This window comes from Heterodontus francisci, chromosome 20 (genome assembly GCF_036365525.1).
Source record: "Heterodontus francisci isolate sHetFra1 chromosome 20, sHetFra1.hap1, whole genome shotgun sequence".
Taxonomy (NCBI): Eukaryota; Metazoa; Chordata; class Chondrichthyes; order Heterodontiformes; family Heterodontidae; genus Heterodontus; species Heterodontus francisci.
The window spans coordinates 32,657,200-32,868,780 of NC_090390.1; the positions used below are offsets into that span (position 1 = coordinate 32,657,200).

General features: G+C 44.4%; 3 protein-coding genes across 15 annotated transcripts in view; 2 read left to right on the forward strand and 1 right to left on the reverse strand.

Annotated features, from left to right (window-relative positions):
- Positions 1-10,937: 10,937 nt before the first annotated feature.
- stambpl1 (STAM binding protein-like 1) lies at positions 10,938-103,862 on the forward strand. Of its 9 annotated transcripts, none has more exons than XM_068052534.1 (13): positions 10,938-11,240; positions 32,086-32,339; positions 44,124-44,164; positions 44,675-44,767; positions 54,499-54,716; positions 54,923-54,998; positions 56,407-56,502; positions 67,497-67,854; positions 77,544-77,668; positions 87,822-87,959; positions 96,202-96,314; positions 97,413-97,512; positions 101,452-103,862. In XM_068052534.1, the coding sequence occupies exons 4-13, from the start codon at positions 44,687-44,689 to the stop codon at positions 101,506-101,508; spliced, it is 1,362 nt and encodes a 453-aa protein (XP_067908635.1). In that variant the 5' UTR covers positions 10,938-11,240; positions 32,086-32,339; positions 44,124-44,164; positions 44,675-44,686; the 3' UTR covers positions 101,509-103,862. The 9 variants fall into 9 exon arrangements, with proteins under 9 accessions (XP_067908635.1, XP_067908633.1, XP_067908638.1 ...); XM_068052532.1 differs by having other exon boundaries at positions 44,127-44,164; XM_068052536.1 differs by lacking the exon at positions 10,938-11,240 and adding an exon at positions 11,980-12,086 and having other exon boundaries at positions 44,127-44,164.
- Positions 103,863-103,920: 58 nt separating this feature from the next.
- Positions 103,921-152,981, reverse strand: acta2 (actin alpha 2, smooth muscle). 5 transcript variants are annotated; one of them, XM_068052543.1, is made up of 10 exons: positions 118,272-118,476; positions 117,459-117,565; positions 116,625-116,770; positions 115,772-115,900; positions 115,498-115,608; positions 115,137-115,221; positions 114,886-115,047; positions 110,327-110,518; positions 109,463-109,644; positions 103,921-104,356 (listed from the first exon to the last, which is right to left on the reverse strand). In XM_068052543.1, exons 3-10 carry the CDS (start codon positions 116,751-116,753, stop codon positions 104,213-104,215), a joined length of 1,134 nt encoding a protein of 377 aa, XP_067908644.1. In that variant the 5' UTR covers positions 116,754-116,770; positions 117,459-117,565; positions 118,272-118,476; the 3' UTR covers positions 103,921-104,212. The 5 variants fall into 5 exon arrangements, with proteins under 5 accessions (XP_067908644.1, XP_067908646.1, XP_067908645.1 ...); XM_068052545.1 differs by having other exon boundaries at positions 117,453-117,565; XM_068052544.1 differs by having other exon boundaries at positions 117,459-117,527; positions 118,272-118,290.
- Positions 152,982-202,331: 49,350 nt separating this feature from the next.
- Positions 202,332-211,581, forward strand: part of LOC137380855 (uncharacterized) — a 42,697-nt gene continuing 33,447 nt past the window's right edge. Inside the window, exons 1-3 of the mRNA XM_068053266.1 lie at positions 202,332-202,657; positions 207,254-207,443; positions 208,829-208,960. Of these exons, the coding sequence (XP_067909367.1) occupies positions 202,616-202,657; positions 207,254-207,443; positions 208,829-208,960 (364 nt within the window). The 5' untranslated portion in view covers positions 202,332-202,615. The remainder of the gene's footprint in view (positions 202,658-207,253; positions 207,444-208,828; positions 208,961-211,581) is intronic.

The following is a 211,581-nucleotide window of genomic DNA, read 5'->3' on the forward strand; positions in this document are numbered from 1 at the left end:
TTCCCATTAGCCCAGTACTCTGCATTCCTGTTACTCCTTCCAAAGTGAATCACCTCACACTTTTCCGCATTAAACTCCATTTGCCATCTCTCAGCCCAGCTCTGCAGCCTATCTATGTCCCTCTGTACCCTACAACATCCTTCGGCACTATCCACAACTCCACCGACCTTAGTGTCATCCGCAAATTTACTAACCCACCCTTCTACACCCTCTTCCAGGTCATTTATAAAAATGACAAACAGCAGTGGCCCCAAAACAGATCCTTGCGGTACACCACTAGTAACTAAACTCCAGGATGAACATTTGCCATCAACCACCACCCTCTGTCTTCTTTCAGCTAGCCAATTTCTGATCCAAAGCTCTAAATCACCTTCAACCCCATACTTCCGTATTTTCTGCAATAGCCTACCATGGGGAACCTTATCAAACGCCTTACTGAAATCCATATACACCACATCCACTGCTTTACCCTCATCCACCTGTTTGGTCACCTTCTCGAAAAACTCAATAAGGTTTGTGAGGCACGACCTACCCGTCACAAAACCGTGCTGACTATCGCTAATGAACTTATTCTTTTCAAGATGATTATAAATCCTGTCTCTTATAACCTTTTCCAACATTTTACCCACAACCGAAGTAAGGCTCAAAGGTCTATAATTACCAGGGCTGTCTCTACTCCCCTTCTTGAACAAGGGGACAACATTTGCTATCCTCCAGTCTTCCGGTACTATTCCTGTCGACAATGACGACATAAAGATCAAGGACAAAGACTTTGCAATCTCCTCCCTGGCTTCCCAGAGAATCCTAGGATAAATCCCATCTGGCCCAGGGGACTTATCTATTTTCACACTTTCCAAAATTGATAACACCTCCTCCTTGTGAACCTCAATCCCATCTAGCCTAGTAGCCTGAATCTCAGTATTCTCCTCGACAACATTTTATTTCTCTACTGTAAATACTGACGCAAAATATTCATTTAACGCTTCCCCTATCTCCTCTGATTCCACACACAACTTCCCACTACTATCCTTGATTGGCCCTAATCTAACTCTAGTCATTCTTTTATTCCTGATATACCTATAGAAAGCCTTAGGGTTTTCCCTGATCCTATCCGCCAATGACTTCTCGTGTCCTCTCCTTGCTCTTCTTAGCTCTCCCTTTAGATCCTTCCTGGCTAGCTTGTAGCTCTCAAGTGCCCTAACTGAGCCTTCACGTCTCATCCTAACATAAGCCTTCTTCTTCCTCTTGACAAGCGCTTCAACTTCTTTAGTAAACCACGGCTCCCTCTCTCGACAACTTCCTCCCTGCCTCACAGGTACATACTTATCAAGGACACGCAGTAGCTGCTCCTTGAATAAGCTCCACATTTCGATTGTTCCCATCCCCTGCAGTTTCCTTCCCCATCCTACGCATCCTAAATCTTGCCTAATCGCATCATAATTTCCTTTCCCCCAGCTATAATTTTTGCCCTGCGGTATATACCTGTCCCTGCCCATCGCTAAGGTTCCTGCGGTATGTTGTGTCTCCGACTTGCACATTGTAACTTTACGGACACACCACATTTGTGCATATTCCAGCACTCCAAGTACTCTGGCTAGGGAGTTTCTTTAGCCCTGTATCACCAGGTTGTATTGCTTGAAGTGATTTAGCATTCCTGTTGTAGTAATGCTGCTGACATTAATGTTTCTTGCTGACAAGTGCATGGATGTCTTCCTCAATCGAATATTGAGGCTGCAGGACTGTTCCAGCTATTGCACCTGTGGTCTAAATGTCTCTGTGCAGGGCCTGTACCTACACTTTCACTCGGTTACACCAATATAATAGAGCTAGAAACTCTGATTGACTGGATTCTTTGCATTTCGTGAAGAGTCACTTGACGGTCTTGATGTATTTTGGGCTTTACCATTGGACTGCAGGTCGTGTTGCGTTTACCTCTCCATGTTACTGCGAATTTTGTGGTTGCAACTTGTGGACCGATAACTGTTACCAGGATATCAGGTATCCCAAATCTCACTAACATTTCTTGGTCTTTTCTCATAACACTACGTGTAGTACCAGAAGTGAGGCTGGCTACTTCGATAAAGTGACTAATATTCACACACAGTCAGTAGGGTATGGTTATGTACCTCATAAAGGTCAGCCCAAACCATTGACCAAGGCCTAGACGTAACCTTGTGCTGTAAGAAGTAGTTCCTTACTTGGAGAACTGTGATGAGCCAAACAGATGTCACACTCCACAATGTTTAAGCACTGTTGACATCTTGGGCCAATAGAGGATATTGTGGTCTCGATGGATACTACCTTCTATGCTGATGTGTTAAATGAGCTACTGACATCAATTTTTTACGCAATACAGCTGGTACTCTGGGTTGCTGTCCCTCGAATATCAATCCCTTTTGGACAGTTAGTTCATCTCGAAAGTCATAGGGGTGGAGGCATTCAGGTACCTCTGACTTGATCCCAGATCAGCCTTGTTGAATGATAAAACACAATTTGCTTCTGAACTGGGTCATCTGCTGCAGCATAATTATGTTGCTGCCAGTGTGGCTCTCTAACTGGAAGTGATTCGTGATGATCGATTTCTTCCAGCTCTCATGTAAAGTTACATGTTAACATCTGGCAGGTATGCTGTGCTCAGTGTATCTGCTGGGACCATCTTCTCCCCTTTCAGTATGAAACTCTCAAACTGTAATTCTGGAATCGTAACAGCACTTTTTCAACTTTCTTATGTGCGTTGTTAAGTGGCTAGAGAAATATTGATTCCAATGGAACCATTTCAGTATTCAGCATGGTGAGGTGAGATAACTGCCCTTGACATCAAGACAGCATTTGACTGAATATGGCATCAAGGAGCCCTAGTCAATGGGAATCGGGGGGAAACTCTCCGCTGGGTTGGAGTCATACCTAGCACAAAAGAACATAGTTGTGGTTGTTGGAGGTCAATCGTCTCAGCTCCAGGACATCACTGCAGGAGTTCCTCAGGGTAGTGTCCTAGGCCCAACTATCTTCAGCTGCTTAATCAATGACCTTCCCTCCATCATAAGGTCAGACATGGGGATGTTCGCCGATGATTGCACAATGTTCAGCACCATTCGCAACTCCTCAAATACTGAAGCTGCCCATGTCCAGATACAGCAAGACCTGGACAACATGCAGGTTTGGGCTGATAAGTGGCAAGTAACATTCGCACCACACAAGTGCTAGGCAATGACCATCTCCAGCAAAAGAGAATCTAACCATCTCCTCTTGACATTCAATGATATTACCATCGCTGAATCCCCCACTATCAACATCCTGACATCCTGGGGAAGGGGGGGTGGTGGGTGTTACCAGTGAGCAGAAACTTAATTAGACCAGCCGCATAAATGCTGTGGCTACAATAGCAGGTCAGAGGCTGGGAATTCTGTGGCGAGTAACTCACTTCCTGACTCCCCAAAGCCTGTCCACCATCTACAAGGCACAAGTCAGGGATGTGATGGAATACTCTCCACTTGCCTGGATGGGTGCAGCTCCAACAACACTGAAGAAGCTTGACACCATCCAGGACAAAGCAGCCCACTTGATTGGCACCCCATCCACCACTTTCAACAATCACTCCCTTCATCACCAATGCACCATGATAGCAGTGTGTACCATCCACAAGATGCACTGCAGCAACTCGCCACACCTTCTTCGACAGCATCTTCCAAACCTGTGACCACTAACACCTAGAAGGAGAAGGGCAGCAGATGCATGGGAACACCACCACCTGCAAGTTCCCCTCCAAGTCACACATATTCTGACTTGGAACTATATCGCCGTTCCTTCACTGTCGCTAGGTCAAAATCCTGGATCTCCCTTCCTAACAGCACTGTGGGTATACCTACATCCCAAAGACTGCAGCGATTCAAGAAGGCAGCTCACCACCACCTTCTCAAGGGCAATTAGAGATGGGCAATAAATGCTGGCCTGGCCAGTGATGCCCACATCTCACAAAATAATAAAAAAAAGTTCCAGCCGTAGATGTAGGCTTCAAATTTATCACAGGTGAATGTAGTCACAAGAATTTCTTTCTCGATCAGTGTGTATGGACTCTGCCGATGTTAATGCTTTTGATTCACAGGCGACTGGTTGCTGCTCCAAGTCCAGATTGAGATACATCACATTGAAGAGTGAATTCTTCCTTGTGATTATAATACTTGAGGACTGGTGTGCTGGTGACTGGTACTTTGAGTTGGTACAGCGCCAATTCTTCTGATCCTCCCCATTCTGTATTAATTCTCCGAGCGGTTTTGTTACATTTGACAGATGTGGCAGGAACATACCCAGATATTGAGCAAGTCCAAGCAGTTGATGGATCCCTGCTACATCAGTCAGTGACGGCATCTCCAAAATTGCTTTAACTTTGGCTAGATCAACATGAAATCCACTTCCTGTATCAATGTGTCCAATAAAAGGCAGGTCTTGCCTACAAAGTTTCATTTTAACTATATTTAACAGTACTCCACAATGGTTGCATCGATTTAAGAAGGCTTCTAGGTGTTTATCATGTGTTTGTATTGCTACTTCAAGTGTTTCTCCAAAACCAACCATTACAAAATCATCTATTCCGTATCCCTCTGGAGGTCTATCCCTTGCAGTCCTTCCATCAGCTCATTAGAAAACTTCTGATGCTGAGCTATTCCCAAATGTCATAGGCTTCCAGCAGTATCAACAACAACAACTTAGATTTATATAGTGCCTTTATTGTAATAAAACATCCCAAGGCACTTTACTGGAGCATTATAAAACAAAGTATGACACCGAGCCACAAAAGGAGATATTAGGTCAGATGACGAAAACCTGGTCAAAGAAGTAGGTTTTAAGGAGTGCCTTAAAGGAGGAAAGTGAGATGGAGAGGTGGAGAGGGTATTCCAAATCTTGGAGCCTGGGCAATTGAAGGCGCAGGCACCATTGGTACAGCAATTAAAATCAGGAATGCACAAGAGGCCAGAATTAGAGGAGCGCAGATATCTCAGAGGGTTGTGGGGCTGTAGGAGATTACAGAGATAGGGAGATGCGTGGCCATGGATGGATTTGAAAACAAGGATGAGAATTTTAAAATCAAGACATTGCTTGACCGGGAGCCAATATAGGTCAGCGAGCACAGGGCTGATAGGGGAACGGGACTTGGTGCAAATTAAGACACAGGCAGCAGAATTTTGGATGATCTCAAGTTTACGGAGGGTGAATGTGGGAGATCAGCCAGGAGTGCATTGGAATAGTCATGTCTAGAGTTAACAAAGGCATGCACGAGGGTTTCAGCAGCAGATGAACTGCGACAGGGGAGGAGTAGGGCAATGTTATTGAGGTGGAAATAGGCAGCCTTAGTGATTGTGCAAATATGAGGTTGGAAGCTCATCTCAGGATCAAATGTGACACCAAGATTGTGAACAGACTGGCTTAATCTCAGACTGTTACCAGGGAAAGGAATGGAGTCAGCAGCCAGGGAATGGAGTTTGGAGTGGGGTCCAAAAACAAGGCTTCAGTCTTCCCAATATTTAATTGGTGTCATCCAAAAGGTTGGTGGAATGTGGTTAGCGATGATGACTGTTCATCGAGACTCACATCCCACCACTCATTACAGGCATTGAGAATCATGAAGACTTTAGCATCATGTAGGTGTGTAGCTACGTTTTCATTTGTTGGATAATACACTTGCTTGATAGCCTTGTTTAAGCCTTTAGGATCTAAGCAGATGCACAGTGTTCTGTCCTTCTTATGTATGACTACCATCGAGTTGATCCATGAGATTGGCATTCTTACAGGAGTGATGAAGTCCTGTCTGGCCAGGCCATCCAAGGTTTCCTTTAGCTTGTCCCTCAAAGCCATTGGTACTTGACGGGGAACATGTTGGATTGGATCTACTGCCTTGTTCAGCCTAATTCAATACTGTCCCTCAACTTGTCCTAGCCAACACTGAATACCCAAGGATACTACAATATTAAACATTGCTCGATTTGTGGCTTGTATACTGTTACACCAGTAGAAGGTGTTCTTTAACTTCATCATTGAACCTAATGATGCCCATGCCCAGGCAGGCCTTTCTACCCAGTAGGCACCATATAGTCATGCTATCAATAAGCTTACATTCCAACCTGCACGTAAAGTCACCACATTGGGCCAGGATTTGTACCTGTTCTCTAATGGGAAGACTTGAACCACTATAAGCTACAAACTTGGTTTTAAGTGGTTCAAACTTTGCTAGCTTAAAATCACTTGTTGCTTTTGATATAGGTGAAGTAGAAGCACATTACATTATGCACCCATGTCTATTTAAAATATCAGGTAATTTCTTGACTTCAGCTTAATTGTAACATCCTCCAAGTCATCCAAACCAATTGACCTCATTGATGACAAAGGCATCTTTTGTCCTTGCTTCTTCATCTATTAATCTAGCTCTATGAATGGGTGAAAGTGGTTCTTTTCCACGGCATTTCACTGTGAAATGGTTGCTTTACCCACATTTGTTGCAAATCTTCCCAAAGGCAGGGCACTGCTCTCTCAGGGAACTTGTGTTTCTTCCCGCAGTTCCAGTATTTTGCACAAAAAGAAACGTGATGCGATGCCTTAAAAAAGTCACTAACGAGATCAGAAACGAGGAATAACTTTGATTGAGCAACAGCCTGATCTGACCATATCACCGTCCTGCTCCTGCACAAAGTGAATCAAACCGCCAACTCCCGGGGTTTGCACTGCATGCGCGCCAGCCCAACTGTCCATCACAGCTTTGCAGCTGGCTTCGGAGGTGTGTGTTATTTGGTTTTAAGGGTGTGTGCTAATTGGTTTAGAGGGTGTGTGCTAATTGGTTTAGGGGGTTGTGCGATTTGGTTTAGGGGGTTGTGCGATTTGGTTTAGGGGGTGTGTGTTATTTGATTTAGAGGGTGTGTTATTTAGCTTAGGGGATGTGTGCTATTTGGTTTTGGGAGTGTGTATTTGGGTTTTCGGGGTATGTATTATTTGGTTTTGGAGGTTGTGTTATTTGGTGTAGGGTTGTGTGTTATTTGGCTTTGTGGGAGGGGGGGGGGTGTTATTTGATTTGGGGGTGTGTGTTAATTGGTATATGGGGGACTATGTTATTTGTTTTAAAGGGTATATGTTATTTGGTTTTGCGAGTGTGTGTTATTTAGGTTTTCAAGGTATGTATTATTTGTTTTTGGGGGAGTGTGTAGTTTGGGTTTGGGGGTATGTATTATTTTGTTTAGGGTGTGTGCTATTTGGTTTATGGCGTGTGTGTTCATTAGTTCAGGGGGTGTGTGCTATTTTTTTACGGTATGTGTGTTATTTGGGTTTGGGGTGTCAAGAAAACCCCATATGCCAAATGAGAAATATTAATTAATTAGTGGGAAATTTACATTCGACTTTCAATGGAAAAAAATCCGACAGTAACTTAAAAAGAAACTGGTAGCCAAGATGGTCACTGCAATTTGCATACGTAGCACTTTTACACATTCAAAGGTCCAACTGCAGACAGAAGTCTGAGGAGCCCTGGACCCAGAACAATGTCTTGCCTGAAGTTATTGAATTACCCAGGATTGCTTCATTAGCACAACAGTCAACACCATGCTGACACATTGACTTTGAAAGAGCAAATCCCTCTGAGTGTAAATATTGGCGTCCTGGAACCTGTGGAGCCAATTCTGAATGTTGTATCTCACGTGCTAGTGAGTATGGGAATAGAAGGATAGAACAGATGAATACTGAAGAGATGGTGCAGGAGGGAGGGCTTTAGTTTCCTGGATCACTGGGTCTGTTTCTGGCGAAGATGGGACCTGTACAAGTTGGACGGGTTGCACCTGAACCGGAACGGGACCAACATCCTTGCTGGGAGGTTTGCTAGTGCTGTTGGTGGGGGAGGTGGAGGGGGGTTGGTGGGGGAGGGGGGGTGATTTAAACGAATTTGGCAGGAGGATAGGATACAGAGTAGAGGTACAGTAGGGGGTGATGCACAGCCAAATATAGAAGAGAAACTGTCAGTCTGGAAGGCAGAGCAAATATAGACCTGTTAAGGCACAAGCGAATAATGCAATTCTGGATTGCATCTATTTTAATGCAAGGAGTCTTACTAGTAAGGCAGATGAATTGAGGGTGTTGATTAACACATGGGAATATGATATTATTGCTATCACAGAGACATGGTTGAGGGAAAGGCAGGACTGTCAACTCAATATTCCAGGGTATAGAATCTTCAGGTATGACAGGGGAAGGTGTAAAAGAGGATGTAGCATTGCACTGTTGATCAAGGAGTCAATTACTGCAGTAAGGAGGGATGATATCTTAGAATGAGGCCATATGGGTAGAACTTAAAAACAAAAAAGGGGCTATCACTTTGCTGCGAGTGTACTACAGGCCTCCAAACAGTCAGGGAGAGATATAGGAGCAGATATGTAGGCAAATCTCAGAGAGGTGTAAAAATAATAGGGTAATAATAGTAGGGGATTTCAACTTCCACAATATCAACTGGGATAGTCTTAGTGCAAAAGGCTTAAAGGGGGTGGAATTCTTCAAGTGCATTCAGGAGAGCTTTTTGAGCCAGCACGTTGAAAGTTCTACCAGAGAACTGGACCTAATCCTGGGGAATGAAGCCGGACAAGTGGTAGAAGTGTTAGTGGGGGAGTATTTCGGGGATAGTGACCATAACTCTGCAAGATTTAAGGTAGTTATGGAAAAGGACAAAGATGGACGGGAAATAAAGGTACTGAATTGGGGGAAGGCCAATTTCAATATGATAAAACAGGATGTGGCCAAAGTGGACTGGGAGCAGCTACTTGTAGGAAAGTTTACATCAGAACAGTGGGAGTCATTCAAAAAGGAAAAAGTGGGAGTTCAGGGCCAACATGTTCCCCTAAAGGTGAAGGATAGGACCAACAAGTCCAGGGAACCCAGGATGTCAAGGGATATAGAGGACTGGTTAAGGAAAAAAAGGGTGGCTTATGGCAGATTCAGAGGGCTGAAAACAGCCCAGGCCCTAGAGGAGTATAGCAAGTGTAGGGGGGTACTTAAAAAAGTAATTAGGAGAGCGAAGAGGGGACATGAAAAAACACTGGCAGGCAAGATAAAGGAAAATCCCAAGTCGTTTTATAAATATATGAAGGATAACCAGGGAAAGAGTAGGACCCATTAGGGACCAAAGTGGTAATCTGTGTGTGGAGCTGGAGGACATAGGTGAGATTTTAAATGATTATTTTTTTATCTGTGTTCACTCTGGAGCAGAGAAGGCTGAGGGGGAGCTGATTGAGATATACAAAATTATGAGGGGCATTGATAGGATAGATAAGAAGAAACTTTTTCCCTTAGCGGAGGTGTCAATAACCTGGATAGATTTAAGGTAAGGGGCAGGAGGTTTAGAGGGGATTTGAAGAAAAATCTTTTCACCCAGAGGGTGGTTGGAATCTGGAACACACTGCCTGAAGGGGTGGTAGAGGCAGGAACCCTCACAACATTGAAGAAGTATTTAGATGAGCACTTGAAATGCCATAGCATACAAGGCTACGGGCCAAGTGCTGGAAAATGGGATTAGAATAAGTAGGTGCTTGATGGCTGGCACAAACACGATGGACTGAAGGTCCTGTTTCTGTGTTAAATAACTCTATGACTCGAAAACCAAAGGGGATTGAGAGAACCATGTGACCATTTGCTCATCTCTGAAAAAACAGAAGCTTTGTTACACTCACAGAAGAAAAGGAGTAACAGACTGGAGCAGCAGAGAAAGCTTCATGCTTCCCTTTCTCTCTCTTTCTGTCTGCCCAGAAAACATCAGGTTTGAAAACTGTCTGCAACTGTGGGCCCTCCAGGCCTACGAACTACTGCAGCCAGCAACCAGGGGAAGAGAGCCAGCTACAATTCTGTGTTCAAGAAAACCCTGAGTAAAGCTGGCCAACCACAAAGTGCACTTTGACCACCAAGGACTTCAAGCATACAGCTTCAGTTGAGGACTACCCGATCATCCACTTCACAGACTGTGCATTTAAGTTCCATTTATTCTGGATTTTAATTCACCACCAAATCTATTTTTCCCTCTGTAATCTATTTGTGTATGTGTGTGATTCTCATGTGAATGTGCGTGAATGTGTAGAGTCTTTTTTAGTATTTTAAATCCGTGTTAGAGTGTTAAGTATAATAAACTTACCTCTTGTTTAAACTCAAGAAAACCTATCCAATTGGTTCTTTTACAATCACAGTAAAGGTAAATAGGTAAATAGGTAAAACACTCACAGAGGTGGTGAGCAGAACTACTGTTTAAAAGGAATAAACCCTGTTGCAGTCAAATAAGAGGAAGGGCAAGAGGGGACCTGAGACCCCCTCCTCACCTGGCCATCACAGCGGATATGTGTTATTTGGTTTTGAGGTTGTGTGTTACTTGGTTTTGAGGTTGTGTGTTATTTTGGTTTGGGGGTGGGTGTTTGGTTTAGGGGATACATTATTTGGTTTTGGGTTGTGTGTTATTTGGGTTTTGGGGGTGTGTTATTTGGTTTTGGGATTGTATTATTCAGGTTGTGGGGTGGGGGGGGGTGTTATTTTGTTTAGGGGTGTGTGCTATTTAGCTTACAGTGTGTGTAATTTGGGTTTGGGCGTGTGTTATTTGGGTTTAATGGGGTGTGCGTTATTTGGTTTAGGGGGTGTATGGTTTTGCGGGTGTGTGTTATTTGGGTTTAGGTATGTGTGTGTTACTGCAGTTTCGGGGATGTGTCTTATTTGCCTTATGATATGTGTTTTATTTGGGTTGGGGGTTTGTTTTTGGTTTAGGGGGTGATTATGACTTTAGGGCATGTGTGTTATTTGAGTTTTGGGTTGTGTGTTATTTGGGTTTTGAGGGTGTGCGTTATTCGGTTCAGGGAGTGTGTTATTTGTTTTTGGGGGTGCCTGTTATTTGGGTTTAGTAGGGTGTGTGTTATTTGGGTTTTGGGGTGTGTCTGTTGTTCTGGGGAGGAAAGGGGAGAAAGCGGCTTGCAGTTTGTAGCGGGGCCGCCGGTCACATCTCCCTTGAGATGCTGTCTAGTTTGGCTTTGAATCCCTTGCTTGGTGTAGCCTGCAGTTGAAGGGGAGGCGCTGCGAATGCGGGACCGGGACTGAGCTCCATCCGCAGCCGAGCTCATTGTGGAGCGGATACAATGTAGCTGCTGATGCGGCAGCGACTTCCAGCAGCTCCGGAATGATCTGATGCGGGGAAGCGCTGAATAGCCCCCGGTTCGGCCCAGCGGATACACCTGCTGCCCGGCTGGGTAAGGGACATCTATTCTTCCCATTCATGTGTCTATCGATATTTCGTCTGAAGTGTATGAGCGATGGCAGGTAGTGGGGGAGAGCGGCAGATCTTGGGTTGGACGTTCATCTGATGTCTAATATACTCGCTAGATTTTTTTTTAAATGAAAGTATAAACATTTAGCACAACTGATCTTGTAATATTGAGGGATATGATAGGTCTGGTTCAAAGATATTAGGGTTGTTGATCAAGTCAAACACATGACAATGTGTGTCAGGTTCAAAAAGAAAACATTTTAAATTCTGCTATCATTATAAGTGAACAGAGCGATTCGCCAGAGCTGGATTAAAGGTCAACTTTCATCTTCTTTCCATGAAGTGGGAAGAGAAAGCCACCCCAAGCAACCCATCTTTTATTTTCTGGTGGCTGCAGCATTGAGAGGTTTACTAATAAACGGCAACGCGATTCAAAGATTGTGTGAGTGCATTCACAGAAGTGTGAGCACATTTTCAATATGTGTGTGTGTGTGTGAAAAGTCCATCTATTTTAAAGGGATTTTACTAAAGAATGTAATTATCCCATTAAGCTGTTGAGAGTTGTCTTCTGCTCAAGCAGCAGCTGTAACATTGGGATAAATAGTCTGGATGTTCGTTTTATACTTTTTACTCATTGGGCAGGTTAAACCAAACCAAAAACAGAAATTTAAGTAGGGTGTCACGTGATGTTGCACAGGAACTGTTGTGAAATTTGCGATCTGAAATGTACTCGGTCTCTGTGCACATTCCTGAAAACCCTTTTTTTTTGTCCCTCTGCTGAGATCATGCTGGATTACAATATGGAGAGTTCAGTCTGGATCTGTAAAGAGTAAGTTGTAAAAATAAGCGTGAAGTGTGAGATGACCTTTTGTCTCCGAATAGCTGCCCGAGAGGAGTGGCAAACTTGCGTCATCCTGGCTTTGCTTCTGTCTTGTTTGTAGATGAAATCTATTGTGTTTAACTGATTGTTGAAGGTTGATTACCTCGTGTGCAAGGCAGTGTTTTTCACCACTGTACCGTAAGTAAATCACTGAGAGGCAACAGCATTTCATACTCAATGTGTTAGTTATTTGTGCAATATAAATGGACAATATTTAATTCAATTTAATGGAGGTGTGTATTAAATGGAGGTGTTTCAGGTTGATCCCTGCAAGTAACACTGCAGGTGCGTTGTAGTTGAGGCAGATCATTGCATGTTTTAAGGAAAAAGCAGAGGACAATAAGGCCAATGAAGAGAGTGTGGCAGTAGGGTTAGTTTTAAATTGCTCTAGCAAAGAAACAGCACATACATAATGGGCCGAATGGCCTCTTGCACTGTAAACATGGTTCTGTGAAAAAATGGCCCAAGGATTGAGTTAATTAAATAGATTCAGAATTAATTAGCATTACCAGTATTAAGTGAACATTACATAAAGAATATTCCTTATTAGAGAGTGGAATATTTGTTGTGCGTAAGGGAACAAGACAATGGAAACATATTCAGTGCGAATAAGTACGTTGATTCAAACCCATGTCAGATAAATTCTGAATGGCAAAGCTAAGTAGTGATTTATGCCACAAACGCACTTTATAATGATTTAAAAAATATGAATAGATCGAATGGGAATTATTCTAAGCGTAAAAGGTACTTTAAAATTCAATTGTTTCATGTGAAGAGGCTTTCAGTTCTTGTTGGAGGGCTTTATACACAATCCAGTGGGAATTAGGATTTGGACCTTTTATTGCAAATGCAGACTCCCAGCATATAATTTGCTTGTTTTTCTAGCTAGCTTGAAAAAATATAGTGTCCACTACTATAATGCATTTATATTTGTGTTAGTACTTGTGAGTGATAACAGTTGAAATATTGTTACAATCTGATATAAGGCTATTACAAAAATTGAGAGCTGCTAGATGTAAGCATGAGAACTTGAGTATATTTAATTTTCAAACTACCATGGAGCATGTAAGTTGATAGTATGCCAAAAGACCATACATTGACTCTATATGGATAATTGTTTAAACTTACTAACGTATCACTAAAGACCGCTTCAAGTGCAGCTTGTTATTATTTAATGTGAGATGTTTTCGAAAATAGTGAAGGGACCAGAATTTTTGAAGTACTTTTAAGGTCCAGTTTGCAATCGATATCTTCCCCACCCCCACCTCCTAGAAAGCTAATACTGTTCTTAGGCTTGAGTAAAGAATGGGCAAGCAGAAATCTAAGGATACACATGAAGTACTTAAGAATAGGAAGCTGGATGGGACCAGGTTAGTACCCTGCCTGTTCATGTCGACACTCTTCTGGGGCCTACGTGAAGCGTGTTTGGGTAATCGTAATCTAGTTCCTAATGGTCATGAATCAGGGATGTTATAAAAGTTGTTCGTGCTAGGTGAGTTTTTCTATCTCCCCATTTCTCCTGAAGATGCTGGCTGTGCAGGAGTACAGTGTTGGCAGAAGTAGACAAGTATTCTGAAGTATTTGACAAAGATGATGACCAACTTTTTGTTCTAATATTAACTGAATTTATAGTCTCCAGAAATTTCAGAAGCTAAATCTTTTTTAGTGGAACTTATGTAGGTTTTGCTGTAAATAGTTTTAATTTTCAAATATGCAAGGCTGTGAAAATTGAGATTGTTCAGTATGCATATCCCTTTACAACTCAGGCATTTATACAGATCATAGGAAATCTAAATGGCCCTAGGGTATTCTACTCAATGTAGGCTTTCCAGGAAACAATGTCAGTATATTGAATTATATCTCTTATCCTTGTTTGTGGAGGTATGGTTACACTGATACTGTTCTGTCTTATTTAATTCTGCAAGTGCACTTATAGGTAGGTTTGACAATTGATGATGTGTTTGAAGATATCTAACCCCAGCTGTGACGGAATACATACCTGCCAAAATGAGACATATTAATTTCGTCATATGGAACATTATTATTTGAACGTTTACTGGACATTGAAATAACTTGTTTAAAAAGACCACAGAACAGTGGCTGAAAACATGGCTGCACATTTGAATTCTAAAAGACAGTGACATGGAGAGACAATGGGAGTACTCCCTGATCCAGTTAGCAAGATGAGTTTTGTCAATAGTGATGATCAAGAGACATTAAGAGTCATTGAATGTGTAAGAGTCAGCATTCCACCCCTGCCCCCTCCCACTGAGAGTGCCTGGTAAGCTTGGAGGAATCCACAAACCTTGCCAGTGAGGCCGTCCCAAACAAGGAGCAAGTCACATAACTAACCTGCTGGCCAACCTGGAGTTAATTGAATTATGCTCACAGAACAGTTTGGGAAGAGAGTGCAATTGAACTTCAAGAAGAGAGCACTCCCTCTCTCTGTCTCTCTCTCACGCAAAGTTCCAGGGACCCACGGAAGTAACTCAAGCCTGAAGACAGAAGACTCCTTCAGCCTTCTGGTACCAGTTAAACAAGTTTGAAAGTGTGCACTGGGCCCCAATGAGAACTGCAAGACTTAACTCCAATCAAAGTCTTTACATCCAACCCAGAACCAGTAACTGAATTCCATCGATTACTTAAAACCTTTCCCCTTTAATTCTTTCTCTTCCTCTGTCTCTATTTGTGTGTGTGTTTATCGCGTGGTCGTGTGCCGTATTCTTAGTAGTTTTAATTGAGTTAGAGTTTTAAGGTTAATAAACTTACACCTTTCTTGTTTAAATCTGAGAAAACCTGTCTGGATAATATCTTTGCAATTACAATTAGGGAGCAGTGAACAAGGACTCACTGAGGGGAAGCTAAAAATGCAGTGTTTTAAAAATTAAACCCTGTTATGGCCAAACCAGGAAAAGGCTGAGAGGGGAACTGTAGACCCCTGCCTCACCTGGTCATAACACCAGCCTTTTCAGAATACATCTTGCTTAATTCTTAAGCATTGATTACCAGTGTCAATTTGGTAGCACCTTTGCCTGAGCTAGACGGTCGTAGGACTGAAGCCCTACTCTCAGACTTGAGTACATAACATAGGCCGACACTTCAGTCCAGTACTGGGGAATGCTTCATTGTCAAAGGTGCCCTCTTTCAGATGAAATACTTAAGCAAGCTCCCTCCTGCCTATTCAGGTGAATGTGTTGGATCTTGTGGTGCTATTTGAAAAGCAGGAGGGTTCTCTCTGTATCCTGATTAACACTCATACGAACATATGAATTAGGAGCAGAGTAGGCCATTTGGCCCCTTGAGCCTGCTCCGCCATTTGATAAGATCGTGGCTGATCTGATTGTGGCCTCAACTCTACTTTCCTGTCTACCTGACTCCCTTGTCAATCAAGAATCTATCTAACTCGGCCTTAAAAATGTTCAATGACTCTGCCTCCGCTGCTGTCTAGGTAAGAGAATTGCACAGACTAATGATCCTTTGAGAGAAAAAAATTCTCTTCATCTCTGTCTTAAATGGGAGACCGCTAATTTTTAAACTGTGTCCCTTAGTCCTAGTTTCTTGCATAAGGGGAAACATCCTCTCAGCATCCACCTTGTTAAATCCCATCAGGATCTTATATGTTTCAATAAGATCACTTCTCATTCTTCTAAACTCCAATGGATATAGGCCCAACCTGCTCAACCTTTCCTCATAAGATAACCCCTTCATCCCAGAATCAGTCGAGTGAACCTTCTCTGAACTGCTTCAATTATATCCTTTCTTACATAAGAGACCAAAACTGTACGCAGTACTCCCAGATGTGGTCTCACCCTGTATGACTGTAGCAAAACTTCCCTACTTTTATATTCCATTGCCCTTGCAATAAATGACAACATTCCATTTGCCTTCCTAATCACTTGCTGTACCTGCATACTAACTTTTTGTCAGTCATGTACTAGGACACCCAGATCCCTCTGTACTGCAGAGTTCTGCAATCTCTTTCCATTTAAATCACAGAAACACAGAATTGTTACAGCTCAGAAGGAGGCCATTCAGCCCATTGTGTCTGCACTGGCTCTCTGAATGAGCAATTCACTTAGTGCCATTCCTCCGCCTTCTCCCCGTAACCCTGCACATTCTTCCTTTTCATATAGCAGTCTAAGTCCCTTTTGAATGTTTCAATTGAACCTGTCTCCACCACACTCTCAGGCTGTGCATTCTAGACCTTAACCACTAGCTGCCTGAAAATGTTTTCCCTCCTGTCACTTTTGCTTCTTTTACCAAATACTTTAAATCTGTGCCCTCTCGCTCTCGATCCTTTCATGAGTAGGAACAGTTTCTCCCTATCCACTCTATTCAGACCCCTCATGATTTTGAATACTCCTGTCAAATCACCTCTCAGCCTCTTTTCTCCAAGGAAAACAGTCCCAACTTCTCTAATCTATCTTCATAACTGAAGTTCCTCATCCCCGGAACCATGCTCGTGAATCTTTTCTGCACTCCCTCCAGTGCCTTCACGTCTTTCCTAAAGTACGGCACCCAGAACTAGACGCAATACTCCAACTGAAGCTGAACTAGTGTCTTATATAAGTTTAACATAACTTCCTTGTTCTTGTACTCTATGCCCCTATTAATAAAGCCCAGGATACTGTATGCTTTATTAACCGCTCCCTCAACCTGTTCTGCCACATTCAGTGACTAATGCACATATATGCCCAGGTCCCTCTGCTCCTGCACCCTGTTTAGAATTCTACCCTTTATTTTAAATTGTCTCTCCATGTTCTTCCTACCAAAATGAATCGCTTCATTTCCCCTCATTGAACGTCATCTGCCACCTGTCCACCCATTCTGCCAACTTGTCAATGTCCTTTTGAGTTCTACACTATTCCCTTCACAGTTCACAATGCTTCCAAGTTTTGTATCATCCGCAAACTTTGAAATTGTGCCCTGTACATCAAGGCCTAGGTCATTAATATATCAGGAAATGCAAGGATCCCAACACTGACCTCTGGGAAACTCCACTACAAACTTTGCTCCAGCCCGTAAAAAAAAAATTAAGTACTACTCTTTGTTCCCTGTCACTCAGCCAATTTCATATCCATGTTGCTACTGTCCCATTTATTCCATGAGCTATACTTTTGCTCACAAGTCTGTTGTGCAACACTGTATCAAATGCCTTTTTGGAAGTCCATGTACACCACATCAACAGTATTGCCCTCATCAACCCTCGCTGTTAGCACTTCAAAAAACTTCAGCAAGTTAGATAAACATGATTTTCCCTTAAGAAATCCATGCTGGTTTTCTTTAATTAACCTGCATTTGTCCATGTGACTATTAATTTTGTCCTGAATTATTCCTTTTAGAAGTTTTCCCACCACCAAAGTTAAACTGACTGGCCTGTAGTTGCTGGGCTTATCTTTACACCCTTTTTTGAACAAGGGTGTAACGATTGCAATTTTCCTGCCCTCTGGCACCATCCCGAGTCTTAGGAAGATTGAAAAATTTTGGCCAATGCCTCCGCAATTTCTACTCTCACTTCCCTCAGTATCCTTGGATGCATTTCATCCGGTTCTGGCGCCATATCCACTTTAAATATAGACAGCCTATCTAATATGTTCTCCTTATCAATTTTAATCCTTCTCATGTCTGAATTACCTGCTCTTTCACCATTGCCTGGGATGCAACATTTTTCTTGGTAAAGACAGATGCAAAGTGTTCATTTAATACCTCAACTATATCCTCTGCGTCCATGCGCAAATCCCCTTTTTGGTCCCTAATCAGCCACCCTTTTACTATTTATATGTCAATAGAAAACTTTGGGATTGCCTTTTATGTTAGGTGACAGTCTCTTTCCATACTCCCTCTTGGCTTTTCTTATTAGCTTTTTCACTTCCCCTCTGAACCTTCTATATTTAGCCTGGTTCTCAATAGTATTTTCTGTCTAGCTTCTGTTGTAAGCATGGTGTTCCCACGTATCTGCTGCCCTTGTCCGTCTAGGTGGTAGAAGTCGCGAGTTTGGAAGGTGCTGTTGAAGGAGCCTTGGCGAGTTGCTGCCACATTTTGTATATGGTACACACTGCTGCCACTGTGCACTGGTGGTGGAGGGAGTGACTGTTTGAGTTAGTAGATGGGCTGTCAAGCGGGCTGCTTTGTCCTGGATGGTGTCGAGTTTCTTGAGTGTTGTTGGAGCTGCACCCATCCAGGCAAGTGGAGAGTATTCCATCACACTCAGACTTGGGACTTGTTGATGATGGACAGGATTTGGGGAATCAGGAGCTGAGTTACTTGCTGCAGAATTCCCAGCCTTTGACCTGCTCTTGTAGCCACAGTATTTATGTGGCTGGTCCAGTTAAGTTTCTGGTGAATGGTAACTCTCAGGATGTTGATGGTGGTGGAATCAGCAATGGTAATGCTGTTGAACATCAAGAGGAGATGGTTAGATTCTCTTTTGTTGGAGATAGCCATTGCCTGGCACTTGTGTGGCGCGAATGTTACTTGCCACTTATCAGCCCAACCTGAATGTTGTCCAGGTCTTGCTGCATATGGACACGGACTGCTTCAGTATCTGAGGAGTTGCAAATGGTACTAAACATTGCAATCATCAGTGAACATCCCCACTTCTGACCTTATGATGGAGGTTTTTACCATTTACATAAAGGATTTGGGCTCTGGAAATGGAAGTACAATTTCAAAATCTGTGGATGATACCAAATTGGGAGGTACTGTTAATGCAGAGGAAGACTGTGACAAAATACAAAATAATAAACTTGCAGGATGGGCACAAAATAAACAAATGAACTTCAATATAGATAAGAGTGAGGTGGTGCATTTTGATTGGAAGAATAAAGAAGCCACATACTCCTTAGAAGAGAAGCATCTAAGGGGGTACAGGAGCAGAGGGATATGGGGTACAGATACACAGATCACTTAAACCAGCATTTCAGGTTAATAAGGGCTTAAAAAAGTAAACAAAGCACAGGAGTTCATTTCTCGAAGGAAAGAACTGAAAAGTAGGGAAGTTATGTTAACCTTGTATAGAGCATTGTTTAGACCACATTTAAAGTACTGCGACCAATTCTCGTCTCCAAATTATAAAAAGGAAATCGAGTTACTGGAGAAGGTATAAAAAGTGTTTCCTAGAATGATAGTGGAACTGAGAGGTTATGACTATCAGGAATGATTGAACAGGTTGGGGCTTTTTTCTTTAGAAAGGTCGTGACCTACAGGAGTGACTTGATTGAGATATATTATGAAAGGGCTTGATAGTGTAGACATAGAGATGTTTCCACTTGGAGGCGAGACCAGAACTACTGGCCATAAATATAAGATAGTCATTAATAAATCCAATAGGAAATTCAGATGAAACTTCTTTGCTCGGAGAGTAAGATCATAAGAAATGGCAGCAGGAGTAGGCCATTCAGCCACTCGAGCCTGCTCCGCCATTCATTAAGATCATGGCTGTTCTGATTGTAACCTTAACTCCACTTTCCTGCCTGCCCCCCATAACCCTTTACTCCCTTGTAGATCAAAAACCTGTCTAACTCAGCCTCAATGATCCAGCCTCCACTGCTATCTGTGCAAGAGAATTCCAAAGATAAGAGTGATAAGAATGGAGCTATTACAAATAGTTGAGGCGACTAGCATAGATGCATGTAAGGGGAAGCTAGATAAACAGATGAAGGAAAATGGAATAGAAGGTTATGGTGATGGGGTTAGATGAAGAAGGGTGGGAGGAGGCTCATGTCGAGCATAAACATGGATATGGACCTGCTGGGCTGAATGGCCTGTTTTTGTGCTGTAAATGCAATGTAATACTTTGATCCATGCATTAATCTACGTGAAGAAGCTTGTTTAGTTCTCCTAAAGGTGTGTTAATAAATGCTTGGAAATAGTTTCACAGGCACTAGATACCCTCTGGTAAACCAAGTGGCCACTGTGTGTGAGCTGAGGCAGTGAGTGCTAACAGGCTATTCAACTGTAGGAGCATCTTGGCCAAGCACAGCTTGTCTAATTTCTGAACACAAGCTCTTTTCAGAAGAGTGTCACTGAATAGTGGTCAAGAGCTGGCAAATGCCCCCTTTAGCCCAGTGATATCCACTGTAGTGAACTTACTATTACCATGGCTGAGATCAGCTAACTGAGCATTAACTGGGATCAAATATGGGTTATTCAGGTTTCTTGGGTTGGCTACTCACCACCTTTAACCAAGTGAGCTATTGGGAGAGTAGTACTTTTTTATTTGCCTTTCCTTTCAGTATATCAACATTTCTCATGGAAAGCAAAGAGAGTGTACACCAGACGTCAAAATATTTGAACGCCTGGTCTTCCTCGGTTTTCTATGCACAAAGCTACTCCCTTTGTTTTCTGATATGCCAAATGGAAAAACTAGAATGTGTTGCACATAATAGCTGAAATATATTCGTTTCTTTTAATAAAATAGCATTTACATTCTGTGGAAAATTATTTCAACCCCATTTTCATAGGACTGGTTTATCTACTACTTAGTTTTGCTCTGCAATAAAAATAACACTGTCTTTTCCATAAAATATATACAGAATAATGTACAGTTCAGAGCAGTTACAATGCTGTCAGAACACTGAGGCAAGGATCAACATTTTTGAGCACATGCTCTTTGGACAGGTACACCACTAATATTATTTCTCTTGACTACCTACCTTGCTTGGCTGGAATTTTTTAAAAGTGAATTATCATAAAAAAAGACTGAATTGCATTTATATAGCAGCTTTCATGGCCTCTGGAGTCCCAAAATGCTTTAGAACCAATTAGTAATCCAGGGAACATGGCAGCCAGTTTGCACACAGCAAGGTCCCACAAACAGCAATGTGATAATGAGCAGATAATCTGTTTTATTGATGTTGGCTGAGGGAAAAATATTGGCCAGGGCATTTCACCAGATGTAGTGATTTGTTCAGTGACTGAAGCTGACCTTGTTACTGACAAACTGATGGATGAACTATTCAAGTCAGTTCATTCAGCAGGATTAAGAGTGTGTCCAGCACCTTTTTAATACAGCTTACATGTTTTTATTTTTAAGTCAAATATAAACTTGGTCTTAAACTTTATATTTTATCTTCTTGTGGGCATTTGGTGAGGAGACTATTTAGGTCCTGAATGGTCCTGTTACAAGCATGTTCTCAGAATGACTGCACATCATACCTGTAGCTTACGACTAGTCATCAAGGTAGTGGTTGTAGGGCCCCAGACAGAACATGGGACGAAGTGGTTTGGAGGGAAAGTTGTAAAACATGGTACACAAATCCATGGTGACAGCTGTCCCTTGATACCTCGCCTAACATTTTATGTGATGCTATGTGTAGTATAAGGTTGTAAAGGATTACTGCCGAAGCTAGTGAGAGAGACTCTTCCCACTGTACGAGTGATGATGTAACAGTCACGTAAGATAGTCTTGAGGAGAAGAAGGTATAGCAGCATGATTGATGCTAGCTTAGGTGGCTTTTGGAGAGTGTATATAGTAACTGTAAATAATAAAGAATTGTTAGTTAACCTGTACCAGAGTCTAAGACTTTCTCTAGAATGCCCTACAGCGCTACTAATGTAAATACAACTAAACCCAATATGGTGGCAGCGGTCAAAGCGACCAGGAGAATTTGAAGATCTCCTCACCTTTGGAAGAAACACCAGGTGAACAACAGAGAAATTTAAAGATAAATACTGGCCCAGTACAGAAAGAAAGCTACTTACCCGCAGAAGAGGCTGTGAAGAGCTTTGCAGCTGTGGTGGTTCGGAGCACAGAAATACATGCTGCATGACAGAACGGAAGCTTGGTGTCCTGCAAGTAGAATCCAATGATCGGGTGAGTTATGATACTGACAGTCGGAATCACTATAAAAGTCTTTGAAAAGCTTGCACTAATTTTCTTAAGGCGTCATGCTTGAGGAAAAAAAAATGGGGTAAAACCCAGTCCTTCACTAGGGCTGAACATGAGGACGAGGACTGGGAATCCCCTGAAAAGCATGGGAACTCCTGAAAAGCTCGGGAAACCCCTGAAAATAGTTGGGACACGTCCATTAAGGAAAGCAAGCCTGAAAAAAAAACCAAATTGAATTCCTTAAAGAAAAGGGAACATCCCAAAATATTTATTAAGAAAGCAATATGGATCCAAAATTGGGAATGCCTGAGAATTTCCAGAATCAAGAGGGACCCAATCAGATTCAAAATTGGCTATCGGAGAAAAAGGTTCCGAAGGTTTAGAATGCTTCACAACTCCATACAAAATCTGAAGTGGAACAAGTGAACACCCTTTTATATTCAGTAGGGTGATTGCAGACGAAGTAATTGTCCGACAAGGGATCAGTGAGGCTACCGATAAATTCGAAGAGGTACTCCAAGCCTTTGATAAATATTTTAATCTCCATACCAATAATATCCTGGAAAGAGCCAAATTTAATAAGTGGGCGCAGATGATTGGTGAATATGTCGACTCCTATATTAATGATCTGTATAGATTGGCAGAAGGTTGTGAATATGACAAATTAAAGGCGGAACTAATCAGAGACAGGATAGTCGTCAGCATAGCAGCTGAATCCTTGTCAGACCTGTTGCAATCCAAGGAAGCCCTTACACTGGAAAACGCCATTCAGATTGTAAGACAGGCTGAAGTTCACAAACAAATTAGGGATATCCTACGAGCTGAAGACAAGCCGTGGATGAGAAGGAGTCCAACGTCCATACACTTCATTACGCCAAAGCCAGGGAAACACTTTGAAATACAGAAAAAACATACAGGTGAGAAGGTGCATGATGTAGCAAAACCTTGCCAATGTTGGGGAGCCAAGAAGACCCACAGACGAGAGCAGGGCCCAGCAAGTAAAGCTGACTGTTTTAATTGTTGAAAAGCTGGACACTATGGGAAGATGTGCCACAGAAAAATTTCTTCGCTTGAAGGTACAAAGACCTTCACGCAAACAGCAGTGAATCAAGTACAGCAATACCCACAAGAGAAGGAACCAGGAGAGTTCTTGGGAGAAATCAATAATCCAGACCAAGATTTCTAGCCAGCAGACATCTACGTGAATAGACACCTCACGAATTTTAAGCTTGACACAGGGGCTAGACTCATGGTATTGTCTGACCAAGAGCCTTGGGTGAAGAGACATTACCTGCAACCGACAGACATAGTTGTGTCCAGGCAGGACACAACTGCGAATAAAAGGCAAACTCCAAGCAACTCTTCAGCATAAAGGAAGCCAACTGGTAGAGACCTTATATGTCTTACACAATCAAGAATTTTCTTTACTGAGCAGGAATTCATGCTTGGAACTGCAGTTGATTAAAAAGGTAGCCAAAGTCAAGCAAACAAATGTAAACAATTCCTTTCAAATAGAATTCCTGAAGTTGTTCACAGGGCTCAGAAAACTAAAGATGGAGACATACGTGATGCAGAGGCCAGAACAGCATAAACCGCTGTTGACTATTCAATTTCCAACTAGACCTTGGCGAAGGCTAGGCATGGATTTATTCATGTTTGATGGGAAGTCATATGTCATCAATAACAACTCCTTTACCAGGTGGATAGAAGTCCATCGATTACATTCTATGACCATCGAGGTAGTTATCAGAATCCTTATGGACATTTCCGCAACACATGGAATTCTGGATGAAATATTATTGGACAATGGACCACAGTTCATGAACGAACATTTTGCCCAATTTACCGTAATGATGGGCTTTCAGCACCTTACGAGCGCACTGAGGTATCCACAGTCTACTGGCGAGGCAGAATGTGGTCTGAGAACCATAAAATCTTTACTCAAGAAAAATTAAGGTCTTCCTATCTCACTCCTAGTTTATCGTGCAATGCCACGGCTGTGCGGATTGTCACCAGCAGAATTACTAATGTGAAGGAAGTTAAGAGCACAGCTTCCAGTATTGTCTCAAAAATTAATATCTGAATTAAGACTACTAGAAAGTTTGAGAAAGAGAAAACTCCTACAGAAGGAAATAAACCCAGAATTACAATAGGAGATTTTGAGCAAGAAGCTTACGCAAATTAAGCTATGGTCAAAAAGTTTTGATATGTGACCTGGAACGAGAAGGTACAGTATCCGATCACATGAGGACTTTCAACGATCGTATGCTATACGAATGAATGAAGGTAACATACGAAAGAATCAGAGGAATATCATTCCTATTCCACAAAAGCAACAGCCAATAACCCATCTAAAAGATCCAGATGAAGAGGAACAAACCCAGACCAAACAGAATACTACAACTGGTAGAAATGGAAAACCAAGTCAGCAACCTAGACTTGTGAAGAAGATTACTGATCGTCCCAGGCAGATTACAACCAGATCAGGGAGAGTTGTCAAACCTCCAATGAGACTGAATCTGTAAAGTCAGAGACTTGGGGGGAGAGAGAGTAGTGGAGGTATCATAAATGTGTATATGTTTGGAAAAATGTTGGATAAAGACTTGGGAGGAGATGCAGTATAAGGTTGCAAAGGGTTAATACCAAAGACAGTGAGAGAGACCCCTCCTAATGTATGAGTGATGATATAACAGTCATGTGAGATAGGCTTGAGGAGAAGAAGGTAGAGCAGCACAAAGGATGCAAGTTTAGGCGGCTTTTGGAGAGTGTATATAGTAACTGTAAATAATAAAGAATTGTTATTAAATAGTAAATAATAAAGAATTCAGGGTAGGCAGTGGCGTAATGGTATTATCACTGGACTAGTAACCCAGAGACCCAGGGTATTTCTCTGGGGATATGGGTTCGAATTCCACCACAGCAGAAGGTGGATTTTGAAGTTAGTTAATAAATCTGGAATTAAAAGCTAGTCTGATGATGGCCATGAAACCATTGTCGATTGTTGTAAAAACCCATCTAGTTCACTCATGTCCTTTAGGGAAGGAAATCTGCTGTCCTTACCTGGTCTGGCCTACATGCGACTCCAGACCCACAGCAATGTGGTTAACTCTTACATGCCCTCTGAAATGGCCGAGCAAGCCACTCAATTGTACCTAACCGCTATGAAGTCAATAAACAGGAATGAAACCGGACGGAACACCCGGCATCGACCTAGGCACCGGAAACGACAACGGCAAACCCAGCGCTGTCGACTCTGCAAGGTCCTCCTTACTAACATCTGGGGGCTTGTGTCAAAGTTGGGAGAGCTGTCCCACAGACTAGTCAAGCAACAGCCTGACATAGTCATACTCACGGAATCATACTTTACAGACAATGTCCCAGACACAGACATCACCATCCCCGGGTATGTCCTGTCCCACCGGCAGGACAGACCCACCAGAGGTGGTGGCACAGTGGTATACAGTAGGGAGGGAGTTGCCCTGGGAATCCTCAACATTGACTCTGGACCCCATGAAGTCTCATGGCATCAGGTCAAACATGGGCAAGGTAACCTCCTACTGATTACCACATACCGCCCTCCCTCAGCTGATGACTCAGTACTCCTCCATGTTAAACACCACTTAGAGAAAGCACTGAGGGTGGCAAGGGCACAAAATGTACTCTGGGTGGGGGGCTTCAATGTCCATCACCAAGAGTGGCTTGGTAGTACCACTACTGACCGAGCTGGCCGAGTCCTAAAGGACATAGCTGCTAGACTAGGTCTGCGACAGGTGGTGAGGGAACCAACACGAGGGAAAAACATACTTGACCTCGTCCTCATCAATCTGCCTGCCGCAGATGCTTCTGTCCATGACTGTATTGGTAGGAGTGATCACCGCACAGTCCTTGTGGAGACGAAGTCTCGCCTTCACATTGAGGATACCCTCCATCGTGTTGTGTGGCACTACCACCGTGCACAATGGGATAAATTTTGAACAGATCTAGCAATGCAAAACTGGGCATCCATGAGGCGCTGTGGGCCATCAGCAGCAGCAGAATTGTACTCAACCACAATCTGTAACCTCATGGCCCAGCATATCCCCCATTCTACCATTATCATCAAGCCAGGAGACCAACCCTGGTTCAATGAAGAGTGCAGGAGGGCATGCTAGGAGCAGCACCAGGCATACCTCAAAATGAGGTGTCAACCTGGTGAAGCTACAACACAGGACTATCTGTGTGCCAAACTGCGTAAGCAGCATGCGATAGACAGAGCTAAGCGATCCCATAACCAACGGATCAGATCTAAGCTCTGCAGTCCTGCCACATCCAGCCGTGAATGTGGTGGACAATTAAACAACTAACTGGAGGAGGTGGCTCCACAAATATCCCCATCCTCAATGATGGGGAGCCCAGCACATCAGTGCGAAAGATAAGGCTGAATGAAGCATTTGCAACAGTCTTCAGCCAGAAGTGCCGAGTTGATGATCCATCTCGGCCTCCTCCTGAAGTCCCCAGCATCACAGATGCCAGACTGCAGCCAATTCGATTCACTCCACGTGATATCAAGAAACGACTGAAGGCACTGGATACTGCAAAAGCTATGGGCCCTGACAATATTCCAGTAATAGTACTGAAGACCTGTGCTCCAGAACTTGCCGCGCCCCTAGCCAAGCTGTTCCAGTACAGCTACAACACTGGCATTTACCCTGCAATGTGGAAAATTGTCCAGGTATGTCCTGTACACAAAAAGCAGGACAAGTCCAACCTGGCCAATTACCACCCCATCAGCCTACTCTCAATCCAGTAAAGTGATGCAAGGTGTCATCAACAGTGCCGTCAAGCGACACTTGCTTAGCAATAACCTGCTCAGTGAAGCTCAGTTTCGGTTCTGCCAGGGCCACTCAGCTCCTGACCTCATTACAGCCTTGGTTCAAACATGGGCAAAAGAGCTGAACTCAAGAGGTGAGGTGAGAGTGGCTGCCCTTGACATCAAGGCAGCATTTGACCGAGTATGGCATCAAGGAGCCCTAGCAAAACTGAGGTCAATTGGAATCAGGGAGAAAACCCTCCACTGGCTGGAGTCATACCTGGCGCAAAGGAAGATTGTTGTGGTTGTTGGAGGTCAATCATCTGAGCTCCAGGGCATCACTGCAGGAGTTCCTCAGGGTAGTGTCCGAGGTCCAACCATCTTCAGCTGCTTCATCAATGACCTACCTTCAGTCATAAGGTCAGAAGTGGGGATGTTCGCTGATGATTGCACAATGTTCAGCACCATTCGTGACTCCTCAGATACTGAAGCAGTACGTGTAGAAATGCAGCAAGACTTGGACAATATCCAGGCTTGGGCTGATAATTGGCAAGTAACATTCGCGCCACACAAGTGCCAGGCAATGACCATCTCCAACAAAAGAGAATCTAACCATCTCCCCTTGACATTCAACGGCATTACCATCACTGAATCCCCCACTATCAACATTCTAGGGGCTACCATTGACCAGAAACTGAACTGGAGTAGCCATATAAATACCGTGGCTACAAGAGCAGGTCAGGGGCTAGAATCCTGAGGCGAGTAACTCACCTCCTGACTCCCCAAAGACTGTCCACCATCTACAAGGCACAAGTCAGGAGTGTGATGGAATACTCTCCACTGCCTGGATGGGTGCAGCTCCAACAACACTCAAGAAGCTCAACACCATCCAGGACAAAGCAGCCTGCTTGATTGGCATCCCATCTACAAACATTCACTCCCTCCACCACCGACGCACAGTGGCAGAAGTGTGTACCATCTACAAGATGCACTGCAGCAATGCACCAAGGCTCCTTAGACAGCATCTTCCAAACCCGTGACCTCTACCAACTAGAAGGACAAGGGCAGCAAATGCATGGGAACACCACCACCTGCAAGTTCCCCTCCAAGTCACACACCATCCTGACTTGGAACTATATCGCTGTTCCTTCACTGTCGCTGGGTCAAAATCCTGGAACTCCCTTCCTAACAGCACTGTGGGTCTACCTACCCCAAATGGACTGCAGCGGTTCAAGAAGGCAGCTCACTACCACCTTCTCAAGGGCAATTAGGGATGGGCAATAAATGCTGGCCTAGCCAGCGATGCCCACATCCCTGAATGAATAAAAAAAAATAAAGTCTTGTTAGTTGACCTTTACCGGAGTCTAAGACTTTCCCTAGAATGCCCTACAAAGGTACTAATACAAATACAACTAAATCCAACACTAGGCAGTGGGCAGATGGGTGGCAGCACAACACGATCCAATCCTTCCCTCATCTCACATCCACACAGACAGGCTTTTTGTCAGTGCTTCCTACATAGCTATCAGAAGTAGGAAATGTGATAGACTTTCTCTTTCTGTAGCTCAGGCTACCTGGCGCCAACCTGTCTGTAATGGGGAGGGCATGTGCCCCAAGTTCTCAGACGTAGCCCGCAACCAGTGGCGCAAAAAGAAAAAAAAAGTGGAGGGTCTTGGTGGCTTTACCCCGAGCGTGTTCACGACTTTGTTGCGACCTGAAGGTGCTGTCGTCTCCATGTTTTCCTTTGCAGCATTTTATATGTTGGCACATGTAATAAACGGACCAAATAAAAGCAACACACTGAAATAGTGCAGGGTCAGGTGGCACCCAGAAACAAAGTCCTGAAGGGTGAGGCAGCACCCAGAAACATGTACATGAAATGACTGTTGCTACACAGAGCGCTTTAGGGAAAGCCAAGAAAGCAACAAAAAGGTGAATGGGACACCTTTATAAAAATGTCAAAAAAGACTTTGTACAAAAGTGAAAAAGACTTTAACAATAAAATAAAGAGTTTTGGCAATAAAAAATAAAAGACTTTGACAATAAAATGAAAGACTTGTCTGAAGGTGTGTGTGTGTGCGTGTGTGCGTGCGTGCTTGAACCAGAAGGACAGTCGCTTGGTTGGTTGGTTTTCATTGTGCCCGGCAAGGTGGGCTGTTTGTATTGTCTCTTTTTGTCCAGTGCAGATGATGCAGAAAAATGTCAACAATGTGGGTTCAATCCCTGTACTGGCTGTGGTAGTGCATGGAGGCCTGCCTCCTCGCCCTTGCCTCTTGCTTGAGGAGTGGTAATCCTCAAGCCCAACTGGGGATGAGCGACGATAATATGATAGAATTCTTCATCAGGATGGAGAGTGACGTAGTTGATTCTGAGACGAGCGTCCTGAATCTTAATAAAAGAAACCAAGAAGGTTTGAGGCGCGAGTTGGCTGTGACGGATTGGGAAATGTTACTTAAAGGGATGACATTGGATAGGCAATGGCAAACATTCAAACAGCACATGGATGAACTGCAACAATTAGTTATTCCTGTCTGGCGCAAAAGTAAACCCTGAAAGGTAGCCAAACCATGGCTTACAAGGGAAATTAGAGATGGCATTAGATCCAAGGAAGAGGCATACAAATTCGCCAGAAAAAACAACAGACCTGAGGATTGGGAGCAGTTTAGAATTCAGCAAAGGAGCATTGATTAAGAAGGGGAAAATAGAGTACGAGAGTAAGCTTGCAGGGAACATTAAAACTGACTGTAAAAGTTTCAATAGGTATGTGAAGAAAAAAGATTGCTGAAGACAAATGTAGGTCCCTTACAGTCAGAAACAGTGGTATTTAGTATGGGGAACGAAGAAATGGCTGACCAACTAAATGAATACTTCGGTTCTTTCTTCGCAAAGGAGGACACAAATATCATACCAGAAATGTTGGGGAACACAGACAGGGCTTAGTGAGAGAGAGGAACTGAAGGAAATCAGTATTAGTAGAGAAATGGTGCTGGGGAAATTGATGGGATTGAAGGCCGATAAATCCCCAGGGACTGATAATCTACATCCCAGAGCACTTAAGGAAGTGGCCCTAGAAATAGTGGATGCATTGGTGGTCATCTTCCAAGATTCTAAAGACTCTGGAACAGTTCCTCCAGATTGGAGGGTTGCTAATGTAACCCCACTATTTAAAAAGGGAGGTCGAGAGAAAACAGGGAATTATAGACCAGTCAGGCTGACGTCGGTTGTGGGAAAATTCTAGAGTCCATTATCAAAGATTTTATAGCAGAGCACTTGGAGAACAGTGGTAGAATCGGGCAGAGTCAGCATGGATTTATGAAAGGGAAATCATGCTTGACAAATCTACTAGAATTCTTGGAGGATGTAACTAGTAGAGTTGATGAGGGGGAGTCAGTGGATGTGGTTTATTTGGACTTTCAGAAGGCTTTCGACAAAGTCCCACATACGAGATTAGCATGTAAAATTAAAGCACATGTGATTGGGGGTAGTGTATTGCGATGGATAGAATATTGGTTGGTAGACAGTAAAGAAAGAGTAGGAATAAACAGGTCTTTTCTGAATGGCAGGCAGTGACTAGTGGGGTACCACAGGGGTCGGTGCTAGGACCCCAGCTATTCACAATATATATTAATGACTTAGATGAGGAAACTAAATGTAATATCTCCAAATTTGCAGATGAGACAAAGCTGGGTGGGAGGGTGAGTAGTGAGGTGATGCAGAGAGGCTTCAGGGTGATTTGGACAAGTTGAGTGAGTGGGCTAATGCATGGCAGATGCAGTATAATGAGGATAAATGTGAGGTTATCCACTTTGGTAGCAAAAACAGGAAGGCAGATTATCATCTGAATGGCTATAAACTGAGAGAGGGGAATATGCAGCGAGACCTGGGTGTTCTCGTACGCCAGTCGCTGAAGGTAAGCATGCAGGTCCAACAGGCGGTAAAAAAGGAAAATGGCATGTTGGCTTTCATAGCGAGAGGATTCGAGTACAGGAGTAGGGGATGTCTTGCTGCAATTATACAGGGCCTTGGTGAGGCCACACCTGGAATATTGTGTGCAGTTTTGGTCTCCTTATCTGAGGAAGGATGTTCTTGCTATAGAGGGAGTGCAGCGAAGGTTTACCAGACTGATTCCTGTGATGGCGGGACTGACATATGAGGAGAAATTGAGTCGGTTAGGATTATATTCGCTGGAGTTCAGAAGAGTGAGGGGGGATCTCATAGAAACCTATAAATTTCTAACAGGACTTGACAGGGTAGATGCAGGAAGGATGTTCCCGATGATGGGGGAGTCCAGAACCAGAGGTCGTAGTCTAAGGATATGGGGTAAACCTTTCAGGACTGAGATGAGGAGAAATTTCTTCACCCAGCGAGTGGTGAGCCTGTGGAATTCGCTACCACAGAAAGCAGTTGAGGCCAAAACATTGTATATTTTCAAGAAGGAGTTAGATATAGCTCTTGGGGCGAAAGGGATCAAAGGATATGGGGGGAAAGCGGGAATAGGTTACTGAGTTGGATGATCAGCCATGATCATAATGAATGGCGGAGCAGACTCGAAGGGCCGAATAGCCTACTCCTGCTCCTATTTTCTATGTTTCTATGTTTCTAATGGGGAGAGTTTCCTTTGGGGCTATGGCTACAACAAGCTCAGGATTCATGAGACAAATTCTAGTATCTCCTTCAGTGTATCCACTCATACCAGCTAACTAATTACAGACCAGAGATTGAACCTGGAATATTCTTGGTTTATACAAGATGGGGCTGTTTTCATGATTAGTCTTTATTTATCTACTGGATCCCTGAAGGAGCCAGGCAATGGTTTTGTTGATTTTATTTTAAATACCAGAGGTTAGTTTTTTTTTCATTATCTCTGCCTTATCACTGGTTTATGATTTTGTTCCACTTCAATCTTACTAGAGTGGCTTTGAGTGGAAAATGTTATTCTTATTCTGCATAGTAATCCTTTCATGGTGTGTCACATGGGAATTTATTGCACAACCTTTTGTTATTGTGACTTTCAGGGTGCTCATGGGGAATGTGGCAGAGGGCAACTATTATGTTACTGATGTTTCAAGCATAAAACAGTTCTGGGTACAATAATCTCTGACATACATGTGCAAAGATTCTCTGTTCTTCATTTGTTATGGGGTTAAGTTGACATCAGTGCACTTTGTGATGCCCTGTGGTCATTTACATGCTAAGTGATTTAAAATGTTCGATAAAATGTACTTAAATCTGAGCTCGGCATGAAATGTACCTTTAGAACAGTTTTATTTGGGCTGTAGAGTTTAGATGCTAATTTTCCAGTGTGTTAATCAAACACTCTTTTTCTGAAGAGGGAGTGGAAAAAAGGCTATTGAACGATTTCAGGAAGTATTACAACTGGGCGAATGTCACAAGTGGGCTGATTGCCAGCAAGTATTGATGTTACCTTGATAAGTAGATGGGCATTCTGAAGGACCTACATCATTTTGCAAGCTTGAGTGGAAGTGAAAAGTTCGAGCAATTTGGACCCATCATTTGATGAGACTCTGGCCTTGAAGTCACTCTCTTCTACTTCTTAATATGCATTGGAGATTTTTATATGTCTGTAAGTATGTTTTACTATTTTTCAGAAATGGAAATATTTTCTTCCACTTGGCACATGTTAGGTCAGGGTGAGCATCAAGTTGACTTTGTCATGTTATACTCACTTGGACTATCATTGGTATTGCCTAGTCCATTTTGGAACCTGTTTATTGTAAAGTTTTCAAGATTTATTGTTGTCCTGTCATATGAATTGAAAAGACTCCTGGCTTTTGGTACTCATATTTTAAAAAAAGGTTGGCAGAAGCTTATTTTCACGATATAATAGGTGATATATTTTATGATGCCTTTTTTAAAGTCTGTTGTGTTTGTGTATGTTGTAAAATGACACCAGAGAGTAATACAGTGTGATATCCATAGAAGGCTGTTGAAAGTAGTGTGATCTTGTTATTGCAGGATTACATGCAACATACATTATTGGTAGAGGGAGCTTTCAGGCAAATAAGTCACTGAGTAATGTTGGCCCAATTGTTCTTGTGAGCACAAGTAAGCAATCAGCCTAATTCACAAAGTTCTCAGTTTGTTCCAGATTGTATTTGTTTCACTTACTTTTGTCAATAGGTTAATTCAAAAGAAGGGAAGATGCAAAAATGTGCTTCCATGAGGAAGTTCTCTGGTGAGCATGTTGTGGGAGGGTGCAAAGTCAGTACAGTACACTGAAAGCGGGATGGGTGTGGGGTGGAGAGAAGTCGAAAGAGATATAGAGAATCAGGGTATAGTGAAAAATGGGGGAGGGAGATTGAAGAAAGAGAGAGTCCATGAAGTTATGCAGGGAAACAGGTATGTGAAGAACATGGCTGCTGCAGCAAATGACCAGAAGCTTTGCCATCATTTTCTCCTGAATTATGAACTACTGAGGAGTTTGAAGTTATTTAAAACTGTGACAGTTCTTTATGGTGCAGGTATCTTCAAGGCTAGTACTTGCAAGAAGATAAACCACTTCAGCTGAACAACATGTGCAATAAAGAAAACTCACTGTTAATTAGAACAGTAGTGGTTGATATATGTAATATATTAATAATATATAGATAATATATAGAGTAACTGCCTGAATGTCAACACACAAGGTAGTAATTGAATCAGGGGCCTTCAGGTGACATCAGGAACTGACATGCAGATTGCTTGTCAGTTGAAGCCAGTGTTAAAATTATTGGTTGTAATATGACAGACATGTAATATTGTCTAGACCACACTTTGTTTTAATATTGATGCAGGCTACTACTTTTTATATTGTACGATTGTTTGAGCTCCCAATCGTTACTTTTTGTCGTGAAATGCCTTGTAATATCACATGTCCCATGTTGTCTTATTGGCACTGTTTTCATACAGATAACTTAGTAAAATCTCATTAGATTCTTATTTAGAGATAGTTTTTTCCCCCCAAAAATATGTTATTTTAAATACAGGGTATTAACCATTCTAATCAAGAAAATATGTCTTTTAATACTCATAATTTTCCACATTTGTTATTTAGGACTTCCAAAGCTATGTAACCATTAATTTTTTATTCCTCCCATCCTACTATCTTTTTATATTGTACCTTGATTTTTAATTCTCCTGGTAGTTATTATCATATTGAGCATTTTACTGTTAATAGGATGCCAACTGTATTAATGTAATCATTTATTCATGATACCGACATATTTAATGTTTGATGGGGCAATGTTTTAACTGCTATTTTACCATTAGTAGCAGATGGTTCTGCAGCTGTGGTGTGACCTTTTGAAATCCTAACTGACAGATGAGTGAAAAGGAGTTTTATCTTCTACTGATAACTGATTTCCTCTCGTCTTTCCAATGATTGTATCATCTGTCTGATTATATACACCTTGCTGCATAGTAATAGTAATGACACATTTATAGAGCTTCATGTAGCATACAACTATTATTCCCTTTATATTTCAAAGCGCCATACTAACCCTTTGTGCTTGAACCATTAACACCAGTTGTAATAATTTTAGGAGCCAATCTCCCAATTTTATCAACTTCAATTTAACTTAATTACAGTATTGTTGAGATCCACTTTTTTCCCTTTAGGATTAAAAGGTTAACACTGCTGAATGCTATTTTGTTGTTTTCAGTTTCGCTTCCCTTTTCTTTTTTGGTTTCCATTTTCTTTGTATGTTTTTGTTTCCATCTCTTTTTGTGAGCACACTCCATTATGCATGTGTTCTGTGTGTTCTCTCACACTTTCTCTCTGTCTCACACACACCTGAATTAAAGGGGAAATTGTCATTCCTTCAGTCTGTGTGGTTTCTAATCTAGACCCCAACATGAAAAGAGAGTGCACCATCTCAAAGAACACTCAGAGATGGATTTTGTGGTGGAGGCACCCCGTGCTGTTAGTAAGATCCTAGCGATGGCAGGAAGAGGCCCTTAATTGGCCGTTAATAGGCCACTTAAGGGCCTCAATTGGCCTCTGGGTGGGAACACTGTCGTCTGCCTATCTCGCACCCAGGAAAATCACTTGGCAATGGACCCTACACCCCCCAGACTCCCCCGCCACCTGTCGCGATTCTGTGTGCCTCCTGCCTCAGGGAGGTGCATAAAATCCAGCCCTCGGACCTTACTTCATGTTATGACTTTTAAAATGTGTAGTTGGAGGGACATTTTATTTGAAAGTAACTTGTAAAATCCATGTTTGGTTGTGTTTGCAACTATTTTAGAAAAAGGTTCAATTAAATGCACTTAACAATGCAATTGGATTTGTTTTTCTATTTTTTGATTGCTGAAGTGGGATGCAGTAGACCTACATTACATTCTGATTTTGGGATTTGACCCAATTAACTACTTTCTGAAGGCTGAATGGTGAAAATTTGGGTTAAACCCAAATGTGGAATCTGTATGGGTAGAGCTGAGAAACACTAAGGGGCAAAAAACGTTAGTGGGTGTTGTATATAGATCCCCAAACTGAAGTGGTGTTGTTGGGAATGGCATTAAACAGGAAATTAGAGATGCATGCGATAAAGGAACATCTGTAATTATGGGTGAATTTCATCTGCATATAGATTGGGCAAATCAAATTAGTCATAATACCATAGAGGAGGAATTCTTGGAGTGTATACGGGATGGTTTTCTGGACCAATCTAGAGAACAGGCCATCCTAGGCTGGGTATTATGTAATGGGAGAGGAATAATTGACAATATAGTGGTGCGAGACCCCTTGGGGACGAGCGACCATAATATGATAGAATTCTTCATCAAGATGGAGAGTGACGTAGTTGATTCTGAGACAAACGTCCTGAATCTTAATAAAGGAAACTACGAAGGTATGAGGCGCGTGTTGGCCATGACGGATTGGGAAACATTACTTAAAGGGATGACGGTGGATGGCAAACATTTAAAGAGCGCATGGATGAACTGCAACAATTGTTTATCCCTGCCTGGCACAAAATTACAATGGGAAAGGTAGCCAAACCATGGCTTACAAGGGAAATTAGAGATCGGATTGGATCCAAGGAAGAGGCATATAAATTTGCCAGGAAAAACACCAGACCTGAGGATTGGGAGCAGTTTAGAATTCAGCAAAGACGGACCAAGAGATTGATTAAGAAGGGGAAAATAGAGTACGAGAGCAAGCTTGCGGGGAACATAAAAACTGACTGTAAAAATTTCTACATGTATGTGAAGAGAAAAAGATTGGTGAAGACAAATGTAGGTCCCTTACAGACAGAAACAGGGGAATTTATTATGGGGAAAAAGAAATGGCTGACCAACTAAATGCATACCTTGGTTCTGTCTTCACAAAGGAGGACACAAATATCATACCAGAAATGTTGGGGAACACAGGGCTTAGTGAAAGAGAGGAACTGAATCAGTATTAGTAGAGAAATGGTGTTGGGGAAATTGATGGGATTGAAGGCCGTTAGATCCCCAGGGCCTGATGGTATGCATCCCAGAGTACTTAAGGAAGTGGCCCTAGAAATAGTGGATGCATCTTCCAAGATTCTATAGACTCTGGAACAGTTCCTACAGATTGGAGGGTAGCTAATGTAACCCCACTATTTAAAAAGGGAGATAGAGAGAAAGCAGGGAATTCTAGACCAGTCAGCCTGACATAGGTTGTGGGGAAAATTCTAGAGTCCATTATCAAAGATTTTATAGCAGAGCACTTGGAGAACAGTGGTAGAATTGGGTAGAGTCAGCATGGATTTACAAAAGGGAAATCATGCTTGACAAATCTACTAGAATTCTTCGAGGATGTAACTAGTAGAGTTGCTGAGGGGGAACCAGTGGATGCAGTTTATTTGGACTTTCAGAAGGCTTTCGACAAAGTCCCACATAAGAGATTAGCATGTAAAATTAAAGCGCATGGGATTGGGGGTAGTGTATTGTGATTGATGGAAAATTGGCAGACAGGGCGGCACAGTGGCGCAGTGGTTAGCACCGCAGCGACCCGGGTTCAGTTCTGGGGACTGCCTGTGCAGAGTTTGCATGTTCTCCCTGTGACTGCGTGTGTTTCTGCCAGGTGCTCTGGTTTCCTCCCACAGCCAAAGACTTGCAGGTTGTTAGGTAAATTGGCTATTGTAAATTGCCCCTAGTGTAGGTAGGTGGTAGGAGAATGGTGGGGATGTGGTAGGGAATATGGGATTAATGTAGGATTAGTTTAAGTGGGTGGTTGTTGGTCGGCACTGACTTTTTGGGCCGAAGGGCCTGTTTCAGTGCTGTATCTCTAAATAAAAGAGTAGGGATAAATGGGTCTTTTTCCGAATGGCAGGCAGTGACTAGTGGGGTACCGCAGGGATCGGTGCTAGGACCCCAGCTATTCACAATATGCATTAATGATTTAGATGAGGGAACTAAATGTAATATCTCCAAATTTGCAGATGACACAAAACTGGGTGGGAGGGTGAGTTGTGAGGAGGATGCATAAAGGCTTCAGGGTGATTTGGACAAGTTGAGTGAGTGGGCTAATGCATGGCAGATGCAGTATAATGTGGATAAATGTGAGGTTATCCACTTTGGTAGCAAAAACAGGAAGGCAGATTATTATCTGAATGGCTATAAACTGAGAGAGGAGAATATGCAGCGAGACCTGGGTGTTCTCGTACACCAGTCACTGAAGGTAAGCATGCAGGCCCAACAAGCGGTAAAAAAGGCAAATGCTATGTTGATCTTCATAGCGAGAGGATTCGAGTACAGGAGCAGGGGATGTCTTGCTGCGATTATACAGGGCCTTGGTGAGGCCACACCTGGAATATTGTGTGCAGTTTTGGTCTCCTTATCTGAGGAAGGTTGTTCTTGCTATAGAGGGAGTGCAGCGAAGGTTTACCAGACTGATTCCTGGGATGGTGGGACTGAGGTATGAGGAGAGATTGAGTGGGTTAGGATTATATTCACTGGAGTTCAGAAGAGTGAGGGGGGATCTCATAGAAAGCTATAAAATTCTAACAGGACTTGACAGGGTAGATGCAGGAAGGATGTTCCCGATGATGGGGGAGTCCAGAACCAGGGGTGATAGTCTAAGGATACGGGGTAAACCTTTCAGGACTGAGATGAGGAGAAATTTCTTCAGCCAGAGAGTGGTGAGCCTGTGGAATTCACTACCACAGAAAGCAGTTGAGGCCAAAACATTGTATGTTTTCAAGAAGGAGTTAGATATAGCTCTTGGGGCGAAAGGGATCAAAGGATATGGGGGGAAAGCGGGAACAGGTTACTGAGTTGGATGATCAGCCATGATCATAATGAATGGCAGAGCAGCCTTGAAGGGCCGAATGGCCTACTCCTGCTCCTATTTTCTATGTTTCTATGTTACAAAACCCTGAGATACAATTGCACTTTGCTTTTTGGATAAAATAGTACAGGAGAATGACGTCACTCCCTGCACTTCAGAAATGAATAGAATGATTTTTTACATGTAATGTGCTGCTCCCATTTGCATAAAAAACCTACTCTGCTTCAGTGCATCCTCTGATGTGGCCTGGATTGCACTGTGTTTTTGACTTCTTGTGGTTTTCCAACTAATCCTAAAGTTTTCTAATTAAAAGAAAATGTGTTGTAGCAACGTATATCACAAATGTCTCAAGTTTTCACATGCAGCGTATTACTTTTAAAGTAGCTGTGATTGTTATGCAGAGAAATGTAGTCACCAGTTCATGCACATCAAAATTCCACGTACAGTAATGAGGTGAATAAGCAGTTAACCTCTTTTTGTGATGTTGCTTCAGTGCAAAATGTTGATTCGGATACCAGGAGAGTTCTTGGTACCATGAGACTTTTTAACATCCATCTGAATAACTGAAATGGGCCTGTAGGTTCTTGGTTTACCATCACAACCAAAGCCCAGTGCCTCCAACAGTGCAAGACTCTCTTCAGTACTACACTGGATGTCAAATCAGATTATGAGCTCAAATTCCTTCTAAAAACCTCTAGGCCAGAGGGGAGAATGCCACCAATTAAGCCAAGCTGACATCTTCACAAGTTTTGCATTTCATTTTTGACCGGAAAAGACACGGATTTCCTTTCATTTTTAATTTTTGACAACTTCTTTTTAAATTTTGTGTCCCAAATTCAGGATTTTCCTTTCAGACCCTGGAAATTGAAAAGCCTGATTAGTGAGGTGTCAGGTGTAATTACTTTACTATTACTTTTTATTAGTGGTACGTTAAGGATCAAAGACAGCTGAAGGAAGGCAGCTGGGCCTGAAAGTGACCGAGGGGGCGCCGCTAATAGCATGAGGTGTCTGGATAATAGTGGGAACAAGTGGCCGAGGCAGCAGCAGACATGCTGAGCCCATGATCTTTCCTAAGCTTTTAATTTTGTTTTCAATTATGTTGTCACAGTGCAATGCAGGTTATTTACACAATACAGCACTTTGTTTATACATAGTACATAATTTGACAAAGGCTGCTAGGTTGTGCATGGACTTTAGATGATTCAGGTAGTTCACATTCACGTTCATTATGTTTACCCGGGGTGAGGGGGGTGGCGTGGAGACAAAGGTGTTTCAGGTGCATTACTGTAATGGTTGCGTAGCTTTTCCCTCTCCCGCCACCTGCTCCAAGCCATCACAACTTTCTTTCGGCTGTGAGCTAATACCTACAACATGTATAAACCATCGTGCATTTTATATGATTCAGAACATCTGTACCACTAAATCCAGTGTTGACAGATAAATGAATGAAATCCTGTGGTAAACCTGTCTTAGTAGGTTAATTATACATAGGCTTTAGTGAAGCGTTTGACACTCTACCACATAAGAGATTACAAGGGTGAAAGGCACAGAATAGGAGGGAAGTTGTTGAAGTAGATAAGTAACTAGTTGAGTCAGAGGAAGAAAAGGTTGAAAGAGCAGCTCTGTGGAAAGAGCTGACTTGTGTGCATTGGACTGTTCTGCAGCTGTTGTATGATATATCTCTGATAACAATCTTATGTCTGACACACTTCCTATAAACTCTTGCCATTTTAAGTTTCTATGTCACATTTACAAAGAAACTGCCAGTGTAAAGCTGATCATGGTATAAATATATCCTCTGCCCTATTGGAGGTTTAGCAGTGCCGCCCAGTGGCTGGAGGTTATAGTTACAGTATGTAAGGTTTACAGGGGTAATTTCCATTATAAATGTGGTTATTAGGATGTGTGTACATAATGATTTGGAGCAAATGGTGGCAACAAAGCTTTTCAATTTTACCAATAAAGCTAAATGAGGAGGGACATCAATAGTGGAGAACAAGTGGATCTGTTGCAGAAGGATCAAGTAATGAAAGCTCTGGAAGGGAAAACAACAATGGGAGTATAGAATAAGTGGGAATAGTCTTTAAGATATGACAAGGAAGAGGAATCTGTGAATATTAGCAGCACTCTTAACCAATCAGCACAGTACACAGAAGTAACTTGAGGGTTCACCCCTCCCCCCCATAGCCATCAGAGTGCAGAGTTCACCCTTCCCCCACCATACCCATCAGAGTGCAGAGTTCACCCCTCCCCCCCATAACCATCAGAGTGCAGAGTTCATCCTTCCCCCATCATACCCATCACAGTGCAGAGTTCACCCTTCCCGCACCATACCCATCAGAGTGCAGAGTTCACCCTTCCCCATCATACCCATCACAGTGCAAAGTTCACCCTTCCCTCACCATACCCATCAGAGTGCAGAATTCACCCCTCCCCCAGCACCCATCAGAGTGCAGAGTTGACCCCTCCCCCACCATACCCATCAGAGTGCAGAATTCACCCTTCTGCCCCACCATACCCATCAGAGTGCAGAGTTCACCCTCCGCCACCATACCGACCAGAGTCCAGAGTTGACCCCTCCCCCACCATACCCATCAGAGTGCAGAGTTCACCCCTCCCCCACCATACCGATCAGAATGCAGAGTTCACCCCTCCCCCACCATAACCATCAGAGTGCAGAGTTGGCCCCTCCCCCACCATACCCACCAGAGTCCAGAGTTGACCCCTCCCCCACCATACCGATCGGAGCGCAGAGTTCACCCCTCCCCCCATACCCATCAGAGTGCAGAATTCACCCCTCCCCCCCATACCCATCAGTGCAGAGTTCACCCTTCCCCCACCATACCCATCAGAGTGCAGAGTTCACCCCTCCTCCACCATACCCATCAGAGAGCAGAGTTCACCCTTCCCCCACCATACCCATCAGAGTGCAGAGTTCACCCCTCCCCCACCATACCCATCAGAGTGCAGAGTTCACCCCTCCCCCACCATACCCATCAGAGTGCAGAGTTCACCCCTCCCCCACCATACCCATCAGAGTGCAGAGTTCACCCCTCCCCCACCATACCCATCAGAGTGCAGAATTCACCCCTCCCCCACCATACCCATCAGAGTGCAGAGTTCACCCCTCCCCCACCATACCCATCAGAGTGCAGAGTTCACCCCTCCCCCACCATACCCATCAGAGTGCAGAGTTCACCCCTCCCCCACCATGCCCATCAGAGTGCAGAATTCACCCCTCCCCCACCATACCCATCAGAGTGCAGAATTCACTCCTCCCCCCCATACCCATCAGAGTGCAGAGTTCACCCCTCCCCCACCATACCCATCAGAGTGCAGAATTCACCCCTCCCCCCCATACCCACCAGAGTGCAGAATTCACCCCTCCCCCCCATACCCATCAGAGTGCAGAGTTCACCCCTCCCCTACCATACCCATCAGAGTGCAGAATTCACCCCTCCCCCATCATACCCATCAGAGTGCAGAGTTCACCCCACCCCCACCATACCCATCAGAATGCAGAGTTCAACCCCCCCACCACCAAACTCATCAGAGTGCAGAGTACGCCCCTCCCCCCCATACCTATCAGAGTGCAGAGTTCACCCCTCCTCCACCGTACCCATCAGAGTGCAGAGTTCACCCCTCCTCCACCATACCCATCAGAGAGCAGAGTTCACCCTTCCCCCACCATACCCATCAGAGTGCAGAGTTCACCCCTCCCCCACCATACCCATCAGAGTGCAGAGTTCACCCCTCCCCCACCATAACCATCAGAGTGCAGAGTTCACCCCTCCCCCACCATACCCATCAGAGTGCAGAGTTCACCCCTCCCCCACCATACCCATCAGAGTGCAGAATTCACCCCTCCCCCACCATACCCATCAGAGTGCAGAGTTCACCCCTCCCCCACCATACCCATCAGAGTGCAGAGTTCACCCCGCCCCCACCATACCCATCAGAGTGCAGAATTCACCCCCCCCATACCCATCAGAGTGCAGAGTTCACCCCTCCCCCACCATACCCATCAGAGTGCAGAGTTCACCCCTCCCCCACCATACCCATCAGAGTGCAGAGTTCACCCCTCCCCCACCATACCCATCAGAGTGCAGAATTCACCCCTCCCCCACCATACCCATCAGAGTGCAGAGTTCACCCCTCCCCCACCATACCCATCAGTGCAGAGTTCACCCCTCCCCCACCATACCCATCAGAGTGCAGAATTCACCCCCCCCCCATACCCATCAGAGTGCAGAGTTCACCCCTCCCCCACCATGCCCATCAGAGTGCAGAATTCACCCCTCCCCCACCATACCCATCAGAGTGCAGAATTCACCCCTCCCCCCCATACCCATCAGAGTGCAGAGTTCACCCCTCCCCCACCATACCCATCAGAGTGCAGAATTCACCCCTCCCCCCCATACCCACCAGAGTGCAGAATTCACCCCTCCCCCCCATACCCATCAGAGTGCAGAGTTCACCCCTCCCCTACCATACCCATCAGAGTGCAGAATTCACCCCTCCCCCCCCATACCCATCAGAGTGCAGAGTTCACCCCACCCCCACCATACCCATCAGAATGCAGAGTTCAACCCCCCCACCACCAAACTCATCAGAGTGCAGAGTACGCCCCTCCCCCCCATACCTATCAGAGTGCAGAGTTCACCCCTCCTCCACCGTACCCATCAGAGTGCAGAGTTCACCCTTCCCCCACCATACCCATCAGAGTGCAGAGTTCACCCCTCCTCCACCATACCCATCAGAGAGCAGAGTTCACCCTTCCCCCACCATACCCATCAGAGTGCAGAGTTCACCCCTCCCCCACCATACCCATCAGAGTGCAGAGTTCACCCCTCCCCCACCATAACCATCAGAGTGCAGAGTTCACCCCTCCCCCACCATACCCATCAGAGTGCAGAGTTCACCCCTCCCCCACCATACCCATCAGAGTGCAGAATTCACCCCTCCCCCACCATACCCATCAGAGTGCAGAGTTCACCCCTCCCCCACCATACCCATCAGAGTGCAGAGTTCACCCCGCCCCCACCATACCCATCAGAGTGCAGAATTCACCCCCCCCATACCCATCAGAGTGCAGAGTTCACCCCTCCCCCACCATGCCCATCAGAGTGCAGAATTCACCCCTCCCCCACCATACCCATCAGAGTGCAGAATTCACCCCTCCCCCCCATACCCATCAGAGTGCAGAGTTCACCCCTCCCCCACCATACCCATCAGAGTGCAGAATTCACCCCTCCCCCCCATACCCACCAGAGTGCAGAATTCACCCCTCCCCCCCATACCCATCAGAGTGCAGAGTTCACCCCTCCCCTACCATACCCATCAGAGTGCAGAATTCACCCCTCCCCCCCCATACCCATCAGAGTGCAGAGTTCACCCCACCCCCACCATACCCATCAGAATGCAGAGTTCAACCCCCCCACCACCAAACTCATCAGAGTGCAGAGTACGCCCCTCCCCCCCATACCTATCAGAGTGCAGAGTTCACCCCTCCTCCACCGTACCCATCAGAGTGCAGAGTTCACCCTTCCCCCACGAAACCCATCAGAGTGCAGGGTTCACCCCTTCCCCACCTCGGTGGCACCAGCTCACCCTGGACGGAAAAGTGAAGGCGCATGAGTGCCAGACGACGTGCTGAAGATCGGGAACTAAAGATAAGATCACTGTGGTTTCGATTTTAATTCATGCAAATATGTAATTTAAATATGCTTACACGAATCCCATCACAGCGCAGCGGAGGGACCACCATGGAGCTTTCCCACTGCTGGGAAGATTGGGCCTGGCAATCCTGGTGTTGGGTTCCATGATGGCTGCTGCCGCTCCGATTTACCGCCCCCCTTCCCCCCTCCCCCCCACCTCGGAACCTGGCGTCGGGCTGGTAACAAATTCCAGCCCTTAGTTTCTAAGGTCATTTGAGGCATATTGGAAGGGGTGGGGTTATAGATTGGTTAAATACATCTAGTCATGCATCATGGGTTAACACAGTGCCCGCAGCTTGATTGATTGTGTTGTGGAATCAGAGAGGAATTTCCCAGTGATTTTCTGAAATTGGCATTGTGACTTTCTCTTCTGTTTTTTTTTGTGCCTTTTCCCCAGTAGAAAGCATCCCTAGCAGGGAGGGTGCACTATTATTTAAGGTGAGTATGAATAAGCCTGATGGTCCTTTCTTATCTTTTTGTATGCTTGTATCTTGCATATGACTGGCTCAAAAGGATACTTTTTGACTGTTGTCCTGAGGATGATGTGAAAGGAATGAACAAATGGGGATTTATGAATTTAATTGTAGTTTCTTGTCATTTGACTCTGGTTAGGTTTCAGCATGAATGCATTTAGTGGAAATTGATTTCTAATATATCATCTCTAATTATTTGAATGAGAATATGTCTAAACTTCTGATGATGCTGAGGGTTGTCAGACCTTCATTTCTTCTGCATGGAGCATATGTTTCCTTTATTGCTTGTACGTATTCACTTGTGCTGTATAATTAGATGAATTGAATTAGCTAAAGATGGGTAAACAGTTTATGTACCTTGTTAATTGGCATCATTATGTTTCTGAACAATTACATGATTCTGATTGTGCAGCATTTACACCAGGATTATTGTTTGAAGAAGAGAATCTAGTAACATGTACTTTTTTCCTCCTAGGTGAGGTGAGGAATGGATACCTTAGGTGGAAGCTCCAAAGCCAATTCCTGGGCAAATATGCAGTTTGACCAGCCATTTACATTCACCTCTCTGGTATTACCTTATTATTAATGATACAGTGATCAAAACTTGTTATAGTTAGTCATTGTAACAACCTTTCAAAAGCCGAACAACCTCACGTAAACAACAGTTATAGGAATTGATATGGATGTTTGCTTTCTAATCTAATGCGTACACATAGGTTTATTAGCACGAATGATTGCTGTGCAACATTTTAAACTCTCAGTCGTAATAGAACACAATCAGGTTGCTGTGGAATGTCTGGTTTCCAATTGAACTGGACTGAAATGGTATACTCATTAGTGGGTCAAGGGACAGGATGCAATTATTGTGATCACTAAGTTCCATGAATATTAAATACTAGACTCATATTGTTTAAAGGCTGAGGAAAAATTAAGAAAATGTTTGTGTAAACCCAGTTTAAATAAAATAAACATTTTCCTGGTCAGAACAAATATACTTGCACTGTTCCAAAATTAATTATTGTTTTATTGTATAAAGGATAATCTTTATCTTTAAAAGTAATCAAATATCGCTGCTAATTAGGACAATTCCGTTTCTCCAATTTTAGCAGATTGGATCCTTCAGAGGACTTGTAATGAGGAAACTTTCTTTGCTGGTTAATGAAGAACTTTTTGTGCTCTCTGATACTTCATATATAGCTTTGGTATGGTCAACGTATTGCGTCCAGGTCGTTGTGTAGGTAGAAACAGACAGGGAGCCGACCAAAGGAAGATGGACACCATTACCCATTGAGCTTTCCCAATAACCATAAAAGAGTGATGGGTATTCCTTCACAAGATAATTATAGAAGAGGTCATTCAGCCCATTTTCTTTTCGACATGCAGAGAGACACTATATTTTCCCCCATTGCAGTATCTATTTGTTAAATCATTCTGGGGTTTTTGCATTTATTACACTGTCTGTTCTTCCTGTTATCAGTCTTAAATTGACCTTTTACTAGTTTGAACCCCTGTCATTATGTCCTACGCTGGCACTTTATTTGAAACTAATATTTACTTTTTCTATACCATTAGCTACCTTGTATACCTTGACAAGATCACTTCTCAGCCACCTTCACTCCAGGCTGGAAAGCTCAATGTTCTCCAGTGTTTCCTCCTAACACTTTGACACTAGGAATCAACCTGTGGCTCTTCTCTGCACCGATTCCAAAACTTCAATGTTTCCCTTGTTTCTTGTTCACTGGAGATGGCCATGGTACTTCAGTTGAGGACTGACCAGAACATAATACAGTTTAATCACAACCTCTTTTTACTGGTACCCACTGTGTTAGCCATGTGGTTCGACATTCTATTGGGATTGTCAATTGCTGCTTTTCATTGGTGGATATGTTGAGTGTCGAGTCTACTAAGACTCCTAGCTCATCTTCAACTTCATCCTTAGTTATTTCAACACCATTCATTTGGTCCATGGATTGTCCACTTTTCCTTGCTATATGCAGTATTTTACATTAAAATTTTACATTTTGCATTAAAAGTTATCTGTTCTTTTTGTGCCAAAATGCATAGTTTGTCCAACTCATTCTACAGTTTCTGAGCTCCCTCCTTCAATTCCACTATCCCAACACCTAGTTTGCTATTGTCATGAAGACCCCCACCTGCCAAGAATGAGGCATATTAATTTTGTCACATGGACATTAATTTTAAACTGTTGCTGGAGTGAAGAGATGACTTGTTTAAAGAGATCAACTGTAGCTAGACAGCATTTGCATACGAAGAGACAGTCGCCTAGGAAAAGCCAATGGGCAATGGTGACTCACATCTTGTTGGTGTAAGAGACAGCACTACACCGCACCCCCCCCCAACCGAGAACTTTGAAATCCACGAACTGCAAGAGCGGTTGTTCCCAAAGATGGGATTAGTCACATGACTAACCTCCTGGCCAACTTCGAGTTTTGAATTATGGTCACAGGACAATTTAAAGACAGACTGCAGATTATAACTGAACCTGGAACAAGAGAGCCTCTCTCCTGGCTGTCTCTCTCTCGCTTTCTCACAAACCTCCGGACCCACTGAAGTCGCTTAAACCTCAAGAGAGAAAAGATTCCTACACTGAAACAAGTTAAAGCGTGCACTGGGCCCCAATAAGCAGTAAGGATTTCTGGCAACCAAAGACTCCACACTGAACTCAAAGGACTGTAAATAGACCCAGTTATTGCCTCAAACTTTTCCCCTTTATTCTTTCTACTTTTTCTGTCTCTATCTGCGTGTGTGATTATTGCGTATGCATGCTAGCGTGTTCATGTCGCGTAATCGTAGTCGTTAACCATATTAGAGTTTAAGGTTAATAGACTTCCACCTTTCTTGTTTAAATCTAAGAAAACCTTTCTGATTGATTTCTTTGCCTTACAATTGGAAAGCAGTGAACAAGGATTCACTGAGGGGGAGCTAAAACACTTTATTTTTAAAAATTAAATCCTGTTACAGTTAAACCAGGCAAAAGCTGGGAGGGAACCCCTAGATCCCTTTCTCACCTGGTCGTAACAGAAATTTGGGGGCTAGCGTTCTAGATTTGACCCACAGCAATTGAGGAAATTGGAAGGGGGAAGCCAAATTGCTCCCAATCAAAAGAGAAAAGATTTCAATACAGGTTTTCTTGTGGTTGTGTGTACTAGAATACTAACATGTCTGTGACTGAAGCCAGAAGCTCCCCAAGCCAGGGTGAAATCACTTGGGATAAGTTAAAAGCATTCTCTATCGAGGAGTTGAGAAAAATGGCTGAGCAGAGTGGGATCACTGTCCGTGCCAAGGCTGGAAAGTCTGAACTCCTGAGACTAGTGGCCAACTATTTTGCCCTTGAATCTGAAGAAGCCGAAACAGGGTTAGAAATAGACTCTGACAGGCGATTGCGGGCAAAGATACAATTGGAACAGAGGAATCTTGAATCTGAGGAAAGAGAGAGAGAGAGAGAGAGAGAGACAGAAAGAGCCTTCCAGAAGGAATGCGAGGAGAGAGAGCTGAGGCGGCTTGAGTTAACTCGGGGGCAACAGAGTAACCCCAGTGAAAGCATGGCCAATATGGAGGAGCTTAATTCAGGGCTGGGTAAAGAATTGTTAAAACTTTCCCATTTGATCCCAAAATTCAATGAGGGAGATGTGGAAGCGTTTTTTGTATCTTTTGAAAAACTAGCAAGGCAGTTAAAGTGGCCAGCTGAGGCTTGGACTCTCCTGCTACAAAGCAAGCTAACCAGAAAAACCCATGAGGTTGATTCCCTGTTGCCAGATGAGAGCTCACCAAATTATGAACTGACAAAAAATGCTATCCTCGGGGCTTATGAGCTAGTACCAGAAGCCTATCTCCAAAAGTTTAGAACCCTCAAGAAGCAAGCTGATCAAACTTACCTGGAGTTTGAGAGAAATAAGCAGCTGGCTTTTGACCAGTGGCTGAGGGCTCTTAAAGTACAGCCCAGCTATGAAAATCTCAGAGAGGTAATTTTGCTCGAGGAATTTAAAAAATCTCTCCCACTCTCCATATAGACACATGTAGAGGAACAGAAGGTTCATAGAGCTCGGCTCGCCACAGTGTTGGCTGATGAGTTTGCTCTCATTTATAAGTCAGTTTCCCAGGGGAAAGCCTTTCCTAATCACCCCCACAAATCCGAAAAGGGCAAAGGGTGGGAACATGATAGAAGCCCAAGCAGTCTTGGGAGGGAAGGAAAAGCAGGAAACACAGGGGGTCCTCCTCCAGCCAAAAAGGAAGGTGCTGTAAGTAGGAGTGAGACCCAGAGACCTGTGTGCTTCCATTGTAATAAAACAGGGCATCTAAGAGCTGACTGCTGGAAACTAAAGGGAAAACCTGTAGGGTTAAATCAGGGCACACCTGCTCAGTGAAGGAGAAGGGACCCTGATGGAAAGCACAGCAGAACAAGCTGTGGCTTTAACTGCAGTAAGACTGAGATCCAGGAAGCTTACGGCTGCAAGTGCAGGAAAATTTAGTAGGATTCCTGAAGATTATCAGGGTTTTGAGTCTGAAGGGAGGGTAACCCCATACCCCTTGGTGGGGCAAGCAAGCCCAAAGTAATCCTCAGGGGCACAGGGGCCATGAAATCCTTTTTACTGGGAAAAGGCCTGACCTTTCCCCCAGAGAGTGCAGTAAACACCAGAATGATGGTGAATGGTATTGGAGGGCAGTGTCTGCCTGGACCTTTACAGTGGGTACACCTGGAGTGCGACCTGGTTTCGGGACCGGTGACTGTAGGGATTGCCCTAGTTTGCCTGTGGATGGAGTTGACTTGCTCCTAGGTAATGATCTGGCGGGGACGAAGGTGGTAGCTTCCCCAGTAGTGAAAGAGAGACTGCAGGAGGTCAGAGAGACAGGGCAGTGGCAGGAGACGGTCCCCTGCAGTTTCCCTGAATGTGTAGTGAATCAGGCCATGATCAAACCAGCTCTCCCAGAGGAGACTGAATTGGCACTGCAGGCAAATGACCATGAGGTCTATCTGTCTGAGACTTACTTTGGAAAATTAGAAGACCCAGGGAATGAATTAAATGAAGCTTCCCTATCTGTGGCTCAGCGAGCCGACCCAGTATTGCGAGATTTAGCACAGGCTGCCCAGTTTGAAAGTGAAGCAGAGGGAGTCCCTGACTGCTACTATTTAAAGAATGAGGTACTGATGAGGAAATGGAGTTCACCTCACAGACCTGAGAGCAAGGAGTGGACAGTGGTTCACCAGTTAGTGGTGCCACAGAGATACCGGAGAGAAATATTAAGAATGGCCCACGAGACTACAGTGGCTGCACATGTCGGTATACAAAAAACCTAAGTCCACATAAAAGAGCAGTTTGACTGGCCAAAACTCCACAAAGATGTGGTGGAGTACTGCAGGAGTTGCCACAGGTGCCAGGTTGAGGGGAAACCCCAACCTGCAGTGAAATCTGCATCCCTAAGTCCTGTATCGGTGTGTTTGGAGGTAAAGGCCTCCTACCCGATCCGAACCCGACGGGACTCACCGACATGTGTCGGGTTCGGGTCGGGTCAGGTCGCTCCTCCGGGTTCGGCTTTCAGGCTTGGGTCGGGTCGGGCCGGGTCCGGGTCCGGGTCAGGTCGGGTCGGGTTTGGGTTGAAAACACGCAGGAAGTCTTGCATTTTGCTCTGCTGGAGTGGAGAGTGTAAAAGTTGAAAAACTTACCTGAGCTGGAGTCCTGGACGTCAAGGAAGGAAACTCTGAGTCTGCGCAGTGAGCGAGTGAGCGTCTCAATGACGTCATCATGCTCACGTTGCAGCTTCCTTAATCCAAAAGTGGTACAGTGAGTGAGTGCACTATGAAATCAAATATTTGAAGGACCCTCCAGCACAGGGCTGGTGAACTGTAAGGGACACCTGCTGAGAACAAAAGGGGACAGGCAGGCAGAAGGCTGGCAAAAGGTTAGAAATGAATGAGGAAAAAGGGACCATGACGACAGGATAAAGGAAGTCCAGGAAGAATCCCAAATGGAAATCCGTACTGTCCAGTCAGCTAACCTTGAAATATTTGAAAAGTTAGTCCCCACATCCTCCTATATATATGCAGATACCCCACCAGAGTTACTAACAGCATTTACAGGAAACTGCAGAGACAAAGAAAGTCCTCAAGAGGGCAGAGAAATTGTGAGGGTGATGCCTCACCTAGTCGAAGTGCCGCAGGGGTGTGCAGTAGAATCTGGACAAATGCCTGAAAGCAGGAGTGTCCTCTGAGACAAAGGGAAGATTAGCAAGGAATTCACCCCCACAGTCAGGAGAAAAGAGAACGAACCATCCCCTAAGGTGAAAAGCCATTGTATGATTCACCAAAGCACTGAAAGAGAGTTCAGAGTAGAACCACTCACTGCCTCTGCCCATGAGCAGTACTCCACTTTAGGGCTAATTAAATCTAACCCTCCCCCTGCAGACCTCAACAAGAACAAAGGCAGCCTAGGCAGTCATGGAAATGTGCAAACTGAAAAAGTTCCCCAGAAACCACACATTTACCGGGATGCCAAAAAGGGCAGTTTAAAGCAGCACTGCTACCAGGAAAAAAAACAGGTTGTACCAATTTGCAGGATTCCTGAATGAATGAGAGAGATGCACGTGTGTTTTCCTTTACATATGTTCTCTCTAGTCCCTAGTAATGAAATGCTCTTTTAAAAAATCGCATTTCATTCTACCAGGTGTGGAGGTGTTATGAAGACCCCCACTTGCCAAGAATAAGGCATATTGATTTTGTCACATGAACATTAGTTTTAAACTGTTGCTGGAGTGAAAAGATGACTTGTTTAAAGAGATCAGCAGTGGTTGGAAAGCATTTTGCATACAACCAGACAGTTGCCTAGGAAAAGCCAATGGGAATGCTCACTCAATTAACAGAGATTGGTCTGGGCAGTGGTGATCTACATCTTGTCGGTGTAAGAGACAGCACTATATCCCCCCACCGAGAACTTTGAAATCCACAAACCGCAGACGCAGTCGTTCCCTAAGAAGGGGTTGGTCACATGACTAAACTCCTGGCCAACTTGGAGTTTTGATTTATGCTGACAGGACAATTCAAAGACAGACTGCAGATTGCAACTGAACCTGGAACAAGAGAGCCTCTCTCCTGGGTGGCTCTCTCTTGCTTTCTCACAAACCTCCGGACCCACTGAAGTCGCTTAAACCTCAAGAGAGAAAAGACTCCTACATTGAAACAAGTTAAAGCGTGCACTGGGCCTGAACAAACAGCAAGACTTTCCGGCAACCAAAGACTCAACATTGAACCCAAAGGACTGTAAATACACCCAGCTATTGTCTCAAACTTTTCCCCTTTATTCTTTCTATTTTTTCTGTCTCTATCTGCGTGTGTGTTTATCGCATATGCAGGCCAGCGTGGTTGCATCACCTATTCGTAGTCGTTAACCGGATTAGAGTTTAAGATTAATAAACTTCCATCTTTCTTGCTTAAATCTAAGAAAACCTGTTTGATTGATTTCTTTGCCTTACAATTGGAAAGCAGTGAACAAGGATTCACTGAGGGGGAGCTAAAAACACTGTGTTTTAAAAAATTAAAACCTGTTACAGTTAAACCAGGCAAAGGCTGAGAGGGAACCCCTAGACCCCTTTCTCACCTGGATATAACACTATCAGAAAATTTGACTAATTTGCATTGCGTTTCTGAATCAAAATCATTGATGTAAATTAGCAATGGTAGTGGTCCCATCACTGAACTCTGGGGAACCCATGGAGTACACTTCTATCCCCAGCTGACATAAGCTCCTCTTTGGCCGCTTGCCTTGTATTGCAGGTTAACTATAGTAATATACAATTATCGGATTTCACTTGAAAGGAGAAGCTGAACCAAATGGTTTGGGCCTTTTCGATTTAGAAAATGCATTATTAAATTGGAAAGAAGCACAGTGGTGCAGTGGTTAGCACCGCAGCCTCACAGCTCCAGCGACCCGGGTTCAATTCTGGGTACTGCCTGTGTGGAGTTTGCAAGTTCTCCCTGTGTCTGCGTGGGTTTTCTCCGGGTGCTCCGGTTTCCTCTCACAGCCAAAAGACTTGCAGGTTGGTAGGTAAATCGGCCATTATAAATTGCCCCTAGTATAGGTAGGTGGTAGGGAAATTTAGGGGCAGGTGGGGATGTGGTAGAAATATGGGATTAGTGTAGGATTAGTATAAAGGGGTGGTTAATGGTCGGCACAGACTCGGTGGGCTGAAGGGCCTGTTTCAGTGCTGTATCTCTAAAACTAAAAATTATAAATGCAAGGCATTATTGTTGCTGCTGTTATGTGCAAGGCTTGTGTTTGTCAGTCCCGATTGTACCTACGAATTTAGTGTCCGCAGAAGCGCTGGTTGCATTACTATTCAGCCTTGCTGAAGACAGAGGTCAATAGACTTCTAGGTATTAAAGCTATCAACGGATATGGGGATAGTGCGGGAAAATGGTGTTGAGGTAGAAGATCAGCCATGAATGGCGAAGCAGGCTCGAGGGGACAAATGGCCTACTCTTGCTCCTATTTCCTATGTTCCTATATTTTCCTCCTTCTTGTCACCTAAGCCTATGATCTAAAACATTATGTGTTTAGTATATGGGAAATGGAGTTACAGATGGCAAACAGTCCTCCCCTTCTGTAAACTATTTGTTAATAAATAATACCTGTAATTTCACTAATCACTTGTCAGTTCAGAGGTTGGGTCTTATCAGCCTAAAGTATTAAATAGGTCTACTCATGAATAGAGTTGTTTACAGAAGGAAGAGTTTGTTAACTTTTTCCAGGCTTTTCACCCCAAATGCCTAGTTGAATAAACGAGGCAGATTGGACCATTTAAACTGTTCTTGCAGAATCTGAGCTAAAATGCTGCTCAGAGAGAAACATACAAACTTGTTGCTCAGGGAGAGCAAAATGATATTTCTCGTAAATCTGTAAATATATAGAAATTCATTAATTGCCTTCACTACTGAATTCAGGAAATGGAATTCCAGTATTGCTGGCAGTTGCGCAACATTTATGTTCAGGAATCAACTCTTAGACCATTCTCACCAGTTTGTCGTGTGTTAACTGGAAATGTTCTGTTGGTTTGTCAATGCTCAACCACTTTGTGGTTAAAATATTAGCATATTAAAATACCCTAGGTCCGATGGTGATCTGTGGGGTTCTAATTGCAGGGGGAGGGTCCCATGGTGATCAAGGGGGTATCCCGATCATGGAGGCAATGTCCAATGCTGGTCAGGGGGGATGCAATGGTTTTCAGGAGTGGGGAGCAAACACATCGTGGGTGGGGTTGGGGGTTTACTAGGTAGCTTGCTGAGCTTTGAGGAAGTACTCCTCCTCTTGGCCCACCAGCAGTGATGTAAAAGAACCAACTTCATGGAATCAGACCCTCTCACCTTCTTTAAGCTGTTGAGTTTCCTGAAGCCTGGGAAACATGGCCGCCTGTGTTTGAAAATAGAATGACAGCTAAAGTGAAGGCAGGTAGCCTCAATACAATATTTAAATGACCAATCTGCTTCCCCTGAATAGGTTGGTCACCCACCCTCGTCCTGCCTCCATTAAAGCTGAAAGTGGGCCCAATGTCTGCTGATGTCCATCTTCTCTTGGTTGGGTATTTATTTGCCCCTACTCACATGGTGATCCTGGACAGCCTGGCCAAAACTGCACTTTTCATCTGTAACAGTTAATCTGAGTTTGTACTTCAGTGACATGGGCAAGTGCTTTTTCTGACTAAATGTATCTACACAAACAAGGGGTGGGTGTATTGCCCAACGCTCCATTCAACCAGCCGCTGGAATGTAGCGGGTAGATTTTTCATCCTGAATGGCACGACTGTGGGTGAGGATGGAATTAGCAAGGCTGTAATCATGCTCCCTGCTAAATTACCAGCTGACACTCAGTCGAGGCTCAAATTTGAATAATGACCTGGAGCTCCAAGACAGCAGCCATTGGCGATGGACTGAACCCAACAAGAAGTCAGTGGAGGGAAGGAATAATGGGTGCTCAGAATTAATGAGAAATACCCTTCTAACAGTTTAAATTCTTTTGTATGATGATTCATTAAAATGCAGTTTTTGATTAAAATATCTATAAACGGTCAAAAATGATACTGAGCCTGGCATTTCCAAAAGAATACGTTCTTTATGATTCCTTCTCTGACAGGCTAAAAACACCCACAAAAATAAAAGGGCTCTTATTTTATTTTGATGGATTTGAAAGGCAAATTGAAAGGAGTGACTATCCTTTGTTTCCTATCATTTACGGCCTGTTGAGGCAATTTCTGGTTTTATTTTGTAACAAAGAAAACTTAATTGTCTCGCAGAAAAAGCTGGCTTTGGCACCCAGTCACACGGATGTTACCTTGTCCCCACAAGAACGAGTGAGGGTCCTCACCAAAATGGGTTGCAATATAGAAATCAGTGAGGATATTACTCCCCGCCGCTACTTCAGATCTGGAGTGGAGATGGTCCAAATGGCATCTGTTTACCTGGAAGAAGGAAATCTTGAAAATGCTTTCGTCCTTTATAACAAGTTTATAACGTAAGCAATATTTTACTAATGCACCTGGTTTTAATTTTCAAGCAAACTATAAACTATCTGATTCTGCAAATGTTGAGAAGAAAAAGGAAATAACAAAGTAGGTCAGAGGAAATTTATGTATGACTAGGTTTTAATGCACTGTAAAAGCAAACACCATCTTAAATTGATGGTTACAATACTGTACTAACTTATTTTTAATCTTGCAGTTTGTTTGTAGAGAAATTGCCAAAGCATCGGGATTACCAAACATGTGCAATACCAGAAAAGCAAGATATTCTGAAAGTACGTATGCCTTTTTATTCACAATGAAGTCAATACATCTGCAGTAATGTTAATGTATTTATAAATTGCACCTACAGTAGCATATCTTATACTAATTGTTGTAGGAAGGAGATGACTGCTATAATGTTAAATGTCACAAAAACCTGTGGTGGTTTATTTTTTATTAAAACACCTCCTTTAACCTCAGTGTTGTGTTAGGCAGAGTTGAACTACAGAAGCTACACTTTGCATCAAAACTTTTTCTGTTCTGTTCACTTTATGCTAATTCACTGCTTTCCCATCATCATCATTCCTACCAGCACACTGTCCCTTTCCAGCTAGGGATCTGGTGATCAAGACGCAATGGTTAATTCACATAGTGCTATAAATACCAGTATGGTAGACCCAGCAGAATGTGTTCGCATGACAGCTAAAGTGAGGATTCAAACCTAGAGGTTCCAAATGGGAGGAATTTAGTACTGTAATACTGGAATTATTGGATCACAGTTTCCAGTGCTGGATCTTCACTGGGCTTGAGCACTCTCGCCTCAAGTGCCACTCAAGGGACTTGAGCACAAAATCTAACTTGAGACTCCATTGCAGTAGTGAGGAAGTGCTGCTCTGTTGAAGATACTGTCTTTCAGATGAACCATGAAACCAAGGCCTCACCTGCCCCCTGTGGTGGATGTAAAAGATCCCATGGGCCTATTCGAAAAAGCAGGGGAGTTAGCTCTGGTGTCCTGGCCCAATATTCTTTCCTCAGCTAACATCTAAAGCAGATTATCTGGTCATGATTTCATTGCTGTTTGTGGGGCCTTGCTGAACACAAAATGGCAGCTGTACTTCATTGACTATGAAGCATATTGGTACATTCTGAGGTTGTGAAAGATGCTGTAGAAATGTAAGTCTTTCTTTATAAGAGAGTCACTTGTTGATGGACAGTTTGTGTGTCTTTCCTTCTCCCTTGATGAAATGATTCAATTCCATCTGTCTGGGCTTGTGAGCTTCCTTTATTTGTGTACCATAGATTCAAGTAGCTTGTGTGTTTGGTTTTCAAAGCAACTCTGTTACTTGGCTATTATGTTATGATTGTTATATATTCAGCCCGATGGCTGAATCCTAACATCAGTGCTTACTTCATCAAGAAGGGTCAAATTGCAAGACTTCTTGACAGCCCCCTCTCAGTATTACACATTCATTTGTCTGTCAAGCAGTGCAGGACCTGGCTGGTTTTGTCTCCTGCAAAGTGAGCCATGATTGGCTGAAAACTGAGGGAACTTGTACTTACTGGATAAGCAGGTTCACATGCCTGTCAAGATGACCCTGGTTATGTTTGTGGCTGTATATCTATTGTGAGGGTGTGCATCAATTTTGGCAGTTTTATTAGGCAAATGATAATATTACCATTTAATTTCTGTTTTAATCCAAGAAACTAAAAGAAGTTGCATTTCCAAGAGCAGATGAATTGAAGACACAGCTTATTGCTAAATATGGTGCTGAACACAAAGAATATATGACTGCCCAGGTAAAATTAATGATTTTTATTTTCTTTGTTCTAGATGTGTTATTTTCTCATTAGTAGTCTTTCCTTTTCTCATACTCCAGCTGACACTTGATCCTATATATTCAAGTGACTACCACTGATCGGGAGGATTGGACTATCTGCTGCATCTTTGCTGGTGTTTTCGATGTCTTTGCTGGTAGCAGGTGATTCTGTGGAAATTTGGATAGTTTGCTTTTTTCTTTTCAGCAGTGCTCCACATGCACTTATCTACACATTTGAAATCCATCTTTTCAGATCCCTCCATGGCCTTGTCACAGCCGAAATCTTCCCCCTCCCACCATCAGAGTTTAGTTCAGTTCCTGTGGCTGCAGCTTCTTTTGTATCCCCCCTCTCCACTTTTGGGGACAAAGACTTCAGCCACCTGCCTCCTACTTGTTCAAATTATCTCCCTAATCCCTTCATGTCTCTGTCTGGCTTTAAACCCCTGGGTGGAATTTTATGCTGTCCCCCATGGTGGGTTTGAAGGCAGGGCGAACATAAAATCGGGTGGGATGGTGGCCAGGGGGCGGGGGGACCCGCCTCCGCTGAAATTTAGTCCAGGCAGGAAGGCCTGTGAATGGCCTTCCCACCCTGCTGCCAATTGAGGCCCTTAACTGGGTAATTAATCCTCAATTAAGGGCCTCTTCTCGCTGCAGCCGCATTACCCATGCAGCGGACGGCCCTATTGCTGCACGGGAAGCACAGTATGAGAAACCGTGCGGGCTGCTTCCTGGCTCCGGCTGTGGGGGGCGGGGGTGGGAGCGGTCCCTCATTCAAAGGCATTTAGTGCCTGTACAAGGGACCTGGCAGCAGGAAGGGCGGGGGTTGTTGGAGGGGGGGATGCTCACTGAGGGCCACCCCCCTGCCCTTGCTGCTGCCCCCCCTCCCTCTCCCCCGTGACCCCCACCTGTGAGACCCCTCCCACCCTGACCTACCTTAAGCCTGGTTTCAACACTGCTCCTTGGTGTCTGGTCATTGCACCACCTCCGTGGTGGCGCTGCAGCTGCCGGCCTCTCATTGGATGGCAACTCTGCAAGGCTGGGACTTACGGCGACCGAGTCCTAAATCCTATGGAAGGCCTGCTGCTGTCCAGTTAAGTGCCTGATTGGCACTAAATTCGGAGAGCCTTCCGGAAAAGAGGCGACGCAGGGATCTAGGCGCCCGTTTCCCCTGACGTCAAGACCTCTGCCGCCAGCATGAAATTCCACCCCCATCTCTGAACAAGTCACTATAGAAATGTATGTTGTTGTACAGCACCTGATGACCTCAGGCTCAGCTTGCCTGCTGGCCATCTGGGGAAAGTTTGGTATGGGGTGACCAGCATAGGCTTGGATTCAGTTGCCTTATTCAGAGGATTAGTCTATTAACTGACCCACTGTACCACTGTGTTGTCCATTGTAGAGAGCATTTTAATTGTTCAATTTCTTTTTTTTACCTTTGCTTCAGATGTTTATAAATGTGCTAAAGTTCTAAGTTAAGTACCAGAAAATTTGAGTTGCTGCAAACTGGGTGCGTGTTTTTCTGCACCTGATTCTCCAGTCTATGGGCTGGATTTTACCAACCCAGTGGATGACCCGATGGTTCCAGGCTGGTGGTCCACATGGGCGGGTGCGAGGAGAAACCAATTAAGAGCCAACAGGCGGGGGAGCTGGCCAATTAAGGGTGGCAGGCAGGTCCTAGTGCTGGCAACTCACTGCAAGGCACAAGCAGGTTGCTGATAAAGGATATTAAGGAACAGGTGGGCAATAAGGAATGGCTTCATTGAGAATTAGGGTTGTTCCAAGATTCAGTGACGCCTCCCTGAAGGTGCTGCTGCTGGCAGCGAGGGAACGGAGAGGGGTGCTCTTTTCAGCAGGTGGAAGGAGAAGGCCAGCAAGCCTGTGGAAGAAGGCATGGCTGGAGGTGGCCGAGGAAGTCAGCTGTTGCAAGAATGTGGGTCCATGCCAGAAGAGATTTAATGACCTGGTATGGTTTGGAAAGGTGAGTGGCCTTTAGAGTAGCAAAGTGCAAGGACGACATGAATTAAAAAGCACCCTTGCAATGTGAGGCATAAGAACATAAGAAATAGAAGCAGGAATAGGCCATTCGGCTCCTCGAGCCTGCTTTGCCATTTGATAAGATCATGGCTGATGTGATTGTGGCCTTAACTCCACTTTTCTGCCTACCTCCCATAACGCTTGACTCATTTGTGGATCAAATATCTGTCTAATTCATCCTTGAATATATTCAATGACCCAGCCTTCACTGCTCTCTGGGGAAGAGAATTCCAAAGATTAACAACCCTCTGAGAGAAGAAATTCCTCCTCATTTCCATCTTAAATGGGAGACCCCTTATTCTGATATTGTGCCTCCTAGTTCTAGATTCCCCCATGAGGGGAAACATCCTCTCAACGCCGACCCTGCCAAGCCCCCTCAGATTCTTATCTGTTTCAGTAAGATCACTTCTCATTCTTCTAAACTCCAATTAGTATAAGCCCAACCTGCTCAACCTTTCCTCATAAGATAACCCCTTCATCCCAGGAATCAGCCTAGTGAACCTTCTCTGAACTGCCTCCAAAGCAAGTATATCCCACCTTAAATAAGGAGATCAAAAGTGCAAGCACTACTAAGGTCTCACCAACACCCTGTACAGTTGCACAAGATTTCCCTACTTTTATAATCCGTTCCCTTGCAATAAAGGCCACCATTCTACCTGTCTTCCTAATTACTTGCTGTACCTGCCTGCTAACCTTTTGTGATTCATGTACAAGGACATCCTTCTTGAAGTGTGTTTTTTTCCTCAATGGAACATATCTTTGTTGAGAATTATGAAATATCTCCTTAAATGTCTGCCACTGCTTCTCTACCATCTCACCTTTTAACCTATTTCCCAGTCCACTTTAGCTAACTCTGTCTTCATACTGTTGTAATTGCCTTTGTTTAAGTTTAAGACACAAGTTTTAGACCCAAGTTCCGCACCTTCAAACTGAATGTGAAATTCTATCGTGTTATGATTGCTCCTCCCAAGAGGATCCTTATTACGACATCATTAATTAATCCTGTATCATTACACAGTACTAAGTCTAAAATATCCTGTTCCCTGGTTGGTTCCACATCTATTGTTCTAAGAAATTGACCCGGATACACTCTATGAACTCGTCCTCAAAGCTACCTTTACCAATTTGATTTGATCACTCGATATGAAGATTAAAATCGTCCATGATTTTTGCAGCACCTTTCTTACACACCACTGCTCCACACACCACTGACCACCTCCAGGCGCTTACCCATTGTCTCTCGAGATAAGGAGGCCAAAGATGTTTCTTACAAACCCCCATTACTTCTTGATTTATACTCTTTCCTATAGGGTAACTACACTGTTAGGGGGCCTACAAACTACTCCCATCAGTGACTTCTTTCCCTTGCTATTACTTATCTCCACCCAAACTGATTATACAGCTTCCGAGACAAGGGATTGGATTTTGTGGTGCCGGCTGGGCTCCTATTTGAAAAGGCGGGGAGAACGCCGCGTCAGGCCTTTCCGAGCACCCCGGCATGATCTTGCGCTGTTCCAGCACTTAAGTGACTGTTGCCCGGATCCCCGTCCCTTTAAAGACAGAGATACTGCCTCCAACAGCTGCTGGCGAATCACAGGGCTGGCAGCTCAGCAGTATCGACAGTGCCACTGGGAGTGGTGGCCACTGCCGGTACTGCAGAGGCCTTGGACCCAGGCTCAGCACTGGAGAATTGGACCTCAGGTAACTGGGGCGGGGTCACCGGAGCCAGTCCAGAAGGCCCTGGCTAAGTGGGCGTGTAGTGCAGGAGAGGAGGGATCCAGGGAGGTGGAGTTATACCCGGCGGGGGTCCTCTGTAGGCCACAGATTGTCCGACAAGGAGGGACAGCGCCCTGCATGCCTACAGAGAGGGTGCCTTGTATTACTGGGTGGCCTCCCTGCATGGCAGAGGCACACCCCGCTACTGGTTAAATCCCAGCAGCGGGGTGAGAGGCCCTTAAGTGGCCATTAATGGGCCACTTAAGGGCCTCAATTGGCCTCTGGGCAGGAAGGCTGTCGTTGGCCTGTTCCATCCTGACAAATCGCTTGGCAATGGGGAGGCGATGGGCCCTCTGCTCCCCTGCCTCCCATTGCAATTCTCTGGGCCCCTGTCCTCCGACCCCACCTCAGGTCATTTCTCATGACTGTACTGATCTCATCCTTTATTAACAGGGTTACCCCACCTCCTTTTTCTATCTTTGAAAATGTCAAATACTGTTGAATATTCAGTTCCCCGCCTTGGTCATCTTGCAGCTGTGTCTCTGTAATGGCTACCATATGATACCCATTTATTTCTATTTGTGCCATCAATTCACTTGTTATGAATGCTGCGTGCATTCAGATAAAGAGTCTTTAATTCTGTCTTTTTATTATTTTTCCCTACTCTGACCCTATTTGCTGGTGCACTCTTAAGTGTTTATGCCCTGCCCCTTCCTGTTACACTCTGGTTATCATTATCCATATTGCTACTCTGCACTATTGCCTCGTCCTTTCTCATACTTTTTAAATATCCCCTCACCTGAACTCTGCTCCCACTATTTGAAGTCCTCTTAGCACCTGATCAAGGGGATGCCAGATGGTAGACCCATGCATGGGCTAAGACAAGGCACCAACATTCACATTGAGGATCCCATTTCATATGCACCTGAGCCCCATGGCAAGTGATGGGTGAACACTGTGTTGCGGTAGCTGAATAGGAGCATGATGATGCCATTCCATCCCAGCGGCGTGGTGCTATACATTAATAGTACCTCAGAATGAGCAGCACAGATGGGCCGTGAGACAGGAGTGACATTGCGTATGTCTGTGCTTGCAGGAGAAGCATGCTCACAATGCTAGGGAGCGTCAAAGCAGCGCAGGAGAGGTGGGGTGCTATTCACCACAGTGGTGACGCCAATGGAGGAGGAGGAGGCAATGGAAATTGGATGGGTTGCAGCAGAACAGCCTGTCGCTGTAGGCGCAGTTGGAGTTAAGCCAATGGAGAGTGAGTAAAGCAATGGTTGTGAACATCATTCCCTCAACCATGTGTGAGCCGTGGCACCTGTGTGGGCCTGCAAAGTCATTGGTAGCTCCTGAACACAGGAAGTCATCAGGGGTTGGGTGAAGGAGCAGCTGTTGCACTTAAATCAAGTCTCTTTAGCAGGTACGGCAGTGGATAAGGCAGCGATGAGGGCTGCTGCTCCACTGGACACCTCAGAAGATCCACTGCCATCTCAGGAGACTGTGTCACTTCATTCCAGCACACCCTCCACAAGCACAGATACACTCTCATTGGTGGGCAATGGTGCGTGATTGGGACGGGTGGCACAATCTGGTGAGCACGACACAGACGTGCAGGAGGAGATGATGGAGGCAGTGACAGCAACAGCCACTTCCCCTCGGAAGAGTGAAGAGAGGCCCAGCCCCTGTAGGGCTCAGGTACCCAGAGGATGCAAGCCATGGCCATCTCATGCACTGGAGCAAGAAAGGCAGCAGCCTGCCCCTGCATCGACTCCAGGGGCAGGGGAAGCATCCCATAAAAGTCAATGCAAGTGAACGTGTAGATGCATGGACTCACACTTGGGGTTTCACTGGATCATAATTATTTGTTTAAAGTAGAAACCTTTAATGTGTTATGAGAATTAAAGGTCTTATGATGCAATCTATAATGGTTCATATCATTACTGCTCCACCAGTTGCCCCTGACCAGATGTGGAATCAAATATATGGGTGGTGTGCAAAGGGGAACGCCTCAGGAGCGCCTGTGTTGGCAGAAGTACAAACAGAAAATGCTTGGCAGGTCAGGCAGAATCTGTGAAGGTTAACTCTGTTTCACTCTCGACAGATGCTGAATGATCTGCTGAGTATTTCCAGCATTTTCTGTTTTTATTTCATATTTCCACCATGCACAGTATTTTGCTTTGGTGTTGACAGAAGGCCTTGGCATGCTGTGATGATGGACCCAGTGAGATGGTAAGGGCCTCCAATGACAGGCCAACAATGATGCTTCTGGGTGGGGACGTTTTGGTCACCCGTTACAATTGAACTCATGTGAAGAGTCTGTGAATGAGAGAGTTGCAAGTCTTGCATGTCACTGCCCGACGACATGGGCGCTGCAGTGCCATCTCTGTTGGCCAGCAGCTGTTGAGGCGTCTCATGCTCCTTCTCCTCCTCTTCCTCTGAAGAGGGGCTCAGTCACTGTGGTCCTCTGGCTCCAGCGTTACTCCCTTCTGGAGCGGCAGGTTGTGTAAGGCGCAGCAGACAACAATGTTACAGGATACCCTTGAGGAGGGGTACTGCAGAGCTCTCCCAGATCTATCACAACTAAATCTCATCTTCAAATGGCTTGCTCAATGGTGGTCCTTGTAGTGATATGGCAGCAGTGGTATGTGTCCTCTGCCTGTGTGTTGGGCGTGCATACAGGTGTTAGTAGCTATGTTTTCAGTGGATACCTCTTGTCCCCAGTATCCAGCCATGAAGGTGTTTGGATGGCCTTAACAGCTGAGGCACTTGGGACAGTCTAAGGATGAAAAAGTTGTAGTAGCTTCCTGGAAACCTCACGTATACCTGCAGTATCTGCTTATAGTGGTTGCAGACAACTTGAACATTCATGGTGTGGAACCTCTTCCTGATCACAAAGGCACTTAGATGCTCTGAGGGAGCCTTGATGGCCACATGAGTACAATCAATCACCCCCTGCATCTGGGGAATCCAGCCGTGGCCCCGAAGCCAACTGCCCTCTCTGCCTGACTGACCTGATCGGTTGGGAATTTGATGTATTAGCCAACCTGACAGTACATGGCATCCATCACTTCCTTTATGCAGTGATGGGCCACTGACTGAGAGATGCCACACCACATATATCTCCAGCCAATCTGCGGAATGAACCACAGATCAAAAGGTTGAGTGCCACTGTCAGTGTTACCACAGGATGCAATGGGTGTCGACCACTTCGCTGTGGCGTCAACTCCTGCTCCAGCATTCTGCACAGGTCTGCCATCACCTACCTGGAGAAACGCAGTCTTCGGAGACATTGGTTCCTGGGCATTTCCATGAAGCTGAGCCTCTGATGGTACACCCTTTCTGCTGTGTACTGCCTTTTTGACCATAAGGCTGCCTTCTTGCCCACATGTGCCACTTCCATTCGCTTCCTCAATCTGCTGGAACTCCCCTGGCTCCTGCACAACCTCTCCATGTGGCTGCATCCCTATCTCTCTGCCACTCTCCTCCTCACTGGAGGAATCAAACTCAGACTGCAGAGACCCCATTGGCAAATGAGGCCTTCACTATTAAGAGTTCCTCAAGAAGCTTGTCCTGCATCCACTGGCAGCTGTGGAGCTGTGAGACACCTTTCCACTAATAGCACTTCAATTTGGCCCCACCCTGTGCAGTGTGTCCAAATTTGATAGCATCGCTTCTTCAATGCATTCCCTGCAGACAGCTTCAAACAATGTCTGCCAGTTTCCTCCTCCACTCAATTGTCACTCAGGAGGTGAGACTCTGAGCCTCCATGATTCCGGTGCGCCGTTCGGAAAAAGGCAGGAAAATACCTGACAAATGGACGTTTAACAGCTTTAATTACCTGCCTGCTGCCGATGTGTCTGTCAGTGATCCATCCAGCTGCCGCATCTTGGAAGATTAGTCGGCAGAAGGATGATGTTGGGGCCCAGGCCCAAGCCATTTTACCAACCCCTGGCCTCCATGGGGCTGGTAAAATCAAGCCCTATGCTTCCCTCCAGCAACACTCCACACTGAGGGCCTCGCTTCACAAAGTCAACTCTGTCTTCTGTGTTGCATGTTGGGGTGACCAGATGACATCATGGTATGTTTGTGCTTATGAACAGTAGTAACCATTTTAAACTTGGGTATGGTGCATGTGACCAGCAATGCCAAGTAAGTATCTCTAGTTAAAGGTGAGCAAGTTCGGGGAGGCCTGAGCCAGTCCCATATTGATAGTTTGACTGGTCTCAATGGAGCTATTCAGACAGTTTTTATCATGCATCATACAATTCTGCCCTGTACTTGTACCTGGGGAAACTGCATTACATCTGTGTCTATGATTATACTGAGATTCCTCATTGGGGATTAAAGCCACTTTATATAACATGATACTCTGTCTTAAAGACAATGCCACAGTCCAGTAATCAGTGAGAGTATGGCACCAAACAGTTGTATTGAACTCTTAGCTCACCTCACGCAGCAAGAGCTGGAAAGTGCATAATTTATACTACTAGCAATTGTTTTATTGAATCGCGGGGGTGTCTCCCAGTTTCCTGACCAATATTTATCCTTCAACCAACACCTAAAACAGCCATTTATTTCATTGCTGTTTTTGGGCTGTTACAGTGTACAAATTGGCTGTAAAGCACTTTGGGATATCCTGGGGCCATGGAAGGTGCTGTATAAAAGCAAGTCTATGAAAGCATGACCCTGAGCTTCTGGTCGCTTGCCATTTCAACAACTCCCCTGCTCTCATGCTCACATTTCTGTCCTTGGCCTGCTCTAGTGTTCCAGTGAACATCAACGCAAGCTGGAGGAGCAGCACCTGATCATTCAATTTGGCACTCTACAGCCTTGCGGACTGAACATTGAGTTCAATAACTTCAGAGCATGACTGGCCTTTTTTCTACTTTTCTATATTTTTTATTATTTGATTTTATTTTTGATGCATGTGCCTGTTTTTCATGTAGCCAGAGCTGCTCATTATTTTGCCATTAACGCTCTCTCTGTACTAATGCTTTGTCTTTCACCACAACCATAAACACACTCTTTGCCTTTGTCCCATGACATCTTTGTTATTTAATCTCTCCTGACCTCTGCCCCATCGCATACCTTCCCTTTGGTTCTCTTCCCCAACAACACCCCCTGCCCCTGCACCAACCCCCCCGCTTCACTTGCTTAAAACGTAATTATTTTCTAACCTTTGCCAGTTCTGATGAAAGGTCACAGACCTGAAACGTTAACTCTGCTTCTCTCTCCACAGATGCTGCCTGACCTGCTGAGTATTTCCAGCACTTTCTGTTTTTATATAAAAGCAAGTCTTGCCTTTCCTTTTAAAGGCTATATTTGTAATCTCTTTAGGGAGCTGTCATCAAAACCAGTGGAAAGCCAGGCCGAGGCCTTGGCACTGAATCTTTTTCCGAGGTCCCTTTGATTACAGCGCCTCCCTGTTGGTTGCTCAGTTTGGCGAATTTGCTCTTATATTAATTAATGCTGAGATAATACTATGAGTAGGAATAATGGATTCTCCTCAACAAGGTCAAAATATTCAAATAAATCTATACAAAAATATCCCTCAAAACCATAACAAATGTAGCTTTTCCTCAGATTCATATTAGAAAATTGGGCAGAACTGCATGAAGTTGCTGATTAAAACAGTTCAATGGCTCTTCCCCCTCTCCCTGCGCAATTTATTTTCTGTACATGCAGACCTACCCTGGTTGTGGGTCCTTAAGCACCAGAAAGCTTTCTGGTATTTCACTCAAAGGCCATTGATTATGATTGACCAGCTGTTTTTGAAATTTATTTTTCTTTTTCTTTTTCTTTTTGTGTTCATCACGATGAGTGCTGAGGAATTGAACTGTTCCCATTTCAGGCATCCTGTTTTAGCACCAAACAATCCCAGATCCTATCGAGTGCAGGCAGACACAGAGCACAGCTTCCTCCCACTGTGTCCTTCAACCGTAGGCTCAGAAGAAATGCCCCAACCACACACTGCACCAACCACCCTTATACTTGTCTGAGTGACAGTGCCAATTAGTTTGAATTTTGTGCTACTGGCAATTCCCACCAGAATGAAGACATCCTAAATATATTTCATGTGGGATCCTTCTAGCCAGCAGTCAAAAGAAAATGCCATTCCAGCAGTCTGAGCTGGACTTGAAAGGCTGTTTTTGAACTCACTCAGCTTCGTGTGACAGACAGTAGCAGAGCCTGACAATGTCTTTGCCCTATGCCTGTAGATCTACAGTTTCTAGACAGCATAATGATCAGCAACAAGATTCCGAGATTACTTTTCCCCTGCATTTGCTCAAGGACACTGAGCCCTTTTGAATTTCAATTAAGCCACAGTGGTTCAATTTCAGACCGGAATTACTGACATAGGCTAACTCTGAGCAGAAATTGTATCACCGTGGCTTCATAAATCACTGGATTTTGCCTTAATCTAATAGGCTATCATGTCTTAAGTGTTTACATACCTATGACCTATCAACAGACCAGGTGGAAGAGGACTTTTCCAATCTAATGTTGTCCAGCAACTTAATTTACCTTGTGTCCAGGGTCAAGTACAATTCAGTACCACCTTGTATTATGATCCCAATATCCCTTGAAAAATGAAACCAGTGAAATATTTCCTATAGTCTTTCTAAAAATAATGATTGGAAGGATGTCTTCATTAATTTTTGTATTGAATTACCTACGTGAGACTCATAAGCAAAATAACTGCCAGTGTTTCTGGCTGTTTTCTGAATATTTTTGAGTGGACGCACTGAAGGCTTACAGGGATGTTATGTGTTACTCATATTTTCAGTACTATTCTGTTTTGAGACATGTTTTCTGGAGGTCACTGTTCACTCTGGTATTGTCTTTGTTCAATGACCTTTGAATACACACAGTCGCAGAAGACCTAGATATGTACAGAAGGTAAACTATTTTAGATTAGTTCCCTCTTAGCTCAAGATAAGATTATCAGGAGTACCTTAATTTACAATGGTTTAATAGGCAATGATAAGGAGCTAGCCATAAATTCTGAAGAAGAGTCATATCTGACTCGAAATGTCATATCTCATATCTCTCTCCACAGATGCTGCCTGACCTGCTGAGTATTTCCAGCACTTTCTGTTTTTATTTCAGATTTCCAACACCCGCAGTATTTTGCTTCTGTTATATCCATAGACTCTGATCCCCATTATGCTGGATTGTTCTATTTTTTTTTAAAGAACAATGCTTGTATGGTTTTCACAGAGCAAAGCTAAAGAAGTTGATTTGGAAAGGCAGCAGCAAAATAAGTTGATCGAGGAGGAAAAATTGCGTGTCGCTAGGATTCGGCAGCAGCAGTTGGAAGTGCAGCAGTTTCAGTTCTTTGAAGAGCAGCTGAAAAGGCAAGATTTTGTGAAGGAGAAACAGAAAGAACTAAAGCTGAGAGTGTCGGAGCAGAGTGATGGTGGGATGTTAACCTGCACTGCTGCTGCCCATGAAAACACTGAGCCTTCCATTCCTCCTCGGCAAGCACTAAACGCTGCTGGCCAGGTGCCAAGTGATGCCCAACCAGGATGGTGTCCTCCAGTGGACAGGTCCCTGAAACCGCAGAACTCTACTACTAGTAAGTATTTAGGAACACAAGAAGAATGTAGAGTCAGGAGTAGGCTGTTCAGCCCCTCAAGCTTGTTCTGACATTCAGTTAGATCATGGTTGGTCTGTATCTTAACTCCATTTACCTGCCTTGCTTCCATACCCCTGCCTAACAATAATCTATCAGCCCAGAGCTTCCCTTTGTTGGTGCCATTGTTTATGTGCTGTTTTTTTTGTTCTGACTTTACCATTCAGTAGGACATGAGGTATGGGAGGAAGCAGTTAATTAAGGGCCTTTAATTTTTTGTTTGATTGACCATGATATGGGATCTAATCACTGTTTGAAAGGGTGATGGAGGTGGATTCATTAGTAATATTCAAAAGGGAATTGGATATATACTTGAAAAGGAAAATATTAGGGGTCTATATGGAAAGGGCAGGACAGTAAGTCTAATAGGGTAGCTCTCTCAAAGAGCCAGCATGGACATGATGGGCTGAATGACCTTCTTCTGTGAATAATGCAGAATTTTTTTGTGATTGGATTCTCTCATTAACTTTCAGTTTCAGGTTTGGTTTGGTTTGTGTGCTGCCATTTACCCAGCTATTTATGTTATCTACACGGTTTGAATTTTTAAACCTGATTGTTACACTCCAGATCATTAAGGGTGATAGGCATTGGGGTACACTCCCAGGAATTATACACGTTTTTATTCTCACTAGTTTTCACCAGTGTCAGCCGTGCCTCGGTGATAGAACTCTCACCTCTGACTCAGGAGGTCAAGGATTCAAGACCCACTCCAGAGATTTAAGCACATAGATTAGTGTGACACTTCAGTCCAATAAGTGCTGCACTGTTAGAGGTGTCATCTTTTGGCAAACTGAAGGTCTCATCTGCCCTCATGGGAGGACATAAAAGATCCCATTGTACTGTTTCAAAGATGAGCAGGGAGCTATCCCTAGTGTGCTGGTCAACATTCACCCCTCAATCAACATCACTAAAACAGACTATCTCACAAAGGAAGCAGATGATGTGAAAGTTACACTAAAAGGAGAGAGAAGTTATGGAATGGATAATAATAGAGAACATGTATTAAAAAGATTAGCATTACTGAAAGTTAGTAAGTCACCTGGTCCAGATGGAATGCATCCTAGGTTGCTGAAAGAAACAAAGATAGAAATAGCAGAAGCTTTGGTCTTATTTTTCAATTCTCATTGGATACAGGGGTAGTACCAGAGGACTGTAGGGTTGTTAATGTTATAGAACTATTCAAGAAAGGAAAGAAGGATAAACCAGAAAACTGCAGGCCAGTCAATCTAACATTGGTAGTGGGGAGGTTTTTAGAAACCATTATCAGAGAGAAAATAAACTTTAATTTGGAAAGGCATGGGTTAATCAAGGAAAGCCAACATTGATTTGTTAAAGGCAAATTGTGTCTGACTAACTTGATTGAATTCTTTGATGAGGTGGGTAACAGAGAAGGTTAGTTAAGGTTGTGCATAGGTGTTATATATTTGGACTTTTGGAAGGCTTTCAGCAAAGTGCCACACAGGAGGCTAATTACAAGAACACAAGAACACAAAAAATAGCAGCAGAAGTAGACCATATGGCCCATCGAGCCTGCTCCGTCATTCAATACTGTCCTGGCTGATCTTGGGCTTCAATTCCCCTTTCCTGCCCCCTCCACATATCCCTTGATTCCCTGTGAGACCAAAAATCAATCTATCCCAGCCTTATGGAGCATCCACAACCCTCTGGGGTAGAGCGTTCCAAAGATTCACAACCCTTTGAATGAAGTAATTTCCCCTCATCTCAGTCCTGAATGATTGACTCCTTATCCTGAGACTGTGTCCCTGTGTTCTAGATTCCCTGACCAGTGGGAACAATCTCTCAGCTTCTATCCTATCAAGCCCTTTCAGAATCTTGTATGTCTCAATTAGATCACCTCTCATTCTTCTAAACTCCAGAGAATATAGGCCCAATTTACTCAGCCTCTAATCATAGGACAACCCCCTCATCCCAGGGACCAATCTAGTAAATCTTTGCTGCACTGCCTCCAGTGCAAGTATATCCTTTCTTAAATGTGGAGATCAAAACAGCACACAGTATTCCAGGTATAGTCTCACCAAAGCTCTGTACAATTTTAGTAAGGCTTCTTTATTCCTGTACTCCAATCCTCTTGTAATAAAGGCCAACATGCCATTTGCCTTCCTAATAGCCTGCTGCACCTGTATGTTAACTTTGTGCGTTCCTTGTACGAGTACCCCCAAATCTTTCTGAATATCAACACTTACCAGTTTCATACCTTTTAAAAAAAATATTCTGCTTTTCTATTTTTATGACCAAAGTGAACAACTTCACGCTTCCCTATATTATACTCCATTTGCCATCTTGTTGCTCACTTAACCTGTCTATGTCTCTTTACAGCCTCTCTACATCCTCCATGCAGCTTACCTTTCCACCAAGCTTTGTATCATCAGCAAACTTAGATACATTACTCTCTATCTCTTCATCCAAGTCATTAATATAGAGTGTAAATAGCTAAGGCCCCAGCACTGATCCTTGTGGCATCGCACTATTCACTGCCTGCCAATTTGAAAATGCTCCATTTATGCTCATGCTTTGCTTCCTGTCTGATAGCCAATCCTCTAACCACGCTAATATATTACCCCCAACACTATGAGCCCTTATCTTGCCTATTAATCTTTTATGTGGCACCTTATCGAATGCCTTTTGAAAATCCAGGTATACTACATCTACTGGTTCCCCTTTATCTACCCTTCTAGTTACATCCTCAAAAAACTCGAATAAATTTGTCAAACAGGATCTCCCTTTAGTAAAACCATGCTGACTTGTTCTAATTATACTATGCTTTTCACAGTGCAATGTTAAGACTTCCTTAATAATAGTTTCCAGCATCTTCCCAATGACTGATCATAGGCTAACTGGCCTGCAGTTCCCTGTTTTCTCTTGAACTCCTTTCTTGAAAAGCGGTGTAACATTTGCCAACTTCCAATCTGACGGGACCATTCCTGAATCTAAGGAATTCTGGAAAATCATAGACAGTGCATCCACTATCTCTGCAGCTATCACTTTTAGAACCCTAGGATGTAGGCCATCTGGTCCTGGGGACTTGTCAGATTTTAGTCCCTCAGGTTTCTCCAATACTTTTTCTTGACTGATATCAATATCCTTAATTTCCTCACTTTTTTTAACCCCTAGGTTACTGCCTATTTCTGGTATGGAACTTGTGTCTTCTAAAGGTCTGCTTGGGTATGAAATTGAAACTCGACCCGGGCCTGACCCGACCACATCCAACCCGAACCTGACCCGGGCCCCAGTCCTTTGATTTTTTTCCCGCACCGACCCGACCCAACCCGACTACAGTAATAAAGTTAATTATATCAAACAGGTTATTGTGTTCTACCTTGTCCAAATGTTGTGATCCTCCGTTCCAGCAGCACATTTCCTGCCTTGACGTCACGGCTGAATGTTCAAATTTTGAAGATTACTTCCCTCCCTGAGCAAGGCAGCACTGTGTCCATATCCAGCCGAATCCGACCCGAGCCTGAATGCCGGACCTGGAAGAGAAACCCGACCCGAACCTGACACGCCGTTGGGTCCGGTCGCGTTCATGTCGGGTAGTCGTGTTTTAGTGTCTTCTACTGTGAAGACAGACACAAAATATTTTTTCAATGCCTCTACCATTTCCTCATTCCCCATGATAATTTCTCCTGTCTCTGCCTCTAAAGGACCAATGATTACTTTAGCTAATCTCTTCCTTTTTATGTACTTATAAAAGCTCTTGCTGGCTAGTTTACTCGCACATTCTATTTTTTCCCTTTTTATCAACTTTCTGGTGACCCTTTGCTGGTTTCTAAAACACTTCCAATCCTCAGGCATGCTATTATTTTTTGCAACATTGTAAGCCTGTTCTTTTAATCTAATACTCTCCTTAACTTCCTGAGTGAGCCATAGATGGGTCTTCCTGGACACGTTTTTGGTTTTGAACGGGATGTACTTTTGATGAACCCTTTGAATGGTTTCTTTAAATGTTTCCCACTGTTCATTTACCGCCATACCTTCCAGTCTATTTACATAATAACCCTTAGCCAGTTCTCCCCTCATACCTTCGTAATTGGCTTTGTTTAAGTTTAAGATTCATGTTTGTGATTGAAATGTGTCACTTTCAAACTTAACATGAAATTCAATGGTATTGTGATCACTATTTCCCAGTGGATCTTTTACTGTGACATTGTTTTTTAGCCCTGCTTCATTACACAAAACGAGATCTAAGATAGCTTTATCCCTAGTTGGTTCTACAACGTATTGCTCCAAGAAACTGTCACAAAAGCATTCTACAAATTCTAGACCGTTATTGCCAATTTGATTTCCCCAGTCTATATGCAGATTAACGTCCCTCACAATTAATACATTACCTTTTTTACATTTTCAATAATTTCCCATTTAATTTTCTGACCTATAATATAACTACTGTTAGGAAGCGGTGGCGTAGTGGTATTGTCACTGGACTAGTAACCCAGAGACCCAGGGTATTGCTCTGGGAACATGGGTTCGACTCCCACCACAGCAGTAGGTGGAATTTGAATTCAATTAATAAATCTGGAATTAAAAAGCTAGTCTAATGATGACCATGTTTCCATTGTCGATTGTTGTAAAACCCATCTGGTTCACTAATGTCCTTTAGGGAAGGAAATCTGCTGTTCTTACCTGGTCTGGCCTACATGTGACTCCTGACCCACAGCAATGTGGTTGACTCTTACATGCCCTCTGAAATGGCCTGGCAAGCCACTCAGTCGTATCTAACCACTACGAAGTCAATAAAAAGGAATGAAAAACTCCCTTCCTAACCGCACTGTGGGTGTACCTACCCCACATGGACTGCAGCGGTTCAAGAAGGCAGCTCACCACCACCTTCTCAAGGGCAATTAGGGATGTGCAATAAATGCTGGCCTGGCCAGTGACGCCCACATCCCATGAACGAATAAAAAAAAAAATTACTCCCACCAGTGTTTTCTGACTCCTGCTATTCCCAATTTCCACCCAAACTGATTCTACTTCATGATCTTCTGAGGCCAGATCCCTTCTTATTAATGTCCTTATGCCATCCTATACTATCACACTCCTGACTTCTGCCTTGTATATGGTGGAGAGGCTTTGGGGAGTCAGGAGGTAGGTTACTCGCCACAGGATTGCCAGCCTCTGACCTGCTCTTGTAGCCACGGTATTTATATGACTGCTCCAGTTCAGTTTTTGGTCAATGCTAACCTCCAGGATGTTGATAGTGGACGATTCAGTGATGATAATGCCATTGAATGTCAAGGGGAGATGGTTAGATTCTCTCTTGTTGGAGATGGTCATTGCCTATCACTTGTGTGGTGTGAATGCTACCAGCCTGAGCCTGAATGTTGTCCAGGTCTTGCTGCATGTGGGCACAGACTGCTTCAGTATTGGAGAAGTCGCGAATGGTATTGAACACTGCGCAATCATCAGCGCACATCTCCAATTCCGACCTTATGATGGAGGGAAGGTCATTGATGAAGCAGCTGAAGATGGTTGGGCCAGGACACTACCCTGAGGAACTCCTCCATTGATGTACTGGGACTGAGATGTTTGACCTGCAACAACCACAACCAATTTCCTTTGTGCTTGGTATGACTCCAACCAATGGAAAGTTTCCCTTGGTTCCCATTGACTCCAGTTTTGCTAGGGCTCCTTGATGTCATACTCGGTCAAATTGCTGCCTTGATGTCACTCTCACCTCACCTCTTGCATTCAGTTCTTTTGTCCATGTTTGCTCCAAGGCTGAAATAAGGTCTGGAGCCAAGTGGCCCTGACAGCACCCAAACTGAGCATCGGTGAGCAGTTTATTGATGTTTAAGTGCCACTTGATACCACTGTCAACAACACTTTCCATCTCTTTACTGATGATCGAGAATAGACTGATGGGGCATAACTGGCCGGATTGGATTTATCCTTCTTGTTGTGTACAGGACATCCCTGGGCAATTTTCCACATTGCCAGGTAGATGGCAGTGTCGTAGCTGCACTGGAACAGCTTGACTAGGGGTGCGGCAAGTTCTGGAGCACAAGTCTTCAGTACTACAGTTGGGATGTTCTCATGGCCCATAGCCTTTGCTGTATCAGCTGCCTTCAGCCGTTTCTTGATTTTTTTTATTTCCAAAATATACTTTATTCATAAAAATCTGTGAAAAATACATTTCTAAATAGTTTCAAACAGCACCAAAAAATACAAACATTGCAAGGGAGATCAGTTTCCTTCAATACAATCATGAGTGGCATCATACCCCTTCCATTTCACATTTGTCATGCCATATACATTTTTACATTTTACAGCACACAAAATTTTCCCGATACAGTTCGAGGGGTTTCCCATGGATCCAGCCCCTCAGTTCAGCTTGGTGGGGGGACCTTACACTGTGGTCTTTCCCCATTGAGCCTTTGCTGCGGCTTTCAGCCGTTTCTTGATGTCACGTGGAGTGAATTGAATTAGCTGAAGACTGTCATCTGTGATGCTGGGGACCTCAGGAGGAGGCCGAGATGGATCATCCACTCGGTACTTCCGGCTCAAGATGGTTGCAAATGCCTTTTCTTTTGCAAGAGGATAGGGATGTTTGTGGAGTTTCCTCCTCTGGTTGTTTTAATTCTCCCCCGCCATTCATGACTGGATGTGGCAGGACTGCAGAGCTTTTTTGATTTGATCCTTTGGTTAATGAAGTATGGAGGTGATGACATCAGTATAATGGATAATCTTGATCATTTTTGAAGCAGCACTCTGGTTGTGCCCTCAGGGGCAGTTTGCCAATATTCTGAGCTCTTAATAAAAATGGCCAAAAACTGAAAATGCTAGAAATACTAAGCAGGTCAGACAGCATCTGTGGAGAGAGCATCAAAGTTAAAGGGCTTGTTTTCCTCTCCGGGGGTGGGATGCAGGAATCGGGACTGTTTCCTGGTCCCAAACCTTGGGGAGAAATAGTTATTCTTCGGGATTTTCATGGAGGCGCCACCTTAATTTGTGTAGAGACAGGTTCCCTGTCCAATTTAAGGTGGTGGATGGGCTCTTACAGCTGGAGGGTTAATCTTCTGACTTGAGAGGAACAGCAGGCTGTTGGTAAGTAACTGAGAGGGCACTTCAACATGGAGGTGTCCTCTCACCAACTTTTTTCAACTTTAAATAAAAAAACTGTTTAAATCTATGGGGTGGCCTTTGGCTGCGACCACACTCAGGTTGACAGGGAGGTCTGTAGGCCTGCCTGGAATGCTGGCCTACCGGCCTGCCACTGGGTGCCCGACTCCAGGCAGATAAACTGTCCCTCGTTGGTTTGGAAAACTGGAGCAGAAAATCAAGAGGCAGAAGAGAGGGAGGAACTTTATCAATATCACTAGAGACAAAGTACTGGGAACATTAATGTAACTAAAGGCTGACAAGTCCTCTGGACCTGATGGCTTGCATCCTTGGTCTTAAAAGAAAGTGGCTGCAGAGGTAGTGGATGCATTTGTTGTAATCTTCCGAAATTCCCTAGATTCCGTAAAGGATGCAGCAGATTGGAAAACCTCAAACGTAACACCTCTATTTGAGGAATGAGGGAGACTGAAACCAGGAATCTATAGGCCAGTTAGCCTAACATTTGTCATCGGGAAAATGTTGGAATCCGTTATTAAGGAAATAGTAGCAGGACATTTAGAAAATCATAATACAATCAAGCAGAGTCAACATGGTTTTGTGAAAGGAAAATTTATTAGAGTTATTTGAGGATGCAACAAATAGGGTGGATAAAGGGGAGCCAGTAGATGTAGTATATTTGGATTTTCAAAAGTGCTACATACACAAGATAAGAGTTCATGGTGTTGGGGGTAATATATTAGTAATATATATGGATAGAGGATTGGCTAACTAACAGGAAACAGAGTCGGGATAAATGGGTCATTTTCAGGTTGGCAAATTGTAACTGGTGGGTGTTACAGGGATCAATGCTGGGGCCTCAACTATTTACAATCTATATTAATGAATTGGATGAAGGGTCTGAGTGTATTGTTTCCAAGTTTGGTGGGAAGAATTGAAAAGCAGCATATTATTTAAATGGAGATGACAGAATGCAGCAGTACAGATGGGTGTCCTTGTACATGAATCACAAAAAGTTAGCACACATGTATAGCAAGTAATTAGGAAGGCTGTATTAGGGGTTGTTAATGAATGTTAGTTCAAGATAATAGGGTGAACAGGTTTTGGGTGTTAATTAATCAATTGTATTCAATCATATTATTTATATATATATATGTATAAAGAAGAGCCAGCCAGCACTGGCTGGTGGTGTTGTTGTTAGGAGTGGAGAAGTAAGCTCTGTGGCAAGCAATAAACAATCTCCACCATAGCATCCTTGTAACAGTGTCTTCTTTACAAACAGGCTTGGAAGTTTCTCTAACAGGCAGATAGAATGTTGCCATTTATTGCAAGGGAGATGGAGTGTAAAAGTAATGAAGTCTTGCTACAACTGTACAGGGCGTTGGTGAGACCACACCTAGAATACTGCGTACAGATTTGGTCTGCTTATTTAAGGAGGGATATACTTGCATTGGAGACAGTTCAAAGAAGGTTCACTAGATTGATTCTGGGATGAAAGGGTTGCCTTATGATGAAGGTTTGAGCAGGTTGGGCCTATACACATTAGAGTTTAGAAGAATGAGAGGTGATCTTATTGAAACATATAAGATTCAGAGGGGGCTTGATATGGTAGATGCTGAGAGGATGTTTCTCCCCGTGGGGGAATCTAGAATGAGGGGGCACAGTTTCAAAATAAGGGCCTCCCATTTCAGATGGAAATGAGGAGGAATTTCTTCTCTGAGAGTGTCGTTAATCATTGAAATTCTCTACCCAGAGAGCAGTGGAGGCTGGGTCATTGAATATATTCAAGGCTGAGGTAGACAGATTTTTGATCTACAAGGAGTCAAGGGTTATGGGAGACAGGCAGGGAATTGGAGTTAAGGCCATGATCTTATTGAATGGCAGAGCAGGCTTGAGGGACCAAGTGGCCTACTCTTGCTCCTATTTCTTATGTTCTTATGAGCCTGACTGGAAAATCCCAGAAAAGTGTGGTTAACATGGCTGTTAATGAGCCTAATTGGTTACTTGCCTCTTGGGGTTGGATAGCCCTGCTAGCCCTGAACCTGCCTTGACAAAAATGGTTGGCGCCGGGAACGGGGTCGGGAAACTGGCACACCGGCCTGTGGTGGTATTTTCGGGCCCTGTCTGCTTCTGCTCCTGCCTTCGGCGGGGCCTGAAAAATCTGCCCAAGGTTTCAGGCCTAACACTTTTCATCAGAGCTCAGGTTTTTGACCTGAAACATTAACTCTGATTTTCTCTTCACAGATGCTGAGTGTTTCCTGCATTTTCTGTTTTTATTTCAGATTTCCAGCATCCGCAGTCTTTTGCTTTTAAGTAAAAATGACCAAACTTCTGAATTCTGAATTGCACAGAGCAGTTGGCTGAATGACCTGTTTCTGTGTATTCAATGTAACTGCACTTATCACTTGTGAAACAGCCATAAATGGGCTCAAATAAAATTGATTCCATGCTATTTCTGCAAATTAAATAATGAATCTACTAAGATGCTTGTTGTACCATTGGGAGCGATCATTTTCTGGCTGGTATATAGCTGATTTCTACTTAACAATATTTTACAGGACAGAATGTCGATGGACTTCAGCATGTTGTCCTTCCTAAGAACCTTTGCCAAAGGTTTTTGATGCAGGCTGATACTAATACAGCACGAGGAATAGAAACCTGTGGAATTCTTAGTGGAAAGCTGGTAAGAATCAGAAGATAAAAAAATGTTTTCAAATCCATTCTTTGCAACAGTCGTCACTTCTGAAATTAGTTTTTACTGTCAATGATGGATCTATTACTGACAATGTTGTTCAGTCCAGGTTTTATTTTGATTCACTCCATAACCAGCTCAGGTGTAAGGCTGTGCTACATTGACCTTTTTCAGGAGCCATGATCTCCTGTTTCAGGCTCATACATTCAGCACATTGTTTTTTTCTATTATTTATTTAGAGATACAGCACTGAAACAGGCCCTTCGGCCCACCGAGTCTGTGCCGACCATCAACCACCCATTTATACTAATCCTACACTAATCCCATATTTTTACCACCACTCCCTACCACCTACCTATACTAGGGGCAATTTATAATGGCCAATTTACCCATCAACCTGCAAGTCTTTGGCTGTGGGAGGAAACCGGAGCACCCGGCGGAAACCCAGGCGGTTCACAGGGAGAACTTGCAAATTCCGCACAAGCAGTACCCAGAATTGAACCCGGATCGCTGGAGCTGTGAGGCTGCGGTGCTAACCACTGCGCCACTGTGCTGCCCTTATTGAACAGCAACAAGTATTATATAAACAGAAAGCAGCAAAGATATTGAATTCAAGGGCAGTTATGCCTGTCTGGATAACAGCTGTTTAGTTTAGTTTAATGCTAAGTCCAGTCTCCTAGTCCTAACAGCAGACTCTTTGGTGAGTCTGCTTTAGGGATGAGGGAACTTGATTTAGTTGTGTAGATGCCAGGGCTGGAATTTTTTGCCCCCCGGGTTCAGCACCATTTGTGACTCTTCAGATACTGAAGCAGTCCGTGTAGAAATGCAGCAAGACCTGGACAATATCCAGGCTTGGGCTGATAAGTGGCAAGTAACATTCGTGCCACACAAGTGCCAGGCAATGACCATCTCCAACAAGAGAGAATCTAACCATCTCCCCTTGACATTCAACGGCATTACCATCACTGAATCCCCCACTATCAACATCCTACGGGCTACCATTGACCAGAAACTGAACTGGAGTAGCCATATAAATACCGTGGCTACAAGAGCAGGTCAGTGGCTAGGAATCCTGAGGCGAGTAACTCACCTCGTGACTCCCCAAAGCCTGTCCACCATCTACAAGGCACAAGTCAGGAGTGTGATGGAATACTCTCCATTTGCCTGGATGGGTGCAGCTCCAACAACATTCAAGACTTTCGACACCATCCAGAACAAAGCAGCCCACTTGATTGGCACACCATCCACAAACATTCACTCCCTCCACCACCGACGCACAGTAACAGCAGTGTGTACCATCTACAAGATGCAATGCAGCAATGCACCAAGGCTCCTTAGACAGCACCTTCCAAACTCGTGACCTCTACCAACTAGAAGGACAAGGGCAGCAAATACATGGGAACACCACCACCTACAATTTTCCCTCCAAGTCACACACCATCCTGACTTGAAACTATATTGCCGTTCCTTCACTGTTGCTGGGTCAAAATCCTGGAACTCCCATCCTAACAGCACTGTGGGTCTACCTACCCCAAATGGACTGCAGCGGTTCAAGAAGGCAGCTCACCACCACCTTCTTAAGGGCAATTAGGGATGGGCAATAAATGCTGGCTTGGCCAGTGACGCCCACATCCCATGAATGAATGAATGAAAAAAAAGGGTGTGGGCGGGAGGTGGGCGGGGGTGGGGGTGAAGCATACAATCAAGTGGGAGGTGTCATTCCCATTTTACCAGCGGCAGGGCAGGTGGAAAATGGCCCGCCTGCCCCAGGCCAATTGAGGCCATTAAGTGGCCAATTAATTGCTACTTAATGGCCTCCTTCTGCTGCCGCTGATATATTACCAGCGGCGGATGAGCACTTCGCCTGCTGAGGTGGCTGCACAGTAATATCTGGCAGCCTCCTTGCAGCCTCGAGGTGAGGGAGGACCCTCTTGATTGGGCACGCTGTGCCCCACGAGGGCGCCCCAGTCACACAAGCCACCCCTGCTGGAACACCTCCCCCCGCTCTCTTGATCAGCTCCACCGCCACCCACCCCACCCCATGCCTCACCGGGGCCTAGCCAATTGTTCCCGGCAAGACCCAAACCCAACTCACCTGTTTTGACGGTGACATCCGTGATGCTGCTCTGGGCTGGGTGCAGTCCCAGCAGTGGCCACTGCTCCTGGTGGCGCTGCTGGGACTGACGAGCTGTCGGCCGGCTGATTGGCCGGCAGTTCTTGGAGGCCAGACGTCCCGCCTCAGAGCGGCTGATATTCTGACCAAGGCCAATTAAGGGCCACTTAAGAGCCACCTCTACTGGCATTTTGCCAATGTCAGAGGGGTCTTCTGCTATGTGAAGACACTTCCAGGTCAAACCTGGTGGCCTCCTAGCAAGCTCGGGGGTGGGGGGATCCCTCCTGCTTGGTCACTCTGTGACCCACGGAGGGCCCCCAGGAGGCAAGGGCCCTCCCTGCTGAAAGACTAATCCCCACCCTCACTAATGACAACCCCTTGTCTTAGTGGCCCCGGTGGGCCCAACCCCACTCACCTGTGCTCTGGGCCTCCCCCAGTGGCTGCTCCTCTGGGCCTCTTGTCGTACCAGCAATGGCTACCACTCCCAGTGGCACCGCTGGGACTGCTGAGCTTCCGTCCCGCTGATTGCCTATCCACCATTGAATTCGGCTGGCGGGCTGATATAAGGCCGAGGTGGGGTCGCCACCACACCACCCTCACCCCCACCACCACCTGCACCTTCCAGCCCATCGCCAGGACCCCCATTGCCAAAATAAAATCCAGTCCACAGTATCAGCAACATGTACTCTGATTCCATCATCTATAAAAAACTGTTCATGATGGTCAGGAATCTCAGGTTGTTTTGGGCATTGTCCTGATTTTCTTCCTGTTGTCTGCAGACTCTGTGTCTTTAGTAATGGAATTGATTAACATACCAAAACTATGGTAGTTGGAATGCTTGATTTGGTGTTTGTAAATGATCATTCTGTTAAGAATGCTGGACTTTGAAGCGTGATTATGTTTTAAAAACTGTGATTTTTTTTAAGGCTACGTTTGCTGACAAATCAACCACTAGGTGGCACAGTAGTTGCACATGTGCAAATGCAGCCTCATGCACTGTCTGCAACGTTTTGGCAGCTGCCAGTAGTAAAGATGGCGCTGCTCAATTTATCACAAAAACAAAAATAAATGAAACCCAAATGCCCACAGTGGCTGCAATCGCCGCCTCCATCCCACCCCCAACAGTATCCCACTCCCTCCTACCATTGCGCTCCTCTTCGCTGCTGCCTCCTGTGCCCATCTGCTCGCTGCTTGCTCCACGCCTCGCCACTTCTCCCCCCTCAGCCTCTCACTCCAGGCCTCGCCACTTCATTCCCTCTGCTCTGCCTCTGCTCCCCGATCCCACCCGCTTCTGCTCCCCACTCAGTCCTGTTTGCAGTCTCCCTCTCCTCCCCTGCCTATCATGTCACTCTCTCTCTCCCCCACTTCCCCCGTGCGGGGAAAAAAGGCAGTGATCGCGGGAGGGAGCAGGGACCAGAAGCGGGAGGGAGCAGGGAGCAAAAGTGAGAGAGAGTGGGAAAGCAGAGGCAGAGCAGAGGGGAGGAAGCGGCGAGGCTGGGAGTGAGTGGCCCAGAGGTGGGGGTGGGGCTGAAGAGGGGGGAGAAGTGGCGAGGCAGGGAGTGAGTGGCAAGCAGACGTTGCAGTACGCGATGATGTTTTTATACGCATGCGCGAATTAGTCCTGGCAAGCGGGGTGCTGATGTAGGTTACGCAAGCGCAGCCCCATACTGACAGCAAGTTCCGCACATGTGTGAAGCTGGGAGCACTCTGATGATGTCGGATCTGGGTTGCGTTGTCAGGAGTCACTTTGGATTTTGAATGTAGTTTAAGATGGAATCAGAGAAGTTAGGTGACCTCACATCAATTCTGTTTAAAGATGAGACAGGGACCTTGATTACCAGGGCAACAAAGAACCCAGATCAAAGACCATTTTGAAAAGCAGAAGGCAAGGGATAAGGTTGTAACAGCTGAAGAACAATGGGTTTCACCCTCCCAGACGTTCAGATCGTAAACAAGGAGCCAGCGGCTCTGAAAATGGAATTGCAATTGCTCAACACCTGAAAACTGAGAAAGGTCCAGGTGGCTTTGCTGTAGCCAGACTTGTGGACTTTGCATATTAGGAAAGACTATTGACTATTGACCTTTGATTCTGGATAAATTCAACAGATTTTCAGAAGGGTAGGCAGGCTGTAAAGAATATTGGAAGAAGTCCAGCGGTGGCAGTTTCAGAGCGGAGAGAGAGAGACAATGAACACCTGCTCTCAGAAACCTAATACAGCGAAAGGCTGCGAAGACTTGAACCTGTTAGGAAAGTTGAGGTTTGTGGAGAAGTAAAAGACCAACAGGATCACCAGAGATCGCCTTATTCACAGATGTCCAGGTCGAAAATACTCGGAGAAATGAGCGAAGGGGGCATTGACTTTGTGAAAAGTCTGGGAGATCCAACCCATTGCAACTGGGAGGAATTTGGGACTTTTAACCACAAGGATTTCACAATCAAGGAGGACTGTGTAACGTATAAGTAGTCGTTTGGTAGTACAGAACTTGAGTATTGCTGAAGATAGAGACATGTTGTCGAAGCTTTTCATCTTGCAGTCACCAGGACAACCCGCAAGAATACCACTGTAAGGGAAAACAAAACTTTATACTGTATGGGAAGAGAGTGCTGGTTGGTTGGCAAGCAAACTCTGATTGGTAGAAGCGTTGCCATGGAGAATGCACCAGCTTATGGTGACTGACAGTTATCTGCCAAGCTTTGTTTGAAATTTAAAACAGGCAGCTTACAGTGGTATTTTGCAGATTGTCCTGATGAGTGCAAGACAAAAAGCTTTAGCAATACTAACGTATAAATGTGGTGTGAGGTTTTCAAGTATTTTAGTAAGTGAAGAAAATACCTTTCTCTGTAATTTGGGGTATCAGCTACCTACAAAGTGCTGTTTAATTACTGGGGATTTTTAGTTTAGTTGTTATAATAAAAGCCTTAAAACATGACCTCTTGTCATGTAATTCATTAAATTGATCTGGGAACATACGAACAAATGAATTAGGAGCAGGAGTAGGCCACTCGGCCCCTTGAGCCTGCTCCACCATTCAACAAGATCATGGCTGATCTGATTGTGACCTCAACTTCACATTCCGACCTACCCCCAATAAACTTTCACCCCTTTGCATATCCAGAATCTATCTACCTGCCTTAAAAATATTCAAAGACTCTGGTTCCACCGCCTTTTGAGGAGGAGAGTTTCAAAGACTCACGACCCTCTGAGAGAAAAAATTTCTCCTTATCTCTGTCTTAAATGGGTGACCCCTTATTTTTAAACAATGACTCCTAGTTCGAGATTCTCCCACAAGAGGAAACATCCTGTCCATATCCACCCTGTCAAGACCCCTCAGGATCTTCTATCTTTCAATCTCCTCTTACTCTTCTAAACTCCAGTGGATACAAGCCTAGCCTGTACAACCTTTGCTCATAAGACAATCTTCCCATTCCAGGTATTGGTCTAGTAAACCTTCACAACAAGATTTCATGTTTTAAGACTTTTATTACAACAACTAAAAATCTCCAGTAACTAAATAGTACTTTGTAAGTAGCTGATACCCAAATTACAGAGAAAGGTATTTCCTTCACTTATTAAAATACTTAAAAACCTCACCACACTTATATGTTAGTATTGCTGAAAATAGAGACATGTTGTCGAAGCTTTTCATCTTGCACTCAGCAGGACAATCCACAAGAATACCACTGTAAGGGAAAACAACAACTTTATACTGTATGAGAAGAGAGTGCTGATTGGTTGGCAAGAAAACTGCTTCCAATGCATTTACATCCTTAAATAAGGGGACCAATTCTGTACACAGTCCTCCAGATGTGGTCTCACCAATGCCCTGTATAGCTGAAGCATTACGTCCCTACTTTTTTATTCAATTCCTCTCGGAATAAACGATAACATTCTATTAGCTTTCCTAATTGCTTGCTGTACCTGCATACTAACCTTTTGTGATACATGCACTAGGACACCCAGATCCCTCTGCATCTCAGAGCTCTGCAATTTCTCACCATTTGGATAATATGCTTCTTCTTTATTCTTCCTGCCAAAATGGACAATTTCACATTTTCCCACATTATACTCCATTTGCCAGATCTTTGCCCACACACTAAACCTATCTATATCCCTTTGTAGCCTCCTTATGTGCTCTTCACAACCTACTTTTCTACCTATCTTTGCACCATGAGCAAATTTAGCAACCGTACCTTCGGTCCCTTCATCCAAGTCATTTATATAAATTGTAAAAAGTTGAGGCCCCAGCACTGATCCTTGTGACACGCCATTTGTTACATCTTGCCAATCAGAAAATGACCCATTTATGCCTACTCTCTGTTTCCTGTTAGCTAGCCAATCTTCTATCCATGCCAATACCCCCTACACCATGAGCTTTTATTTTCTGCAGTAACCTTTGATGTGGCACCATATCTAATGGCTGCTGGAAATCTAAGTACTGTACATCCACCAGTTCTCCTTTATCTACAGCACATGTTACTACTTCAAAGAACTTCAATAAATTGGTTAAACATGATTTCCCTTTCACAAAACATCTTTAATAATAGCTTCTCACATTTTCCGTATGACAGATGTTATGCTAACTGGCCTGTAGTTTCCTGTTTTCTGTCTCCCTTCATTTTTGTATAAAGGAGTTGCATTCGCTTTAGAACCAAATCAAGGGAACTTTGGAAATTAAAACCAACACATCAACTATCTCACTAGCCACTTCTTTTAAGACCCTAGGATGAAGTCCATCAGGACCAGGGGACTTGTCAGCCCGCAGCTCCAACAATTTGTTCAGTACCACTTCCCTGGTGATTGTAATTTTCTTGAATTCCTCCCTCCCTTCCATTTTCTGATTTACAGCTAATTCTGGGATGTTACTTGTATCCTCTATGGTGAAGACTGATGCAAAATACCTGTTCAATTCATCTGCCATCTCCCTATTTTCCATGATTAATTCCCCAGACTCACTTTCTATAGGACCAACGCTCACTTTGTTAACTATTTTCTTTTTTAAGTACCTGTAGAAACTCTTACTGTCTGTTTTTATGTTTCTAGCTAGCTTTCTCTTGTACACTAATTTTTCCCTCCTTATTAATCTTTTAGTCATTCTTTGCTGTTTTTTATATTCTGTCCAATCTTCTGACCTGCCATTCATCTTTGCACAATTATATGCTTTTTCTTTAAGTTTGATACTATCTCTAACTTTTTAAATTAACCATGGATGGTGGGTTCTCCCCTTGGAATTTTTCTTTCTCATTGGAATGTATCTATTCTGTGTATTCTGAAATATCCCCTTAAATATCTGCCACTGCATCTCTCTTGACTTATCCCTTAACCTAATTTGCCAGCTCACTTTAGCTAGCTCTGCTTTCATGCCCTCATGATTGCCCTTATTTAAGTTGTGACAGAAACCACACCTACCAAAACGAAACATATTAATTTCATCATATGGAACATTATTTTTGAACTGTTACTGGACATTGAAAATAACTTGTTTTAAAAAGACCACAGAACAGTGGCTGAAAACATGGCTACACATTTGCATTCTAAAAGACAGTGGCATGGAAAGACAATGGGAGTACGCCCGGATTCAATTAGCCAGATGGGTTTTGTCAATAGTGATGAGCAAGAGACATTGAGAGTCATTGAATGTGTAAGAGTCAGCAATCCACCCCCCACATCCCCCCACCCCCCAACACTGAGAGTGTCTGGTAAGCTGTGAGGAATCCACAAACCCTGCAGGCGAGGCTGTCTCAAGCAAAAGGCTAGTCACATGACTAACTTGCTGACCAACCGAGAGTTAATTGAATTGTGCTCACAGAACAGTTTTTGAAAGAGACTGCAATTGAACTTCAAGAAGAGAGCACTCCCTCTCTCTGTCTGTCTCTCTCTCTCTCTCACGCAAAGTTCCAGGAACCCACGGAAGTGACTTAAGCCTCAACACAGAAGACCAGCGAAACAAGTTTAAAAGTGTGCTCTGGGCCCTAACAAGAACTACAAGACTTAACTTCAGTCAAAGACTTTACATCCAACCCAAAACTAGTAACTGAACTCCATCTATTACTTCAAACCTTTCCCCTTTAATTCTTTCTCCTCCTATGTCTCTATTTGTGTATGCGTTTATCGCATATGCGTTTATCGCGTATGCATGCTAGCGTGGTCGTGTCGCGTATTTTTTGTCGTTTTAACTGAGTTAGAGTTTTAAGGTTAATAAACTTACGCCTTTCTTGTTTAAATCTGCGAAAACCAGTCAGGTTGATTTCTTTGCAATTACAATTAGAGAGTCGTGAGCAAGGCCTCACTGAGGGGAAGCTAAAAACAGTGTTTTAAAAATTAAACCCTGTTACAGCCAAACCAGGAAAAAGCTGAGAGGGGAGCCCTAGACCCCGACCTCACCTGGTCGTAACAAAGTTCAAAATACCAGTCTTAGACCCATTCTTCTCTCCCTCAAACTGAATGTAAAATGTAATCATAGTATGATTATTATTATGGTGAGTTGTTACGACCTGAATGAGATCATTAATGTGACAATACAAGATGTGAACCCCCAGCCTAATTTAAAGAATTATATGACAAGATTTAACGTTTTAACACTTACTGTAACAACTAAACTAAAACAAATCCCCATTAACTAAGAAGTACTTTGTAAGTAGCTGATAACCCAGATTACAAAGAAAGGAATTTTCTTTCCTTGTTAAAATACTTGAAAACCTCACACCACACTTACACATTACACAGTCCTCTTTGTTGCCGAAATCCTTTGTGGTTAAAAGTCCTAAACTGCTCCAAGTTATAATTGGTTGGCTCTCCCAGACCTTTTCAAAAATCAGTGTCCTCTTAGCTCACTTCTCCCAGCACTTTTGACCTGGGCGTACATGAATAAGGCGATTCCTGGTGATCCTGTTAGTCTTCTACTTTTCCCCAAGCTTCAATTTTCAAGACAGGTTCACGTTTTCGCAGCCTTTTGCAGTATCAGGCTTCTGAGAGCAGGTGTCCTGTCTCACTGTTGAGGCTGTAACCGCTGGGTTCCCTTCTTACATCCTGCCTTGAGGCCGCAACTGCTGGTTTCTTCTCTTACAGCCTTTCTGCCTTCAGAAAATCTGTTAAATTTATCTGGACTCAAAAGTCAATAGCTTATTATCCTCTTCCAATATGCAAAGTTAGAAGTCTGGTTTCACAGAGCCACCTGGGCCTTTCATTGTTCCCAGATGTTAACAGCTACTTGATACATTTGCATCTTCCGAATCACTGACTCTTTGTTTTACGACCCGAAAGTCTGGGAGGGTGAAACCCTTTGTTCTTCAAGTGTTACCCCTGCAGTCTCTTTTTCTTCAAAAAAAGTACTTGATTTATCTTGTCCTTTAACAGAGTGGATGTGAGGTCACCTGACCTTCCAGACTCCATCTTAAACCTTTCAAAATTGCAATTTTTAAACCATAATCATGTTACAAAGTCCAGTGTTCATAACAGGAGTTCATATCTTGTGTTTTAACGTTAACGGTCTCACTTGTTAATTGCTTAATTATATGCAGGTGGAGGGTGTTAATTGGGGTCTTACTTGAGCACTTACTGAGATTGGTGGAAGTTTGAGTGAGGAGCTACTTGTTTGTAATCCTTTTTGCTGTATACAATAAATGTGAAACTGAGTAAAGATAGGCTCCAGCATCATCCTTCCACAACAAGCTTTCTGGAATTGAACATCATTGAGGTCATAACAATTCATAAACACCAACGTACTGTTTTGTTCACACTGCCCTTGGACCCACATCCATAAATCATGGACAGCAAATATCAGATTTTAATTAAAAATGCTTCCTTGAATTTAGTCCAAACATTGATTTTCCCTTAAGCAGACTCGATGCTTCAACACACTGGCACCTGGTACATCCGTTAAGAAATATGGACCTTAACCTCAATATAAGAACAATGGACTATTGTAACTTTTGAAGTACAACTGTTTGTTTTCTGTCTGATTTGTTGTGACGCTAAACTGTCTTTAAATTGTAATATTGATGATTACAATTCTCTGCTGTCCTGTTTGCAGACACATGATGAGTTTACAGTTACACATGTGATAATACCTAAACAATCTGGGGGACCAGATTACTGTGACACTGAGAATGAAGAGGAGCTGTTTACTATTCAAGATCAACATGACCTCATTACTCTGGGCTGGATCCATGTAAGTTAACAAAATGAATGTTCTGGTGTTGAGAGGAAAATGTCATATTTTTCATTCAATTGATACACCATGGGATACTACTGTATGGATGTTTAACTTGTTTCTCTAAAATACATGACTGGACCTGTGGCAGGTGGTAAGGGAACCAACAGGAGGGAAAAACCTACTAGCTCTTGTCCTCACCAATCTACCTGTTGCAGATGCATCTATCCCTGACAGTATTGGTAGGAGTGACCACTGCACAATCCTTGTGAAAACGAAGTCCGGTCTTCACATTGAGGATACCCTCCATCCTGTTGTATGGCACTACCACTGTGCTAAATAGGATAGATTCAGAACCGATCAGGCAGCTCATAACTGGACATCAAGGAGGCACAGTGGACCATCAGCAGCAGCAGAATTGTATTCAACCACAATCTGTAACCTCATGACCCAGCATATTCCTCACACTACCATTACCAACAAGTCAAGGGAGCATACCAGGCATACCTAAAATGAGTTATCAACCTGGTGAAGCTACAACACAGGACTACTTGCATGGCAAACAGTGGAAGCAGCATGCGATAGACAGAGCTAAGCAATCCCACAACCAACAGATCAGATCAAAACTCTGCAGCCCTGCCACATCCAGTGTGAATGATGGTGGACAATTAAAGAACTAACCGGAGGAGAAGGCACCACAAATATCCTCATCTTCAATGATGGATGAGCCCAGTACATTGGTACAAAAGAAAATGCTGAAGCATTTGCAACTGTCTTCAGCCAGATGTGCCAAGTGGATGATCCATCTCGGCCTCCTCCTGAGGTCCCCAGAGTCATAGATTCCAGTATTTAGCCAATTCAATTCACTCCACATGATATCAAGAAATGGCTGAAGGCACTGGATACTGCAAAGGCTATGGTCCCTCACAACATCCCGGCTGTAGTACTGAAGACTTGTGCTGCAGAACTAGCTGCGCCCCTAGCCAAGCTGTTCCAGTACAGCTACCACACTGGCATCTATCTGACAATGTGGAAAATTGCCCAGGTATGTCCTGTCCACAACAAGCAGGACAAATCCAATCCAGCCAATTACTGCCCCATCAGTCTACTCTCGATCATCAGCAAACTGATGGACGGAGTCATCGACAGTGCTATCAAGCACCACTTAAACAGCAATAACCTACTCACTGGTACCCAGTTTGGGTTCCATCAGGGCCACTTGGCTCCTGACCTCATTGCGGCCTTGGTCCAAGCATGGACAAAAGAGCTGAACTCAAGAGGGTAAGGTGAGAGTGATTGCCCTTGATATCAAGGCAACATTTGACCGATTATAGCATCAAGGAGACCTGGCCAAATTGAAGTCAATGGGAATCAGGGGGAAAACTCTTCACTGGTTATAGTCATACCTAGCACAAAGGAAGATGATTATGGTTGTTGCAGGCCAATCATCTCAGTCCCAGGACAGTGCTGCAGGAGTTCCTCAGGGTAGTGTCCTAGGCCCAACCATCTTCAGCTGCTTCATCAATGACCTTCCCTCCAACATAAGATCAGAAGTGGAGATGTTTGCTGATGATTGTACGATGTCCAGCACCATTTGCAACTCCTCAGATACTGAAGCAGTCCATGTCCATATGCAGCAAGACCTGGACAACATTCAGTCTTAGGCTGATAAGTGGCAAGTAACATTCACGCCAAACAAGTGCCAGGCAATAATAAATTCCAACAAGAGAGAATTGGACCATCACCCCCTTGACATTCAATGGCATTACCATTGCTGAATCCCCCACTATCAACATCCTGGGGGTTACCATTGACCAGAAATTGAACTGGACCAACCATATAAATGCTGTGGCTACAAGAGCAGGTCAGAGGCTGGAAGTGCTGCTGCGCGTAACTCACCTCCTGACTCCCCAATGCCTGTCCACTATCTAAAAGGCACAAGTCAGGAGTGTGATGGAATACTTGCTACTTGCCTAGATAAGTGCAGCTCCAACAACACTCAGGAAGCTTGACACCATGCACGACAAAGCAGCCTGCTTGATCTGGATGATCTTGGCACCCCATCCACTACCTTAAGCATTCACTCCCTCCACCACTGACAGCCCATCAACTAACTTAAACGTTGACTCCCTCCACCACTGATGCACAGTGGCAGCTGTGTGTACCATATGCAAGATGCAGCAACACATCACGCCTCCTTTGACAGCACCTTCCAAACCCACGTCCTCTTCCACTTAGAAGGACAAGGGCAGCAGCCGTGTGGGAACATAACCACCTGCAAGTTTCCCTCCAAGCCACACACCATCCTGACTTGGAACTATATCACCGTTCCTTCACTGTCGCTGGATCAAAATCCTGGAACTCCCGCCCTAACAGCACTGTGGATGTACCTGCACTAGATGGGCAACAGCGGTTCAAGAAGGCAGCTCAAGGGCAATTAGGCATTGGCAACAAATGCTGGATTTGCCAATGATGCTCACATCCCACGAACGAATAAAAAGGAGGGAGAGGGGAAGGGAAGAGAATAACAGCTATGGATGAGAGGGATAAGGAAAAAAAATAAGAGTGGGTGTGCTGGGGGTGGGGGGGAGGGGTAGGTGGTAGGAGGAAAATAACCATTTCTTGCCTTAGCTGTGTTACTTGCTTACAAGTAATGAAGTAGCACCGATGACTGTTTAGAGAACAGTGCCTTGTTCTTCAGAGTGGAGTGTGTGGTGTGGTGAAAATTGGTATAGGACCAAAACTATTATTCCAAAGATACTCTAACATGAGGGTAATGTATTATCCTCCCGGCAGTCTGAGCTGAATTCTGATCTTGGTAGTCAACAAAAGGGCAGATGTTGCTCAGATATACTGTGCCACTTAATCCCCAGAACCAGCTTTGATCACAGAATGGGAGTCTGGGGAATCATAACTATAATTCACCACAAGATGAGTTCCAATATCAGATGGCCAAGAGGTGAGTTTAGTGACTGAGGGGAAGAAAGAGAATCCAGGATTACATGGGTGTTGTTGTACACTTGCCAGTAACCAGTTACACAGCGGAAGTGCAACAGTTAGTTGTGTGTTTAGCCTATCCAACAAGAGGAATCTAACGAGGTGTAATGAGGCAAAAACATTCTTCTCTGATCAAGTGAGATTGGCCAGCCTCAATGTACTTGCTAATGTATCATAAACTTATGACAGGAACATTGTAGTATGTAACCAGGCTCTCACACAGGCTCAACTGAAGGAGATTTACACCGTAGCAAGAACTAAATAAAGGAGAAAAATCAAGGAAATGGCCAGCTTCATAAAGATCTTTTTAAAACTTCTGTGATAGCCTTTAGAATGTATTGAAATAGGCAATATAAGTGCCAGTAAAAATTGTATAATAGTACATTCATTTATTTACATTTCAGAAGTTATTAGCTTTAATACAAAAAAGTTAATAAGTTAATAGAACTGGAAAATTATCTTACAAATGTTTGCCTTTCGAGAGCTTCATAATAAATATGGTAAAATCAGCTCACTACTACGAGACTCCCATTTGAATCCCAGTCTTGATGATTATTGACATGTAGTGAAGATTCACTAGGATGATGCAGGGTGAGAAACCATTGTCATGGGGGAGACTTGAGATACTTGGACTATTTCCACTGGAGCAGAAGATTTAATAGAAGTTTTTGAAATTATGAATGGTTCGATAGAATGGTTGGGGAGTTGGTGACAGAGAGAAGCTAGGAGAAATTTATTCTTGATTCAGCATGCAATACTTTGCCACAGCAGCGACTAAGGCTGAAATTTTACTCTCGTCAGACGGGAGCTGTCCACCGACCGAAAAGTCAGTGGCGATCCCGTCTCAGCCTGGCCTGGGGATCCAGTCTGGATTTTATGGTCCCCGGGCCCTTAATTGTTCTGAGGTGGGATTTCCACCTCATTAAGGCAGGCCAGCAGCTCTTAGTCCCAGCAGCGCCACTGAGAGCAGTGGCCACTGGTGGGACTGCAACCCATCTGAAGAGGAAGGACGGCCCAGGGAGAAGGTAAGTTTTTGGGACATGGTTGGAGGTGATCGATCGTGTCCCGGCACAGCAAGGTGGTCGATTGGGGGGGACGGGGGGGCGTGTTGGGGGTGGTTGGGGCATTGGGACGGCCCTCCGTCGGGCACTGGGTGACTGATCATGAGGGCCCCCCCGCCAACCCAGGCCGTCGGAAAGCTGCCTATTTTTAACAAGTGACTTTTCTCTGACCTGGGGCACCCGCTTGCTGCTTTAAGGGCCTTGATTTGCCTGGGGCCGGTTTTCGCGGCCACCGCTTCTCGTAAATTGGCGGCAGACGCAGGAGGGGCCGGACAGGGCCCCCCGAGCCACCTACTCCATTTTACGACCCCCAAACCAGCACCAGCCCCCCGACATGGGAACCAGAGCAGTAGGACAGCTAGTGAAGTAAATGAGGAGGACACAGTAAATAAGGCCAGTAGGACTAAGAGGAAGAGCAGGCAGGGAGATGTTGCTGAGCACAGCGGGACTGGTGGTCTGAATTGCTTTTGTTTCAATGCGAGAAGTATAACAGGTAAGGCAGATGAACTTAGAGCTTGGATTAGTACTTGGAAATATGATGTTGCTATTACAGAGACTTGGTTGAGGGAAGGGCAGGATTGGCAGCTAAATGTTCCAGGCTTTAGAAGCTTCAGGCAGGATAGAGGGGGATGTAAAAGGGGTGGGGGAGTTGTATTACTGGTTAAGGAGAAGATCACAGCTACACTGCGGGAGGACACCTCAGAGAGGTCATGTAGCGAGGCAATATGGGTGGAGCTCGGGAATAGGAAGGGTGCAGTCACGATGTTGGGGGTTTACTACAGGCCTCCCAACAGCCAGCGGGAGGTAGAGGAGCAGATATGTAGACAGATTTTGGAAAGATGTAAAGGTAACAGGGTTGTAGTGGTGGGTGATTTTAACTTCCCCAATATTGACTGGGACTCACTTAGTGCCAGGGGCTTGGATGGGGCAGAATTTGTGAGGAGCATCCAGGAGGGCTTCTTGAAACAGTATGTAGATAGTCCAACTAGGGATGGGGCCATTCTGGACCTGGTATTGGGGAATGAGCCCGGCCAGGTGGTCGAAGTTTCAGTGGGGGAGCATTTTGGGAGCAGTGACCATAATTCCATAAGTTTTAAGGTACTTGTGGATAAGGATAAGAGTAGTCCTCGGGTGAAGGTGCTAAATTGGGGGAAGGCTAATTATAACAATATTAGGCAGGAACTGAAGAATTTAGATTGGGGGCGGCTGTTTGAGGGTAAATCAAGATCTGACATGTGGGAGTCTTTCAAACATCAGCTGATTAGAATCCAGGACCAGCATGTTCCTGTGAGGAAGAAAGACAAGTTTGTCAAGTTTTGGGAAGCTTGGATAACACGGGATATTGTGAGCCTAGTCAAAAAGAAAAAGGAAGCATTTGTAAGGGCTGGAAGGCTAGGAACAGATGAAGCACTTGAGGAATATAAAGACAGTAGGAAGGAACTTAAGCAAGGAGTTAGGAGGGCTAAAAGGGGTCATGAAAAGTCATTGGCAAACAGGATTAAGGAAAATCCAAAGGCTTTTTATACATATATAAAGAGCAAGAGGGTAACCAGGGAAAGGGTTGGCTCACTCAAGGACAGAGATGGGAATCTATGTGGGGAGCCAGAGGAAATGGGCGAGGTGCTAAATGAGTACTTTGCATCAGTATTCACCAAGGAGAAGGACTTGGTGGATGATGAGCCTAGGGAAGGGAGTGCAGATAGTCTCAGTCATCTCATTATCAAAAAGGAGGAGGTGTTGGGTATCTTGCAAAGCATTAAGGTAGATAAGTCCCCAGGGCCTGATGGGATCTACCCTAGAATACTGAGGGAGGCAAGGGAAGAAATTGCTGGGGCCTTGACAGAAATCTTTGCATCCTCATTGGCTACAGGTGAGGTGCCAGAGGACTGGAGAATAGCCAATGTTGTTCCTTTGTTTAAGAAGGGTGGTAAGGATAATCCAGGAAATTATAGGCCGGTGAGCCTTACGTCAGTGGTAGGGAAACTATTAGAGAGGATTCTTCGGGACAGGATTTTCTCCCATTTGGAAACAAACGAACTTACTAGCGAGAGACAGCATGGTTTTGTGAAGGGGAGGTCGTGTCTTACTAATTTGATTGAGTTTTTTGAGGAAGTGACGAAGATGATTGATGAGGGAAGGGCGGTGGATGTTGTCTATATGGACTTTAGTAAAGCCTTTGACAAGGTCCCGCATGGCAGACTGGTGCAAAAGGTGAAGTCACATGGGATCAGAGGTGAGCTGGCAAGATGGATACAGAACTGGCTCAGTCACAGAAGAAAGAGGGTAACAGTGGATGGGTGTTTTTCTGAATGGAGGGATGTGACTAGTGGTGTTCCGCGGGGATCAGTGCTGGGACCTTTGCTGGTTGTAGTATATATAAATGATTTGGAGGAAAATGTAGCTGGTCTGATTAGTAAGTTTACGGACGACACAAAGGTTGGTGGAGTTGCGGATAATGATGAGGATGGTCAGAGGATACAGCAGGATATAGATCGGTTGGAGACTTGGGCGGAGAAATGGCAGATGGAGTTTAATCCGGACAAATGTGAGGTAATGCATTTTGGAAGGTCTAATGCAGGTGGGAAATATACAGTAAATGGCAGAACCTTTAGGAGTATTGACAGGCAGAGAGATCTGGGCGTACAGGTCCACAGGTCACTGAAAGTGGCAACGCAGGTGGATCAGGTAGTCAAGAAGTCATACGGCATGCTTGCCTTCATCGGCGGGGCATAGAGTATAAAAATTGGCAAGTCATGTTGCAGCTGTACAGAACCTTAGTTCGGCCACACTTAGAATATTGCGTGCAATTCTGGTCGCCTCACTACCAGAAGGACGTGGAGGCTTTGGAGAGGGTACAGAGGAGGTTTACCAGGATGTTGCCTGGTCTGGAGGGCATTAGCTATGAGGAGAGGTTGGAAAAACTCGGATTGTTTTCACTGGAACGACGGAGGTGGAGGGGCGACATGATAAGAGGTTTACAAAGTTATGAGCGGCAGGGACAGAGTGGATAGTCAGAAGCTTTTTCCCAGGGTGGAAGAGTCAGTTACTAGGGGACATAGGTTTAAGGTGCGAGGGGCAAAGTTTAGAGGGGATGTGCGAGGCAAGTTCTTTACACAGGGTGGTGAGTGCCTGGAACTTGCTGCCAGGGGAGGTGGTGGAAGCAGATACGATAGCGACGTTTAAGAGACATCTTGACAAATATATGAATAGGAAGGGAATAGAGGGATACGGGCCCCGGAAGTGCAGAAGGTGTTAGTTTCGGCAGGCATCAAGATCGGCGCAGGCTTGGAGGGCCGAATGGCCTGTTCCTGTGCTGTACTGTTCTTTGTTCTTTGACATCGGGGGTCGTGGTGGGGGGGCGCCTGGAAAATACTTCTGGAAAGGCCCCACCCCATTTTACAGGTGGCGGTGAGGCCTCGGGGTGGCTTGCCCCACCACTCAGCAGCAGAGCCTTCATTTAAATATTTAAATAAATTTAAATCAATGCATAAGCACTTACCTTATCCCAATGGCCATCAGACGCTGATATTCCGGCCAGTGGCCGGATCTTCCGTGCCTTTGGATCTCCGTTCAGAGATCCGAGGCATGACACTGGTGGGGAGTGGGGAGGAGTGAATTTTTCAGGCGGTGGGGGTTGGGGGGGTGGGTGGGGTGGGTGGCAAAAACTAACATGATTGGTTGAGGGGATGGTGGGAAGGAGTTGAAAATTAAAGGATAGAAAGTTCGGAGGGGAAAGGCCATGATTGAAAACTTACTTTTTTTGGGGGGGAATAGGACAAATAATAAATGGATTATTCATTGCGGGGGATGATGGGAGAGGGGATTGGAACTGTGAGTAAAATTTTATTTTAATCTTTTGACAAAGCTGTCCCTTTAAACATTTAAATAGCCCTGAAGGGCTTGAAGCCCTTTAAAAATGGCCCCGGTACCTGCGGGGGATGGTGCGCCCAGCCCCTCTCCATCATCAGGGGCAGGAGGTCCACCCCCTCCATGCTAATGAGCCGCTGCTCAGAACGGTGGTGTGCTATGAAAATTCAGCCCATTGTCTTGCCTTTCAGATCCAGATAAATAATGTGATTGGTTGGAAGGAGAGAAGAATTGAATATGAGGCTAAAGTGCACATTTATTGTCTATTCTCACAAAAGACTTGTGTATGACTTTTGCATTAAATGAGAATTTTTAAAGAAGATATTTGTTTACAGACCCATCCAACGCAGACTGCATTTCTATCAAGTGTGGATCTTCATACTCACTGTTCATATCAGCTGATGTTGCCAGAATCCATTGCAATCGTTTGTGCTCCTAAACACAATGAGTGAGTTGTTTTTGTTTTGTTTCACATGAGCAATGCAAATTTAAATTGTGATCTGCATAAAATATGTAAAGCTGGCAGGTAACTGAAATTTTTACCTATCTATTTACACTTGCACTAATCTGAATCTAATAATTTTGATTTTATATTTTTGGAACAAACTGGTGCTTTTTGGAAGGGGATTGTCAGGCTCAAACTAATAGAGATAAAGGTTCATTTTAGAAATCTGTCCTGCCAGTGGGGAGTCTTGCCTGCAGGTAGCACGTATTGGAAATTTTGATTCTGTGCCTCAGTTGGTAGTGCACTTGCTTCTGAAGCAGGAAGTTGTGGGTTCAGGTTCCACTCCAGTGATATGAGCATAAAATCTAAGCTGACACTCCAGTGCTAATGTTGTCTTTTGTATGACATTAACCCCACGCCCTGTCTTGCCTTTCAGCTGAATGTAAAAGATCCCATGGCACTATTTTGAAAAAGGACAGAGGAGTTCTGCACAATGTCCTGACCAATATTTATCCCTCAACCAACATCACTGAATTAGATTATCTGGTCATACATTGTTGCTTAAGGGACCTTGCTCTGCACAAATTGGCTGCCTCATTTCCTACATTACCACACTGACGACACTTCAAAAATGCTCCATTGGCTGTAAAGAGCTTTGGGACATCCTGAGGTCATGACAGGTGCTACATAAATGCAATTTCTCCCAATCGTGATTTACTGACTAATATCATTGAAAAATTGTGGATAGCTTATTGACCTTCACTGTGCATCATTCCCTGACTGAAGAATGGGCAGGTAACTGTTCCCAAGCAGGCCTGCACCAATTAGCCTCCGAGTGTCCCAAGCCGGCTTGTCTTCTAATCCTTCATCGTTGGGTAGAAGCAGTGAACACAATTGCAGGTGTAACATTGAACATGGAGCACAGCATACCTGATACTGCAATATTATATATGTTAATTTCCCATTTGAAATTTGTTTTACATAAAATTGAAGTATTTTCCATTCGTATTAATAACTTGAATTATGCCAGACCTGCATATGTTTTATTTGGCTTTGACTTGTATCATTGGCTTTTATTGATTAACTTCTGATATTTTCTAGAACTGGAGCCTTCCGGCTGACTCCTGCAGGGATATTGGAAGTGTCCTCCTGTCGAAAGAAAGGGTTTCACCCACATTCTAAGGAGCCAGCACTATACCAAGTATGTATACTGTGTTATTATCAGATTCAATTAACATTTCTTGCTTTGAACAGCTTGTGTTACATTTTTGAATTTTGTTTTAAGAATAAAAGTCTGTAATCTGAAGTTTACTTTAGGAGAAAAATTCCTTAAAATAAACCTAAATTTTGTAGTTACCTATTCAATTTGGAACAGTGTGAAATTATCCAAATTGTGTATTGTAGCTTGAAGTGTACTTTAACAAGAGATATGAGGTTGCGGTCAATGGGGTCTTGTACCGATTAGGCTTCACACTGGCTGCAGTGAAGTAGCAGCCTGCGTCAAGCCATATTTTGAAAAATTCCCAATGAACTTCAATTTTGAATATCCCCTTTATCTATCAATGTTCTCCCTTCTTCTGAACCAGTTGACTCCTGATGAAGGTGCAGTTCCACAGGTACTCCTCACTCTCCGCTAACTCAACCAAGTGGCCATAATTTATGAGGATGTATAATGGCAGAACCTGGTTAGCTTATTTCTCATGCCATCAGATAAGCTGCAACAATAAGGCAAAAGAAACAAAATTTAAGCAAAACAAACCGATAGGCTGGGAAGGTCATAAAAATGGAACAAAATATTGTCAGTGTTTAAAAATTACCATGGATTTACAAAATAATCTCGCATTGCTTACAAAATAAGCTTTATAATGCTCGTATAGAGTTAAAAAATGTATACAATCTGTGAAAATGAATGTAAGGTATTCATAATGTACCATTTGACTGTTGAATATTTAAATTCTTGTGATACATTCATTCAGCATGCACTTGGCATAAACAACCGAAATAAAAATTGAAAATGCTGAAAATACTCAGCAGGCCAAGCAGCATCTGTGAAGAAAGAAAGAGTTAATGTTTCAGGTCGATGACCTTTCATCAGAATTGAAAAATGTTAGAGATGTAACAGGTTTAAGGCAGGTACAGAGGCAGGGAAACAGGTGGGGGAAAGAACTAAAGAGAAATTCTATGATAGGGTGGAGGGTAGGAGAGATTAAATGGCAAAAGGAATGATGATGCAAGGTAAATGGAAATGGTAGTGGGAGAAAAAACAAAAAATGGGCCAAGAGGAGCTGCAAATGGGTAAAGCAGATTCATCACCAACAGCTGCCATTCAAAAAAAATAGGGCAGAGGTTATGATTTGAAATTGTTGAACTGAACACAGATGATCTGCAAAGAGGTCATCCAATTTGCGATGGTCTCCCCAATGTAGAGGCGACTGCATTGTGAGCAGCGAATACAATATACTAAATTGAAGGAAGTACAAGTAAGTTGCTGTTTCACATGGAAGGAGTATTTGGGGCCTTGAACAATGACAAGGGAGGAAGGGCAGGTGTTGCAACTCCTGTTCTTGTATGGGAAGATACTGTGGTAAGGGGAGAAGTTGTTGTGGTGGTTGAGGAGTGGATCAGGGTGCCACAGAGAGAATGGTCCCTTCGGAATGGTAAAGAGGAGGGAAGACGTGTGGCGGTGGCAGCATGCTGGAGATGGTGGAGGATGATCCATTGAATGTGGAGGCTGGTTGGGTGGAGAACCCTGTGGTGACTCTGGGAGGGAGGACAAGGAGTGAAAGCAGAAATGCAGAAAAAAGAACGGGCACAGTCGAGCGGCCTGTCAACTAAGGTGGTGGGGTTGGGGGCTTGGGGAGTGGGAGGGCGAATCCTCAGTTGAGGAAAAAGGAAGACATTGTACTTATTTCAATTTATTATACCGCATTTGCCACTCACAATGCGGTCTCCTGTCCACTGGGAAAACCAAACACAGATTGGATGTCGAGTTTGCAGAACACCTCTGTTAAGTCTACACGAGTGACCTCGACCTTCTGGTCGCCTGTCATTTTAATTCTCCACCCCCTCCTCCCCTCCCCTCCCCTCCCCCTCTGTCCTCAGCCCCCTACATGTTCCAATGAAGCTCAATGTATGCTCGAGAAACAGCACCTAATCTTTCAATTATGCACTTTACAGACTTCTAGACTCATCATTGAGTTCAACAATTTTGAATCTTAACCTCCACACTCAATTTTCTTGAAAAGCAGATGTTGGTGATGATTCTGCTTTACTTATCTACACCTCTTGTGGACCCATTTTTTGTTTCTTTGCTTATCCCATTACCATCCTCATTTGCCTTGCACCATCATCCCTTTTGTCATTTAATCTCTCCTGATTGCCATCCTATCACAGATCTTCCCTTTTGTTCTTTCCTCCCCTCTGCCCTTTCCCTGTCTCTGTACTTGTTTAAAACATAACTTTTTTTCCAGTTTTGGCAAAAGGTCATTGGCCTGAAATGTTCAGCTAGATTTAACCAGCCCTTTGGGGATGGGCTGGGAGGCGGGAAGGCTGCCAGAATGGCGCAGGAAGGCAGTGGGTAGCGTGTCTGTTGTCTTACCACCACCGTGCCATTTTGCCAGCGGTGGGAAAGTTAGCAGGTGGCCCACTGCCCGGTGCCCTATTGAGCCACTTAAGTGACCAATTAAAGGCCTCTTTCTGCCTCCGCTGGGGGCCTCTCCACCGTGTGGGGAGGCCGTCTAGTGAAAACTGCTGGCCTCCTGGCAGGCTCCGGAGGAGAGGCCCTCTCTTTTTGGGCACTCTTTGACCCACAGAGGCCCCCCCTCCCCCAGCAGCAATGGCGATGCTTGTCCTCAGTAGACCCCCCCTCCCCACCCCACCCTTGCTGGGGTCTGCCTGACTGTCCTTGGTGCCCCCAGACCCCACTTACCTGTGAGGGCGCACAGCGATCAATGCGCCCAAATCTGCAGGTGCAGCCCCAGCAGTGGCCACCGCTAGTGGGGGCACTGCTGAGGCTTCTGAGCTGCCAGCCCTCTGATTGGCTGGCAGTTGTTGGGGGTGTGCCACCATCCTGTTAGGGACAGCAGCCCCGGCAACAGCCAATCAAATGGACGCTGCTGACAAAATGTGGCCCAGGGTCTCGCTACCTACCAAAGGGGGGAAGCCCCCCACCCTGTTTCTGCACTAGCGGTAGGATCCCTGCCACCTACATAAAATTCCAGCTGTTAACTCTGCATCTCTCTCCTCAGATGCTGCCTGACCTGAATATTTCCAGCAATTTCTGTTTTTATTTCAGATTTTTAGCATCTACAGTATTTTGCATTTGTATTGACAAAACAGCTGCTTTATTATTTAATCTGAATACATTTGCATTTAATTTTAAGCACAAATAAATGATGTCTAAAAAAAAAGACAATTCCCCATAGAATGCTCCTGATGAGTCCAAGCATAAGCGGTTTTATAATATGGGGTGTTACCAATGAAATGTGATTGGGAAAATATTATAGGGAATGCTTGCTATATGCAAGACTTCTAATGTATTTCAGTATATTCTTTCTATTCACTTGTTCTTTCTTTCCTAATTCTGTCATGTCTTTGTTTCACTTGCTATCTTCCGTGTCTCCAACTAAGATAGACCAAGAACTTGCATTTATATTGTGCTTTTAAGGATAAATGTCTCAGACAAAAACTGACACTGAATCAAAAGTGGATATATTGGGAGAAGTAACTAAAAGCTTGGTCAAAGTGGTAGATTTTTCTGAGGGTCCTAGAAGGGGAGGAGAGAGGTGGGGAGAGATTTAGCGAGGGAATTCCAAAGCTTACAGCCTGGATGTCTGGATAGTCTGGTTTCCAGCAGTGGGCTGAAGGGAATGGAGGATGAACAAGAGGCCAGAATTGGAGACTGTAACAGGAAAAGTACAGAGAAAAGGAATAAAGTATAACAGATAGAAACCATGAAGCACCCACGTAATGAATAATAAAATTCATTATGCAATTAAAGAAGACTGAAATGTTGAAGAAATACACAGTATTCAGTCGGAGCATTGCTCAGGAGGTTTGCTTGTTTAATATTGGCTTGTTTTAATACAGTACTGTGTGAACAGAATAGTACATGTCAAACTCATGACTGATTCTCTTTCAGACTTGCAAACACATTGTTGTAAAAGATATGAATATAATCATCATGGACATGAGGTGACAATGTGCGACTACTACAATCCCGGAATCTGTATAAATTATTTCTATTATAAGAATAAACAATGTGTTGCTTTCAAGTTTTTATGACCAGTTTCAGCCAACTGAATTATTTAATGCTCTTTTTGTAAATTCAGGTTAAATAAAGTGTGCTGGTGGTTAATATTTCTTTTTGAAATGCGCCAAGTATTTCACATGTATAATGTGAAATTACAAATGCTAGTTATCCAAAAGAAAGCGTTTATAAAATTGAAGCTGAACTTCACTCAGAAGCCAATAAATGCTGTTCATTTCTTTGGTATGTGCTTTTCTCTTTTAATTTTGGATATAGAAGTACACCATGGCAAAGGTAATACTCTTAGAAATTGTGCTTTAGATCATCCTTGGATATTAGAGTGTTCCTGGTAATATTATCCATCCACAGTCATTACTTTAACCATCTGTTTGATCCCATGTTGCCTTGGGCACGTAACTTTTTATCAAGTTTGCTTTTGCAGAAGCAAAGGTGAAGAAATTTTCTAAGGCAGTGTCACCCACAAGAAATTGCTGATGAGCCGCAGATGTGGCTATGGTGATACTGTTTTAGCCACATGCACTGTTCTTAATGTACATAATGTAAGTAAATGTACTCCGCATGTGTATGCTTACTTAATACACATTGATCATCATTCAGTGACTAAAAACACTTGCATACTTCGCTTTCCCTTGTACCATTTACCAATAAACACCCAAAAGAGTCCAAGTTCACACACCATGCAGATGAGAGTATCGCGATCACATACCCAACAATGGTGTCTATTATTCATTTTTAGTTAATAATCAGAAATGCAGTTCCCAATTAGTCGCATGTGGCTAATGTATTGGACAACACTGTTCTATAAGCTATCCCTTTAACAAGTTTTTCTTACACTCCCACCTGAATTTATAAGTTTTTGTTGTAATTAGCTACCTATTAACTGAGAGAATGGGATATCAACATCACCGGTAATGTTTTCTTGTCCGATGTACCCAAAGTAATGGTTACCTGTTAACTCAGATTCTGGTGTACTGAATTAGATGGGTCTTTGTGGAAGCAGCTACATTCGTATACTGTAAATATTGTATTACATTAGCAGTATCAATTGGTATATATTTGTTAACAAATTTACAGTATAAAAACAATGAAAGGAACCCCATGAATGTTTTTTTGCCACTTGGAAACTATTTATTGAGGCCTAAAATTAATTTTCTCGAACCGTTTAAGGAAAAGTAACTTGTTTAAAGGAACAGTTTTTGCTGACAGTTGTTATATGGGGTTGATACTCAACAACGCAGTGGATTATTACTGAATTCAACACAGAGTACTTTAAATACAATGCTTACTGTACAATAACATTTTATGCTGAGAGGTTAAATGTATCAAACATGAATATTTTACTAGAGGTTACTCACTGCTGCATTATTCCTGTATAATGAGAATAGTCCAAAAGCATCAAAAGGAACAGATTGTAGCTTTTCCACAATGTACAAACTCTGTTTGTGTTAATTTCTTTAGTTTTTGTAATACAGTACTGATAGTCACAGGCAGTCCCTATACTTTCAAAGGGGCTCATTTCAAAGTGATCAGAATATAAGAACGAAAAGTTTAGCTTTCCACATGGGCCGTCCCATTGAGTTTTTTAAAATTGGATTATCAATTTCAATTTACAGCACAAAACACACTTGGGGCTGAATTTTCCTGACCCACTGGGGTTGGACTGGAAGGCAGGAAGGCTGGCATTGTGGCGGGGAAATGGCCACTTCCCGCCCCGTGGGCATTTTGCCTGCATTGGGAGGACCTGCCGCCATGAACCCCCAAACCCCCCACCCCAATTACTGGGGCTTGCTTGCCTGGCCCCGGCTTCCCCAAAAGCCCTCACCTATTTGAGGGTGCCTCACCATTGGAGCTGCAGCCTCAGAACCTGCCACTGGTGCTGAGCTGCCGGTCCTCTTATTGGGCCAGTAGCTCTTGGGGGCAGGTCACTATCCTCAACTGGACGGTGGAGCCAGCAGTGGCCTGCTAATTGGTTGCCGCCAGCAAATTTCCGCCCTAGGGTCCCGCCAACTGCTGGAGCAGGGTTGCCTCCCACTCTCGGTCCTGGCAGCAGGACTTCAATGTCCCCTATAAAATTCAGCCCTTGATCTCAGAAACCCAGTGAGCTGCTTGAATCAAGCATCCCCTGCAACAATTTATTAAAGCATCATTTTTTAGCATTAAATCCAAGATGGCTGTAACTCCCAGAAGAAAGTTACAAGTGTTAGTGAAAGGAAATGTGGACTTTTTAGGAAAATGTGGACAGATATTAAATCCAGCAATGGGAGGTCATTTAATCTGAAGCCAAAAGTTTCAAACCAATTTTAAAATGAAAGTTGATATCTTGAAATAAATAAACCAAGATAAAGTTTAAATTTCCTCTGACATGTTTATTTCTAGTTACGTTAAACTAGTTAGTCATTACACTGCTAAATAAATAAGTGTCAAATAGTTCAGGAAACACAAGACAATTGTGAAATACTGGCAGCACATTCTGACTTTATTTTAAAAACTCCCATTCATTCAGTTAAAGCTACAGCTAATGTCTAGTGACAGAGCAATGGAATGAAAACAGTAGAAAGTATGTTTCTCTAATTGCACATTCACAGTTTTTTGTTGCAAAAAGATAGAAAAAAAGAGTGGGAGAGAGGATAGTTTAAAAGCATTTGCGGTGTACAATAGATGGACCAGCCTCATCATATTCGGGCTTGCTAATCCACATCTGCTGGAAGGTGGAGAGAGAGGCCAGGATAGAGCCACCAATCCAGACTGAGTACTTGCGCTCAGGAGGAGCAATGATCTGTTAAAAAAGATACATAATAGAATAATATCAGTGATTTATACATAACCAGTTTTCAAACACAGCATAATCAATTCAAAGACAAAGCTTGCTTGTTGTTTGAATCTCTCAGACAGTGGCTGGAATTTTACAAAAAGTTGCTGCTGAGCCTGCCTCTAAGGGGCCTGAGGAGCCAGGCAGGGATTTTTTTGCTCCCCAGGCCCTTAATTAGTCTTGGGTGGGACTTCCATCTCCTAGAGGCAGGAAGTCCCGCCTAAAGGCCGGCAGCTCTTAGTCCCAGCAATGCCACTGGGGGCGGAGGCTTTGGAGGCAACAGGAAGGACGGTCCCGGAATTCAGGTACGTTTTTAGGGCCTCGTCGGGGACAATCGGCTGGGCCCTGGTGAGGCAAGGGGGGGGGGGGTTGGTTGGGGGGTGGGGTGGGGAGTGTTGTGCGTTGGGGATGGTTGCGGCTGCGGGGGTGGCCCTCTGTGGGGCACAGGGTGCTCGATCAGGAGGGCCGGCTTCCCCACCCCAGCCTGCAAGAAGGCCACCAGGTTTTACCAGGCAGGGTTCTTCGGGCCTTTGCCGGCCACCGACGGTAAAACACTTGCAGCAGCGGGAAGAGGCCCTTATGTGGCAGTTAATTGGCCACTTAAGGGCTTTGATTGGCCTGGGGGCGGACCGGCCGTTTCTCGCTGCCGCTGCCCCTCGTAAAATTGCAGTGGGGGTGGGAGGGGGTCAGGAACGGCCCCCGCCTCCCACTCCATTTTACCCCCCCCACCCTGGCACCAGCCTTCTTGTTGGGGGGCCGTAAAAGTTTGGCCAGTGGGTTTCTGTTAGAATGCTTTTTTAGCAATTTCTAATATATCCTTTACCTCCCCATCGCACAAATCTTTTCCAACTATAGAGGCGAGCTGGGGACCTGCCTCTACTGACACAGCTGTTTAGCTCGCTGCTTGGAGGTGTGTGACAGCGCTCCCAGGTGCCTCTTCGTGTTTTTCCCTTTCTTTCCGTGAGGAAGTGCCTCACCTTTTGAAGCTCTGCCATGTGGACAATGTACAGTATTGCAGGAGCAAACCTATATGCTGGCACTGCCTACTGTCAGTTCTGCTCTGTGCTAACAATCTTGCCTTTTAAGTCACAAGGCTATGGGTTCAAGCCCTACTTCAGGACTTGAGGCACTTATTTCAGGCTGTCTGTATGGTACTGAGGGACCACTGCATTGCCAAAGGTGCTGTCTTTTGGCTGAGATGTTAAACTGATGTCACGTCTTCCTGCTCAGGTGGATTTTAAAAAGCTCCTGGCACTATACAAAGAAAAACAAAAGTGTTCTTAGTGAGCTGGCCAATGTCCAACCCCACAACAATCCCAGCCAAACAGATTGACTGGTATTTATCTTGCAAGCCCATGCTGTGCCCTAATTCATTAGCTGTGAAATGCTTTGGGCCAGCCTGAGGATGTGAAATGTGCTATATAAATGTAGTTCTTTCTTTCACTCATGCCATGATTGGGTTAGCACTGTAATATTGTAAGGAATATTGATTTTGCAGTAGCCCTATGCACTAATTATAAATGCATATTAGATCCTTGCCGAGGCAGAATGAAAGATTCCAATGCTCCCTACTGCACATTTTAAAAGTAGATATCTTCATAGTCAACCGGCTTCTTTTGGATCAGAGCGAAAACCTCCAATTCCTATTAATAAAAGGCTGCATGTAGTCAATCTATACAACTGATTAAAGTGTGGCTATAACACTGGCACCTACCCAGCAATGTGAAAAATTGCCCAGGTATGTCCTGTGCACAAAAAGCAGGACAAATCCGACGCGGCCAATTACTGCCCTATGAGTCTACTCTCAATTATCAGCAAAGTGATGGAAGGAGCCATCGACAGTGCTCAAGTGGCACTTGCTCAGCAATAACCTGCTCACTGACGCTCCATTTGGATTCCGCCAGGGCCACTCAGCTCCTGATCTCATTATAGCCTTGGTCCAAACATGGACAAAAGAGCTGAACTCCAGAGGTGAGGTGAGAGTGACTGCCGTTGACATCAAGGCAGCATTTGACCGAGTATGGCATCAAGGAGCTCTAGCAAAACTAGAGTCAATGGGAATCGGGGGAAAACTCTGCTGGTTGGAGTCAGACCTAGCACAAAGGAAGATGGTTGTGGTTGTTGGAGGTCAATCATCTTGGCCCCAGGACATCACTGCAGGAGTTTCTCAGGGTACTGTCCTAGGCCCAAACATCTTCAGCTGCTTCATCAATGAACTTCCCTCCATCATAAGGTCAGAAGTGGGCATGTTCGCTGATGATTGCGCATTGTTCAGCACCATTCACGACTCCTCAGATACTGAAGCAGCCCATGTCCATATGTAACAAGACCTGGACAACATCCAGGCTTGGGCTGATAAGTTGCAAGTAACATTCGCACCACACAAGTGTCAGGCAATGACCATCTCAAACAAGAGAGAATCTAACCATCTCCCCTTGACATTCAATGGTATTACCATTGCTGAACCCCCATTATCAACATCCTGGGGGTTACCATTGACCAGAAACTGAACTGGATCAGCCATATAGATGGCTACAAGGGCAGGCCAGAGGCAGAGAATTCTGTGGCAAGTAATTCACTTCCTGATTCCTTGGTGCCTGTTCACCATCTGCAAGGCACGAATCAGGAGTGTGAGGGAATACTCTCCACTTGCATGGGTGGGTGCAGCTCCAACACTCAAGAAGCTCGACACTACCAGAACAAAGCAGCCCGCTTGATCAGCACCCCATCCACCACCTTCAACATTTATTCCCTCCACCATCGAGGCACAGTGGCAGCAATGTGTACCATCTACAAGATATACTGCAGCAACTCACCAAGGCTCCTTCCAAACCTGTGACCTCTACCACCTCAAAGGACAAGAGCAGCAGATGCACTGGAGTACCACCTGCAAGTTGCCCTCCAAGCCACACACCATCCTAACTTGGAACTATATCACCGTTCCTTTTCTGTCACTGGGGTTTCCCTTCCTAACAGCACAGTGGGTGTACCAACACCCAAGGACTTCTTTTTCCACTCATTTGTGGGTTGTCAGTGTCACTGACTAGGCCAACATTTATTGCCCTTGCACTAAGTGGCTTGCTAAGCCATTTCAGAGAGCGTTTAAGAGTCAACCACATTGCTGTGAGTCAGGAGTCACATGTAGGCCAGACCAGATAAGGACAGCAGATTTCCTTCCTTCAAGGGAATTAATGAACCAGATGGGTTTTTACAACAATGGTTTCATGGTCACCATTAGACTAGATTTAATTTTAAATTCCAGATTTATTAATTGAATTCAAATTTGCTTATCTGCCCTGTGGGATCTGAATCCATGTCTCCAGAGCATTAACCTAGGTACTGGATTATGAGTCCAGTGACATTACCACTATGCCACCATCTTCCCTCCAGAGATGTGAGAAGGCAGCTCACCACCACCTTCTCAAGGGCAATTATGGATGGGCAATAAATGCTGGCCTAGCCAGCGATGCCTACATCCCATGAACCAATTAAAAAACTACTGGAATAATATTCTGAAATTATACCATTATCAAGGCTTATTACAGACTGAAGAATTAGAGTACTTATAATAGTTGTTGGCTTGAGGTAATATTAAAAAGTGAATCTGTTACAACAGAGAACAGCAGTAGTTATAACATATTTTAAAGCTGTGATATCTAAACTGATAATTTTAATGCATCCAACAGCCAACTCTAAAATATATTTCTGTGTCCCTTTTTATAATGTATTTTTTGCCTTTCTTGTTACTCTTCACTCCACACCACAGGTTGGCACCATTCCCTGGCCAACTGGCCAGACAGATAAATTGCTCCCATACTACTTTTCATCTGGTCCCAGGAAACCTACACAATGATTCTGTCACCCCACCTCGGGGAAAAGCAGCCCTCAGGGTCAAGGTCAGAACTTATGTGAATAGCTGGAGGGGGAACTCGTTTCTTAGCTATCTATGCTGCTGCTCATTTCAGATATCTTCAAATCCAAATGTATTAAATAGTTTTTTTTTTCAAAAGTGCAGTTATTTAACATAAACTTCAAAGTATTTTTAAAAATATATCAGAAATCTGCGATAAGTAAAAAGGAATATGTAGGTTTTAACACTTAACCCATGTGGTGGAGTCTTTCCTGCTGAATATAAATTAAATATAGGAAAGTGTATCTTATCAGTAAAAATATTTAACACAGATATTTAGCTATGAACTGGGCCTATAAACTTCTTATCATTACGTCATGTAGAGCAAGAAATTAAACTATACTGTGTACGTCTAGAAAAATAGCTGCAAAGCGGAAGTAATAAGTTCATACAAGTGAAATAGTCAAAAATGGAATAGTGAATATCAATTAAAGACTCAGTCATTATGGCAGGGAAGGAGGCCATTTGGCCCATCAAGTCTGTGCCGGTTCTCTGTAGAGCATTCCACTCAGTCCCATTCCCCTGCTCGATCTCTGTAGCTCTGCAAGTTTATTTCCCACAAGTGTCCATCCAACTATAGCCTCTTTTGACCACCTCTCTCCACTCGCCTCCTGAATTGCTTGAGATTGGTGTTAAATAATTTACAGTTCACTTCAATTTCAGTTTTAAATACACACATTATTAGAGGATTTACCAATGGAATGGGCACTAGAGTCACTTTACTTCTGTATATAGTGTATTCCTATGTTCACTCTGCATTAAATCCAGCAGTCTGTGTGTTTTATTAGCAGTGCTCTGTTATAAGATACGTACAGTAGCCAGTGAAATGATGCAATAAGCCAGAAGCAATGTAAGGTGGGCATCAGCTCATATTTCTGCTGACAGTCTTGTGACTACATGGACCTAACATCAACATGAAAGTGATTTCTGCCCTGACCTGATTTAAACATTTGACTCATAACACAAAGCCTTTCTCATCCGCCCACTTTCAGTTAATGGTCAGTGACCAAACATCAGAGTTTCTACTGATGAGGTTCCACTGGCAGTTTGGGTTAACATTTTGCTGGGAGAACTACTATTCTGCTTATCAAGCAAGGTTAATAATGATCAGACACAAAATAACATTGTGCTAATTCTTTTCCTTAAATGTTGATTCAACTAACCTTGATTTTCATGGTGCTGGGAGCCAATGCAGTGATTTCCTTTTGCATACGGTCAGCGATACCAGGGTACATGGTGGTACCTCCAGACAGTACATTGTTGGCATATAAATCCTTCCTGATGTCGATATCACACTTCATGATGCTGTTGTATGTGGTCTCGTGGATGCCCGCAGACTCCATTCCTGCCAAGTAAATGTTATAGTTAATCCATGCAGGGTATAAGATTATAGTAAGTTTTGAATTCCAAATATTCTTTGTAAAAGGTATCTCAGTGTGCAGATTGTCTGCAGAAAAATGTAAACTTGCTGTTTGTTGAGAGTTGATGTAATCCAAGCACATCAACGGATTAAGCTGGTACTAGTTAGGCAAAGCTGCCTTGTTTGTATTTCTACACCAATAGTTACTTCCATGTACCTGGTAGATATTGCATATGTATTGCAATATGCATGCACTTGGAACATAGGAACAAGATTAGGCCATTCAGTCCCTCAAGCCTGTTCCACCATTCAGTTAGATTCTGGCTAATCTGTACCTCAACTCCATTTACTGCAGGAATGTTTATTTCAATATACTGTGAACTGATTCAGGAGACAATGGTGAGGGCTCTGGCCATGAGTAGCTTGCCTATTTAGTAATGAGAGTTGACAGTATCTGAGTCAGTAAGTGTCAATATAGAATTAGTAATTAAAGTGAATTGTAGTCTGAAATGGAATTTACACCTCATTTTCCTACTCGCTAACGGAATGATAGTAATGATATGATCCCACTCACCCATGGTCCAAGTTGCAGCACAGCTAAGCAATGCATTTTTTGATCCTTTAGAGCACTTGAATTAGCAAATAATTTTTAATCATATCAACTCACCAATGAAAGATGGCTGGAAGAGAGTCTCTGGGCAACGGAAACGCTCGTTGCCTATGGTGATGACCTGGCCATCAGGCAGTTCATAACTCTTCTCTAAGGAGGAAGAGGAGGCAGCTGTGGCCATCTCATTCTCAAAGTCAAGAGCCACATAGCACAGTTTCTCCTTAATATCACGAACAATCTCACGTTCAGCTGTGAATCAAAGGGAAATAGTACATCAGATTTGTCTTTTGCTCCACTTGATTTGATCTCATGGCTATACTAAATATACAACTGACATAGACATTTATTTGTTTTAGCAAGAAGGATTGCTCCACTTTCTAATTAAATCTGAAGGAAAGGCATTACTGAGAAATCACATTGCAAAAAAGAACATCTTGGAGAAACACAAATGTAACCACACAATCTTTAAACCACTACCTACTGAAATTGGGGGAAATGCATCTAAAACTTTCTAATTGTGCATCTGCACCAGCTACATTCACACTTTCTGCATGTAAATAATATCCATCATAATGGATCACAGTGGTGAATTGTTTTCTGGACTCGAGGAAGGTATACAGTGGGGTTCCCCACGAGTCAGTATTAGGACCACTGCTTTTCTTGATTGATATTAATGAGCTCAGTTTGGGTGTGCAGGGCACAATTTCAAAATTTGCAGGCGACACAAAACTTCGAAGAATTGTGAATTGCAAGGAGGAAGTGATAGATTTCAAAAGGACATAGACTGGTGGAATGGGCAAACATGTGGCAGATGAAATTTAATGAAGAGAAGTGTGAAGTGATACATTCTAGCAGGAAGACCAAGGAAAGACAATATAAAATAAAGGATACAATTCTAACGGGGTGCAGGAGGAGAAGGACCTGGGGGTATATGTGCACAAATCGTTGAGGTGACAGGGCAGGTTGAGAAAGCAGTTAATAAGGCATGCAGGATCCTGGGCTTTATAAATAGAGGCATAGAGTACAAAAGCAAGGAAATTATGCTGAGCCTTTATAAAACATTGGTCTGGCTTCAACTGGAATATTGTGTCTAATTTTAGACACCACACTTTAGGAAGGATGTGAAGGCATTAGAGAGGGTGCAGGAACAGGTTACACGACTAGTTCAAGGGATCAGGAACTTCAGTTATGTGGATTGACTGGAGAAGCTGGATTGTTCTCCTTGCAGAAGAGAATGTTGAGAGGAGATTTGATATACGTTTTCAAAATCATGAAGGGTCTGGACAGAATAGATAGGGAGAAACTGTTCCCATTGGTGGAAGGGTCGAGAATCAGAGGACACTAATTTAAGATGATTGGCAAAAGAACCAAAGGTGACATGAAGAAAAGTCTTTTTATGCAGCGAGTGGTTATGTTCTGGAACGCACTGCCTGAGTGTGGTGTGGAGGCAGATTGGATTGTGGCATTTGAAAGGGAATTAGATAATTATCTGAAGATAAGAAATTTGCAGGGCTCCAGGAAAGAGGCAGGGAGTGGGACACTAACTAACTTGCTCTTGCAAAGAGCTGGCATGAACAAAATGGGCTGAATGGCCTCCTTATGTACTGTAGCCTTTCTATGATTCATTTTATGATTCTATGATCTTTCCTCAGTATATAGAGTGCTAGTTTCCTTGCCCTCGCCATGAAAGGGGTGAACATTAGTTACTTCTGTTAGGTGTCCATCTCTTGGTGGAACAGTCAAGAACATTCTGCCTGAAGATTTGGCTTTGGAGACATCAGATGGGCATTGGGGGTAGTTTGTTCTGCAGCTGCTGTGAGTTTGGGGATTTCGCAGAATTTAAAAAGGTCTCAATTCTTTTAATTGTAAAGACAATCACTGAAATGATGCATGATACCTCTCTGCCTTTAACTACCTGCTAAAATATGCTTCCTATCTCAACTCTTTTTTCTCCCCTTATCCAGTCTCTTCCCACCTGCAGCCGTGACACTTCCAATGCCCTCCATCACTTCAACAGTTTCCAGTTTCCTGGCCCTAACCATCTCCTTTTCACCATGGACGTCCAATCTACACCTCCATTCCCCACCAGGACAGTCAGAATTCTCCACTTCTTCCCCGAATGGAGGCCCAACCAGTCTCCACTCACCATCACCCTCCTCTGCCTGGCTGAACTTGTTCTCACATTGAACAACTGCTTCAACACCACTCACTTTCCTGCATGGGTCCTAGCTATGCCTGCCTTTTTGTGGGATATGTGGAACATTCTTTGTTCCAGTCCTACTCAGGCTCTCTCCCTCACCTCTTTTTCTGGTCCATTTATGACCGTATTGGTCCTGCTTCCTGCTCTCATCCTGAACTGGAAAATTTTATGGACTTTGTTTCTAATTTCCACTCTTCTCACCTTCACACGATCGATCTCTGACTCTTTCTGTCCCTTCCTTGACTTCTCTGTCTCCATTTCTGGGGGGCTATGAACCAATATTCACTATAAGCCCATAGACTCTCACAGCTACCTTGACTAAACTTCCTCACACCTCACTTCCTGCAAGGACTCTATTCTTCTAGTTTCTCCGACTCCGTCGCATCTGTTCAGCCAATGCAACCTTCCACACTAGCGCTTCCCATATGTCTTCTTTGTTCCTCAACAGTGGATTTCCCCTCTCCCCCCACTATGGTTGACCATGTTGCCCTTGGCCGTGTCTAATCTATTTCATGCACTTCTGCTTTCACCCCTTCTACTCCCTCCCAGAACCAAGATAGGGTTCCCCTTGTTCTCACCTTCCACTTCACCAGCCTCCGTATTCAATGGATCATGCTCTGCCATTTCCACTACCTCCAGTGTGATGCTACTACCAAACACATCTTCCCTTCCCCTCCCCTTTCAGCATTCCAAAGAGACTATTCCCTCCGTGACACTCTGGCCCACTCCTCAGTTACCCCCAACACCTTTCCTCTTTCTTACAACACCTTTTGATGCAAGTGCAGGGAATGCAACACCTGCCCTTTTACCTCCACCCTTCCCACCATCCAGGGCCCTAAACACTCCTTCCAGGTGAAACAGCGACTTACATGTCCTTCTTTCAATTTAGTATACTGTGTTTGCTGCTCGTGATGTGGTCTCCTCTACATTGGGGAGACCAAACGCAGACTGGGTGACTGCTTTGCGAAACACCTCTTCTCAGTCCTCAAGCATGACACTGAGCTTTCTGTCATTTTAATTCTCCACCTTGCTGCCACTATGACCTTTCTGTCCTTGGCCTGCTGCAGTGTTCCAATGAAGCTCAAGAAACAGTACCTCATCTTTCGGCTGGGCAATTTACAACCTTCTGGACTCAACATTGAGTTCAATAATTTGAGATCATAATCTCTACCCCCATTTCGTTTCCTGTTTTTTTTTTGCTGGTTCTATCTTTTCTCGTCTTTCTTAATCCTTTACTTCATGGTCGGATGGTAACTATCTTGCCATTCACACCTCCTCGAGTCACATTTTTGGTTTCTTTACTTGTCCCTTTACTACTTCCCTTTTGCTTTGTGTCATCAAACCTTTTGTCATTTAATCTCTCCAGGCCTCCACCCTATCACAGACCTTCCCTTTTGTTCTTCTTCCCACCCAGTCCCCTTTCACTTGCTCAAAATCTGTTCCATTTCTAACTTTTCTCAATTCTGATGAAAGGTCATAGACCTGAAACATTGGTTGGAATTTTACATTGGGTGGGAGGCCCCGCCCACCAGCCAAAAAGTTTGGGGCAAGCCCGTCTCCATCGGGCCCGGGGAGCCATGCTGGGACTTTATGCTCCCCAGCCTCTTAATTGGCCTTGGGCAGGACTTCCACCTCTCTGAGGCAGGAGGTCCCACCTAATGGAGCTGCCGGCCAATCAGCGGGTTGGCAGCTCTCTGTCCCAGCAGTTCCTTGAGAGCGATTGTCACTGCTGGGACTACACCCAGCCAACAGCAGCAAGAGGGCTGATGGCCCTAGAAAAATAGTATTTTTTTGGGGTCTTGCCAGGGACAATTGGTCAGGCCCCGGTGAGGCAAGGGAGATTGGTTAGTGGGTGGGGGTGGGGGAGTTTTGTGCCATGGGTGGGGCTCTCCGTGGGGCACAGGGTGCCTGATCAGGAGGGCCCCCCAGCCCGTGAGAAGGCTGTCAGGTTTTACCTGGCAGTGTTCTGGGGGCCTGAGCTGCCCACCAGCGGCGATGGGAGGAGGCCCTTAAGTGGAAGTTGATTGGCCACTGAGAGGCCTTAATTGGCCTGGGGCCACTACCCCGCATAAAATTGCAGTGGGGGCAGGAAGGCATCTGGGAATGACACACCCCATCTCCCACTGTATTTTCCTGTTGGGGAGGGGGAGGGGGCATAAAATTCCAGCTAACTCTGTTTCTCTCTCCATAGATTCCGCCTGACCTGCCGAGTGTTTCCAGCATTTTCTGTTTTTATTTCTGATTTCCAGCATCTGCATTATTTTGCTTTCATATTATTGCTGAGATATCCTGCTCTGCAGTCACAGACACCACTATAATCTTCAATGTACTTTTAATGTAAATTAAATTGTCTTCATAGCATCAGCCTAGCAGGGTCACTAAGAAAACGTTGCTCTAAAAAAAACCTACTCCTTACCTGTGGTGACAAATGAATAGCCGCGTTCAGTGAGGATTTTCATGAGGTAGTCGGTGAGATCACGGCCAGCCAGATCCAGACGCATGATGGCATGGGGCAAGGCATAACCCTCGTAGATTGGCACGTTGTGGGTAACACCATCTCCAGAGTCCAGCACGATACCTGTACACAGGCACAACCACCTGATCAGAAACAGCCAGACGTAGGCCCTGTCTCCTGGTGGTAACAAAGGGAACACTGCTGTCACTTACCAGTTGTGCGGCCGGATGCGTAAAGGGACAGCACGGCCTGGATAGCAACATACATGGCTGGCACATTGAAAGTCTCAAACATGATCTGGAAATGACCACAGTTAGGAAAATAGTTATAAAGAGCTGTTACAAGTAAATGCTTGCTAGTCCATTTAATTTGTATTGGTATAGTTAGACCACAATGCCCAAAACATTCATTGGGAAGAATTGATAGATTTCGAATGTAAATTCCATCATCCACCCAATATTTATTTGATGGTGCTTTTAAGCCTAGTGAGTGAGTCAGCCAAATCTTCAAAGTGTAATAGAGTTAGAGCGGATGGATTAGTGATAAGGCAATAATAAACAGGTAGTACTGTACCTGGGTCATCTTCTCACGGTTGGCCTTGGGGTTTAGGGGTGCCTCAGTGAGCAGAGTTGGATGTTCCTCTGGGGCTACACGTAGCTCATTATAGAAAGTATGATGCCAGATCTGCAGAAATAATGACCATTGTTTTAAAATACAGCCGTCCTGTTCATCCCAATTGATACTTTAAATATTTACATTGATCATCTTATCTGAACCGAAGGCTTTTAGAATAGTTTCTAGCTGGGTTGATTTAAATGGTTCAGGAAGGATGCAAATGGTCCCTTGCCTTTTCCATATCGTCCCAATTTGTGATGATGCCATGCTCGATTGGATATTTCAGGGTCAGGATACCCCTCTTACTCTGAGCCTCGTCACCTACGTAGCTGTCTTTCTGGCCCATACCGACCATAACGCCCTATGGGGTTAAACAGAACAGATAGAGTCCATATATACAGTGAACACACTGAAATAATGTTTGAGAATTTACAATTCAGGTGGCCAGAATACAAGGCCAGGTACATAAGTTTGCTGCAAATTTTAGGTGTGGTTTATATTTTATATTTACCTCGAGACCTGTAATTTAAAATGTCTCTCGGTCCTTTCTGATCGTGTATGGGATGATTTATTCATCCAGTATCAAGCTTGTCATTTTCAGAGACTTATGCAGCACAGAAATGATGCCATTTGGTCCATTGTGCCTGTGCTAATTCTTTGAAAGAGCATCCAATTAGTCCCACTCCCCTTCTGAAGTTTTCATTTTCAAGTATATTTCCAATTGCCTTCTGAAAATTACTATTGAATCTGCTTCCATTACCCTTTCAGGCAGTGCATTCCAGATCCTAATAACTCTCTGCATAAAACACCTCCCCTCTACTTCTTTTCCCAATTACCTTATATCTGTGTCCTCCACCCACCCTCGAGCCAATGGTAAGTCTCTCCCTATCTACACTATCAAAACTCCTCAAAATGTTGAACATCTCTCCATATAAAACTGTTTAAAATGTCAATAATGTAATCAGATTTCTGGTGCGCATCCAGCAAATGAATAACATCAGTAATTTAGCAGAAGGCTTTCAGGCTGTTCTTGCACACTGACAGCTGACCCTTTGCTAGGACCCTGGGTGTGGCCGCATACTGACCTGGTGACGGGGGCGGCCCACGATGGAGGGGAAAACCGCACGAGGAGCGTCATCCCCGGCGAAGCCAGCCTTACACAGTCCGGAGCCGTTATCGCAAACTAGCGCTGTACTCTCCTCCTCGTCACACATGTTCACGCTGTTTGTGTCTAATGGGATAAAGGAGAGGATCAGACACCACTCTCGGTCAGAAAATACAACCAGGCGTGTGTGTATATGATTCAATCAATAAATTCAATGTAATCGAAATATACAATGAACAAGGAGATTCCACAATCATACCAGAACCAGGTGAGGAATAAACTTGAACTTGGTGGCAAAATACTTGTTCGGTCTGCACAAAACAGCATTTGAATTTGCTATTATCATCATTTAATTTAACGGTGCCAGGAATATTTGTGTTATCCTTGTGAATTCACAATATTCACCAGAAAGACAACTTTAATGAAGGGCCTGTCTTACTGCAAGTCCAGTTTCTCAGACAGGTCCTTTCAGTGTTTATAGAGTGGCTGTTTAAACTTCTCGGAGGAGCCAGATCCCCGCGCTCGGACAGGAAGTCCAAATAAATTGAAGAGCTTTCTTTTAATGCTTCTTTTCCTAATTAGGAAATCGGCCTCGACACCATAAAAATTCTCTCAAGTATGTTCTTGGTCCAAGTCGCTCCTGGCCATCCTCAGCATTCACCTCGGGCTTGCAATACCAAGAGCAGCCAGAGAGGCGCTGGAAAGGGATTGGGAAAGAACCATATTTAGTCATAAACCCAGAAAATCCACAAGACTGAGCGACCACAGCCCAATAATACAGCAATTACACATAAGGCTGATAACGTGCCAAAACCTGGTCTGTGGTGAACTCGTGATCCTCCGCCAGATACTGTCACCCTCAGCTGTTGCCCCGATTAACAACCTGATGCAGGAAACACCATGAAAAAGGCGAATTGATTTCTGTAATCAACAGATGGAGATTCTGAAGTCCAAACGAGAGCACTTGTTCAATATTATATGCACACCGCTGGACATTCAAATGCATGATCCAGACCCATGCAGTTGCCCGTGTACATCAACCGTTCGCAGCCGAGTCAAACTCCAGCGCATCACTGATAAACTCTGGAAATGTACCCCACCCGAATGAGCCGCTACTTAACCGACTGTTCCAGCACTGCCCTAACTACACAGAATGTAGCTAGGCAACATTCAATGATCATGAACTATTTCTCAGGTATTAATTACTTCCAGAGGGAAGCTGTAATTGGAACACATCCACGCCATCGCCAAATTTACACCTAGAAAACCTTATTTAGAAGAAGTGTTTGCATTTATCACCCACTATCAACAAATCCACTGTTATCAGTCGTAAGACTTACTTTTCAAATTAGATATATTGCTACACAAGCCAGAATTCACTTCAACATTTTCTGATTTAAAACAAAAATCACAGCCAGATTCAGCGTACGATAAGCGGTCATCAAATTGCATTAAAATTATTGTGACTTCTTTAAAATAAATAAATGCCAGATTTTAATTTGCAAAAATATGACTCTTTGCCACGCAGTCTGCTACATGCAGTTTCTCCATTAAAAAAATCTAAGAACAATTCTAAATATTGAGTAATGTAGGTAAGCAGGCTGATTAACCCTTGCCTGGGACTCACCCTCTCTGCTTTGCCGGGGTCCTTTACTCTGGGATGGTGCACGCTTCCTCCCCGCTTTGTTAAGTTTTATAGCCCCTGGGTCTCGTCACCCACTGCCTCCACCCACAGCAGCCCCAAAAAAGGACCAGACCCCGAGCCCGGCTACAAGGCTTTCTATTCCACAGCCATATACGGTTCTTACACAAAAGCACTTCCCTGGGTGGCCGAGGGCTCTTGGTGTATTTCACTACATTCCAACCGCGCAGTTCATCAAGTGAAGGGGAATATCAGCATTTCGTATAAACAGATCCGCAACTCGGGAGCAACTGCAAATGTACATTGACAGGCGGCTGATAGATCGCCCTTGACAACACTTGATAATCCTCCATAACCAAGAAGGCAAAAAAAAAAACTCAACGCGGACGGGCTAAACTCCTATTATACGATGAACGCAGAAATATGACTTAATATTTTTGCACATCGCTTTGGATTCCTGCTGTACATCCAGCGGCAGCGTAAAGTTTCACTTGAATAGAGAGGATTCTGTGCAACTAAATCTATGGAGAGATGAAGAATATCCATAGATGGTAAAACACAGTGATGACCACATCCCTCTCACTGATGGAGCTCACTTTCGGGAATTTAAAGTGGTATCACTATAAAGGGATGGGGATACATTCTGCCAGTTTCTGTTTGCCTGGAAACTGACTGGTCACCGTGTACTATTTTGTTGATACTTTAAAGCACACTGAACAACAATGGCCTTGATACCTCTACACTGATGCTGCACTTACATCTCACCTAGCACTGAAACGTCACCATTGAACAAGTGCAAGTGTTAAAGGTGATACATAAGTATCAGCCAATGACCAACCCCAACAAGAAAGAGCTTGACGACCTCCCCTGACATTCAATGAACATGCGAACATACGAATTAGGAGCAGAAGTAGGCCATTCGGTCCCTCGAGCCTGCTCGCCATTCAATAAGATCATGGCTGATCTGTTTGTATTTCAAATTCCACATTCCCATCTACTCCCGATAATCTTTGATTTCCTTGCCTAACAACAATCTATCTGCCTTAAAAATATTCAATGACCCCGCCTCCACCAGCTTCTGAGGCAGGGAGTTCCAAAGTCACACAACCCTCTGAGAGAAACAAAAATCTCCTCATCTCTGTTAAAGCCTGGCTTGGGTATAAAATTAAAACCCGACCCGGGCCTGACCCGATTACAGCCAACCTGAACCCGACCCGAGTCCGAGCCCTTTAATTTTTTTTTGCACCCGCCCCAACCCGACCCGACCCGACCCGACCTGAATCTCCTTCATCTGTTCCGGCAGTAGGCTATTCCTGCAGCTGGAGTTGTGGGGAATCATGGGTAAGCCTGATCCCGTGACTTCCCAGAAGCAGTGTCCAGCCTGACCTGACCCGAGCCCGAATGTTGGACTCGGAATTTCGACCTGACCCAACCAGAACCCAACACATGTAGTCGGGTCTAGTCGGGTTTGGGTCGGATAGCCAGGCTTTAATCTCTGTACTAAAAGGGTGACCCCTAATTTTAAAACAGTGCCCCCTAGTTCTGAACTGGACATTACCTTGACTGAATGTCCCATCATCAACATTTTGGGAGAGTCACCATTGACTAGAAACTTAACTGGACCAGCCACATAAATGCTGTGGTTACTAAAGCAGGTCAGAGGCTGGGTATTCTACAATAAGCAGCTCACCTCCTGACTCTGCAAAGCCTCTCCAGCACCTACAAGGTACAATTCAGGAGTGTGATGGAGTACTTTCCACTTGCCTGAATGAGAACATTATCTATCAGCTTAACCATCCATTCCCCGTAGCACTGGTGCACCATGGCTGCAATGTGTACTGCAGTAAGTTGCCAAGTCTCCTTCGACAGAACCTTCCGAATCCATGACCTCCATTACCTCAAAGGTCAAGGACAGCAGGTGCATGGGTGCCCCAGCACTACCAAGTTCCCCTTCAAGTCACACCATTCCAACTTGAAAATATATCACCTTTCCTTCATCGACGCAGAGTCAAACTTCTGAAACTCACAATCTAACAGTACTGTGGGAGTACTTTCATCACGTGGACTGCAGCAGAATAAGCCTCAAAGACAAATAGTGATGATGCCCATATCCCGAGAATGAATGCATGCATTAATTTATTACAATGTCTTAACAATTTTTACTTGGCTTTTAACATGCAGGGTGTCAATTTTTGTAAATGCTTCAATCATCACTATTATCTCTCCCCCTCCAAGACACAGAGGTGCTGAAAGGATTATAAATACTTATTTTTATTTTAGTCTTTGCAGTATATAACACAGTTATACTACCACTTTGTGTTGACAGGAATAGCACGGGTGTCAGGCCCAATCTGTTTCTAAGCTTACAAAGAACAAGTTGTCTGAGACTCCTTCTATGTAACCATTCACATCAGGACAGAGTTTGGACCATATTTGCTCATGTCTGGGTAGTCCAAGCCAACGTGCACAGTTCTCAATGTGTGTTGCAGTCATGTCCTGTCCCCAGTTTAACTCTATTCTGGCCGCTGTGCACTGTGGTTTGAGAAGTGTCCCAGAGGTATAACTGAACTCAACTACTGGAGCAAAAATGAGATAATACAGACATATGTGATCACTAAGATGTATAAATGGTCAAAAAAGATCACTGATATTTCATTCAAGGTGGAACTAGGCAGCTTCTTGTCAACAAATAGGATTCAGGGCTATTAGAAATGCACAAGGAATACTCTGAACAAGTGGGCTAGTTGGACCGAAGATCTTTTTCTGGCTGAAACAGGCCTTCATTCCCAAATACGAAATTTCTCAATGAGAAAGCAACAGCAGAATTTAATAAATAAGGAGTTAAAATCCTTTTGTACTGCAGGATTTCCTACAGATAACAACTATATCTGCATCCTGGCCCTAGACACAATGTCTTATCATTCATGGATATATATATATATATATATATATATTCATTCTGAGAATGTGGGCATTGCTTGCAAGGGTGACATTTATTGACCATTCCTATTAGCCTTTATGTAGATGGTGGTGGACCACTGTATATTCTTGATTCGTAGCAGTCTGTGTGGTGAAAATACTCACACAATGTTGTTAGGAAGTCCTGGGATTTTGACCCAGTGACGATGAAGGAACGGTGGTATATTTCCGAAGAGCAACAGCTAAGCAGAGCATAAAAAGTGGTGAAGAGAGCGAGACTTCACTTGGAGAGCAGCAGGAAGGAGCAAGTGTTGTGCGGGGTAGAAGTAGCGGCGCAGAGAGAGTGAAGCACAGGCAGAGTTTTAAACACGACGTCAGGATTAAAAGGTGACATCGGCACAGGGGATGGAGCTGATTGGTGAGTAGTTGGTGAATAATTCTAATTCCTACTTTCTAGTCTCCAGTTTATAATAAATGGTCTGTAAAGAAAAGTTACGGCATGGCAAGGCAGCTCGACCACGTGGAATGTGCATCCTGTGGCGTGTGAGAAGTTGTGGACGCTTCCCGTGGCCAAGACGACCACATGTACAGAAAGTGTCACCAGCTGTAGAAACTTGAGCTTCAGAACTCGGGTGACGACTGGAGTCACTGTGGTGCATCCATGAAGCTGAAAACAAGGTGGATAGCATGTTTAGGGAGGTGGTCACACCGCAGGTTAAGAGTGTGCAGGCAGAAGTGGAATGGGTGGCCGCTAGTCAGTCTAGGAGGATCAGGCAGGCAGTGTAGAACTCCCCTGAGTCCATCTCACCCACTAACCGGTTTTCTGTTTTGGATACTGGTGAGGGTGATGGTTCCTCAGAGGAGTGTAGCCAGAGCCAAGTCCATGGTGCCATGGGTGCACAGGAGAGGAGGAAGAAGGGTGGAAGAGCAATAGTAGTAGGGAATTCAATAGTTAGGGGAACAGACAGGGATTTCTGCAGCCATAGACATCAAGGAACCCTAGCAAAACTGGAGTCAATGGGAATCAGGGGGAAAACTCTCTGCTGGTTGGAGTCATACCTAGCGCAAAGGAAGATGACTGTGTTGTTGGAGGTCAATCATCTGAGCTCCAGGACATCACTGCAGGAGTTCCTCAGGGTAGTGTCCTAGGCCCAACCATCTTCAGTGCTTCATCAATGACCTTCCTTCAATCATAAGGTCAGAAGTGGGGATGTTCGCTGATGATTGAACAATGTTCCGCACCATTTGCGACTCCTCAAATACTGAAGCAGTCCATGTAGAAATGCAACAAGACCTGGACAATATCCAGGCTTGGGCTGATAAGTGGCAAGTAACATTTGCGCCACACAAGTGCCAGGCAATGACCATCTCCAACAAGAGAGAATCTAACCATCTCCCCTTGACATTCAATGGCATTACCATCACTGAATCCCCCACTATCAACATCCTAGGGGCTACCATTGACCAGAAACTGACTGGAGTAGTCATATAAATACCCTGGCTTCAAGAGCAGGTCAGAGGCTAGGAATCCTGTGGCGAGTAACTCACCTCCTGACTCCCCAAAGCCTGTCCACCATCTACAAGGCACAAGTCAGGAGTGTGATGGAATACTCTCCACTTGCCTGGATGGGTGCAGCTTCAACAACACTCAGGAAGCTCGACACCATCCAGAACAAAGCAGCCCACTTGATTGGCACATCATCCACAAACATTCACTCCCTCCACCACCGACGCACAGTAGCAGCAGTGTGCACCATCTACAAGATGCATTGCAGCAATGCACCAGGGCTCCTTCGACAGCACCTTCCAAACCCGCGACTCTACCACCTCGAAGGACAAGAGCAGCAGATGCATGGGAACATCACCACCTGCAAGTTCCCGTCCAAGTCACATACCATCCTGACTTGGAACTATATTACCGTTCCTTCACTGTCGCTGGGTCAAAATCCTGGAACTCCCTTCCTAACAGCACTGTGGTGTACCTACCTCACATGGACTGCAACGGTTCAAGAGGCAGCTCACCACCACCTTCTCAAGGGCAATTAGGGATGGGCAATAAATGCTGGCATAGCCAGTGACGCCCACATCCCATGAATGAATAAAAAAAATGACGTGACTCCAGGATGGTATGTTGCCTCCCTAATGCCAGGTTCTAGGATGTCACTGTGCAGCTGCAGGACATTGTTATGCAGGAGGGTGAACAGTCAGAGGTAGTGGTCCACATTGGTACCGACGACATAGGTAGAAAGAGTGATGAGGTGGTGAAAGCAGATTTTAGAGAACTAGGAAAGAGACTAAAAAGCAGGACCTCAAAAGCAGTAATCTCAGGATTACTCCCAGTACCATGTGTTAGTGAGTACGGAAATAAAAGGATACAGCAAATGAGCATGTGGCTGGAGAGATAGATAGATTTCTGAGGCTTTGGGACAGATTCTGGGGCAGGTGTCACCTTTACAAGGAGGACAGGTTACACGCTAGCAGGACCAGGACCAATATCCTTGCAGGGAGATTTGCTAGTGCTGTTGGGGAGAGTTTAAACAAGCTTGGCAGGGGGATGGGAACCTGAGAGAGATTTCAGATAGGAGAGAAACAATGTGGGTAATGGTAGGAAGAAAGGTAGTGAGTGAAATTGGAAGGTAGCAGAAACAAAGGCCAATTTCAAATAGGGTCGAAATACAGAAAAATGTTATGAAGCCAAAATTAAAGGCACTCTATCTGAATGCAAGCAGCATTCGCAACAAAGTAGATAAATTGACAGCACACATAGAAGTAAATGGGTATTATCTAATTGCCATTACAAAGACGTGGCTGCAGGGTGACCAAAGCTGGGAACTGAATATACAAGGGTATTCAACATGTAGGAAGGATAGGCAAAAAGGAAAAGGAGGTGGGGTAGCATTATTAACAAAGAATGAGATCCGTGCATTAATGAGAGAGGATCTTGGATTGGAAGTTCAGGATGTATAATTAGCTTGTGTGGAGCGAAGACACAGCGGGCTGGATTTTACTCCGGGCAGACAGGAGCTGGCCACCGACGTAAATGTTGGCGGTGAACCCACATCTACCCAGTCCGGGGATCCGACCTGCATTTTACAGGTCCCCGGGCTTTCAATGTTCAGAGGTGGGACTTCCACCCGCTTGAGGGAGGACATCCCGCCTCACTGAGCTGCCGGCCAATCATCAGAGCCAGGACTGAAGGTAAGTAAGTGTTGCCTCGCCGGGCTAATCGGTTGCAGCCCGGCGAGGCAAGGATTGTCGTTTGGGGGGAAGGGGGGGGTGGGGGGGTGCGCGTCTTGGGTCCTGGGGGTGGTTGGGGAAGCGGGGGTGGCCCTCAATTGGGCACCCTGTGCAGCCTTTCATGTCTACCAGACGCCCGCTTGCCACGGGTAAAATACCCTGGACCTGATGATCTACATCCCAGAGTGTTGAAAGAGGTCGCTGTAGAGATAATGGATGCGTTGGTGGTCATCTTCCAAAATTCTATAGACTCTAGAACAGTTCCTGCAGATTGGAAGGTAGTAAATGTAACCCCACCATTTAAGAAACAAGTGAGAGAGAAAATGGGAAACTACAGACATTAGCCTGACATTAGTAGTCGGGAAAATGCTAGAATCTATTATAAAGGATGTGATAACTGAATACTTACAAAATAATGATAGGATTGAGCAGAGTCAACATGGATTTAGAGTCATAGAGTCATAGTGTTATACAGCGCAGAAATAGGCCCTTCGGCCCATCGTATCTGTGCCGGCCAGCAAGCACCTAACTATTCTAATCCCATTTTCCAGCACTTGGCCCGTAGCCTTGTATGCTATGGCATTTCAAGTGCTCATCTAAATAATTCTTAAATGTTGTGAGGGTTCCTGCCTCTACCACCTCCTCAGGCAGTGTGTTCCAGATTCCAACCACCCTTTGAGTGAAATTTGTTTTCCTCAAATCCACTCTGAACCTCCTGCACCTTACCTTAAATCTATGCCCCCTGGTTATTGACCCCTCCGCTAAGGGAAAAAGATCCTTCCTATCTAACCTATCAATGCCCCTCATAATTTTGTATACCTCAATCATATCTTCCCTCAGCCTTCTCTGCTCTAAGGAAAACAACCCTAGCCTTTTCAGTCTCTCTTCATAGATGAAATGCTCCAGCCCAGGCAACATCCTGGTGAATCTCCTCTGCACCCTCTCCAGTGCAATTGCATCCTTCCAATAGTGTGGTGCCCAGAACTGTACACAGTACTCCAGCTGTGGCCTAACTAGCGTTTTATACAGCTCCATCATAACCTCCCTGCTCTTATATTCTATGCCTCGGTTAATAAAGGCAAGTATCCCATATGCATTCCTAACCACCTTATCTACCTGTGCTGCTGCCTTCAGTGATCTATGGACAGGTACACCAAGGTCCCTCTGACCCTCTGTACTTCCTAGGGTCCTACCACCCATTGTATATTCCCTTGCCTTGTTGGTCCTCCCAAAATGCATCACCTCACAGTTCTCACGATTAAATTCCATTTGCCACTGCTCCGCCCATCTTACCAGTCCATCTATATCATCCTGTAAACTAAGGCTTTCCTCCTCACTATTTACGACACCACCAATTTTCGTGTCATCTGCAAACTTACTGATCATACCTCCTATATTCACGTCTAAATCATTAATGTACACTACAAACAGCAAGAGTCCCAGCACCGATCCCTGTGATACACCACTGGTCACAGGCTTCCACTCGCAAAAACAACCTTTGACTATTACCCTCTGCCTCCTGCCACTAAGCCAATTTACCAAATTGCCTTGGATCCCATGGGCTCTCACCTTCTTAACAAATCTCCCATGCGGGACCTTATCAACAGCCTTACTGAAGTCCATATAGACTACATCAACTGCTTTACCCTCATCTACACATTCTGTCACCGCCTCAAAAAATTCAATCAAGTTAGTCAGACATGATCTCCCCCTGACAAAGCCATGCTGAATATCCCTGATTAATCCCTGCCTCTCCAAGTGGAGATTAATCCTGTCCTTCAGAATTTTTTCCAATAATTTCCCAACCACTGATGTTAGACTCACCGGCCTGTAATTACCTGGTTTATCCCTGCTACCCTTCTTAAATAATGGTACCACATTCGCTGTCCTCCAATCCTCTGGTACCTCTCCTGTGGCCAGAGAGGATTTGAAAATTTGTCTCAGAGCCCCTGTAATCTCCTCCCTTGCCTCACATAACAGCCTGGGATACATCTCACTTGGGCCTGGGGATTTATCCACTTTTAAGCCCGCTAAAACAGCTAATACTTCCTCCCTTTCGATGCTAATATGTTTGAGTATATCACAATCCCCCTCCCTGATCTCTACACCTACATCGTCCTTCTCCAGAGTGAGCACAGGTGAAAAATAATCATTTAAAACCTCATCTATGTCCTCCAGCTCCACACACAGATTGCCACTTTGGCCCCTAATGGGCCCTGCTCTTTCCCTGGTTATCCGCTTGCCCTCAATATACTTATAAAACACCTTGGGATTTTCCTTTATCTTGCCTGCCAGTGTTTTTTCATGTCGTCTCTTCGCTCTTGTAATTACTTTTTTAAGTACCCCCCTACACTTTCTATACTCCTCTCATGCCTCCACTGTTTTCAGCACTCTGAATCTGCCATAAGCCTCTTTTTTTTACTGATCCAATCCTCTATATCCCTTGACATCCAGGGTTCCCTGGACTTGTTGGTCCTACCCTTCACCTTAATGGGTACATGTTTATGAAAGGGAAATTATGTTTGACAAACCTGTTGGAGTTTCTTTGAGGATGTAGCTAGCAGAATAGATAAGAGGGAACCAGTGGATGTGGTGCATTTGAATTTTCAGAAGACTTTCGATAAGGTCACACGCAAGAGATTAGGAAACAAAATTAGGGCCTCTGATATTGCTGGCATGGATTGAGAATTAGTTAATGGACAGAAAACAGACAGTAGGAATAAATAGGTCATTCTCAAGTTGCAGGTTGTGACTAGTGGGGTACCACAAGGACCAGTGCTTGGGCTCCAGCTGTTGACAATGATTTGGATGTGGGGACCAAATGTAATATTTTCAAGTTTGTTGATGACATAAAACTTGGTGGGAATGTAATTTGTGAGGAGGATGTAAAGCTTCAAGGGGATTTAGATAGGCTAAATGAGTGGGCAAGAACATGGCAGATGGAATATAATATGGGGAAATGTAAAGTTATCCATGTTGGTAGGAAAAACAGAAATACAGAGTATTTCTTAAATGGTGAGAGATTGGGAAGTGTTGATGTCAAAGGGACCTGGGTGTCCTTGTTCATAAGTCACTGAAAACGAACACGCAGGTGCAACAAGCAATTGGGAAGGCAAATGGTTTGTTGGCCTTTATTGTAAGAGACTTTGAGTACAGGAGTAAAGATGTCTTGCTGCAATTGTGGAAAGCTTTGGTGAGACCACACCTGGAGTATTGTGTACAGTTTTGCTTTCCTTATCTAAGGAAGGATATACTTTCCATAGAGGGGGTGCAATGAAGGTTCACCAGATTAATTCCTGGGATGGCAGAGTTGTTTTACAAGGAGAGATTGCGGAGGCTGGGCCTGTATTCTCTAGAGATTAGAATAATGAGAGATGATCTCATTGAAACAAACAAAATTATTACAGGCTTTATAGGGTAGATGCAGGAAGGAAGTTTCCCCTGGCTGAGGGGTCTAGAACCAGGGGACACATTCTCAGAATAAGGAGCAGGCTATTTGGGACTTAGATAAGGAGGAATTTCTTCACTCAGAGGGTGGTGAATCTTTGGAATTCTCTACGCCATAGGGTGGTGGAGGCTCAGTCATTGAGTATGTTCAAGACAGAGTTTGACAGATTTCTAGATAGTAAAGGCATCAAGGGATATGGGATAGTGCAGGAAGATGGTGTTGAGGTAGAAGATCAACCTGGATCCAGTTGAATGGTGGAGCAGGCTTGAGGGACCAAATGGCCTACTCCTGCTCCTATTTCCTATGTTCCTAAGTTCCTATGATAGGTTAGACAAGAAAAAAACTGTTCCCATTAAATAATGGTACAAGAACCAGGAGACTTAGATTGCAGGTTTTGGGCAAGAGATGCAGGGGGAGTATGAGGAAAAAAATGTTTACGCAGTGGGAGGTAATGACCTGGAACTCGCTGCCCACAGTGTGGTGAAAGTGGAGACAATCGATGATTTCAAAAGGAAATTGGCTGAGTACTTGAAGGAAATAAACTTGCAGGGCTATGGGGATCGAGTGGGAAAGTGGGACTAACTGGATTGCTCTTTGGATAGCTGGCATGGACTCGATGGGCAGAATGGCCTCCTTCGGTGCCATAAATAACTCCATGGCTCTAGTTGTTTCCAAATGTCTGGACCATTTTCACATCGGCAACCTTCATGAGCGATTGGCACGCCTTCTGGTTCAATCTTCCGGAAGGTGTCCAATTAAGAATCTACCTCCAAGATTGCTGTCCAATTAGGAATGGTGGGCAGGTTGAGGAGACGGGAGGGCACATCAGTGCATACAACTCTCTGTGGTTGACAGGGCCATCAACTGTGTCTGACCTATTTCACGCAATTCTGCCCTGACCCATTCCCCTCCCTCCCAGAACTGTGACAAGGTTCCCCTTGTCCTCACTTTCCACCCCACCAACCACCACATCCAAAGGATCATCCTCCGTCATTTCCGCCAGGTCCAGTGTGATGCCACCACCAAATGCATCTGCCCCTCCCCTCTTGTCAGCATTTCAAAGGGATCGTTCCCTCTGCGACACCCTGGGCCATTCCTCCATTACCCCCGACACCTTGTCCCCTTCTCACGGCACCTTCCCGTGCAATCGCAGGAGGTGTACCTCCTCTCTCCTCACTATCCAAAGACCCAAACACTCCTCCCAGGTGAAGCAGCGATTTACTTGTACTTCCTTAAATTTAGTATACTGTATTCGCTGCTCACAATGTGGTCACCTCTACATTGGGGAGACCAAACGCAGATTGGGTGATCGCTTTGAGGAACACCTCCACTCAGTCCACAGGCATGACCCTGAGCTTCTGGTTCCTTGCCATTTCAGCTCACCACCCTACTCTCATGCTCACATTTCTGTCCTTGGCCTGCTGCAGTGTTCCAGTGAACATCAATGCAAGCTTGAGGAGCAGCACCTAATCTTTCCATTAGGCATTCTAAAGTCTTTTGGATTCAACATTGAGTTCAACAATTTCAGAGCATGACTGCCTTTTTATTGTTTAATTTTATTTGTTAACCATGTGCCTGCCTTAAAATTGGTTTTTCATATTGTGCTTTTGGACAGAGCTGCTCATTACTCTGCCACACACACTCTCTCTGGACTAATGCTTTATTTTTCACCAACCATTATCACTCCCTTTGCCTTTGTCCCATGACATCTTTGTCATTTAATCTCTCCTGCCCTCTGCCCTATCACACACCTTCCCTTTTGTTCTCTTCCCCATCATCCCCCCTTCACTTGCATAAAGCCTTTCTAACCTTTGACAGTTCTGATGAAAGGTCACAGACCTGAAACATTAACTCTGCTTTTCTCTCCACAGATGCTGCCAGACCTGCTGAGTACTTCCAGCACTTTCTGTTTTTATTACATATAATTTAAAGGGTGACTGGCAGCTTTCACCTTGGCTGCACTGAGAGTGCTGCTGAGATGAGTGGCACAACAAGAGGGTGGAACAAAATGGCGGAAGGATGCTGCAGCTCTTTCTTCACCCTAAGCACTATCTGCGACATCAGTCTCAATGAGATACCACTGCAGCAGCAAGCCTCTGCCTACGTGATGACCTCAGGCTTGCTGTTTCCCCCATTTAAAGTTCACATTGCATGGCACTTTCAGGCTGCTCTGACCTCCCGCTGTGCACTTACCTCCTGTAGTTGACAAATTCTGGATATTATGGAGGTCCTGAGCGACATTAGGAAGACTCTGTTGCCCTGGGAAAATGGCTGATAATTGAATCATTAGCAAGTTCAATTGGCTTCCCGTCGCTGCTGGGTGGGTTGTTGATATCGCTCACAAACTGCCCCTTGGGAAAGCAGGAGGAGGTGGGGACATGTCGGAGAACTGGCCTGCTGCCTTTTCTGCCAATTTTCTCAGGCACCTGGCCTCCAACCACACCTCCATGGGCCTGGGAAAATTCTCCCCACACTCTCTGGATGAAGTTGAATAAGGTGTATCCAATTTGTTTCCTTATTAGTGATCTGTGTATGCGTATTTAGTATATTTTTTACCCTGTTGCTTTTACAATCTATCACAGTTCACTTTCGAGGTGCTTTCCCAGTGAAAAGAATATGGGAGGTCGCTAACTGCTGGATATTGGCGGGACACTCTAGGAATTAAGGGGGCCTGTACACCTTTGAACTGGGTCATAAGATGGCATCTGGTTTCACTCTCTTCCACTCCCAATATACTCCCATTTCCAATGATTTCCACATGGCCTCTTCAAAGGACTCCTAGGCTTGTAGATTTGTGGCCCTCCTTCCATGTGTGTTTGCTATCTCCTGTTATATGACATCTTATCCTGCAAGCAACTAAGTAATATTGATACATTGAGAATAAATTGAGCACATAAAATGACACCCAATTGGCTATACTGCTTCCCACTCTCTGGGCTGGATTTTAAGAGCCCGCCACCGAGATCAGCAGCGAGCTCAACACATCAAAGAGCCACCGCAATCTCCCGCATGACGGTTCATTTCAATGGTCGGGGCGGCTTGCCCGCCCCAATCTCATGGAGGGGACAGGCTGTTCCGTCGCTGGCAATGGCATCAGCTGCCTGTGCACGGGCGCTGGTGCCATTTTTAAAGGGCTGCCAGTCCTGCCGGCACATTTGCATTTTTAAAGAAGTAACCCCCCAGAATTAAATAAGTAAATCTATAACGTCCCTTTCCCACCTCCTCGTCCCCACAACAATTACAGTAGCTATTTGCCCTTCCTCCCCAAAATACTTACCTTTTACATCTGACCTTCCCACCCAAACAGCACAAAGTTTAAAGGTCAACCCTTCCCACCATCTCTGACATCCATTTTGTTTATTTAACCCCGTCACCCCCACCCCTGCACTGAAAATCTTACCTCCTCCCCCGTCACCACCAATGTGGCACCGTGTTTCCCTGGGCGGGGATTTGAAGGCGCTGGAGTGTCGGCCGCCGCGCCAAAGATCGCAGCGGACCCTCAAGATCATAGGTAAGTCTATTTAAATGTATTCATTTTATTGATTTGAATATTTTAATTGAGGTCCCATCACCCCTCCCATCACAGAACCTGATGCCTGGGGGAGAACAAAATCCAGACCTCTGTGTGAGTAAATGAACCCGTATTGTGCAGCTAAGTTGTGTTGGAAGGATTTTTGTTTGCTAAAAGTTCCAATTTAAGTTGCAGGTTCAATTTGTACTCTGCTATTGCATGGACATATTATTATTATTGGCTATTCCTTGCAGGTGAGGATGGTTGTCTTCTGTAAGTCAGAAGGTGGCTGAAGAGGCCAATTTGGGATCTACAAACTTTATGGCATGTAGGGCATTTGTTTTCATGTGGGGATGTCTGGTTGTGTATTACTGGTTTTGGTTCAAAATGCTGGGATCCTTCCCACAGACTCTCTGTCTCCATCTGGTTCAGTCCAGTGCAATGGTCTCCCAGGAGTTGATACCAATGTTGCGTTTCTTCATGGAATGAGAACAGAAAGTTCTGGAAATACTCAGCAGGTCAGGCAGCATCTGTGTAGACAGAAACAGAGTTAACGTTTTAGGTCTGTGATCTTTCATCGGAATTGGCAAAAGTCAGAGATGTAACAGTCTTTGAGCAAGTGAAAGGGAAGGGGGAGAAGAAGAACAAGAGGGAAGGTCTGTGATAGGATGGAGGGTGGAGAGATTAAATGACCAAGATGTCATGGAACAGAATACAAATGGGGTGCTAAATAGTTGTAGTAAAAGACAAAGCATAAGTCCAGAGAGTGTGCTAATGGCAGAATAATGAACAGCTCTGTACGAAAGCAAAAACATGAAAAACAAGCTTAAGACTAACACATAGTTAAAAAATAAATAATAAAAAATGAAAAGATATAAAAATAATAAATAAATAAATAAACAATAAAAAGTACTGGGGCGCATGGTCTGAAATTGTTGAACTCAATATTGAGTCTAAATGGCCTTAGAGTGCCTAATTGGAAGTTGAGATGCTGTTCCTCGAGCTGACATTAAACTTCACTGGAACACTGCAGCAGGCCGAGGACAGAAATGTGGGTGTGAGAGCAGGGTGGGAAATTAAAATGGTAAGCAACCGGATGCTTGGGGTCATGCTTACAGACCAAGTGGAGGTGTTCTGCAAAGAGGTCACCTAATCTGCGTTTGGTCTCCCCAATGTAGAGGAGACCATACTGGGGAGACCAAACATAGATTGTCTTTGGAGAACACCTGTTCTCATGCTTACAATTCTGTCCTCAGCCTGCTGCAGTGTTCCAGTGAAGCTCAATGCAAGCTGGAGGAACAGCACCTCATCTTCCAATTAGGCATTCTACAGCCCTCTGGACTCAATATTGCGTTCAATAATTTCAGACCATGAACCCCATTATTTTTTATTTATTAGTTTTATTTTTATATATTTTCATTTTTTTATTATTTATTTTTTAACCAGGTGTTAGTCTTAAACTTGTTTTCCATGTTTTTGCTTTTGGACAGAGCTGTTCGTTATTCTGCCATTAGCGCTCTCTCTGGACTTACGCTTTGTCTTTTGCTACAACTATTTAGCAGTCCATTTGCATTCGGTTCCATGACATCATGGTCATTTAATCTCTCCCCCTTCCGTCCTACCACAGACCTTCCCTCTTGTTCTTCTTCCCCCACCCCCCGCCCCCACTTTCACATGCTTAAAGACTGTTACATTTCTAACTTTTGCCAGTTCTGATGAAAGGTCACAGACCTGAAACGTTAACTCTGTTTCTGTCTACACGGATGCTGCCTGACCTGCTGAGTATTTCCAGCACTTTCTGTTCTGATTTCAGAGCTCCCGCATCAGCAGTATTTTGCTGTCATTCTTGCATTTCTTCATGTTGGCTTTCAGCACATCCTTGAAACACTTCTTCTGTTGGACATATCTGGTAAGGATTGAATGAGTTGTAAGGTAATCTGCCCATGTTATAGAGTCAGAGACTCATTTGTGACACAGAAGACCATTCTGCCCATCGAGTCCATGGCAGCTCTTCACGGAGCTATGCTGTCAGTCCCACTCCCTGGCTCAATCCCTGTAGCCCTACAAGTCTATTTCTATCAAGTAGCCTTCCAACTCCCTGTAGTTTTCCCTGTGACCGCGTGGGTTTCCGCCGGGTGCTCCGGTTTCCTCCCACAACCAAAGACTTACAGGTTGATAGGTAAATTGGCCATTGTAAATTGCCCCTAGTGTAGGTAGGTGGCAGGAGAATTGAGGGAAGGTGGGGATGTGGTAAGGGACATGGGATTAATGTAGGATTAGTATAAATGGGTGGTTGATGGTCGGCACTGACTCGGTGGGCCGAGGGGCCTGTTTCAGTGCTGTATCTCTCTATGACTCTAAAAAAAAAACTTCCTCTTGTATGGGGCCTGAAGAAACATTCTGTGGAATTTTCCATTTGCTCACCCACTCAGTATGGGTAGCTTTATTTTGGCGGACATTTGCAGGTTGCAAATGCCCTTCTGACCGGCTCCAAAATTCTTCGGCAGGTTGAGACAATGTTTACCCTGTGAATCACCTCCTTCCAGCACTCTTCACTGCTCTCCTATGAGGTGGGCACCCTGTAGCACCAAACAGGCCAATCCTCTTACCTGTCACTTTACAACTGTATTCCTGAATCAAGGTGTCCTGCAATACATGGCTCAACAGGATACAACATGAGTTATTTTGACTGTTGAGAATTTTTGCATGCCAAAATCAGCCTTCCCATTAAGAGACTGCTGCAGTTCCATAAGTAGGTGCAGCATCACTGGAAAACCCATCCCAATTCACAGACTCTTAGCAACTGACAGACTGAATGATGGAGCTCAAGTACATTAGATAAAAAAAAGACCCAAACATGAAACTGGAGCAGGAATGGCTATGTAGCGAGTGTATGGGGAAAAAGCTCATGTATATAGTTCCTGCTGCTACATCATGCAGGTTAGAAAATCCACCTTATAAAATGACCTATTACCCAAGAGAATGTTAGATTATGTATAGAAATTTAACCAAGTAGTCAAAATACTGTTTTGAATTAATTCCAAAGTTGTCTACATTGAGTTATCCTGGAGCCAGGGTTAAACAACGACATAGGTCACTGACCCGAAACGTTAACTCTGCTTCTCTTTCCACAGATACTGTCAGACCTGCTGAGTGATTCCAGCATTTCTTGTTTTTGTTTCAGATTTCCAGCATCCGCAGTATTTTGCTTTTATTGAAATAAATTGGTCCGTTCAACCCACTTTATTCTTATTATATTGAGTTGTACAGGATAATATGAGATGACAACTGGTAGAAACTATGTCAACATTCAAGATTAATGGATGAAGGAAAGGGGGTGAAGGGATATGGAACACAGTGGGTAAACGTGATTAGAACTATTTTCTCATATGCAGGGTAAACAGAGACATGATTGGTCTGAATGGCCTGTTTCTGTGTTATAACTTCTATATATTTCTATGTATATAGAGTTGGTATTGATAACATGTCAGGCTGTTTTTGGATTGGTGTTACTTAACTGCAGAGACATTAAGGGTTGGAGATTCATACTTCTAATTGCTATCCTTGGGTGCAGCATGATCGAGAGTTACTTGGATAGGCTTACTCTGGGTACCAGTCCAGCAACTGCAGCATTGATATGAATGAAGATCTCCAATATTTCAAATTCAATTACGTTTGAAGGGGTGAAAGACACTAACATAGCAATCTCAAATCACCAACTGACATTCCTACTGAGCAGAATTATGTATTGTACGTAGCCAAACAAGCATGATCGGTAGTGTAATGGACTGTCCATGCTGCCAGATTCTCCATGGAAAAGCATCTTGGCAGCACAAACAAAAGTGTAAACACAGTGGTTTACAGTGATACTTGCTTAAATCCTTTTCCCAGTTGCCTCCCTGTACATGTTACAAGTTATCTTATTAGTTTTATCATTCTGTTTAGTTTCTGCCAGATTGATACATTACGATCTCCTCCAAGTGTTCTTGTCCCATATTCACATTACAATAAGTACAAATTAGAACAAAAGTATGGCGCTATCTAATAGTAGAACCAAGGTATAATCTTGTAATAAGGCCCACGGGCAACAATAAGGAAGGCTAAAAACAAAAGTCTTACACCAAAAGAGGATGAGTTATCCGAGTTAATATGCCGATGCTTCATAAAAGTGCTTAATTCATATGGCCTCAGATATTAAAATTTATCTCACGTTAGCTTGGAAAGCAAGCACCCTTTTTTGGAATTGGCTGTCACTGATATCTGGTTCAGTGCAGCAGTAAGATGTGGAATACACCAGCCAGAATTGCAGGCCGTGTTCAGAAGTGAATTTACTCACAAAAATAAACATCTAAATTAGCTACTCTTAAAGGCTGACATCAGTGGATTCCAATGTAGTAACAGAGGTTTATTCTTCCTTGAAAGGTGTAAATTTAAGGTCGGTTGCTTCTATAATGCTCTTCACTCTCACTTAAATTATTTTACCATTTAAGTAATTTTTCAGTTCTGAAGATGCTCCAGTTGATGCTGTTATAGGCAAAACCCTCATCATGATCTAGTGATCCCAATTGCTTCCTTTTTGCACTCATGAGTAAAGCAAGAAACAATTTAATCCGAACTGTGCCTTTGAGCAATAAAGTTAAACAGCAAGGGCTAGAAATTTATTTGCATTGATTTTTGGGCATGGGGCCACAATTTACAAGCTGCCCACGCCCGTTGGAAATGAGGTTGGCAGCACATACAATTTGTGTACCCATATCATTTCCCTGATTGTAGCTTGGCCCCAACCCAGAGTGTGTCTCCCAGAAGAGGACAGCTGTGCCGCATAAAGTTCAGTACCATTTGCGGCGCCTCAGATACTGAAGCAGTCCATGCCCACATGCAGCTAGATCTGGACAACATTCAGGCTGGGTCTGATAAGTGGCAAATAACATTCGCGCCACACAAGTGCCAGGCAGCGACCACCTCCAACTAGAGAGAATCTAACCATCACCCCTTGACATTCAATGGCATTTCCATTGCTGAATCCCCCACCATCAACATCCTGGGGGTTACTGTTGACCAGAAACTGAACTGGAGTAGCCACATAAATACTGTGTCTACAAGTGCAGGTCAGAGGCTGGGAGATTCTGTGGTGAGTACTCACCTGCTGACTCCCCTAAGCCTGTCCACCATCTACAAGGCACAAATCAGGAGTGTGATGGAATACACTCCACTTGCCTGGAAGGGTGCAGCTCTTACAACACTCAAGAAGCTCGACACCATCCAGGACAAAGCAGCCCACTTGATTGGCACCCCATCCACCATCTTCAACATTCACTCCCTCCATCACCGGCATACAGTGGCAGCAGTGTGTACCATCTACAAGATGCACTGCAGCAACTCATCACACCTCCATTGACAGCACCATTCAAGCCCACGACCTCTCCCACCTAGAAGGACAAGGGCCTCAGTCGCATGGGATCACCACCAGCTGCAAGCTGGCTTCCAAGTCACACACCATCCTGACTTAGAAATATATCATCGTTCATTCACTGTTGCCGGGTCAAAATCCTGAAACTCCCTCCCTAACAGCATTGTGGGTGTACCTGCACCAAGTGGACTGCAGCGGCTCACCACCACCTTCTCAAGGGCAAATAGGGATGGGCAACAAATGCTGGCCTTGCCAGTGACACTCCCATCCCATGTAACGAATAAAAAAAGTCTCAGGTGGTCAAGGTGAATGAATACATTTGCACATCACATTGCACGCCCACCACATCACCTACCTCTCACACTGCTCAATGTGCCATGCCCCCATCACTCGCCCAGGAGCCTAACACTCAGGACTCACCCCTAGCATCCTTATACTACACCTTACCCATACACACCTTCCAATCAAGACAGCCACGCACACACATTCACACGCCTCCACAAACCTACAGCTATTCAGATATGGCAGGCTTCTCACCAAAACACACTGACACACAGTCATTGATATTCTGCTCTCTCTCTTGCAGGAGATGGTCTTAAACAACAGGCGGACGAGCCAAAGGACTGGCGGAGGACCAGCATGCCTGCATCACCTCAGCCATGAAATAGAAACTGCAGATGAAGTAACTGTGGACCTCCCGCTTTCCTCCCCTTCCCACCTTCCATCACCCCTACCCTCCCTTTATGCTTTGTGCTTTCAGATCATCAAGAACTGCTGTCCCGTCAGCCAATGCAGCCTCAAGCGGAAGGGTGAGAAAAGAGCAGACCTCTGAGGAAGAAACACTGTCACTTGACCTTACACTTGCAGACACCAGTGCAGATACTGGCACTGCAAGGACCTTAGGGGCGCGTATAGAATCAGGTGAGTCACTGGGCATGAATCGGCTACATCCAGTACAGGGAAATAGGCCAGCTCATATGTAAATGCCCCAGAGGACGACATCACACACCAGTTCTGCTGTCGGGAACTCAGAGGAGGACCTTGTTGGGGCAGACTACAGGAAAATGTTGATGATGCACACTGAGATGTTTGGTCCATTGGCAGGTTGCCAGACAGCCTCCAATCACTGGCTAGGAGTAGGGAGCAGTTTGGTTCTATCATGGCACAGTGCATCACGCAGAGCTTGGAGCCCATCCTTTCCACCATGGAAGTGGTGACCGACTCCATTGCAGCACTGCCATGATGGAGTGTCTGCTGGCCACTGTCTCAGCTACCATTGCAACACAGGTGGAGGCAGCTCTCAGACTGTTGCCATCTTGACTCAGTCTGTGGATTGTAGATGCAGATAGTGCTCAAAGGGTTATGCAGGCTCTCACATCAGTCCAGCAATCTGTGCTACAGCAGATTATGAGGATTGTTGAGTGCCACCTCATGGAGGTGATAGTCGCACTGTGGAGTAAAAACCTGCTGTCTTGTCTCGTGATGACAGCATTCGTGTTCCCACCCTTGTTTTTGCCTCTCAGCCAGCCAGCCCAGACTGATGCCACCCATGTCAAGGTGGCGTAGTCTGAAGCCGGGCCCTCAAGGCCCAGAGCTGCTCAAGGGCATCCTGTAAGGTCATCTGCAGTCTCTTCCAGTGAAAGTCGGCAGCCTTCCTTCAGTCACACTGCAGCCACTGGGATGGCACTGCATAGGAGCACTAGGCCAGGCAAGGGCACCCACAAGACAGGCCCTAAGAGGATGAATAGGGATGATTAGGATTTTTTTGTATTGATATATTGCTGAATAAAGTTATTTTGTGAATGTTTTTGGTGTTGGCTTTTATTGAGTGATGTTGGCCAAGGAGACTTTCTCATGGGGAGTCTGATATGGATGTACTGTAAGGAATGGTGGGTCCATGTTGGGGTGTTGGTGGGGGGGGTGGGTGGGGGGGATGTTCCTTTTAACTGAACCAAAGCTTCACTATATGTGGTCCCTCTCATTTCAGTTCACGTGGTGCATGTGGTCTCCTCCCTTCCTCCTCCTCCTTTTCCTCCTCCTCCTCCTTCCGAGGTGGCCTCCAGATCGCAGGAGGAAGTGGCTGGGCCCTCATAATTGCAAGGTTGTAGAGGACTCAGCACACTACTAGAAACATGGAGACCCTCTCAGCTGCATACTGCAGAAATCCCTCTGAGCAATCTAAGCAGCAAAATCTCTGCTTTAGGATCCCGATGGCTTGCTCCATGATGTTACGGGTGGCACGTGGCTTTCATTGAAGGCCCTCTGACCTTGTATGGTGGGATGGCGGAAATGGATCATGAGCCATGTGTGGAAGGGGTAGCCCTTGCCGCCAAGCTGCCAGCCTATGGTGTCCAAGACAGTAGCTATTGCATACTGGCACAGGATAAAAGCATCCCATCTGCTGCCAGGATAGCGGGCATTCACCGTGATGAAGTTCTTGGTGATTACACATCAGCTGTACATTGACAGAGTGGAAGCCCTTGTGGTTGTGATATCACTCCCTGCTGACATGGGGGGCCCTCAGAGCCACAAGTGTGCAGTTAATGGCACCACTGGGAAGCCCCCTATCCTGCTGAACCCCACTAGCCCATTCATTCTGATGTTTCCTCCTTAGGGAGAGAGGACAAAGCCTCCTCTCCTTCTGTACAGTTCTTCTGTCACCTCCCTGATGCTTCTCTGCAGGGCAAACTGGGCCACATTGTTGACATCACCTTGTCCCACCTGGAAGGATCCCATTGCATTAGAATTTAGAAGCGACAGTGATTTTCACAGCTACTGGGAGAGCTGTCCTTGCACTGGTTTGAGACTCCAGGTCTTCATGAAGGAGGTGACACAACTTTTCACTACCTCCTTAGTAAAGCAAAGTTTCCTGAGGCACTAATCCTGGCTCATCACAACACAGGACTGTTGCTCCTGGAAGACCCTCTCGGGGTAGGGTCTTCTATGGAAAGCCTTCCATCACATCTGTCCTCCCAGAGTTTCCCCTCTCTGTCTCCTCCTCTCCATGTCCTGCTCATGTTGCAGAGCAAATGGCGCTGCAACTACTGCCCCCTTACCTATACAAGGCAATGCTAGCCCTCCAGAAGCTCATTGCAGTGCTTCCACAAACTTTGCCTGAGCATAAGTAAGTCAAAAGTACCTGAGATGCAACTTGTTGAGTAGCCATTTAAATAGCCCCTGAACAAGGCTCATCTTGGTTCATAATGTTTGTTGTTTCAGGAGTGAATAACAAAGATGCTAGCTGCATATTTGTTGACCAATTTTGGTATCTTGGCATTGCATCAGCCTGTTTGTGTCATGATGTCATGATACTGCACTTCAATGTCTTCAGGGTGCACACAAGGAAGCACCCGCGTGCACTACTCCAGTTTAGTTACACCATGTGGGTCAGGCAGGAAGAGACCAATGGCGTCTTGTATGCTGCAAAACATCAGGTAGACCTTTAGAGCATTACTAGATGCAGTGGTGCTACGCAAATGAATTCCACACTCCTAATGTTTAGGATATAGGATCATAGACACTTGCAGCACAAAAGGAAGCCATCCAACACAGTAAGCATAAATTTAACTGCTAATAATAGATGGTTTGAGTTGGATGGAAAGTAAAAATAAAAAAAAAATCAAACCAAAATCCAAGATAAAAGCAAAATACTGCAAATGCTGGAAATCTGAAATAAAAACAGAAGGTCCTGGAAATACTCAACAGGTCTGGCAGCATCTGTGGAGAGAGAAGCAGAGTTAACGTTTCAGGTCTGTGACCTTTCATCAGAACTGGCAAAGGCAAGAAAGGTATTAGGTTTTCAGCAAGTGAAGGGGATGGGGGGTGCCCAATGGTGGTGAGGAAAAGAACAAAAGGGAAGGTGTGTGATAGGGCAGATGGCAGGAGAGATTAAATAACAAAGATGCCATGGGACAAAGGCAAAGAGCGTGTTAATGGTTGTGGTGAAAGACAAAGCATTAGTTCAGAGAGAGTGTAAATGGCAGAATAATGAACAGCTCTGTCCAAAAGCACCTGAAAAACAGGCACATGGTTAAAAAATAAAATAATTAAAACAAATAAAACAACAAATATAAAAAGGCCAGTCATGCTCTGAAGTAATTGAACTCGATGTTGAGTCTGCAAGGCTGTAGAGTGCCAAATTGAAAGATGGGGTGGTGCTCCTCAAGCTTGCATTGATGTTCACTGGAACACTGGAGCAGGCCAAGGACAGAAATGAGAGCAGTGGGGTGTGCTGAAATGGCAAGGAAATGGAAGCTCGGGGTCATGCTTTCGGACTGAGCAGAGGTGTTCCTCAAAGCGGTCAACCAATCTACATTTAGTCTCCCCAATGTAGAGGTGACCGCATTGCGAGCAGCGAATACAGTATACTAAATTGAAGGAAATACAAGGAAATCGCTGCTTCACCTGCAAAGAGTGTTTGGGGCCTTGGATGATGAGGAGAGAGGAGGTAAAAGGGCAGGTATTATACAACCTGCGATTGCATGGGAAGGTGCCGTGGGAAGGGGATGATGTGTCTGGGGTGATGGAGCAGTGGACCAGACGTCACGAAGGAAATTATTCCTTTGGAATGCTGACAGGGGAGCGGAGGGGAAGATGTGTTTGGTGGTAGCATCAGGCTGGAGGTGGTGGAAATGGTGGAGGATGATCCTTTGGATGTGGATGCTGGCGGGGAGGAAATGAGGACAAAGGCAACACTGTCATGGTTCTGGGAGGGAGGGGAAGGGGTGAAGGCAGAAGTGCAGGAAATGAGTTGGACACGGTTGAGGGCCCTGTCAACCACAGTGGAGGGGAATCCTCAGTTGAGGAAAAAGGAAGACATATCAGAAATGCTGTTGTGGAAGGTTGCATCATCAGAACAGATGCGTCGGAGATGGAGAAACTGGGAAAATGGAATAGAATCCTTACAGGAAACAAAGTGTGAGGAAGTGTAATCAAGGTAGCCGTGGGAGTTGGTGGGCTTATAATGAATATTAGTGGACAGCCTATCTCCAGAGATGGAAACAGAGAAGTCGAGGAAGGGAAAGGAAGTGTCGGAGATGGACCATGTAAAGGTGAGCGAAGAGTGGCAGTTGGAAGCAAAGTTGATGAGATTTTCCAGTTCAGGGTGAGAGCAGGAAGCAGCACTGACACAGTCATCAATGTATGAGAAAAATAGTTGGAGGAGGGGGCCTGAGTAGGACTGGAACAAGGAATGTTCGACATAGCCCACAAAAAGACAGGAGGACCAATGCAGGTACCCATTGCAACACCTTTAATTTGAAGGAAGTGAGTGGAGTTGAAGGAGAAGTTGTTCAAAGCAAGAACGAGTTCAGCCAGGCGGAGGAGGGTGGTGGTGGATGGGGGCTGGTTGGATCTCTGCTCGAGGAAGAAGCGGAGATTCCTCAGACTGTCCTGGAGGGGGATGGAGGTGTAGAGAGATTGGACCTCCATAGTGAAGAGGAGGTGGTTAAGGCCAGGAAACTGGAAATTGTCAAAATGATGTAGGGCATCAGAAGATTCAAGTATGTAGGTGGGAAGAGGCTGGACCACGGGGCGAAAAGATAGAGTCAAGATAGGAAGAAATACGTTCAGTGGGGCAGAAATAGGCTGAAATGATGGGTCTACCAGGTCAGTCCTGTTTGTGGATTTTGGGAAGGAGGTAGAAGCAGGCTGCCAGTGTTACGGGACTATGAGGTTGGAAGCTCTAGAGATAAGATCTCCGGAGGAGATGGGGATAGTGACAGTCCTGGAGACAGTGACTTGATGTTCAGTGGTGGGGTCATGGTCCGCGAGAAGTAGGAAGAAGTGTCTGAGAGTTGGCGCTCAGCTTCTGTAAGGTAGAAGTTGTCACACCAGACAACAACAACACCGCCCTTCCCTTCCCTTCCTCGACTTCTCTCTCTGCATCTCTGGGGCTAGGCTCTCCACTAATATTCATTAGAAGCCCACCGACTCCCACGGCTACCTTGACTACACTTCCTCACACCCTGTTTCCTGTAAGGACCCCATCACATTCTCCCAGTTTCCCTGTCTCCAACACATCTGTTCTGATGATGCAACCTTCCACAACAGCGTTTCTGACATGTCTTCCTTTTTTCTCAACTGAGGTTTCCCCGCCACTGTGGTTGACAGGGCCCTCAACCATGTCTGATCCATTTCCTTCACTTCTACTCTCACCACTTCCCCTCCCTCCCAGAACTGTAACAGGGTTCTCTTTGTCCTCACTTTCCACCTCACCAGACTCCACATCCAAAGGATCATCCTCCACCATTTCCGCCACCTCCAACCTGATGCCACCACCAAACACATCTTCCCCTCCCCTCCCTATGACCCTGAGCTTGCAGTTGCTAGGCATTTCAACACAGCACCCTGCTGTCATGCCCAAATTTCTGTCCTTGGCCTGCTGCAGTGTCCCAGTGAACATCAATGCAAGCCTGAGGAGCAGCACCTCATCTTTCGATTAGGCACTCTACAGCCTTGCAAACTCAACATTGAGTTCAACAATTTCAGGGCATGACTGGCCCTTTTTTTATTGTTTTATTCTTTTAAAAATTATTTTATTTTTTATGTTGTGCTTTTGAACAGAGCTGCTCATTATTCTGCCATTAACACTCTCTCTGGACTAATGCTTTGCTTTTCACTACCAACCATTAATGTGCTCTTTGCCGTTGCCCCAGGACAGCTTTGTTATTTAGTCTCACCTGCCCTCTGCTATATCACACACCTTCCCCTTTGTTCTTTTCCCCAGCACCGCCACCACCCTCTTCACTTGCTTAAAACCTAAAACCTTTCTTACCTTTTCCAGTTTTGATGGAAGGTCACTGACCTGAAACGTTAACTCTGCTTCTCTCTCCACAGATGCAGCCTGTCCTGCTGAGTGCTTCCAGCACTTTCTGTTTTTATTTCAAACCAAAATCCAATCTGCCTTGAATCTGCCCACTTCCAGTTGTAACAGAGGCAGGTCCGGGGTGGGCAACCAACCTGCTCTCAGGAGGCGGGTTGCTCATTAAATATTCTAATGAGACTCCGTGCCTTAGACGTTTTCTCTGCCCAGCTTTAACACTGGCTGGCCAGGTTTCCCGAGGCCCGGGAAACCCAGCAGCTAAAGGGAGATGAGGAGTGTTGGATGGAACTTGTAATTGTCTTTACAGCACTACGTGGGCCAGAATGAACAGGATTGCTTGCCCCTCAGCCCTCCAAACTAGCTTGTAAACCTCCCCAGTGATCGGACCCCATTGCTCCCACAAATTGATTCCCTCCCGATGTCGTCCCTGGCCTGCAATCTCCTCCCCCTACCCCAAATCCTCCATGGACCCCTTGCAATCTCCTCCATGGACCCTCTTCAGTCTTCCTTCTTCCCAATCTCTCCAGCCTCCCCATAATCTCCCCCTTATTTGATCTCTCTGGGCCCTCCCTTTGATGGCCACCGATCTGTACGGGGCCCCCCGATCCAGTGATCTTCTCCCCCTCCTCTCAACCCTCCGGGCTGCCCACCCATTGATGACCACCCCAATTGCCAATTTTTCCGGCCGCCCATCTATGTCCGCCTGACCCCTAATCATTCGCTCGTCCCTCTATGCTCCCTGGCTACGACCTGGTGCCACGTATCTACCCGCTTGACAGCCAGCCTGACTGTCTGTAGCCAGGAAACAGATTCCAATAATGGTAATCAGGTCCTGTTGTTAAATATGGAAGGACCTGGGGGAAACCCACTAAACTGGCCCCGCATCCCCCACTCCCTCCCTGTGAATATTGAGGCCATTGTGTCTGACCTGGCTCTTTCCCAGAGTAATCCAAAACTAATCCCACTGTCCTGCACTTTCCTCATAACCCGGTTTCTTCCTGTGCTTCAAATGTTTGTCTACTCTTCCATTAAAAGCTGCAAAGGTCTTTTTTTAGAATTAATTCTCAGGATGTGGATTTCACTGGAATGCTTGGTCATCCCTGGTTGCCCTTAGAAAATGGCAGTTGTCTTTCTTCATAATCACAGGAGTCTGTGTGGTGAAGGTTCTCCTCTAATGTTGCCTCAACTACTCCCTGTGACAAAGCATTCCAGATTTTAACAGCTCTCTGCATAAAGAAATTGCTCCTAACCACTCTCTCCCATCATATTAGTGAAACCCTTCTGAGGCTTTCATGTGTGTATATTACATTAAGAGCCTTGTCCATGCCTTGTTATCCAAACCAAATTGATGTTTTATGTTTCTTTTAAATTTAGCAGATAAAACATAATATTGCAGTGGTACAATATTCCTGGTTTTGGAACATTTGGGGCAGAATAACCTACAATTGTGAAAAAAAGAGATTTAAAAATTTGTGACACTGAGAGAAAAGTCTTGCGGAATTGATAGATTTTGATAGCATTCTCTGTTCAAAATATAGACTGCTACCTGCCTTCTAAGGAAATTTGGGAGTTGTAGAACAGCAAAACATGCCATTCATACTCTTTTCACCAAGTCCCAGATTGGGGAGAGATCTCTTCAATTGTTGTACAATTGCTGAAAATAGAGACATATTGTCAAAGCTTTTTGTCTTGCACTCATCAGGACAATCCTCAAGAATACCAATGCAAGGGAAAACAACAACTTTATACTGTATGAGAAGAGAGTCCTGATTGGTTAGCAAGTGAACTCTGATTGGTAGAGGCGTTGCCATAGAGAATGCACCAGTTTATTGTGACTGACAGTTAACTGCCAAGCTTCGTTTGAAATTTAAACCAGGCAGCTTAACTCTGACTGGTCAAGGCATTGCCCTGAGGAATGAACCAGCAAATGACGGTCACTTATTTTGTTTAGCTGAAACAAGCGCAATGTTTTTACATGCTCTTTCTGCCTGCAAAGAACAAGGCCCTGTGCATTAATATATGTAGCTTCCAGTACATGCAAATATGCCACACTATGAGCCCTACTGATAATCTTAAATTGGTTGTCAGCGTAATTCTTAGAATACTGCAAATCATTTAGCAAATATTGTCCAATCGTGGAATCACATCTAATGTTGGACACTGTGTGCTGAGTTTCGCAAGCATAGGCTGGTTGGGTACGGCCTGTAGCTTCCCCGTTGTGAACAGTGGAAGGGACATGTTGTTTGATACGATCTGCCAGTCTTTGGGACGTACAGCCTATATCGTTAGCATCACACTGGCATCGAAATTTATATATCACATTATTCATTTGTGTGATAGGCAGGATATCTTTTTGGCTTGATGGCAGCATCCTGTTAGTAATGAACACCACACGTGTTGCTACTGATTAGTAGCAGTGTGAAACAGCTAGCTTTACCTGTTGCTCAAATTTTTGGGATACATTACCCTTCGAGGGTAATTTGATATCAACTGGGTACTTTTCAGGGACGAAAATAATGGCCTTCGGCCTGTTCACAAGTTTGCGCGATATACAGTGAGAAATGATCTGATCAGGGTAGCCAGTGTCACGCAGGATGTGTTTGATTGGCCCTATTTCGGCATCAAGCTTGCATTGTGAGCAAATGGCTCGGGACCTATTTATGAGATTGCCAAGTTCTGTACAACCAAAAGACTATTTGTTGTATAATTAGTAGTTGACCTTGCTCGACAAATAAAACTATAGTAACTTCGGCACATTTTGGCCAGATGGTTGGAAAAGGCTCCATACATCTTGCCTCCAGTTGTTGTATAGCTACCAATTCCAATTTGCTAAACTTCTCTGTCCACGGCACGGCCAAGCTCAAACACTTGTGGAGAATCATAAGCACAAGTCCATATCCTTTCACAATAGTGTTCTGCTCCTCCACAAAGCCAGGCTGCAAATTTTTATTCACAAAAATTATTGGTACTAAAAGGTTAACATAGTCAAATAACTCGAACATCAGTCAAGTTTCATTCATGAACATTGACTACTGCTTTTTAAGATTCAATTGTATTTAAACTCAATTTTTGCAGCCAAGATTGTCCACTGAGGAATGTGTTTTGGCAAACTGCCAGTTTCAGGAAGCACAGTGTGCCTGGTGAGATAACTTGTTGATGGCCCAGGTGAAATAAAACATTGCAATGGATTTTTCTTCATGGGGAAGTTGTTAGTTTAACCAAAATGTTCCTGAGAACGAGGCGAAGAATCCTGCTTGAGTAATAGTTGTGAAAGAAGGTGAGTTAAGGTTGTAGAGGTGGAGGAGGTTACAGAGATAGAGAGGGGTGAGGCCATGGAGAGATTTGAAAACAAGGATGAGAATTGTAAAATTTTACAAGCTCAGTCTTCCCACCCCAAAGATTAAAGTGTCCCCAGAATATGGGACTGGGTTAACGTTGTCAGCAGCTGGTGTCTGTAAGTCCCATTGCACTTCCAGTGCCAGTGCAAAGATCTTGGAATTTCAGGCTTGATGTGCTGAGTAATTAAAATGTGATCAGTTCCACATACTCATAAAATCAGTGGGTTAATTTATGTTGTATAGTTAAAGGAAGGAGTGAGGATACTAGGTTTGAAACTGGGACTTGCTTTATTTTAATCAATGTCTGCTTTGTTCATCCCATTAACTTGTCAGGGTCGAATGCACTGTTCATGTAGATTAGAGGACGGGAGTTTAAAGGTTGAATCAGCAAATATGAGAAATGCAACAAGTTTTTGAAGAGAAATTGAAGAAATTAACAGATAAAAGTTAAATCTCTTGCGGTTATACATTTTGTTTGCTAATTTTAATTTAAAAAGTAGATGTGCTTATAAAATAAGCTTTGCCCCCACATCAATGTTTTGCTAGAATTAACAAATGAAGTCAAATATAACCCGTGGATCAAGAAATTCAGGTGTGAACAATTTTTGGGTGTGTAGCGTGGGGTCGGGGAATGGGGGCAGGAGGTGGGGGAGTGCTGGGCTCAATCCCTGTGCCTGAATGCTGAGACCCATGGCTCCCCAGATATATGGCCTCAGTCCTTATTATAATGAAGCTGTCTTGGCCTCATAGCCCCCGCCCCAGCACAGAGCAGTGGAAAATCAGGCCATTATTAATGTACATGTGAGGTAAGTGGATTCAGGGATTGGGGGCTGGGAGAACAGGGGTAGGGACCTAGAGATCAGGCATCAAGGCTGGAAAATTGGGGGTTGGGGGATCAGGAGTCAAGAGATGAATTTCCCCCCTGCCATGGTTGACTGGACTCTTGACCATGTCCATTCCATCCCACGCACCACTGCTCTCATCTCTTCCTCTCTCTCCCAGAACCATGATAGGGTTACCCTTGTCCTCACCTTCCACCCCAGCAGCTTCCGTGTTCAGCGGATCATCCTATGCCATTTCTGCCACCTCCAGCATGATTCCCACCACCAAACACATCTTCCTCTCCCCTTTCAGAATTCTGAAGGGACCATTCCCTCCACGACATTCTAGCCCACTCCTGGTTACCCCAACATCTCCTCCCTTTCCTATGACACCTTTCCATTCACGAGCAGGAGCTGCAACACCTGCCCTATTAACTCCTCCCTTCTCACTTTTAAGGTGCCAAACACTCTTTTCAGGTGAAATGGCTATTTACTTGGACTTCTTTCAATTTAGTATATGGTTTTCGTTGCTCACGATGTGGTCTCCTCTACATTGGGAAATCTAAATGTAGACAGGGTGACCGCTTTGCGGAACACCTCCTTTCAGTCCGCAAGCATGACTCTAAGCCTCCAGTTGCCTGATATTTTAATTCTCCACCTTGCTTCCACTCTGACCTTTCTGTCCTTGGCCTGCTACAGTGTTCCAATGAAGTGCAACACAAGCCCGAGGAACAGCACCTCATCTTTCAACTGGGTGCTTTACAGCCTTCAGGACTCAATATTGAGATCAACAATTTTAGATCATAACTTCTGACCTCATTTTGTTTCCTTTTTTTTTGTCTGACTTTTTTCCTCTCGTGTTTCTCTCTTTTTTCTTTTTTTTTTGCTTTCATGATCCTGCCATTCACACCTCCCCTAGACACATTTTTTGTTTCTTTACTTGTCCCATCACCATTGCCCTTGGCTTTGTACCATGAACCTTTTGTCATATAATCTCTCCTGTCTTCCACCCTATCACAGATCTTCCTTTTTGTCCATTTTTCACCACCTCCCCCAACCCCCCACTTCCAGTGCATTAAACATATTACATTTCCAATTTTTCCCAGCTTTGATGAAAGGTCATTGACCTGAAACATTGGCCAGAATTTTATGGCCCCCAAACGAGCAGACTTTTTAAAAATTCATTTGTGGGATGTGGGTGTCGCTGGCTGGGCCAGCATTTATTGCCCATCGCTAATTGCCCTTGAACTGAGTGGCTTGCTGGGCCATTTCAAGAATCAACCACATTGCTGTGGGTCTGGAGTCACATGTAGGCCGGACCAGGTAAGGACTTCTTTCCCTAAAGGACATTAGTTTTTTACAACAATCGAGAATGGTTTCATGGTCACCGTTAGACTAGCTTTTTAATTCCAAGATTAATTGAATTAAAATTTCACTATCTGCTGTGGTGGGATTCGAATCCATGTCCCCAGAGCCTTAGCCTGGGTCTCTGAGTTATTAGTCCAGTGACATTACCACTATGCCACCGCCTCCCCTGGTGGGAGCATAAAATTGAGTGAGGAGGCAGGGGGGCCATTCCCAAGCCCCTCTCATACCCGCTGCAATTTTACACAGGCCGGCAGCAGCGAGAAATGGCCCGCTCACCCCAGGCCAATTAAGGCTCAAGTGGCCAATTAACTGCCACTTAAGGGCCTCCTCCCGCTGCTGGAAGGCAAAAGCCTCAAGAACTTCGCCTGGTAAAACCAGGTGGCCTCCTTGCGGGCTGGGGGGACTGGGAGGAGATGGGGCCCTCCTGATCAGGCACCCTGTGCCTCATGGAGGGCAGCCCCTGAAGCCCCAACTGCCCCCAACGCACAACACTCCCCCGCACCCCCCAAACAACCCTCCTCCATGCCTCGCCAGGGCCCGGCCGATTTTCCCTGGTAAGGCCCTAAAATCTTCCAGGGCCATCCTTCACCTTGCTTGAGATGGCTAGGTGTAGTCCCAGCAGTGGCCACCGCTCCCAGTGGCGTTGCTGGCACTAAGAACTGCCGGCCCGCTGATTGGCTGGCAGCTCCATTAGATGAGCCTTCCTGCGTAAAGGAGGTGGAAGTCCTGCCCAAGACCAATTAAAGGCCTGGGGAGCAAAAAATCACAGCCTGGCTCCCCAGGCCCGACTTTTCAGCTGGTGGGCAGAGCCTCCCGACCAACAAAAAATTCTGGCCATTAACTCTGTTTCTCTCTGCCAGATGCTGCCAGAATTGCTGAGTATTTCAAATATTTACTATTTTTATTTCAAATTTCCAGCATCCACAGAATTTTGCTCTTGTCTTGTGTCAAGAGATGGAGGGTCGAGGCAGGGAGATCGGGGGTTGAGGCATGGAAACTGTGGTGGGGGGAATCAGGATCAGGGAGTGGAGCCAGGAGATTGGGAGTCGGGCGATTGGGAATCAAGGTTGGGAAATCGGGAGGGGGAAGAGGCGTGTGAATCAGAGCCAGGGATTGGGTCCGGGAGTTAGAGATTTGGGAGATTGGGGCTTGAGGCAGAAAGATCAGGCATTTGTGCTGAGAGTTCGGGGATTGGGGCTGCGACATCTGGAGTCAGAAGTTGGGGTTGGGACATTGGGATTTGAGGTTGGGATATTAGGGATATCAGAGTGAGGTGGACTCGGGTCAAGTGTTGGAACCGAGAGATTAGGGGCTGAAGTGGGGGGAGGCAGCATGGGGGAGGAGGGTGCAGTGGTTATCAGTTCCTTTAATGTGGAGTGGGAAAGAGTACTCCTATTCTTCCCAGCTCCACATTCAGGTAAGTTACTTACCCACTTTGTTGCAGGCAATCCTTAGGTCTGCTTTCCCTGCATGCAGTAAACTAATTTTGGAGGAGGGATCTAAAGTATGAGTTAGGCCCCTTATTTGCATATATAAAGGGACTAAAATTTGCTTCCTACATGGGTGCAGGACATCTCTTGTTTGTTCTTACCTAATTTGGTGGGCGTGCTACCTCCAGCAGGAATTCTGTGCCACCATATTTGAACTCTAGTAGTCAAAGTAGTGCCCAGAAAATGGGCGCTGCATGGACCAATTTCTAGGCCCTGATATTTAATTCTATCACATTATGCAGAGTTAGTATTTTGCACTATAAGCTTAAAACAAAAATAAAACAAACTTATCCTCAAAGGTAATATGAACTCTGTTTAAGATTCCTGAACCATAAAATGTATGAATCTCCCAAAAGTCATCTCGACACCAATGTATTCAAAAGGCTTGAACTATCCTCAAGATCCAGGCCTATGCACATGAAGTAACCTTTTTGTTCAGCCCACCAAAACCATTAGACTTCTGTTGCCTGGATCCTTGTTAAATTATATTTACAAAGTCAAAATAAATGAAGCAATGTAAAAATAGATACAGAGTGAATAAGCCTAAGAAAACTCAGAGTTTACATTCTGTTTGGACTAGAATGGGAAACAACTACTGCAGTCCTTAAAAAGTCAACTTGTTCATTCACCACCTTACAAGAAAGTATGTACAAAGCAGAGCACGGAGCATCTAATACTGAACCCCATATCCAAAAGGACTTGCTTCAGCAAGTCTACGCCCAGTTAGAATAAATATCATGAGTGCAAAGCAAAGTAAGTCCTGATTCCTGAATCACATCTAAGGCTTAATAACTTGATCGAGTTCATATGGATTATTTTCAGGAATTTGACTACTGTTAATAAGAAGTTCAAAATCTTACTCAGGGCAGGTGATGGAATATCATCTTTGGTAGAGGTTGGGTAATAAATGGTTTTAAATCCTGGGAGGAATTCTCCGTATGAATACTAAACAGTCCCTGCAAAGTGGAACTGGCCTTATAATTCCTGGAAAAGCTGGATGGAAGTCCTGCTGTATCCAGTTATACCAACTGACAGATTACATGTCAGCATTAGCCTTATATGGATGGTTAACCTAGGTGAGAGTAAAGCAGTTCTCATCCTGGTTAAGTAATATGGTTATCCAAAAAAGAAATGTAATTGTATTTGTTACACTCCAAAAATCTGCTTGATCTTGAAGCTGCAGCTCATTCTGCTGGAGATCCTTTAGGCCATGTCCATTCACCCTTCTTTTCCATTAGTAGTCACACCTTAGTGCACTACCTTTCTGGCAAGTGATGACCATCTACAAAACGTGTAGTAATGATCACTATCCCATCTTGGGTAAAAAAACTGCTGTTTGCGTGCTCTGCAGAAGCTAGCTCAAACATATCAAGCAGCCTATAGACTATGAGTAATCTATAAACATTTCCCTGTAAGGGATAATGCAGATCTGTTCATCAGGGGAGTGCCTATTCTGACGTGATTGAGTCTGCAGCTGTGGGGCTCAAGTGCTTTTCCGTATGTTGTGAAATTGGTCTAAAAAAGAATTGATTTCAATGATGGTGTTAAAGTGATCCTAAAGCTGCTTGAAGCCGAGCAATAGGCTTGTTCACTGTCTAACCAGGGAATCCTGCCAGAAAAGCTATCCACATTTACAAAGAATTGATTGGGTTAATACTAGCAAGTACTGAATTGAACAGAATATTTATATTACATGCAATCTACTCACAAAGTTCAAAGCTGGCAAGCCTTATCGTCAGTTCATTGACATCGCTCTAATTAAACAATCTCCATTTCCTAAAAATCACCCTTTTGAGTCAGAATAACCTTCCCTTAGAATTCCCTTTATGGTTCAAATGGAATAATCAATCAGTTACTTTCAATTATGAAATAGAAACATAGATACAACAACTATAAACACAAAAGAGCACAGCTCAAATCGCTTCCTAAATAAGTGAATGATAGCCTTGCCCTAAAGAGTATAGTTCTCAGATTAAAATCATCTCCTTCCATATATGCATCATATAAGGAATGCATCAGTGCTGATGACTTAATCTGTAAACAAAATCCAAGGAATTAAAATCATTTCTGACATTCTCTTCCTTATTTAGCCATTATAGTGCAAAGAATGCACAGGCTCAGGAATTCAAGAGTTGCACAATTTGAGTTATACACAGGCAGCTATCTTGAAAAGACCTCTCTGTATCCAGCATAAAAACATTTTCGAAAGTTGCAATCTTCTAATGTTAAAAGGTCTGAGTAAGCAGCCTTACCTAAATTGGAAGAGCAGGAGCCCCACTTAGAACATTAACAGTATAAAGGTACTAACCGCAAGGGTTAAAAGTTCTGGTGAAGAGTTAGTAATTTACGACTGCAATTGTAGCCACTACTTAGGATCGCAGCAGAATCTTCATTAAAAAAAAATCCTAAGTGTGATTATATTTTCCATAAATAGACATGTGAAAGCTTTGGCAACATCAGCCCTGTTAAGAAAGAACTCTAGGTTCCAGAGAACTTTACTCACAGAACTGGCCAATGTCTGCTTCCAAAACAAATATGTACACTTCATCCTCAATGTGAAAAAAAGCAGTTTATAATTTTTACTTGATAGCAGAAATCAGCTGTTCTTCATACTTAGTAGCTTTATCGTGAAGGCAGGACATGACTAGCTGTTAAACAAAATAGAGCTCTGCAACATTGATATGGTTTCCTCTTATGTTGCAGAAGGCTCATCACAAAGCCCCAATTTCCAGGATTTATCAAATGTTACCAGTTGATCTCCCATGGCACTGCTCAGGGATATGCTGGGGTCCTCAGCACAGATACTGGTCTAGAAATGAATGGTGAGGTCGAAAACACCACTATTGAGCTTAATTTTAATAGAGGTGACCAGGCATTACAACCTATTGGCAAAGACTAGAGAAGAGTGGGGAAAAATTGGGCCCTTGCAAGCATCGCAGCGACCCTTAGATAGATGGGTCTGAAAGTCTAGTGGGGTCTGGGTGTGGGTGGGGCAATGCAGGATCAGGGATCAGGAGCTACGGCGATTGGGAGGGTGTTTAAACGTATTGTTGGAGGGGCACAGTTAGTTACCTTCTTTCATGTAGGCAATCCCTGTCCCTGCTTTCCCTGAGTGTAGCTTGCAATGGTGCTGCCTGCCTCGGGGCAAAGCAATGTTGGACAGGGGGGCCTCAAGCAGGTTTTAGGCCCCTTATTTGTATATGTGAAAGACCTAACGCATCAGGCATTGGGTAAAGGAGTCCTCTTGTTTGTCCCTATCCAATATGGCAGGCGGTGCACTTCCAGCTTGTCATTTTGGGGCCATTGGTCTCTGCACAGCACTTGAAAAAAGGATGTTGCACAATACAATTTCTAGGCTACGATGTTTAGCTACTAAAGTGGCCTGTCCCTGTCAGACCACTTCTAAGTCTACTTGTGGGGAAGTAGTCAAAATGTGGTCACCCTGAGGCCAATTCACAGCTAATTAAAGTTAATATTAAAAGTTTCTATTGATGGCACTTATAGAATCATAGAATGGTTACAGCACAAAAGAAGGCCATTTGGCCCATCGTGTCCATGCCAGCTCTCTGCAAGGGTAACTCCTCTAATCCCACTCCCCTGCTTTATCCCTGTAGCCATGCAAATTTTTTCTCCTCAGATAAATATCCGATTCTTTTTTGAAAGCTGCGATTGAATCTGCCTTCACCACACTCTCAGGCAGTGCATTCCAGATCCTAAACACTCGCTGTGTAAAATGTTTTTCCTCATGTTGCTGTTGCTTCTTTTGCCAACCACCTTAAATTGGTGTCCTCTGGTTCTTGACCCTTCCTTCAACGGGAACAGTTTCTCCCTATCTACTGTCCAGGCACCTCATGATTTTGAATGCCTCTGTCAAAGATCCTCTTAATTTTCGCTTCTTCAAGGAAAGCAGCCCAGCTTCTCCAATCTCTCCATGTAACTGATGTTCCTCATTCCTGGAACCACTCTCGTAAATCTTTTCTACACCCTCTCTAATACCTTCACATCCTTCCGAATGTGTGGTGCCCAGAATTGGACACAATACTCCAGTTGAGGCTGAACCAGTGCTTTATACAGTAAAAGAAAAGCAAAATGCTGCAGATGCTGGAAATGTCAAATAAAAACAGAAAGTGCTGGAAATACTCAGCAGGTCTGGCAGCATCTGTGGAGAGAGAAGCAGAGTTAACGTTTCATGTCAGTGACCCATCATCAGAACAGTTCTGATGAAAGGCCACAGACCTGAAACATTAACTCTGCTTCTCTCTCCACAGATGCTGCCAGACCTGCTGAGTGTTTCCAGCACTCTTTATATTTCAATGTTTTATACGGCTCATCATAACTTCCTGCTTTTGTACTCTATACTCCTATTTATAAAGCCCGGGATCCCATATGCTCTATTAACTGCTTTCTCAACCTCCCCTGCCACCCACTTTAGAATTGTATCCTTTATTTTATATTGCCTCTCCTCATTCTTCCTACCAAAATGAATTACTTCACACTTATCTGAATTAAATTTCATCGGCTACTTGTCTGCCCATTCCACCAACCTGTCTATGTCCTCTTGAAGTTTATCACTATCCTCCTCAGAGTTCATAATGCTTCCAACTTTTGTGTCATTCACAAATTTTGAAATTGTGCCCTGTACACTTAAGTCTAGGTCATTAATATATATCAAGAAAAGCAATGGTCCTACCACTGACCCCTGGGGAACGCCCCAATAAACCTTCCTCCAGTCCAAAAACAAGCATTCACTACTACTCTCTGTTTCCTCCCACTCAGCTAACTTTGTATCCATGCAGCCACTGTCCCTTTTATTCCATGGGCTTTGACTCTGCTGACAAGCCTTTTATATGGCATTTTTCAAACGCCTTTTGGAAGATCATGTACCCCACACCAATTGCATTACCTTGATCAACCCTCTCTGTTACCTCATCAAAAACTCAAGCAGTTAGTTAAACATGATTTGCCCTTGAAAAATCCATGCTGGCTTTCCTTAATTAATCCATATTTGTCCAAGTGACTGTTAATTTTGTCCCGAATTATTGGCTGGAATTTTACCAGCCCCTTCGCAATGTGCTTGGAAGCAGGAAGGCTGGCAAAATGGCACGGGAAGGTGTCATGGGCTGATGTCCGTAGTCTTCTCACTGTCATGCCATTTTTCCAGCAGCAGGAAATCTGGCAGACGTGCTGCCCAGTGGGAGCCCAATTGAGACACTTAAGTAGCTAATTAAGGGCCTCTTCCCACCTCCATGGGTGGCCTGCCATCTTGTGGAGAGACCATGGAATGGAATCTGGCAGCCTCCCAGTGGGCTCTGGAGAGGCAGTCTACTTTTTGGATACTCCATGGCCCATGGAGGGGCCTCCCCCCGGCTTCTCCTGTGGGAACGATGTCGCTGGCCCTAAGAGACACCCCCTCCCCCACCTGCCGATCGCCAGGTCCTGCCTGCCTGTCTCTGACATCCACAGAACCAACTTACCTGTCTATGATGGTAAACTGCCATCAATGCACCTTCATCCTGCAGGTGCAGCCCCAACAATGGCCAACCCTCGCAGTGGCGCTGCTGAAGTTGCTGAACTGTCAGCCCTCTGTTTGAGCCAGCAGCTCTTAGGGACAGGTCGCTATCCTTAATAGGGACAGGAGCCTCGGCAGTGGCCACTTAATTGGCCACTGCTGGGAAGTTGCCTCTCTGGGTCCCACTGCCAGCCTAAGCATGGTTGTCTCCTGCTTTCAGCCCTGGCGGCAGGTCCTCAGCTGTTCTGGTAAAATTCAGCCCATTGTTTCTAAAAGCTTTCCCACCACCACGGTTAAACTGAATGGCCTGTAGTTGCTGGGCTTGTCCTTCCACCCTTTTTTGAACAAAGGTGTAATATTTCCAATTTTCAAGTCCTCTGGCATCACACTTGTCTCTAAGGAGGATTGGAAGATTACGGTTAGTACCTCTGCAATTTCCACTCTTACTTCCCTCAGTATCATCGGATGCATCTCATCTGGTCCTAATGACTTATCAACTTTAAGTATATCCAGCCTATCTAATCTAGCCTTTTTTTCAATTTTTAGCCCATCCAGTGTGTTAACTACTTTCTCTTTTATCACCTTCTTCCTTGGTAAAGACAAATGCAAAGTACTCATTTAGTACCTCAGCCATGTCCCCTGTCTCCATTTATAAATCCATTTTTTGGTCCCTAATTGGCTTCACTCCTTTTACCACCTTTTTATTATTTATATGCCGATAGAAGACCTTTGGATTCCCTTTTATGTTAGCTGCTAGCCTCTGCTGATACTCTCTATTTGCTTCTCTTATTTCACTTTCACTTCCCCTCTGATCTTTCTATACTCAGCCTGGCTCTCACTTGTATTATCAACCTGACATTTGTCATGTACACCCTTTCTCCGGGGAGACCCTGCCTCCGCTGGGCCTGGGGAGCCACGCTGGGATTGTTTGCTCCCTAGGCTCTCAATTGGCCTTGGGCAGGGTTACTGCTCCCAGCCAATAGGAGGAAGAGGGACGTTGGCCCCAGAAAGCTGGTAAGTTTTTGGGGCCTTGCCAGGGACAATCAGCTGGGCCCCGACGAGGCAAGGGGGGGATTTGGTTCGGGGCGATGGGGCGGGGAGGGAGTGTTGTGCAGTGGGGGCAGTTGGGGCGTTGTGGGGGGTGGGGACTCCGTGGGGCACAGGGTGCCTGATCAGGAGGGGTCCCGCCAGCTCACAAGTAGACTGCCAGGTTTTGCACTCATCATAAACTCTACCCCCTCTCTACCCTTTACACTATTACTATCTCAGTCTTTATTAGGATAATTAAAGTCCCCCATTAAAACTATAAGTCTTGCACCTCTCTGTAATTTCTTGGCAGTTGCTTGGCTACTTTGCTTGAAGAGGTGCCAATTTATCGCAAGGCTAGAGAAGTCAACAGGAAATGATCGACATTCTTTTTCTTTTCATACACAATCCCCTCAGATCGTTCAATGGTGTTTGATGTAAAACCCAAAGTGTGAGATATACATCTCAATATTTTTAAAATATATGAGCCAATCGTCCATGGGAATGCTCACATTAATTTGGAGGTTACAATGTTTTATAGCCACAGGAATATTTTATGCACAATATAAAGATATACAGTAACTGAATAAGTCAAATTATTGAACTTGGTGCAAGGAGGCGTGGTTACCTGATGGCCAGGAACAGGCAGGTAAAGATGAGCTGGGAATGCTCCAGAGCACCCTAATGGTCAGCAATGGGTGGCAGTGCATTGAGGTGGAACTGGTTGTTTCAGGTCGTGTCCCAAATGCAAGGTCCCAAGCCTTTGACAGAGGTTAGGCTGCAGGGGGCAAAGTTTAGTTTTAAATTTTTAGAATCATAGAAAGTTTAAGGCACAGAAAGAGGCGACTTGGTCCATCGTGTCTGTGCCAGCTGAAAAACGAACGACCTATTCTAATCCCACCTTCCAGCATTTGGTCCCTGGCCCTGCAGATTACAACACTTAGCGTGCATATTCAGACTCATTTTGAATGAATTGAGGGTTTCTGCCTCAACTACCCTTTCAGGCAGTGAGTTCCAGACCCCCACCACCCTCTGAGTGAAAAAGATTTTCCTCATCTCTCCTCTAATTTTTCTACCAATCACTTTAAATCTATGCCCCCTCGTCACTGACCTCTCTGCTAAGGTGACTAGACCCTTCACCTCCACTCTATCCAGGCCCTCAAAATTTTGTACATTTCAATCAGATCTCCCCTCAACCATCTCGGTTCCAAGGAGAACAACCCCAGCCTATCCAATCTTTCCTCATAGCTGCATTTTTCCAGTCCTGGCAACATAATTGTAAATCTCCTCTGTACCCTCTCTAGTGCAATTACATCCTTTCTGTAATGAGGTGACCAGAACTGCACACAGTACTCAAGTTATGGCCTAACCAGTGAGTTATACAGTTCCAGCATAACCTCCCTGCTCTTGTATTCTATACCTCAGCTAATAAAGGAAAGGATTCCATATGCCTTCTTAACCACCTTATCGACCTGTCCTGCTGCCTTCAGGGATCTGTGGACTTTCACTCCCCTACATTTCTCAGTATTTTCCCATTTATCGTGTATTCCTTTGCCTTGTTTGACCTCCCCAAATGCATCATCTCACACTTCTCCAAGTTGAATTCCATTTGCCACTTTTCTTCCCATCTGACCAGACCATCAATAATTTCCTGCAACCTACAGCTATCCTCCTCACTATCGACCATACACCCAATCCTTGTGTCGTCTGCAACCTTCTTGATCATGCCTCCTACATTCACTACTCTCTCCTTAGTTATCCTCTTACTCTTAATATGTTGATAAAACATCTTTGGGTTCACCTTGATTTTGCTTGCCAATATCCTTTCATGCCCTCTCTTTGCTTTCCGAATTTCCTTTTTGATTTCACCTCTCCACTTTCTATACTCCTCTCGGCTTTCTGCAGTATTTAGTTCTCGGTGTCGGACATAAGCTTTCAATTTCTGCCTTATCTTACCCTGTAGGCTCATTGACATCCATGGGGCTCTAGATTTGTCCCTCTCACCCTTTTTCTTTGTGGGAACATGTTTACTCTGAACCCCTTGAATCTCCCCTTTGAATGCTGCTCTGTTCTGACACTGATTCACCTTCAAGGAGCTGTTTCCAGTCCACTTTTGCTAAATCACTCCTCAGTTTAGTAAGATTAGCCTTGCCTCAACTGAGAACTCTAACTCCTGTTCTATCTCTGTCCTTTTCCATAATTGTGTTAAAACTGACTGAATTATGGTCACTATCACCAAAGTGCTCTTGCACTGCCACTCCTTGCACCTGCCCATCTTCATTTCTTAAAACTAAGTCTAAAACTGCGCCCTCTCTTGTTGGACTTGCTACATACTGGGCAAAAATGTTCTCCTGAATGCACCTCAAGAATTCTGATCCCTCAATTCCTTTCACACTGAAACTATCCCAGTTAATATTAGGGTAGTTAAAATCCCCTACTATTACTGCCCTGGCATGTGTGGCCAATTTTATCAGTAAGCCAAAATATTTGTTTGCTTTTTTTTGTTTCCCATGTTAGTTAAGCTAAATATTCTGTTTTTTAAAAGCTGTGTATAGTTGCCACGGTGAGGAAAAAAATGGCAGATGATGTTTCAGGAAATATTTTGAGTGATTTGATTGGTTCACTTTCCTAAGAAAATTGCACGTAGCTGAATTAGAATTCATAAATTTGAATTAGAATTAAAGAATGTACATATAAGCAATCAAGTGGAAGGGATATGAATTCAGCTGGGACAGTTTGAGTATGAGCTACTGTTATGTAAGTGCATCACAAAGATTTGCCTAATGTGGGCATGACAGAGTGTGTTGTTAGAATGTAATACACAGATAGTGTGATGCAAGAAGTGTGACAGACTGGAAATGAGTGCTAGATGCCAATGGTGCAGGGAGCCATTGACTGTACACACATGGCACTGTGGACCCCACATTTCAATGGGGTGGTGTACTGTAACTGCAAGGTGTACCACTCCATTAACATGCTGTTGATGTGCAACTATGCACAGAACATCATGTTGGCGAATGCCTGTTATCCTGGCAGCAGTCATGATGCTTTCATCCAGCGCCAGTCAGCCGTTCCCACCATCTTCGAGCCACCACAATGAACCAGTGGTGGCTGCTTGGCGACAAAGGCTACCTGCTCTACACTTCCCTCCACCACCTGACCACACGTGGACAGGGCACGTACAATCAGAGCCATGCTGTGACCAGGAATGACCCAGAAGCAAACCATGGGCATCCTGAATACAATGGTTCCACTGCCTGGAACGTTCAGGGGAAGTGCTACATTACTCAGCAGAGCATGTCTCCAAATTCATGGTGGTCTGCTGTATGTTTAGTTTAGTTTTTAGTTTAGAGATACAGCACTGAAACAGGCCCTTCGGCCCACCGAGTCTGTGCCGACCATCAACCACCCATTTATACTAATCCTACACTAATTCCATATTCCTACCACATCCCCACCTGTCCCTATATTCCCCTACCACCTACCTATACTAGGGGCAATTTATAATGGCCAATTAACCTATCAACCAGCAAGTCTTTGGCATGTGGGAGGAAACCGGAGCACCTGGAGGAAACCCACGCAGACACAGGGCGAACTTGCAAACTCCACACAGGCAGTACCCAGAATTGAACCCGGGTCGCTGGAGCTGTGAGGCTGTGGTGCTAACCACTGCGCCACTGTGCTACCCATCCATGGGTATGCTCACGAGGAAGTAGCCCTTGGGACCAGGCCTTTGGAGGGAGCCTGGGGAAGAGGAAAAGGAGGACAAAGCAGAAGAGGAGGAGGAAGAAGAAGGGGAAGAGCAAGATGCGGAGGAAGAAGAGGAGATATTCGGGACCCCTTCGCTCTGGATGGGCTGTCTGTGAGTGGCTAATCAGACTTCAATTCTCCTAAAAATACTTCTGCATTACCACTGCTCCACAATTCCCCATCTTTCAAGCCCTCTGCTATGGACCATCACAGCATCCCCCTCTTGGCCAAAATACTGGAATAAAAGATACCACAAAAAAAATTCCATAATAACCTTATCCAACAACATTTCCAATAGTATATACAAACTGAACTATTCACCCTCGTGCATTCCCTTAATGCCTGTCTTCTGTGGGCCTTTGCCTGGTCTAGTACTCCTATGCTGTGTTACCCCAGTGGCTGCAGCATGCTGGTGGAAAGCTGCTGACTTTCACTGGGGGTGATCACAGATGGCCTTGCAGGATGTCCTCGAGCAACTCTGGGCCTTGAGAGCCTGGCTTCAGACCGCACCTTCTCGGCAAGCATGGCAGCAGTCTGGGCTGGCAGGCTGAGGGGCATCAGCAGGGGATCTGGTGGTGTGGCAGCAGTGGGAGCATGAATGCTGTCTTCCTGAGAGAAGACAGCAGGTTTGTGTACCATGGAGACACCGGCAGTCCCCCAGGGCGGTACCTCAGCAATCCTAGTAATCTGTTGGAGGACAGATTGCTGGACTGCTGCGAAAGCCTGCAAGCCCCATGATGGCAGCAGTCTCAGCCTGCTGGGCAACAAACATTGATCTCATGTCCTCAGTCTGAGTTTCTGCTGCAGGACTGAGACATTGGGTGGCTTCTGCCTGTGCTACAGTGGAAGCTGAGACATCGGCCACCAGACACTGTATTATGGCTGGGCCTGCAAGGGCTATCATGGAGTTGGCCACCACTTCCACACTGGAAAAGATAAGCTCCAATATCTGCTCGATGCCCTCTGCCACATTGGAGTCAGACTCCTCCATGCACCTTGACTGTGACAGGAATTTGTCTGGCAGGCCTGCCATTGCATGAAGCATCTCTGTGTGCATCATCAGCATTCTCCTGTATGCTGCACCATCACAGTCCTCATCTGAGTCCTCTGCAGCTGAACTCATCTGCGACCTTGCTCTCTGGTCCGCTCCCTCTGGCCTGGCTGCAGCCCACTCGTGTCCAGTGACTCACCACATACGGATCCCAATTTGCTACTAGCCTCTGTGGTGCGTGCAGAGCCAATATTTGAGCTGGTGGCTGCAGCTGTCAGATCAAGTGATGCTGCCTTTTCATTAGATGTGTGCTCTTCGCTATATTTCAGAAAGCTTGTTGTTGAAGGATGATGCTGGAGCCAATCTTTACACAGTCTTACATTTATTGCATTGAATAAAAGGATTACAAACATGTAGCTCCTTACTCAAACCCTCACCAGTCACTGTAAGTGTCTCCTTATATGTGCTCAAGTAAGATTCCAATTAATACCCTCCACCTGCATATAATTAAACAATTGATATACAACTAACACTCTTGCTTGTGTGCTTCATCATGAGGGTGCTCTGGCTGGCCAGGTGGCAGGTCTTGGGTATCTGAAAGTAATAATGCAGAATGGGAGGGTTGGGTGAAGGAAGGGGGGCTGGGGTAGGGTGGGGAGGTGACATTGGGTGGAAAGCAGGAAGTTCAAGGTCACACCATCTGCAGTTTGCACTTCATTGGAGATTCCAGGATGAGGGTGAGGTGGGATTTGAGAAGGGGCATAAGGCAGGAACATGTTATTATCCTGGATGTTCTCAGCAATGCCAGTTGCAACAGTCTTTGTCACTGACAGCCCAAAAATTTGAAGCTCTGTCCCTACCAAGGGGCTCAGGAGATGTCAGTGGGCCAGACCCCCGTCAGTCCCCTGCTGTTGCCATCTGATATGTGCAAACTTGTCCTGCAAGAGAGAAAGAAGAGTGTCAGTGAGTTGCAAGATGTGCCTGTCATAGCTGAATAACTGGAAGTATGTCGAAGCTGCAAAACGTGGGTGTGAGGCTTGTGGAATTGGTAAGTGTGTGAGGGTGTGGTGGAGCATTTGCTAGAAATTGCTGATGGTTGAGTAATGGGAGTATGGTGCATTGAGCAGTGTGTGAGGTTGGTGGTACAGTGGGTAGGAGATGGCATTTGAAGATGCATTTGCTGACCTTGACCACTCTTGTGAGGCCTCCAGCTCTGTGACAGAGCACCTGGGAGCCCTCTCTCTGGCCTGCTGCTCCATCTATTAATTTTTATTTCTCTTATTCCCTCTCTGCAACACTCTTTGGTGCATTCCACCAGCTGTTGCAGCCAGAATGCACCTCCCCTTTAAGAGGTGAGCTGTAACTTGTGCTAGCCACACACACACACACACACCTAGCCCCTTGCTGAGCATGCAGCCACTCTTCCTTGTATTTCATGCCGGGCTGCATGCAACAACAAGGCTAATGAGCAGGGAGAATGAGGTTTGCACACTGCCTACCTCACCTTAAATGTGAGTGGGGTAATCATGCATTGCAATCTCCTTGTCCGAAAACTGACACAATCTAATTTTTAGCCCAGTGGGTCTTTATGGCATATTCTTGGGAAAATGACTAGTAATAAACAAAATCTTTGAGTTGGTAATGCTGGTACCACTTCAATCCATTGAAATCAATGGGTATTAAAACACAGTAAACTCTGACTTAGAATAAACATTGCCATCAGATACCCATTGCTTTGTACAGAAATATGGACAATTTTAGGATTTTCACCTGCACGCATTAGAAACTGGGTTGAAATGCTCAACACTGACAAAAGAACCAGCGAGAAGATGAGAAATGTTTTTACTCAGTGTGTGTTGTGATCTGGAATGCCCTATCAGAAAGGGTGGCAGAAGCAGGTTCAATGGTAACTTTCAAAAGAGAATTGGATACATACTTGGAAAGGAAACATTCTCAGGGTTATGGGGAAAGAGCAGAGCAGTGCGACTAATTGGATAGCTCAGCATCCACACAATGGGCTGAATGGCCTACTTCGGTGCGCTATTTTTCTATGATGCTATGAACACATTTTACATTAGACTCTTAAAGCCGGAAGAGGGGTGACTTTTCTCCCATATACCTGGGTTCAATCTGATTTCAGATTCTGGAAAAGTAAGGAAAATACACCTGGCTACTGTAATGCGTTCTGAACTGGAAGTCCACGGCCCTTAGGGGTCTGCAAGAGGTTTTAAGATGTCCGTCCATGGCTCCCTGTCTCCGCTGTGTAGACGATTTAAAATTGATTTAATGTCGACCCCTGAAGGTTACAGTATCAGGGTAGAGAGTTTTACCTTGAAACCACGAGTCACCGATTGACACCGGCACAATATCACTTTAAGCCCCAGTCACACACAGGATGTGAAGAACTGGAAACCACATCTTGGCCCTAGGGGCTCATGGTCATTGGTCCATCGTGCTGTCAACGTGATGGCATCCAGTCTCAGCAGGCACATAAGAACATAAGCAATTGGAGTAGGAGTAGGCCATTCAGCCCTTCGAGACTGCTCTGCCATTCAATGAGATCATGGCTGTTCTTCTACTTCAACACCATTTTCCTGCACTATCCCTGTATCCCTTGATGTTTTTAATATGTAGAAATCTATCGATCTCAGTCTTGAACATACTCAACAATTGAGCCTCCACTGCCCTCTGGGGCAGAGAATTCCAAAGATTCACCAGCCTCTGAGTGCATAAATTCCTCCTCATTTCAGTCCTAAATGGCCTGCCCCTTATTTTGAGACTGTGTCCCCTGGTTCTAGACTCCCCAGCCAGAGGAAACATCCTTCCTGCATCTAATCTGCCCAGCCCTGTAAGAATTTTGTACGTTTGAATGAGATCACTTCTCATTCTTCTAAACTCCAGAGAATAAAGGCCCAGTCTATTTAAACCTTCCTCATAGGATAATCCCTCCATTCCAGGAATTAGTTTGGTGAACCTTTGTTGCACTCCCTCTATGGTAAGAATATCTTTCCTAATGTAAGGAGACAAACTGCACACAATACTCCAGGTGTGGTCTCACCAAGGCTCTATATAATTGCAGTAAGACATCTTTACTCCTATACTCAAATCCTCTTGTAATAAAGGCCAACAGACCATTTGCCTTCTTAATTACTTGCTGTACCTGCTTTTGACTTACAGTGACTCATGAACAAGACACCCTCTGTTCTGCTCAGCTCATTAGTAATGGACAAGAGGAGAAGCGAGAGCTGGTAAGGCTGTCAACACCATTGGTCTCGTCAGCACTCTATGAGCACCAGTGACAATCTACCGACCTCAGTGACAGTTTACTAATGTCAAGTATGGAAGGAGCCATGATGAAATAAATAATGAAATGGAAGTATTATGAATTTAAAAAGTCAACTGCTAAATAAAACCACAAGAACATGAACACTTGTAACACAGTCAAAATAGAATAGGGGTTACGCGACCCCTCCTGAACTGGAAATCAACAAACATGACTGCAAAGGTGGAACTTATTAACCTCGTCTCAAATAACTCTGGGGAGAACCCCTTTGAAATTGAAAAGAGCATTGTTGCATATTAATGACTCTTATCGACGTGAATGAACTAACAAAGGGTTCTGAAGACAGACTGACTCACAGCTAATAGGTGTGAAGTAGCACCATGTTACCAGAATGGCTTCCATTCAGACATCAATCGATAGCCATGTTTATCATATCCTGGGCCATTGTGTGGTCACACCACAGGAGAGGGCCATATGTTTCCTAACAGAAACCCTAATGTAATGGGTTTTTATCTTAAAAAGGTAGCCCTCTGGAGAGAGAGAGAAGCGGGTCAAGCCAACACCTTCAGAAAGCAGTCCAGCCAGAAGCAGTGCAAGAGATCCAGCCAAGCAAGAACCCTGCAAAACAATAACTGAAGAACGATTATAGCAGATACATCACAAAAGTGACTTTAAGACTCTCCAACTGTGAAGGTAACAAAATCCACACCACCAGCTTTGTGCTGAGTTGTGACCACTAGAACTCAACAAGTTCAAGACTACAACACCTAGCCCTACACCTTTAAAAGAGATTATCTTCCTGAGAATATTCAACAGGCTTAGTGTAAACCACGAACAATTACATCACTTTGAACTTTAAACTACTTACCCCTTTCTATCTATTGATTGTGTATGCGTGTGAGTGACTATGTGTGTGGGTGAGGTTGGGACCATTTTGGGAATTGTGTAAAAATGAATTGTTATTTTTTTTAACCTACAAGAAAACCTATCATTTATCTGTTCATTTGACCCTAAAAATACACACACAGGGACTAACTCACCATTTTTAACAAAACGTGATTGCGGTCAGTTGAGAGGTGAACAGTGGGAAACACCCACAACCATTTCCAGTTGTCCTGGTTAACATCAGTGGCAGTTTATTAACCTTAGTATAACTCCACCAACCTCAGTGATGGTATAGTAATCTCAGTAACAGTCTATCAACTTCAGCAAAAGTGAGCCTGGATAAATTTTGAGCATGACATGCTTGTGTGCTTGTCAAAGATACCTTCACCTCGACAGAATTGTTGCTCAGCAGCAGCGACAAGCTTCATATTAAGTGAGTAAAATAAAAATAAGAATAAATATATATGCCTAATAGTATAACTACAAAAAAAGTACACGTGCTATTACAGGAGGGGGCTGTGAAATTTTTATGACACAGTAGGAGGCCTCAGAAGCATAAGTTTGAGAACTCTTGATCTAGCCCACATGGCTACTGTGTCTAATTTCAATTAATGCTGTAACTACTGGTGCTTCTGTTCCTTTACCTTTGCCGCAGATCTGGATCTCTTGCCTCCCTTCCCACCTCTCCCCGTCCTGTTCTCTTCTCTTTCCCTTCTTCCTTTGCCTCTCATAAGTTTCTTGATAAATGCTGTGACAAGCTTGCTCCTGACACTGCTTCTGACTTCGAGTTACCCAAATGCCTTATCCCCCATACCTGACGCCCTTCTCAACCACCATGCTCCTCTATCACAATTCCGGAAAGTTCCTCCGCATTCCTTTCTCCTCTTTATGCACCCCTTCCTGGTTCCCCCCATCACCCCTCCTTGTTCTCTGGATCCTTCTTCCCCTTCATTTCCCTCTAACCCCATCCCTTCTTCCAATTTCACCCCTTGCCCTGTTTTCACTATCCTTTCTGACGTTCCCATCCCTGACCCTGGATGATCAGCCCTCAGCAACGGTCTCAGATTCATCCCCTTACACCCCCACCTCAATTAATTTCAAGCTCAATATGATGCTGAGCTCTTCTTCTGCTGCCTTTGCCTCTGTGCCCACTTCTTTGGCCAGCAGCCTTCCCCCTGCATAGTGGACTCTTTTACCCATCTCCAGTATTCTCCCTCCACCTGGACCCCTCACTCTGGCCTCTTACTCTCTCTAGATCTTTTCATTTAGATCTGCCAACATATCAATTTCTGTACGTTCTGTATCACTCTAACCTATCTCCCTCAGAAATTGTTCTGCCAGGTTCAAACCTAACATTGCCATTAAACCTGTTGACAAAGTTGGTGCTGTTGTTGTTTAGTGAACAGACCTCTACCTAGCAGATGCTGAACACCAGCTCTCTGACACCTCCTCCTAACTCTCCCTGGACCATGATTCCACCACCGAACATCAAGCCATTGTTTCCAAGACCATCACTGATCTCATCTTTTCTGGAGATCTTTCCTCCATAGCATAGCCTCCAACCTCATAATTCCCCAACTCCAAACAGCCCACTTCTACTTTCTTCCCAGGATCCAGAAAAAGGATTGCCCTGTTAGACCTATTGTTTCAGTCTGTTCTTGCTCCCGGAGCTGATTTCTTCCCATCTCATCTCACTTTTTCCTCCACATATCCAGTTTCTTCCTACCTACTTCCAAGACTCTTCTGATGCCCTCTGTCACTTCAACAGTTTCCAGTTTCTTGGCCCTATTTGTCTCCTTTTCACCCTAGACTTTCAATCTCTCTACACTCCATCCCCAACCAAGGTGGTCTGAGGGCTCTCCACTTCTTCCTTGAATGGAGGCTCAACCAGTCCCCATTCACCTTCACCTGGCTGTATTTGTTCTCACATTGAGCAACTTCTCCATTAACTCCACTCACTTCCTCCAAGTAAAAAGTGTTAATATGGGAACCTGAATGAGTCCTAGCTATGCCTGCCTTTTTGTGCGATATGTGGAACATTCTTTGTTCCAGTCCTACTCAGGCCTCCTCCCTCAGTTCTTTTTGATGACTGTGCTGGTGCTATTTCCTGTTCTCACCACAAGCTGAAAAATTTCAGCAACTTTGCTTTCAATTTCTATCCTCCTCTCATCCTCACATGGTCCAACACTGGCTCTTCTCTTGCCTCCCTTGACTTCTCTGTCTCCATTTCTGGGGATAGGTTATCAACTAATATTCACTGTAAGCCCACTGACTCCATTTCCTTCCACTCTGCTTCCTGTAAGGACTCTATTCCATTCTCCAAGTTTCTCCGTCTGAGTTGCATCTGTTCTGATGATGCCACTTTTCATGCCAGTGCTTCCGATATCTTTTCTTTTATCCGTAACTGAGGATCCTCTTCCTCTATCATTGACAAGGCTCGCAACCATATCTGTTCCATTTCTCATACTTCTGCTCTCAACCCTTCCTCTTCCTCCCAGAAACATGATAACGTTCCCCTTGTTCTCACCTTCCAACCCACCAGCCTCCATATTCAACGAATCATCTTCTGCCATTTCCACCACTTCCAGTGTGATGCCACCACCAAATTTGTCTTCCACTTTCCCCTTACCTTTCAGCATTACATAGGGACTGTTCCCATAGTTGTTTACTTGGTATTGCTGCAGAAACTGATGCCAAATTATGTCATATAAACAACACAAAATAATAATGTCAGGAACCTGTGAGCAAAGGACTTGATTGTGCCATTAATATGAGGACAGAATGACACTGATGAAAATATTGTACATTTGTATCGGGTCCCTTGTTTGAAGAGTATCTCATGATGCATTCATATGTCATCTTCAGTGCCGCAGCTGCACTGTGATGTTGAAGTTGCTGTATAAACAGAGACTGAGGCCAGAATGATCAGAGTGGATGAGACTGGACACCTCCAAGTGAACTCCCCCACAGTGTTAATATGATCTTCCACAGCTTGAGTTCAGAAGTGCAGAATAGACCAAGGTCAAGTTGGAAATCTGACAATAAAACAGGAAAAAAAGTAGAAATTTAAGAAAAGTCTTTGAAGAATCGTTTGTCCCCTCCATGAAGTAATCCAAAAAAACTTTTCGATTGTCTATAAATTTAATATGACTGAAGTATGTGCCTGTGCTGTAACAATCTCACACATGTGTCTAGTGCAATCACATCAGTTATCTTCAAAGCCGTTGAAACTCAGAAGATTGGATCAGGTTTAGGAGGAGACAGAATAAATTGGCTGTCGAAATGGGAACTTTGGAGTGAATTGCTGCCAGTTTGCTCCTACATGTAAACTAGGGGTAGGAATTAAGGTTTTTGTAGCAGAGGGAGAAAAGTAGGGGCACAAGCCAGCAATGTGGCAGAGGTGGAAAAATACAGTCTCAGATGGACACTGACTACGTTTGGGGTAGAAAAGGTAGCTCAGGCTCAAGTAAAATGCTGAGGCCATGCAACATCTAGTTCAGCTGCAGCTGCCAGCTGAGTTGGTGGAGGGAGATGAGGCCAGAATTCTATTAGTGCTGTCGGGAATTAAAAGAGATGACATTGGTTCTGCTGATGAATGAGGAATCCTGATACCAGTAATATCCTTTTCTGATGAAATTTTGTTTAAGTTGAGTCTTAAATATATTAATAGAAAACTATTAAAGAGTGAGTTACTGAGGGAAGGCAGCAATATTAGCAAATATAACTGTTAACACAGGAAATGCAAAAAATAATTTAATTATAGTTATTATTAATTCAGTTTTGACACCATTTGTTCCATTTTCTTTAATAATGGACTGAAAAACTGTCCTGGCCAGTATTTATCCCTCATCCAACATCACTAGAAACAGAATTTATGGCACTGTTTGAATAAGACCAGGCGAGTTCTCCCCAGCATGCTGGCCAATATTTATCCCTCAACCAACATCACTAAAACAGAATATATGGCTATAATCACATTGCTGTTTGTGGGACTTTGTTGTGCACAAATTGGCTGCCATATTTCCTATATTACTACAGTGACGGCACTTCAAAAGTGGGGTTCAGTTAGCTCAAGCATGGTGCAGAAAGATACCAACAGCATTGGTTCGATCCCTATACTGGCTGTGGTCGCTCATGAAAGCTTGCCTCCTTGCCTTGCCCCATGCTTGAGGTGTGGTGCCCCTCAAGCTATATGTTATAAACTGTCTCTATCTAATGGAGAAGTGATGCCTTTGGGACTACAGCTGGAACAATCCCACTTCAAAAGTACTTCATTGGTTGTTCAAGGCACTATATAAATGCAAATTATTCATTTATGTGTTCATGATTATGCTATTTCTGGCTAAGGTTTCTTTCCAGCATAGGTTGAGGAGCTGAAGTTTACAAAACTGGAGTACTTATGTTCCATCAAATAATGTGAGGGTGTAATTATTGTGTTACAGCTTTACATGGGCATTATCCATTATGTGGGTGGATATAAGAACCCATATTAGAAAAAGTGCTTCCAATGGTTTTATATTGTTACGACCAGGTGAGAAAGGGGTCTAGGGATTCCCTCACAGCCTTTTCCTGTATTGACCATAACAGGATTTAATTTTTAAAACACTGTGTTTTTAGCTTTCTCTCAGTGAATTGCTCGCCAATTGTAATGGCAAAGAAATCAACCAGACAGGTTTTCTTAGATTTATACAAGAAAGGTGTAAGTTTATTAACCTTTCAACTCTAACTTGGTTACAACCACTAAAAATACACGATGCGACCGCACTAGCATGCATATGCAATAAACACACACGCAGAGACAGAAAAGGAAAAAGAATCAAGAGGAAATGTTTGAAGCAATAGCTGGAGTTCATTTACTGTCTTTTGAGTTTGATGTAAAGTCTTTGATTGCAGTTGGATCTTGCTATCTCGTTGAGGCCCAGTGCACACTTTCAAACTTGTTTTGATGGTTTTCTGTCTTCTTGAAATCCAGTTGCAGTTTTTTCTTTTCGTGAGAGAGAGAGAGAGAGAGACCTTCCTTCTCTTTTGTTTTCAAATTGCAGTCTGTGTTCAAACTGCTCTGTGAACACAATTCAAATCAAACCTGGGCCAGCAGGCCAGTCATGTGACTAGCTTTTTTTCCTGAAACAACCTGCCCAGTGAGTTTTGTGGATTCTTTCAATCTTAGTAGACATCCTCAGTAGGGGGGCTGGAATGCTGGCTTTCACGCAGTCAATGTCTTGTGATCAAAATCCATTTGGTTAATTGAATTAGGGAACAGTTCCATTGTCTTCTCCAGGCAACTGTCTCTTAGAATGCAAATGTTTCCAGCCAGTAAGAGTTTAAAATTAATGTTCCATATGACAAAATTAATATGCCTCATTCTTGGCAGGTGTGGCTTTCATCACACCTCCACATCCAGCAGGATGAAATGCAATTTTAGAAGAGCATATCATTAAAAGAGCATAGAAAGAAGAGTAAGTATAGGAAAACACACATGCATTTCTCTCATTCATTCAGAAATCCCAAAAATTGTTACTGCCTGTCTTTCCTTTGTAGCAGTGCTGCTTTAAACTACCTCTTTTCCCTCGAGGTGAGTCTAGCTCTGTGTTGCCCCAAAGCGGTTTGAAATTTCTTCACTATCAGCCTGCAATGGTTTGGGAATTTGCATCCCAGTAAACATGTGAGTTTTTGGGGAAGTTTTTCGGTTTGTACATTTTCATGACTGCCTAGGGTGTCTTTGTTCCTGTTGAGGTTTGCAGGGGGAGGGTTAGATTTAATTAGCCCTAGTGTGGAGTTCTGTTCATGGGAGTCAGTAATGGGTGGATCCACTCTGAGCTCTCTTTCAGTGCTTTGATAAGTCATGCAAGGGCTTTTCATCTTCGGGGATGGTTGGTTTCCTTTTCTCCTGACTGTGGGGGTGAATTCTTTGCTAATCTTCCCTTTGTCATCTGGGACACTCCTGCTGGCAGGTATTTTGTTCAGATTCTGCCGCACTCCCCTGCGGCACTTCGACTAGGTGAGGATCACCCTCACGGTTTCTCTGCCCTCTTGAGAACTTTCTTTGTCTCTGCAGGTTTCCGTAAATGCTGTTAGCAACTCTGGTGGGGTGCTTCTGGTGTCTGCATTTACATAGAAGGATGTGGGTCTAATTTTTCAAACATTTCGGGGTTGGCTGACTGGACAGTAGGGGTTTCCCTTCAGGATTTCTCTCAGATCTCCTTTAACCTGTCCTCTTTTTCCCTTTTTCCCCTTTCCTCTCTAACCTTTTGCCAGCCTTGTGCCTGTCTGTTCCCTTTTGTTCTTGGCAGGGTTCCCTACAGTTCACCAGCCCTCTGCTGGAGGGTCCTCCAAATGCTGATACAGGACTTAGGGGTGCAGATTTCACTGTGGATTGGGGTTTACCCTTAACCTGGCACATGTGGCAACTCCTACAGTACTCCACCAAATTTTTTTGTGGAGTTTTGGCCAGTCAAACTGCTGTCTAATGCGGGCTTTGGTTTTTCGACATGTACAGCCACTGTAATCTCATGGGCCATTCCTAATATTTCTCTCCGGTACCTCTGCAGCATCACTAACTGGTGAACCACTGTCCACCCCTTGCTCTCAGGTCTGCGAGGAGAACTCCACTTCCTCATCCATACCTCATTCTTTAAATAGTAGCATCAGGGACTCCCTCTGCTTCAATTTCAGACTGGATAGCCTGTGCTAACTCTCGCAATAACTGGGTCGGTTCGCTGAGCCTTGGCTGGGGAAGATTCATTTGATTCATTCACTGGGTCTTCTCACTTTCCAAAGATAGTCTCAGACAGACAGACCTCATGGTCATCTGCCTGCAGTGCCAATTCAGTCTCTTCTGGGGGAGCTGGTTTGATATTGGCCCCATTCACTACACATTCAGTAAAACTGCAGGGGACTGTCTCCTGCCACTGTTCTCTCTCTCTGACCTCCTGCGGTCTCTTCCACTACTGGGGAAGCTGCCACCTTCGCCCCGGCCAGATCATTACCTAGGAGCAAGTCAACTCCATCCACAGGCAAACTGGGGACAATCCCTACGGTCACCGGTCCCGAACTGTGTCGCACTCCAGGTGCACCCACTGCTGCTGAAACTGGCAGCCGTGCCTTTTTAACTACAGGCTCGAATATTCCAATTCTCTCCTGGCCGGACTCCGATCCCCTACCCTCTCTAAACATCAGCTCATCCAAAATTCAGCTACCCATATCCTATCCTGCAGCAAGTCGCATTCACCCATCACCCTTTTCCTTGATGACCTGCTTTGGCTTCTGGTCCTCCAATGCCTTAAATTTAAAATTCTCATCCTCATGCTTAAGTCCTTCCATGACCTTGACCCTCCCTACCTTTGTAACCTTCTCCAGCCTTATAACCTTCTCCAGCCTTATAACCCTCCACAAACTCTGAATTCCTCTAACTTCGGCTTCTTATGCATCCCTTTGCCTTTGCTTCACCATTGGCGGCCATGCTTTTGCCCATTTGGGCCCAAAGTCTGGAATTTCCTCCTTAAACCTTTCTGCCTCCACTTCCCTCTGCTCCTTTAAGATCCTTCTTAAAGCATATCACTTACCTCCCTAAATAACTCCTTTGACTTGGCATTGATTTTTTTGTTTGAATATGCTTCTGGGAAGTATGTTGAAGCATTTCTTGTTATTCAAGGCACTATACAAATGCAAGGTGTTTTTAAAAAAAATTCACCTTTGTGATATGGAGGTTGCTGGCAAGGTCGCCATTTATTGTCCATTCCTAGATCCAAATTAGAAAGTGACGGTGGGCCTTTATCTTTAACCATTGCAGTCAATGTGGTGAAGATGCTGGCAGGTAGGGAGTTTCAGGATTTTGGACCAGCGACAGTGAACAATAAAGCTGGGCCTTTGGTTGGATGTATGTCACGTCTACAATCTTATTGACAAATTGGTCTCTCAATGAATTATAGGAACTGATATTTATGAATTGTTCAAGGGATAGATTTAGAAACTTAGTCCATGGCTTTACTTAAGCTAGAGATCTCAGAAAGCTGAGTTACCTTGCACATGATCATTCAAGCAGCAATTTTGTTTTAGAACATTCCTGACCTCATTCATAGGTATTGAGCGTATAAGTGTTTCAAGTTTGATAAAGGAATGTCTGAAATTCTTTCTGATAGCTACTCAAGACAATCCCATAAATTGGTCTCTGCCAAATGCTGCACTCAATGGTGTCAGCACCATCAATAAGAAGACATCAGACCAACTAGAAAGCTGAGATTGAGTTTGTCCTCTCTGATATTAGTTCCTAATAATGTTAATGAAAAGCATTGGACCATTGGTCAGTATAGGTATGTATGACTCTTAAAAAGGGGGTCTCACTTTCCTTTCAGCTCTTGACCCTGTACTGAGTATCAATCGCATGAAACAGACTTTGGATACAATTTCCACTTTTTGTGAAACTCCTTCATTAACTTACCAAGCAATAGCATATACTTACAACACCAGTTGCTTCGTAGATATGCATACAGGGCTCGTTCCTGGGTGGTCAGGTCTGTTGAATTACTTCTTCCGCAAGACTTCCTGTAACTGACCAAGTCACACTTCCCGGCTGCAGCAACAATGTCCTTGTGAGCTGTGTCTTTATACCCCTTTCTGACCCTGGCCCCTTGACATATAAGGTAATGTTTTGAATTGGGTCATCTGATTGGGTTTCAGTGCCTTATCAATCCCACCCTGGCTATGCAAGACCACTTGCATATGGTCATATCCTGCTTTCAGCAGGGGGAGTTCTCAGGTGCATACCACCCACATCACTACAATAGATTATCTAGTCATTATCTCATTGCGGTTGGTGGGAGCTTGCAGTGTGCAAATTGGCTGCTGCTTTTCCTACATTACAACAGTGACTACACTTTAAAGCTGTAAAGCACTTTGGGACATCCTGAGGGCATGAAAGTTGCTCTATAAATGTAAGTCATTTTTTTCTTTATACCAGGAGCACACCATTAGGCCTGTATATTTATCTATTCGGTATAGTTGTAATGGTAATCACACCCATGGGTGTGATATCTACATCTTGATAAGGCAAGAAGGAAACCATTCCTACATATTTCAAAAAGCTATTGTCCATGAGTGTGGTTGTAGAGAGGCTGTTTCTTGTTGTAACAGCCCAGGCTACCACATCAGTGGCATGTCCTGACTTGTCTGACTGTGTGTATATGTGAGGGGCCTTGTTCAGTTACATTGTCTTTTGTTTTTAAAAAGTCCAATCTGAACCCCAGCGATGATATCTTCAGTCAGAATTCTTCTCTCTTTGTCCCAATGTCCTTTGCTTCCACGTTTTTACCACTGGGTGAGCTCCACTTGCTGGTCCACACCATAACTGGTTATATTTTACTTCTGAACAGAAATGCAGGAAATATTAACAAATGCCTTGCAGCATAACAAAAATACAAGAGCTATCCAAATGCCTTACAGGTACAAAAAAATGTATATATTGTTCCTAATAGTGCAGTGAAAAGGAGGCCAGGGCTGAGGGAACTCCTGACACAGAAATTTCCTAACTCTCTGTGATCAAAGTTTAAATTTCTAATTGGATGAAAGTTCTAGCTTACCGCCACATCCTGGTCTCTGTCTATTTTCAGTCCCATTTACTGAACTCCCATCAACTTACATCAGGATTATGCTAATTATTTTTAGGGGCGGCACAGTGGCGCAGTGGTTTGCACTGCAGCCTCACAGCTCCAGCAACCTGGGTTCAGTTCTGGGTACTGCCTGTGTGGAGTTTGCAAGTTCTCCCTGTGACAGCGTGGGTTTCCGTCGGGTGCTCCAGTTTCCTCCCACAGCCAAAGACTTGCAGGTTAACAGGTAAATTGGCCATTATAAATTGCCCCTGGTATAGGTAGGTGGTAGGGAAATATAGGAACAGGTGGGGATGTGTTAGGAATATGGAATTAGTGTAGGATTAGTATAAATGGGTGGTTGATGATCGGCACAGACTCGGTGGGCAGAAGGGCCTGTTTCAGTGCTGTATCTCTAAATAAAAAATAAATAATAATAAAATAAATAAATAAAATAAAAGGCTATTTCAACAGCAGCTGGAAAAAAATGTCTTCAGCATGTCTTAACCTTTATTCAGAAAGGCAAGTTTTGAAAGATTCTGCCAATAAGAAGCCAGTGGTAACTGGATAAGGGTGACCAGGGTGCAGAAATTGGGCTAAGGTCCAGTTACACCAAATTTTGACCTATTCCATGATACTTTATTGTTTTCCTGGGGGCATGGGTGGCCGATTCTTAAACTGTCCACTTGTGGCTTGATGTCAGGAATGGATGTGGTAGAGGCTGGATGGCTTCACCTGCCAAAGTTCCTGCCAGTCCTACCTCCAGTGCCCCCAATGTACAATATGCCTGTGGAAGTGGAGACTGCAGGACTCTTTAAGGCTGACTTCCTTACAGCAGTCAGTCACACTCTCTGGCCCAAGCTGCATAATCCTGCCACTCCTTCAACACCCTGTAGACAAGGCTGTCTGGCTGCCCACCCAATATATGCTAATTCCAGCCTAGGAATTCCAATGGGAATATGTCTCTGGCACATTCAGGATCCCATTCCACCATTGTTACAGTGCTGGAGCTGGATTGCTGGTTTTCCAATCCATGATGATAATGATCAATTCCACCTCTAACCACCAGATGGCTTTATATAACTTTAACATATCATTACCTGGCCCATAAACTGCCCAGATTTCTTCCCCTATCTACCTATGCTATTTGAGAGGCACCCAATATCTTATTTCTCTACTCCATTCCTCTTTTTAATTCTGTCTTTATTAATTTGAGCATCTCATCCCTGTTTTCAAATCCCTTCCCTATCTCTGTAATCTTCTCCAGCCCCCCAACCCTCCAAAGTATCTGCGCCCTTCTAATTCTAGTCCCTTGAGCATCTCCGATTTTAATCCCTTCTCCATTTGGCCGTAGCTTCAGCTGCTCAGGCTGTAAGCTCTGAAGCTCCTTCCTTAAACTTTTCTGCCTCTCCACCTTGCTTTACTCCTTTAAGACACTCCTTAAAACCTACCTCTTTGACCAAGCTTTTGGTCATCTGCTCTATTTTCTTATTATGTGGCTCAGTGTCAAAAGTTTGCTTTATGACACTCCTATGATGTGCCTTAGGAGGTTTTATTACATTAAAGGTGCTATATATTGTTGATGAGTGTTGGTAGGGCTGCACATATCCAGACAAGTGGAGAGCATACCATCACACTCCTGATATCAGCCTTGTAGATGGCGAAGGGGCTTTTAGGGATGAGGTTATGAGCCACTCACAGCAGAGTAAGAAGTCTTACTCCTGTCCTTGCAGCCATGTTGTTGATTTGGCTGGTACAGTTCAGCTTTTGGCCAATGGCATGCCTCAGGATGTTAATGGGGTTGAGGGGGTGGGGGGGGGGTGCGGGTGGGGGGATGGAACTTGTGAAGATGGGGAGATCAAGGGGAGATGGAGAAAGTGAGATTATTAAAGTGGAAGGGAAGTACAGAATTAATGCACTTTTGAACATACATTTTTTTTGTTGTTAGTTTTAGTGGGTATAAAATAAATAATAAAAATAAAATGTCTGCATCCGGAATGGATTTCTCAGTGTTGCCGTTTAATTTGGAGGCATCATTGTCACAAACAGCTAATAAAACACTAAAATCCCAGTACAAACTGGTGATTTTAGCATACTGCAAGAAAGCTACACCTTACTTTTCCTTTAATAGGCATTCTGACATTAAATAGTAGCATCCTCATACTTTAAAATCTTTTACTGGGTAAACATTTATAATTTCCTTCCCTTTAAGGTTCCAAATCTCCAAAACCCCCTGGTTGAATCTAAATGAGAAACCTTAGCAATTACTGTGAATGATTGCATAATCCCTTTAAAATCAGATAATAGTGAATAAGGTCAAATCGGGGAAAAGGGAAGTTCAAATTAAGAGCGCTTTATCTGAACACATAAAACATTCGTAACATGATGGATGAATTAATGGCACAAATAGAGATAAATGGGTTGATCTCATAGCCATTATATTGATCCGGTTGCATGGTGACCAATGTTGGAAACTAAATGTTCCCAGGTACTTAACATTTCGAAAAGACAGACAAAATGGAAAAGGATGGGGTGCAGTGATGATAATAAAGGATTGCATAAGGATAGTAGTAAGGAAGGATCTTGGCTTGGGAGATAAAGATGTGGAATCAGTATGGGTGGAGATAAGAAATAACAAGGGGCTGAAAACTCTGGGAGGTGTAGTTTATAGGCCCCCGAGCAGTGGCTATACAGTTAGACAAAATAATAATCAGGAAATAAGAGGCATTAATAACAATGGTAATACAAAAATTGTGGGGGATTTTAATCTTCACATAGACTGAACATATTATATTGGCTATAATAGTTTGGAGGAGAAGGAGGAGGAAGTAGAGGCAGGGAGGTGGAATCTGGGGCACTTTGCTCCAGACAGGCTGGCTGAGAGCACCTGCACAGACTCTGCTTCCCATAAGATAACTTTCCTTTACCAATATGGCTCCACCATTCCCCACCTCGCCACCCATCCCCTTGGCTAAGAACCTACAATAAAAGCCACTAACAGTAACCTTTCCATAACATCTTTATCTAAAAACACATCCACTTATACAAACAGAGATGAACTATTCATTCTTCTTCATTCTCTTACTGCCTGTCTTGCGGGTTCCTTTGTCGGGCTTAGTGCTCCTATGCAGTGCAACCCCAGTGGCTGCGGCATGGCTGGTGGAAGGCTGCTGACTTTTAATGGAGGGAGACTGCAGATGGCGTTGCTGGACATTTTCGAGCTGTTGTGGGCCTTGAGTGCCTGGCTTCAGATTGCAGCACTTTGGTGTAGGTGGCAACAGTCTGAGCTCACTGACTGAAAGGCAACAGCAAATGCACTGACAGTATGGCACTAGTGGGAGCATGAATGCAGTCATCCTGAGAGAGGGCAGCTGGTTCCTGCTCCACAGAGTCACTGCCCTCCCATGGATTAGCACCTCAGCAATCCTAGTTATCTGATGGAGGACAGATTTCTGGACTGCCACAAGAACCTGCAAGCCCCTTTGAGCACTGAGATCTATAGACATGTTGGCAGCAGTCTAAGCCTGCATGGTAGCAATCATAAATCTGATGAACTCCGTCTGAGCTTCCACTGCAGCATTGATGTGTTGGGTGCCTACCACCTGTGCTGCAGTGGAAGCTGAGACGACAGCCACCAGACGCTGCATCACGGCTGGGTCCGTAAGTGTTATCATGGAAATGGCCACCACTTCCACGCCAGAAAGGATGGGCTCCAAGCACTGTGCGATACCCTCTGCCCCATTGGAATGGGCTCCTCCATGCTCCCTGCCAAGTATCTCTGTGTTCTTGCTCATCAGCACTCCCCTTTACGCTGCTCCATCAACATCCTCATCTGACTCCCCTGTAACAGAACTCCTCTGCAACCTCAACCTCAACCTCTGGTGAGCTGACACACAATCTACCCTTTCCCCATGGTCTAGCTGCAGACTGCTCATACCCAGTGACTCACCACGTACAGATCCTGATTCTACACTGAAGAACTCCATACTTTAAAGTTTGCACAGTGCTGATATCTGAGCTGGTTACTGCAAGTGTCAGATCAAGTGATGGTGCTTCTTCATCATTCCCCTCCTCCTGGGGCTGCTGTGGCTCGTAGGCAGCAGTTCTTGGGTATCTCAAAGTATAAAATCAGAAGGAGAAGTTTGGGGTAAAGGAGTAGGGGTGGGGTGTAAATCAAAATGTCCATGGTAATACCATCTGCAGGTTGCACATCATTCCAGATAGCAGGAAGAGGATGAGGTGGGAGTTGAGAAGGGGCATAAGGCAATATCATACCATCATCTTGAATGCTCTTGGTGATGCTGGATGCTACGGACTCTGTTGCAGCTAGTCCCATGATGCACAGAACCATCTCCTCCATTGGGCTCGCAGAATGAAGACATGCCTGTCCACTGCCAATTCACCTTTGCTCCCTTCCATTGTGGGCAACCTTGTCCTGCAAAAGAGAAGGCAGAATGTCAGTGATTGTGTAGCACTGTGTTTGGTTGATGTGCTGAACAGCTGGTGGTATATGAAGTGAGAGGTGGGTGTGAGGCTGGTAGCATTGGAAGGTGTGTGAGGATGGGGTGGAGTATCTGAATGTTAGGCGTGCGTTCTGAGTGCTAGTTGATGGGTGAATGAGGCGGGTGTGGTTCATTGAGCAGTGTGCCGATGTCATTTGAGATGAATTCACTGACCTTGACCACCCGCATGAGGACATTAAACTTCTTCTAGCACTGCTGCCAGGTCCATGGGGCCAGACTCTGGGAGTTCATCTCCCTGTCCACCTGCTCCCTTCCGTTCAGAGGACGTTCCTTGAGGGCCTCCTGGTGCCCCTGTGGAAACACATGCTGCTTCTTCTCCTGTTGACTTCTATGACTAAGGCCTCCAGCACTGCATCCATGAACTGCGGATCCCTCTCTCTGCCACGAGGGTCCAAGCAATGGTGAGCATTTCAAGAAATATTTCATTATTCTCAAAAAATATACATTCTATTGAGAAAGAAGAACTCCATGAGTAAATGATCCATCCTTGGTTAACTAAAGAGATTAAGGATATTATTAAACTTAAAGGAAAGGCTTATAATGTTGCCAAGAAGAGTAGCAAGCCTGAGGATTGGAAGAATTTTAGAAACCAGTAAAGGATGACCAAAAATTTGATAAAAAGGGAGAAAATAGAATGAGAGCGAAATAGCAAGAAATATAAAAACGGATTGTAAGAGCTTCTCCAAGATTGATGAAAAATGAAAGTAAATGTGGGCCCCAAAGAAGAAATTATAATGTGGAACAAGGAAATTGGCAGAGACGTTAAACAAATCCATATCTGTCTTCACAGTAGAAGACACAAAAACATACTAGAAATAATGTGGAACCAATTGTCTAATGAAAGTGTGGAACTTACAGTAATTAATATTAGTAAAGATAATGTATTGGAGAAATAAATGTGACTAAAAGTTGACAAAGGCCCCTGGAACTGATGGCCTACATCCTACAGTTCTAAACGAGGTGGCTGCAGAGATAGTGGATGCATTGGTTGTGATCTTCCAAAATTCCCTAGATTCTGGAACAGTCCCAGTGGATTGGAAGGTAGCAAATGTAACACCAATATTCAAGAAAGGAGGGGAAGATAAAACAGGGAACGACAGGACTGTTAGCCTGATATCAGTTGTTGGGGAAATGCTGGAATACATTGTTAGGGAAATGGTAGCAGGGAACATAGAAAATTATGGTATGATTAAGAAGAGTCAGCATGGTTTTATGAAAGGCAAAGCATGTTTGACAAATCTATTAGTACTTTTTGAGGATTTAACTAGCAGGGTAGATAAAGGGAAACTAGTAGATGTAGTATACCTGGATTTTTAAAAGGCATTTGATAAGGTGCCACACGAAAGATTGCTTCACAAGATAAGGGTTCGTGGGGTTGGGGATAATATATTAGCATGGATAGAGGATTGGTTAAAGGAAAGAGAACAGAGAGTAGGGATAACAGTTCATTTTCACTTTGGGAGGCTGATACTGGTGGGGTATTGGAAGGGTCAGTGATGGGGCCTCAGCTATTTACAATCTATATTAATCAATTAGATGAAGGGACTGACTGTAATTGTTATAACCAGGTGAGGGAGGGGTCTAGGGCTCCCCTCTCAGCCTTTTGCTGGTTTGGCCATAGCAGGGTTTGTGGATTCCTCACAGCTTACCAGACACTCTCAGTGTTGGGGGGCAGGGGCAAGGGGGGTGGAATGCTGGCTTTACACATTAAATGACCCTCAATGTCTTTTGATCATCACTATTGACAAAACTCGTCAGGACAATTGGATCAGGGAGTGCTCCCATTGTCTCTCCATGCAACTGTCCTTTAGAATGCAAATGTGTAGCCATGTTTTCAGTCACGGTTCTGTGGTCTTTTTAAACAAGTTATTTCAATGTCCACTAAACATTAAAATAATATTGTTCCATATGATGAAATTAATATGTCTCATTTTGGCAGGTGTGGTTTCCATCACCGTAATGTGGCACAGTGGCGCAGTGGTTAGCACCGCAGCCTCACAGCTCCAGCAACCCGGGTTTGATTCTGGGTATGGTCTGTGCGGAGTTTGCAAGTTCTCCCTGTGACTGCATGGGTTTCCGCTGGGTGCTCTGGTTTCCTCCCACAGCCAAAGACTTGCAGGTTGATAGGTAAATTGACAATTGTAAATTGCCCCTAGTGTAGGTAGGTGGTAGGAGAATGGTGGGAAGGTGGGGATGTGGTAGGAACATGGGATTAATGTAGGATTAGTATAAATGGGTTGTTGATGGTCAGCACAGACTCGGTGGGCTGAAGGGCCTGTTTCAGTGCTGTATCTCAAAATAAAATTTTTAAAAATGTCTCCAAGTTCCTGATAAAACAAAGCTAGATGGGAAAGTACCTGTGAGGTACTGCAAAGGGATATAGACAGGTGAAATGAATGGGCAAGAACATGGCAGATGAAGTATAATGGGAAAATGTGAGGTTATTCACTTTGATAGAAAGAATACAGTATTTTTTAAATGGTGAGAAGCTACCAAATGTTCAGTGGGATTTGGGTGTTCTTGCAACATGAAACACAGAAAATTAACATGGAGGTACAGCAAGCAATTATGAAGGCAAATGCTATGTTTAGCCATTATTGCAAGGGGGTTGGAGTACAAGAGTAAGGAGGTCTTGCTGCAAATGTACAGGGCTTTAGTGAGATCACACCTGGAGTACAGTGCACAGTTTTGGTGTCTGTACTTAAAGGAGGATAGACTTACTTTCGAGACAGTGCAACATAAGTGCACTGTATTGTTCCATACTAACTGCACTGGATTAATTCCTGGGATGAGAGGGTTGACTATGAGCAGAGATTAAGTAGAATGGGCCTATATTCTCCAGTTTAGAAGAATGAGAGGTGATTTCATTGAAACATTTAAGATTCAGAGAGAGCGTGACAGGGTAGATGCGGAGAGGATGTTTGCTGTGGCTGGGGAGTCTAGAACTAGGGATCATAGTCTCAGCAAAAGGGGTTGGCCACTTAGGACTGAGATGAAAAGAAATCTCTTCACTCAGAGGGTTATGAATCTTTGGAATTCTCCACCCCAGAGGGTTGTGGATGTCCAATTGTTGAGTATATTCAAGACAGAGTTTGATAGATTTTTGGACTCTAAGGGTGTCAAGAGATATGGCAATCAGGTGGGAAAGTGGAATTAGGAGATCAACCATAACCCTATTGAATGGCAGAGCAGTCTCGAGCGGCCATGTGACCAACTTCTGCTCCTATTTCTTATGTTCTTAAGTGGGTGCTCTGCCGTGAGTGGGCCTGCAGCTGTCTCCAAACCTTAAAGCAATCACATAATGTCATAGAGTCTGATGACATCATTTCCCCATCTACAGGAGAAGGGAGAAAACAACTAACCAGAAGTAATCTGACTTTTCCAAAAGCAGGCCTTACATATTCTCATCAACAAACTCTGTTGTCCTTTATCAGGAAGGCGAGAGTTTCTGTGTAAAAATCCAGTCTTAACAACCTCTGTACTGGTCTGCAGCAACTGCACTGGTCTGTAGTGTTCCATACCAACTGCACTAGTCTATATTGATCTGTATGAACTGCACTGGTCTGCACCAACTTGCACTGGTGTATATTACTCTATATGAACAGTACTGATCTGTATTAGCCAATACAAACTGCAATGCTCTATATTGGTCCATACCAACTGCACTGGCCTGTATTGGTCTATACCTACTGCACTGATCTGTATTGGTCTCTACAAACTGCACTGGCCTGTATTGGTCTATACCAACTGCACTGATCTGTATTGATCTCTACAAACTGCACTGGCCTGTATTGGTCTATACCAACTGCACTGATCTGTATTGATCTCTACAAACTGCAATGGCCTGTATTGGTCTATACCAACTGCACTGATCTGTATTGGTCTCTACAAACTGCACTGGCCTGTATTGGTCTATACCAACTGCACCGATCTGTATTGGTTGATACCAACTGCACTGGCCTGTATTGGTCTATACCAACTGCACTGATCTGTATTGGTCGATACCAACTGCACTGGTCTGTATTGGTCTATACCAACTGCACTGACCTGTATTGGTTGATACCAACTGCACTGATCTGTATTGGCTGATACCAACTGCACTGGTCTGTATCAGTCAGTGCCAACTGCACTGGTCTGTATTGGTCTATACAAACAGCACTGGCCTGTATTGGTCTCTGCCAGTTGCACTGGCCTGTATTGGTCTATACCAACCGCACTGATCTGTATTGGTCTCCACCAACTGCACTGGCCTGTATTGGTTGATACCAACTGCACTGATCTGTATTGGTTGATAGCAACTGCACTGATCTGTATCAGTTTGTGCCAACCGCACTGGTCTGTATTGGTCTATACAAACTGCACTGATCTGTATTGGTCTCTGCCAGTTGCACTGGCCTGTATTGGTCTATACCAACCACACTGCTCTGTATTGGTCTCTACCAACTGCACTGGCCTGTATTGGTCCAAACCAACTGCACTGATCTGTATTGGTCTTGACCAACTGCACTGGCCTGTATTGGTCTATACCAACCACACTGCTCTGTATTGGTCTCTACCAACTGCACTGGCCTGTATTGGTCTATACCAACCGCACTGATCTGTATTGGTTGATACCGACTGCACTGATGTGTATTGGTCTATAGAACTGCACTGGTCTGTACTGGTCTATACCAACTGCACTGGTCTGTATTGGTTGATACCAACTGCACTGATATGTATTGGTTGATACCAACTGCACAAATTGTATTTGTCTGTACCTTCTGCACTGGACTGTATTGGTCTATGCCAACTGTGTTGGACCATATTGGTCTAAACCAACTGCATGGGGGTGGGGCTGGGGTGTTGAAAGGGCAGTACGTTAATCCATTACACTGTGGGTTAAAGGCCAGTTTCTTAATCCATTACATTGTGGTGGCGGGGTGAGGGTGAGGAGGGTAGGGTGTGAAAGGACATTGTGTTAATCTATTACAATGGGTTCGGGGGGTGGGGGTGAAAGGACTTTTGTTAGTTCATTACACTGGGGGTGGGGGGGGGGTGGTGAAAGGACGATTTGTTAATTCATTACACTGGGGGTGGGGGGGTTGGTGAAAGGACGATTTGTTAATTCATTACACTGGGGGGGTCGGTGAAAGGACAGTTTGTTAATCCGTTACAGAGGGGTGGGGTGAAAGGACAATGTGTTAATCAGTTACACTGGGGGAGTGAAAAGACAGTGTGTTAATCCATTACACCAGGGGTGAAAGGACAGTGTGTTTATAAGACTTTTAAAAAGGGGGTCTCACTTCCCTCTAAGGTCCTGACCCCATACTGAGTATCAATCACACAAAACAGACTTTGAATACAATTTCCGCTTTATGTGGAATACCTTTATTAACTCACCAAACAATAGCATATACTTACAATACCAATTGCGTAGTAGATCCGTGTGCAAGAGATAATTCCCGGGTGGTTATGTCTGCTGAACAATGTCTTCTGCATGACTTCCTGTGATTGACCAAGCCACACATCCCGGCTGCAGCAACACTGTCCTTGTGAGCTGTAGCGTTATACCCCTTTCTGACCCTGGCTCCTTGACATATGTTTTGAATTGGGTCATCCAATTGGGTTTGAGTGCCTTATCAATCCCACCATGTCTAGGCAAGATGACCAACATGTGGTCATATCCTGTTCTCAGCAGGGAGGGCGGGAGGGTCTTAGGTGCATACCACCCATGGATGTGATATCTGCATCTTGATAAGGCACGAAGGAAACCATTCACACATATTTCAAAAGGCTATTGTCCATGAGTCTGGTTGTAGAGAGGCTGTTTGATGTTGTAACAGCCCAGGCTACCACTTCAGTGGCATGTCCTGACTTGTCTGTCTGTGTGTATATGTGGGGGTCCTTGTTCAGTTACATTGTCTTTTATTTTTAAAAAGTCCAACATGAACACCAGCGATGATGTCTTCGGTCAGGATTCTTCTCCCTTTGTCCCGATGTCCCTTGCTTTCACATTTTTACCATCAGGTGAGTTCCACACGCTGGTCCACACCACAACTGGTTACATGTTACTTAAGAACAGAAATACAGCAAGTATTAACAAATGCCTCACATCATAACAAAAATACAAGCGATATCCAAAGGCCTTACAGTTAATCCATTACACTGGGGATGAAAGAACAGTGTGTCAATCCATTACACCGGGGGGTGAAAGGACTATGTGTCAATCAATTACACCGGGAGTGAAAGGACAGTGTGTCAATCCATTACACCGGGAGTGAAAGGACAATGTGTCAATCAATTACACCGGGAGTGAAAGGACAATGTGTCAATCCACTACACCGAGGGTGAAAGGACAATGTGTCAATCCATTATACCGGGGGGTGAAAGGACAGTGTGTCAATCCATTACACCGGGAGTGAAAGGACAGTGTGTCAATCCATTACATCGTGAGTGAAAGGACAGTGTGTCAATCCATTACACCGGGGGGTGAAAGGACAGTGTGTCAATCCATAACACTGGGGGTGAAAGGACAGTGTGTCAATCAATTACACTGGGGGTGAAAGGACAGTGTGGCAATCCATTTCCCCGGGGGGGTGAAAGGACAGTGTGTCAATCCATTACACCGGGAGTGAAAGGACAATGTGCCAATCCATTACCCCGCGAGTGAAAGGACAGTGTATCAGTCCATTACACTGGGGATGAAAGGACTGTGTGTAAATCCATTACACTATACTGGTCAATGTGCTGTTCGTATTAAATGAGGATGTTAGACTTTGGGTCAAAATAACAGTAGTTTATTTACAGGGGTCTTTTCTCAGGCATCTACATGAACACTGAGCAACACAAAGTAGAGTCTAGTGACATCACGTCCCGTGATGATTCTTAAGGTCAATATACATAATCTACCCAGCAACAGCTTATGTATATTATACTACATCTCCCCCCAAGTCTCTGACTTCATTCATCGGGTCTGTAACATTGTGGGGTTCTCACGACTCTGCCATAGCGTGTTCTTCTTTCACTTTTTTGGAGTATTGAGTCTTTCAGTTCTTCTTCCGCACTTTCCTGTGGGTGAGTGGAACTATTAGATGACTCAGGTTCTCTGTTTTCATTGTCGTCTGGATGATCTGTTGTTGGTTTTATCTCCGATTCATCAGCTCTCTCTGGTAGCTGATTCTTTTGATTTAAAATCATTTCTTCAGGATGGTCTCATCCCTTTGCGAGATGGAGGTGAACCATAACGTCCCTTCCGTGTGAGGGATGTTCTCTTGGGTGACTTAATCTTCCCTCCATTCCTCCACTTCGCATTGGCCTTGAAGGAAGGGGCCTTTAAGGTGGTGGTTCATTCCTCTTAAGGTAGCACTGTTGTTTCTCCTGAATCCATTCACCATGCCAACCTTTTCAGGGGGACCTGTCATTCCTCCTTGAATCTCCTAGGAGGACTATGGCTTATTGGGGGTGGAGGTGGTCTACATCATTTACTATTTTCAAATGCTGGTCTAATAGCTTGCTCTACTTTCATGGATTTTCCATCCAAAGGCTTCCCATTCATATCTCTCGCATCTCCTGGACTTTTGAAGGTAACAAAAGCAAAACCCCTTGACTTATTTGTTTCACAATCTTTCATCAGCCGGACTTCCACTATTCTTCCATATTTGCCAAACACTGCTTCAAGTGCCTTTTCATTTGTTTCAGTATTCAGACCATCAATGAAGAGTTTTCTGGGGCAATCTGCTTCCACCCTGCGTAACATCTTTAAAGCTAAACAAGCTTTCTTACTGAGTAGCGAACGGGCTTGGTTCCTAATAACAAATAGGGTTTCCATAATGATGTTATTTTTGTGTGTTAAAGCTGTCTGTATTTCGCCTATGACCTACAACTGAATCCCTCCTGGCCTGTATAACATCTTGTTGGTTTTCCTAAGCCTTTCCTTCCTTAGCCAAACTGTTTGGTCAGACAGCATAGAAACTACTGCTCCTGTATCTAACTTGAAATTGGTTTTATTTTCCCCCACTATGGAGAGTGTGTTAATCCATTACACTGGGGTTGCGAGTGAAGTGATTTATGACTTTAACTCCTTATAGGGATTAAACCAAATCAGGAGTACTTCCCTGTAAATCTCTTTCAATTGACTTCAAACCACACAGATTCCTACAGACACTTGTTTGGTTCTGAGGAATTGAACTAGCTCTCCCTCAAAGAAAGAAATCCACAGAGAATATTACCATCCTTTAGATAGCCTATTTTTTAATAATTTATAGCTAAGTCATAAATATCCCAGATATTATAAGGGTCTGGGAAACTCTCTTTAATACGTATCTCCCCACTTAAGGAGACACAGAGACGGGGTTCTTGTAGTTGTACAAAGAATGCTACATGAGACGATTTATGAACTTTTATAAATTTATTAAAGAATTGAACATGCAATACACTTTAAGTGGCTAAGTCTACTGCAACATAAAAGATTACTAAAAGATGTAAAACATAATCTTATTTCTAAAATAGAATCCAAAAGTTTAACCTTGACAATGTTATAGCAAAATGTCTTAGAATATCCATCAAAATCCAAAGTAAACTGTCATCATAAGTTCCCCGAGTAGGCCTCCTGCTTAACAAGATAAAGAACTCTTGGTTAAAAGTAGAGTTCTCTTGTCACACAGTCAGCCATCTTTACCATTGGTTGAGAAGCATTGTTGAGGAATTCGATACTTCTGATTTTTCAATTCAAACATTTATACTGTTTCGAATCGATTAACTCATCCTTTGTAAATGTGAGTTTACATTTTTGTAAATGTTCCTCCCTCGTTCGTTATCCATATATAGTTGTATCATTCCCAAATAATTTAATTGCTGAGAATTCCCTTATCATTTAGTTGTGAGCTTTTATCTGGTCAAAGTGTCTGTAGTATTTCATAGTAACACTGTTACTTTGTTTTATAAATGTGTTCTTTTCTAAAAAGCCTTCTTAAATGAACATTGTGCAGTATCTGTTTTTTTCTTTTTAAATTAAATTGGGGTTGCATGGCATCTGTTTTTCTTACATAATGTGGTATTTTTGTGGTTGGTCATTCGTAATGATTCCTTGGTATGTACTATCTCCTTAAAATAGTCTGTCCATATTATTAATCTCAATGAATTAGGACCATAGCTTGACTATAGCTATCAGTGTGTACCAGGTGCAGTATATCTCAGTATGCCTTATCTTTAATTAGTTTATAGATACCAATGCAGTATAGACATTGAGATGGGCTTCTTTGATTACAAGAGAATGAGCAATTTTTAACTCTGCTCTGAAAGGGGAATTCCAGTGAATTTTGAAAACTGACCATTTGTTCAATCTTTAACTGTATTAAATGAATCTTTATTACTTTAGTTTACTCAATCTTTATTTCTATTAAATGAATCTTTATTACTAAAGTGTAATGTCTTGATTATATCTGAATTCTACCTAATTAAGTGTATGTATTAATTATCTATACTCTAATTAAGTGTATGTATATATTCTTTCCTAATTATCCCTATTATACCTATATTCATCACAAAAGGACAGTGTGTTAATCCATTACACAATGGCAGGTGCAGAGTATTCCATCACACTCCAGACTTTTGTCTTGTTGATGCTGGAGTGTGAGTGTGAGTCAGGAGCTGGGTCACTCACCGCAGACTTCCTAGGCTTTGAGCTGTTGTAGCAGCTTCAGTTTTTTAAAACTTTTATTTCCAAAATATACTTTATTCATAAAAATCTGTAAAAAATACATTACCAAACAGTTTCAAACAGCACCAAGTCAAAAATTACAAACAGTTTCCCTCAATACAATCATGAGTTGCCTCACAACCCTTCCATTTCATTTGTCATGCCAGATACATTTTTACATTTTACAGCAAACGAAAATTTTCCTGACACTGTTCGAGGGGTTTCCCATGGATCCAGCCCCTCCATTCAGCTTGGTGGGGGGACCTTACACAGTGGTCTTTCCCCATTAAGCCTTTGCTGTGGCTGCTCCAAGATTTAGTGCGTCCCTCAGCACGTAGTCCTGGACCTTGGAATGTGCCAGTCTGCAACATTCAGTCGTGGACAACTCTTTGCACTGGAAGACCAGCAAGTTTCGGGCAGACCAAAGGGCGTCTTTCCCCGAATTGATAGTCCTCCAGCAGCAGTTGATGTTTATCTCGGTGTGCGTCCCTGAGAACAGCCCGTAGAGCACAGACTCCAGTGTTACAGAGCTGCTTGGGATGAACCTCGACATAAACCACTGCATCTCCTTCCACACCTACTTTGCAAAGACACATTCCAGAAGGAGGTGGGCAACTGTCTCTTCCCCACCACAGCCACCGCGAGGGCATTGTGCGGAGGGGGTGAGACTTCAGGCGTGCAGGAAGGATCTGACAGGGAGGGCTCTTCTCACCACCAGCCAAGCTACATCTTGGTGCTTGTTTGAAAGTTCTGGTGATGAGGCATTCCACCAAATGACTTTGACAGTCTGCTCGGGGAACCATCCGACAGGATCCACCGTCTCCTTTTCCCGCAGGGCCTTGAGGACATTCTGTGCAGACCACTGCCTGATGGATTGGTGGTCAAAGGTGTTTTTCCGCAGAAACTGCTCCACGAAGGATAGGTGGTACGGCACAGTCCAACTGGATGGAGCGTTCCGCGGCAATGTGACCAGGCCCATCCTTCGCAACACCGGGGACAGATAGAACCTCAGCACATAGTGACACTTGAACTTTGCGTACTGGAGGTCTACACACAGCTTAATGCAGCCACACACGAAGGTAGTCATCAGGATGGGGGCCACGTTGGGTACATTTTTCCCACCCTTATCCAGAGGTTTGAACATCGTGTCCCTCTGGACCCAGTCCATTTTGGATTCCCAGATGAAGCGGAAAATGGTTCGGTGAACGCCACAGCGCAGGAGTGGGGTATGGGCCAGACCTGCGCCACGTACAGCAACAACGTGAGCGCCTCGCACCTGATGACCAGGTTCTTACCCACAATGGAGAGAGATCGCTGCCCCCACACGCTCAGCTTGTGTTGTACCTTGGCTACTCGCTCCTCTCAGGGTTTTGTGCACGCCCCGGCCCTTCCAAACCATATCCCCAGCACCTTCAGGTAGTCTGACCTGACGGTGAAGGGGACAAAGGATCGGTCAGCCCAGTTCCCAAAGAACATGGCCTCACTCTTGCTGTGGTTAACTTTGGCTCCCGAGGCCAGTTCGAACTTGTCACAGATGCTCATCAGTCTGCGCACAGACAGCGAATCCGAGCAGAAGACGGCGATGTCATCCATGTACAGGGAGATTTTAACCTGAGTGCCTCCACTGCCTGGGAATGTCACCCCTCTGATGCTCGCATCCTTCCTAATAGACTCAGCAAAGGGTTCAATACAGCAAACAAACAAGACCGGGGAGAGAGGACAGCCATGTCTGACTCCAGATTGGACCGGGAAACTTTCTGATTCCCACCCATTGATTGAGGCTGCGCTACTGATGTTTGTGTAGAGCAGTTTGATCCAATTGCAGATTCCCTCCCCAAACCCCATTTTGGAAAGCACGTCCATCATGTAGGTGTGCGATATCCTGTCAAAAGCCTTCTCCTGGTCCAGGCTGATGAGGCAGGTGTCCACCCTCCTGTCCCGTACATAGGCGATCGTATCCCTGAGTAGCGCAAGGCTATTGGAGATCTTCCTGCCGGGTAAGTACAGGTCTGATCAGGGTGGATCACCAACTCCAGAGCAGACTTGACACAACTGGCTATGACTTTGGACAGAATCTTGTAGTCAACATTAATCAGTGAGATGGGCCGCCAATTTCTGATTTCTGCCCTCTCCCCCTTCCGCTTGTAAATGAGGGTGATGATGCCTTTCCTCATGGATTCTGACATGCTGGCGGCCAGGAGCATACTCTCGTATAATTCCAGCAGGTCTGGGCCGACCCAGTCCCACAGGGCCGAATACAACTCAACCGGTAAGCCATCGCTTCCGGGAGTTTTACTTGTCTCGAAGGACTTGACGGCCTTTGTCAGCTCGTCCAGAGTTAGTGGCTTGTAGCAGCTTTAGTATTTATGTGGCTGGTCCAGATAGGATTCTGGCCAGTTGTGACAGCCAGGGTGTTGATGGTGGGGGGTTTGGCAATGGTAATGCCTTTCAATGTCAAGGGGAATTGGTTAGACTCTCACTTGTTGATGATAGGAATATAGGCACAGCAGGAAGCCATTTAGCCCTTGGACTATTGAGTCCATGCTGGTTCTCGGTAGATCAATCCAGTCAGTCCCTATCAATCTGAGATTTAAAAATTAACAATTTATCTAGCATTCATTGCCATTTGTGGTAGAGTTCCAAACTTCTACCACTCTTTGTGTGTCGAAGTGTTTCCTAATTTCACTACTGAAGGCTTTAATTTTTAGACTATGCCCCCTAAAGCTGAACTCCCCAACCAGCAGAAATTGTTTCTTTCAAACTACCCTCTCTGTTCCCCTTAAGAGATTGAAAACTTTGATCAAATCCTTCCTGAATCTTCTAACTTCCAGAGAATCCAACCTTAGTTTATGTAGTCTCTCCATGTAATTTAACCCTTGGGGTCCAGGTATCATTCTTGTAAATCTATGTTGTACTCCCTCCGAGATCAATATATCCTTCCTAAACTGCACGCAGTATTCCAGGTGTGGTCTAACCGGAGCTTTATATAGCTGTTGCATGACTTCTGCCCCTTTGGTCATTGCCTAAAACTTGCCACTTATGAGCCCAAGTCTGAATGTTGCCCAGGTCTTGCTGCATAATGAGGCAGATCCTGGAAGCTGCAGGGAGATCAGCACTCAGGCACAAAGTGTGCCTGCATTCCCTCTCTGCTCTCAGATAGAAGACACAAATACATAAGTGAAACAAAACACAGTTGACCTCCAGTGCTCTGCATTAGGCTGACTGGTCCCAGGTTTGCAACTGAAGTCTACATCTAAGGTCAACTATGCTGCAGGTGGGAGAGACAAATTGACACAAAATAGTGGGAGAAGCATAACAAGATGTCTATAACCAACCCTAGAAGGTACGAAAACTGATCACATAATGTTTGTAATGTAGCTGGTTCAATTATTTGCCCAAGTGCACTCCATGATATCCAACAACACAACTTGCTTTGGAAAAGTCTAGATGTAATTATTAGTGCAATAGAAAAACTGAGAAGTTACTATGGTACATTAACCACCTTACACTCAAGATGGGAATCACCTTGGTATTAAAATATATCCTGTCTTCTCCCCCATTAAACATGGTGCTGAATATTAGACTATCATACACACCCTTGCAACTCAAGGCAGCTGCATCAAGAGGGTGTGGGACGGAAATCTAAGTTTAGAAAAATAACATAATTTAGAAAGCAAAGTGGTTATTAGTTTATTTAGTTCTTAGTCATACTCAGAAAAAAAGTACCGGGAATATATCACTGAGACGTCCTTTGGCAATGTGACATATCTGATGTTGTGAAGAGTAGACTTCAGCATGAAGGACATGAAAGTAGACAGCTCATTGCTTCAACTTTGAATTGTACTATGTCCTGTTGTGAGAAATGAATATTCTTTGTTTTTTATTCTTCCATCACCAGAATACTGAAGTTGCCTTTAGGACCAATCTTTTGTGAGTTTTCTTACATTGTCAACTCTTTCAGCTGTGCCCACGACTTGTTGGCTCTAACATGGAGTACATGCTGGAAAGGAAGCTGCATGAGAGCTTGCTGATCTTATAAAGCAGAGGTAGTCGAAAGGGAGGGGCAATATCACTGGGCTGAACGTGCTAAGGTCACATTGCCTTCCCCAAGATTGTTACTGGAGTAGAACTAGAGTTCAGAGTATTTGTGCAGGAACATGTAAGAGCTGATGAAACTGCAACTCCATGTTGGTCAATAAAGGCAAAATACTGTGAGTGCTGGAAATCTGAAATAAAAACTGAAAGTGCTGGAAATACTCAGCAGGTCTGGCAGCATCTGTGGAGGGAGAAACAGAATTAAAATTTCAGTATTTCCAGCACTTTCTGTTTATATTGATCTAAGTCCACCAGCTTCCAGGAATAGAAAAACAGTATATTATTGATAGTATATTATCCATCCTGCATCAAATTCTTTCTGCAATGCTTTCCAATTACTACAGCAAGTTGTTTTTCATGGGACAGCCTCTCATGACATATCCTCTGGATGTTTGCTTTAATTCTTTGCTATCCAAATATCGTAATTTGTATTAAAATTCAGTGAAAGTAAAAATGCTGCATTTACTGATAAAACTGCAACTATAATGGCCCAGAATTTGCTGACAAACTAACAGTCAGTTGAATTTCACTTGTTATTAATGTGTAAATCTTCCATCAATCTGTGATGAGGAAGAGATATACCACGAATTGCAAATTGCCACAAGTTCTTGGATGAATTATGTCACTCTGCCATTAGCCTCATGAAAACGGCAGCTCACCCTTGACCTCCCCGTTATTTTTAAGAACTTGGTGGATTAAACTTGAATTAAACTCATTGCAAAATGTTATGACTGGAACCCAACAGTGTAAGTAACCTTTTAACAACACGATAACTGTTAATTCTCTGCCAATCAGTCTCTCTAGCCTCTGAATGTTTAAAGACAGGAAGACTGACCCTCACTATTCTATTTCACTCCAGAGACTGAAGCATCTAGACTGACCTTTCAATGCAGAATTGAGGGAGTGCTACACATTCGGAGGTGGCTTCTTTTGAATGAGAAGTTAAACCTTTTCAGGTGGACGTAATAGATCCCAACACACTATTTGAAGAGGATCATGGGAGTTCCTGCCAGTGTTCTGGCCAATAGTTATCTCTCAACTGAAGATCTGTCCATTACCTCATTGCTGTTTGTGGGACTTTCTTAGATTAGATTAGATTAGAGATACAGCACTGAAACAGGCCCTTCAGCCCACCAAGTCTGTGCTGAACATCAACCACCCATTTATACTAATCCTACACTAATCCCATATTCCTACCAAACATCCCCACCTGTCCCTATATTTCCCTACCACCTACCTATACTAGTGAAAATTTATAATGGCCAATTTACCTATCAACCTACAAGTCTTTTGGCTTGTGGGAGGAAACCGGAGCACCTGGAGAAAACCCACGCAGACACAGGGAGAACTTGCAAACTCCACACAGGCAGTACCCGGAATCGAACCCGGGTCCCAGGAGCTGTGAGGCTGCGGTGCTAACCACTGCGCCACTGTGCCGCCCAAATTGTGTACAAATTGGCCACAACATTAGTCTCACCCACTAAAATAAAGCACATCAATGCAACAGCAGGCAAGGCTTCCGAAACAAACCAAACCATCAAGTATGGTCCTCCAAAATTTTTCTCAATTATATACAGTAGCAAAAAATGCCAATTTACATCAAAAAATTACTAGTCTATTATAAATACATGTACTAAAAATATATTGTAAATATTATTTGAATGAACATAGGCGACTGAATCCCCGGCCCGCTGAGGTCAGGAATTGGGGTGGATGAGGCCCGAAAATACCAGTGCTGGCCAGCGTGTTGGTTTCCTGCCCCCATTCTCAGTGCCAGCCATTTTTGCCAAGGCAGGTTCAGGGCCGGCACGGCTACTTGCCCCCACGAGATGGGCAACCAATTACGCTCATTAAGAGCCATGTTAACTGAGTTAAAGGAGGCCGACTGGGATTTTCAAGTTGAGGAGCTGTTTAACTGCCTAGCAGCAGCACACAGTGGCAGGTGGTGGGTGGGGGGGTTGGCAGCGCTCCAGACAGGCCTACATGCCCCCTGCCTGTCTGGGTGCGGGTACAGCCAAAGGCTGCCCTGTAGAAGGATCCTTCCCCTCCCCCCCACCATCCTGCCTCACAGTGATGGCCTGGCTGCTGGGTCTGTTTATTATTTAAACATTTAAAAGGTTGGAGAGGTGGCGCCTTCATCTTGAAGCATCGTCTCAGTTACTTACCCACTATTGCAGGCTGCTGCGCCTCTCGAGCTGGAAGGCTTCTGATTGATCCTCCAGATTTGAGAAGGCATCCTGGTCAAAATAGGAACATAGGAACATAGAAGCAGGAGAAGGCCATTCAGCCCATCAAGACTGCCCCGCCATTCAATGTGATCATGGCTGATCATCCACTTCAATGCCTTTCTCCTACACTATCCGCATATCCCCTCATGTCATTTGTATTTAGTAATTGCAAAGACTGACTGTGTACCGCCCTCCCCCCGCCATCGAAGGGTGGCTTCAGTCCCCCCATCAAAGCAAAAATTCAGCTCAGGAAGTCAGTGGCATTTTAAGACCACCTTTATCAAGGGGGAAAAGGCAAATGCTTCAAAATTGTGTTGGGTATGCATTTGATTCTCTTTTTTATTCATTTCATGGGATGTGGAGATCACTGGCAAGGTCATCATTTGTTGCCCATCCCCAATTGCCCTTGAGAAGGTGGGGTGAGCTGCCTTCTTGAACTGCTGCAGTCTATGTGGCGTAGGTACACCCACAGTGCTCTTAGGAAGGGAGCTCCAGGATTTTGGCCCAGCAATGGTGAAGGAACAGTGATATAGTTCCAAGTTAGGATGGTGCGTGGCTTGGAGGGGAAATGCAGATGGTGATGTTCCCATGCATCTGCTGCCCTTGTTCTCCTAGTTGGTTTGGAAGGTGCTGTCGAAAGAGCCTTGGTGAGTTGCTGCAGTGCACCTTGTAGATGGTACACACTGCTGCCACTGTGCGTCAGTGGTGGAGGGAATGAATGCTTAAGGTGCTGGATAGGGTGCTAATCAAGCAGGCTGCTTTGTCTTGGATGGCGTTGAGCTTCTGGAATGTTGTTGGAGCTGTACTCATCCAGGCAAGTGGAGAGTATTCCATTACACTCCTGTCTTGTGACTTGTAGTTGGTGGACAGGCTTTGAGGAATCAGGAGATAAGTAACTCACCACAGAATTCCCAGCCTCTGACCTGCTTTTGTACCCACAGTATTTATGTGGTGGTCCAGTAAAGTTTCTGGTCAATGGTAACATCCAGGATGTTGATGCTGGGGGATTCAGTTTTGGTAATGCTATTGAATATCAAGGGGAGATGGTTAGATTCTCTCTTGTTTGAGATGGTCATTGCCTGGCACTTGTGTGGTGTGAATTTTACTTGCCACTTATCAGCCCAAGCCTGGATGTTGTCCAGGTCTGCTTCAGTATCTGAGGAGTTGCAAATGATACTGAACACTCTGTAATCATCAGCCAACATCCTCATTTCTGACTTTATGTTGGAGGCATTGATGAAGCAGCTGAAGATAGTTGGCCCTAGGACACTACTCATAGGAACAACTGCAGCGATGTTCTGGGGCTGAGATGATTGGCCTCCAACAAACCCAAACATCTTTTGTGCTAGGTATGACTCCAACCATTGGGGTTTTCTCCCTGATACCTATTGACTTCAATTTTGCTAAGGCTCCTTGAAGCTGCACTTGGTCAAATGCTGCCTTGATATCAAGGGCAGTCACTCTCACCTCACCTCTGGAATTCAGCTCTTTTGTCCATGTTTGGACCAAGGTCATAATGAGGTCTGGAGGGGAATGGCCCTGGTGGAACCCAAACTGAGCATTGATGAGCAGGTTATTGCTGAATAAGTTTGCTGATGATTGAAAGTATACTGATGGGGCAATAATGGGCCAGATTGGATTTGTCCTGCTTTTTGTAGAAAGGACATACCTGGGCAATTTTCCATATTGTTGGGTAGATGCCAGTGTTGCAGCTGCCCTGGAACAGCTTGGTTCAGGAATGGGCTAGTTCTGGAGCATAAGTCTTCAACTGGGATGTTATCAGGACCCATAGTCTATATCAGCTGTTTCTTCATATCACGTGGAGTAAACCAAATTGGCTGAAGACTGGTAACTGTGATGGTGGGGATCTCAGGAGACGGCTTCATGATCATTGAGGATGGAAACGTTTGTGTAGCCTCCTCCTCCAGTTAGTTGTTTAATTGCCCACCACCATTCACAACTGGATATAGCAGGACTGCACAGCTTTGATCTAATCCGTTGGTTATGGGATACCCAGCTCTGTCTAGAAGAATATTATCTAAATGGTGAGAGACTGCGGAGCTCTGGATGCAGAGGGATCTGGGTATCCTAGTGCATGAATCGCAAAAGGCTAGTATGCAGGTACAGCACGTAATTAGGAAAGCTAATAGAATGTTATTGTTTATCATGAGGGGAATTGAATACAAAAGTAGGGAGGTTATGCTTCAGCTGTACAGGCCATTGGTGAGACCACATCTGGAGTACTGTGTACAGTATTGGTCTTCTTATTTAAGGGAAGACGTAAATGCGTTGGAGGCAGTACAGAGAAGATTTACTAGACTAATACCTGGAATGGGTGTGCTGCCTTATGAGGAAAGAATGGATAGGTTAGGCCTGTATCCGCTGGAATTTAGAAGAGTAAGAGGTGACTTGATTGAAACATATAAGATCCTGAGGGTCTTGACAGGGTGGATGTGGAAAGGATGTTTCTCCTTGTGGGAGAATCTCGAACTAGGGGTCACTGTTTAAAAATAAGGGGTCGCCCATTTAAGATAGGGATGAGGAGACATTTTTTCTCTCAGAGGGTTGTGAGTCTTTGGAATTCACTTCCTCAAAAGGCAGTGGAAGCAGAGTCTTTGAATATTTTTAAGGCAGAGATAGATAGATTCTTGATAAGCAAGTGGGTGGAAGGTTATCAGGGGTAGGTGGAAATGTGGAGTAATCAGTTCAGCAATGAACTTATTGAATGGCGGAGCAGGTTCGAGGGGTTGAGTGGCCTACTCCTGCTCCTAATTTGTATGTTTGTATGTAATTGTGATTTTCAAATGGTAATTGGATAATTATCTGAAGAAAATTTTTTTTCAGGACGATGGGAAAGTGCAGGGGAGTGGGGCTAGGTGAGTTGCTCTTACAGGCATGGACACGAAGGGCTAAATGGCCTCCTCCTGTGCTGTAACCATTCTATTATTCAATACTGCCTATTTGTGAATCAGGCAACACCAAGACTTTGTATATCAGAATAACAGTCTCATGGTCTGAGTTTACAACTTGAAATTGATGGAGATGAAAATTGTTGGCCAATCTGTACCACCAGTTTTGTGCCTGGGCAACAAGATCTCCCCTAGTGGAAATGAAAAGTGAGAGGTTTCCATTATGAGCAGCTGATCTTTAATGTCCACCTGAATAAATCTGCACAATTTGGTTAGTATTGTGTCAACAAATCCCACACCAGAACTTGAGCACAAAATTAGACTGACACTCCCCTGCAGTGCTACACTGTCAGAAGTGCCTTCATTCAGATAGCATATTAAACAGAGGCTCTGTCTGCCTGTTCTGGTGGTATAGGTCAGGGGTTCTCAACCTTTCTGCTTCTGAGGCCCCCTCCATCCCATGTAATGAAAGCTCCGGGGATGCCCTAAAACACAAGAAGTATTTTTTGACCCTGGAAATTAGTTATACAATTAAGTACATATATTTATTATTTTTGTTTCCCTTACTTAATGTGGTACCTATTTCTGGTGCTGAGCAACAATCCAATCAAGAGGTGAAGGTATCTTTGACAAGTGCATACGCATGTCATGGCTAATGTTCATCCTGGCTTTGTACCTTGCTTTCATTAATGTCATGTCTGAAAATCCAGCATAAATAGGTTGCACTAAACGAGACCAACACTTTCGGGCTTGAGTATTAATGAAAATAGAGACATGTTGTCGAAGCTTTTCGTCTTGCGCTCATCAGGACAATCTGCAAGAATAACCAATGTAAGGGAAAACAACAACTTATACTGCATGAGAAGAGAGTGCTGATTGGTTGGCGAGTGAACTTTGATTGGTGTCTTTGATGGAATGACACCTAACCTCCTAGCTCTTACATATTTCCGATATGTAGATGATATGTTTGCAATATTAGAATCCATAGCTGCATGCAATAATTTTCTTACACATCTTAATGGGCTCCATCCTGCACTCAAATTCACCTTTGAAATGGAACAGTCAAATGAGCTCCCTTTCCTTGGCGTACTAGTTGAAAAATCTGCTAAGGGGTTTTCTACCACAGTCTACTGCAAACCTACCTTCACTGGTCAAGACATGCATTGGGATTCTTACAGTTCCATGCGCTATAAGATTGGCCTTATCGGCAACCTTTTAAATAGGGCCTGAGCCATTTGCTCACCATGCAAGCTTGATGCTGAAATAGGGCAAATCAAAGACATCCTGCGTGACAATGGCTACCCTGATCAGATCATTTCTCGCTGTATATTGCGCAAACTTATGAATGGGCCTAAGGCCATCTTTATCGGCCCTGAAAAGTGCCCAGTCTACTTCAAATTACCCTGGGAGGGTAACGCATCCCAAAAATTTGAGCCACAGGTAAATCTAGCTGTTTCATGCTGCTACTATGCAGTAGCAACACTTGTGGTGTTCACCACTAACAGGATGCTGACGTCAAACCAAAAAGACGTCCTGCATTTCACACAAATATGCAATGTGATATATGAATTTCAATGCCAGTGTGATGCTAGGTATATCGGCCATACATCCCAAAGACTGGCAGATCGTATCAAACAACATGAAGCCACTGCTGTTCACAACGGGCAAGGTATGTGCCGTACCCAACCAGCCCGTGCTTGCAAAACTCAAAACACAGTGTCCAACATTAGATGTGATTCTGCGATTGGACAACATTTGCTAAATAATCCTCAGTCTGCTAAGAATTACACTGACAACCAATTTAAGATTGTCAGTAAGGCTCACTGTGTGGTGCTTTTGCATGTGCTGGCAGCTACATGTATTAATACACAGGGCCCTGTTCTTTGCAGACAGAAAGAATATGTACAAACATTGCACTGGTTTCAGCTGAACTAAATAAATGACAGTCATTTGCTGGTTCATTCCTCAGGGCAACGCCTTGACCAATCAGAGTCAAGCTGCCTGGTTTAAATTTCAAACAAAACTTGGCAGTTGACTGTCAGTCACAATAAACTAGTGCATTCTCCATTGCAATGCCTCTACCAATCAGAGTTCACTTGCTGTCCTAAGTGCCTGATTGGCGCAAGATTTGGCGAGCATTCCGGAGAACAGGCGATGCGGGGTTCACGGCATTGCTTTTCCCGCACGTTGAGACCCCCGTCGCCAACATAAAATCCTGGCCAATGTTCCCTCTAACCTTTTTCCTTGTGCGTGTCGTGCCTAATCCGCACTTACTCTTAAAGAATCCACGGAAGCTGATTGGTGAAAGGTATATCAATATTTTATTCACACACTAAATCATCAAGTACAATCTCGGACTTGCGGCTGCTCTTCTGTTCCCTGAGCCCTTGACTCAGGGGTATCTTCTCGAGTGTTCTTCCCCGGGGTTCTCGTGCCTTCCCCAGTTTCAGACAGGGGTTAATTCTTGTTTCCAAGACCCTCCCCTCTTGCTTACTCATACGGGTCTGGTGTAATGACATAATGATAATTCCTTATTTGGTTCAGTGAGAACCTGGTTCATTTCTTTACAGTTTCCCATTGTCTACTGTGAGTCTAATTGTATCTCGTGTCCATAATGACACTTTATCTGGTACGTGCAAGGACACTGAGTCTGCTAGCATCTTTGCTGTTTCTCTTTCTTACCCAACCCCCGCCCCTATGTTTCAATACACTGTGTAATTATGTGTAACTAGCCCTTTGTTTCAAATAAGTTCTTATTTATTTTTACTGGGTCTACATGCGCAGCCTATTCATTTAAGTGCACAGTACCTTTAAATATTTTTGCACAGATGAGCAGTATTTTAAAGGGTATGAGTTGGACAAGGCAATTTCCAAAAGCGCTTCACAACAAAGTATTTTTACAGAGCAGTCTCTCCTGTAATGTAGGAAAGGCAGCAGCCAATTTATGCACAGCAAGCTCCCACAAACAGAAATGAACTGTGACCAGATAATCTGTTTTAGTGATGTTGGTTGAGAGATGAAAATTGGTCAGGACACCAGAACTCAATTGCCCATCTTTAACACAGTGCCTTGGGATCCTTTACACCCACCCGGGAGGCAATACAGGGTCATCTGAAGGACGGCACCAGGCTCTCAGTAATATAAAAGCAAAATACTGCGGATGCTGGAAATCTGAAATAAAAACAAGAAATGCTGGAACCGCTCAGCAGGTCTGGCAGCGTCTGTGGAAAGAGAAGCAGAGTTAACGTTTCGGGTCACTGACCTCATTGAGGCAATGAAGGGAAAAGAGTGTGTGCTCAAAATTAGTAATATTAAGCAAAACTTCAGAAAGTAATGGCGGGTGGTTTGAACAAACCCTGGATTAAATTAACAAACCAGATGCGGTAATGCGGATGCGGTACGTGCTTTTCTCGGGACTTCCCGATTAGTTTCATTTTCGCTGTTTATTACTTAGGCGTCGGAGGCAACACAACAGTTCGTGCAGAGCCGCTTAATTTCTTCAGCAATTATGAAGCCAATGGGCCCGACAGTGCTGGCATTCGCTTTACTGGTGAGTAACAGACGCTGACAATCAGAGGCTGAAAGAAGTTTCAATGTAAACCAAAAACAGGGCGGAAAAGAAGTTGAGACATGTCCCGGCCTTGAGCTGCAGTTCACTGTCAGCTGCCTCCGGATTGTGTGATCTATAGCTGCCCGGGTTCGATGCTGCTTTAACACGGTCAACAGTTTAAAGGAGATGAGATTGGGGCAGGAGGTTGCTTTGTTGTGGTCTCAAGCCTTGGCTTTTCAGTGGTGTTCTTGAGACTGGATTAGTGAGAATCTTGCGTATGTTTTGGTTCAATATAACATTGTCTGTTTAGTTTTTATTCTGTTGCTATTAAAAAGCCCAGATTCAGCACTGTAATACAGTTGACTGTGGGGTTTACACTCATCCACCCAAGATGTGTCATTAATATGTTATTGTGTAGATGTGGCACATACACTAGTGTAGGAAGTAATTGGTCAAAGAAGCCTATTTTCGATCTTGTTCACCCACAGTTGAACTGATATTACATAAACCGCTCACAGCTCCCTTTAATACTGGCAGCCTTCAGACGAACAGGACATGTTACAACATGTCTCTGACCATGAGCAGTGCCAGAGGGGGTCTGGTAGTGCTAGGATAAATAGTGTTAAGTATTCTTGAAGGGTTTTGTATGGTAAATATCCAATTTTGGTGATTGTATTTGGATCAGTACCAAGTGTCGAAAGGAAGTTTATATGCTTTGGGAGGAAGGCCTTGAAAACAATATAAGGGAGAAGCTATGAAAATCTTGTGTGAAATACAGTCAATACATAGCTACTTTTGGAATTTAATTTTTGTTTTGGACACTCAATATGTAATAAATACTAATAATAGATCAATTTGTCATTTGACAGCTCAATTTTTAAAAATAAATTTTTCTTTTCAATATTCCCGTTCATTTGTTTTCCTTAAGTTTGTTTCCCCGAAGACCGTGACTCATGTTGGAGTAATTTCTCATGTAGATAATGAAGTCAGTGTGACTAAGGGGAAGAGCAGGCAGGGAGCAGATGATGAATGTAAAGGGACTGGTGCTCTGAGGTGCATTTGTTTTAATGCAAGAAGTGTAGTAGGTAAGGCAGATGAACTTAGGACTTGGATTAGTACCTGGGAGTATGACGTTATTGCTATTACTGAGACTTGGTTGAGGGAAGGGCATGATTGGCAACTAAATATCCCAGGATATTGATGCTTCAGGCGGGATAGAGAGGGAGGTAAAAGGGGTGGAGGAGTTGCATTACTGGTCAAAGAGGATATCACAGCTGTGCTGAAGGAGGGCACTATGGAGGACTCGAGCAGTGAGGCAATATGGACAGAACTCAGAAATAGGAAGGGTGCGGTAACAATGTTGGGGCTGTACTACAGGCCTCCCAACAGCGAGCGTGAGATAGAGGTACAAATATGTAAACAGATTATGGAAAGATGTAGGAGCAACAGGGTGGTGGTGATAGGAGATTTTAATTTTCCCAACATTGACTGGGATTCACTTAGTGTTAGAGGTCTAGATGGAGCAGAATTTGTAAGGAGCATCCAGGAGGGTTTTCCAGAGCAGTATGTAAATAGTCCAACTCGGGAAGGGGCCATACTGGACCTGGTGTTGGGGAATGAGCCCGGCCAGGTGTTTTAAGTTTCAGTAGGGGATTACTTTGGGAATAGTGATCACAATTCCGTAAGCTTTAAAATACTCATGGACAAAGACGAGAGCGGTCCGAAAGGAAGAGTGCTAAATTGGGGGAAGGCCAACTATACCAAAATTCGGCAGGAGCTGGGGAATGTAGATTGGGAGCAGCTGTTTGAAGGTAAATCCACATGTGATATGTGGGAGGCTTTTAAAGAGAGGTTGATTAGCGTGCAGGAGAGACATGTTCCTGTGAAAATGAGGGATAGAAATGGCAAGATTAGGGAACCATGGATGACAGGTGAAATTGTGAGACTAGCTAAGAGGAAAAAGGAAGCATACATAAGGTCTAGGCGGCTGATGAAAGACGAAGCTTTGAAAGAATATCAGGAATATCAGGAATGTAGGACCAATCTGAAACGAGGAATTAAGAGGGCTAAAAGGGGTCATGAAATATCTTTAGCAAACAGGGTTAAAGAAAATCCCAAAGCCTTTTATTCATATATAAGGAGAAAGAGGGTAACTAGAGAAAGGATTGGCCCACTAAAGGACAAAGGAGAAATGTTATGCTTGGAGTCAGAGAAAATGGGTGAGATTCTAAACGAGTACTTTGCATCGGTATTCACCGAGGAGAGGGACATGACGGATGTTGAGGTTAGGGACAGATGTCTGATTACTCTAGGTCAAGTCGGCATAAGGAGGGAGGAAGTGTTGGGTATTCTAAAGGGCATTAAGGTGGACAAGTCCCCAGGTCCGGATGGGATCTATCCCAGGTTACTGAGGGAAGCGAGAGAGGAAATAGCTGGGGCCTTAACAGATATCTTTGCAGCATCCTTAAACACGGGTGAAGTCCCGGAGGACTGGAGAATTGCTAATGTTGTCCCCTTGTTTAAGAAGGGTAGCAGGGATAATCCAGGTAATTATAGACCGGTGAGCCTGACGTCAGTGGTAGGGAAGCTGCTGGAGAAGATACTGAGGGATAGGATCTATTCCCATTTGGAAGAAAATGGGCTTATCAGTGATAGGCAACATGGTTTTGTGCAGGGAAGGTCATGTCTTACCAACTTAATAGAATTCTTTGAGGAAGTGACAAAGTTGATTGATGAGGGAAGGGCTGTCGATGTCATGTACATGGACTTCAGTAAGGCGTTTGATAAGGTTCCCCATGGCAGGCTGATGGAGAAAGTGAAGGCGCATGAGGTCCAAGGTGTACTAGCTAGATGGATAAAGAACTGGCTGGGCAACAGGAGACAGAGAGTAGCAGTAGAAGGGAGTTTCTCAAAATGGAGACGTGTGACCAGTGGTGTTCCACAGGGATCCGTGCTGGGACCACTGTTGTTTGTGATATACATTAATGATTTGGAGGAAAGTATAGGTGGACTGATTAGCAAGTTTGCAGACGACACTAAGATTGGTGGAGTAGCAGATAGTGAAGGGGACTGTCAGAGAATACAGCAGAATATAGATAGATTGGAGAGTTGGGCAGAGAAATGGCAGATGGAGTTCAATCTGGGCGAAATGCGAGGTGATGCATTTTGGAAGATCCAATTCATGAGTGAACTATATAGTAAATGGAAAAGTCCTGGGGAAAATTGATGTACAGAGAGATTTGGGTGTTCAGGTCCATTGTTCCCTGAAGGTGGCAACGCAGGTCAATAGAGTGGTCAAGAAGGCATACGGCATGCTTTCCTTCATCGGACGGGGTATTGAGTACAAGAGTTGGCAGGTCATGTTACAGTTGTATAGGACTTTGGTTCGGCCACATTTGGAATACTGCGTGCAGTTCTGGTCGCCACATTACCAAAAGGATGTGGATACTTTGGAGAGGGTGCAGAGGAGGTTCACCAGGATGTTGCCTGGTATGGAGGGCGCTAGCTATGAAGAGAGGTTGAGTAGATTAGGATTATTTTCATTAGAAAGACGGAGGTTGAGGGGGGACCTGATTGAGGTGTACAAAATCATGAGAGGTATAGACAGGGTGGATAGCAAGAGGCTTTTTCCCAGAGTGGGGGATTCAATTACTAGAGGACACGAGTTCAAAGTGAAAGGGGACAAGTTTAGGGGGGATATGCGTGGAAAGTTCTTTTCGCAGAGGGTGGTGGGTGCCTGGAACGCGTTGCCAGCGGAGGTGGTAGATGCGGGCACGATGGCGTCTTTTAAGATGTATCTAGACAGATACATGAATGGGCAGGAAGAAAAGAGATACAGATCCTTAGAAAATAGGCGACATGTTTAGATAGAGGATCTGGATCGGCGCAGGCTTGGAGGGCCGAAGGGCCTGTTCAAAGAACAAAGAAAATTACAGCACAGTTCCTGTGCTGTAATTTTCTTTGTTCTTTGTTCTAGTAACAAACCAGCAGGGAGTTACCCAGGCGGCCATTCATTGTATGCAAGCCTGCCAGTGAATTTTAACAGGGTCTTTAAAACAGGGGTTAAAATAGCCAAACCCACCCCTCTGCTTATCCACTGGCCACACAGATACACAATAATAGTCAAGAGCAGAGACTGTTTTCTTTCCTTGCCAGCTGATAATTGGTAACGAGTGTTAGAAGAATAGTGTTTTTTGCTAAGCTCTCATAAGTGAATTTGTGGGGCTGGTTGCATGACCTAATGGAAAGATAAAAATCAGAATAACGGATGTTTCAAACTGACTCATCAGGGAAAGAGTGAAATTCTTTAAAAAATGAGTCCCATTGAAGTTTTAAGCAGCATAAAAGTCTGATACTGCAGCAACTGGGTAAGAAACAGAGCTCATCATAACTATTGCCCACTAATGGAGATCGATTTTTGTGTGCTTGATTTTGTTTGTGAAGTTGTCAGCTTATTTTAAATGGTTTAAATGTGATTACATTTCATAACTTACTGGAATCTGATCTCTTTTTTTATTTAAACAAATTTCATTAAGACATTAAGACACCTTTTGTAGAAACTCTACCCATCACTTTGTATAAAATAATGTTTTGCAGAATGTAATAGATGCCTATCAGTCCACCTCAGTGGAGAATACTGCTGTTCAAAATGGTTTACCAATTACCAACAAGATGGGTTCGGCACTTACAGGCTTCATGAAGCAGCGTTTCAGAAGGGAACTTAATTGTGGGCCTGGTCAGTACAATACGGTTGATTCAAAGCGGTGTTGCAAAAAATGTCAGGCAGGTGAGTGAGTTTAATTTGGAACAAGTGCAATGCGCTGGTTTGCTGTCATATGCTCAAACTGCTTTTAAACAGTATGTGTAGAATCTTGGAGCTGTTTTTAATAGCAACAACAACAACAACTTGCATTTCTATAGCACTTCACAGAAGTGTAATCGGACAAAAATGTACACCGAGACACTCAAGGAGATATTAGGAAGCTTGGTGAAAGAGATGGGTTTTAGGGAGGTCTTTAGAGGAGGAGAGGGAGGTGGAAATATAGAGAGATTTAGGGAGGGAGTTCTGCAGAGTGGCATTGGGAAAGCTGATTGCACAGCTGCCAACGAGAGGCGCAAAGGCAGGGATACGGGTGCATGAAATACTAGAGCCAAAGGAAGGGAAAATTTGGTGGGGAAGGGGTTGTAGGGCTGGAGGATGGATAAAGCCTGATGGAATTTAAACACGAGGATGAACATTTTATATTTAAGGTATTGGAGGACCAAGAGCCAACATAGGTCAATGAGGTCAGGAATGCTGGATGTGAGAGACTTGGCACAGGATGAGGTACAGACAGCAGAGATTTAGATGAGCTTACATTTATAGAGGATGGGAGGCCGGCCAGAAGAAAATTGGAATAGTTGCAAACAAAATACTGCAGATGCTAGAAATCTGAAATAAAAACTGAAAATGCTGAACATACTCAGCAGGTCAGGCAGCATCTGTGGAGCGAGAAACAGAGTTAATGCTCCCAGCACCAGGACGGAAAGGCGGGGGCTAGGGTGTGTGTGGTGGGGGGGAAGCCCCACCTTGGCCTTTCTGAGTCACCCTAGTGCGATCTAACGGTGCTTAGGCGCCTAAGTAATAAACCGCTTAAAGGCCTCAATTGGCTTCTGGGCGGGAAGGCTGTCACTGGTCTGTCCTGCCCCCGACAAAATTCCAGTGAGATGGGAAGGCGACGGGCCCTCAGCCCCCTGCCTCCTGTCACAATTCAATGAGCTTACCCACCTCCGAACCCATCTCTGGGGGCGTAAAATTCTGCCCAGTAACTCTGTTTCTCCACAGATACTGCTTGACCTGATGACTGTTTGTAGCATTTTCTGTTTTTATTATAATAGTTGAGTCTGGAGATGATTAAAAAAATTGCATGGATGGGGTTTCAGCAACAGGTGGACTGAGGAAGGCGCAGAGGTGGGTGATCTTTATGGAGACTATATGGGGTCAGAAGTTCAGCTCTGGGTCCAATCGGTGGCTTTATTTTCCTGAAGCATCACCTATCTGGATGTCTTCGAAATGTTTGGAAATGCTGGCGTTTTTCAAAAGCCTTTCTTTACTATTGGTTAGGTGCTACATTTTGTTCTAGTGCTTATGTTTCATGTTTTTTACAACATTCACTGTATTTGAAATTTTAGGTACTCACCTGGTGAAAGAGTGCACTGATAATCTGGAAACAACCTGTAAATCGTGTCCAGAAGGTGAATTTATAGATGCTGAAAATCATTTAAATAACTGTCTGCGATGCAAACGATGCCAAGAGCAAGATGGTAAATATATGTTTAAAAGGAAAACTGCTGATAACTGTACACTAACTGCACAAGGTTATTTTCATCAAATAACAGAATATTGTTCTGCAGTAAAATACAATCAGAGAATCATGCAGCACAGGAGGCCATGCGGCCTTTCTGGCTTGTGCTGGCTCTTTGAAAGAGCTATCCAAATTGAAAAAAATTAGTTCTTGGGATGTGGGCATTGCTGGCAAGGCCGATATTTGTTGCCCATCCCTTGTTTTCCACCATTTGATACAACCGAGTTGCTTGTTTGACTACTTCAGAGAGCAGTTAGCCCCACTCTGCAATTTTTTTTCATTTCAAGTATAAATTCAGTTCCCTTTTGCAAGTTACTATTGAATCTGCTTCCACCACCCTTTCAGGCAGTGATCACCACCCTTCCAGATCATAACAACTCGCGTTTTAAAAAAAATCTCCTCAGGTTCTCTTATCAGTTTGTTAATTCTGTGTCATCAAGTTCCTGCCAGTGGAAACAGTTCTCCTTGTTTACTGTATTAAAACCCCTCATAATTTTGAACAACTCTATTAAATCTCACCATAATTTTCTCTGCTCTGAAGTGAATAATCCCAGTTTCTTTAGTGTCTCCACATTACTCATAATCCTCATCCCTGGGAATAGGGACTTGTTTTATGGGCATATGGCAGTTTATTAATTTTAGAGCCTTACAGCGATAACACAGGGTTGGATTTTTCAGTCGGTGGTGAACAAACTGTACCAGCCATTCATTACACTTAACTTTCCCACAGACTTTCTTTGGGGTTTTGCAATGGATCTTGTTGCAATTAGCCATTTCGGTGCAACATCCTCTACAGGGGATCTGGGACTTGTGTGAACAGGTTAAGCAACTGTGTATCTCCTTAACCAATCAGATTGAAGAATTGTAATAAGCAACACAGAGACTGAACCAGGAAGGGCCAGTTAGAATATTTAATTAAATGCCTAATCATGTACAGAAAGTGAAATAAAGAGAGTGGAAAAAGGAGACAGAAAGAAAAAGTGAAAAAAAACAATTTTAAAAAATCTCCCATCATAACTAAACCTGAGAGAATGGGATTCTGCACTTCTAAAAGTAAATTTTCAATGCCAGAGAGGCTGTTCTGCAGTAATTAAGACATCACAGCATTAAAAAAATACTTACACTGGAATGAATAAGCCCTAACATTTTTGGCGAGGTTAGTGGGTCTAATGGGTAAGCATAGCAACTTCACTCCCTTTCAGGTACTTGAGTCTCTTGGTTATAGCAAAGCTTCTGGAGGAACAGAGTGACTTGGATAACAGCTTCCTGACTTCCGTGTTTAGCTGCACATGTGTGGTCGCTGGAAGTTGTTGTTAAATTTACCCTTTAATAACGGTGAATGCTGATCCTGCTCCACTGACATTACCTTGCGGGAGGTGCAATGAAAACTCAGTTCCAACTCAGCTTCCGCTGTGCTTCTTCCGAAGGAAGAAGGGGACATGGGTTTAAGGTGAGAGGGGCAAAGTTTAGAGGGGATGTGCGAGGCAAGTTCTTTCCACAGAGGGTGGTGAGTGCCTGGAACTTGCTGCCGGGGGAGGTGGGGGAAGTAGGTACGATAGCGACGTTAAAGAGGCATCTTGACAAATACATGAATAGGATGGGAATAGAGGGATACGGTCCCCGGAAGTGCAGAAGGTTTTAGTTTAGACAGGCATCAAGATCGGCGCAGGCTTGGAGGGCCGAATGGTCTGTTCCTGTGCTGTACTGTTCTTTGTTCTTTGTTCTTTGAATGCCTGGCGGGGAGGGAACAGCTCTGAGAAATTTCCTGGCCCTGGTAACTCACAGGCCAATTCTTGGCAATGGATGTTAAAGGCAAAATCAGTGAGGAACCACAAAATGAAGAAGATGGGAAACAGTTTGTAAATGATATTGTGAAAATGTGATAGGTGCAAAATTCAGATCCGTAGCACCCATATTTTTGGGTGCTGTGAGTTCCCTCAGAGCTCCAAAATGGCATCTATGATGCATGCGCTCACTTTTGGATGGGTTGCGCTGGATTCCTTATTGGTGAGGGCATTAGTATGCACATAGCGAGTGTCCGCTGGAAGATTGCAAAGAGGGCAGACCCAGGGATAGGCACCAACATGTTGCACCTCCGACATTTCCGCATTTCTCCCTATTTAGTGATATACATGGCATTGATTTTGTTTGCACAAGTAGTCAATGTCTGCCCGCACACTTGATGTAACAATGCGGAGAATCCAGATAGATGTCCATCTGTCAGGAGTGATCTTGATCTCTTTCTCTCCCCGCTCTCTCACCCGCCCCGCTCTCTCACCCGCCGCACTCTCTCACTCGTCCCCACTCGCTCTCTCTCTCTTGCCCCACTCTCACTCACCTCGCTCTCTCTCTCTATCTCTCGCCCCAGTCTCTCTCTCTCTCTCGCCCCACACTCTCGCTCGCCCCACACTCTCGCTCGCCCCACACTCTCACTTGTCCCACTCTCTCTCGCTCTCGCCCCACTCTCGCTCTCATGCCCCACGCTCTCTCCCTCTCACCCCACTCTCTCTCGGGCCCCATGCTCTCTCTCACCCCACTCTCTCTCTCTCGCCCCACTCTCTCTCTCTCGCCCCACTCTCT

Bases quoted from the DNA above. Each gene is read 5' to 3' on its own strand.
- acta2 (XM_068052546.1), bottom strand. From the start codon at position 116,753: ATGTGTGACGAGGAGGAGAGTACAGCGCTAGTTTGCGATAACGGCTCC. The intron at 115,901-116,624 runs GTCAGTATGCGG...TTAACCCCATAG, and splicing joins TGGGCCGCCCCCGTCACCAG to GGCGTTATGGTCGGTATGGG. The intron at 104,357-109,462 runs GTTAGTTGAATC...CTTTTTTAACAG, and splicing joins CCAGCACCATGAAAATCAAG to ATCATTGCTCCTCCTGAGCG.
- stambpl1 (XM_068052534.1), top strand. From the start codon at position 44,687: ATGGATACCTTAGGTGGAAGCTCCAAAGCCAATTCCTGGGCAAATATG. The intron at 54,999-56,406 runs GTACGTATGCCT...TTTTAATCCAAG, and splicing joins AAAAGCAAGATATTCTGAAA to AAACTAAAAGAAGTTGCATT. The intron at 67,855-77,543 runs GTAAGTATTTAG...AATATTTTACAG, and splicing joins ACCGCAGAACTCTACTACTA to GACAGAATGTCGATGGACTT.